A 288358-nucleotide genomic window follows, 5' to 3' on the forward strand; every position below is an offset into this window, starting at 1 on the left:
TCATTTTCCATCCCAACGATGAGGACGAAGCTTTCTCATGAATCAAAAGGGAAAAAGACGAAGCTTCTAAATCGATAAATGTAAAAGGTCTATAAAATATTGTATTTTAGTTTTTCTAGACTATTTAAAACCACGTATTTAGTAAAAAGTATTGAAGCATACATGTAATTTATGTGAAAGCCTATGAATCATTTATTTGTCTATATAAACTGCCATTAAAGGGACACTGTATAGACTTTTTGCTTTTCAGTATAACTGAACACTAGAACTTTGGAGTGTTTTAAAAAATTAAAAGTTTAACTTTATCAGTTTATTTTTGATCACCATTACACATTTCCAGAATACAAGGGTAAAACATAATACAGTATATTACACCTTAATAGAATAAAAACCAGTTAAAAGCCAGTGTACAGTTTATAAATACAGTACTTAAAATTCAACATAAAATCAAAAATTATATGAGCATCCTTAGCCCGATTTATCAAATGTCTTTAGTTTAAAGTGCTTCAAAAGAAACAAGTATTTTTCAGAGTATTAAATATTTATATTCTGCTATGTGCTACAGAGACTGGCACTAATATGGCAAATGGAAATTCAGTTCACCTAACCACAGTTTACACCTCAAGAGAAGAGCTAACCATTACAGTATAATAATAATAATAATAATAATAATATAAAAACAAACATAAAAAGGCATAAATAATGTGTTTTCATAATCAATGAGTGCCATACTAAGATCATGGCATTTAAGATTTTTTTAATTAAAAAAATAAACATTTTTAATTAAAGCTTCTTAATTATGTTTATTCTCATTATATTAGCAGACTTTTATTTATTAAAAATAAATTAATAATAAAAAATGTAAAAATAAAATAATATATTTTTTTTAATTATTAGTTCGGTTGAAGGTACTGCAGGGAAATACAGCATTTTGTTTTAGTAACTGAATATAAAATTGATGCTTATTTACTAGATTAGATTAGATTAGATTAGATTAAATTAGATTCAACTTTATTCTCACTGCACATGTCGATACAAGGCAACAAAAGTTAGCATCTAACCAGAAGTGCATTTTCACAGTGCAGAATAATTTGCATATACATATAAATAGTATATAGTGAGGTAGATTTGTTGCAATGAGTACAAATGAGCAAATTATTACAGGTGGTACAGTATAAAATACCATGCTAAAGAATTTTGCATATGTAAACATGCAAAAATGAGTGCAAAGGAGCAAATTATTTAAAAGGGGATGCATTATATAGAGGAAGAGTTATGTACAAGGAATTTATGTCTATAAATTCTCCTATATTTCTCTGCCTAATTCAAGTCACTCATCATCAGTAAGTGCTTTATCGTGGTCAGTGTTGAGGTGGATCCAAGGACCTAGTGGTCAAAAAGGCACATGTACTACACTAGATGCTTTTCTTCTTCTATGAGAATTTTAAGGAAAAGCGATGCATTACACAGGACGGTTATTTAATTGTGATAACATTCTGCTGGCACAAATATATATTTTATAGAATATAACTGGAAGAAGATTTAATATACCCAAATGCGTGTCTATGATTTACAGAATTTATATCTGTGATACTGTATACTGCAAAGTTTAAAAAAAAGAAATAGGAGGAATGCCATGGATAATTTTATGGTGAAATTTTGTTTACCACAATATAGAATTTGTTTACCTGTATATAGAATAAAGATCACCAAAATAAGCAAAGACAATTTTGATTTTTTTTATTGAATACAATTTTTGGGTTACATGCTTCCAAGTGGTTTTGGTCCCCATGTTTATTAGATTCTTTAATTATTCAACAATGAAGTTTTTAATCTATTTAGTATATACGTAACAGGGTTTTTTGATAATAGTTGTTAAATTGGTTAAAAAGAATGACTTTAGTTAGCGTAGATGCTTGAATAAGGAAGCATTTGTATAAAAAAAAAAAAGCTCATGGCCACTGGAGACTTTACTAATCATGCCATAGATGCTGGAAAAACGCTGATTTGCTTTTGCAGAAATTTCTTTCAGGTGCTCATAGTGCACTGGAGAAACTGAAAAAAAAAGAAGAAGAAAAACATATAGAACAAAATTAAGTCAGGCGCCATTATGGGTTTTTTTTGCATTAACTTTTAGGGTTTACATTAGCTTTTATATAACAGTCTTACTTACGTCTTCATACTGAAATGAAGCGGTTCCGTTTTGCGCCTGGTCCCTCCTGCGGAATGCATCTGAACACGGAATATAACGCATACATAAGTAAAAGAACATAAATATATTTAACATAAAATTGTACACAAAAGCTTGTAAAATAATGTACCAGTCAGGCTCCTTAGTTTGACACAGCACGCGACATAATCATCAAAAGTGATCCTTCCGTGAGTGCTATATCGCTTTATGATACAGTTCATGGTTTGAGGACTCAGTCTATAGCCTGGAGAAAAAAAACACACACACAAACACAATACTGCAGTAGTTTATCTTCTAAATAAGTAATATATTCTATCTAATTACAAGCCAACATTCTGAATGCACAAGTTACATGTAGGATGTTAAAGAATGTGTCCTTTACCCATGGAGGTAACGGCCTGGTTCATTTCCTGTGGGTCCACGGTCCCACTCCTGTCCTTGTCAATGGACATGAAGTGCTGCTTCCACCCATTAAGCACCGCCCATAGCTCCTTAAACTCGTTAAAACCCATGGAGCCGGACATGTCACGCTAAAAAAATGAAGCGAGTTAAGGGAGAGAGTTTAACTTAAAATACTGGAAAAGATTTAGCACGATGAGGTAACAAATTGACAACATTAAGGGCACATGGTATTACACAAAGCAAAATCAGAGAAGAGAAACTTTATTGTCGCATATTCTAGCTTTACTGAAATTCCATATTTGAACTCATATTGAGTAGGAATGGTATGATACTGTATGCTTTTGCCTCGATACGATTTGATATGTGATATGGTGCTCACAAGTCAATCCAAACATGATGACAGTGATGTATCATGTGACTACAGAATATTTGCACTTTACTGCTTTTTCCCTTGTTTTCTCCAAATGTTGCAGAAAGGACAAAATGCTACCATCACCATGAAAGTGATAAAAAAAAAGGGGAAAAAAAAAAAAAACTAAGAATTGGTAGACAAATCTGAATGCACAGCAGAACTTTGTAATGAAATGAAGCGGCGTATTCGCCAAGGTTAACCATTTGATCTGTTGTCATGCTACCTAATTAAAAACTGCTAATTGAAATGTCATTACACCAGCACCCTTCTGGTGAGATAGATCAAATAACTATTAAATATGAATGAATAATTATAGACTGCAAAGCATCGGTTCTAAAGACACTTTCCATAAATGTTGGACAAACATGTCTTCAAAGAAGGTTTTATAAAAGCATAAACAATTATAGATTCTTCGTTAAATATATTTATTATTAATCTTAGATGATCAAGATCTTCTTAGAAGGAGATTGGAATGTTGGTGTATTTCATCAGTATATTGGATTTGAGACATTTATATCATCACTGCAATATAATTAAAATGTAAAAATTAAATGGCTGTAAAGTGCGAAGGCTGTAAAGGATACATCAAGCATGGCAATCATCAGTCTGCAGGTCTCCAGGTTGAAAGCTGCGATGAAGGGCAAGAAGTTAATAAAAGCATAAAAGATTTTTGGGCAGTCACAACTAAACAACCATCCTGTTTTTCTAATCCTCTTAGACACCTGGCTGCTCAGTGGTTCAGACACTGAAGTCAAAATGTAACATAAAGCCATTACAGTAAACTGCTTAATTTTTGTTCCTATTGCAAATTTTAAGGAACAACTCTGAGCAGGCCATGCCCTTACAGGAAAAAAAAAAAAAGAAAGGGCTAAAAAAACAAAAACAAAAAAAAAACAGCATGTAATATGGTGCCTAAGACTTTTGCACAGTACTGTATCTTATCACTATGGCTGACATACAGTATGTCAACTCACTCAGTCTGTTTTTATACAGGGATACATCTTACACCATTTTCTAGTTATTTAGACACCTGATTTGGTGTTTTTAAGCAGAAAATTTGAAAGCATCATAACAATGTCATACACGGACTGTCCATTTCATTAGGAACATGCCTACCAGTATATTAAATATCCAAATCAACCAATCATGTGGCAGCAATGCAATGCATTAAATCATTATAAAGATACAGGAGTAAATGCGGGAAAAAATATTATCAAAGAACCTTCGACTTCGTCACGATTGTTAGTTCCAGACTTATTCTCACTCACTTACCATCTATACTGCTTTATCCTGTATTCAAGGTCACGGGGGCCTGAAGCCTATCCCAGACTTAGGGCACGAATGACAGGGTGCCAATCCATCACAGGGCACCACGGACAATTTGGGAACACCAATTAGCCTAACCTGCAGGTCTTTGGAAGGAAACCGGAGTGCTCGGAGGAAACCCACCAAGCACGGGGAGAGCATGCAAACGCCATGCACACATGACGGGAATCAAACCCAGACCCTGGAGATGCAAGGCGACATGCACACATGTGCCGCCGTGCCGCCATTCAGATATATATCTAAAAACGGCACATCAGGTAAAAAGTTACAGGTACAAAAGCAGAACACATTAGATTCTTCTTTGCAGTTGCAGTGATTATAGATCCAATACGTATCCACTGGACCTACAGCACTCCAACTACTACTGAGTGGTACTGAGAGGGAAACGTGTCGAGAAGAAAAGGTGTGTGAAAATATCAAATAAAGCAAAGGAGCAAATGAATAAGTGGATGCATTATATATAGAAGAAGAGTTATGTACAAGGAATCCAACGTCTATAAATTTTCCTATATTTCTCTGCCTAATTCAAGTCACTTATCATCAGTAAGTGCTTTATTGTGGTCAGTGTTGAGGTGGATCCAGGGATTATTTCACACACACTGGGTTTAAGGCAGGAATGCAATTTGAATGGGATGGAAATTTATCACTCGGCTCAGAGTTATTAGACCTAGTGGTCAAATATTCAGAAATCACCAATGGGATTTAATCAGCACCTCTGATTAGAGCCGTTATGAGCCGTGATGAAGATTTTACAGAGCAGAAGTAGCAGAAACATCTTAATATCAACTGTTCAAAGGAGATCATTGCATATTTTGGATGCCTTCAGGATTGTTTTATGTTTAATGTAAAAAGAAGAAAAATCGTTGAATTTAGAAGGTGACTCCAATTACACTTTTGATTGGTGGTGTGTACATGACCTAAACATTAACCAGTCTTACGTTTGTAGCCTCCGGAGAAGTTCGCCTGGGTTAAACAGGCCTGGAGCTCCTCAGCAGACACCTGCCCATCCTGTAACAAAATGAATTCTTGGTCAATGTTTAAATATGCTGTTGAAAAGTTCTTTACCATATGATATGTTTTGTCCTGACTACATTTATTTAGACACAATATAAAACTATCTAAAGGATTTAAAAGATGTGAGGCTACCTGTCCAGCAATAGCAGAAAAGTATCCAAAAAGAGGATCCTGCTGCTGGCCGGGGAATCCTCCTGGAAACTATAAGACATACAACACACAAGTTTTTACCATTCGATATTTCAGAAGTAGTTCGAAATCGCAGTATGGACCTGGGCAATTTATTACGGGTAATATACTGTATGGACAGTTGGGAATCTATGGAGCCTATGTTAATTATTTAACTATGTGTTTCATCTGGGGTTTAATAGTGTATAATATGATAAATAAATAAATAAATATCGACAAACATCCCCTTAATGTGATCATTTGCGCCCTTATTTGAATGAATAGAAAATGGTACATTCAATAATTAATAACTGCAACAGGATATTTTCCCCCCTGATAAAATCGTGCAGCCTTATAATTAATTAACATAAATAATGGCTAAAAAGTATACTTTTATCCCCCTCACAGGAACATTATTTTATTTTTAAAATATATAATTTTATTGTTTAATCCTGCCTGCTTTTAATTGCTACTACATATCAGTTTGTTTTAACATTTACACCATTTTTTTAATTATGGTGCTTTTATAGTCTACTAAATTTTTCGTGGCCATCTGCATTGTGTAACAGATTTTTTTTTTTTTTACATTTTTTTAAAAAACCACTTCTCTAGTTTTTGGGCAGTCACAACTAAACAACCATCCTGTTTTTCTAATCCTCTTAGACACCTGGCTGCTCAGTGGTTCAGACACTGAAGTCAAAATGTAACATAAAGCCATTACAGTAAACTGCTTAATTTTTGTTCCTATTGCAAATTTTAAGGAACAACTCTGAGCAGGCCATGCCCTTACAGGAAAACAATCCATACCATTGTGGTGTGAGATCACGTACCATTAAACATACTACATGTTTAGTAAGTGTCTATAGCTGAAGTATATTTTTTAGAATTTAATTCAAAATGTAAAACTTGTATATGTTCTAAATTCATTACACTTACAAGCCCAATATTTCTAATATTCTTTTTGGATTTTATTTTGATGATTATGGCTTCAATTATCAAAATCAATGAATGAATTGGATAGATATATGAATAAATGCAGTAAATGCAAATATTTATACAATTATAATGTCTGGTTACCTACAAACATGTCTATTAAACCTTGTAATTAAGACTTGTAATAAATTAAAATACAACAATAGTAATATATTGTGCAAATGCTTCATTTCTACATGGTCCGATCAGTGAGGCTATTAAAAAAAAAAAGGAAAGGGCTAAAAAAAAAAAAAAACAACAATGTAATATGGTGCCTAAGGCATTTGCACAGTACTGTATCTTATCACTATGGCTGACATACAGTATGTCAACTCACTCAGTCTGTTATTATACAGGTATACATTTTACACCATTTTCTAGTTATTTAGACACCTGATTTGGTGTTTTTAAGCACAAAAAATTGAAAGCATCATAACAATGTCATACACGGACTGTCCATTTCATTAGGAACATGCCCTACCGGTATATTAAATATCCAAATCAACCAATCATGTAGCAGCAATCCCAGACTATCCCAGACTTAGGGCACGAGGCAGGGTACACCCTGGACAGGGTGCCAATCCATCGCAGGGCAACACACTACGGACAATTTGGGAACACCAATTAGCCTAATCTGCAGGTCTTTTGGAAGGAATCAGGGGTGCCCGGAGGAAACCCACCAAGCACGGGGAGAGCATGCAAATGCCATGCACACATGACGGGAATCGAGTCTGGCCGGCAATCGGATCCAGACCCTGGAGATGCAAGGCGTCAGTGCTAACCACTACACCACCATGCCGGCATTCAGATATATATATATATGTGTGTGTGTACAGTATATGATAACATCCAGCTCTTGGGTCAGAGTAGAATGTTAGGACTGGTTTGAGTTGACAAACTTACGCCACACCAAGTGAAGAAATTTAAGTCAGTCAGTACGCAAATATATAAAAAATGACGGAAACCATAATATTGCATTTTTTTTTCTACGCATATGGATGAGTGCGTCGATGGTCAATGGCATGGGCGCAGCCGAGAAAGAGCATGTGTTTATGTTACCGCGCATGGGAATGTATTGCCCGCCATCAATTAGTTTGGTCTATTCCATCCGTGTTCTGAACACGACCCCGCTCCCCCCCTCCCGACACTTTTACTTTAAATGCACGAAAAGGGAGATATTGATCCTTTCTCGATACAGCAAATTTCTCTGAGTAAATTAATAATAATTTCCATGAATGAAAAGGAGGAAGAAGAAAAGGTGGAGATGCTTTTGGACAAGCTTTAGAGGTAAATGCTGTGAAATGCTTCAAATAAACAGATTATGGCTTTGGCGTGAAGGAAAGTTCCAGTTCCGCAGACTCTGACGGCTCTAACACTACGGTCAGGGAAAGCGAGGCTGGATCCAGCAGCCCACCACATCCCACATCATAATACACTGGCTCATTAAAGTGGAGATTCATTTTTAAAACCACTTACTAGTATAAAAATATAATACAATACAAAAATGTTAAAAAAATAAAGTTTATATTGGGTAGTATTTGTAAAACAAAGAAACAAATGAAAGAACAATAAGACAAACAACATATAAAACTACGTATAAAGACAATATTTTCAGTGACCAGTAGCACCAGTCTCACAGAGACCCAAATGAGACATTTTGGCAGTATTGTAATTTTTTATTTATTTATTTCAAAAGATACAAGACAATAATGCCAAAATGTATCATTTACAGGCTGTTAGAAAATATTCTTTGTATTATCTCTTATTGAGTCCCTTATTGAGTCCCTAAAAAGAATTCATCATTTAAAGTTATTCAGATCAAGGTAAAGTTAGTATGATTTTGAAAAACTCCACCTGGCACAGTCTCATCCCATCTCATGTGCAGTACCAAGTATTTGCCCCTTTCTGATTTTTTTTCTTTGCATATTTGTCACACTTGTATGGGTGGAATTTCACCTACACACTTTATGAGGAAAAGACAAATTGGTCTCATTGTTTGTGAGATATGAACATCTCGCAGGTGGTATCATCGTGATGCGGTGTAAGATATACCACTCATCAGTGTAAGCTGGATGTGCAGCAGGTCAGTGATGATGAACCAGTGCCTGCTGATGATGACCAACACCTCTCCCCTGATCTACCAGAGCCGAGTGAAAAGAATGGCAATCAAACTGAACAGGTAAGCTGGAAAAAATTAAGTGGCAGCATTAACTCATGCTAGTAATTATTATGATGGTCAATATTAATTCAAATGAATGTTTCTCAGTATTATTTCGAATTAATATTGACTACCATAATAATTAAAATAAGTAACTAGTTTACTAGCGTAAGCTTATGCTGCTACTGATTTTATTTATATAGCTTACCTGTTTAGTTTGATTGCCATTCTTTTTAAAATATTGTCTTTATATGTTGTTTGTCTTGATGTTCTTTCCTTTGTTTCTTTGTTTTACTGATATGGCCCAATATATGTTTAGTGATATTTCAAATCATTTGTTTAAAAAGCATTGATTTCTGTATTATTATCTTTTTATACTAGTAACTGGTGTTAAACATTTATCTCTACATTAATGAGCCAATGTATTATCATGTGCGCTGCTGTGAGCCAGGAAGTCCAGGGCCACTTTTTGGTCCCAGTCCGCCCCTGCTGAGAGGGAAACGTGTCGAGAAGAAAGGGTGTGTGAAAATACCAGATTAAACAGACAAAGACACAGAACGGGTCAAGACAAGACAAGATCAAGAAAGGGAGCATTAGACATTTTAAAAAGAGGCTGATTTGTAAAATCACAGGGGGGTGTGTCACGCCTACATTTGGCGGTTATGTAACCTACTGGGTTCAAACCCACATAAAACAAAGAAGAAGACAGGTAAAGATCAGACGGTGCACCTGAGCTGATCACTTACAGAGTAATGCTTTATGAGTTTAAAGGAGAGACTTTAGGGTTAATATGAAACTACTCATTCATAACTAAACACTCTTAGCTTTGGAAGATTAGATTAAACTTTATTACTATTGTGCAAAGTACATGTAGAAAGCCTATGTATGCAGTAACTGTCTGATCATTGCGACAGATCAAAGTAGTTATTTAAGTATGTTATGCGCTAAAATGCCCCCCTGCCACGGATTGCCCCCCCAACACATACACACGTAATGTCTATCAAATATTATATTAGGACATTCAATTTCAATTTTATTTGTATAGCGTACAAAGATGTAGACATACATTCAAAGGTTTATTATTATCGAGTATATTATTACTATTATAATTAACCCTAGGCACGTGACAGCCGTCGAGACCTATTATTTTATGGCACATTTATTTTGCAGGGGTTTGTCAATGTACAAATAACAAATTATTTATCACAAATTACACTAGATAAATATTGTTTGTGGTGGAAAAATTATAGGAAACGATTTTTATTATAAAATAAGCAATATAAAAATATACATGTTGTATATGAAAAAAAAAAATATATAATTTATATATTTTTCCCCATACAACATTTCTTATATTGCTTATTTTATAATTAAATTCGTTTGTTATAATTTGTAATTTGTAAACCATAAACTTATGAATTTATGTTCTAATATATTATTTGAAAGAGATTATGTAGGGGGGCAATCCGTGGCAGGGGGGCATTTTAGAGCATAACACCTGGCCTCTGCTATGACGTCACGGGTGTGACTATTTATGCAACGGAAATCTCCACCACGCACTGGACCGTATCAACACTCATTAGAAGTGACACACTTAAAGTTTCTCCAAAAATATTCGCTCTCTAGTTATTATTATTATTATTTCTATTTATTAAAGTGCAGATATATCATGCATGTAAAAAGCTGAAACCCTCTGAAACCGGAAGTGCTCCAATGCTTTGCCCGGGAACTCTAACACTCTAATACACATTAAAATGAAAGAAATCAGGCTACTAATAAAGCTCTTGACGTGATGTAACGTAACTAATAAACCGACTCACCGAGCATCGAGTACATTTAGCCTTTGATCAAGGTTTCGATCATCATTAAAGTATTAATTCAATCAAACCACAGTTCTTACCCCTCCTTGATATCCGCCGGCGGGAGCTCCATACCCTGGGAAACTCATTTTGTTTAGTTAAAAAATCTAATTCTTTAGATACACACTTGAAGAAAGTGAATTCAAAGCGTTCCCAAAGGCAGGTTTTATTTATTTTCCTGACCACGCCTTTTTTTTTTCGTTTGTTTTAACGACGGGCGCGTGCGTCCTTCTCATTGTACAGGACCCCTCCAAGTCCCGCCCTCAGAGCTGTCTGATTGGTCAAATTGAGTCCCGCCTTTACAGTACAGTGTGTACAAAAGTGAAAGTAGTACTGTATGGATACAAACCCAGACATCACAGAGTCGTGGTTACCAAACCTGGATTTTTATCCTTCCTAGAAATCACAAGCCTGCTTTATCGTAAGATAAATGATATTGTTAGATTAATTATTGAGTTATTTACACTTGTAATCCTGTTTAGATAGCCAGGTGAATCCAATGTCTTAAATCCAAGCCAAAAAAAGTCAAAAGCAAGTAGGTTTATACAAAATGGCAACTGACCCCTAGTGTGCAGTGCCAACAGAGGATTATTATTATGATTATTATTATTATTATTATTATTATTATTACTATTATTATTATTATTATTATTATTATATTCAGTGCCGTGAAAAAGTAAATTGCCCTCTTTCTGAATATATATTTAAAATCTAATGTATTTTGTATTTACTTGAGTTATCATTGTGTAAAATTAAAATTAGTTTGATAATCCTATTAATTTAAGTGTGTGTGTGTGTGTGTGTGTGTGTGTGTATATACAAAACCATCAAGAAAAGTTAAGGTGTTTGCTTTTTTTTTTCAAAAAGAATGGTATAAAGTTACCCAACAGCAATGTGAAAAACGCATGAAAGCTGTAATTGCAAATTAGGGTTATTCCACCAAGTACAGATTTTTTTATGTTATTTAACCAAAGCATCCATTTTGTTTTATTAGTTATTGAATCTCTGCAAATACTGCATGATCTTGGATTATTTTGATGTGTTGTGATGTAATTTCCATTAAATATACACTCTTAATAACGATAGCTATTAAAAAATATATTTTTTATTTAGGATAAGTATTGTCAGCAGTCCACAAAAAAATGAAAGAAAACTGTTCACCTCACCAATACAAGTACCTGTAAAAAAAATAAATAAAAAAACATAAAAACCTGATTATTTTGCAATGGTCTCTAATCCTTTTTCCCAGAGCTGTTTATACGTATATGATATTTTTTAGATTAATTTTTGGATTAATTATTGAGCTCATATACTTGTTATCCTGTTTGGACTGAATGTCTTTTATTTAAATCAAAAAGATTCAAAAACAAGGATGTAAATGATGGCAACGTAACACTAGTGTGCTGAGTCAGTAGAAAATACTACTACTACTACTACTACTACAGTACTAATACATTTCTGACATATTAAGTACTTATGTATGTGATTGATGTGTAGATATTTAGCTTTAATTCAGACAGTTTAATAAAAAGGATTGGCATTCATAGTTTAAGAATTACTGCTTTTTTCAACATCTGTCCATTTTCAAAGGCTCAAATCTAATAGGACAAACTAACACAAGCAAAAAAAAAAAACCTTTAAATTTAGAAAAAACTTGTATGAAAAACGTTGGTAACTCTCTCTCTTTTTATAAAAATCAGATTTTTCTAAGCATTATATTTGGTTCACATCTAAAGGTCAACCCTCTGCAATTTTATTGATAAAGACACCTATTTATTGTACACTTTGACAATGATATCTCCCCCAAAGTGTTCTTCACCTGTCTAGATGTTGCGAAGTGTTCCTTAATTGAGAAATAAATTCTGTGATTATCCATTATTATTATTGTCTCCTGTGGCCTTCAAACTTCTAAAGTCTTCTATATTTTTTCCAGCCTAACAATTTATAAATTAAATACTGAGCACACAAACAGCTACTAAACGCAAATACAACACTCGAAGGTGGAAAAAACACATGAAATATATCTTCATGGTTTAGGCATGCAGTTAAATCATTCATCATCTTTTAGCACTAATCTTCATCTTAACAGTTTGTGGTCTACTTGGTTGATCTGATATTTTTACATGCAAAATGAAAATGCTCTGGCTTGTTTTCTGTAAACCACAGCACTCTTCTACGTGTGGGTGCCTGCAACAAACCCCTTTTGTTAATTTTTTTTTTCTAAACCCTGTTGTTCCAATCCCCTTTGTCCAGTGGTTATGTGTAGTTTGGGCGAATGGTAGTGATGGAAAGTAAATTTAACCCCAGAGCTTCATTGCTGGGTGTTTTACTAAATTGCTTGATTGTGTACTTTAAGTGTGTAGTAGATGATAAGCATAGAGATTTTTATAGAGATTTTTTTGTAAACACATAATGGCAGATATATCATCCCAAATTTATCTATGCAGGTGAAGATGTTAATTCTCCAATATTTTCTCAAATTGTTTTTCTTGACAATAATGTCCTTTGTGACAAGACTAATGCAGTTTTTACTTGATTGCTTAAGTTTGTATTTCCAAATGTAAATAAAACATTTTACAATTATAACACCTTCTAGCATTTCAGGTTAATCTATGTGTTGTGTTGTGCCTTATTAATATTCTAGTCATTGTATCATTTCGGACATGCACTATGGCCAAATGTGACCATAACCCATATGTGTTTGTTGGACATCCCATTCCAGTTTATTTTCCCTTTCCTGGTATAATAACCTCCACTTTTCTGGGGAGCCTTTACACTAGATTTTGGAACATTAATGTATGAATATATTTATAAGCACATTATGGAGGTTAGGTACTGATCCCCGAGGAGAAAAGCAGGCCTAGGGTTAGCAAACTATGTCTTCATGGGTATTGCTGACAGTTTTGGGTTTCAAAGCTCTAGTGAAGAGAAATTATAATTCTACAGCATATATACAAACATTCTACACAGTTGTGTGCTTCCTGATTTGCCGCAACAGTTTAAGAAGGCCCTCATATGTGTCCACAAATACTGTATTTGGCCATATAGTCCGTTTTGACTTATTTGTCCTGCTAAAAGACCCAAAAATGATTTGATGGTAATTTACCGGCAAAGGCAGACAGATTATTTCACAGCCTCACAGAATCTGGCATTAATAAATTTTCTGCATAACTGTACTTCTTTCTGCACCATTAACTCTTATTTGACCCTAGTTTTGGTTGTATCAAATGAGTGGCAGGTGTTTGTGATTTAAGTTTTTAAAAAGACTTGGAGTGCAAAACTCTGCCATCTTTGCCATTTGGACATCTTCACTGGTGATCCTTGAAGATTTATTTGCCACTATAATAATCCTCATCATATTGGAGAAAAATGCACTTGTGCGATCTTTCAGTAAGAATTATTAAATATTTCACATTTAATTAATTCCCTAATGGTTTATACTGTATATTATATATTATAGTCTTCTGTGGACTTTAAGCTCCTAAATGCAAAGTCAACACTCATCAATTATCACTTATAAACTTATAAACACATCACAGGTGTGCACAGGTGTGCACATCACAAAGTGCTTATCATTCAGTTATTAAATAAATCTGTGGCCTGTGATAATGGATGGACTAAGTATAAATAAATAAGTAAACTAATAAATTTTAAAACGCTGTAATTCCTTTCCAGTTAGTGCAAACTTTTGCTAAAGCTCATGAATCTAAGCTAAAATTTGACACTTTATGTCTATTCTTATTGCTTTATTTATAACCTATTGTGGTGATACAGAGGCAGAAGATAAAAAAAAACACATGAGATATATCTACGTGATTTAGACATGCAGTTAAACCATTCATCATCTTTTAGCACCACTCTGCATTTTAACAGTTTGTGGTCTACTTGGTTAATTTGATACTTTTCCATGACAAAATGAAAATGCTCTGGTTTATTTTCTCTAAACCACAGCACTCTTCTAACTTGTGGGTGCCCGCAACAAACCCCTTTTATTTTCTTTCAAACCCTGTTGTTCCAATCCCCTTTATCTAGTGGTTACGTGTGGTTTGGGCTTGTGGTAGTAATGAGAAGTAAATTCAACCCCAGAGCTCTATTGCTGGGAACTGCTTGATTGTGTACTTTAATTAGATTTTGCTACAGTTGTAAGTTACACAAACGATAGTGATTTGTTCACACATGAAGTGGATGGGTTTATTTTCTAATTTTGTTATTCTCCTTATTTCACAGTGGTTTATTCATTTTTTACTGCTTTTATATTCATCTCAGTTGTCACTCGCTGTCTAACACACACACACACAGACACACACCAGTGTATCTTATTCTTCAGTCTGAATGTTGAGGCATATGTAGGAATCACCCCCAAAATATATTTAAATCACCCCCAAAATATCAGGTCATGTCACAGACAATTTGTATTTATGTTAGAATGATTTCTTTATAAATTTCTTTCACACAAAGTATTTTCCTATTGATCACATGCCCCCTGATTGTATCAAAAATGTTTTTGTTTTTTAAATTCCTTTAAGAAAAATAAGTAACTTTTTTTTCATGTGTAGTAGATGGTAAGCTAAAGCACTCATATATTTGTTAAAAAATTTTTTTTTTTTAAAAAAGAAGCTTTTTATGAAGTTCCATAGAGAATTTTTCAAACACATAATGGCAGATACAGTATCCTGTATCAGTAAATCATCCCAAATTTATCTATGCAGTTAAAGAGGTTAAATCGTCAATATTTCCTCAAATTGTCCTTTTTTTGATAATAATGTCTTTTGTGATGAGACTAATGCAGTGGGATGAATATAATAACCAGAACAACAAGAAATTCTTAATAATTATGTGCCACTAGTTTTTTTTTATTTGCATTATTTGAAGTGTTAATACATATACAAATATTACAGAACATTAGTTATAAAATGAAATATTTTTTTTAATATAGATTTTTTTTTTGTAAACACATAATGGCAGATATATCATCCCAAATTTATTTACGCAGTTGAAGACGTTAATTGGTTTTTGACAATAATGTCCTTTGTGACAAGACTAATGCAGTTGTGACACATTTGCATGGATATAATGACCAGAAAACCATTAAATTCTATATTTTGTTATTCATTTTTATTTTTAAAACTATCTTATTTGTTTGTTTGTTTTTTGCATTATTAAAAGTGGTTTATTCTAGTATAAAGTACAAGAACACTAGTTATAAAATGGAAACACTGCCCCCTGCTGGTGGAGAGATGTAGTGTAAATGTGCATTTTCTTACTTCTTTTGCCAGATGGAGGACAAGAACTCAAACCCAGTAGTGATGTTATCTAGGTGTCATTGCTTTTTCTTGAAGGCTTGCTGTTATGCCTGGTGTCCAAACTGACAAACCAGATAAAAACCGCACATTTGACACAGCTCATAACACCAGTCAATCCCTCTTGGTCCAAAAACAAACTTATTTACTTCAATTCCTAATTTCTTTTATCCTGATAACTCTATATAGATATAGATAAACCAGAGCTTATCCTCCAACAGTTATATATATAACCTGCAATTAAGGACAGTTACATGATAACCAATACAGAGATAATAATAATAATAATAATAATAATAATAATTATTATTATTATTTTAGGCTATAATAATGATTTACAGGAACAGTGCTTAAGTTTGTATTTAATGTAAAATTTCATGTAATATAAATAAAAAAGGACGACATTATAATTATAATAACTTGTAGCATTTCAGTTCAGTTCAATCTTAGTGCTTCTGGAGTAGCACCTCAATTAATCTAGTCATTGTATAATTCCGACATGCACTATGGCCCAGTGTGAGCATCACCCATATGGGTTTGTTGAACATCCCATTCCAGTTTATTTCCCCTTTCCTGTTATAATAACTTTCACTCCCCCGGGAAAGCCTCTACACTAGACTTTTGAAAATGGATGTGTGGATTTATAGGTACATTATTGCGGTCAGGTACTGATCCCTAAGTGGGAAATAAAGCAGGCCTACAGTATGTCTTTATAGAACTTTGGCTTTGAGTGCAAAACCCTGCCATCCATGCCATCTTCACTGGTAATCCTTGGAGATTTCTTTGCCACTATAATGATCCCCATCATATTAGAGCAAAATGCACTTATTATTATTATTATTATTATTATTTTACATTTAATTAATTCCCTAACAGTTTATAGACTTTTGTAACTATTTTAAAACAAACTGAATAATAAACACTATTATTTCTAGAAATATTTAAAGAGACTTTCCACACCAGTTTTAACCAAATCTGTATCAATGGTGCTGTACCAGGCATTAACAGTTTAGGGTGGAGGAGTGGGCAAGCCCATGACCTCACATCCTATCTGAATAGGATACTGAATAACGTGGAAGACTCACACACAGATCAGACACACGCAGCACTCTGATTTAACCAACTTGTAAAGGGATGGAGCAGACGATCATTGCTAATCAATCCAAGTGTGGAGAGATGCATCACCAAGACCGGTGCTGTTCTCTCTCAGACAGACAGCAGATCTGCTGTGATCGTTTCAGAAATCTTAATGGCAGATTTGAGTATGATTCATCTAGGCAGCAACAGAAGGAGGACAGCAAAGTCCCGGGGCTGAGAGAATGTCCAGCTGTGTGTTATTGCACAGGTAAGGCATGAGCGTGATATTTAGAATTGTGTGTTATTCTTTTTATGTGATGCTAAAAAATAGTGTCCAAATGGTTGTTTGTTTTTTCATTGGCGTCACTTTTTTCTTTTTTGCATTTAACTGAATTATGACAGTTTGAACTATGATGTATGTATATGTGTGTGTTGTTTCTGTTCTGTTTATTACACATATTCTTTATGTTTTTATTTGATTTTAAATATATTTTTCATAGTCGGTTTGTAATTTCTAATTTCACAATTTGCCTGCCTGCCAACACGAGCGGAAAACTAGCAGTGCCGTGCCATACACGATCTCAGCATGCCCGCTGGCACACACAGGCTAACGTCATCCTGCAACAAAGCAGCCCTCCTTCCTCTCCATCCTACATTTTTCAGCATTGGTATCACGTGATGAACGCTTACTTAATTCATTTTTTAGCTTCAAATTTTTGAGAAATGTTTTTTTTTTTTTATCTTTTTGTAGATTTTATGCTTAACTTAAATGATATACAGTAGATTAAAAAAGTAGGAATGAACGCTTAACTATGACAGGCTGCAAATTGCCTAAAGATACGATTTAAAAATAGGCTGTTCATGTAACAACCTCAGCAGCAACCCCATTTTCCCTCTCGTCTGTTCCAACCACTCAGCATCAGCATCACCGCAGCAACCTGATCATCTGTCATCCTCTGGGCCTCTTTCAAAATGAAAAACATTTATCTGAAACTCCTCTGATACAGGGACTGGACTGAAAATTTGAGATTAAAAACCTGACAAAAATGAGAGAAGAAAAAATCCTTCAGTTAGTCTGGAGAATTATTCTTCATTAATAGAAGAAAGTCTTCTTTCTGGCTCTTTGGCAAAAACTATTTTATGCAAAATATGCATCATGATACTCAGGTGTTCTATCCCAAAAAAAAAGCTGAAATATATTTTTATTTTATATGTCGATTTACAAATACAAATAAGCACTTCTTATAATTTTTAATGAAAACCTAATTTAGTGGTTTTATATTTTAATTTGTCATTTGTTTTTCTATATGAAGGGGTATCTCACATACAAATCTACTCCGTTTAATAAACATTCACTAGAACAGATTGGATTAATTTCTGCTCCTTGTGTATCTTTTCCTCCAGGAGACAGTGAGCTCACCCATGCGTACATTCAGGATGAGACTGATTCCTGCTTGCGTGATTCTGGAAGTAATTTTGGAGAAATGTGTCACCATCATCACCATGTCCACAGTGTCCACATGGACACATGTGATGGCAGAGAACTCAACCCTGAAACATCTCATCCTCGAAGTATGAGTGAAGAGCCAGAACAGAGCGAAGACCCTTTATGTCCATGCAGGGCTGTAGATTCAGGATGGAGTAGCAACCAGTGGCCATCTTTACCTCCTCCCTGTTGTCATGGTGTGTACCAGTCTCGATAAATAATTAAAGAGCGTACAGACATCGCAAAAAACATTTAATACCATAAAACCTTTGACTATATTTACAATGCTGTTGTATAAACATGTAAAATGTGTGGTATATTCCTGATATGTGTTTTGGTTGCATATCTTAGTGGGAAATGCATTAGTGGTGGGTGTCGAAGTGGATGTTTTAGAAGAGGTGGTCTACGAGGACACAGAAATTGTTCAAACACAAACCATGTGAGTCTATAAAATTTTCTTTTTTCCAAAAAAATTTAAAATAATTTCTACATGAATTGCATAGATATTAAACACAACTTAAATTCTGTAAATCAGAATTTACCTTTAATTAATAGTTTTGCATTTGTCATTTTAGCACCCCCTGCTGTCCACTTGGCAATGTCTGTTTCAGCAATATCACAGGAAAGGGAGTGCTGTTGTACTGAAATATCACGTTATAACCATGCTGATATTCAGTATAACAGCATGGCCTCTTGTGTAATTTTGCTTAAATATAATTCATTTTATACAACAGGTCTACAAACACCTATCATTATGAACAGATTATGATTTGATTGTTTATTTAATCAGGTGTTGCCTTGTGTTAGAAGCTAGTTAGCTTTGTCTGGTTCTGAATGTGGTTTTTAACCGGTAGCTGCTTTCTCCTCTTTCCTGTTAAAACAGCTGTGATGCTGAGTGATGCACGTAACGGTAACGTCCCAGTGCTGTTACGTTCTATATCATCACTTGTAGAATGGCTCTCACCCAATAGGATTACCCGATTAGAAATAACTGTTGTATAATTTATACTAAAGCACTGATAAGCGTTTCAGTCCTCCCTTTCAATGAACTCGCATATGACATGAGTTCTAATTGTAAGAAAAAAGGTCTGAGACAGAAAATTAAACAGGAGCTTGGAAATAAGGGGAAAAAGCCAGATTCATTGTGCAGCAAAACACAGTTTTATGTGATAAAGTTATCTTTGTAATTATATCTTGGTTGTAGGTGTTGAAACAAACAGGAGATTTTTATTACTTTAACAAATCAACTTCTTTATGCAGTAATTTTTCTCTGACTTTGGTTCATGTTGCAGGTTTGATGGATGCCTGGAAGGTCACATGATGGACTCCAATTCATGTTATTGTGACCGATTGTTTTTCATGTAACTTGAACAACTTGCACTACTCTACTGTGCGTTATTTTGCATTATTATCATATTACTACATGAAAGTATTTTTACTGAAAGGTTTGTTCTTGTCATCTACTGTATGCATACTTATAATGTCTGCAATGTCTTTAGAAAAAAAGTGCTATACTCAGAATAAAAGTCAGTTTTATTATTCAGAGTGCAATTAAACTTTTAGGACTTCTGATGGCTTTGTATTGAAACTACTAAAGCACTGATTGTCATTTACCTCAATAAAAAATAAGCTTGACAAATTATTTGGTCTTCTATGCAATCATTAAGATGTTAAATAATCAAGCAGTAATTATAAGAAGAAGTAGAATAGAAGAATGAAGTTAACTTAGTAGACTATATTGACAATAATTGAATGCATTATTTTAAACTTACTGTACCTCAGTTATAAGGTTACTTTGTTAGTTCAATTACTAGGAACTGCCAGAAAGCCACTTTTATTTTATCTTTAATTGTATCACTGTACTTTAAAAGGATTTTTCCAAAAAGGGTTAATTCATCTGGATAGCGTTTGACATGCCGTGGTGTCTGGCACCAGGACGTTAGTGGCAGATCCTTTGGGTGCCAGGTGGGGACTCTGTGGATCAGATTTGTTTGTCCCGGGCAATACATGAGTGCTTGATTGGTTAAAGATCTGTGGATCAACAACACTGAACTCTTTGGTTCTCTGTGTTTTTCTTTCCAGTTTTCTGTCCGGACTGGACGGGCTTTGGGTGACCACGATTTGCATATGACATGAGTTCTAATTGTGAGGAAAAGCTCTGAGACAGAAAATCAGAAAAACAGAATATATACACACACATAAAAATTATATACAGTATATAATGTATAGCATTATCCAAGCTATATCCACCAACAAGGCTAGTTAATGCTAAGTGTAATAAATATGGTAACATACACAACCAGTCAAAAGTTTGTTCACACCTTATAATTCCATGGTCTTCCCAGATTTTTATTTCTTTCTACATTGCAAAACCCTGCTGAAGGTGTCCAAAATCCCCTTTGAGATGAATCCGCTGTAGAGCTTCATAACGCCTCTAATCTGAGGTGCTGGTTGTTAATTGGTGATTTCTGAGGCTGGTGACTCTAAATGAACTTCTCCTCTGCAGCAGAGGTAACGTTTTGGTCTCGCTTTCCTGGGAAGGTCTTCATGAGAGACAGTTTCATCATGGAGCCTGATGGGTTTTGCAAATGCACTTAACACAATCCTGTTCTTGTAGGAAATGTTCCAGAACATCTCACCTTCGTGTCTTAAAATGACAGCTGGCTGTTGTTGTTGTTGTTAATACTTTATTACCTAATGCCAAATGCTATGGTATCCAAAATGCTTTGTACCCTGAGGGAAATTACTTGCAAACTTTTAGTTCTTAATGCGAAACTTCATGATGCTGAACATTCGTAAGAAGTTCTGGGTGTGAAAGAAGAAATTTTATCACCCAAATTCCACCTTTTTCTGTAGAATGACCAAATTATTATAGTGTAGCATGTTTCATTATACAAAACATATATGTGATTTATTTTTATTATTGTTCTTGTTATTTTTAAAGTTTATATCTGCATGTTTTGTTTGTGGCCAGGTTCTAACGGGTTTCCATGGCGACATGGATGGACACGGTCCATACCATTTTCAAAATGTAGGTGGTGACAAAAAAAAATAATGAGGAGATGAAGCTAAATGAGGTTCTGAGATTTACACAAATATTTATACACGTTTGAAAACAAAATCACTTTAATCAGTACGGCTTTATTTAAAAAAAAAAATAGCTTTAATGAAAAGCTAGGCCGCGTGTTGGACCAAGTGCAGGTTGTCAGAACGCGGTGGGCGTGGCCATGTGAACGCAGGAAGAAGAAGAAGAAGCAGAAGCAGCGTAGATGATTCCTCTATAAGAACACTGACACCAGGTTATGGATAAAACCGCCGTGGTTAAAGTCGGGGCGGTGGCTAGTGCGAGTGTGTGTGCACTCTTTGGAGGAGTCGTCCTCGCTCAGTATATTGTCGCCAAGAAGAAAAGAGCTGGCAAGAAAACCAAGATCATCGAAATGGTGAGCTTCCGCTCCGGTGCGGCGATGAGTTGCGCATGCGCGGATGGAACGAGTGAAAAATAATAATAACGGCTGTGTCCCAAACGGCTGCATGAAACACTACACAAGTGTCGTATTTAGGGCGCAAATAAGCAGCGCAGTATACAGCATTTCTAGTGCACTATATAACGGGTGATGCGTTTGGTATTCGGTCTCAGAACTGCTTTAGAGGTCACAGCTACGTTGTGCTATGTTAGCTTAGCTGTTTTAATCATTTTTAGCTAGATTAAAAAATATATTTTAACTAAATATTGTTTTATTGTTTTTGTGAAAATGAGTGACTACTGAGATATAACGACAATATATGTATAAAAATGTTTAATTATAATTTAAGTTATTATAATAAAGTTATTTTGTTTAGTTTTGGCGGTCAAAGGTAATAGATAGTTATATAGATAGATAGAAAGATAGATTTATAGATAGATGTTCAAATTCCTCACCTCGCTGCATTATCAGGACGTCCATTGACGTCGCAGCTCAATGATGTCACTCCTTGACCACCCGCCAATCAGCTGGTCACGTGGTTAAGATTTACTCTCAGGTCAAAAGTCAGGTGGATTGCATCTCGGAGTACACAACTCATGTACACTCATGTGCCAGTGTCTCTGATAAAACCTTTACTACAGCAAATCAGTGCCAGGGTTTTGTTTAATCGCTCCCAGGGAAACCCGAGGACATTCTGCATCTTCACCTGGAAAACATTTTCTATAATATTGCGACACAGATAAATCAGGGATGATAAATTCCGAGTCTTGTGTAATCACGAGTCCAGAGTTCAGTATATTTTTACCTGCTGATGCGCTCACAAGAGCAGAATTGCAAAATGTTAAATTTATAGGTCAAATTTGTAGATTAGTTTCCTATAACAGCAGCTCTGAGAGTAGTTCTGCAGCACAAATTGTTAATGCACGTTTACTAAAACAGGATAATTTTGATAGTAGCAGTTAATTCACAAGGCGTTGTACAGGAGAGTGTGCATACAGTGCTGTGAAAAAATATGTCCCTTTCCTAATATATTAAATATATTTTTTCACATATTTGTCACACTTAAAAGATTCAGATCATTAAACAAATTTTTATATTAGATTCTAATTTTATTTGTCACATACACAACCATACACAGTATGATATGCAGTGAAATGCTTATACAACTGTTAGTGACCTAAAAAGGGAAAGATGAAATAGAATAAGAAGGCAAGAAGAGGCAAATTGAACTACAAAAAGAACGTAAAATATAAAATATGCAAATATACTATATATATATATATATATATATATATATATATATATATATATATGGTGGTGGTGTAGTGGTGAGCACTGTCGCCTTGCACCTCCAGCGCCCGGGTTCGTTTTGGAATCAGATTCCCGTCTCTGTGTTCATGGAGTTTGCATGTTCTTTATGTTTTTGGTGGGTTTCCTCTGGGTTTGCTTCCGCAGTCCAAGGGTGATGAGTGAGTGAATAAGTGATAGTAATATATACATGTATAATGTAAAAGTATAAACTGTATAAATTATATGAAATGTGGCACAAAGACCCAAGTAAATACAAAATGCAGTTGATGATTTCATTTAGTAAGGGGGGAAAAAAAGCCGTGCAATTTGCCTGACCCTATGTAAAAAAGTAATTGCCCCCTAAATCTAATAACTGATTGTTCCACCCTTGGCGGCAATGATGACAATCAAGCTTTCGCATCACTGTGGAGAAATTTCTGGAACTTCTTTGCAGAATTGATTTAATTCAGCCACATTGGAGGGTTTTCTATTATGAACGGCCTGTTTAAGGATCTCAATCAGATTTAAGTTCGGACTTATTCTTCATGTGCGTTGTGACAATTTAATGCATAAATTTGTAAAACAATATATATATATATATATATATATATATATATATATATATATATATATAAATATATGTGTGTGTGTGTGTGCGTGTGCAACACATTCCCACAAGAACTAAAGCATGTAGTTAAAAAAAATAAAATAAAATCATAAAGGGGGCAAATACTTTTTAATGCCACTGTACATCTAAGACAAACAATAATTAGATGAAAAATAGTGCTATATCACAGACGTTCCCAAACATTAAATATAATTACAAATAACTAACAAGTGTTTGACATGACATCCTGTTCATTACATTGACATGATATAAATTTAAAACATGTTAACAGATTACTGTGGTATAAGAAAAGTAAACCTTCCATATGTCCCATTATATTACAGTATATCTTTATCTATTTGTTATTTCATAAACATTGTATAAAAGTAATGTAGCAGTATACATACGTTTTTAATTTACTGATGTACAAGCCATGCATTTGCGCTATCTTTAAACCCAACTCTCGAACATTTGCTGAAAAACTTTTGTTGCAGTTCATGGTTTTTCAATTTTCTTCAGAAAGTTTGCAGAGATGTTGTTCTTCATTGGAGACCATGGTTCTTCCCCAAAGTGTTGGAAGTGCTTTAGCAAATTAGCAAAATGTTGGAAGTGCATTAGGAAATTCCCTTCACTGGAGCTAACAGACCCAAACCTGTTCTAGCATGACAATACACCCCCCCCACCCGCTCCACCATGAAGACGGGTTCAAGTGGAAAATCTCAAGTGCCCTCCACTCGCTCAAGATTTCACACAGAATTAGATTTTATTGTATCTGCAACATGTGCAAACAGTTAAGTGCATCTGACCTTTAATCGTAAAGCTCTGCTGCATTCGATGGTTTAATCCGTTCAACCAACCTTGACCCTCATCTATGTGTTACTTTATGCGTGAAACAGTAGTTTATTTTATAATTCATGCTGTGTAAACTGAGGAAATCTTAAAGTAATCGAACTTAGTACATTAACTGCTATAACATATGTTTGGCTAAATGTCAGCAGCCAGATTCGTCATTATTTATTCCAGTTATTACATATTCAGGTTTAGAATATGAAAATAAATGACATAATAACATGGAATTAAACAGAGCTTACACAGTAATTAAGGCATTTATTCATATTTATACCAAAGCAATTTGCCAACAAGTATTACTTTTAATTTTTGTCATACATTCTTTTATTTATTTATTTATTTTATCAGGGGGGCGTTCTGAGAGTAAAAACTCCATTTTTCTCCTTATATAATCCCCTGCTACACTATTGCACTTATCCCAGTGTTTCACTAGTGCTTGGACACCATCATAATAAAAAAGTTTTCTCAGTAACCTGGAGCCACGATCAGACCTCCTGTCTAATTCATGTCTGAAATGCTGGCCTCCCAGGAATCCTTTAATGACCCAAACATGTGGAAATGGCTTGGAGCCAGGTCAGGACTGTACGGGGGATGTGGCGAATTCCTGTAACGTGCAAATGGTGTTGGTGAATGATTGTGTGTATAAGTTCACACAGACTCTTCCGCAAGTTGATGACAAGTTATCCGTCATTCATCCGTCTTTTCATTCATTGAAGTTCAATAGGAAAGACTGCAGTGCGCTCTGAGCCACCTCAGCCAGGATCCATCCAAATGTTTTACTGCGGCTAAGAGTCTCATCACCGTAATGTGCTTGAATGTCAATCACGCTTTCATTCGCCAGACATTTCATTACAAATCCCGATTTGACTCGAACGCCCTGTAGTATTAATTTTGGTTTAAATTTACTGATTTTTTTCCCATAAGTGACACTAAGTATTAAGTCAGAGATAAAGGCATTGAGAGATCTTGAAGTCTTGAAGATCATGATTGCGTATGATGTCTTTGTATTGTGGATCATTACAACTTGGAATAAAGAGACACAAACCTGTTCTCAGTCCACAAATCGAGCTCACTGAAGGCATGATCTGCCGTGGGTTGGAGTGAAAGTGCTCCAGGAACTCAAGTGTCCTTCACACTAATGAAAAACCTTGTCGTTCATGAACTTACGAACTTCCTTACAACGTTTGCACAATTCAGATGTTTCACTGCGGCTTAGAGTCTCATCACCGTACTGTGCTTGGAGTCTTGTTAAATTGCAATCGGTCGCACGTCACCCGAAATTTCATCACAAGTTTGACTTTAACTCCCCCTGTAGTTACGATTAAAGTTGTAGAACGGCCTTGATAGGAAGAATAAGTATATTATAGCAGCTATAAACCTTGCCAGCTTCCCTTTTTTTCTTTTTCTCATGAAATTGATTTGACAGACAAACTTATTGACGTATTTCCAAGAAACTGCAAAGTCCTTTATCCTAAAGACAAAAAAAACGAACATTACTGGAGACCCCTTTTATACCTTTAAGAAATTGTAAATAAATCTTGTTTCATATATTTATCATTTCATATATTTAGTTATAAGTCTATAATCATAAAGGCTGCTTTTAAGGAAAATGAATCAACACCTTGTAAGCTATCGGGATGTGGTGTATACTGTGACCTGTAGTAACCTCTCAGCTGTCCGGCTTTTTATTCATACATCAGTATCGAAATTTATGAAAGTGCTTGTGATCGGAAAATCTTTATGTTGCTTTGTACAGTATACAGAAGTCACTTTTATGGCACTTTTAAGTCTCTTTCTGCGTCGATGGCTGCTGTCCTGGTTCGATTCTTTTCCCCGACTCGGCTTTTTTCAGCATTCCCTCCTTTATCACGTCCTTCACTATCACTTTCCGAGATTTCCCAGATCAATGCGTATGATGGTGCGTCTTATTTGGCCTTGAGAGGTATTGGGACACTGTGTGCGCATCTGTGTGTGTGTGTTTGGGGGCGGGGGGGGGTTAAAAGTCAGCATGATAATGGATGGCATGTCTCGGCTTCTGCGCTGTGGAATTCTTTCTGAACATCGAGGTCAGTGAGTGCAGGCAGCGTTGGAACGAGGTTCTCAGCTCGAAGGCGTTTTTTGCAAGCTTTGGATTTAGATACGTGCTCTTTCCATCCTGAAGAGGTTTTGGAGAATGCTGTGTGTTTTAACATGATTCGATACCCATAAAGTAGGTCGATTATAAGACAAACTGTAAGTGTGTTGCGTTTTTTTTAGTAAAGTTCATTTGTAACATTCACAAGGATCCAGTGACGGCTTAAATATACAGCTAAAGACATTGAACTTTGACCTTTTGACCTTTTAAAGCACACACATTAGTTGATGGAGAATGAGTGAGAGAGGCAGCTGATGATCGGTTCTGTGGAAAGCTCACTGCTGATTAAGAGGGATAATGATTTCAGTAAATACTTCCAGACCCGATATGAGGATTTTGCAGCTTTTTCTTCCTTGTACGGTGATTTTAGCAAACCGGTCCGACTCAGGATCCTTGGCTGACAAACCTCAGCAAGAGCATCAACACGCTGCCGCTGAACCGCATCGTCACAGGCTGCATGTTATTAGGACTAATAAATAATAGGAAATAGAAAAATCATCAACAACAGTGTGGAATCATGTAGGTGTACGTTACTCCCCCCTCAGCATTTTCCTTTCTTTTTTTTTTTTTTAAAGACAGCATGTCAGAAAGCTTATACTGTAACTCAACACTTTGCCAGGAGGTAAATTTTTTTAAAGAAAGACCCATCATTTATTTTGTAAAAAAAAATCCATTTCTAGTTTTTTTAAAGTGGTGAAGAAGTCACAAAAATCATGATTTATGATAAACACACATTCCTTCCACAGTGTCTCAACATTCTCTCTCTCTCTCTCGATCTCTCTCTCTCTTTCTCTCGTAATTACAGAGAAACTACAAAGTGTAAACTCTGTTACAAAGCACCGACACTGGAGACTCCTTCCACAAATGTTAAATAAACACCCTTTTGCAGAATATCAGCAACTAAACACTTGAATGAAAATCACCTTCTGTCTGGTTCTTCTTGAGGTTTCTTCCTCATGTCGTCTCAGGCAGTTTCTCCATCACCACCACCATCTTTGGCGGGTTTGTGAGGGACAAATGTAAAAATATTCATTTAAATTTTAAACCCAGATTCAAAGCTCCTTTGTGACGTGTCCATTGTTAAAAGTGCTTAATTGTTTTTAAAGCGTCTATAAATACTGTAAATAATATATATAAATAAATAAAAGTACAATAAATATATAAAATACAATAAATACAACTAAATAAATACAATAATAATAAAAAATTAATAAATATAAGTAAATAAATAAGTACAATTTACATACATAAATAGAAATACATTAAATAAAAGAAAACCAATACAAAACAAGGTTTATAAAAATACATTTTAATGTGTTACATTTATTTAATGCATTTTAAATATTATGTATAGAGAAACATAATATATATTTTTATTAATACAATTACAAAATATGAATACATAAATAAAAAAATAAATAAATAAAATGAGAATTCAGCAGTGCATTAGCATGTGTTTAAAATATTGTGTCAATTTTATGTAATGTGTTAATAATTATTTATCAGTTTTAACTCTTTACAATAAAGTATCATTCATAAAATGGCATTTAATATATAAAATTATATATATATATATATATATATTAATACAATACGATAATTAAATAATATAAATTTAGTTGTTCTGTCATATAATAAAAAATATTAATAAGAATAATAAAAAAGAAATAATTAAATAAATGAAGGCTTTGTCATTTACTGAGCATTTAATTGTTAATTTGTTAATATCAAAGACATTAAACGGCACTGTGGAATTGAAAACGAATAAAATTCAATATAGTCAGAGTATTTAAATTTTTCCTTTTAATTTTTTGATACAAAACTGATAAGGAAGGTTTAAATAGGTCGGCCGAACAGCATTACACATGCATTACACTGGCATGCTTTAAGACGATTTATTCCCTGGAGTATAAAGTGTGTGGTGCTGATCATCAGTGCACAGTAACACCCTCGGATTTGTGCATGTTGATCCAGACATTGAGTATACTGTTTGCATGTTGTGTGTTTTTATAATCCTGCTACACACTCCAATATCGAATCTACACCGCGACCTTGTAGTCTATAATGCAGCGCTTACAGTGGAGCCATCAGCAGAGGTGTCGCCACGTGATAAATAAGCCATTCAACAGTTGACGACTTTGGACCCAAACCTTTTACAAGTGGATAAACGACACATCAAACCATGAAGGGATCATTTCTGACCTGATAACAACTCTAATCACGAGAAGAATGTAGGTCGAGGACCGCTTACTACATCCCCAATCACGTCGACTGATTATCGCGAGCGGCGACGGAGGCCGAGAGCCACACTGATTATGTGTAAGAGCTCCAGCAGCGACTTCTCCTTCTCTTTAATAGCTTCTTGTTGTTGTTTTTGAAACTCTTAAACTTTAGTGGAACTTTTTGCCCAAAATCGAGGAGGCCTGAAATACCACAGAGTTCACGTGCATCTCTGGACGTCTGGAATTTTAAAGGTACTCATTTTCTGTCCTGCGAAATTACAGTGTTAAGGTGCGCAGTCTGTTTTTCACAGATGTTGTTTTATTTTCTGGACCAACACCGCCTGTGACACGAGCAGTAGATCATTTCTAAAATATTTTCTGTAGGATGAAGGAAGAACTCTGAAGGAATAATGCTGGTGTCGGTGCTTCAGCTTAAACCTGTTTTCAAACCCAAACCAGTTTGCATCTGTCTACATCTTCAGCCAAATATAAAACCCACAGCGTAAAAGACACAAGTTTAAACATGATGCGTTGAGGTTTTACAGTTTGACAGTTTGACAGTTGAACTTTATTTCTTTTAATGAACGCAGAAACCAATCCAAGCGCCTTTTCTGTGACTGTCCTGCTCTCAATGCAACTCTCCAACCAGCTGGTTATCTGTTCTGTGCTCCATTCTCCTCTGTTCTCTTTTATTCTATTCTATTCTATTAGCCACTGTTCTATTTTACTCTATTCTGTTCTGTTCTATTCTGTTCATTTTATTCTATTCTATGCTTTTCTTTCCCATTATATTCTATTGTTTTAATCCCACAATCCTTTATTTTATTGTTACATGGGTGTTCAAGTCAAACCGGGAATTGTGAATATCAGAACACAGTTATGAGAGTAATAACCACCTTATTTCTCTAAATAAGCCCCTGCTACACTAATGCACTTATCCCAGTGTTTCACTAGCGCTTGAACACTTTCTCTGTGCGCCGGAGCCAGGCTCGGACTGCCGGCTTCAAGTCTGAAACGCTGGCCTCCCAGGAACTCCTTTAGTGGACCAAACATGTGGAAATGGCTTGGAGCGAGATCAGGACTGTACTGGTGATGTAGCAATAACTCCCAGTTGAGTTCCTGTAGCGTGCAAGCGGTGTTGATGCATGATTGTGTGTACAGTTTCCACAGACTGAGGCGTCTCTCCCGCTAATCAGCTGACCTTTTTTAAAGATCAGACGTCCACCTCGCTGAATGATCACAGGTACAAGTCCAGTTCATGAATGATGAGCAACCTCAACCGGAATTATTATTCACGGACATACGGCCTTCTTTAAAAAAAAAGAAAAAAAGTTTGCACCGTTCAGATGTCTTACTGCAGTTAAAGGGTCTCATCACCATCCTGTGCTTGAAGTCTTACAAGTGTTAGTCGGTTTTTTTATGCCTTCATTCATGAGAAATTTTTCAAAATCAAAAGTCCCGGTTTGACTTGAACGCCTTTGTACCTCATTTTTTTTCACTTCCATGTTATTCTATAAATTGATCTGAAAGTCAATATGCTTGCACACTTTATTCCCATTGACTTTTCACTGATCCATAATATCCTGTTTAAATTTTTTCCGTACTGTCCTATTCGATTTGATTTTATATTTTATATTTAATCAGTGAGAAACCTGACCGTGGACGGTTCCGGGGGTTCATTCAGTTCAACAGGAGACTCGAATTCAAACAGAGACATCACATTATGTTTGTAAAAGATATTAATTAACTATCAGTCCCTGTGCTGTTTATCTACACTGTATGCCGTATGTGGGAACGAGAGCGAGAGGGGCCTCTCGGAAAGGGGTGGGGCTTATCTGTGCATGGGCCACGCCCCCTGCGTGGCTCCACTATATAAACCGTCCTCGCACAGAGAGAATTTTCTTTCCTTGTTTCTCACAAAGCTGCAACAACACAGGAGAGGTAAGCAGACAGATAGAAAACAACTTGTTGATGGAATTGAGTTTTTTTTTTTTTTTTATTGCATTTGCATGAATTAAAAAAAAAACACTTGTGTGTAAAATCATGGAATTTTATGGAAAAGTAGCTGAATAATGATTGTATTGATTTATAATGTAATGAAAGGAAATATTTAATATACATGAAACACTTTTTTCCGTGGGTTTATGACTATTATGACTATTAAGATTGAAAGCGTGTGATAAATGTTACATAAGTCAGTTTGTCTCTTTTGCAAAACAAATTGCAGGTTAGAAGTGGAGTCTAGAAGATTCAGGAAGTTTCGGTAAAAAGTGCAAAAGAGTCTGATGTGTTAATGCTGTTTCTTAGTAATAATAATAATAATAATAATCGTGCAATAATAATAATAATGCTGTGAAGTTATAACCTATTGCTTAATTACAAAATTTATTCTATGCATACTCATTTTGCTATTTATTTATTAATGTAATATAATACACAATACTCTGTAAAGTTCCATAATACCAGTTGCTGTTTTGACGGACTGGACACTGACGCACAAACACATACACACACACACACACACACAGGTCAGCCATACTGTGTGATTAGCAGCGTTAAAAATATACCCTCTCTCCATACCCAGGATTGTTTGTAGCTATTTTTCCCCGCTGCCCAGAATAGGTGTGCATATGGACCGAGAGATCAGATTCAACACAGAGTTTAAAACCAGTACGGAAAAACAGCAAACGACACGAAGGAAGTGAAAAGAACAGATGTTTCTCTTTGATATCTTTCAGCCATGGTGTTTTATTTTTTTATCCTGTATCGTTTCTATTACATATTCACATAAGGAAATGATTTTAATACACACATAACGGAAACAGAAATACAGCGGAAACACAGAACAGTTTGTCGTAACTTACTTCTCCAGCCGTCCTCTAGGACTTTTTCAGCCCTGCAACATGCTGCTCCTCTGTGTCATGACTGAGCCTCTCGTTCAGCCCACTTACTGTAAATATACAGTGTGTGTGTGTGTTTGGGTGTGTTTGTGTGTCTGAGAGAGGGAGATTAGTTTACCTGGCTCCATTCCCTCCTCCTGGCCTTTTAAAAGCCGTCCTCCTTTCCATCACGTGTCTAAAAGCAGTTTTAGAAATGGAGGCCGGGAGGGGTTTGTTTGGAGAGTCAGAGCTGTGACGACCGTAAAACAACCAAGTGAACAAATAAAGGATTTAATAAAGAATAGAAAAACTGGGAATAAAAGAATAAAAACATTCAGTTGATTTAACACAAAAAAAAGAAATTTTGTGTGTCTTATTTATTTTATCTATCTATTTATCTATCCGTTTATCTACACATCTTTTATTCTATTTATCTGCACATCTATCTACTGTATCCGTCTTGTGTTTCTCTCTCTCTCTCTCTCTCTCTCTCTCTCTCTCAGTCTGTCCTGCCCTGACCCGACCCCTGTTCTCCCCTTGTGTCTCCGCAGATGCCCGAGTTTGAGAAGAGCACGGTCCACATCAAGGACCCCGAGCGGGTGGAGCAGATCATCTGCGGTCTGATTAAAGGCGGCGCCTCTAAACTACAGGTACAGACTCGCTGTAAGACTCGAGAGTCAGAACCTCACCAAGACTGTCAGTCAGTGTGTGAGTTCAGATACGAGCTGCCTGATCCTGCATTAACGTGCCGAAGCAGGATATTAATCAAACGTCTTTTTAAATATGTAATAAAACAATTACCGGTTTTAAAATAACTGCATGTTTATTCCTTTCTCATAACAGCACATTGCAAAGTTTTTTTGTGTTTGTTTTACTACTAGAGCAATTTCACAATTATTATGATTTATCTGACAATGAGTGTTAAATCAACCCGGGACAGGAAACATCACAACTTTATTGTCAATAGGGTTATGTCGTGCGTCCAAAATGAACATCCCAGTGCATGCTGTTGCTATAGAAACATTGAAGGTTTGCAGTAGTTCAAGTGCATTAATATAACCCTGTATTGAAATTTGTCTTGACAATAAAAACATTTTACCAAAAAAACTATAGATTTTATAAGCAGTGTGATATAATGATCAGGTTTGCAATGCATTAATGTTTAGATATCAGGGTAAAAATATATAATGAACATTAAATTTTATTAGAAGACCTTTTAAAAAAAATGCATATTTTAAAAAAGTTTTAAGAGTCTTGCACAGTTTCTAGCTTTCTCACTCCCCAGCACTTCTCACATTTTGATAATGAGCTAACGAGTGCTTTGATCTTGAGCAAACAGGAAAAACCTCCAATTAAAAGGTCACACTTTATTGTTTCACGTTTCAGATCATCACAGACTTCGACATGACCTTAAGCAAATTTTCAATCAACGGAAAACGCTGCCCGACCTGCCACAGTAAGTCGAACCCGCTACACCTGAACAGGAACCTTTAATCACTAAACAAAAGAACAAGTTTCACTAAACACTGGACAAAAGTATCGAGCTGATCGCCTTTTTTCATCTTCCACAGATATAATTGACAACTGCAAGCTCGTCACAGAAGATTGTAGGCAAAAGGTGAGCGGCCATGCATGTCGAAACTCATATATACGTCCACCCAATGCTGCAAAAGTATGCAACGTATGCATTCCTCCTTATTTCCCTCCAGCTGTTTAACCTGAAGGAGACGTACTATCCGATTGAGATCGACCCGCATCTGACCATGGAGGAGAAATACCCGTTTATGGTGGAATGGTGAGCTGACCGTACATGTCTTAAACCTCACAAATATTCCCCTTAATACTAATGTTTAGATTTATAAGCATGCTTTTAAACAGAGCGTAATTATAGGAGTGAGGTTAAAGCAAGTGCAAAATATAGCGGTAAAAAGATCTGCTTCTGTAATTATAAACACTGTCGTGTAATTTACAGTCCACTCATACTGTACAGCCTTATGGTTTATAATCCCACTATCCAAAATATTCAGATTCAGTTTGTATTGAAGTTTTGATAGTTTTAGGATTTTATAAATATCCTGAAATATACCAGATTGTGTTAAAATTCTAAACAAATTTAGAGAATAATTCACTCCTATTTCACAGAATGCTTTGCTGCCTGCCAGTGTGAGTATTTAAAAGGGCACCACCTGTAGGATTATAGAGGAACTGCAACATTTTACCAACTTAAATTCAAATATATTAAAAAAAAAAAATGAATGAAAATAAATCGATTTTGGAGGCAGGGTGACGATACATCAATTTCAACAAAAAAAGAATCGCAAAATTTAAGTTTTCTTCCCAAAATGTTTTTCCTTCTGGTTCGTTTAAAGTCTAATGTTAAAAGCGCTAATGAAGTGTAAACTGGTTCTCCATGTGAGGCTGAGCCGAGACCTCTTTCTAATCCTAGCTCTCTAACACACACACACACACAGACATTGCCGCACACTTTGCTTAACACTTTAAACTGCATTCCTCTGTTGCTTTAGGTATTTTAAATCCCACACATTACTGGTGGAGCAGCGGTTAGAGAAGGACAAACTCCCTGAAGTGGTCAGGGAATCCGATGTCAGTTTACGGTAAATCATCATCATCATCATCATCATCATCATCATTATCCTGTCAAACTCTTTTTTTAAATATTAAATATTGCTTATATCAGTATAGAGACAGTGGATGTGTTTGTGTATATATGTGTATTTCCTGCCTTAAGCTGTGTATAGTTTAACCAAAAAATTACTTTTAATGAATTAAAATGAAATCTCAATATATTATTATAATATTAGTATATATCATACATAATATCCACTAATATATTTATATATATATATATATATATATATATATATATATATATATATATTTAGTGGATGAGTTAAATTCAAAAATAACAACTGTGCTTCTTCATTAGAAATGAAGTAAAGTCTTTACTGTAGTTTTAGTTTCTACAGGCTCAGAAAAGTGAACTTTTTACCTTTTTTTTTGTTGTTGGAAAAAATCTTTGCAACCACTAACTTGTAATGTTAGTTCAAACTTGCATTAAGTATCTGGTGTTCACCGTGTGTTTGTGTGTGTGTGTGTGTGTGTGTGTGTGTGTCACAGTGAGGGTTATGAGCACTTCTTCGACCGGCTACAACAGCACAACGTTCCCGTGTTCATCTTCTCCGCGGGGTTGGGAGACGTGCTGGAGGAGATCATCAGACAGGCTGGGGTTTATCACCCCAACGTCAAAGTCGTCTCCAACTTCATGGACTTCGATGAGAGCGTGAGTATCAACCTGACACATACTGATCAATGTGAGATCTTCGTATTTGTATTTAATGATGAAAATTAACTCGTTATTAATTCAGTAGTTAATTCAGTGGCATTTACAACTTGTTCAAGACACTCACTTGTAACCCTTTTATCCGACAAGAAGAATGTTTATTAATTCATTGGAGAATTAGCTTCCAGTTCATATTTGTATACGCACCAGTACTTACTTTATATTACTTAATCTGACCGACACAAAGCAAAGAACAGTTATTTATATATATATAAAACCTGTACCGTGGAAACTTGTAATACAAATTGAATCTGTTCTGGAGGCGAGTCCTTAAAGCAAAATTTTGTATTGCAAAACGCATTTTCCCATAGGAAATAATGTAAATGCAAATAATTCGTTCCAGCCACAAAAAATATTACAAATATTACTAATTTCCAACACTATTATTATATTTTTGCATATAAAAACAATCAAAACATTTACAAAAGACATGTAAATTAATAAAATAATAAATAAATACATTAAACCTCACTTAACCTTACTTTATAATTCCTCTTGGCACCAGCTGCTTTAAAAATTAACCTGAAAGTGGCTCCCTTCTTGTCTTGCTGTGTTTTTACTAAATCTTGCATAAAATGGCCAAAAAAAACCCCACAAAAAATATGTAAACTCGCTTCGCTTGGCTGTGTACTGACGTGCGACCAGCTTGGTCACTTCCATGCCGAAAAATGCTTTGCATGCCGAGGCAAATTTCTTGCAAAATATTAGTTCTTTCAGTTCACAAGGCGGGTCGTTCGTATTCCAAGGTACCACTTGTACCTTTATCTGAAATTAAACAAACATTTAGCCAAAAAGTTTAGAAAAAGTGTTTAAACTGCTGTAAAACATTTTAAACAGTAATGCTGTTTTGCGTTATGTTTAAATATTTTTTTAAAAATCAAATATAACTGGAAAAGGAAACGAAATATAATTTTTATTGGAAGAGTGGAAGGATATTATTAATCTTTTTATCTATTATAATTTTTTTTCCCGTTATGAAAAAACAATATGCATAACTTATTGATGTAGAACAACTGTACAGTTTGTTCGCTGTTTTAAAAGCCGACTATGGGGGGCGCTGTCTTCTTTTGTCCGCAGGGCGTCCTGAAAGGCTTTAAAGGCGAGCTGATTCACGTGTACAACAAGCATGACGGCGCGCTGCGAAACACCGAATACTTCAAACAGCTAAAGGAGAACAGCAACATCATCCTTCTGGGAGACTCGCTCGGGGACCTGAACATGGCCGACGGCGTCCCCAACGTGGAGAACCTCCTGAAGATCGGCTTCCTCAACGATAAGGTCTGCTCCCTCTCTTTCTCTCAAGAGCCAAGACTTTTAAAGTAGAGACTTGGTGTCGTGCTAATAATAATCTTGTTTTTTTGTTTTGTTTGCAGATCGAGGAGCGTCTGGAGAAATACTTGGACTCTTACGATATTGTTCTCGTCAAGGATGAAACCCTTGAAGTGCCCAATTCCATTCTGCAGAAGATCTTATAACTGTACAGAGACTCTGGCTATCAGGCGACTAGTCACTAGGCTAATCCATGCACGCACAAGCCATACAAACACCTCACCATGATCCTGTTAGAGTCGCTTTCCTTCTCCAGGCCAACCGGGGAGAGATTAAACCAAGCCAACACTGGAGAGAATCTCTATATAAGCAAATTGGTTTAATGTACATTAGTAGACTTGTTAATGTATTATTTTTGATATTGCATCATTTGACGTCACGCGCAATAATAATTAGGAAGGAAGATAAGGCTTGTCTTAGATTTTTTTATATATATATATAGTTATACAGGCGGTAACTGCAGTGTGCTACAGGAATAGTTTTACACAGTAACATTAGCTGTATATTCTAGCGCTTCAAATATTTCTGTCCAGTGGGCGTGGCCTATACCTTTAGCTACATCACTCCAGTTCATGAATCATCTCGACTAGAGATGTGCTTTAGTGAACATGGTCTTTAACGTTTCATATCGAACCACTCATTCACAGATTAGTAGTCTCGCTCGTGCATTTTATTTTTAATTTTTTTGTTTTTTTAATTTTTTTATATATAAATGATCCCTGTGCATATTCGATATACATCAAATCTCAACCAGATGTTCTGGTTAGCTTTTTATTACAAAAATACAACAACAAGAAATAACAATTCAGATCATACTTTTTTTATTATTTGTATCTGTATTTATATCTGAATTCGTTCTTGAGAAACAGGACAAAATATATCGATGTATTTCTACACCAACATGTTCCACCGTAGTACACTGTAGTTTCCTCCTGCATCCTTTTTTCATATGTATATAGATATATATATATAAAAATCTTTTTTTTCCCCCACTGTAAATCATATCATACTTCATACCATACGCACATGGATATTAGTTCCATGCCCATTGTCCCACAGCAATACACACACACCAATCATATGACCTGAATGTATTGTGCGTTTTTATTACCTTTAACGTGTTACTTTTCAGGTGCAGTTTAAAATCGTTGTGATGTTGTGCTTATCATCACTACCTCGATAAAGATCAGTTTATCTAAAACTAAACTGCTAAGCTAGCTAGCTACAGTAACGTACATCGCGGAACATCGTTAAGCAGTATGTGTGTGTTTGTATGTGTGCGCGCATTTTTAGGTGGACTGTTTACATCATAAGATCGCTCCTGAGGTGGATTCAGTTTGACTTGCACTAACTCATCATTAGTAAAGTTTTAAGTGTTTTAAGTTTTCAAGACGTGTTTGTGTACGTGCTGCTAATTTGCATGTTGCCTTTCCTCGCTGTCAATGAAACTGGTTTGTCAATACATGTAGGCAATAGTGACGACCGATTTTTATTAAAGGTTTGAAGGTGTAAAGGTTTTTAAATACCTGGTGAATTATTGCTTTATTTTTCTTTCTCATCTCTTTCATCCTCTCTAGTGATTTCTGGTTTAAATAGTAAAGAACTGAAATCATCTGTACACAACAACATCTAGAATATATATGATGCCGAACAAGCACGATTAGTCGTTTAAAACTGAATAATCCTTTTATTGTTTATTCCATTAACAGCTTATTCACAACATCAAGATAACCAGGCACACGCTTTGAATATCTTAAACACATTTTAAATAAGGGAAGCCACTAATTCAGGTTTAGCCACCATAGGGGCAAACCCACAGTCTTTTGTCCTTCCTTCTTAGCTTGGGACGAGCCTCCACACAGGCTCGCAGGTGCTTCCCTCGACACCCACGTAAAGACCACGGCTCATTTCATTCCTTTCAGAGGGTACAGGTCTCGACGTGTTTCATAAATAATTGCTTATTAGACCAGTTACATTTACATAAAGTACAAACATACCCGCACATATATACATACACACACACACACACAGTCTCTCGTACAGTACTTTTCTCTTTGAGCATGTTAGTGCTCCTCTGCAGGCACAGAATATACAAAATAAACACATCTAAATGAAATACATAAATAGTTCCTTTTAATTCCACATTAATAAAATTAGCATTTTGTACAAGTCCTTTTTTGTTCGTATTGAGCGTCCAGTTGGCGTTAGAGGTTTGACGTGTTCCAGACTGGACATGAACACGAGCTGCTCACTCTCGCGTCCATGCAGCACGAGGTCCCCTGATTGACAGGAGGTCAGGGTTGATTATCCTGTCCTGCTCTTCCGTCGCAAGGGCTCACGAATGATCCAGTCCAACCTTGAGTGTTTTTTTTAATATTTTTCATGTGTCTTTGGCCTCCCGCCTGCATACAGTTCAGGCTGCAGGGTCGCAGGCATCACTCGGGTCACCGGCCAGGGCAGGACATGGGTTTAATGCAGTGGCCCTGGCTGAGCACCAGGTTAGCCGGGCAGTGGCAGCCAGCCACGCAGGGTTTGCTACACGGACCGATCTCGTTCCAGTTGTCGCAGGTTTTGGTGCAGCCGGGGCCGCAGGTGTCATACACAGCGCCGTGTTTGCATTGCGTGGCTGCGCAGAGAGACAGACGGGAAATTTTTATTTGGAGCAATGACAAGTCTTAACAGTAAAAACCGTGCAACAATGTAAGGCAAATCAAAAAGTAACACCAAACAGGGGGGGTACGATCAGGAAACAAACTAATAGAGACATGACTGAGATAAAACAAAAAACAAGCAAATGTTCCAGAGTAGATGTGGTCGTTGTGCTCATGATAAGATTTTACATGAATCAACCCCTCTTGAGCACTTTATTTTAATTAATTTGTGTTTGTATCCAAAACAAAAAGTAAAATAGGATGCAAATGTGTCCAAAGAGTAAATGATTATTTTCTACATCATTTGTTACTTACTCATACACGACTGTTCGGGCCTCCAGAGCACAGGCGCTCCCTCTCTCTCACACGCCCGGCTGTAGGCGATAAAAGACTCGCAGTAGCAGTTCTTATGCACCGGGCACTCGCACATATCCGTAACACATGACCTGAAACAACAGAATTACACGTTTCATTTAATCAAGTCAAGCAAATGGTCAACATTATACAGGTTTAGGTTCAGACTCAAATATTGTATAGTGCAGGAGCCTGTGGTTAAAACCATGGAACAAGAGCACCATCTAGTGTTTAGAAGATGAATTACACCTGTGTTTTCAGTCAAAGTATTTCAGCATTAATATTTAATCAGCACTTTACAGTTATCTGTGTTTGGAATGTGGAGAAGCTGATTTGTTTTATTGTAGTTGAAAAAATAATAATGTTAAGCAGCACGATCCACTAACATAAAAAAAATAGCTGAGGCCTGCTAAATCCATCGTAGCATTATGCTAACTGGTCTTGAATAAAATCCTCACATACGGGAATCAAATCTAATCCTAATATTTGTCTATGTTAATCAGCTAGTGTCTGTCTGGAACATTTACACTAGGTAGGGAAAAGAGTTTATAGGGAAGACGCTAAGTAGGATAATCAAAACAGCTGGTGCTTATCAAATGCAGGTTTCGCTAAGTCATACAGTTTAGCCACGTTTTACATGTTTTTAGCCTTAAATGTGCATAAACTTTACCTTCAGTTGGCACACGAGATAAAGACTTCTCTAGGAAATAGTTTTCAACAGCATTTTAGCGTAATGCTAGTTCATGTTTCGTTGTTGTTGTTGTGTGCTAATGCTAGTTAATGTTTTATTAGTGTGTTTACTGAAATACTAGTTTAAATTTTAGTCTTTTTACTATTTAGCTAGTGTCTGTTTAATAAATGGCTAATTAAATTTTAGCCTGTTTACTATAATGCTATTTAATGTTTTCAGGCTTTTAAAATTCAGGAAGGTCTGATAGAATACAATTTTCTTTGAGCTTTTGCGTTTGTGTGTGTAGGTCTATAAAAAAATAAGCAATTTATGATCTCCATAGCATTACAATAACATTTTTTGCCAGTTTTTAGTAACTATCTTGATTGTATGGAAAGTAAACAACAATCTTTAATAAATCTTTAGTGAATCTTCATTTGCACACTGCTGGGCTGTAATGAATGTGAAAGGACTCTGGTTGCTGTCATACTGGGCTCTGAGTTTAACTAATTTTAGCCTATTTAATAAAAAGAGGATAGATAGATAGATCGATCGATCTAAGGCAAGTTAATGTTTTAAGCTATTGACTGTATTAATAAATATATTAGCCTGTTTCGTACAACTGGATGGATGGATGGGTATATATATATATATATAGATAGATAGATGGATAGATAGATAGATAGATAGATGGATAGATGGATAGATGGATGTTTATTTGGGTAAAAGTGAGTTATTCACCTGTAGAAGGGGGCAAAGTCGACCACTGAGTGGCACTTCTGGAACTCCCAGGATTTAAGTTTGTGGCAGGAGCGGTGGGCACGGATCTTCACCTTGACCGAGCCGGGGCAGAGGGACGGTGTGGGCCTGCGGGGAGGTTGCTCACACACCTCATTACCATCCACACGCCACGACTCTGCAAACTCGTCCACGTCGTACTTGAACTGGCCATCGCTGCCCACTGCGTCGTCCCGCCTGTGCCCATTGTAGTTACCGCACAGACCACACAGTCGATTCTTCAGGTGAGGAGCAGCCACCACCTCCACCAAACTGTCACCATCCCATGTGATCTCAAGACCTAACACACACACACACACACACACACAAACACAAAATACCACAATGAACCACAGTTTTTCATAAATATGTTGCCATAAACAAAGACAAATAATTTGGTTCTGTAATATGGAGGAAATTATATTTTAAATATTTGAGTAACAACTGTGAAATTAAATTTTTTTATTAAAATGCCAATGTTGTGTGTGCATCTACTGTAACAGAGAATTAGTGTCTGTTAACAACTAACACATGACCTGACTTTCAGGAAATAACACCATAAGATTATTGAGTTACACTACCTATAATAATAATCCTGTTTTGGAAATGGAGAATAATTTGTTATGTATATATTGTGAAAGAAAAATATATATATATATTTTAATTTTAGTTTTCCTTTATAGACTTCAGAAAACTGTAAAGTGTGTAGGAAACCCAAAAACCTTTGTATTTGTGTCAAGTTCATGTTTCCACTGTACGTGCCAAGAACATAGAAAGTCTGTCTACGACCATGTGACCCCTGACCTAAGTTGCCAAGTATAACGAACCTCATATGTCAGCTTAGGGTTCAACAATTTGTTCAGCCAAAAAAGGAAAGCAGTGTTCCGTTTGTTCTAAATCAAGTACATTCTCACTCAGCAGGATACGGTCCCGATTGAAGATTCCATTCCATTCTAACAAGCATCACATGATCAGCATGGTCTTTACCTATGATTGTGGTGAGCTTCAAAAGGTAGCCGTCGAGGTCGATATGAACACCGGTGCTGTGGAACGGCAGTGCAACACGTGTGCCGTTCTGCCGCACTGTTAAGTGCTGGTGCAGGCTCACGGTCATCCCCGGCATACGCAGCTCCACCGACTTGGTCCAGGAGAACGAGCGTGTTTTCCGTGCATCATTCTTCACCAGGACAGTGAAGCCACTCGCTGACGTGCAGTCCTTGGTCAGGACGTACTGACACGTTCCCTGGAAGTTAAAGGTGCGTCCATCGAACGTGTTGTAATGTGGGTCGCCAAACACAGTGCACACGCCCGGCTCTGAGACGGAGAGGAGAACATGTTATAATGATGGTGTTTGACACAAACATCAGCTTTAACCTGACCTTTAAAACCCAGTGATTTATCTTGTTTTAATTCTAAAGTAAAGCCATTATCTGAGAGGAAACATGACCGTGATCTGTTTTAACACCCAGCGGAGAATTGTGCATGGCAGATCTGGTTGCAGTGGTAGTTAATATGAGCCAGACGTCAGCTGCCTGGCCTCATGACCTTATCTCAAATGGAAAAAAGTTGGATTTGTAGCTAGAGTGACGTGACTCAACTAGAATTGAATATGTTGTGACAGTTAATACCAGGGCTTTTTATGGTGCATTTTACATAGCGTATTTTTTTCTTGAGTATATAATTTATCATTTATTCAAACTTACTGTGACAGGTTATTACGAGGGGCGTTCAAGTCAAACAGCAACTTTTGATTGTGCAGAATAAAAGGACACACTTCTGAGAATAAAAAAACTCCTGTTATTCTTTATATAATCCCCCGCTACACTAATGCACTTATCGCGGTGTTTTACTGATGCTTGGATACTATCAAGGTAGAAAGTTTTCTCAGTATACCGGAGGCATGATCAGAGTACATGATCAGAACTCGCACTTTCCGTTTGGATGATTGCCTCCTTTGATCGCCAAAGCTTTGACGACCTCATACTGCCCACCTCAGCACTTGCACATTACAGGGACTCGGCTGGGAGATATTGCCACATCCTGCGTACAGTCCTGACCTCGCTCCAAGCCATTTCCACATGTTTGGGGCATTAAAGGAGTTCCTGGGAGGCCAGGGTTTCAGGGGTGAAGCAGGAAGACTGAGCAAACTTTCTACCTTGATGGTAAAACACTGGGACAAGTGCATGAAATGAAGGTAGTCCCGGTTTGACTTGAACACCCCTGGCATTTAACGCTAGTTTTTCTATTTAAGATTACATTGTCTTGTAATCTTAAATAGAAAATAGAAATGTTTACTTGGTGTAGGTTAGTTACTGTTACTATCTTTACTATATGCTGATATGCATAAGAGGACAAATCGCTTGTTATTGATTGCTGCCTGGTAGAGCTGTAGGTTTTGGATGATTGCAGTCACCAGCTTTAATTCTTTAAAGATAAAGGTGAAGGGAAACTTACTCACTTTCAGTGCAAACGGGGCAGCAGCCTGTCCGGTTCAGTATCTTATTCTGCACACACACACATGCGAAAAGAGAACATTTTAATAGACTTAGTCCATACATATAGAATCAGACAAACAGACATTGTGTCTCTGAGCACCAGTGGAAGTGGGTAGATTGTTTAAAATACCATCAGAAGTGCACATCAAAGGTCCCTTCACCCCCTCCTCGCACCCACCTTCTCCATCCCCTTCCGCCCCTCCCGCCCAAAAAGCACAACAACACACACACATACACATCAAGCCATACACTCAACCGGAACCCTGCTGCATTCAGGGTATACAAAGGCCTGTGGTTTGGGAGATCGTCTAAATATAGAGGGCCATTTCTTCGCTGTCAGTCAAACAGGAGGCAAAGCAGTCAAAGGCTGTTCCTGTTGTCTGGCTGTCCCCCAAATCAAGGACAGGTGTGTGCTGGGAAACGGGTGGAATGCAGAATGGGAGAAAATCAGATATCAGGTTGAGTAGTGGAACGGCTCGGGGCTAAGATAAATCACAAGCGCAGCGAGAGTAAATCACGACAGAGAGGTTGTGTATAAGTTACATCAGCATGCCACACAGGAGGATATTCCCAAAGCTGGTTAGTTACAGGCTGTAATTCTGCTAAGAGGTTGAAGTGAATGGCGGCGAACAGCTGGTCGGGGTTAGAGAGGTAGGAGGGAGCAATGAGTGTGAAGAGCCGTTTTTCAAGACTGAATGAGACGTATATCATGGCTGGTCATGTGTAACGTCTATCAGTAGCTCGACGATGGGACTATTCATTATATTATAATAAGACTGATGTAGGACAAGAATATATGTGTGCATTTTCATCTCCACAGCACAATTCTGTCTATTTTTTATGACCACTTGAGGTGCTGTTTCTACAAAAGTTAGAATGGTGTGTGAAAAGCATTGCTTGGTTTAAGGAAGTGTTAAAGTTCCTCACCGCAGGGCAGCTGGTGACCGGGACACAGTGTTTAGGCTGACACTCGATGTTCCCCTTCACACAGGTACATAAAGAGCAGTTTACTGAAGACCAACGATCCCCATCCTAGAGAAAGAGAGAGAGAGAGAGAAAGAGAAATAAAGAACTGATCCCTGTTTATTTACATCCCACAATTACGGACTCTAGATGCATCCTTTAACCTATACTTCAGTTACGGATCCATTCATGCATGCATCCATTTATCATCCATGCACTCATTAATTCATCCATTCATCCAATTACTCCATCCATGTTAACCATCCATTCATAAATCCAGCTCTACAACCATCCATCCATCCAATCAAACTTATTTACATCTCAACCATAAAACCCATTCCTTCAGAAAGTCATCCCTCCATGTCCTCTACATCAGTCTGTTTTAGCATAAACAGACCATTTATTACTCAATCCATTCATCCATCTCTGTATATGCAGTGATTGCGCCACTATTTATCCATCCATCTATCCATCCATCTGTCCATCTACCCATCTATCCGCATATCTCTTCTTGCAATCTTTGCATCACCAGTCAGTCATCCTTCCATCGTATCTCTCATATATCTTTCTGTTCTCCATCTAGCCTTTGATCCTTTTTACCATTCCAACTATTCATCCATTTCTTCATTAACAAATCAATTTCTATCCATATACAAAGATTTGCAGATATGACTGGGAACGGTTCCACTTTTCCACGAAGACGGTCCTGTCCCCGGCTGATGCAGACAGCTGTTCTCTGAGGACTTGTGACTTTAGTCGCTCGATAGTTTAGGACTGGAGTTCCCTATCGTCTACCTGAGCCTCCAGGAACGGACTCCATTTTAACTTAAACACACCTCCTGTTATACTGAACTTCCAGTCTCACACAGTATGATGCAGATCAATCCCTGCTATCCGTTATCACCCAGATGAGGATGGGTTCCCTGTTGAGTCCAGTTCCTCTCAAGGTTTCTTCCTATTACCATCTCAGGGGTAATATTTTCCTTGCCATTGTCGCCGTCGTCCTCGGCTTGCTCATCAGGGAAAATCTTATCATTTTGATTTATACTTATTCACATTTCAGACAAACTTAAATAATTCTTTTGATTGTGTAAAGCTGCTTTGCAACAATGTCAATTGTTAAAAGCGCTATACAAATAAAATATAATTGAATTTATTTATCAATTTGTCAGTTAATCAATTATTCCTATATATTGATCCGTTTATGTAAACATACATTTTTACATTCTCATGAATTAACCATCACTGTGTAAAACCATCTATTCCACCATTGTATCATCCATCATTCATAAACCAATCCATTCATTCATAAATACATTCATTTATGTATATCCCACTTATGCATACAGCTCAGTCTGAATTTCATCCCATACTCCGGAAACCTTATTCATATCCTCACCCTGTAGATCTTGTTTTTGAGCCTGCAGTATTTGATGTCCTCCGTCTTCAGGTACGAGAGACACTCAGGGCAGCACTGGCCAGTCTGGCAGCTTCCTGCAGGTGAACAGCGCTTCCTACACACTACTGTAGAGTCCAGACAGGTGCATGCCGTACAGTTGTCTAAGCTGAAGGATGTATTGTTCTCATAGACTTCACTGTGAAATAAGCAGCTACCCAGGGACAGGTCGAACACCTTCCTCTGACCTAGACAAAGGCAAAGACAAAGGCACACGCAATGTCATGCACTGAACTAATTGGTGTAAATTATGATGCGTGTATGCATATGGAATGCTTACCCTGGCATCTGGGACAACACTGGCCTGGAGGGGTGTGGCTCAAATGGGATGGGCAGGACAGAACAGGACAAACCTCTCTATGGCACATCGTTCGGCTTCCCTGAAAGGGTAGACATAAAGAGGATTCTAATCTGGGCAGTGCTCCAAATATGTAGTTAGATTTAATCTCAAACTGGGTGTTGTGTAATCTATTTTCATCTTGTTATATTTACCACGATAACAGTGAAAATATTGGAAAAACCAATTGATTGTTTATGATTATTTTTTTGTACACGCCCTCTGTATAGGTATATCTCACAAACTATAAACAGAGAGTAGACTAAATTAAAACCTTAAACCACTGCAGGATGAACGTTTTTGTTTTGTTTTGTTTTGCTCAGTCATGTTTGTAGAATTGGTTGGACATTGGTGGCTCAGCGGTAGGTTTCTCGCCCACCATACGCCAGAACTGGTTGCGATTCCCGCCCAAACCACATCCACTGCATAACCATCCGGATAAAATGCGAGTGTCGCGTCAGGAAAGGTTTGTATAGTTCGAATAGTTGGTTAAAATGAAATAAAATTGAGTTCATCATATTGCCTAGGTCGTGCTGAATAAAATGATCTGCACAATCCTGAGCCCTACTGTATATATACACACTACTGTTCAAAAGTTTAGGGTCACTTTCTAACTCCATGATGGTTCCTGATTTTTATTTCTTTCTACATTGTAAAGGAATGCTGAAGGCGTCCAAAAAATGCATTAATCTCCTTTGAACAGTTAATGGTGAGATGTTTCTGCTACTTCTGCTCTGTAAAGACTTCATAACGCCTCTAATCTGAGGTGCTGGTTATTAATTGGTCATTTTTCAGGCTGATACCTCTAAATGAACTTCTCATCTGCGGCAGAGGTAGGTTTTGGTCTCGCCCTCCTGGGACGGCCTTCATGAGAGCCAGTAATAACCTAATTCCATATGTGTTATTTTATAGATTTGAAATCCGCAGTATTGTTGTAGAATGTAGAAAATAAATCACTAAACAAAAACAAAGAAATTTGCAAGTGACCCCAAACTTTTAAACTGTAGTGTAAATGTATTTAAAAAAGACAAATGGCTACAATTCCCTGGGTTTTAAGAGCTACAGAGTTGTAAAGACTGCAGTGCTAACCAGGAAGGTAATGGTGCTTATGCTAATGCCTTCCCCGAAATCATGTGATCCTGGATTGTCTCCTAGTCATGCACATGAGCATGAGTAATAAGTATTACTAGCTGTGAAGGCATAGAAACAGCGTAATCCATCATATCGGACATAGGGAAATTCTGTAACTTTTATCTTCAAGTGTTTTATCTCACGCAGTAAAGAAAACCAGGTTACGAATCTGTTCGTCGCTGCAGTGTGCGACTATGCACAAGTATGTAAGGACTGGAGGTGGAGTAAATGACTCATCTGAGCTCATGTCTAAGGTTTTAACACTGCTTTCATTAAAATGACCAAACAAAGCCATGGAGAATATAAACCCGAGTCTCTCAAAAGCCAGAAACCAACATCCAAAATAAACCGTGTTTGGAGAGCCTCCACAGGCCAGCAGTGTTAGCCATGTCCCTGTACTTCCACTAACCCAGACATACACACACACGAGTTCTCCCTAATTAACTGGGAAGCACAGTAAAGGCCTTAATGTGTTTATCCGCAAGGTTTATTTATTGTTAAAGCGTGGTGAAACAAGCCCAGTGGCTCCCTGGAGAACCAAAGACAAACCCATTAGTCGCAGATCTCCGAGCTCGGCCAGATACCGCAAGAGATTTGGGAAACATGAACGCGTACGCCTTGAGCTATGCCTTTCTCTACAGCGTAGAAATCGCTGCATCTGTGAGATACCGAAGCTCGAGATCTGAGAGCGAGTGTGTATTAGGAACATGTGTGTGGTAAAAGATATAGAGTATGCCTGTTTGTCTAAAGAAATTTAAGAATGTCGCTTTGTACCGGAGATTAGAATCACGCACAGATGTCTTTCGGGAAAAACGACAATTTTGCAGATATGACTGGCAGAAATACTTACGGTGCACATGCATTTGATGCAGGGCTTCCCCTCAGGGTGAAACTCCTCTCTCTCTTTATAAAGCCGACCCTCAAAGATACAACCTGACAACAAGGAAGATACGGTAAGAGGTTAATTGACGTCCCAAAAGTTTTATGTTCTTTCAATAAAATGAGCAAAGAAATCTTCAAATCTTAAAAAATATACACAGTAAAATTGTAATTTGAGAACCATTGTTCCCTAAATGACCTAAGGGTCGCAAATCATCTGTCCATTAAAAAAAAAACAAAAAAAAAAACAAGAGACATGAAAGAAAGTTAAGAGTCACACAGATAGATACACACTCACCTGGGCAGGAAGGGCAGCATTTCTTGGGATGGATTTTGGGGTTCTTGCAGGGAACCACGCATTGCATTTCTGCCTCAGTAACTACACCTTCCTGTCTCGAAAACAACATCAAGAATTCATCATCGTCAGGAACATAGTCATCACTCAGCACGGCATTTTATCATCTTTTTTATTCTCATAGAAAGTCATTTCTGGTTTTTCCAGGACAGGACAGGAGATCACTTGTCCAAATGTTACTGATAAAAAAGGACATCCATTTGCTGCAACAGCTTTGGTAGCACTGTTTCAGTCATGTAAGGAGAAAACGTTTAGTTCCTGCGCATGCGTGCCTTTTCAAACGCGACTCGGATATTTTTTTTAAACTGTTTACACGTTTATAACATAATTTACTTCTTCCATGACCAGAAAGTTAGTTGCACGTCATACATTTATTACTCAGTTTGACACGGATAGGAGTGTGGAGCAAAGTGAGCATCCTTCTTTGCCGTGAGGTGGTATTGGTGCAAAAGTATCGGAACAGTTTTAAGAGTCCAAGTATGAGAAGATAAGCGCGGTATCAGACGTGATATGTGAAACTGCTATCGGTATCAGTGCATCCCTAAGTATAAGAGGAATAAAACACTCCAGTCAATCAGATTGTTTTTATAGAAAACAAATCAGCTTAAATGTGGTAACAATAATGACTCAAATTATAGAGTGATTTGAAAGCAGCAGTGAGTTTTAACCTCTTGTTGTAGGATTGTTTGTCTATGACACACACAGTATGTCATGTAGTCTGCGTGCAGGGAAGGCGGATTGAGACCCCTTGCATTCTGCGGTCAGCGACTTGGAAAACGCAGTCCTTTTCCCCCACAGTTTGTTGAATCCTATACCACAGCAAAGCCCTTTTAAATCGGTTTGGACCCGGAATGCTTTGCATGGAATTCAGCCCACACACTTTGCGCTCACTTGCAACGCGCGGCGCTTTCTTGTGGCGCCGCAATTCAAGAAATGACACAGAACTCGGTGAGTGTGCAAGTGTGTGTATATATGTGTGTGTGTATGTGTGTACGTTTAGAAACCTGGGACCCAGATGTGCGGACAGAAGAGCCAAGTTCACCTGCTTACCGTCTGTAAGCAACAAGCTATAAATCTGTTTTCAGACGCAACTCCGTCTTCGCCGAACTAACACTCCCAAGCGAAGGTCACAGTCTGAGACGCTGGAAAAGTCATTCTAGGTCAAGGTGCATGGGAAAAAAGAGCCTCACGTGCGGTATCATGTCTGCTCCTTAATATCGATACCATGCAATCCTCAAATGCTTTCTTTACATTTCTTTTATGACTTGGACTGGACTCAGACACATCAAAGCCGTAAGCGTGTTCATGCAGGATCACGTTGCTACAGTAATGTCCTGATAAATATTTTGTGAATATGGAATGCTTCATAAATAATTTCTTTTCTGTCCTTTGACATTTTGATCGCATTGATCTGGATCTTCGCTGGAAAAGCCAAACAATGATATATGTCACCTTAGATATTTCTGGCATGGTATAAAAAAAAATAAAAAATCACTGTATTAAAATCTTGAAATCCAATATCACTGTTAACTGTGTTTTTTTTTTTATATCTTTTTACATTACAAAGTCATTGTGATTTTTAGGTATTTTAGCTTGCTAATCAACCTCTGTATATCTCTAACAAAGGAAATTGTTTTTATTACACTTAGGTACATATTGCACATTTACTTAGTGAAACTTCAACTCTATTTAGTCTAAAGGAATCAGAGAAGTCCATTTTTGACATAATACAGTAGCACGTTTAAATTAAATATTTTGCAGCCCTTGGGACACCACGGAAAAGGTAAAGTCAGAGACAATTTATAATGTTAATCTAGGATTGTTTGCTTGAAATCTTCTTTCCTTATTGCCTTATCAATTTGTAGCAGACCAAAAATAAAGCTTATTCTGGTTTTCCTTAATGGGATAAGTGACTTATTTATTGCAGATGCAGAAAAAAGTGGTTCACATGGCATGCACACTATCTAGACTGTATCCTAGCTACAGTAGTATTACCTGATTAGACTAGATTATTATCACTATCATTATTCATTTATTCAGCTTTTATACCACTTATCCTGTGCAGGGTTGTTGGGGCCTGGAGTCTATCCCAGGAGACTGTGCACGAGGTGGGGTACACCCTGGACAGGGTGCCAATGCTTTGTAGGGCACACAAACTACAGAGGGCTAATTACCATAATCTGCATGTCTTTGAACTGTGGAAGAAAACCGGAATACCCGGAGGAAACCAACCAAGCACGAGGAGAGCACGAGAACTCCATGCACACAGACCCAGAGGCGGGAATCGAACCCGGACCTTGGAGGTGCAAGGTGACATCGTTAACCATTACCCCACCATGCCACCTATTATTATTATTATTATTATTATTATTAATAATAATAATAATAATAATAATTGAGAACTCTCTGGTTCCCGGATTTAATCTTTATTAATTATGATGTATGGTATGTTACAATAATCTCTAATGCATAACTTACTATTATCTTTTTCTGCATTAGCAGAAAGATCCTTAAAGCACACACTAGGAGTCTCACCTGACATCGACGTGTGATGCACGGCTTGTTCGGGGTCGTCCATGAATACGAGCTGTTGTAAGACTTCCCTTCCAGCTGACACCCTGAAAAAAAATCAGAGAGAGATGAATTCTAACTCTGAAAAGCACACCACTGATCTCTCTGAATTCCCAATGCTTCATAGTTTGGACAGAAAACACATTAAGTCACTACTGTATAGATGGAAACCCTGCTCCGTGTGGAAATGTCTGGGGCTTTACCGTAAGCCCTCCAGAGCCTCATGTGCCCCGTGTCCCCTTGCACCCTTCATCGACCCCCCTCCCCTCCCCTCCCCACTCCCCCACACTACCCTCGCAATGTTACACATAAAACAAATCCAATATGGCCCTGAATGAAAGGAAACAGCGTGGAGCCGTGAGCTTTGGAGGAAACGCAGGAACAACACAAAAGATGACGACTGGGATTTTCCATTCAAAACTAACAAAAACGTGCCTTGACATAAAAAAAAGAAGAAGAAAAAAAAGCCCAGGCATCCTTAATAAACCCCTGACTCATAAAAAAGCTAAAAAGAGTGAGACAGAGAGAAAGAGAAGCAGATCACAAACAAAAGGCAGCACCCCCGCTGTGAAGATATGAGTTCGGTCCGGAGTGACCTCAGACATTTCTTTTTCGCTTTCTCTCTTTTTCTTTCTCTCTCTCTCGGTCACTTCTGACGCAGTGATGATCCAAACCAGCGCTGGAGCAACGCAGAGCTCATAAAAAAAATAAGAGTTTTATTTCTGTGGCCATAAACTTGAATCTACACCCAAGACTCCCATTTCTAACCAGCTGCTAAATCTGGCTGTAGAGCGGGAATGTTTTGGAGAAAACACACACACACACACACACACACACACATATATATATATATATATATATATATATACATGACAGAACTACATAATTAACACAAAGCTACAATGGTTAAAATCGACATATGATTTATCCCCTCTGTGTAAATGTTCTATAAAATTTTTAAAACATATTCTATAGAATTTCTAAAAACAGAAAATAAAAATACTGTAGAACTCAAGTTCGTTAGAAATGGTTCAGTAGAATTCAAGATAATATAAGATAGATCTATGAAACTTTAGGACCCAGGTTTGTGGAATTATTTTTACAGAAATAGAGTTTTTGTACAAATAGCTCCATAGAAACATTACTAATGTCAGAAAACCTTTATAAGCAAATGCTCTCGAGGTCTATCTGTAATCTTATCTTTTCAGTTAATTATTTTTTAAACGAATTTTCTGTAAAATCTTTTTCATAGAACCACTTATACAAAAAAAAAACATATTTCTAAAGCATGCTTTTCCTACACAGACTGGGTCATTTAGGACCCTATAAAACCATTTCAATAGAACTCGGTCCTACAGCTTTAACAGATTCCATCAAACCATTTCTACAGAACTTGAGTACTGTACTTTACACAATTCCATAGATACTAAATTTCAGTAGAACTTGGGAACTAAAGTTTTAGGTTCTGATTATACAGATCACTTTCCATAGAACCTGAATGTTATTTTTACAGTAGAACTTGTGTGTTAAGGTTTTACAGTATTTTATAGACCCATTTCTAGAACATGGGTGCAACAGTGCTACAGAATTCTATTGACCAATTTCTTTAGAACTTTGTTACTAAGGTTCTACATGATTGTATAGACCCATTTATGTAGAACCTGAGAATAAAATTTTTTGAATTTTAGTAAAAAATATAGAATAATTTCTGCAGAACATGGTTACAATTTTATTTTTACACAAGTTTTACATAATTCTACAGTACAAAGTATTAGTAGAAACTGTGTAATAAGGTTTTAAACCATTTATAGAACTATTTCTATAGAACTTGGGTATTAAAAATATCAATATAAAACTCAAAGTTAATCAAGTATGATTAATATTTATTTATTTATGGTATTATTTATTACTCATTATTTAATGTCTTATTTAAGTATTAGTAAATGTTTTAGAATACATTTTGAATAAGACAAAGTTTACAGAATTTTTTTTAATAATCAGAATTTATAATAATAAATATATATATATATATATATATATATTTTTTTTTTTTTTTTTAAATATGTTTTTCACATGATTGTGTGAGTAATATTGCATTGTTAACAAAATAAACATGAGAAAGTGTGTTTTAGGGTGTCATGCCTTTAAACTGCATGTGTGAACATAAAAAAATTATTTAAAAAATAGTAATAATGTGAAAGTAAATAATTAATGTGAAATTATGTACGATGGGGTAATGTGTTGAAAAAGAAACCTACAATGAATAATGACTGAAAACAAATAATAATAATTAAAAAAAATAAAAAGTAACATGTTTTAAAAAATTAAGACTATTTAAAGAACCAACTACATTGACAAATGGAATGACGAATAATGAATATGAACTCCAGTTTATGGGGAAACAAATGTGCAAAAAAGAAAATAAAGAAAATGATGAATATAAAAAAAAAAAAACAACAACAACAACAAAAGAAATAATCACTGAACCAGTGAACAACACCCGGGTTTATCATCCTTATCAATACAAGGCTGTTTGTACAAGTTAATTTGATTGTTAATCAGATTGTAACACAAGAGAGGCTGGTACTCACCTTTGCATCTTTCACAGCAGGCTCCGGTCTGTTTCACCACCAGAGCACAGTCGTCTGCCACTAGGGGGCACTTCTCCTGCTTGCAGTCTGCTTTATTGTTCTGCAAAGAGAAAGATTTGGAGAGAGAGAGAGAGAGAGAGAGAGAGATCACATTCAACTGTCATTTTTGTCATGTGTAGCTTCATTGCTAAATGCTGAGAGAATAGAATTTATAGCTTTGGTGAATTTCTATGATGAACATGTAAGCAATAGTAAAATAAACATCCTTGATAACTCTCTGTTCAGAATGATAAGTGTGGATAGCAGAGGTCATGGGAAACATTAAGAGTATTACAGCGTGGCCTTATGATAGCCTCACACGAGCCTGGCTAATGTCATTTCCATAAAGGATAAAAGAGAGAGAGAATGAGAGAGAGATACGTGATGTAAAGGAGGGAGGAGTGAGACTGCCCAGACGAGGTTTTGAGCGAGTACAGTCTCTATCCTGTTTTCTTACAAACTTCACCAAGGTCAAAGGAATGCCTTGCGCCTCTAAACGCTGTCAGGGCTATCAGCTTACAAGTCGGCCGGCAACAACCCGCCCTCCATTGATTTCCTTTCATAAAGTCAGACCCTGGAGTAAGTCAATACAAGGAATTCATTAAACCGTCACGTCGCCTTGGAGAGATGACAGCAGAAGATGGAGGCGGAGAACCCGAGAGTCCCACCGAGACCAGGCGTCCTTTTGACACCAACCAAAAGCCGCTCGGGCTCGAATGCCACGCTAAAACTCTCCAATTGTGTCGAAGACAGAGTGTTTGACTCAGGCGTTTGTACAGTGTACTTCGCCTCTGACCCTCTTTAACGCGTGTGAAAGGCTGCGACACTCTATCAGGGCGATAACAATCAATAAAAAGCTGTACTTTAAAAAAAAAACAAAAAAAACCTCCCCATTATGCCAATTGCTCTGCGCTTATGCTCATCTACAGTATTTACCTAAATTCTCAAATCTGATTGGTCGAAAGGTATCAAGTCATTTTATATACCAGCATCTTTGAGTAGTTTTGGCTGTTAATCGTAAATAAATAATCACTGATATGACGTCTTCTGTAAGGAGATGGTTATTGGACATTAGTGGAAGGAGTCTCCAGTGTTAACGCTTCACACTGGTAAGGTTTGTACTGTGTGAAAATCTTCAGGATCTAATTTTGAAAGAGATTTAAAAGATGCAGAATGGCTGTTTAGAGGAACCAAACTGTCTCATCGATGTTCCCAGTATATCAGATATATCCAGTAATAAATTACGGATTAGAATCCCTGACAAATCGCTGCCATAATAAAACACTTAAGGACATGCTGAAGATTCACATCCAGCCGTATCACACTCATTCTCCTATAACAGCAAATCCCCATCATGTTCCCCATCATGTTTAATTCCTTACTTAAAACCTCACGTTAATAATAAATCGATTCTTTCAGCCTCTTGGAATCTTAAGACGTTTCTTCTTCTTTGCAGACATAACCCAGAAATTTACAACGTCTCAAGTTTAACAAGCTCGATGCTGATTTTACGGCCTCTTCCTGAACACTTCCCTGGCTGTAGTGTTAAATGTTTGCACATTAGCCTCTGTTTGCCCATCTGTCCTTTTTCCTCCCACTGAGTTATTACCGCAGATTATGCTCAGCGATGTTCCCCTTTATGAAACAGGTCAAAGGTCAGAGGAGATTAAAAGTTTGGAGCCCATGAAATCTCTTAGAATGAGACGTCAAGGCAAAGACGAGGCCTGTGAAATTCTTCAGCGCTCCCATGCTGATTTAACGAATAGAGTAAGTATCTGAGAGGATGGTCCATCAACGTCCTGTAAGGCGTTCAGGTTGTCTTAGAAAATGGTCCATCATAAGGTGTTTAGTGGGCCTCCTTCCAAAAAGCAATAAGGCGTAATTAACCATTAATTTTTTTTTAACAATAGTTACGTTTTTGGGTCATTTTATGTACATATAATTTATATAAACATAAACATTTACGACCTCCGTATAGTAAGAACATCCGGTTTAGGAAGAAATCAATCAACCATGACATTTATGTTTTGTGAAAATGTTAAAAGCATTGCATACACAGTATTTGCGTTAAAACAATAATGCAGCCGTATAAGCTATAAGTTGTAGCATCTCTCCTACATACTCACGCACTAACCTTCTACGTACACTGTCGCTAACTGAAGAAGAACATGGAATGTACCATAAATTCCTCGTAGTAAGATTCCAAAGCGAACTCATAAACGAGTCCTCCTGTCTCGTGGCTCCGATTGTCCTCTGACCTTTAACCCTTCTCCGAACAATATAAAGGTTGCAACGTACACAGATAATCAACAGTTGCTTCCTCTCGTTTCACTTACTAAGCACGTTTCAGAAATACTGCAATAATGCAATCAGAGAGCTAAAGAGAGATTTCCTGCAGAGAAAAACATGTCAATAGTTCTTACAAAGAAGTGATTTAAGAAATGAAAGCTTTGTTTTTTATAGCATTGAGATTATTCTAATAAATTAGAAAAACATTATAAGTGGAAAAATTATATATAAATCAGTTTCTGTTTGAACGTAAAAAAACTAAAATATTACCAAAAAAAAAAAAAAAAATCCCAGAAATCAATTAAGTTTTGGTTGTTTAGCAGTAAATCATGATCGCTCACATTTGGTCCACAATACACTCCCACTGCCCTAACTGTCTCAGTTAATACTCAACTAACTTTTTACATACTACAGGCACCACTTTGTGTTCTCTACGGAACACACAGAGTTAGTTAATACATTATCTCTTAATATCATTGTATCGATTTCCACAGATTTATATCTAACTACCTATATTTTACTGGGTTCTTCCGTGAGTTCAATAGGTCTTAACTTTTTTAAAGAAACAAGGAAGCTTTCCTGACATGGAAACACTCTACGTCCAACTTCTAAGTGTTCCCTCCGAAGAACACAAAGATCCTGTAATGTTCTTTTCACTTTTTATTATAGATGATATCAAACACTTTCACTATTCACTTTTAGCAAATCCAGTACGGGTATAAAAAGATTTCCCCCTGAAGCAAGCCATGTGAGCTTAGAGTTAGAATCTGAATGTAAGTAAGATGATATTGTTATAACACTTACACTCAAGTTATACGAATATATATCAATATTATAACAAATTAGGCCTTCATTTTTTACTTTTTTTCCTCCAATCTCATATTTGATACCCAGCACATCGTGTAAACATTTACAGTTGACTAATCGGACCGAAAAATTCTCTGCTCACATTCTATAGACAGATTATGTAATGATTTACTGGGTTTTTCTGGAGTTGACTTCATGTCTGTGTAAGCATTAAAACACCTGGTGGTGGGTAGGTATGTCCATGTCCAATAATCAATGACAGGGTGGTGTGATGCACACATAACATGAAAAATTAAAATGGTTAAAAAAAAATTATAAATAAACTAACAAACAAACAAATACTAAATTTACGCTAATCAAGGAGAAGTGGGGTTTTTTTTGGTCTGGAAGTGTTTTAAACATACAGAATGATATATACTGTAGCTCAACTGTAGATAGATAGATAGATAGATAGATAGATAGATAGATAGATAGATCTTGAAAACTTCAGTGTGATCATTACGAAGCATTGACACTGGAGACTCCTTCCAAAGATGTGAAACCCGTTTTCAGTCCGACTCTGAAGGAGGTGTTGATTTGTAAACTATAGAATATCAGCACTAACACATTAAAACTTTAACGCTGACGCTGTGTGTGTGTGTGTGTGTGTATGTGTGTTACATTTCCATCAACTTCATTAAGGAGCTGAGGAATGTGTCTTCTTGAAAAGGACAAATGATCACTCTGCCGGACAGACCCGAGACCCGAGACGTCAGACGACGCGCTCACTCAGCCCCATTAGGACAGTGAATGGAGCTCCTGTGGCGCGCTTTTGAACAGACATTAGCGGAGCCTGAGACGATCAGCGCGAGGCGAGACACACGGCTGCTTCTACGGGCTCGCGCTCCGCGGCGAGATGAAAGGCAGACCCGTAACACGTCATAAGTGTAAAAAGTTATATGTGTGATAAAGATAATAAGCTAGGTTTCCCTTTACTGAAAAATCACGTGATAACACGTAGATGAACGTTTAACCACTGTTCTGCAATCGGAGACATCTTAAACACGTGACTAATATGTTATAGAAACGTCTAACATCTAAGAATTGTAAAAACAAACAAAAATCTGTGTAAATATATCATGAGAATAAAATATAATCGAACGTGAGGTGCGTGGGAAAACCCACACGTCAAGTCCATGAGTCTTGTAAAAAATACTAACATTATTTATAACCAGAGGTAAAACTCCAGCTCCAAACTTTAAAACACACACACACACACACAATGATCAAGTCTGAGGCTTGCACCCGATTAACCAGAAAAAAAGATAGATAGATAGAAAGAAAGAAAGAAAGAAAGAAAGAAGTTTGCTGTCTCTGTGTCTCTCACCAGACACACGCAGGAGATGCAGGGGTTGTCCGTGATGTTGGGAATGTGTAACACCTCTCCTTCGTTGTCGCAGCTCGCCTCCGTTCCTGCGCACAAACCACACACACACACACAATAGAGCGCACATTAACATAACACTCAACATTAAGTGATCACAAGTGTGTTTGACACTCAGGAGTGACACTGGAAGAACTCTGGGTTTGGTCATCAATCTGAAGCCTAGTTTTAATTTATCATTTAAGATTCAGCATTTAATCTCTTCTCACTTCTGTTTTATTTATTTTATTTATTTCCTTTGAACTTTGAATCATGCCTTTTGTAGGAAATAAATATTTTTTCCTCGCCTAAACATTCAAAACAGCATTGCACTATGGACATGACCTGCTTATGTCCCTTTTTCCACTTCAGAGCATTACATATTCTGTAGTTACTGCAGACACACTCACTGCATAGCCATGTTACACTATATTCGCTGCATTTACTGTATGCAGACACATAACTGTACTTATTTAACCCGAACCTTATCATTTGCACAATGCCTGTATTTGCACTGATGTGTCTCTATAGTACCTGTATTATGCAGTGACAGTAAACTTGTACCTTCTGGATTAATCAAACTCCTTTCAGAAATATATTCCAGTTCTACATTTCACATGTTTCTTTTTCTTTCTTTCTTTAAAGGAGACCGAGTTGCTGTTTTGTGTGTGTTTTTTCTCCCCCGAGTTGCTCCTGAGTCCCGTTCAAACCGGGCACGCGGCGCATGCACGCCGTTAATCACGAGCTCTTTCCACCTGCTCTCCCTCGAATCAAACTTTCCCCACATCTCTCACGGCGCTTTCTGTCCCCGAGAGGACACAATGATACAGGGACATGGCTGCGTCCCAAACCGCACAGTTTGCAGCACTGAGTGGGACAAAATATAGATCTGGGGGTGTTATCTCAAACCGAATAACCCTGATACAGGACAGCGAAGTAAAGTAAATAATAATAATAATAATAATAATAATAAGAAGAAGAAGAAGAAGAATAAGCCTTAACAGCAATGATTCTGCTAGGGTTTGGTGAAGTGGGACCTACTTAGAAGGTAAATGGTTTTAGAAAAGAGACTCTCAAAAATAAGGGCACTTTTCCTTGCATTAAGTGTGCATGTTTTGTATTCACAGAGTCGACCAAATTTACATTAACAGTAAGCACATCTATCTATCTATCTATCTATCTATCTATCTATGATGGTGCATGTGCATTCTTACTAAATTAGCCTCTTTAACTTCAAATCTTGCATCTCTAAATGCAAGGCAAAGACTTGCAAATTATTCACTGGCATACACTTAATGGTATATTACACTTAATGGTATACACTCTAGCAACATACTTTTTAAAGTATCATAATTTTCTAAGATGTATTCTGATAGCTAACCATTATTATTACTTTAAATAATTACTATAATTATTATGATTCATTTGTAAAATCACACAGTTACAGCGAACTAATTATCATCACACCTATTTAGGTGTGTAAAAACAGGACAAAACCTATCCAATTAACCAGGCATGTACTGAATGCACTGGAGGGATTAAAAAGTTACCGACTAGAGCAAACGATGCAAAAATAATGCACGACGTCAGAGACTTCCTATAAGAAAGAGAAAGAAAGAAAAAGAAAAAAAAAACACCCGACATTGATTGCGCGTAATAAACGGATTCACGGAAACGCGCGCTCCGGTACGAATTTATGACACGAGATCGGCTTACCTGTGATTATAGACGCGATTACCCGAGGAGTCTGGAACAATACAAACAAGAACAAGAGTCTTCGGGTAACGAGAAGGGTCATAGTCGTGCGCGGTGAGGGAAACATCACCATTTAGTCCCGAGTGTGCAATAAAATGTACAAATAAAAATGAAACCAAGTGTTTTTTTTTTTGTTTTGTTTTTATCCACACGTTAAATTCCGGTCATGGATCTGGAGAACCCTTTTTTTTTTTTGCTTTTTTTTTATTCTCCACCGGGTTTCTTCCTCTAGACGCAAATCACAAAAACACACACCGGGTGCGCACTCATGATTCTCATCCCGCCTCTCCAAAGCGCTCCGTATCTCCGGTGATGACTCGGAAAGATGCGTACAGATCACTGGTGAGTATCCTGAAGACGAACACGCGTCCCGCGGCGCCGAGTCGCCTCCCAGCCTGTGCGTAAAAACCAGCTGACGCGCCTCCGACGCGCACTGAGCTTTAATAGAAAACTCCGCGCCTCCAGTTAAACGTTCCCGCGGCGCAGGAACCTCCTCCCGACCCTGAGCAGATCAACCCCCAACCTCAACACACACGGATATTTAAATGTGTGTGTGTGTGTGTGTGTGTTTTTTTTTATCATGCTCATCCTTTTCTGCAAACCATTTCTGATGGTGGTGAAGGAGGAAGTGTGCGTCTAAGTGTAATGAAGTCTCAGCGGGGGGTCTGCGGGAGGGGTGGGGGGTGTGATTAGATGTTTGCCCTATCGTATCTCTAACGAGGTTGCAGAGAAGGAGCGTGGACTGTGGATGAGCCGTGCCATGCATTAAACATTACACAGGAAACCGATGCAAAAGGACCAAAGGCTAATCTTACACTGATTATTTTTCTGTTATGCAAACAGCTGCGCGTGACCCCCTATATATAGAGGAAACTTCCAAAAGCACTGGATAACAAATAAAAACCCGACTTCAAAGAGTAATTATAACCCAAACCCTATTTTTTTTTTATTGCTCTTGTTTGATTCATTTTATGGCAAAACGTTAAATCTGAAACCATGTGAGGAAGGAAAAATCTGACCACAAGTAATCTGATCCTCTAGATGGCACCAAAGAGAACTTTTGCACGTGCAATAATTAGGAGAAATGACATTTTTTTAACACTTGCTTTTTATTTCTTTTATTGCAAAAAAAAAAAAACAGTTGCAAGTGTATAACAGACTTGTCGTCTTGTGCGTCCTGTCTGTTTAATGCTCTAGGTGTGTGTGTGTGTGTGTGAGAGAGAGAGAGTGGCGGCAGACTCCTGGACTCCTCCTGGCACGGTCAGCTGTCGGAAGGGCACGAGCGCGCGACCCGTGACCTGCTGCGGAACTGAGTGAGCTGCGCATGTGCACGCATCAAGCCACGTTTTGCACCATATCCGAATCCCCCGCGACCCCCCCCCCTTCAGAGCATGCACTAAAAAGATCAGCATTAAAATTGCTTCCTGCTGTCCACATACAGTATATAATACAACCAGACATTACTGAGAGAGAGAGAGAATCTATAGCCTGCTCTAGATGCATCTCATCACTGAAGACATAACTGAGATGTAACATTTGCTAGTTTTACACTAGGGCTTTGACACTCACTCACTCATCATCTTTACCGCTTATCCTGCATACAGGGTCGCAGAGCCTAACCCAGGAGACTTAGGGAACAAGGCGGGGTACACTCTGGACAGGGTGCCAATCCATCACAATTTTGGCAATTTAGGAACGCCAATCAGTCTAATCTGCATGTCTTTGAATGTGTGTAGGAGGAAACCGGAGTACCTGGAGGAAACTCACCGAGCACGGGGAAAACATGCAAATTCCATGCACACACACCCCGAGGCGGGAAATGAACCAGGACCCTGGAGGTGCAAGGCGACAGTGCTAAAATCTAACCCACCGTGCCACCAGATTAGAGACTATGAAAAGGAATTTGCACATATAATATTTGTTTAATACATCTTTTTTTAAGTTACACAATCAAACTTTGATTGGAACAGAAAAAAACAGGAATTATATCATCATCGTCATCATCACTACTTCCTCTGGTGCAGGGGACGTGAAATAATTCACCTGTCATGAATGGGAAGATGGTTTGCACATAAATGTTCACACTTTTCCATAATCAGTTCACCTCCTGGCAAGTTTCTGGACACTTGGAAGAAACTTCAGAGTGGCACAAAGTGTGTAACTGTGTGCTTTCAATTATGCATACCGATTATCTATATAAAAAAAAAAAAGTGTCAGTTTCTTTTTACTTATAACAAAAATGCACATAAACCCATCACTTTAGCAAGAATTACAAAAGAACGACCAAATGATTGTAGATTCCAGCAATTCATTATTTGGCTGAAGATCTAAAAAAAAAAAAAAATGGAAAAAGAAAGAACCCAAATTTCCTGTAGATTTGTCATTGCATACTGATGCTGTGAATCTTTCATTCTATCATACCATGAAAGAGCTTGTTTAGATTCATATGGCTGTGAAAACTGGGGATGGGGATCAATGTTCGTGTGAAGCTGTTATGCTCGTGGAACCAGAGTGAGAAGACTTCGTGCTTTATGACATTATGAGTAGCTGTTAAGGGATGGATAAATCATGGCCATACAAGAAAGGGATACACAAAAACGTTTCCCAGACAATCTCAAAACTACGAGGGGCGTTCAAGTCAATCCGGGTTCATTACAAGTAATTTTCACATGTTTGTGGCAATAAAGGAGTTCCAAGGAGGCCAGGGTTTCAGAGGCAAAAGTAAGGCGAAAGGATGATCCTGGTTTCGGCGAATTGAGAAGACTTTCCACTTTGATGGTATCCAAGCACTAGTGACACACTGGGATAAATGCATTAGTGTAGCAGGGGATTATATAGAGCAATAACGCAAGTTTTCACTCTCACAACTGTCATAAAAGTCCCGGTTTGACTTGAACACCCCCCCCCCCCCCCCCCCCCGTACAATTTTGGGAGGTCTAGGCGACTTGTAGTTTTTCTGCTGTTGTACCTCATCAGCCGTGAGGCTCGACGTGTTGTCCGTTCCGTCCTTTTCAGAACAATAAAACAGATGGCTGGGAGATTTTTTTATATTGTATATTCCTTTATTATGTATCTAAAGGTCAGCGATATAAAACAATAATTGAGTAAATAATAACAGGACGACTATGTGCTTGAGGTATTACATTAACCAGTGTGTCTCTGAGTTGTTTCTGTTTTTACAAAATCTTGCCATGTTGTACAACAGAATATAAAAATGGATTTGGATTCTAATGGCAACCCACTTCTGCTGTCCTTCACACACACACACAGACACACACACCAAATGATCGGTTCACAAGCACAGAGTTTATCCTGTAACACACACTAATCTATCCCCTTTGGCCATCAAAAGCTGCTATAAAAATAATAATAAAAAACCCTTAAACTTTGAAAAGCTTTATTTTTATTCTTGGTCGCGCTCTAAAATGGCTCTGGCACTAATTTACACGTCTGTAACTAAACTCATGACAAAGATTCTCCAAAGTGTTTTCTTTTTTAACAGAATAGTTTGTAATATGCAGTAATATATGTATATATACTGAATAATAATTCAGATATCGTTACAGAATACTGTGCAAGCTCGTGTCTAAAGAGAAAACGCCTTGCTGTAACGGTTATTAACTAGACGCGACCTCTTTACGTGCATATCCTGATGCTTTATACGGCTATGGCTATGCACTTGCCCACATCAGACATCAGACGTCAGGGAAATGGTTAAAGCAGTAGGACTGATATGTCTAATAAAATAAGCTGACGTTAAAGGGACGGAGTGTGAGTTTTAGTGCCTGCATTTAGTGTTTCTTACAATAACTACACCCACAAAGATGCAGCAAATATGCTGACTACGATGTCTGCAGTCTGGGCTGAGAAACACACAGCTGCTGCAAGTGTGTGTAAGAGTGAGAGAGAGAGAGAGATGTGAAGGAGGGAACGTGTGTGTATGTTGGGAGCTGGTATAGTAGGTAGTGGCACAGACAGAGAGACATAGAGAGGGAGAGACGGCCTCAGTGGACCCGTCTGTGGCTCGACTCGGGTTATTTTTAGAGATGGGGAGTTGGCTTGGTAGGGCGTGTTGCCCATGAGGGGGCGAGAGAGAGAGAGAGAGAGAGAGGGAGAGGGAGAGAGAGGGAGAGAGAGAGAGGGGTTAGACTCAGACGTCACGCTGGCCCTGCGTGGGTGGCTTGGTTAGCACTGTGGGTTTCGGCCTGCATTCCCTGATCGCTGCCTCTAAAATAAACTGAGCAGAAAGTTCCCCACTTGCTCCTGTTTCCCTGATGGAGAGGAAGCTCCACGGTGTAACACACTGACGATGGAACAGAAGACAGATGCTCTGTGGTCGCGCAGGACAAACAAGCGCTAACAAACAGCGACACTGACACTCAGCCTGTACTTACATGATGCCTATATGAGGTTTCAGCGCAGGGGATGGGAAAAGCCACCCAAAGCGATGGTGTGTGTGTGTGTGTGTGTGTGTGTGTGTGTGTGTATTGCATCTGGTCAGCCGTCCCCTGCTTCTTTCTTCTTCTCTTTGGCCTTGACTGAGGGTTTTTTGGAAACCTTTACTTTCTCCTTCTCGAACTCGAGCGCAGAGTCGTCCTCCTTCCTCGACTCCTTTTTCGACTCCTTCTCCTTGGTTGAGTCCCTCTTGATCTCTTTTAACTCCTTTTCTGAATTCTTCCCTTTTTTTTCATTGGAGGAACCTAAAAAACAAATTTAGAAAATTTTGTTTCTTTTCTTTCTTAAAATTTGTTAGTAATTAAGACAAAATTACGTTAATTAGGTTATTAGCCTTTATTTTTACGTTTACATTCACGTTACAGCACAGTGAAATTCTTTGTTATTCGCACATCCCAGCAGGGGTCCGAGCACAAGGTCAGTCATTATACAGCGTCCCTGGAGCGGACAGGGTTGAGGGCCTTGAACCGGCAAATTCCGATCAGTAACGCAGAGCCTTAAAGCACTGAGTCACCACCGCAGTTTTCCTTTATACACTTTTGCCATAAAAACAGTTTAACATTAAATAGAGAATTATAAAAGAATTTAAGGTCCCCAAGTGGTGCATCAGTACTGAGCTCGCCCAGAGATTGTTTATTTCCCGGGTGATGCTGTGGCCCCCCGCAGCCGGGAGCCTAGAGAGATCTGATTGGCCAAGCTCTTTCAGAGGGGGAGGGGTGGGAGTCACCTCCCATCAATCGCGACACTAGCCAATCACAGCCTTGTGCATAAGCGAGCAGTTTAAAAAGATGCGGTCAGTCGGCCGGCGTCACGCGGCTCGGAGGAAACGCGGGATAGTCTTTATCGACCCTGGTTGGTAGTTGTAGGCTTGATGTAGGAGGGCCCTTATGATGGGTGGAAATTGGTTTCGACTTATTTTTATCTTAAATTTATCAGGTCTAATTTTTTTTTAAATTTGATTTTAGTTTCTGCTGCAATATTTTGAAATTGTATTTTGTTTAAATTTATCTTCTTTTTTACATTTAATTTTACATTAAATTAAACTCAATATATAATAAAGAATGTAATGTAAAATAATATTTATATTATCTAGTAGCTAGAATATTAATGGTAATTACTACATGAACATGTTTATCAAAGGACATACAGTATATTTTAAAAAAGGCATGTAAAGGACAACATCAAGGTGAATTATTTCCACGTGGTCTGTGTTATCAGTGGTCGAACCGCAGCTACGTTTAGAGGTCGGCGATAACACTGCGTTTGGGGAATTTAACTGATTAAGGCGGACGCGCAAATATATTTTGGGTAATTGTGCATATGCGTAGACACAAAGACACACACGCACGCAGAAGCAGCAGTGCTACCCACACACACACACACACACACACACACACACACTGAACAAAAATCAAATAAACACATCTTTGATGCAAACCCTTATCGTTGTGCAAACGCACACACACGCACACACATACACAAACACACATAGGGCATTAACAGAGTGTGTAGAATGCAGTTGTGTGTCTATGTCCCAATTAAACCAGTGTCTGTTGTCAGCTCCCTCGGGTTAAAGCTGCGAGTTTGGCCCGCCATCGCTATCTCTCTGAAACCGGAGGCGTCGAGTGCACAGGTGGGAGGATTGAGACTCACCAAGGGGGGTTAAGTGTTCTCTCATTCGGTGTGTGTGTGTGTGATAGCACTGTTCAGTATGACGAGGTTAAGGGTATGATCCCATTGTGTGTGTTTGATTCTAACAGACGGTTCTGCTGCCTGCTGTGACTGACAGAGTGACAACGGCACCTGACTCATAACAAAAGTAATCTAGATACACACACACTCACACACATACACACACACGCTCAGGTCATTCTCAACAGTTGACTCGCTCACTGTTAAGGTGAGAACAGGGCTGGGTCCGGTGTTCCCTTTCCCTCTCTAACATCTACTAAAGCGTCCTGTGTGTGTTCTCCACGTGTGAGTGACCGTTTTTAAAGAAATCTTCTTCAGCTCCCGTAATATAAACGCTAAGCTCACGTTCAGACCCGGGGAACGTATAAGTGCTGCCATATGACGGAAACCTCGACACGCAGACGAGTTCCCGTGCGGCCGCCAAACCAAAACAAGAGGGCGAGATAAGAAGAAATACATACATGGCAAACTAAAGAGAGAGTCGTAAAAGAGTAGCCGCACGGGCAGCACAACTAAGCGGCACGTGTGATGCGAGGTGGAAAAGCACTAATAAAGTTAAAGTCTATATATAAGCAGAGGCGGCCTCGAGAGCGGAGCGGAGCCGAAGCCAGACCCGGGCACCAACCAGCCAGATCTTTAGATCTTTTACAGCTAATTAAAGCTGCAGTATGGAACTTTGTTAAGAATAATGTATTACTGTACTTGAAATCGGGAATCAAAAAGGGGCATTCGAGCGGTAAAGGGAAACGCTGTAGTACACGGAGTCATTGTGCCCAGTTCTCACTTTCCTGATTTTTAATACACACTGCTACGAAATTCACAAATCGTAGGTACAGCAGGTCCGTGTGAGCTATGAAAGTTTTGAGCATGCACAAAAAACGGTTTGATGTTTCATGAGATTGTAGGCCATCTGTATTTTTCCACAGGTCTATCTGTGGTCATTCGTGTCCAGCCAAGAGGCTACAGACACCCACGGAGACCTACAGCAGGGCTACGACAAACAGGAAGTAATCGCCGACTTTGAAAGATAGAACTTCAAAGCAATGCAGAAAGCCAAAACAATAGTCAATAAGACCAGGTCATGTGATGTCAAGAGTTAATAAGCACCAGGATTGTGACGGTCATTTGTTTCTGTTATCGTACCTCTCAACATAGCAATTAATCAAAATGTTCCTTGTAGCGCATCGTAAAGCTATCCGTAATCAATTGCCCTCATCCGCGGCCTTACCGTAATAAATCGTCGCCTCTTGCGTGTCTTTATGCAGCTTCCTTATATATTCCACCTTAGCACTTTTTTATAAGCCACACCTTAGCAGAGTGTGTCGATAACACAAGTCGTTCTTTGCTATGAAACTTAGCGAAAAAGCTGTGAGCTGAGCATTAGCCTGGAAAGTTGGAGCGGATTTATGTTTACGAGCTGCCACAGCAACCTTCGGGAAATCTTCCAAGTCCTAAATCCCTAAGCTTTAAAATAAAAATCCGAGCATGCACACAAGTGTGTGTGTGTTTGTGTGTGCTGACTAACATACACTCTCTCGCGCATACAAGCAGATCTTTTTATGCAATGTCTAACTTCTGAATTAGTGAAAAGAAAAATCTAGACCAAATTCCAAACTTACACATCATTTCTTTTTACCTTATTCTTAGTAATAGCTATTTCTTCTTCTTCTTTTTTTATAATTCCTACTTTGTTTAATGTTAAATCGACAGCTAATTAAATAAATACTTAATAAATATTATATAAAGTGAGCTAATATACAGTATGAAAATGATACTAAGTAAATAAATCAAACAAATATCGTTGATTTTAGACAATCTAAAACACAAACATTTCAAATGATTGTATAATGTGCTTAAGCCAGCAGCAATTTTATCTAATTTTAATTTTATATAGTTCATGTGGGTGTGTCCTATTTTAAAATTGCTGCTGGTTGCCATGGTTTCACCTCCTGCACCATGTTAGATATCCATGTATCCACACAAAACATTCAATTGATCACTAAACATTAAGGAATCACTAGGGACGTCCTGATACAATATTATCACGATACTCGGGTGCGATTTAAATTGTATTGCGATTCTGCAAGTATCAAGATTTTATAAACATAAGGGCCCGTATTCACAAAGCATCTTCAGCCTAAAAGTGACGAAATTCTAAGAAAATCCATAGAATTATAATCCTTAAATTTAGGATTAAATCTTAGTTAAGATAAAAATGATTCATGAAACATCTTAGCCCTAAAAACAGCTCCTAAGTTACTTCCTCCATCTCACGGATTGTTGGCTACATACCACCCAAAAGTGCAACTAAAACAGACTGTCCTGCAGTCATGTGAATTAGTAAAAGCTGAGCCATTTTGCTTTCCTCAGTCTGAAATGGATCACAAATAATAAAATCAGTATAGTAAATAAATGTAGGAACTTTAATATAGTAACTACGGTGTGGAAATTGGTTGCTTCAAAAGTAAACAAATTTTCAACATTTGGCTGATTTGATTAACTTTAACATATTTAGCCTTTTACAGAAACTTTACATAAAGTAGCCTGTAATCATGATTATACGATATCATTATATAGAAACATTATGATTTCACTGTCTATTCTATTATCATGTAGTCTATTTTCACAAAGAGCTCATTTCAAGACGTTATTAAAGGTCTGAGGTTATTTTTTATCAACCAATCACAGTCCATGAATTGCTGCATCGTCTCTAGCAACGGGGTCAACCACACCCCCTCACTAAGATAAAGGTTTTTGTACTTTCCTTACTCAGAGTTGCTGTAAGAAGTTTTTCAAATCACTTTCAGTCTAGGACTCGCAGCTGAGACATTTTAGGCTACGATAGGAGCTCTCTGGGAGAATTATAAGAAGCCTTGTGAATACGGGCCTTTTTAAATTTTTTTCCTACAATTCTAAACAAACAGCTCCTACTACACAGGAGGTGCGAATAGTTTAGAGCGCCACCTGTAGGATTACAGAGGAACAGTAACATTTTACCATTTAAAATGCAAACATAAAATTTATTTTACATATTATTTTACAGTTATTGCCAAATAATGTAATGTAAAAACATTTTTTTTCCCCTTATCTCTGCTAAACATACAATTTTTAAACTGCAATTGTTCTGATCCGAGTTGCTGTTCAGGCTGCTCAGGCCGCTGACTGGAGTGAACTGAAAGAATGGGAATTTGTACATTGTGTGCGCGTGTGTGTGTGTGTGTGTGTGTGTGTGTGTGTGGAAATGGAGACGGCACTATGTCACAGGTTAATCCTGAGCTGTCAGGTAGTGGCAGGTCTAATCCTCAGTCAGAGCTACTGTGTTCAAGTTTAAGAGAGCATGTGACGAGGAAGCTGGGAGAAGTAAGAGGTCATGACTTTGTCTATATATAAAAAAATTATACTAATAAATAAATAAATAAATAAATAAATAAATATATGGCTATGTTTAGATGCTAAAAGTAGATTTCTTGTACTCGTGCAATGACAGAACCTCTAAATAAGTTTTAGTAAACTAGCACAGTTGATTATATATATATATATAAAGTAATAAACTTATCAACTGTGCTACTGTACTTTACTAAAACTTATTTAGAGGTTTTGTCATTGCACGAGTACAAGAAATCTACTTTTAGCATCTAAACATAGCCAGGCTCTGGTGATCCTAATATTAAAAACATAATAAAAATAAATAGAAACGATCATTTTACAAATTACAAATCTGACCAAATTTTATAGTTGCAAGGATTGCGCAATATCTTTTAAAACTGTTAGTTACCCAGAATCAAGGCTTTAATTAGTCTGAAACAGAGATATATATAGTTTTTCGTTTCCCTCTTTCCCTTTTTCTCCATCAAGCTACATGAGGGTCACTTAAAAAAAAAAAAGTAAAGATATGCTTTTTAAAAAACAGCTGCTGATTTCTTACGGTCAGGAATATCAATATAAAAATCAGTGTAGTACCTGAACAGGCATCCATTCTGACATTATGCAGGCAGGTAAATAATAACGTGAAGAAGTCTGTAGCTCAGTACATTAACACACACCCCAAACAATACAACACACACACACACACACACACACCAGACTAAACACCACCTCCAGTTGGCGTGTATCTCCTGGTGGAACATCTTCTGTGTCCCCTCACATGTTCTGAGCGCTCACGAGCTTCAAAGTGACTTTACTGAGAAATGAGTATGTGTGTGTTTGTGTGTGTGTGTGTGTTTCCTCTACAGCAATACAGCGCTATCTCATCAGGCACCAGCACGAGCACACACAGAAAGAAGGACAGTGGTAAACAGTTTGATAACGCCGCCCGAGGACAAGGCACGTACCGGCGTTTCAAAGAGTCGATTTTACGCTCGGTGGGTGTGTGAGACTCCAGTCAAAACACACACACACGAACACACAGAGCGCCTGCATGGCCCTCCGGACTGCTCGATGCGGGAGGCTTCTGCGCTCTTCCCACTGTTTTATAAATACCGTGGCTCTGCTGGCCAGCGTGTGTGTCGCTGTCGCTGCCTCTATGCTAAAAGTAGAAAGCCATGGGAACTGTCCAGGCAGTGTGTGAAAGTGTGAGAGTGTGTTCTAAGAGATTCGATTTGCAGTATTTCTGTAAAGTAAGAGTTAAAGAGAAGATGTACCTGCACGAGACACCCCTCTTTTATAAATGTGTGACGGCCCAGGAAACCCATCATGGTGTGAAAGTTTTACATTTCTACTATAAACAGTTATTAATATACACAACAAAAGACTTTTCTAACCTGAGATAGTCGTTTCTTTTTACATGTATCAAAGTTGTAATATTTTAAAGGGATGTTCAAGTCAAGCCGAGGCTTGTGATGAAATTTCTGGTGAATGGAGGCGTAAAAGTGATTGACATTTACAGAAGACTTCAAGCGCAGAGCAGTGATGAGACTCTTTGCCAGAGAATAGGTTTGAATGGTGTAACTATTTTATTAAAGAAAGCCGAACGTCCGTGAATAACGATCCCGGGTGCGGTGGCTCGGAGCTCACTGCTGTCGTTAATCGTGATTATTTAGTGCATTAAACGCCTGATCCTTGAAAATCACCACATTACAGGAACTCGGCTAGGAGTTATTGCTACATCCCCCCATACAGTCCTGAAATCACTCCACTACGAGCCATTTCCACATGTTTGGGTCATTAAAGGAGTTCCTGAAAGGCCAGGGTTTCAGACGTGAAACAAGCAGTTTGATCATGGCTCTGGCGTCCCGAGAAATCTTTCCACACTGATGGTGTCCAAGCACTAGTGAAACACTGGGATAAGTGCATTGGTGTAGCAGGAGGTTATGGATTATGTCGCGTCTATGGATTTTGTAGCAGGGGGATATGGATTGAGAAATGTGCCGCTATGATACGAGTTTACAAAGTACAAATCAGAGTTTTATGCTTTGATCCGAACTCGTAACTGACAATTCTTGTAGTTCAATTACATTTTTTAAAAATTGATCGCCAAGTTAACTTAAAATGTCTAAAACTGTAAAAATAAATAAATAATTTGATTGATACTATGTACAGTCCACTTTGAACTCAGTTCTTAAAAATTCAAATTCAAATTTTTCAAAAGACACTTTCAAAAGAAAACTTGACAACAAAATACTAAAGGTTCACTTTGACACAATTTAACTACCAACATTCTCCTACACATGGAAATAAAGGCCAATGAATTTAATTTAAAATTCAGGTTATAGTTGCAAATTCCTCATTCAATAATTTTTTTTTTTTATAAATGTGTTATCTTTCACAATCATTTTGGATTAACTAACTGATTTTGATTAAAAAAGGTCCAATTTGCGACTAAGAAAGGCTTTCAGTTGTGCAAGCACCCTGCCTTTTTACCTACATTTGTGTATTAAACCTAACACGCTTCATATTTTGTGATTCATGTCATATGTTCAATACAGGTTTATATTTTCCTGTGTTCTTTTTCTTCATGGTTAGATGGTCAAATGGCAGAACTTGTTTTAGCGTACAGAAGCTGTACTTCCATATTCAGTTAGTAAGCTCCTATTTCATTTAGGCTTTTTAGGTCATGGGTCATGGTGGATCTCGGGAATAATGGGTGTGATTCGAGAATACACTCTAGACGGTTGACAGTGCCTCATTGTTACTGCGTCTCATTCACACCAATAAGCAGTTATTAAATCCACTTTTCATCAAAGTAAACCCGAGAACCTGAATGCAAAATCACTTAAAACTCCAGACGGACTCAGGATTGCTGAATCTGTTTCTTCAGCCTTGAATTTGAAGCAGTGGTAGCTCAGACGTTAAAGCTTTGAGTAAGTGATCGGAAGATTCTGAGTTTAAATTCCTGGACTGGGAGACACAGACGCACCTTTCCCAAGAGGTCAATGTTCATAAGAACCTGTACAGTCATGTGTAAAAGTTAGTTCTAATTGTGCTGTCATGGACTTTAACGTTTAACATGCTTAATGAGGCTCGTAGGGTCGGAGATGTAACTCTTGTTTTGTTTTTTTGTATTTGTACTCTGAGCATTGTACCGTGTGACCTCGGGGTGAAAGTGCTGGGACTCCTGTTCACTCCTGGGAAGATCAGATCTTTCTCATTGTAAAACAATGAATTCCAAATTGCTTGGAAATGGTTTTATAACCCTTTCCAGATTGTTGTGCAGCAACAATTGCTGCTCTAAGACCATTGCTCTAGGCATTGTGTTAACACACACAAGAATGCTCCAGACCAGCAAACTGCCAAAACTTTAGCTTTTATAGAGCTCGGCATAATTGCTGACGATCAATTAATCAATGGCTGATGATTAGCAGCACCTGGCTGCAATTTACCCTCTTAAATCCTGCGGAAACATTAAAGGGGTAAGTAATACTCTATTGCCTGCTAGTTTTTGTCTCTTTTTGGCTTCATTTTGTTGTTAAATAACTAATGGCACAATGAAAAACAGTTACATGTTGTTGTTCATCTGAGGTTGTATTTGCCTAATAATGTGACCTGCAACGATCAGATAATTTTTCATCATGTTTTTACACAAATAAAATAAAAAAAATATATATATATTTTTCATACATGACTGTAACAAACCATTAACACTTGATATGGCGAATTTGAATCCCACAATAAAGCGGCTCTGCTGTCAAATTGGGAAAGAGAGATTTCGATTTCCCCTCCAGGCAAAGCAACATCAGTCAACTGTCCGCATCATGTCTACACTCATCGGATGGGTGGAAATTGGATATAAATAAATTAGCAAAGTAAACAGTCCAAAAAAAAAAAGAAACAATAAAAAGAATTAAAAACATAATAGGTTTTCTGAAAGAGAAAAAAGTTTTACAAATCAGTAACTATTGGACGTGTTCTTGCTCAACCATAACAGAGCGAGTATGAAAAAAAAGAGAATCTTGCCGGAATTTTGATGGATCTCTAGTATAACCTTTACAATAAGCACACTCTCTGATTTTAGATCAACACCACTTGATGGATCCTGATAAAACCTGTTCGGAAGACATAATTGCATACGTCATGACTGCTTGTAAACAAGAAAATGAAAGATTGTCAAATGTTAGCTCATGGAGAGGGAAGAAACCTTGCACCGGGATGAGGTCTGGCTGCATCTGCAGCGAATTGTCCCGAACGGGAAATGTTTATGCGCAGTCAGACTGAGACAAACGGAAAAATCGCAGAGAGTGGCTTTAAGTTTAAGACTTTGGGATTTTCACAATGATACCCTACTGTTCTCTGTACTTACGACCTCTGTCATAAGTCGTAACCCTGACGGTAAACAGCGCAAGAAAGTTCCGGGAGTAGAATAAGCAAAGGATGATGAAGTGGATCTTCTATCGTGGATTACTTTGGGAAAAATTCCCTTCATATTTTATTCGCCGTAAATCAGAGGGATGAGCTTGTTGACGGTGACTAACTGGGAATTTTTTTGTTTTAAACAAAGCATAGCGATTCACAATGGCATGTGCCAAAGCCAGACGGGTTGCGGTTTGCATGTTTTTGGGATGGGAGGCAAGTCTGCCGGGGGGGTGGATAAGAAAAGGATATATGGACGGAGACAGACAGAGGGAGAAAGAGGATGGTTACGGCGGTTTGCTTGTTGTGCTGATTTGGTTTCTTAATACTATTCCTGCTCCTGGAATGCAGGCGTGGGGGTTGAGGAACCCAATCTTGCTGATCCGTCTGTGTATTCTGGTAAAAGCTTCTCCCGCTGGGTAATTAACTCGAATAGAGCTCTGAGCACGCAGGAACGCGCACCTGCAGGACGCAAACAATGGAGGTGCACCAGGAGGAAGGACCTTGCGCAATCTGTGTTTGCTCTGGCCGCTCTCAGTCGACGCTCGAGGGTGTGGTGCGAGCGTGATCGTTCCCGTGGTCAGCGGAGATATTTTCTCTTTTCTTGTCGACGCCCTGGTACGCGACGTCTCCCCTTCGCACACTCGCACAACTCCGGTCTACTGTCTCGGGGGTTTGCAAAGTCTGCATTCTACCCACACAGAGCTTTACCACATCTAAGACGGGTTAATTCAAATGGTAGGACCCGTGGACACACGCATACACACCGAATCCTGAATGTGTAATCATGCAGGCTGACACACACGCACACACACATTGCGAGGTATGCTAAAGTTGAGTGTTTGCAGGAACACACATACACACTCGCACATATTTAATACGCCGGGCTTGCAGAGGAATATGTGCACAAAGAAACCACACAAAAAAACATACAACGCACAAAAGAACCACACACGCTAGATTTCTACGGCGCTAAGCCGATGGGTTCTGTCTCTGGAAAGCCACAGGCTTCCTTTGTTGCGGCAGCACGTTTGAAAAATCGCTGCAGGGAATCCAAATGGGTTTTTACCACTTTGCTGCTTCGCACTGGCAATGCGTCTTCTCGTAACCACTGAGCCACCGATTTCACAGAAATCCAACCAGCAGCACACAAAAATATGCATGTCTGGGTTTACAGAAATGGGACTTTTTTTTTTTTGCCCCCTTGTTCGCATAGTTCAGCTCAACTCAAACCTCAAACAGGTGCTGTAAGCAGTCACAAAATTAAATCATTTCCAAAAATGAATTCTGCATGCAACCCTTTTTGGTTTTTTGTGCTTGTGGCTGGACACTGTAGGCGATGGTTGCCTCACAGGGTCAGGCTGGATTTTATCACTGCAGGCGTTATTTCAGACCCGAGGTAGCCTCCTCCCTCATTGCAGCTTTACAAAATCATAAATCTGCTGGCGGTTCTATCCTCCCTCTCTCTCTCTCTCTCTCTCTCTGGTGCTATCTGTATCACCCTTGGGATGTTGGATGGTTTTGTCAAGAACACCTGCTCCACTAAAAAATATGATGTGTTCTTTCTTCTAAGGGAGTGAAACATAATGAAAATCTCACAAAACCAATGCTTTTGAATCCACACAGTCCCCTCTGTTGTCATAAAGAATTTCGAGCGTCTAGACTTATTTATCTTTGGGTCTTACACCATAAAAACCCTATAAGCATTGTGCAAATAAAGCAATAGACACCCAACAATCTCCAAGATGCCCGAGAGTCAAGTAGTCTCATCTATCTTAAGCCACCTTGTGCAGAAAGTTTTTTTTTATTTTTTTTCCCTGCTTGTTTTCAAAGGGGCTGTTTTGATTCTGCTCGTTTCCCACAGGGTCAGATCGGCCTTTACAATCTAATGTTAACTTCAATAGCTATGACAGGCATGTCATAAAGCACCAGATATCATCACTTGACTAAACAGGGAAGGGAAAAAAAAAAACTCTTATTCTTGGCCAGACAGACGATTTCTGTTTTTGGTCATGAATGTAGCGGCAGCTTGCCGGTCAACCTTTGCCAAAGACACTTTATAAACCATGTGGACTTCTTAAACGAGCGAGAGGGAAGAGAAAAAAAAGGGCAGGAAATAGTTTAATGTAGAATAGAAACAAAAGAGACATTATGTCAGGAGAAAAATCAGTGGACGAAATCCATTTCTTTCTTTATGTTTTCTCTCCTTGAGAAAGTTTGCACGATTGGGGAAAGTCAGGACCCTTGATAGAGAGGTCCATTTTCAGTGCTAGCGTAAGGCCTTTGCGGAGCTGACACGATTTATGACCGGCATGAACCTCTAGCACCTGAGATGGCTTAACTGCAATTTAAAGTGTGCCATAATTCAAGTTTACTGCCTACCGAAAAAGAGGTTCTTTGGCACAGGCAAAATTGCTAAATCTACTTATTGAAGAAAATCTTCAAAACGCTTACGCCGTATTCCACAGCAATGTGGTTAAGAAGTAAAGAGTCAGTTCGATGACGAGGACTGTGTCGACATAAGGTTTAGCCAGAAAGGGAGCTTTGGAGTCATTTTAGATAAGCCAACGCAGAGATGAGGTGCTTCCTTGGATGCATGCGCACGCTTATTATACCATCCGTCATCCCGGTTTGATCAAATCCCCTTGTAGACATGAAAAAGGCTGAGACAGAGAGACTGGACTACCGCGGCCCCCTCATGACAGGCACACTGTGTGTTCGGATGTGGGTGGGAGGGTTCGAGGTAGTGGCGAGTGCTAGGGAGATGAGATTGGAGATTCTAAAGCAGATCACACGGCTGTGAAAAGGCAGGAATGTCTGGTTCAAAGGTTCATCTTGGTACGGTGATCTCAATAATAATTCATAACACTAACCTTACTGACTGTGCATGACACAGACAGAAAGTGTTGAGGGAGAAAAAAAAACAACGTGTCCGTTTAGTGCTCCAAATACACGCTGTATGGCCAAAAGTATTTGAACACCCGATTAATCGCACAGGGTTTGTGAAAATCCATTGCAAATTTATTCCCTTTTGGTCTTAAGCTCCAATATTCTGGGAAGGTTTTCTACTAGATTTTTAAATGAGATCTGTCCAGATTTTTGCCCATTGAGCGATAAAAGCATCTGTTACATTGCTGGGGGTCCAATTCATCCCAAAGGACGTTAGTGGAGTCAAGGTCAGGGATGTGCTTAGGATATGGTTTTGTTTGCACCTTCCTGTGATATTTTCTAATGAATTTATTGGAGTTAACTCCATTCCCTGAAAATATGAATAAACTACTTTACTATCTAAATATTGCAATCCAGACCAGGCAGCTACTAAGGATGAATGAATGAATGAGTGCATTCCATTAACGTGAACTTTCCATATCATAATCCACCTCATATTCCTTTGTGTTTTTGTATCTGCTTGAAACACAACATCTGCTCAATCCTAACAACGTGTTCATGCACAGGACGTATTCATGCACGGTTACATCCACAGACCCCTAAGGTTCGTCCAATTCCAAGTTTGCTCAATGACCAGCTTATTACTCCATGCCACTTTCTATTAATGTTAAACGCAAGAATACAGATTCGATATTGTGTTTATACGTGTGTGCCCAGGTGAAATTGCTGACCACACATAACCATCTTTGAGAAATACACCGCAGACACATTTCCCCCATTTTCCCCTTCAAACAGTGCTTTTCTTCATGTCTGTGGAATCCCACTTATTCAGAACGACCAAAATTATTTGTGACTAATTGTTAACAAATGGCCAAAACCCCCGGGGCTGAGGGGTAGCGTTTTGGCCCAGAGCTTCTCGATACATTAGCTTTATTGAAAAAAATAAAACAAATTGGAAGGCATCCATCTTGTGCTCTCTTAATTAGCTTTGTAAATGGGCCAGCGTGTGGACTGGCTGTGTCCTCGTGTTATTTTAACTCCCTGAATGGTGTCAGAGTCGTGGCTGTGTGAAGCTTTAAACATTTCCTCAATTGCTCTGGAGAGTGAAGGTCTACAGTTACTAGTACATTAGAAAGAGAGAGAGAGAAAAAAAAAAGGAAAATTATGATTATAATAACAAGCCAACATGACATTTTTGGTATATTCCAAAGGCGTAAGGGTCTCTGACTTCTTAAAACAGTTTTCGCAGAATTTATTTCTCAGGAATTCTTTAGGTTTTCTGCTGAAGATTTTCCAAAGACCTCATGTCAATTTCAGCATAAACTATAACTTTGTGGGTTTTAAAAAAATTCTTTTTATGTCATGAGCAATGATGCTAGAGATGCTATAAATGTCCGCACAGTACATTTTTTGCATAAAGTTTTTTTTTTATTATTCGATAGGTTTACTTTTATGGCTTGGACATTTTATAGACAAAATACACTGTGGTTTGAACATACATCTGTCTGCTATTCTAGTAAATCCGCATTTGATGTTTCAAACTTTTTTTCCCCCAACAATCCCCAAACCAGTCTACATTTGCATAATTGTCACTTGGCATCCGTGTATCTCCATATATCAGGACTGAGCTTAAACTTGATTAGCTGTAGGCCTGGAGCCAGTACGTAATAATCCTATAGCTTGTCAATTCGGACATAACTTAATTGACTTGCATTTGTCTACCCTGTTTCAAAAATGTTGTCCCTTTGTTAAAGTGAATTTTTCTAGTCAATCAGAAACTGAAACGAAATGCTGAAACTTGAAACGACTGAGACAAAACCACACTTTTCAATCTAAAACATAAAAAAAGTATTGTTTTATGTATTGTGTGTATATTCAACAGTTTTTAATTTAAGATGACATTTGTTTAGTGAAATAAAAGTTATACAACTAAGAATTGAACAAGGCTAGGTTAGTCGTTAGCGGATAGCTGCTAACCTACTCGTCTTTACCTCTTCAGAAACAAAGGGACCAGAGATGACGCTGACGTTTAATATTTTATTTTCCTAAACAGAAGAAATTAAGAATATCTATATCGAACCAACACTTATATCCAAACACCATAGATCTGTTGCTGCTAAAAGAGATTAAGCTACAGTTAGCAACATTAGCCTTATAGCGTGCCTAAAATTAACAAACAAGCTTAACAAACCATAACTTTAAAACACCAGGGAGAGTCAAAAATGATCAAAACGTCAGCTAGTCGCACTGTGTTATCATGATTTTTTTTTTTTTTTTGTGGTCTGAGGGTGTACCTGGTGACTTGATTTATTGAAGAAGTGAAATGGATAGAGAAGTTTAAGGAAGGTCCAACAAGTGTCAGCCACCAACAAGAAGCCGGATTTCCTTGGCTGAAGACGAACATCCGCAAACTTCTGAAAAGTGTTGTCGTCACTTTTGACGTTTTGAGGTGTTAAAGCATCCTCCCTATAATCCTGCTCTAGCTCCATCGGACTTTCACCTGTTAGGTCTTCTGAAAGCAGCCAACCAAGGATGAAGATTCACTTCTGATGAAGAAGTGAAGACAGAGGTGCATTCATGGCAACATTTTTTAATGAGGGAATATGAAAGCTTGTTGACGCATGGACAAAGTGTATTAAGAAAGTAAGATTATGTTGAAAAACATAAATTCTACAGCCAGAGTGTGTATAATTTTCGCCTCACCCTCGTAGCAACAATGACGACTTCAGGATTCACACCTGAGCTTAATTATTTTCACAAAACCAGCTTGGAATTGTCGCTCATCGAGAAAGCAGTCCAAATGTTTAACACACATACACACTTGAACAAATTTTCGAAAAACTATCAGAACTATTCGACCGTAAATAACTGATAATCACTGCTGCTTCACTCAGAAAATACAGTATATATATATATATATATATATATATACTGTAATTTTTTGAGAAGGACCTGTATATATATATATATATATATATATATATATATATATATATATATATATATATATATATACATACAGGTCCTTCTCAAAAAATTAGCAAATTCTGATAAAGTTCATTATTTTCTGTAATGTACTGATAAACATTAGACTTTCATATATTTCAGATTCATTACACACAGCTGAAGTAGTTCAAGCCTTTTAATTGTTTTAATATTGATGATTTTGGCATACAGCTCATGAAAACCCAAAATTCCTATCTCAAAAAATTAGCATATTTCATCCGACCAATAAAAGAAGTGTTTTTAAAACAAAAAAAGTGACTAAAATAAATGACTGCTTCAATGCGGCGTGGCATGGAGGCAATCAGCCTGTGGCACTTCTGAGGTGTTATGGAGGTCCAGGATGCTTCGATAGCGGCCTTAAGCTCCCTTAAGCGGCCTTAAGCTCTAAGAGTGTTGGGTCTTGCGTCTCTCAACTTTCTCTTCACAATATCCCACAGATTCTCTATGGGGTTCAGGTCAGGAGAGTTGGCAGGCCAATTGAGCACAGTAATACCATGGTCAGTAAACCATTTACCAGTGGTTTTGGCACTGTGAGCAGGTGCCAGGTCGTGCTGAAAAATGAAATCTTCATCTCCATAAAGCTTTTTAGCAGATGGAAGCATGAAGTGCTCCAAAATCTCCTGATAGCTAGCTGCATTGACCCTGCCCTTGATAAAACACAGTGGACCAACACCAGCAGCTGACATGGCACCCCAGACCATCACTGACTGTGGGTACTTGACACTGGACTTTAGGCATTTTGGCATTTCCCTCTCCCCAGTCTTCCTCCAGACTCTGGCACCTTGATTTCTGGTTCAAAAGTGGCTTGACCTGGGGAATGCGGCACCTGTAGCCCATTTCCTGCACACGCCTGTACACGGTGGCTCTGGATGTTTCTACTCCAGACTCTGGAATCGGTCCTTCTCCACAATCTTCCTCAGGGTCTGGTCACCTCTTCTCGTTGTGCAGCGTTTTCTGCCACACTTTTTCCTTCCCACAGACTTCCCACTGAGCTGCCTTGATACAGCACTCTGGGAACAGCCTATTCGTTCAGAAATTTCATTCTGTGTCTTACCCTCTTGCTTGAGGGTGTCCATGATGGCCTTCTGGACAGCAGTCAGGTCGGCAGTCTTACCCATGATTGCGGTTTTGAGTAATGAACCAGGCTGGGAGTTTTTAAAAGCCTCAGGAATCTTTTGCAGGTGTTTAGAGTTAATTAGTTGATTCAGTTGATTAGGTTAATAGCTCGTTTAGAGAACCTTTTCATGATATGCTAATTTTTTGAGATAGGAATTTTGGGTTTTCATGAGCTGTATGCCAAAATCATCAATATTACGACAATTAAAAGGCTTGAACTACTTCAGTTGTGTGTAATAAATCTAAAATATATGAAAGTCTAATGTTTATCAGTACATTACAGAAAATAATGAACTTTATCACAATATGCTAATTTTTTGAGAAGGACCTGTATATATATATATATATATATATATATATATATATATATATATATATATATATATATTGCTCATCAGAGACAATCTCATTATTAGACACATTTTTCTCACACATACACACTTCCATAAATGTTCTTTTCAAATGTTCTTTTCATTTTTGGGAAGCTGATTTGAGATAATGACCATTGTTAAAAGTGCTATATAAAAAAATTTGAATTGAATTGAATATTGGATCACCTGGAATTCTGATTATGACAATTAAAAGACAAATCTGGCAAAAATGGTCTATTTGATTCACTATGCGTCACATGAAAAGGGAGTATTCAGACGAGTCACTTTGAATTTTAATAAGAAATTCTTTCCTAATGCATTACGGTTTAAAGAAATAAATACCATCATCACTGTAGGTTCATTATGCAGACGCACACATTCCCCGCTGGGTGCAGTTAGTCATGGCTTCACATACAAGCAAATTTTCCTCTTCTATAATCTAATTTGAGGTAACCCGAGCGTCTGAGCACATGCTCGAGCTCATGTGTTTCCATCAAACTGAATATTAGCTAATGACAGATTGGTGTGGTGAATAATGGGACGGTGAGAGGATCGAATCATGCACAGCTGAGCTTTTCCCCCTACCGCTCCAAGCCTGTAAACGCCCTCTGAGGGAAAAAAAACAAAAAAACGCTGTACAGAGAGTTTGCTTTATACCACGGTGGTGAACAATTGTCTGTCAGAAATTGTTGATGAATTTTCCAGAACAGCAGCTCTGACAGTAGCGCTGACTGCACGGCAAATCCCAGGGTTATGATAGTAATAGTGCGCTTGTCATAATATGTTTTTATAGCAACATCTCAAAGACGGACTGCAGCGTCTCCAGTGTCAGTGTGTAGTAACTGCTGTGACTGTAACAACTGTAAAGTTTTCCTGGTGGTTTTCATGGGGAACAGGTTGCTAGCCTGTCACCTAACCCATTTTTTTAATTTGCTTTCTAATTTAGTCATAGCTAATTCCTACAGTACATGCCATTAGGGCACTCCCCCATCAAAGCTACAAGTACCAACCATGGGGGGCGAAGGCCATCATGTGTCTCGTCATAGCCTTCACCCTCTCTGGTTGGTAGGTTTAGCTAGCATGTGTTTCTCCCGAGATATGTGATGCCAACCAACTGCATCTTGTCGATCTGCTTGCTCTCACAAAAGCATTACACACTCGAAGGATAGCGCTATTCGCTCCTTCCACTTGCATAAGCTCACAGATGACCATGATTAGCTAGCAGCACGATTGATAAGAGAATGCTAAAGTGCCTTCCATCCCTTACCCTGATAGAGTTCGACGGATGATAAGGCGATCTCGTTATCACTGCACCACCCCTTCTTCTGTCTCATCCAGGCTTCTGGACTGGCAACAACATTATTACATAGGTATAGAGTAAAGGTCCTTCCCCAAGTGCCCAACAATGGCAACCTTAGGGTTTGGTGGGGTCTGAATCCCTGAACAGCAAGCAAGAGCCTCAACCGCCTGAGCCACCACCACTGCCTCAACATGAACATTAAACGAACAAAACGTCGTCCTTAAATAAACTAAAATGTTCAGTGTTGGCATGTTTCTGTGGGATAAAAGGAATAAAGAAATAATGAAATTCATGTCGGGCTAAATCACGAAACCATGTTGTCGATTATTTTCCTGGAGCAGCGCACCTTAATTTAATCGCGTTCCACGTAAATCAATTCAAACGCACCGAAAATAAGCGTGTGAGGTTTTAACGAAAACGACATGTCGCAGGACGTTAAACACACACTAAGGTCAAAACCTGCCTGTGTGTGAGTCTGTGTAACTGTGGTTAAAAAAAGAACAGAGGCTGCTTTGTGCATCTCTGTGCCGTCCTAATACCTCAAAATGATGGCAAGAATCCTTAGCTGTAGGGATCAGGGGTCTATGGGGTCACACGTGGCCCTCCCTCCCTCCGCTGCTCTGTTATCTTTCATCTGCGCTAATACTAAGCGGATCAAACCTCTGCTGAGGTAAGGGCATCGTTTTGGGCTCGGAACAAGATTGCACCGTCGGAATGTCTCATGAGTCACTGAGTGAAAGCATGCACTCTCAACAGTTATTAACCAAGAAGTCGCTTACTATCGCTTAAAGGCGTTAGATTCGACTCATTCTAACATATTTCTTTCCGACGGTGACAGCTAGGAGTGCCTGAGATACACCATGCCCCTGCACAATCTAAACAAGCTTTGCAACTTCGGAGCAAGAAGTTCCCCTGGGGGCTCGAAATATACCCTCTAGAAAGCGTTTAAATGGATAAACAGGAAGACTAGCACAAAGGCTTGTGTGAGTGTGTCGCTTCAACGCGACTGTCAAATAACGCACGTGTTAAATCCACAAAGCATCAAAAGGTCTTCTAATTATATAACAACTAGTATTCCGCTGGGATGAATGAATGACAGTGCACTCCTTTCACTCTCTCTTTCTCTCACACACACACTCACCCACCCACACATGCTCCTGCCACACCCACTACAATTTTCACGCTGTGTGTTTTCCCTTTGTCTGGGTTGCTAGTGAGCAGGAAACTGTTTACGTAACTAGCCTTATAGTGTGACAACTGTTTTTACAAGATGTCTGATTTAAGCTACACACACACACACACACACACAGACAGGACTGGTTTAGAGACCACATGAAAAAGACCAACAGGGTGCCAATACTTTTGACAGTTACAATAAAAAAATGTTGCACACACCTACATCACAACAGAATCAAATGACAATGATTGTCCAGAACTTATTTGGTTTCCCACCACACCTATGGCTGTTGTTTCAGGATCTGTGTGTGTGTGTGTGTGTGTGTGTGTGTATGTTGGGGTGGGTGGAGATGGTGGGGTTGGCTGATTACATCAGCACATGTAGTCTGCATTACAGGCCGATAAGATCTGGAATTGTTTACTGGCTGTGTGTGTGTGTGTGTGTGTGTGTGTGTGTGTGTGTGTGTGTGTGCACGCGTTTGTGTGTGTGCACGCGTTTGTGTGTGTCACAGCTTTAATGGTAACAGTGATCTGAGAGATATGTCAGTGAGTGTCCATGGAACACAAAAGAGTCAGTAATGAGAAAGAGAGAGAGAGAGAGAGAGAGAGTGAAAGAGAGAAAGACAGAAAGTGTATAATTGAGACAGTGACTGACAGGCAGACATTCTTAGTGAGACAGACAGAAAAAATTGACAGAAGGACAGACAGAGAGAAAGACTGACCAAGAGAGAGACAGAAAGACTACTGGTCTTACTGACAGGGAGATGGAGACAGAGAGAGAGAAGAAGATGGGAAGACAAAGTGAGAATGACAGGAAGAGAAAGAGCGACAGACTGAGAGGCAAAGAGTCACAGAGAAACAGACAAAGAGAGAGACAGACAGAGAGACAGACAGAAAGGTTGAAAGGGAGAGGCAAACTGAGGGAAACAGACAGACAGACTGAAGGACGGAATATGAGAGAGAGAGAAAGAGAGAGACTAACTGTCTGACAGAGAAGACAGACACAAAGACAAAGAGAGACAATGAGACACAAAGTGAGAGTGACTGGAAGAAAGAGAGAGACAGAGACTGACAGGCAACAAGTCTTGGACACACACAGACAAGCTGAAAGATAAAAAGAGAGACAGATAGAGAGAAAGATGTAAACCCACAGCCAAATTGGGAGAAAAGGAGGGCGCAAGAAGGGAAGAGAGACAGATAACTGATAAAGAGAAAGACAGATGAAGGAAAAGTGAGACAGAGAGAAAGAAATGCAAGGACAAAAATGATACGAAAAACATGAGAATGTTAGTGGTTTTGAAACCAAAACTGTGTTGCAGAGCACATTTACACACACACACACACACACACACACACACACACACACACACACACATATATGCACCCACCCCTTAACCAAAAGAGAAGTCCACGAGCGAGTGAAGGCGTAATTAAAAAGTCCTCTGTGCAGCGCTGGGTTTCCGGCTGTAAATCTCCGAGCCCCTTTCTTGTGGACGTCTACATTCCGCGCGGAGTCTGGTGACACGCAGTCGCGGCCAAACGCTCCGTCCTAATCTGCAGCGAGGCGGCTCGTCCCACTCATCCCTAATTGCGCCGTAATTTGTTTGGCATTTGCCGGGCTTTTGCGGCTCGTCTCCTCACCAGGGACCATGGACTGTGTACGCTTCCGGGCTCAGGTCCAAACTCACTCACTCACTCACACACACACACACACACACACTGGAAAACCATGTAGTGTATACAAGCAAAGATGTTTCCACTCCTTTTAACTGGTACAGTATTCCTTATACTGTATGCTCAAAACTACGTTTGGTCTATTCCGCACTTATTCCATTATTTCTTCATGTGGACCGGTAAAAAATCAAGGATGACAGCAACGATTTCGAATCGCACGTCCCTTCGTCGAATTCCCTATGTTCCCCAGAAGTTCCACAAAGGTGTCCACTGTTTTTGACATTGTGAAGAAATTCAGGAAACCGGATTGTCTTCTATTTATTATATATACCAAGTATCCTGAGTAGGGATGCAGGGGGTCTGGACCATATCGCAGCGATCTCAGGGCACAAGTTGGGGTACATCCTGAATGGGGTATCAACCTATTGCGGGGCACTTGCACATAGACTCACACACCCAATCATAGACTGCATCCAATTTGGAAACAACAAGCAACCTTCATTGCCTGTCTTTGGAGTAAACCGGGGGAACCTGGAGGTGAGAGTCGGGCACCCAAACTTGGAGGTTGGTGGGTTGACAGTGCTAACCAGTAAGTTAGTGGTAGATCACAAGCTGGTAATAAAACATTCAGTTGGTGCAGAATATTTACATGGCAGGCTTGACTACATGAGTTCTGTACTTCCTTCTTCTCTAATCTAATCTGAGAGATGAAGTACCGGACATACTACCTCGTATCCCCTGAGTCCAGAACAAAACCGGTGTTCAAGTGACCTGTACATTTGTATACAGATCAAAGGTTTGGATAGCTTGAATAGAGCCCTGTTGTATTCTACTCGAAATTTTCAATACGGGGCAATAGGAATAACTCCGGCTAGGAAGGAAACAGGAAGCAGGTAGCCGAAGTGCAGAACTGTGGGAACTTGAAGGCTGGGATTGTAAAAGTGGTTATCAGAAAAGACGACAGCGAGTGATCGATGGGAACAGTGCACGACTTCCAGGGGGAAAGTGTGGGTGAGAACATGTAGTGCTGAGGTGCTTGTCTGGTTGACATCGTTTTGTTTTCACAGTGGAGATTTCAGGGGTCCGGCAAGGGCGAGGCAAAGACAAGGGCTGCCTCGTTCGCGAATTTGCCGAGCCAGGCGGCCAGCGGGAGGTGAAAGGCGTTTAAATCTGTGGTGACATGAAGGATAACAAACACCGCCGAGCGAGCTAATCACCGGCCTCCTGTGCTCTGAAGAAGCCTGAAGAATTACAGCGCCAGCGCCTGCCGAGAGCAAACAGCCCCCTGTTTAAACTTTCATCCTGCTCCCGCTATTCATCCTGCCCACTGCGAGAGGCAGCGAAAGAGAGGAACGATGAAAGAAGCTCTTTTCAGGCTGCGAGTGATCGAACCCTCCACCACCTTTCTCTCCCCCAAAACTCCCTATAGCATTTATCACCTGGTGGGTGATGCCCCCCTTCTAGACGGCCTGTTTTCACAAAGAACAGTGGCATCAATTGACATTGGGCTTCTTTGACATCGAGCTCTTGAGGGCGAGCTTGCCTGACGGAACACTGAAGCGGATTGTGTTGAAGGAAATTGGAGCAAGAACCCCAGAATAACCGCAGAGATCACACTCCATACATCACTCGCATTCTTCAGCTCTGCTCTTGTCCCTGTCGTTCCCTCGTCTCTCCTTCATAGAAAAAATGTGACATGGTGCAAACTGGTTAAATTTTTTAAGGGTAAGCAAGCAAGCTGGAAAGGATGCCAATAGAAATTCCAGCTTGGCTGGTGATTCGCGCGAGATTGGTAGAGAGGCACATGGTGTGCCAACGCTTCTCAAAACAAATTCCCCATAAACACCACAGCTGCTGGAGTGGCTAGAACAGGAATCCAAAATGCTGAAACCTTTAAACACTTCATCACCCATGGCTAAGCTTAGTCCCTAAAAAGTACATACAAAATTACTCCACATACACACTACTGCTTGATTCCCTGCCCTATCTAACAAGCTTCCAAACACTGTGGTTGGAATAGTTTACTCTAATCTTAAGTTAACTTGTTTTAACAAAAGCTGGAAGAAAAAAAAAATATAAAAATAATACACACGATGTGCTGTTATAGGAAAATAATCCACGACAAGGTGCAATGGTGCAGCCTGACATCAAGTGGAGTAACCGTTAGCAGACCTGATTACTTTCCAATAACGGAATTTCCTGTACCAGTGATGATTTTTAGTATTTCTAAAAAAAAAAAAATTTTTTATCCATTTGTAGTTATATTTAACATTAACAGGCTTATCATTGTTTCTTCGGACGCTCTGTGAAAAAGTTACCTCTGTTATGTTGCGCTTACGCTGGAGACTCCTTCCGAAAATGTTCAGTAAACATGACCATGCAGAAACCTTCACCTTACATCAAGAGTTACACGAAAATGTCTTTTTCGACATTGCAAAATCTGTGAAATTGTTAGACTTAAACTGAAGGGCTGTGAAAAGTCTGCCCACTGTGGAATTTTGCTGTTTTGGTGGAAATTATAACATTTTACAGCAAGCACATGAATATATAAACCAAAAACAAAAATAAAATGTCAGAAAAGGAGATTTTTTTTTCCAGTTTATTTAATTTCTCCCCAATTTAGTTGTAGCCAGTTTCCATCCCTTTTGTTACATCACTTCACTATCAGCGACAAGAATAGTGCAAAAAATTATATTGCAAATATATATTATACCTTAAAAAGGGAATATCCTGAATATAGTTGCATTAATCTAAACCTTCTTAAGATAAAATTATTAACAAACAAAATTCAAAAGTTACTAAAATTACAAGCGAAAATTTCTTGTTTTATTTGCTAGTTTTAGAACAGAACAAGAAATTTCCGCTTGCAATTGTAATAACATTTGATTAGACATAACCTTAATAACACTACATTGGATTTGTTGTAATCTTTTTTTAAATTAAAATTTTTTTTTTTAACCAATTTTCTCCCTTATTTAGTCATGGCCAATTCCTCCCCGTCACTAGGGGGCTCCCACATTAAGTCTACTACTACCATTCAGCCGGGAGGGCCGAAGACTATCACGTGTTTCCTCGCACCGTTAGGGGCGGAAAAACACACTCGGAAGAAAGCGCTAGCTGCTCCTTCCGCGTGCGCGAGCTCACAGACGCCCCTGATTGGCCCTGATCAATGATCAATGCCGTGATCAATATGGGAGCCCAAAGTACCTCTCATCCCTCCCCTCTGAGAGGGCTCGGCCAATCAGCTCTCTCTAGACCTCCGGCTGTGAGAGGAAACAGCATCACCCGGGGATCGAACCAGCGATCTCCGGATGATAGGGCGAGCACTTTACCACTGCGCCACTCGGAGGCCCGATTCGTTGTAATCTTTACTGTCATTTTTTGTAGTGCACCGACCTTTCCCCCATCCACATGAAGCTGCTGATGCATCTTTTCATACTGCTGTTTAAGCGCTATCCGCCCCTACCGCATTCCACATACTTAACTTTATAGATGCGCATGATTGGCTATTGTCGGTATGACTGATTTGGGAGTGCGAGTACGCCCCCCTCTCTGAGAGAGCTTAGCCAACCTGCTATCGAACCTAAAAAGATAGCTTTAGTGTCAAACTCGTGAACTCGTGTTTCTGTCGCGTCGCTCAGAAGCCTGAGACATTATTTTAATTTCTGTGTGTTTGACAAGTGGCCTTAACACAGAATACATAATTGTTGTTGCTTTAATTCTTTTATATTTTATAAAGCATATAAAAAAACCACCAAGTTTTGGCTATTTGTATTGATAAAAGTAAAAAAAGAAAAGAAAAGAAATTCTACACAGAAGTATAAAAACCAAGTGTAGTTGGACCGAAAGCAACCGTAGTCCAAAAGTAATCAGATTAGATTACGGTTTAAGTAACCTTAAAGACTTTGTTACTGATTACATCTTTAGTCGTGTAATTTGTAATCAGGACTGAATTACATTTCCTCAGGACCTTGGCTCGAGGGTCAGTCAATGGCCGTGCTGGGACTGAAACGCAAACCATGTCCTTATCTATTAAAAGCTAATAATTTTTACTTTTGTCTTTGGTCAAAAGTGCCAAGCCAAACTCCAGACAAAGAAAAGCAGCGCTAATAACACACACCAAGCACTCGAGGAACTGCTGATGGTGAAATAGCTGGGGTATGACCCCCGGTCTTACGGCGAAAAACCAGATGTGATCCGATCAATAGACTCACTCTCTCTTTCTTTCTCTCTTCCTTTTTGTGTGCGTCTCTCTCTCTCATGGAGGAGAAACACTGATATTTATTTAGGTTAGGAGAATATACACTGGTGTGTCTTTGATGCAAATCCCCCTCCCTCTTTCTCACGCAGGCTTGCGGTTAGCCGAGCGGGAGCCCGTGGCCTCGGACACGCCGCTTCCAGTACAGGAAGCTGCCAAGGGTCTCGTTTCCACCGCTAACGTGACGGACACGTTTTAAAACAAAGGCAGAACCTCTGGCACGGGAGTGTACATCCATCTGTCAGTATGTGTGCAGGTCTGGGGTGGGCAATGTGTGCATGTGTGTGTGTGTGTGCGCGCGTTGGGGGTGTCTGTAATCCAAAGAGCAGTCATAAAAAACGAAAAGAGAATAGAAGGAAAGCAAAAACATTTACTTTGGAGCGTTAACGTTTCCATGTACTACTTTTAGTCACCTAATGAAAGTCTATTGAAATATGTTCCGTTTTCTTTTTTTTTTTTTTACAAAATAATAATAAAAAATAAATCTAATAACTACAACATGTCTCTGAATAAGTTCTTGGTATAAATTATTCTGTATGATACTGTATTTAGTTAATTTCGTAATATTGTGTTATATACGTTTATAAATGAAATTAACAGATTCTCAGTGATGTATTAATTTAATCATTAAATATAAGTAATATTTATTTTTAAAAATAAAAAAATTACATGCCCCGAAAGTGACATTATTGTGCACAAGCAAGTGTATATAATACAACAGAAGCCAATTGGAATTTTAGCTAATAGTAATAAATAAATGAAAAGAATAAATATAAAATGTCTAAATATTTAAATAAAAAAATAAATACATTAAATTAATTAGTGTGTTATTCTAATTATCATATTGATTTTTATTTACTGCATTTTTAATTGCATTTTTTTTACATTTGTGTTTATTTTATTTATTGTTTAGTATTATTCGTTAGTTTGTTTTACTTAATAACTAGATTTTGAAAAATATTTTGAATATTTTATTCTATTTGTCATATTGATGTTTATTGATTGCACTTTTGCTTAGTTTATATTATTAATTATTTAGTACTATTAATTTATTAATTAATCAGTTTGTTTGTATAAAAATGAATTTTAAAATAAAATAAAAATCTGCATTCAGATGAGCTACTGATTGAACAGCAGATAGTTTAGTACAACACGCGGTAAAAAAAAATAATTAATGGTATAAACACTGCAAATTATTATAAAATAACAACGATTTTGTGTTACATTTTTTTTAATGTCCTTTTTTGTGATATGGATGCAAAGTGTAGCCTTCCGCTGATGGCTGCTTCACATACAATTATAGACAATGTAGAAGAGATGAAAAACCATGCTTATAACAGCTCAGATCTCACTCAAGCGTTTAATCCATCCATCATCACAGGAATAAATACATGGATTAAGTGAGAGAGAGAGAGAGAGAGAGAGATAGGGAGAGAGAGAGGGAGCTCATCTCATGATGACTCTACGGTCGCGTAGATGTTGGGATTCGGGTTTTGTGATATCGCAGATGTACGGGTGAGGGTTCGAAGTTAACTGCACGTAGTCTGCGTATCGATTTCACTCACCGATCGCTTTGATCAGCGGCAGAAGTAAGCGGAGTAAGGGCTGGAGGGGGCTCATCTGGAACACATCTGGCCAAATCGGTTTCTGTGCCACAGCCACAACAGTGAAGACATGGGGATGGATCCCCCGGGTTTAAGCCTTACACACACACACACACACACACACACACAGGCTGTGTTGGCTGGATGTGGGAGAGATGCTGTGCTTATGTGTGGAGAGGAACTCATCCCTTCCCATCGCTCCGTGGGGGCAGAGTGGGTACGGGTGCTGGCTGAGGGTACAGGGATCAGATCAGAAAACGTGTTCAGGGAAGAAATAGAGGCTTTTTGTCGAAGAAAGAAGTGAATAATTGGTGTCTTTTACAAAGAGGAAGAAAGTAGAAATTAGAGGCTGTAAACAAACTCATCCGAGTCGACTTCCTGTTTAAAGTAGCACTAATGACTGAAAAATAGTCATGTCCTGTGCACACCGGTAATACAAAAACATACCACGTAGGGCCTAACCTGGCATTTACGTTTCCCACACACACACACATACACACACACACACACACACACTTCCTGCTGTCATGCTGCTAACACACCGGGAAGGGGGCAGTTTGTCTGGGGTGGCACTGAACTGTAACTTTATTTAGAGTACAAAGCTACAGTGTGTATGTAATATGTGTGTGTGTGTGTGTGTGTGTGTGTGGTTGTACATAAGGTCATGGCCTAAATGAAAGGTGTGTGGTCTGTAGAGAGAAAGAAACAGCAGCAGTTTTTCACGTATCATTAGTAAATATTTTCCTATTAGAATTTTTTTTCTTAATTTCACATATTTACAAGATGACAGATTTTACTATAAACGATATTGTGAAAATCTCTTTCGACACACACAAGCATTTATACTGTATAGGAACAAAGTGCCTTATATGTAAAGAATCCTTCTCAACATTTAATTTTTCCCCTGACATACCATAAATATGGCTATTTTCAATAGATTCATAAGAACTAATATCAATTCAACACCTTTAAGGGTGGGGGGTGAATACTTATGCACAGCACGTTGTGTACATACCTGTACAGAATCCAGTGAAACTATAAATGGTTATAGAACTAATATATTTGGTCTATATATTATTTATATATAATTATTATATATTTATATATTTTTTATTATTAAATAATAATGATTATTTATAAATCAGTGAAATTTAAATGCAGATAAAAAAACAAACACTTTTTACTTTCCTATAACAGCGCACTCAATCATGCTCAAGTATTTTATTTCTTACCTGGTGCTCAAAAATCTAAACCAAAACTACACTGTCTTGTATTCATAAATGTCACATTTTTAATATATATATTTTAATATAATTATATAATAGTATTTCCTCCTCAGAGCCGCCTTGTAATGTTTTTAGCGCTCGTCATAAAGCGATCAGCAAACGTTCATCGTGATAAGCTCGGTCCTGAAGCCTAGATCGTCTTGAGCGCGTACTAAAAACAGCCCTCGTTTATCCGGTGGAAACAATTCTTAAGCTCTTGAGTTCCTGAAAAAGGTCGTAGGTTTCCGGAAAAAGGCTTTGTGCGCGCACACACACACACACAAAGAATGAGAACTACAAAGAATCAGGGTAAGAGTAGCTAAGGAGAAACCGTTGACGGAACAAATCTATATTTTTTCTTTGGATTCTTGATGACTTGAGGTTTGAATAAAATAATCAAGAAGATAACTCATTTAAAATACGCTCACATATTAAATATGGAACAACCCATAGCAAAGATGGATGCCATTATTGATTACTTGTCAAGGTCAATGTTGTTTGTTTAGATAACGGCAACAACAAAAAAAAAAAGCATAGCGTTGCGTTACATAACCACAGCGGTGTGTAGCGGTAATATCGCCATATTGGCATTCCCTCCGTAAAACGCTTAGTCGTGTAGCAGGTGTTTAAAATCTGAAGAGGGCCTCCGAGTGGCGCAGTGGTAAAGTGCTCACCGTATCATCTAGAGATCGCTGTAATCTCGCAGCTGGAGGTCTAGAGAGAGCTGATTGGCCGAGCTCTCTCAGAGGGGAGGGATGAAAGGTACTTCGTACTCCCACGTTAATCACGGCTCTAAAGCCAATCAAGAGCGTCTGTAAGCTCACGCACGCGGAAGGAGCGGATAGCGCTATCCTCCGAGTGTGTTACGCCGCCCCCAACAGTGCGTGAGCGAGCGGTTTCGAAAAGATGCGAATTGGACACGACTAAATTAGGGAGAAAATCTGGGAGAAAGAAAAGAAAAATTTTAATTAGAATCTGAAGAGAAGGTGGTTTTAGACAGCGAGGAAACCTGCACGTTTATAGTCTGGAAGCAGACAGCATGAGAAAGTGATAGAGATAGATAGATAAAGAGAGAGAGAGAGACAAAGAACACAAATCATGTATTTAAGTAAAAGTAGAGTTATGGTAAAATATTACACAAGGAAAAATACAAGTCAATTTATATTTCGACTTGAGAAAAAGAACAAAAGTACTTAACTTTAATTTTACTTAAGATCAAAAGTACTGAAGTTGTATTTTCTCACAGTAGCTTTAAAGTTACAGTAAAACTCTCTCTCTCTCTCTCTCTCTCCTCTTCCTGAATGTGAACATGCTGTTTTGTCGCTGTCTGCAACCGTCTCCACTTCTGATTTCAAACATCCGCTACATGATTAAGCTTTTTCGCTGAGGAAATACGATTACGTAATAGTTGACAGGTGTTATTGTTAGCCATATTACCGCTTCAGATGCTACTCACCACTTTGGTATGTGACCCAATGCCATGCAGAAATGTAGTGAAGTACAAGGTACGTACTGTATATTTGTTGTGGCATGTAGTGGGGTAAAAGTAAAAAATAAAAATAAAAAAAGGATCCACTAATAAAAGTAAAAGTACAGATAAGTATAAATACATGAAATGTGTACTTAACTACAGTAATTAAGTAGATTTACGCACTTATTTTTACCTCCGTTCGAAGGCTACTGTGAGTAAATAAGTAAAATACTTTTTCTCAAGTAAAAATGTAAATGGAGGATTTCTACTTTTACTTGAGTAATATTTTCTTAAGCGTACCTCTACTCTTACTCAAGTTAAGGATTTGTGTACTTTGTCAATCACTTGTAGTTTGTTTATAAAAAACAATATTTGCGATCACTTTCATGTTTCTAATGCTAATAATCTTTTGATCCGCAATGAATCAGGCAGTCACGGTTGAAACAAGAGCTTTACTTTTTTTTTTGTAGTAGACATGGAAGCGATATTGCTGCAAACATTAAAAATAACTGAAAATCCCATAATTCATAACAGACACGGCTCGGCTAGTTAGCGTCCTACGAGATGACGGCCGGATTAGCGTGAATGTTTCCAGCTTCGGAAGCTGATCTGTTTGAGCAGAGTGTACATGTGATATGATGAGGTGAGATGAGAGAGCTAAAGGAAGCATTCTTAACATCTTTCGAAAAGTACAGAGAAAAAAAAAAAACATGAAGAAAAAAAGGACTTTTGATGGCGAGCAGATGATTGGAGCGTGTGCGGCTTGAGGTTAGAGATCGGGCATAAATCTCGATCGGATTACGTCGTGCACAGGCGTAAAGTAAATATTCCGAGCGTATTTATCCTGGAACAATGAGAACAAAGGGCGCGCTATGTTTGAGGCGGAACACTCGAGAGCTTCGGTGGTCAGGCCTTCTGATTTGGACGACGCAGCCTGAGAGCATGTGCGTGCGCATGCGTTCGTGTGGATGTCGCAACCTTGATGTGGCAAGCTGATCGCATCGCATGCTTTTCCATTCCCACACGGATCAGGACGACGTGTAATCTATCAAAATGAAATCGAGGAAGAAAGAGAGAGAAACGGAAAGAAGACTCGTGCCGATTTCTTTGAGACCAATGTAGAAAGCGTGCGCGAGCAGAGCGGGATTTTTTTTTTTTTTTTACGCAGGAGATTAATGTGAGGGGAGGAGAGGAGAGCATTGTGGGTAACAAAGAACAATGCTTGCATTCAGAAAGCGTCTTCAATACGAAACTCTTATAACAAACCCGGTCAGATGCTTGCGATTCTCAGACACACACACAAAAAAAAAGACTTTGCCACTTGCAGGAAAGAATAAAAACCGAACACTAGAGAGACACAGTTCTACTCCCCGGTCTCTGACATCAGCCCCTGAACCGTAAACCATGCGGTGTCAGGTTGCTCCTGGATTAAAAAGGAACATTTAGCCACAGACACCTTGTTTATTTGAAGGGAGAGATGAGGAAAGATAGATGCTGTAAGTGAAGGAAGGCGCTCAAGGTCACGGCGTGATTTGTAGGTCTTCCAGATCGTCTGCGTCTTTAAGAATGTCTGGAGTGCGCGCGCGAGAGAGAGAGAAAGTTCAACGTCTCAAAGTTATCCGCTACGGCGCTTAAACAAACAGTAATCCGAGCCTGTCTGCTCCGACACGCACGGCCTGTTGAACCCGCGTGGTTATTTATCACTGCGTACCGAGAGACACTTTCTCACACTCGCACTAATCCTAGCTAGTCTGCTGGAACGAACAAGTGCTACTGAAATCCTGCTCATTGAAAGAAACAGTTCAAATATTATTCTTTTTTTCCCCCCATTTATAAGACAATGCACCTAGTCTTCACCTTTAGTTTTATAGCTATAGCAGTTCGCAATAATTTATTTTTTTTTGTCACTATACAGTCAAAAGTTTGTGGACGTCTGACCATTATATCCGTGTGTCCTTTTTAAACAACACATACAAGATTTAGTCCTTCTCTTCTGTTATAATGATATAGTTTGGAACCCTCCAACCCTCGGCACGTCGTGTCTTCATGGAGCTCACTTTGCTGTCACTTATGATGAAAAAGCAATAAATTTAACTCAAGATTAACAATATGATGGCTGTTCGAGTCAAACCAGGACTGTGATGAACTGTTTGACGTGAATCTGATTGACATTCAAGCACAGTAGCGTTCACCGGCACCACTTGCACGTTACAGGAACTTGGCTGAGAGTTATCGCCACATCCTCCTGTACAGTCCTGACCTACCTCCAAGCCATTTCCACACGTTTGCGTCCTTAAAGGAGTTCCTGGGAGGCTAGCGTTTCAGGCGTGACTCAGGCTGTCTGATCGTGGATCCAACGAACTGAGAAAAGTGGAAACTCTGACTTGATGGTACCCAGGCACTAGTGAAACGAGGGAATAAGGGATTATATAGAGAGATAAATGAAGCTTTTACTCTCATAACCATGTTCTGTTATTCTGCACGGGCAATCAAAAGTCCCGGTTTGACTCGAACGCCCCCTTGTAAATCTCAGCCTGTTCTGTTACAGTTCTTGGTGTAAACGCCCGAGACTTGGCTCCCACACCGAGCGCTAACAGCGTCTCCAGCCTGAGAGCCTGAGAACTCTGGCTTCACTCAGTCAGGCAGAGAGATTCCTGCTGCTCGGGCGGATGGAGATGAGCTACATTAACATCGGGAGGCAAACAGTGACAGGAAAAGAAAGAGAGCTCCACGGTTACGGTGGATTCAGGTTCCTGTTCGGGGAGCGATTGTGTGCAGCGGGGCTGTTAATGGTGTTAGAGCTACTAATAACGACGCGGAGTGCATGGGAAAGAGAGGCTCGCCTTACGGACGCAAGATCCTTCATCATCAAAAGTCTTAATTGTTATAAACTATTTCGAGATATTTCTTCATAAGCTGGGTAATGCTGGTCATTATTATTATTATTATTACAGTTGACCCTCGTGGAGTCGCGGTTCAGAGTTCGTCGTTGGTGGATTTTTCCTAATAATTGTTTGTGGAAACCCCTATAATTTCACAGTAAGCACAAATACAGTACACTCCCACACCTACTTTTACGACTTATTTCGTGGCTATATATTTTTTTCACGCGTTTTAACGCTAAACTATTAAAAACAATATAATTCACTAATTTTGTAACTGAAATATTAACAGAAACTCAGCTAAATTTTTTTATCTAAAATATAATACTGTATAGAGAAAACACAGAGCAACCATAGAGAAAAACTACGCAGCTTGGGATGGTGAATTATTACTGTATTTACTCGACATAACAAAGAATACGCGCTTGCATGAGTTACGGTACGTTTAGGGGTAACATCTGTATTTTACATTCTAGCACTGCGGGAGACTCAGTACAGTAGTGTACAGTATACAGGTTTAACTTTACACTCAGTTTTTTTTAAATTTGAAATGAAATTAAAGTGTTTTAGGAGCATATTTAGGATTTAAACTATAACGTAACCCCCTGCGATTTTCAGGGGTCGACTGTATTATTATTATTATTATCATTTCACACTGAATAAAAGGTGTTTGTGCAAATAACCATGAAGACCCAGATTACACTGTACACAGCTTTTACCACGCTAAAAATTCCATGTGCGTTACCGACACACCCTGTGTAAGCGCCGGTTGTAACATGCGCTTGTTAATAAAATATTGAACAGATTAATGTCATAATTCAAAACAGCAAGCAAACACTGACGTCACTACCTGGACTGTTTTCCTCCAACCCGAAAAACACGCAAGACTTCAAAACCAGGATCAGTTTCGACTGTGAGAAATGCTTGAGATGCCGATAAAACGAGCGGCAATAAAGAGCACGTTAAACTTTCACACTTTCCTCGCGTCTCCTTTGTTTTATTACCACGAGCCATTTCAGGTGGGAGAGAAAACCTGGTTGCTGTTAAATGATTAATTAGAGTTTGCCAGTGAAAAAAAAAAACATAAATAAATATATATTCAAGAAGGGCCATAACAAGCACGAGGCTCTCCTCTGTTGAAGAGCTCTCTCGGGACGAGATAAGGTTTCCAGAGCGCGGGATCGACGGCTGCTGCCAATAAACCAAAATGGAGTAGGACTACTTGGGACGTTCGAGGTGATCCGTGATGTGATGTGGATTGGATCTCGGCGGCACGTTTAGGGCAGCAGTGGACACCTCGCTGTTGCTTTTAGGTTGAGCTGTGAGGTTGAGTTTGATTGCTCCACCATGCGAACACAAGGCGTTTAATTCAAACAACCCCGGTCTCGTATACACTCCTTACGCGAGACTAAAGGATTTGCCTTTTTAATATGTGACGCTGAGGGGGAGCGGTGGCAGGGGAGAGAGCCGTGTGACTGCAGGGAGCTGGCGCAGAGAGTGGGAAAAGCCTGCGTGTTACTGCTAGCAACCTAGCAAGGGATCTGAATAAATCACCGCCTTTCCTCAGAGGGGATAATTTAATCTCAAGGCACACACACACACACACACAGAGCACTAATGAAAAGCCCCCATCGCTACGTCTCTGGAATGGCGCTCAAGGCGTCCCCGGCACTAGGAAACCCGGAGCTTGGCATGGCTCACTCTCGCTTTTATGAGCTCCAGACTTTTGAATCAGTGAGGGAAGCCTCTATGTATGACATCGCTAAAAGCCGCGGCCTGGTGACTCATCTCTCCATTTTAATATAAAACAAATACAAACAGAACGCACGGCCATGAAAAGCACAGCGGTCACTTCGGCGGTCGCTGTACGCAAAAAACCTACCGATCGTAAATTTTCCGCTTGTTTTTTTTTTTTTACTGGACTTTGGTGTAGCGGCTTTGTGGTCGCAGGTATTAAGAGCAGGCTGGACTTAACGGAAGGCTGCATCGCTTCTGGCCGGGAGTAAAGGAACAGAGCTTAACTCGAGCGCTTAAGCAAACAGAGAAGAGTGATGTTAAAAGAGATCGGTATCGCAGTCGTAAAATTACTCTCCATCTGGTAAGTGAGTGAAAAAGGAAGAAAAGATAGGGTGTTGGTGTAGACTAGAGAGCAAAGCAGGAATAAGACAAAAAAAAAAAACTAAACACAAACACACACTAAAGAAGATCCTGCTGAAGAACCAGCATTCACCAGGAGATCCCGAAGAGAACTCGTACGCTAGAGAAACAAGAGAAACTCTGTTCAAAAAGCAAATCCTGAAGCTGAAACCAGGAGCCATGAGGTCGTAGTGTTACCTGTCGTGCCTTCATAAACCAGTATAACCAGTAATCGATCAATAAGTACACAAGCAAGACCAAATTTAAGCCACAAGGTTCTGCTAGTTCATCAAGCTTAAATAAACTAGCATCATCTATGCTAGCATAAACACACATCTTCTTATCAAAGGAAAGGCAAGGAAGACATCAAAACAAAGTTTATTGTTTAACTTCTTACGTCATGTGAGTTAACGGTTCCCATTTCCACTTAGCTTTTTTTTCACAATTCATTCTCTAGCCAACTTTCTCAGGCTAAACAATAACTCTTTGCTCTTTTTCAAAAATACGCCCGACACATACTCGGGCTTTCCTGAAATAAGAGACAAAGTGAGACAGAAGCCGAGGCCAAGGTTCCATCGACAAGTCTGTCCTAACAGCACGCAGGAAGTGCTCGAAAGACTAACGATGTTTGTTTGTTATCTTTTTCAAGCCGGACCAGGGCGGTTCTGGTTTTAAATCAGCAATACGCTGAGCATGCATGACAAATCTCCATCATGAGTTGTGTTTCATTTTTTTGTTTTTTGCTGAATCCAACACAAGCAATACAAGTCCAATATGAGACTCGTTCCAGCTCACAGATGGACGGGTGGAAGGGTTTGTGTGTGTGTGTGTGTGTGTGAGTTAGCACAAATAAAGACACAGGGAGCAAGAGAGCTGAAGCAAAAGAATAAAAATACACAACTGGGTGCAAATGAAAAACTGCTGAGACCTCTGTCGGGTTATAAATTTCACACAGTCCGTTGCATTCCGAGATTTTACGCTCTCGTCCGCTATAAAAAGTAATCAGTTTGGTTTAAATCACTCCCTTTCCAAACCGTCGAAGAACACAAGTACAAAAGAACACTCAATAACAGCTGGTGGAACCCTGGCACACGGAAGAGGAATGGAAATGGATGATATAAGTTAAATGAATGAAAAAGAAATAATAATAAAAAAATAATCGAAGGGTTTTTTAAGATAGTGCATGATACATTACAACAGACAGCATTTAAACATTGACTCAGTAACTGAGGATATGGTAACCCTTGGTAAATTGCTTTGAATTAATAGATAGATACTTTATTACTCCCAGTTGATTCATTAATTAATAAAATTTCAACGAATTAAAATTGATTACACAACAACATACAAACAACAAAGTGAATGTGAACATTAAAGTCAGATTAAAATGTAATAAAAGTTGAGATAACTTTAACGTTTGATTTTAATTAAAATTTAGCAAGAAACATTTGAAGCATTTCAACGTATATATATATATATATATATATATATATATATATATATATATATATATATATATATATATATGTTGAAATGCTTCAAATGTTACTTACTAAATTTTAATTAAAATCAAATGGTACGACTACTGACATCTTTAGAGGAAACATACTGTAATACTACCCGTTGCTGTTATAATTAAATTTGAATTGATTTGAAAAGGACATAGATAACTGTTCAAGTGTGTAAATATTTGTTTTGGGTCTCTTTGTATATAAAAAGCAACTATAATGCACAGTTTCCAAAAGTGCAGTCAAATGGGAATCTGAAAATCTGCATATTAAGGTGCTTTAATGAGGTAAATGTTGTAAAAAAAAAAAAAAAAGAATTCTGCTTCTATAAACATGCACATGACTATATATACAGGTGTGAATTTAACCAACTAATTACTCCTGTTAAACTTTTTAATGATCGTTATTACTCAAAAATGATAACATTTTTTGTAATTTATTAGAAAGACATTCATTGTGCATGTACACTACCACTCAAAAAATTGAAAAAACATTTTAATTCCACGGTCTTTCCAGATTTTTATTTCTTTCTACACTGTAAAACAATGCTGTAGGCGTCCAAAATATGCAATATATAATATGCAATATCAATAATCTTGATATCGAGATGTATCTGCAACTTATGTTCTGTAAAGCCTTCATAACGGCTCTAATCTGAGGTGCCTTTTGTTGATTTCTGAGACTGGTAACCCTAAATGAACTTTCTTGTCCCCCTTTTGTGACCTCATATAAGAAAATCCCCTTCCTCAGCTTCTTGCTTAGCTCCGATGTTCTCTGGAGTGGTTGTGGCTCAGGAGTAGCTCATTGAAATCCAACTGGTGCATTTAGAGTTTTCAGTGGATTGAAAATTCCATAATAGACCTGAACATTGTAGAGGAAAATAAACTGATGTATATCAGGGTATTCAGGTGCATCATCACCTTTCAATCATCTTATTTGATTAGCGCACATATTCAAATATTAGTTGAATATGTCTGCTTTGGATCCATTCATTTTCAGATAGATCAACCCTTTGGTGTTTAAAATGTGGCTTAAAGTATGTACACACCTGGCCATTATACCCATACTGTATATGGTTCTTTTCTTAACTGTTTCGAAAAAAAAGCTGGAGGCACACACTTGTTTACAATGCCTTTGTATGCCATAGCATTACAATTTCACTTTCCAGGACCAACTCCATATTGATACTTCTGTTTTTGATTTGGTTGTGATAGAAAGGTTACGTATAAACTTTCAGTCATTTAGTGTTTATTAGATGTAGAGGATTTGGCCTAGTTTTACATAAAAGTAAAGCTTTCTCAGCACTGTGGTGTTCACATTATAGCCACAAGTTGTTAATTTAATTAAGGAAAGCTTTAAATCTTTTATTTATTTAATTATTTATTTTTATTAATGAAGATCATCAGATCATAACCAGAATTTGGGAAAGAATGTCGGTTTGTAAGGTCAAGGTCCCTTGACTTTCTTTTTTGTTCGAGTTTGCAGACTCTACTGGGAATCCTTGTTGTTCTTAGATTAACTGATTCGCCAAGTTAAACCGGCCCCTAAGCCCTACAACATTACCACAGGATCAGCTCTACTGTGTGACCCCGTCGTCACCATAGCACAGAGCTGAGGTAATTCCCGCCTGCTGACTTTCAAAGAGTTGCCCTCTACTGTTGGTCGAATTCTATTTTGAATCATCTTATCAGACGGTTTCAAGGAATATGTGTTGACGCCATTCACGCACGTCCTGGATTTTATTTCCTTTCATAGACGAAGCTTTGTTTAGGAGTTGATTAGGTTTGGCTGGAGTTTGTATCGTTAGAGAACAAAAACTAGCTTTAACCAAAAAGAGGTGCTGGACCTGGATCTATGACACATCCCTCTCCCAGACATTATGAAGAACCACCCTGGTAATAGAATACAGCCCACCGAGTCCATGCAGCGGGTTTCCCAAAATAGATGAAGCTGATGAAAACAGCATTGTACAAATCTAAGAATGGTGCAAGATCTCTGACTTATTTTTGTCTGGAGCTCTGATTTATTTTTCCCAGAAGGTATGAAGAACCAGGCCAGAAACAGAGCATAGCTGCTGAAGCCTTGCAGTACATTTCGCAAAATTGATGATTCTGATGAAACAGTTCTTTTGCTTGTTTCTCCTGGGAGACATAAAGGACCAATCAGTGTATGAGTTTAACACTGACTACCACATCCTTCCCATGACACCCGATTAAGCCTATATAAAACCAAATCAGAAAACAGTGCAAGAATGACAATGAGCTTGACCTTTGCCCTGGATCGCTGAAAGAAATGGGTATCTGATCATGTCCAGGAGATTTATGGAAAATAAACACACATAACTCCTGCACAGGAAAATAAAAAAAGAATGTGCATTCATAGAGCTATGACAAAGTATGCTATTGCCGCACCACTGATAAGAACGTGTATGGGAATCGGGCTTGACTGTTTAAACTTATGTCATCATCGCATCAGGAAGATAGAAGTCTTTGGAAGACAGGTGACGAGCGCAGGAAGGTGGAAAAAGACGTAAGAGGAGAGGAAAAAACAAGACCCCAAGTCCTCCACCAGGAAGAGCTTAACAGGTCCTGCAAGGCCAGTGGCTTGAACAATCCAAACAGGATCAGAGCACACACACAAAAGTATCTCACAAATCTCAGCCGGCTATGAGAAATATGTGTGAGGGGAAAGCATGGCTGACCTCTATCTGACCCTGAACAGCCTCTGGGAACTGCAAGCCTCTGCACTGTCTGCTCCAGACACAATGAGCCAACAAGTGCATTACTCAGACGAACGGGGGAACACGGGACATGCAAAGGAAATCCATGACCTGGCAGAAGGACAAGTGAAAATGTGTACAAGCGTCTGACAAAGTGGTCCAGACACCCACAAGGCTTCACGAGTCACACTGAGAATTCTGGGTTTAAATTAAAATGCTCAGGGACTTAAAGGCGAGACAAATGAGATCGACTCGTCCCTCGTTCGTCCAACATGTCGTTCTTCAACCTAAACCAGAGGGTGCAGTGGAAAAAAAGAAATGGTGGACGATCTGTAAACGGTGGACCTCTTGCAGACACGTCACATCTTTAATTAGACATGTGAGCAGGGGCGAAGCGAACCAGCCTCAAGCTCAAAGGCATTCTAATCAGGGATTCCTCGTCTGCTGGGGGAAGCCTGCATGGTGCCAGAGCTCCAGCGGAGAACCCATAATACCAAAGAAGCACATAAATCCTTTGACCGTGCAGGCCTCGACCAGATGGATAGAGGCAACGAAAGAGATAAACATGGACAAGAGGTAAGCCGGGCTATTTATAAAGGCAGCACAGCTTCCACTTAGACTGACACACCCTGGCCGTGTAAAAACACACATGCAGGCAAATATCCAACGCGGCAAGAGGAGGTTGCACCTTCCAAGAAATGTTGCTGTTATTCCATGAAGCAACCTCAATGCCTTTGCAAAAAAAAGAAAAAAAAAAAAAAAAGGCTCCATCTTGGAGTCAGGAGGACAGGCATAAATCTGTACAGCCAAAGCCGAAGCAGGGAGCGCAAGAGGGGTTATCGTAAGGAGTTTCCCTTAGCCAGGATCTCTTCCACTTGGCTGGAAAAACACTGTTCCACTTCATGGGAATGAAACGTCTTAAACAGAGTTAAGAGAGCACTGGTACTGGTATTGAATCTGTCACTATGACATATATGTATATATATTTGCTCGAGACTTCTCTATCCCTAGCCACAAAGTCCGGTTCCTCCTGAGGATCCCCTGAGACTCCAAAAACAACTGAGATACAATTGTTCTGGTAGGTCCTGGATCTGCCATGGGTTCTCCGTCCATTGGGGGCCCGGACCTCAGCATGAGCAGCAGTTTTACTCCAGTAAAACTTGAAAAAGCTTGGAATATTTTCTAAATATTTGGATTAGATGTTATTCATTACAGGAGACGCCTAATCAGAATTCGAACGTATGTATATCTATCCCCCAAGGCTGTACACGGGCCATGAACACGCTGACCTGCAGAGCTGAGCCTCCCATCGTGCCACGGTCATCATGAAAAACCAGGAAGTGGGATTAGTGAACAAATCCAGCCCAGATCTGATAGCACGGACTGAGTGAAACCCACTGAGCGCTCCAGCCTTGTTGATTCTTATCAGGGACGTGAACTTCGCTTACAGGGGTGTAAAGTAATCAGTCAATTCCCAGTGAGTCTGTTACACGAAAGTGTATGCATTGCTTTCTTTTCCTTTAATAAAAACTTCATCTGTACAATCCGTTTCTTTACAGAAGTGTGTCACACTCATTCCCGACCATCTGGGACCTTTTTCTGGCAATGTCTCTCAAATGGTGGATTTGGGTCACTCCCTAGAACACTAACTGAGAGTCAAATTTAATATTTAATTAGTGCGATTAAAAACATGTGCCGACAGTCTTGCTGTCAACGCGTTTTTACTTCACGGTTGTTCTGGAAGTGGGTGTGTTTGGGAGGGGGGTACCTGGAAACGTAGGTAATTTCCATCCTTCAATATTTTGAATGGAGCGCGTTCCTGTTTTTACAAGGTAACGAAGGGCACTGCTCGCGTCTGTACACAGGGACAGATATATTTCTGTCCGCCCACTAGGAAATAAGAAGCGGGAAGCAGAGACGGCATGTGGGAGGAGAGAGAAAGAGAGAGAGAGAGAAAGCGAACATGGAGTATTTTTTCCTCCACTGAAACCGCACGTCCTCCCAATTTTGTGGTTCGTTTCACAAATGACCTTCGACCCTTTGCCAGCTGCCAAATGTGCCTTGGCATACAGTAACACCATGCACTGTACATTTGGAGAAACAAACACGCAATGCACGGACACAAATTCGAGTCCTGGCCGGAGGCGAAAAACCCGACGACACCATTAAGAAAACCGGAGCGCTTTCGATCTGTGAAGAGACTGAGCAGTACACAGGGCTACTCCGGTGAGCCTGCTCGTGTGCTCGAACCTGTGTTCTCGCTTATAGCATCTGACAGCATACAACTAGCTCCTCTCAGCTGCCGACCTCAATCCTGACCTCTGTTTAACGTGCAACAACTAGGAGTGCAGTGGCACATCCAGACTGTCAGCGCTGTTCTACCGGGATATTGTTCAGGAGACAGATAAATGAGAAAAGTATTTATTAAAAAAAAAATTTGTGTCTAAGCTGAAACAAAAAATGTGTGTGAAAGACAGAGAGAGAGAGAGAGAGAGAGAGAAGGGAGGGAATTAAAAGGAAAGGAAAGTGCCGGTATGGACGAAGGATGGAAAACACATATGTTAGTCATTGTACAGGGTCGATCCCATGTGCAGTGGGCTACAGAGCGTACTTAACGGTCCGGCTCTGGAAAAGTATATTTTACAATTCATTGCTTCCTTCTCGCAAAATTAAAGGCCTCTTGTTAAAAACAGGACTTGTCAAACGAAAGCAGCTTTTGTTACTGAGCAAACTCACGGCCTCTTTCTAGGGCCCACTTCCCAATCAGCTTGTTTTGTTTTCGTAAAAGGATACAGCTCACTCTGGGCTTGCCATGTGTACATGTGTGTGTGTGTGTGTGTGTGTGTGTAAATGTGTTAGAGCTCTCTTCAGGAGCAGTGCACCTCGGTGCATAATCAGGTCCGTTCCAATGAAAAGAATACAGTGCGAGTGGAAGAGCGAGGTTGAGTTTCTCACGGCTGGACACTAAACTGTTCCACATTCGGAGAAGGTTCAAACGAGCGAAAAAATCTTGAGGTATTTGTAGTTATTATTTACGAATAAAGCATTGACGATTTACCTTACACTCTAGCGATGCTTGCGTTCAAAATTAACACGGGTTTAACAACTTCTGGCGTATGCACTGGAAACGGGTGTTTCTTATTTGTTGTTCATTTTTATGCTAATACCGCTGTCGACATCATCAAATAACCAGGGCACTAACTCGTCTTATAGATGCATTGCACTCGGGGAAATTAATACATTTTTTAACAGGATATTTTTTGCTATCGTTCTTCACTTGTGATGTCCCTCTGTCGCTTCAGCATGCCTTCACTACTATATTGTTCTATAGTTTTAGAGTAAAGCTTTCCTTTAAGACTAAAAAAAATGAATGAACTTTTTTTTTTTTTTCTGGCGCAGACTGGTAAAAGTGCATATTTAAACTCAAAAAGCTCTTTTTCACCAGCAGCAAATTTAGTCTAGAGATTTTAGATATTCACAATCACCAAATATGCCCTTAACCGACGATTAGATTTGAAAATCTAATTGGACCACTTTTGGCTGTTTGTTGCGTAGGTCTGTTTTACATCTAAAACATTATTTTAAGAACGGAAAAAGAGACGCAGGCTTAGACTTCGAGAGAAGAACGAACAAGACGAACACGTGCGTCTGTTTCTGCGAGGAATGTTGATAGCCATTATGCGTTCTCGCTCCTGCTCCGCTCCCTGGAATCTGTACGCGTTTAATGAGATTTTTATGGGACCCACAGACAGAGAGGGATGCCCGGGCTGAGCAAAAGCATAAGGCTTGGGTCCAGGCAAACATACGGACTGTGCTTCAGGACACCAGCAGGTTGTCGTCAACTCCGGCTTGATCGCAGCTACCATCGGCACGCTATTTCAATACTTCCATCTGATAGAACATTCCAGACTCATTACTGCAGTATAGTAAACATACAGCAAACCAGGTCCGATTGCACATTAATCTACAGCTGGGAAAGTCAACAAGCGGTCATGTACGCCCTACAAGGAAGTTAGTTACCGTCAAGAAACTACCAAGAGCTAAGCAAGGAGCCCTAAGGACTGAACCACGGTTAGGGTACTAGTGGAGTTTAAATACAAATGCTCCAAATTCCATTCACCAGCTATATTGTTTTTTTAGGGCTATCTTTATGGTCATCACTCTTTCAGCTGCTCCCATTAGGAGGTCGCCACAGTGGACCTGATCCGCACATTCGACCTAAAACGAGTTTCATGCTGGATGCCCTTTCTGATGCAACCCTTCCATTTATCCAAGCTTGGGACTGGCACAAAAGATGCATCCAGTTGGTTTGGGCTCTGGCTGGAATCAAATCCAGGCTTTCCGCATGGCAGCCTACCACCATCTAGTGCCCTATAAATAATCCATGTTAACTAAAAGTTAGTAGAATTACCCCAAAAAACAATTAAGCAATCAGGAAAATGCTGTTTAAGGTTTGAAAGAACAAATGATCTGTTGTAAGCAGAGCGCTGTACCCAAGAACCCAAGAACTTCGGATCAATAACCCAGAGCGCCTTAACCCTCTAGAATCTACTAGGTCTAGATCTACTTTCACAGAAGGAAGAAGTATTCTGACCACCACAACCATTTTTCCATCACATATACCCGCCTCTAACTACTGAAGACAAAACTGCAATAATTTTTAATGTTGGAATTCAAACCAATTTGTATATCTTGCCCTGAAAACCTAAATATAAAACTTCTAAAACTTGGGCCAGAAAACAGACAAAACAAATTCAGAAAACAGGCAGAAGATGAGAAAACATTACATCCTGTCTGATGGAGCTTTCATGTCAAGTTTTGAGTAAGAATAATGTGAAATGCCTAAACATGACCACTAAATGTATAGCGATATCATCCCGGATTTCAAGCGTGAAAATCAATTACGAGCTCCAGCAGATGTGAAAGCAAAAAAGGGAAACAAAAAATAAATAAAAAATGAAAAGCTGGGACTGGGAGTGATCAGTAGACAGATACCTCATTGGGAGATTCTCCTAAGGAGGAGCTCTGTGTACACTTAAGCATAGTTCCCCTCTTCCCAACAAGGACAGCAAGGTCATAAAATACGAGTCTTGGGTAGATACTTCCTCTCTTGGCATTAGTCTCTGAGTCTAGCATCTGTTTCAATGTAGGTTCTCGCTTACACTCTAACTTCCCTATGACTCCCCGGAGAATCATGTAAAGGATTAACAACTGGAGGAGATGACAGTGATAGGTGTGAAATCTTAAGCTTTAACTTTTGTAGCTCTGACCATCTCATCACCGAATTTCCACCAAAAGATGTGTCTGACTGAATTAGATATTGATGACTAACAAATTCAGTTTTGCGTTGGTGGTTTTGGCGCTCGGAACCCGAGCGGAATACATGGACAAGTGACGTTTGATTATGTTGGACTAATTTGATTTGCGCTGTTTGGGTTTGGCTTGGGTTTCTGGTCAGAGTTTGACGATCCCTGGCATCCAGCTCCAAGTATAAAGAAGAAGCAAGAGCCAGTGGAAAACACCTGTTGATTTCTCCCTAGCTACAGTGGGGCGAAAAAGTATTTAGTCAGCCACTAATTGTGCAAGTTCTCCCACTTAAAAAGATGAGAGAGGCCTGTTGTTTTCATCATAGGTATAACTCAACTATGAGAGACAAAATAAGCAATAAAAATTCAGAAAATCACAATGTAGGATTTTTAAAGAATTTATTTGCAAATTATAGTGAAAAATAAGTATTTGGTCAATAACAAAATTTCATCCCAATACTCCGTTATATACCCCTTGTTGGCAATGACAGAGGTTAAAGGTTCACACGCTGTTGCTGGTATTTTGGCCCATTCCTCCATGCAGATCTCCTCTAGAGCAGTGATGTTTTGGGGGTGTCGCTGTGCAACACGGACCTTTAACTCCCTCCAAAGATTTTCTATGAGGTTGAGATCTGGAGACTGGCTAGGCCACTCCAGGACCTAAGAATGTTTCTTACGAAGCCACTCCAGCCCGGGCAGTGTGTTTGGGATAATTGTAATGCTGAAAGACCCAGCCATGTTTCATCTTCAATGCCCTTGCTAATGGTAGAGGGTTTTTACTCAAAACCTCACGATACATGGCCCCATTCATTCTTTCCTTTACACGGATCAGTTGTCCTGGTCCCTTTGCAGAAAAACAGCCCCAAAGCATGATGTTTCCACCCCCATGCTTCATAGTAGGTATGGTGTTCTTTGGATGCAACTCAGCATTCTTTCTCCTCTAAACACGAAGTTCTATTTTGATTTCATCTGACCATATGACATTCTCCCAATCCTCTTCTGGATTATCCAAATGCTCTCTAGCAAACTTCAGATGGGCCCAAACATGTAGTGGCTTAAGCAGGGGGACACGTCTGGCACTGCAGGATTTGAGTCCCTTACTGATGGTAGCCTTTGTTACTTTGATCTCAGCTCTCTGCATGTCGTTCACTAGGTCCCCCTGTGTGGTTCTAGGATTTTTGCTTACAGTTCTTGTGATCATTTTGACCCCACTGGGTGAGATCTTGTGTGAAGCCCCAGATCGAAGGAGATTATCAGTGATCTTTTATGTCTTCCATTTTCTAATAATTGCCTCTCTCATCTTTTTAAGTGGGAGAATTTGCACAATTGGTGGCTGACTAAATACTTTTTTACCCCACTGTACAAGCAAACCTCTCAGCAGACATCGATCTGACCGGAGCTACATGCTGATTTATATGTATGGAAACACGCAGGGTGAAACCAACGACCGATCCATCATAATAGCGATGTCCACGCTACCATGCATCATCCTGAATTTACACTGCTGCATAATGTTGCGAGAGCCTGTCCGTCGGCTCAGCCGGTGGTGTTGTAAATGCAGGTCAATGGGTCTAGGTGCATGTAAGTGTGTTTGTATTTGAAAGAGGGAAGAAATTAGAAGAAAAAAAAAGACAGACACTCTCCCTTTCATCTCAGTTTTATCTACCTTTCATGTGTTCCACCCAAGGAGCGTAGCAGCTCATATCCAAAGCCACCTTTTGAAGCCTTTCAACTCCATTAGAGATGCTTCCTGCCCGTCCTGAACCCTGTTAGGTGGCGTCCTAATTAGCTTTATGTTAGGCTATATGAGTGTGTGTGTTCAGAAGGGAAATGTATGATTTTTTTTTTCTTTTTTTAACATTCTGTCTGTGATGGGTCAAGGGTAAGGGGCGGAGTGGTTATTAAAGGGCATGTCTAAGCAGATGCACTTTGCAGAAAAAAAAGAACCTTGTCTGAAGATCTGCAATACAGACAACTAATTAGGGATTAATAACTTCCGCTTTTGCTGTTCCTCTAAGGCACGGGGGAGACGAAAGAGCCTGTTTGAAACCGTCTGAGGTGTCCTGGTTCTCCTCAGTTCTTTATGAGTGGTGGGGGTGGAAGAGAAAACTTTGTTGTTTTGGCACAGGTGGGATCCAAAAAGGAAGAGAATCAAAAGCTGTTTTGAGAGTTTGCACAGAGCTCTGTGGAAGATCCGGAGCACTACAGGCGTCTGCTGATTCCTTGATGTTTAAAATCGTAATCTAAACTTGGGTCATTACCCTTTTTTTGGTTGAAAGTTCATAGAGAAGAAGTGGAATTCTGACACATGTGTCGAATTGAAAACTTTAGGTAATCAGTAAACAGTAAAAAAAAAAGAAAAAAAAGACGCATCAGTACTTGGCGAATCATAATGGCAATAGGAATTAAATTACGACACTGAAACATAACAGTAGAGCTTTTGTGTGAATACTTATGTAATTTTATGGAAATGAATCAAGAAAACACGGCAGTTATAACAAGATATGCTAAGTGGTTATACAGTGAAACTTTTTTCTCCAATGCAAAAAAAAAAGGGTTCTGTAAATGTCAATCAGTTTTACATCTTCATTCAGAAGAAATTTCATCATAAGTCCTGGTTTGACTTGAACACCTCTTGTATTTCATAAACACTGAAATACTGTGTAGCTTGTGTTGTTGATTGTTTAAATGTCCTGTCTTGTACAAATCGATTGTCTTTTTCCTGCTAATCTTCTGCTCTGAACTCCAATCCAGTAGGTGGTGGTATTGCACTAACCGCTCTATAAACTCAAAAGAAGAAGAAAAATAATTTGTGTGTTTGAACTAGATGCAAATGGATTGTATTTTTTTTGAGAAATCCGTCGGTTTTCGTGGAATTCAACAATTTTCAGACAATATAACATTATTTACTTTGATTAAACTGCATAATCGATTCAACACTTGTAAACACCTGCCAGAATGATTGATTTCTGTGCCACAATTATCTAACCTTTTAAGAAAATAAATTCAATACTCCTACCAATGATCACAACCAAATGTTTCATTTGTCCTTAATCTGTTTGGAAACAGTTTCCAAGCTTCACTACGTCACTGCTCGCGATCTGTGTGGCATTGCCGCTAATTGGCATCACTGTGGAAAACTCTACTCGATTTTGAATGTTTGTTTTGCCTTTTATATTGTTTTTCGTAGTTTTAATTGGATTCGCTGGGTGGGCAAGGGCTGCTAAACACACACACACACACACACACAGTATTTAATTGCTGAACACTGGGGCAACGTTCTTTGGATCTATTTGTGTTTGTAAGGTAAGGAGTTAGTCTCTTGTCAAAGTGATTAATATGGCAACACAAACCTCATGTTTTTATACCAAAACTCATGTATTTGTATTTAGTGCATTACTTAACCTGTAACAACCTTTACACTTCTCGAATCATTACGTACATTATGTTTCACTTTATTGGTAAAAAAAAAAAAAAAAAAAAAAAAAAGACCCGCTCTAAAGATGTGCAGTACGTACATTCACGCTGCATTGCTGATTTTCCTTCTGAGTACTTCTGACAGGAAAATAACTGCGTAATTGAGTCTTAACGATCCGCACGCATCGCACATGCTGACTCTCAACCTCTCCACCTCCCGACTCAGGCGCTGCTCATTAGGCAAGACGCCTGGCCGGATTAACCACATTAAGACTTTGTGGATTTTGCACATGTATACTTGCATACATCTGTGCTGGAACTGTAAAGGAAGCTTTTATAAGACCTAAATGTATAAACCACTCTGTGTGTGTGTGTGTGTGTGTGTGTGTGTGTGTGTGTGTGTGTGTGTGTGTGTGTGTTTATGTTTTTTTATACCCAAGCATGTTACACTACACCAAATTCCTACCATGGATCACTTCCAATTTCATTATACATACCGATGCTATGTCACCTTTTGCCTTTAAAGTATAAGCAATATTTCTAGCCTATAGCGATTGTCGTGGTCTCATCTACAATGACCCCTCCGCCATCTTCTGATTCAAGATTCAAAGAAGTTTATTAATCCTAGAGGGAAATTGCTAGATCACCGGATCTTAACCCAATCAACCACTTATGGAAGATTTTGGAGCAAAGTGTCACCCCACATTCAAACTTATAACTTGTCATTAGTGGGTGTGGCCATTTTTATAGTATATATACAGTACACAGGACTTCTGATGGTGCAGAATAACTTAACGCAGTTACAGTATAAGAGTAAAAACTCTATTTTTCTATATAATCCCCTGCTACACTAATGCACTTATCCCAGTTTTTCACTAGTGCTTGGATACCATCAAAACTGAAAGTTTTCTCAGTACCCCAGAGATTGTCTGCTTCACGTCTGTTACGCTGGCCTCCCAGGAACTCCTTAAAAGGTCTAAGCATGTGGAAATGGCTTGGAGTGAGATCAGGACTTTACCGTGGTGTTGGTGAATGATTGTGTGCGCAGTTTCCAACAGACAGATGTGCCTCTTCCGCGATGAGGTATTCGCTGATTTTTAAGGATCAAGCGTTCCATTTGCTGAATGTTCACGGGAAAGACTGCAGTAAGCTCTGAGCCACCCTCGGCTGTAATCGACAGTCGTCTTCTTTAAAGCGTTTACTCCGTTCAAATGCTTTACTGCGGCTAAGAGTCTCGTCACCGTACTGTACTTTTATAAATGTTGATCGCTTTTATGCCTTCATTCACCAGAAATTTGATCACAAGCCCAAGTTTGACTTGAACAATACTAATATAAGAAAACTGGTTGCTTGCTTTATATACAATGTGCTTAGCTTTGTGCTAACTTCACTGCAGATTAGCAAGCCAAGATAACTGCACTAGCTTCATATACAGTACTATCCAGATAAACCAACAATCTTTGCAGCTTGCTTTTAATCATTCCTGGTTATAAGCTATTCTTTGTGTGTCCAAAAATGATCTTTAGATACGAAGTAAAGTTGTGAGTGCGTAAATTAAAATGATTAAAATCAATTAATTGAGTTAAACCTTAGATATTCTGTTCAGTTGGTAGATATTAGCCGTGTAAACACGTGATCTAAACGTCTGAATGAATATATTCCTTCTGCGCATGTCTGCCCCACTTAGGGGTAACATTAGCTGATGTGACATGTTTCCCAGGGCGAATGTTTTGCCTCCGTTCCAGATCAGTAAACTCTGTGTGAACAACTCTCTCCCACCTGACTTTTACTTGACTTTCATCCACTGGGTCTCTGGCTGAGGAAAAAGCAGCGATTGGCTCGCAAACCAATCATAGATAGGACTGATTTCTTGTAACCAATCATAATGAAGAAGGCGGGATTCATTGGCAAAAATCTAATCTAACCTTAAAGAAGAAGAAAAAACGCCTACTTCTTGTTCTTCAATTACATTTACGAGTCCATGTTAAAAGTTATGCTGGAATCTCTAATCGGAATAATTTCGATTGAAATAAAGAAATATTCTCTTTTGAAAATGGCTACGTTTCCATACTGAATTTGATTTTTAAAGCTTGGTGATTTGAGTAAATAAAAAATAAACATCTTCTGAGGCTATTGAGATCTAAACGACATCGAGGCTATTGACATCTGAACTATTGAGATCTGCCTCGTCATAGCTCGTTACATTTATCGCACCAGCGTCCTGAAGAAACACCATTTGGAAGATCAGTGTTCATCACTTCAGGACACTTCCAGAGATCTGTTGTCCTTCTGGCTCGATGTCTGATTTTCCTTTTATCCGTCACCACTCGGAATATGTTGTAGATTGGAGCGCTGATACGCGATGTCAAAAATCTGTCGTCCTCCCATTGACAAATGAAGAGCTTTCAATCTTGATGTGGTTCAGACAATAAAAAAATAAATAAAATGTTGTGTGAGAGAAACTGGAGCTTTGCTCATAGCACGGGTTTGACTCCAAACCAAAGTAAACATCAGTTCAAGTGGATTATGACGTTATTTCTCCATGTGTGTGTGCGTGTGTGCATGTGTACGCCAATGAGAGATGTCACTGCAAACTACAAACAGAGAGCGCAGATTTAAGGCTTTGTCGGGATTTTTAGAGGCGATCGGAACAAAAACAACAAAAAAAAACGCAATCATATTAATGCACGAGCAATATGATGCACTGTTTGACGGCCTGCCCGGAACGATTGCGCATGAACACGCACGCAAGCTACGCGAGGAACCACCTGCACACACTTAACCTCACACAATGTGAGATAAATTGTGTTTAAAAAATAACACTGTATGCATTTCCTCTGAACTGTTTTTTTTTGTTTTTTTTTTATATTTCAGATCCCGGAGGAAAACACCCTACTCAAGCTTACTCTCCCATACACACATGCACACGCACGCACATGCAAGTCTTTTCAAAAGCTGTGATTCGATGAATCAAATCGCACAGCTTTAGTTCATTTGATTTAAAAAAAATAATAATAAAATTGGAGCGCTATGGCAAAATCTCAAGTTTGATAATGGGCGGAAAAATCCCGATTCGCCAGCTATTATGCCCAATCAGGCTGCGAGGGAGAAGAAAAAGAGAGTAGAACCAGATGGACCATGAGATGAAGACAGAGGGCAAAGTAGGACCAAAAAAAAAAAAAAGAGAGAGAACCACAAAGTCACACAGAGGCACACCCATCAAGAAAACGAGCTAGAAGCTCCAGATGTGGGTTTCTTCCATCGCTGGCGATGGGCAGAGTGATGTGTATGATGGCGGCTCAGTGGTTAACATTCTCTTCTAATGACCACAAGGCTGCGAGTTTAATTCCCAGTATTCGGTTCTACAGTAATGGATTAAATTTTATCCATAAGTAAATAGAGAGAGAAAAAAAAAAAAGAAAAAGCAAATATTGGCTCACCTGTTTTGCTTTTAACTTTCTTCGAGGGCTGCTTCTTCTTAATGATCTTCTCAGTGGCTTCCAGCTGCAAGGCTGGATCTTCTTCCTCCTCCGCGATCGGCTCGGGGACGCCCTCGCAGCACGCTAGAAGAGAATTCACATAATTAACACACAGATGCATTAATAAATATTAAATGCTTGTTAGTTCCACTAGCCTTTACACTGCTGGCAAAAAAAGAAAAAAAAATGTTGTGATATCGAGTACAACAGCACGACCTCGAGTGCGATATTGCATTTATACAATAGTTCCACATAAAAAATTTATCAACAGATTAGGAATTGTTTTTTTTTTTAATTAATCCAATAAATTTTGCTCTGTAAACACATCATTTTTGGTAGTAACGAGTTACATTTACTCCGTTACATTTTCTTGAGTGACACTTTTGAAAAAAAATACATCTATGAGTAGTTTTACTGCACCATACGTTTTACTTTTACTTGAGATTTGTGAAGATGAAACGCTACTCTTATTCCGCTACATTTGGCTCCACTCAACTCATTACTTTTCTAACCATTTATTCCACACATGCAGCCGGTGAATCTACCGCATGACTGTTTCACCAATCAGACGCAGCAACAATAATCACATGACGCTGTTTGACCAATCAGGTCAGACGGCATAGTGGGAAAAAAAAATCTTCAGCCGGTGTTCTATAAGTATTTGAGTATCTTTTCACTGAATACTTTTTTACTCTTATTTAAGTAATATTTTAGATGACTACTTTTTACTTCTACTTGAGTAATATTATTTTGAAGTACAGCTACTCTTACTTAAGTAAATTTTTTTGGCTATTCTACACACCTCTGCCTTTCAGTCCTATCGGAACTAATTACAGTAACTGCGACTGGAGATGCTGGCGGCTGACAGTTTGCGTTATGAACAGGGATGAAACTAGATTTAAATTCTTACCTGCACTACGTAGCTAAAAAGGTAAGGACAATAAACCATGGACGGGTGGACAGTCCTGTAAATCTCTTAAGTTTCTCTTTATATTTCCACGTATTCCGCTTTCGAATATCAGCTTTGTTAACTTCTGGGTTCTGGGCTTAAAGCCCAAATAGGGTTACATGGGAAGCTACTGTGGTATGGTGTATAATCACTTGATAGTTCCCTTGATTTAAAGTTAGAAAGATTTGGGATGCAGCCTTGTTTAAGAAGCTAGTTGGCTTTAGTTAGCTCATTTTAGGCAAACAGATTACAGGGGGAATTTGGAATTATTATGCAGACAGCGTGTTGTTTAAGATAACATAACGTTATCAGATGATTTTTCTAGCTGAAAGTACTTCCATGACTGCTTTTGAATGTGTTTCTTGGCAGGCAGTATTGCGAACCATACAGACCTACTTTGATCCATGCTGGCAGCTGAGAATTAGTGTACAGTAATAAACGATTGTTAGAAGACCTGTGACCTGGAGTGATACATATACAGTAGGTAAACGTCCCAGTGCTGTTACCATCTATTATTACCCCATTTTGAGATCTCTCTCATCCAATCAGATTGCTCAGGCGGAAATACCTTTTGTATAATTTACATTATAACCATTTAATTGTTGACCGATGTTGATTAATTTTTGAATGAGGACAGGGGTAGCTCAGTATTTAAGGCCTCGGACAACTGATCAGAAAATGCCAGTTTTAAACTACTGATGGCTCCTTCATGGACGGACCAGAAGATACAGTATGAGAGGTGAGCTGCTCATTCTGTTTATCATAATCCTTTGCCACATTGTAATATTTTCATTACTGGAACTAGAGCCAAAATTTGTGTATGTAGACGTGCTGGGGGTCTGTTTATTGAGGATGTTACATTTTACTTTATTTCTGATCAAAACTAAAAATCGAAATTAACTAAATGACTCCAAAACAGTTTTGGTCATTTTGATGGTCGAGATTTAAAGAACAGAGGCTAAAATGATCCAAACTTTCCATCACTAGTTCAAAAGGTCCTTAACCCCTTAACTGCTCAAATGTATAATGAGAAAAAAAAAATAATTCACTCTAGATAAGGGCATCGGTCACCCTTAAATTAAAAATAGCATTTATGTCAACAGAGGTTTATACTGTATTGATGCTATTTTTTCTATGGTAACAGCTCATTATCAGGGACTTATGGGACACAAAACTAATAATAAGTGGATTTTAATATTTAAATGACATTTTTTTGCAAGAAAAAAAAACAATATTGTTTATATGATGTAGAAGATATTTAACATTTATGAACGGAGTCGCCAGTTTAATTCAAATGTTGGTTTTCAAACATGGGAGTGTCTGGTTTCTTCATAATACAAAGAGGATTTTTTTTTCCATCTTAATAACCTAAGAAGAGAGAAAAACAGGCTGAATGAGGAACTGGGACAAAATTGCTTGATAGAATTTCTACAACTAGGTAAATGGCACAACTTTTCATTTAGGAATTGATTCAAACTGTGATTTGATCATTTCTGTTGTAGTGCTAGAATGAAACACTTGACATGCTGCTAAGTGAGACTAGGCAGTACATAACCACTTTGCGGCACAAGTCTATTTATCAAACGTACCTGTTGAAAGAAATTTTCAAAATATCCTGAAACTTGAAAGCTATCAAATCCCCACCGGCTGTCTGCACAGCGAGTCCCCAGACTGTGTCTGCTGCTCCCTATCTAGGGATCAAGCAGCATTAGGGGCCCTTGAGGAAGGAGCTTATGAATTGAACCCCTTGTGCCGCACCCCTTGCGTTCCGAACAGCCTTTGTACAATCCCTTAGGTTGTTTCTCTTCCCGTCCTACATCCTCAAACACCGTACCCCACCTTTTTTCTTCACCAGGCTGATTAGGATAATCCCATTCAATAAAGTCAATCTGCTCAACACGGAACACCAGCCGACTATTAGATTTAGCTAACGTTAACACTCTTGTTTGTTCAGGGTTCACGCTTGAAACGGGATACACGCCGGTGTTTTGATAAACGTTATAAGCTGACAGCCTGGCAGAAAAGAAGAGGTCAAGATCACCATCTACCTCGGTTGGATCAACAAGAGAAGGAAACACGTCCCTCCTGCTAGGATAACACGGTCATGTCGGCGAGTGGAAACGGCGGTCGGCGGTTTGCGCGTCTGGTCGAAAGGAGATTGGTGTGAGAATGCAGAGGAGCGGTGTTATCGGCCACCCGGAGAACTCGATACACCTTTTTCGCGGTTTTGCCGTTTCACAAACTGAGTTTAAAGGCTGAGATTTGTCTTGGCGGTAAGCAGGACTGAACGAAATCAGACATTTGGTGATCTCATAACATTCTGATGCTTTACGGTGTCACGGCTTCAAGTTTAGTCGTGGCCTGCGATCGCAATACTACCTCACCGCTGCCTGTCAGAAGACTGATTAAAAAATGCATTTCATCTCATTACTGCTTATTTAACATCTCCACATCTGCCTGCGTGAATTATTTCGTTTTATACTCCTGTCCAGCGTGCTTCCCGTTTCCTCCCTTGGAGCTCGGTAAAACCTCATTTCCACTGGACCGCATCCAAAAAAAAGAGAAAGTTCTGATTTCAGACACACGAGACAAGATAGTGTGTGTGTGTGTGTGTGTATCCCCCTTGTCACAACTGAGCAGCACCAGACCAAGAGCCGGTTCCTGTTAAATTTTCTGAAAGAGTCAAAAAAGTTTTGACACGTTCACGAAACTGATTTCTACTTCCTTTACTGCATACATGAGCCCACAGACTTGCACGAATGGCTAAAATATTTTATTTATATATTTTTGCATTTGAGGTGGTAAAAACGGTGCAGTTCCTTTATAATAATACAGGTGGTGCGCTCTAAACTATTCACAACTTGGCAGCCAGTTTGTTTAGAAAAAAAAAAAGAGAAATAAATTTGAACATTGAATCGGGATATTCATAAAATCATGATAATTATAGAATCACAATACAAATCAAATCGCTACCTAGATATCGTGATAATATTGTACCGGTTGGCCCCCTTGTGATTTCCGTCCCTAATAAAGTCACCCCTCGAACTCGAACTAACTCTAAACTATTATGGGAGTGTACGGACGCTGGAAGAGGACACTAAATCCCACTTGATCACTAATAGAAGTGCATTTCGGCAAAGTCGGAAACGGACACAAAAACAAATGACGTTTTCCCTCACGGTTTCGTTACGAGGTCTGTTATGAAGATTAATATGCGAGCGTTTTTACTTTTTCCTTGAACTCGGTCTGACTGGTGTTTCTCCACATCGAACCTCACTTCGTCATCGTTAATCGGAGTTAACAGCTGTGACCGATAAGCAAATAAAACCTGCTCGGATTTTATTACTGCTGACACATTATGTAAAGTGGAATAATAAGCTTTCCAGAGAGGATTTCATAGAAGCCAAACAGTTTGAGTGTTGTGTAAAAGTCATCCGCAGGTGCGTCGGACATGCTTGCACCGACACGGCTGCGCTTCCAAAAGTTTTCTCTTTGCGCTCATGGCTGGAAGCCGGATACTGTATGAAAGAGGATAAATCACGCTTCGATTAAACAATAAAGCCTGCATTAATATGTAAATGCACGTCTACAGCAGGGGTTTCATCAGCTACAGTGCCTGGGAAAAACACAAACACTTCCTGAAAGAGAAAAAAAAAAAACTCAGACGTCTTAGAGGAGGTATAAAAAGTCTCCCTTGATGGGGAACAGGAACTCCGGAATGCATTTAAGGCCTCCATAAAGAAGCTGAATAGGAGACAGGGCAGTAAAGGAGCCTTGAATCTCATGCCTAAATGCACTGGGCTTGGTTAGGTGCATGAGGTGTTACACTAACACCAAATAACACAAGACGACACACTCCCTTCTGACCGACCAGTTGGATGTGTAAACATTAAGTGAGCGTTTTTTTGTTTTTGTTTTTATCTCTATTTGCATTGTTTGTAACAAAATATTAATTAGTCTAAGCCAAAAAAAAAATTTTAGATGTAATATTACACCAACAAACAATAAAAAAAAACTGTAACTGTAACAGCACCCAAGGATCAAAACTTCAGAAAATGATGAACAAAATTTAAGGTCAAGAGGTCAGGGATTCAGGAGCTTTCTTCACTTTTGCAAGTTTAGTCCTGCTAATAGCTCCAAACTCCCACTTTACCTTTCCATCATCGTCAGACATGATATGTGGCAGAAAGTCAGGTCGGCTCTCAGCCTGACCTCGGTCCCGAGCTCTGAGCCAGCGACGAGTGGGAGTGATGGAGAATTCCGCAAGCAGTCTGTCCTACCGTCTCGGTGGGAGGACATTCTGCTTTGCCAAAGGGTGCGGGAGACTTTTAGGCTCTGAGGCAGGTGCAGCACGAGACGACACAGGAAGCAAGTTTGAAGGACAGGAGGGAATGGGTTTGACTTTTAAATCCGTAAAAAAAATAAATAAATAAAAGAATGGGACAACTGAGCAATGAATCTCTCGAGAATGAAACAAAAAACGACAGAAAGAGACAAATCAGAAAGGTCTGCTTTTGTGATTTGTGTATGTGTGTGTGTGTCCTGAGCTCGGTGTTAGGAACCGAGGCAACGTGTCCTACAGACGCAGTTCATCAGGGAGAAGGAATGCTCGGTGGACGGCTGAGAACAGCTCGTCGCTCTCCATTCGTCCAATGTATCCATCCACACTCTATCCCTCTATCAGCTCTCGCTATCACGGATGAGGACGGCGTGAGATCATGGACTGTCTACATGTCCCAGCTGCCATGGAGAGGACACGGGGCCAGATCACCAGAGAGAGAGTGAGAGAGAGAAAGAGAGGGGGAGAGATTGAGAAATGAAGGCAGACAGGGAGGGATATAAGGGAGGGAGGGATCGGATAGGAGGCTGCAGACGTGGAGTGGAGGGGAGAGGAGAAGAAGATGACACTCGCTCGCTTAATCATTCGCACATTCTTCACAGAGCTGGAGCGTCCTCATCAGACATAACCCCCTACTCTTCTCTCTGCCTCCCTTGGACCCTCCCTCTCTTCCTTTTCTAAAGTTGCAATTATCCTCATGGAGAGAGAGAAAGAAAGAAAAAGCTCAAAGAATCACCGACTCTCCAGCCGTTTAATCCACACAAAGCGACACACAGACGTAAACACCCTGCACGCTCTGAAAACACACACAGACAAACACGGGAGCTGAAAAATCGGGGGCCCGAACGGGCACAGAGGTCTCTGTTGCTGCCGGTGCTGGTGGAAACGTAAACACTTTGCATTCACAGCCGGTTGAAAAAGCATCGGGTAATAAATTACTGTTTATCTACAGCCTGACAGGCTTTTGCTCGAATGGGAGCCGGCTGTGTGCTTTGGCTCCAAGCCAGGAAGTGAGGAAAGCGACCGAGGAAAAACGAAAGAGCGAGAGAGAGAGAGATTGGAAAAGTGAATCGGGGTTGCCACTCTCATCGAGAATTGATTGCTCGAGTGAGACGTCCTCTCTCGGACGCGAGTGTATGTGTGGATTGTGCCTGGGTGGCGGTTACGGCTGTGAAACCAACCGCGACTACCGCAACTGCGCCGATATGATCGCGGACGTGACGTTCAAAAGAATAATTTCACCTTTCATGCTAGCTATTTTTGGGTTTAATTGGAATCAATTCCATTTTATTCACAAATCAAAGCTGCTTTATGGAAATCCAGATCTTTAAGATCTGATCTAAGCCAGAGGCAGCAGATAAGGGAAAACCTCCCTGAATAAAACAAACGATGTGTGAATGTTTTCTGAATATTGCGTAAAAAAATATTACGGGAATTCATGAATGCTAATTACCCGTTAGTAGTTAGTTAGTTAGTAGTCCTACTGTAGTTTGTACTCAGAATTCATTAACCCTTGTTGGATATGAACATTTCCCAAGACCGCAAATCACACTTCTGTGGTTAATTAACCTTAAAATTATTTTTAAATAATCTTGATAGACTAAAACAAGACTCCTTTCTAAGCACGGGACAATCTTCACACTGTAACTACAGCGGCAGCATCTCTTTAAACATCTTAATCGATTTGTAATAATTCTTATCATCATCACAGCCAACAGGATTTGCTCTTGTTGCTTGGAGCCAACTTGTTTTGACGTTATTTTCCTCCAGTAAGGGGTTAGAATCAGCACAGAAGAATTCATGGAAATGATTAGCACGTCAAATTGACGGATATGATTTGGGTTTTCTTTTTTCCTTTGATGCCCTTGATCCAACATTCGCTGAACGCTAAGTTTGGGAATTGTCAGTCTAAGACGTTTTCGGCCCAACGTTTTCATGTCCAGTTAGTTTTTCCAGACGTTATTCCTTTCTCCGGTCCAACTGGTGTGTCGAGTGTTGTCAGAATGCTTTGTAATCCTTTTTTTTTTCGTAATTTTTTTTACTTACCTCAAAATAGTACAGGACGAAATACCTGGTCTTCAAAACCAAACTCGACAAACTTGCGGCACTGCTTCACACATTCTTCTCTGTGACATGGCCAAAAACCACATGTATGTGACATGACCTGAAAAAAGGGTGAAATCCACAAAGAGGAAGAAGAAGAAGCAGAATGAGTGGGTTTTATTTGAGCACGCTGCAGGATGAGGTCCGGAGGGTGAGCCAGGGCAGGAATTACGGTGCTTTAGGAAAGCAGAGGATTACAGGCAGCTTCTTCGGCCCCCACTGGGTCCTATTGTCGGAGTTTAATGATGCGTAGGAGCCTCTGTCCTGATGGGCCCTGCTGAGGGCCTGGAGCCTTTAAGGTATGCAGGAGCACACAGCCAGACAGCAAACACACTGATCAATGAAACGGGGGCTTTAACACCATCCTTCGGAAGCTCTTAACTTTTATAACAGGACAGACAAGGACAAGTGAAAGTGAATCATACACCATACTGAACCTTGTTGAACCCCTTGTTATATATACAGTTTAAATACAACAAGAGATTTATTTATTTGTTTTGTTTGTTTATTCTGACCTGGCATCATAACAGGTGTCGGAGCATTGGCTTCAGAGGAAAGCGACAGCCGTCCTCCTTTACCGATGCGATCGCACAGCAGCGTGATATGTTTCTTGAGGCGTGAGGTATCTTTGGGCATGCTCAGCTGGGACGTGCTCAGGCTAATTGCTTGGTCCTTAGGACTTCTCGACAGACACGTTCTCAAGAGATGAGACACAGCTGCGTCCACGCTCTCCTCCCAGCCCTGAGGGGAAAGAGAAAGAGGGAGAATGTTAGGCGCTCAGGCTACAAAGGAGTGCGCAGGACATGTGTCTTTGATGTAACTAGTGAGGCGGTAAATCACTTATAATTTTATCGACGGTCAATTTCAATCAAATGTGATAGCTAAAATTGACCTTTAAAAGGTGAGGGATGAACTTTGATTACATAGTGCCCCCAGTGGTACAGTTCAAGTAATGCGTTAAATCCCAGAGACAGTGAAGGACAGGACTTCAGGCTAAACGCTAAGGAATTTTGGCATCATGTGAGAGAAAAAAAAAAAAGTAATTACATCATCCTCAACTTCAGCTGAACTAAAAGAACTGTCTTTATTCTGATTATACAAAGTCAAACTGGGAATTTTGATTATGCGGAATAACAGAACAGTAAAGACTCCCTTTATTTCTCTATATAATCCCCTGCTACACTTATGCACTTATCCTAGTGTTTTATTTGTGCTTGGATACCATAAAGGAAGAAAGTTCTCAGTGTGCCGGAGCCGTGACTGGACTTCCTGCTTAAAATCTGAATCGCTGGCCTCCCAAGAACCCCTTTAATGGCCTGAGGACAGTGGAAAAGGACTGTATGGGGAAAGTGGCAAATTTATTTAATTTTTTCTTGAGAGCGCTCCACTTGTTGAATGATCCTGGGAACGACTGCAGTGCGCTTCGGGACCGTCATTCATGGATGTACAGCCATGGATTCTTTAAAATTTTTGCACCATTTAAATGTTTTCCTGCAACTTCAGTAAGAAGTTGAACTACTTGAAACAGAGTCACTGTTACCTCAACCGAATGTTAATCATTTTCCAAACCTGGCACACCCTAAAGATTTAAATTATTGGCCTGCATCGAGCAAATGGAACTGCATTATGAACTGTCCAACACATTATTAAAACCTGGAAGTACAGAGCTGAACTGTCAACTTCATGGCAGAAACTTGGCGAGGGAAAATAATTAAAAAAAAAAAAAAAAACATGACAGAAGTTGCAAAAAAAAAATGTTCAGTAGAAATCAGAGCTATGTTTAGTAAGTGAAAGTAAGAGAATTTCCATACAAAATAATGTGATGAGAACTCATAACAGCCAAACAGCTGTGTGACCATGAGAAAGCAACTTGTTCTTGCGATACACGTCAAGAAAACAAAAAACAAAACCTTTAATCAGCTAGGGAGCATGAAGATCTGACTTTGGACTGATGGGAAAAGGTTGTGTGGTCCGACGCGTCCAGATTGAGCGAGGAAGCGATGCACTCATCATGCATAGCGTCCACTGTACAAGCCTCTGGAGGCAGTGTGTTATGATCTGCGGTCGCTTCAGTTGCTCAGGTCGAGACTCAGCAACGTCATGTGGCAATGAAATGAAGTCAGCTGACGTCTTGAAGGTACTGAATCACCAGGTTCATCACATCTATGGAGTCCTTTTGTGCACTGAATTGACACAAATGTTTAATAAAATAAGAGCATTTTAAATTGAATGGAAAAGCTTTACTGTTTTTTTTTTTGGTTCGAATATTTAAGCTCACTGGTATGTGATGTAAGTGCAAGTGGAATCTCAGAGAGGGGAAAAATGATCTCAACAGGAACTGCTTGTGGACAGGCTGGATGGACAGCCTTACGCATGGACGAATGTGTGTGTGTGTGTGTGTGTGTGTGTCCAAGACTCCCAGGGATGTTGGATGAACCCTGGTGTTGACAGGCAGGGCAGGGCTGCGCTGTCCCCTGCCGCCATCCAGATAGCCCTTAATGAACCCTAATGACAGGTAATCAGTCCTGTAATGATGATGACAGGGAAGAGCCATTTACAGCCAGAGGGGAGAGAGTAGGAGAGAGAGTGTGTGAGAGAGAGAGTGAGAGTGTATGGGAGAGAGAGAGAGAGAGTGAGAAAGAAATGAACGGAAGAGTTTTTCATAACCCAGGAATTGCCCGTGATTTATTCTGTAAAAGTTTTTTCACAAATGCAAGAAAATGTGTGTGTGTGTGTGTGTGTTCCTGGGAGGTTAGTTTCCCAGGTAAGGTGGTCACAGGTGAGTAAAACCCGAGTGCTTTCCTCATGCCCGAGTGCATTGCTGGAATTCCAGTGGCGCTTGCTTACTCGGGATTATTTGCTTTGAAAGATAAGAGGGACTAAAAACGAATACGGTGACCGTGGCTCTGGGTGGGCGATGGGGAAAGTGTGTGTGTGTGAGTGTGTCCAAATGTGTGGGCTGACCTGACACACACACATATATATGGCGATACGATTTGCTCGAGTTGGGGACATGAAGGTGGAACAGGAAATGAGCGGGAGCGAGAGAGAAAGCTCATGATACGTGTCATTAGTGAGCGGTTGGCTTGGTTTACTGATTCTATCTGGGTCTGACTCATTCTCTCTCTCTTTCTCTCTCTCTTTCTCCTCTTCTTTCTCTCTCTCTCTCTCAGCAGTAGCTATAGAAACCAATCGCTCTCTTGTATATACCCTCCGTCTGTCACCATCCAAACTACCATGTTTACACCCCGTTGCGGCTTCCTAAAACGAGCTGTCTTTCTCGAGAAACATGTTTCGTTCCCTCGTTCTTATCGTTCCCTTTGTCCTTGATAATAAAGCATTTCCAACAACACGGACGGAAATAGCTCTACCTTTAAAGACCGGGTCTGTCTGCTTGTTGTGCGGTTGCGTTATAAAAAGGATTTCCCCGGTAATTGGCTGTAATTGGTGGTAATTGTCACGGCCTGCATTAGCTCACGCGTGTGGCACGCGCGGAGAAGTGGTGTATAAATATAGCGGTCCATGTATGTATATATGGAACTGATCTAAAAGTAACGCGTGCATTCGGATGAGGACATCGTCCTGCTTTAGATCTCGGCTTATAAAGCTCTGTGAGAAAATTACAGCTCTGCCGAGTGTTTTCATGTGTGTGTGTGTGTGTGTGTGTGTGTGTGTGCCACCTGTTGCTGTGGAGCATGTTTACTAGAGAAGGAGCTCACCGCTTTCACTCTGGAGGTATTCGCAGTGACGCCTGCAGCTGGGATTAGCCCTGGGTTATGCGGTGTGTGTGTGTGTGTGTGTGCAGAATGCTGGCTAATTGATAACTGGGAAGGAGCGATGCGACAGATCTTAAAATATGCCCTCTAGAGCATCACAGGAGTAAGTGCATTCACACACTTGAGAACCAGATGCAAGGACATATTTATTTATTCCTGTTTCAAATAATCAGTTATTATTAAGCTAAGCTCTTAATTATTAATTGTGGTGAATTATTACTCATCAAGCATGTGCAAGTTTTCCCAGTGTTGGTGTTCATTCTGTCCATCTATTTATCAGTGAGTCGATCTCTCTGTTTGTCATTTAGTCAATCAATTGGTCTCCTGTCAGTCTGTTTATCTGTCTATCAGTGCGTCAATCTGCCTGCCTGCCTGCCTGTCTGTCTATCGATCGGTGTGTTTACCCTCCTGTCTTTCGGCCTGTCGGGTGCTCCGTCTACCCAACTGTTTGCTCCGTCTGCCTGCCCGTCTATCTATCTATCGGTCTGTCTTTTGGACGGTTTGCCTAGCGGTGGGCTGCCCGCCCGTCTACCTTTTAGTCTGCTTCTTTCTCTCTGTATGCGTTTCGGGCGGTCTGTATAAACTGTACTTCACCCGATAGCATGGTTACCTCTAGTTGAGGGCAATCCCATAATTCAATTCACCAGACAAGCCTGTTGCGCTCTAAAGGAGGAATGAAAAGCTGCATACGGACGTGATTTCCTTCTATTTTTAAAATGTTGCTCAGTGACACGTTCCATGGTATGTGTGTACTGTAGTCCTTTCAGTGGAACATCAGGACAACGAAAGCTTAGGAAGCTTAGTAAGGAATGTCTGATCGACTCATGCCTCGACGGCGGCACACAGTTAGTAAAGGCAGAATATACAAATCAAATAAACAATTCAAATAATCCAAGCATTTTGTCTCTCCGCACTGTCAGCGCTCGGTGGACTGCTTCTTTCAATGTGTTTGTTTTATTGAACCGATCACTCACAGGCAAGTTCACACACACAAACTACACACAAAAGATACTGTTCCTAAAGAGCATAAACCGTTTCAGCAGCGTCAGCCAACATGGACAGCATGGGTTTACGCTTCGGGGCCTCTGAGGTCAAGGGTAGTACCTGAAATAGGGGAAGGGAAAGTGCGCGAGTGTTCTTTTCCTACAGACGCACATCACAGTGACGTTAGTGCAGTCTTTGCTAGAACTGTCCCGTTATTTTGTGTTTGTGCGCTGGACAGGCGACAATAGCGTGGCGAATAATATTGCTATCTGACCTGACCTGATTTTTTTTTTTATAGCCAGGTAATGAGCAGATATGTTCCCAGTGTTTCACTAGTGCTTGGACACTATCAAGGTAGAAAGTTTTCCTTGATCAGAAAGCCTGTGTCATGTCTGAAACACAGGCCTCCCAGGAACTCCTTTAAAGCCTCAAACATGTGGAAATGTGGCTTGGAGCGAGGTCAGGACTGTACGGAGGAGGGATGTGGCAAAAACTCCCAGCTGAAGTTCCTGTAATGTGCAAGTGGTGTTGATGAATGATTGTGTGTCTGCTTTGAGCCACGTTTGTCATTCATGGATGTACGGCCTTCAAAACATTCGCACCATTCAAAGGTTTTCCTGATCACCTGACTGTGCTTGAAGTCTTCTTTAAAAGTCAATCGCTTTTATGGCCTCACTCACAAGAAATTTCATCAGTCCCGGTTTCAGTCGAACGCGCTTTATAAAAAATACTTGAGGTGAAATACTTGTGAATTTAATTCCTTGTGCCTTCCTTACAGTATATCCACGCAGTGATGTGTGTGTATACGTGTGTGTGTGTGTGTGTGTGTGTGTTCTCACCAGTTGTGGTGTATCCTGCAGCAGTGGCAGCAGCGTGGCCTCCAGTATAGCGGTTTGATCGCTGCCGAGTCCCTGCCAAAGAGAGACCAGGAGGATGAGAAGGTGTGTGGCGCTGCGTAACCTGGAGAAGGCTTGCACCAGACACGCGCGATTCTCCTCCGCTGCGTCCGCCAACGCCATCACCTGACAGAGACGAGGAGGAAAAATAAATAAAAAATAAATAAATAAGAAAAAACCTTCCAATTATTTCAGTGCGGTAAAAAAAAAAATACAGAAATTGTAATCTGACGAAAACAGGAGTTATTTATATGCTGTATTTTTCACATACCACACACACACACACACACACATACACACACCGATCCAGTGCTGCTGCTAAAGTGACCTGTCACCTGTACGCCTAGTAGTTTTCACTCAGGTTTAATCGCTCGCGAACCGCCTGGTCTCGGAGGGATGAAAACCAGGAAGCCGCCTTTGAAAGCGAAGCCCGCTAATGGAGAGGAGTGTGTGGTGACAAAACGGGCTCTTGTGCCAAGGCAAACTGAGCCGTGGTGAAGGGGCTTTTGTGAGGGCCAGCGCAAGGCCTGATTGATGCCAGCTGAGGAGGAACAAAGGCACATTTAAGCCAGGGTGGTGAGCGTGTGAGTGTGTGGTGTGTGTATGTATGTGTATGTGTGTATGTGTGTGTGTGGTGTAAAGGACTGGATCCAGGCCCGACTGTCCAGGAGAGAAGATTAGCAAACAGAGTGCAGCCTCGCATCCTGTTTCATACTGCAAAAGGAAGAGTGAAAGGCTCAGGTTGAAGCGTTCAAGCTTACTAAAGGGTCGGGCCGAGGCTTCATCGAGGCCTTGAAAAACCACGAACGAATGGCACGCGAGCCTATTCCGCTTCATTAAAATGATCTCTATATAATCATTTTTTCAGGCAGAGCATTTGACTGAAGCATCCCGGTTTTTAAGACGCTTGCTTACCCTCGCATTTCTCAAAAATTACACATCCTAAATATACCCGTCTATTTCCGACGTAACGTTTATGACCCAAAACAAACCGTGACCAGTAACCAGCGCCGGGGACGAGCCAAGCAAATCCATTATTCCTGAGGGACCGAGCCGCAAGCTGGAGCTGAGAGGCAGAAATATCTCCCCAGCTGGGTTAAACAGCCCATATTTATTCGTTCGCTGTTTTTTTCTTTTGGGTGAGGGATGATTTTTGGTTTGCGGTCTTGCTTGCACCTTGACGGGGAAAATTTGCTCATCCCAATGTGAGGCTTCGATGTTGGTCGGTCGGTTCGCTCTTACAGAAATTTGGGAGCGTTTCGGATGCCCTGTGGGTGAGATCAGGTCACCCACAAAGGAAAAGTACAAAGGACGACTTGGAGGTGTGGGACTGTCTGTTGTGGCTCGGGAGCGGACTTTCCCCTCGAACCCGAATTACTGAATCGTAATGCTGAGGTTTTATGAGACGGATGCAGACTTGAAACGAGCTCGACTTTTGGTCAGGTACAATAGAGTACTTTTGAGACGGTATGTGCTAGGTGCCAGCGCCTGTGTTTGTGGCAACATGTACTGCTGGATGAACCCATCTGGAAGAATAACTTTTCGGAAAACAGATTCAGGGAGACGGAGACAGAAACTGGACGGACAGATGCTGTCTATATTAATCTCTGGACAGGCTGCTATAAAAACTGATGTAGAGACAGGCATGATGAATCACAGATAGAGGGGAAAAATTATACCCTGTCAAGCTGAAACCGTCAAGAGAAAATCATTTGCGTGATGAAGCCTGAGCGCACTGCCGCTTTGAGATTGAACAAATCAGAAATGAGAAATAGATCACATGTCTTTGAAATGTCACTTTTGCTTACACAAGCAGAAAATAACAGTAAGAGAGTGTGTGCTCGCACACTGTGTATTTCAAAAAAGAAAAAAAAGTGTGTGGGAAAAGGGAAACGACTCCCTAGGGAGAGAGAGACAGAGAGATCAGCATCATACCAACAAATAATCCTAGACAGTAACTGCTTTTGTGTTGGGTCACGGTGCGGAGATAGCACGCGGCTCGATAGCGCTCGGTCGCTTGGCCCTAACAATGCTTGTTTATAAACTGAGCCCTTGGAGCGCAGAATCAGGCAGGATCGAGAAAGACTCGCGAGCGCGATAGCATCTGGCAACCTGCATGGGCAACCTGAGCTCGGCTTATCGGCCGCCGTGGAAGGCTCCAAACCACACGGCCTGATAAGGCCAGGGCTCTTTGTTTTGTTTTTTCCTCCCCTGATTCTTGTTAATCTTCCTGCTCCTCTGTGAGGCTGACACTCTGATCCTGTTACACCAAAACGTCTATGTTCGTCCAGCAAATCTGGTCTGTCCCTAAATTCAGATCCCTAAATTTGAATGGCTTAAGAAGGAAACCAATGAAATGTATCTCCAATGCACCGATGCCAATACGCTCTTGTAAATTCCTTGGTCTGATTATGTAACACAGGCTTTCTTCGTGTCCATCGATCAAGATTTTATTTCACACCCATATTTTAGTCATCTAAACCGTACCTTTATAACTAGCCTTGGCTAGGCATGCAGATGGCCAGAGTTTTGCATGTTTTCCGCGAAGATGACCAAGTGGAGCTGAGTAACAACATGACCCGCAGGAGGGGGAATATACTTATGTGAGGTCACATTAGGGAGGCTCATTCAAACCCTGACCAAAAAAAGTACAAGATACCAATTAGATTTGTATTTCGATCCTGTAAGTAATCAGGATTTTATAAACAATCCCGATTCTATATATTAAATTTATTTTATTCCAGATTTTGTTACAATTCTAAAACAAATAATTTGCTCCTACTGTAGTTGCACAATGCTGTGCCGTGCAAATAGTTTAGAGTGCACCACCTGCAGGATTATAGAGGAACTGCAACATTTTACCACTTCAAATGCAAAAGTAAAAGAACATTTTTATATTAAAGTGAGTGTAGAAATACACGAATCGTGATGTATAACTAAATTATTATTTTTTTTTACCCAATCCCTACCGGGGACTAAAACTTAATGTGACTAATTAATAAAAACGTTCTTAACATTCTTAAATAACAAAAATTACAGTTGTATATGTAGTATACACTTTGAGACGTGCTGACAAGAGAACTAGTAAAATGTGTGATTTAAAATGACATTCGTGACCAGAAGTATATTACAAAACGCAGACAGGTAAAAGTACAACCTGCGGATGTGGAGTGTGGTCAGGTGTTGATCAGATCAGAGCCTGAAACCGAGTCTGTCTAATTACTACAGCTTCAGAAACTTTTGCCAAGTAAGGTTCATTAAATTAATCACAGATCCAGGATAAAGGATCAATCAAACAATAATAGCACACAGGATTATCTTGACCGGCCATTAAACCCAAAATTATATAATAAAACCTGTGCCGCGTCCTGATTGAATCTGGACTGCACGTTTCATTGGAACTGGGCTAGAAATGAACGCGTGTGCCGCCGGATCTGCAGAGATATGCCGCTTGAGATTTGTGTACGTTTGTTTGTAGTTCATTCGAGGTTCCAAATTTAGCCGCGGAGAGGGCAGAGAGGAGGCCTTTCATTAGAGCAGCTTTCTCTACTCATTTTAGCAGACGCTTGCTCCCGCTCTGTAATCACCAGCCCAAACTCACCTCCCATGCTGCAGCCAGGCCACCTCCACACAGTGACCCTGCTCACACTGCACACGCGTGTGCAAAAAACTGAGATCTTCCATGGTGAGATTGTTCAACTGGTTCAGAAACGATTAGCCAAACTACGCTCTGTGCTACGGATGAGGATGAGAGATACCTTGAAAATGTTATAAAGATTTAAGGGTGGCTTTTAGGGTACCTACAGTAAGGACGCGGGACAGGACATGTTAAAAAAAATGGTCTTTGTTTAAATCTCACCTGTCAGATTTTTGGTGAGCCTGTGAACGGTGTAGTCTCAGATCCGAAAAAAAAAATGCAGCACCCGATGTTGCACCAACAACCATACCATATCGAATTCACAGTGTACATTAAAGTAAAGTAAAACTCACTTTATTTCTCGATATAATCCCCTGCTACACTGATGCTCTTATCACAGCGTTTCACTAGTGCTTAGATACCATCAAGGTAGAAAGATTTTTCAGTACGCCGGAGCCGTCATCAGACTGCCTGCTTCAAATCCGATACACAGGCCTCCCAGGAACTCCTTTAAAATTGTGAAAATAGCTTGGAATAAGATCAGAACTGAGGCTATAACTCTCAGCCGAGTTCCAGTGTTGTGCACAATGTGATCGTGTGTACAGTTCCCATAGACATATGCGCACAAATTTGTGAAAAGTTACCCATTTATTTTCAAAAATCAGGCGTTGCACTCGTTGAATGTTCACGGGGACGTCTGCAGTCACTTGGGATTATCTCTCACCGACGTACTGCCTTCTTTAAAACGTTTTTGAAGTCTTCTGTAAATGTCAATCACTTTTCCGCCCTTATTCACCAGAAATTTCAGTCAAGTTCCAGTCCTGAGGGTTTTGATCACAGAACCCTCAGGAACCTGTAAAATACCAATCAAATAAATTAACTACAGGAGAACCTTTTAATATTACAATTTTTTCAACAGCATGAAGGATTCCACACTCTCTCACACACACACACACACACACACACACCAACAAGCGCACAAACAAAAACACAAGACAAAACCCCGGCTGAGACGCCAGTGTGTGTGTATCTACACGAGATAACACTCTTGTCTGACTGTGTCCTTAAGACAACACAACATTAGAGAAGTAAATAGTCAGTATGTCTTCCCTGTTCCAATCTTTGTGTAGATCACGAGTCGAAATACTGTACGTGCACCTGTATATATATGTGTGTGTGTGCGTGCGTGTGTGTGTGTGTGTGTGTGCGCATGTGCCAGCGAGTCTGAAAAACAGAAAGAAACCTTGCCAGGTGTGCAACTGTGGCATCTCTCTATACAAAGGACACACAATCACACAATCTGAAAGAAGACACTAGTGCACCACCCTGTCCGAGGGGCCGAATATGACCTTTTCTCACCAGGGCTTTTTAGTTCATGCAAAATCTAATTCACCTAATTCACTCTCAGTCTTTTTTTCTTCTTTTTCTCCTTCTTCCCTTCACCCGTCTCCGTTTTCTGCCTCATGCCATCCCCCCTTCCATGAAAGCAGACCCTCGTGACATTCCATTGCCCTCTGAGAGCCTGTTAAACTGCCCGCTCTTCAGGGGCGCGTAACAGATCTGACATGCATTTTAACTCTCGTTCGGGCGAATATACTGTACGCGGATATATGTGCGACATAAAGCGCTAATGGACGTGTGACAGGCAGGCGGCCTCGCCGCTCAGGCTGGGAAGAGGGGGGGGGGGAAACCTGCCGCATGACTAATATAAAATGAGCCTGAAAAGACAGAGAGTCATTTGACTGCGGTTAAATGGCTCGAATTAATGTTAAAAGCACTGAGCGCCTTTAAAAAGTGCTCTCCGGAGTAGGCGAAGGCAACGGGAGAAGGCTGACTCCTGATGGAAGGAAGAGAAAGGTTTAATACAAAACCTGCCATACAGATCCAGGAAAAATATAACAAGCCATCAGTTCCAAAGAGAAAGAGAATCTTCGGTAAAACAAACTATATGGAGTGTGTTTTCATGTGTGTTTAACCTTTAACAGCAGCTAAGGTCGCATCTGGAATCTTTTTGAGGCGAAGCCGGCAAGCTGGCGCGTGCTCGCTGCGTGCGCGATTGTGCTGCGTGTTGAATCTCTCCTCTACACTCAGTTCTCTGTCTCTCTTCTTTTTCTCTCTCCATCCTCCCCTCTGATGCAAATGCTAATGGCGATTCGGATGAAGTGGTGGTGTTGGTGGGGGGGGGGGGGGTAGTACAGGGTGACACTGGGCTGATTGTGGGCCACCGATTTGCGCGCCGCATGCTCCTGTTTGGCTCCATCATACCTGTTTGCTTTTCTCTCAATGGCCTCCTTTGAACAGCTTCGCTCCGGGGAAGACGAAAGAAAACAGACACACTACATGCACACACACATGCGCACACGTACTCACGTACACACACACACAGGCAGCTTCAGAATTTACAGGAACAAGATAAATATCCGGTGAAGCCTGGCCTTTGCCACGCGGGGCCTCTGATTACAGAGCAAATACGCGTAATCACATAAATCTGCCATTGTTGCGCTAATCTAGGCAGCGGAAAAGCAGAAAAGGTGGACACGAAGGACGTGTTGACTTTAGTGAGACGTGCTTGGGAAAGTCATCCGAGCAAACTGCAGCATGTTTCATTCTACTTAAAAAGACATTCTTTACTGAGCACCAAAAAAAGAAATTCAAAAAGAAATTTTCCCCATTTTTTTTTTTTTTTTAACCTTATATATTTTATATTACTGCTTAAAAAAAAAAAAAAAAAACTCTGTAAGGACACCAATATTCTAGTCTTTATAAAACCTTCGGAAACTTGGTCACTCCCTGGAAAACTGGTCATTCCCTGCAACCTGCAAAAAGGTTCACATGCCGAGCTGGAACATATGCACTTATTCATGCAGGTCAGCCGTGAAGCCGTGTAAATCTCAACGCTTTCCACTCTGAGAAATCGCCGGCACAGACACCTACAGCCAAGGCATGCGGTCTTAAATCTAATGACAAGAACTTCCCTGTGAAACCGCGGCTCTCCGCAAGTGCTATATATCTTCTGTATGCTTTCGACTCTCGTCTTCCAAAACAAACCTGTTCCTATACAGTAGGTATCTACCAGAGTGTGCTGACATTAAACACAGATGATGAGTTCATTACCGCTCCACTTGTGCTCAGAGTCGTTCGTTCATTTATCCTCAGTAAGAGTCTGATTATGGGTCAGGGATCTGTCTTAGGAACGCTAGGTTTCGGGCCCGAATACACTTGCATTGTATACAGTGTATTTTCAGTACTGTGCAAAAGTATTGATCCACTTCCATTCATTAAATGAAAATAAATAACTGAATTACAAAAGAAACAGAAACAAGAAAGCTGCAAAGATATGAATTAAAAAGCATTTGTTTATGTGACAACCTCAGCAGCAACCTCATTTCCCCTCTCGCCCGCCCCAACCACTAAGCATTCACCATCACCCAGTATACTAATCACCGGCCTGATCATCTGTCATCATCTGCACCTGTTTCCCAGTGGGTCATGTCGTAAGATAGATGTTTTTGATGTACTGAAAATGAGAGCCAAGGACGAGAGAGCCAGGGAACTCTGAGGAACTTTTCCTAAAGACTACAATTTGAAAAAATATTAGAAATTGGCTGTTTGGATGCAAAATATGAAGAAATGAGGAGTGGATCAAAACCTTTGCACAGTACTGTATACATTAATTTATTCTTCATTTAATCATCCATCAATTCAATCATCTCATCATGCTTGTTAGGATTATGGTGGATCCAAGCCTGTTTTGAGAAACAGTTTTCCAGGCAAAATACATACAGTCCTGCATATTCATTCAATATTAATTAACACAGTTACTAATTATGAGCAATTATGGGTATAACCAGGAACATGCCATCAATGAGATTGTAGTCCGTCACAGAATTTCATTGGATCGTGCATCTCCATATTCATTCTTCTGCGAGCTAGGTCAGGGTGAATGCGAATGCTAAGAATATCCCAGGATCATTGAGAATGATGTCGTTATGCAAACTGAATGAAATGGAATTCTTTTTGCTTTTACAGTGAGCATTTTTGTTCCATTAAATATCATCTTCATTTACCACACTGTCATGGTTAGGGTTGCAATGGATCTGGAGTCTGGTCGGGGAAAACACCAAGCATAATGTGGGAATACACTCTGCATTTATACACAATTTCATTTCCTAATTTCTTAAAGTTTTAATGCTACTGTTTGATTGTATCTGCAAACAAACATTTTCAAAACATTGCCAGTTTTACCTAAAGTTCTCAAGAAAAGAGCAGTCACCCCAATTAGCCATTGTTTTACTGAATCCCAAAATTCCAGGTGATTGTGAGAACATGTTTAGTTGTGACTTGAAACAATGAAGAAAAAAAAAAAAAGAAAAAAAAAGCCTATCTCTCCACAGAGAAGATAATGCAAGCTTTTAAGTCGTGTTTTGCCTCTGTATCTAGAGGAGATTTCATCCGGTATGGCAGAGATATTATTTGGACTCGGAAACTCTGATTGTTTATCAGGTTAGTTCAGGGGTGATGGCTCCACAAATGGGCGACATGTCAGATTAGCCCACTGGCAGTTTATTGTTCAGTCTCCCACCCACAAATACATCAAGTAAATCAGTGCATCAGATGCCAGCAAGTCTCCAGACAGGAATTATTACTAAGCAGCAAAAATTCTAACTGCATAATGACAGTGTGTCTTAGTGCCAGTGATTTCAGCAACCATCTCTGTTTGAGAGAGGGTTCTGAGCTTGAGTGTGGGCCATTTTAATTACAATACGGGTAATCCTATTAGCATGGTGCTAAAGGCTCAGAGTCGCGTACAAAAGAGCAGCAGGAAGAAGATATGCTCCGTTTCTTAATACGATCCCGATTCTATGGCAACATGGCCACAAATGAGCTGGTTTAGTAGGGTGGAGAGACAGCCATTGTAGCTCCCGAATCCATCGTACTGAGACAAGATATTACATTACTCATATCATGCAGGCATTAATAGGTGGAGAAATAGGAATAGATGAGAAACCAAATGTGGCTTCGCTGCTGCCGCTGCTTCTCACGTATACACAACACACGGCAGTGTTTTGTGATGCCAGCTGTATACTTTTTAAAACTGGAAGCGTAAACTTTTCCAAGATATTCCTACAGAAGGTCTGCCAGCATGCCTGGGCCTCAACCCCCCACTGAATCTGCCTCCCTTTGGGCAAACACCTGGACAGCTCTCACAAGGATATCGCTGTGCCTGTGCGTTTCCAGGATCTAAAAAAAAAAAAAAAAAAAAGTGGCACAGATAAGAGATGCACGAGTACTGTAAACACGGAGAGATTCATATACAAAGACTCTTGGCTTCATGTGATGACTCTTGGCTTTGGGGAGGTACTTCTTTGCTTTCTTTTCTTCTAGTGTGAAAGTTACACAACAAAGCGCCCTGAATGTGGTCGGGACAGCTGTTTCGCTCTTGCTTGGTGCTGACTTTCATTTATCTCCATCACAATTCCTTAGATGTGTATGTCAACCGGAGCTGCCTAGAAACTTTTGAGGAGTATCACATGTATCGCTTTGATGAGCTTTGAGTGGTTGGAGGTTGGAGTGTAGGACAGGTTCCCTCAGGCCTTTCTTGTGCTACACAAACAGAACTACTGCTATCTGGCAGACCCCTTTCTCGAACTGGGCGTCACGCAAACGCGCGCACGCAAATCTTTGACCGTCAAACATTAATGGCAGGTTTCAGGTAGACAGCGGGATCAGTGTTGGCCCTTATTTGGGTGCTTTTAGCAACCGTTTAAGCCTGTTTAGTGCCCCATTTGAGCCCAAATAAATCAGGCTTGTCAGGAGAGAGGCCTCTATTATGAGCCTTTGCCGAGGCCTGTCACTCACAGCGCAGCCTCTTACACCTTTCAGCTGCTAATTACAGGGAGGCAAACGGAACCTAACAGGCTTGTGCAGTAGCAGGCCAAACTCGTTCTAAGGCTCCAGTATGAAGTAAAATATTTGTGGGAATGGAGACTGCTGGGGATTCCCCCTCCCTAAAATTCTCCCAGTTGCCTCTGAGACTTCTCTTATTTGTTTTCCATCTCCTGACCCTGTTCTAAAACGATTGCCAAGCCCTTTCGCTAGTGGTTGACTGCACCAGCTAGAGCAACACTCCCTGGTTCATTAGCGTACATACCGACCCTCGTGTTTACGTGTGTGAGCGCCTAGAGCGACTTTATAAAAAGCAGAGCTGATCAGAATGGCACGGGACCATCACCCACATCCTTTCATGAATAAAATATAAGGGAGAGAGTGAATGAGAAGGTGAAATCTTAACTGTCCACAAAACATGTGGAACATCATCGTGGCTGCACGGCACAAGCCACAGCTTGCTAATGTACGGTGAGAGAGTCTCATCAAAAATGCATGAGTGACGTGAACTTCATGGTTGGGTCGAAGCCAGAAGAGAAGACCGTTCATGACAGAGGCTATTTGTACATCTGTTGAGGCCTCAGTTGCTTGCAATGGGAATTTTAATGGCAACCACAACAATCATAAAGTGAGAAAAGATGTAGGGTGTTTTTTGTTTGTTTTTTAGACAAAGCAGTTGACAATTGTTTTGTAAGACATCTTGTGAACCTGGTTTTCCTGCACTGCTCCTAGCTTCATGCACATTTCAGTTCCAGACCAAATTTAACTCACTTGGTTCAGCTAATCAAGCCTTCAGTAGCATCTAAAAATAAAAGCCAGATGTCTTTTAACTCACTTTTTCAAAATGGCGAAGTTCCATTGGGGTCCCTGCTTCAAGCCATCTTTTCTTCAGCAATAATTTATCATTGAACCAAATTTCCCCAAACAATCCCAATGGGGGAACACATTGCCCTGCTTACTTTATATAAAAAATACAAAAGACGAAACAAGTTCTATACACAGCTTATCCTGTACAGTGTCCCAGGAGGCCTGGGGCCTATCCCAGGGTACTCAGAGTGCTAGTAAGGGTACACCCTGGATGGAGTGCCATACATTCTCACTCACACACTATGGGCAATTTTGAAATGCTAATTAGCATAATCTGCTTGTCTTTGGACTGTGGGAGGAAACCCAACAAGCACAGAGGCAGGACCCAAAGGCAGGACTTAGTGGTGACCCCCGGAGGTGCAAGGCCACAGCACTAACCACTACGCCACTGTACCACCTCTCAGTTAAATAAAAAACAATATGTTTATTTTTTTTTAGGGTAAAAGGGAGGCTTGTGAGGGAACAACTGTTTATATCTGCTATAATGAGGGACTAGTCTGACACATGAACATTACAGAAAACTACATACGGATAAGATTAGATAAGATATTTTTTTATTCATCCCACAGTGAGGAAATTTATGTGTTATAAAGTATATTTCCTCACCTTATTGTAGCCTGAACACTGCAGGCCTCGATTTTTTTTCCTGAGTGTGCATTGCTTTGCAAATAAATAGAGATGAATTATTCATTTAGAGTGCACATCACTCTTCCGGCCCATCAATACGTCCCCATTCTGACAGGGGTGTGTGTGTGCGTGTGTGTGTGTGAATATACATTACATTACACCGTGTATAATGTGTCGCCATTTCCCGCATGCCATCCACAAGACGAGCAGTGGGACAAGAGACAAGAAGACCGATCACGGTGCAAGAAGCTTTGAATTAAAAAAGCCTTTTAAAGTGAGCTATTCGTTTCATTCCTATTCGTTTCAGGTAACTGGTTCACAAAGAAACTGTCCTGCTCTATAGCCTTTAACAAGCTTTTGGTACAGTCTTTGGTATCTCAGGATGTGTTCAACTGGAACTTGAGGTACGAGGCTTGTGGGAGGTTAAGTCAAAACAGTTCATTTATAACCATGGTTCGAGCAAAAATGTATCTTAAAGAAAAACATCAACCAAAACAAAGAGGATTGCTATCCAAGTGGGTTGTGATCTTGCATGAAAATGCATGTACGCAAACTTCCGCCCACACCATTAACACATCAAAAGTTCGTTTTGAGGTGTTAAAGCATCCTTCCTGTAGTCCTGATCTTGCTCCATCGGTCTTTCACCTGTTTGGTCCCCTGAAAGCAGCCCTACGAGGACGAAAATTCACTTCTGATGAACAAGTGAAGACAGCGGTGCATTCGCGGCTCGCAGCCAGGGAATTTGAAAGCTTGTTGACAAGAGATTATGTCGAGAAATTATGTATTTGTCCTTTCTAAAAGTAAATTAAAATGATTTCTACAGTCAGAAAGTGGATAATTTTGACCCTTGTATTTCTGTCAATTGCATATTAACAAAGTAAGAATGTTTGTATTCAGTCGATTAAATCTGTTACTGTAAGTCAGGTAATGTTAAGCCAAACATACAGTTATCAAATTATCAAAGACTAGGTTTGACTAAATTTACACTTTAATTACATTTTAAAGACATCTAACCTGGCATATATAATTTGTTTATACTTTTTTTTTTTTTTTTACTATACTATAATGAGAAATGTTATCATATCATCAGTGTAACTCAGAGCTGTCAAAACATTTTTAATTTCCCTAATTAGGAAAAAGCAGAAGAGTGGGCTGTTCATGTGAAATATGAACTATTTTCATCTGTTCCAAATATCCATTTAGTTCAAAACAAAAATTGTGAAGACACGACAGCTTTCGAAAGTCGAAGGCCTGTAGTCTGGAAAATCCTTCAAGGTCTGTAATTACATCCATACAAAGAAGTCCCTATAAAGTGTTCAATGCTGAACCTTTGTAGTCAACTTGACAAGAAGCTTTTGTTTAAACGATCACTGAGACTCTTCTTAAGTTTTGCTACACTAGAGCGATCTAAGGTTAGCGTACCTTTCCTATACCCTTCTGCTAAAATCGACAGCTACTCGCTTTTAAAAACACGCGACCGCACGATTAATCACAATCTTCCTAATGCAAATCGGTGCTCGTTAGAAGGGAGTGGCCCTGTGTCACTGCAGTAAACAGCTCTTTCAGAGGACCATCACTTTGTAATCACATGAACACACAAGGTCTCGCAAAGTGCTAATCTGTTTTATGACGGCACATGGAGGAAAAAAAAAAAAGGGAAAAAAAGCGAGTGTACAAACACATCAGTGGAGCTTCCATATGTGCCTACTGAATGTTAGTCAAGAGTGAAAGGTTGAGCTATTAGCTGTGAGGGTAATGTAACATCAAGAGACCCATTAGAGAGACGTCATAAATCTGTGCTCGTTCAGTGCAAGGCACTATGTGTGTGTGTGTGTGTGTGTGTGTGTGTGTGTGTATGTGCGTAAATGATCATTCTGCACATAAATTAGGTCTCTAAATACAGGTCTCCATGTTTTACTTCTCTCCCCACAACGTCAATGTGCAATCTGTGTCCCAATAATGTCCTCCTTCCATGATTGTGTGTGTGTGTGTGTGTGTGTGTGTAAATGATCGTTCTGTACATGAATTAGGTCTCGGAATACAGGTCTCCATGTCCCCACTACTCAATGTTTGATCTGCCTTTTTCGTGATTGTGTGCATGCGTATGTATGCGGGTGTGTGTGTGTGTGTGTGTGTGTGTGTGTGTATTGCATATAAATCCAATCTTTATGTAAAGTTCTTCATGCCATTTCTTCATGTTCCCACAATGTTAATGTGTGTGTGTGCATGTGAGTGTGTGTAAATGATAATTTTGTTCATAAATAAGGTCTCTAAATACAGATGTCCGTGTTGCACTTATGTCCCCACAAAGTCAAATAGTGTGTGTGTGTGTGTGTGTGTGTGTGTGTGGGTGGGTGCGATCATTTGTACATGAATCTGGTCTCTAAAAATGTGTGATCTGTGTTCTAATAATTTCATATTTCCAAGAATGTGTGTATGTGTGTGTGTCTCCATTTTGTATATACATATCAGCTCTACGTTGTTCATATCATACTAATGTCCCCACAAAGTTAACGTGTGTGTGTGTGTGTGTGTGTTTAGGGTTTTTAAGATTTTGTTTGGGACAAGCATAAAACTATTCAACAAATTTGACCTTGTGGGGACCTTTAGAAGGACTCAACAAGATTTTTTTTTCTTGCTGCTCCTTAAAACAAACAAACTATCTAACAGAGACAAAAGTTTCTCTTATGGTTACTGAGGATAGGGTTACATTTAGTTGTGAGCATATTATTACTTAGCTACGTGAAAAATTACGCCTAATGAAAGGTCCTCAGAGTGTTAATGAAAGACAACCTGTATGTGAGTGTGTGTGTGCGCTTTCTAACCTGACGATAAGTGCCCTCCATAAGTGTGTCAAGATTCTGTAACGGGGCTGGAGTCTTGTCTTTGATGCGTGTGAGCAGTCGCCGTTGGATGGCTCTGAACTGGACGGCTCGTTCTGAAAGCAGGTCCTGGTACTTCTGTGCATTCACTCGGAGCTGCAAAGAGCATAAAAACAACTATAGCGCATATGTTTATGTGTGTGTGTGTGTGTGTGTGTGTGTGCACGTGTGGCTTCATTTCTCAGACTATTAAGAACACAAACTGCTAGCCGTGTTTATCATCAGTCAGAGCAAACTCATTCTGACTGAACTGTTTACATGTTCCCTAAACTCGGAGAGCTGTTTAAAAATCTCTGTTTACGTAAAAGTATATGTAAACTGAGCTACAAGTATGCACAAGCAACATTTAATGTCATATTTATTACTGTCCCAAGATGTCAAAAATTATATAACAGTCCTCACTTACATTATAATTCTGTAACTTCTGGATTGGTTTCTCGTACCGGCCATGTTGAACAGTCAGTTTTCTGCTACTGAACAGGTTATAATGAACTTGCTCTGATATGAAGGTCAGTCAAAAATGATTCGCACGCAGGTTATATTAAAACTTCTGTCTTATCAGCTTCTTTTCAAAGGCTTCTGTCTTCCCAGGCACTGCTTTGTAAATGTGAACAATTTACATCAGTTCATTTGGGAACAGAACTGAATGTGCACAAAAGAAGAGCAGTGTGCAGGGACAGCTCATTTTGTGGTCTGAGGACCGATCCTCTGAGGAAGGTGAATGTTTCTCGAAGAGAGTCATTACTTGTGTTTGGTCCCCTGAAAGCAGCCCTACAAGGATAAGGATTTACTTCTGATAAAGAAGTGAAGACAGCACTGCATTCGTGGCTTACAGCTCGGCCTAAAACTTTTTTTAATGAGGGAATACATATTTGTCTTTTTTAAATGTTAATTAAAATAAATTCCACAGACCATAACATTATTAACATTGAAATTCTTCAGCCATAACAACATTGATTATCAATTATATACCAGTAAACTATTGACAGAATCATTTAAGCCTGCGGGAACCAGGGGCCTATCAGGCAAAGAGCCCAAGGGTGCCGACATGGCCTCCAAAACCCCCAGATCTACTCTCGATCGAGCACCCAGTGGATGCAGCGGACAAATAAGTCCTATCTTTGGAGGCCTCACCCTGCAAACCACGGCACTCAAAGGATCCGCCGCTAACATTCTGGTGACAGACACCACAGCACACCTCAGAGGTCATGTGGAGTCATGCACCGAGGGGGCAGAGCTGCCCTTGTGGCACAAGAGGAACCTACACAATATTGTGTATAATGTTTTGCACTGTAATGTTATGGCTGTTCAGTGTACTTATACAGCATGCATATATATATATATATTTACATATGCTGGTTCCAATATGTTATCATTTTTTAGTAACAACGTTACATTTTCTTATTTTTCTCTTTAATTAAAATGTCAGGTTACATATTTTCTTGTATAAAATATATTTATTCGAGACGTGTCCAGGAATGTGAGACCTCACCTCAAAGTGGTGGTCCACGGTCTCAAAGTATTCCACTAGTGGGATCGGGCCTGGGAAGCTGTTGCGGAAATCCTTGACTCCGAGGTTGCCGAAATGCCGCTCGAAACGTTGAACCAATTCTTTGGCCACCAGCCATATATCCTCAAAGCTTTCGCTCTGGATCCTGTATCGCTCTGCAGGAGGGCCGTGCAAACACACACACACACAAAGCAGTGCTATCATCCTTTGCACACCTCTCCACAACACCTGTAATTAACCCCTGCTAACGTAAAGCAGATCACAGGACTCTTTCTCATGATGAATGTGTGTTGATGTGTGTTTGCGTCACTCACGGGATGTTTTGGAGGCCAGGACGGTGACCCGAGAGCCAGCGATAAACTGGAAGGCCAGGGCGTTACCTTCCTTATCCTCAGCCTTCCCTGAAAATTCTTTATTAAAATAAGCAGGAAAAAAAAAAACAACATACAATGAAAAGCAGTTCATGAAAACAAAACAAAAAAAAAAGCAACAAGATTTTTTTTCCTGTTTGTTGCTACACATCCCATTTTCATACACACACGGCTCTCAGACTGTCCTACTGTGTGGCAGAAGGGATGTCAGACAGAGATAGACGCTCTTATCTCCCTACAGGACGCCAGTCAAGGTGAAGTGAGCACAATAGCGGTGCCCCTTATCTGCCCTCCTGCTTTCGGCCCCTGCTTTTATCTCGGAGTCCGCGCGGCCCCCTGTCTGCTGTGCCAAGGCTGTCCCCTCCGTCACCCGCTCACCGCAACCAGATAACCCATCATACACAGCTGATAATGAGGAGAGGACTTTCTGCAATGTTCCCATCACCAAAAAGGCTTGAGAGATGTGCTGATGTGTCTATAGCTATTGAGACTAAAAATATAAGCTTGCAGTCCTGTGAAAAAGCCACTTTTTCTTTGCCCCTTCCTGATTTTTTTTTTTTTTCCATATTTGTCACACTTAAAATGAGCGAGATCATCAAACAAATTTTAACATTATACAAAAATATAAAATGATGATTTCGTTTATTATGGGGAAAAGGCTGTCCAAACCTGCCTGGCCCAACAAGAAAAAGTAATTGTGCTTCCTGTTACATATGGCGTAAAACTAACACAATATTTCATAAAAAGAACATCATAACAACAGAAACATGGTGGTGGTAGTGTGATGGTCCAGGAAAGCTTTGCAGCTTCAGGACGACTTTTCCACAATTTTGCACTCTATCAGAAAATCTTAAAAAAGAATGTCCAGCCATCAGTTCATGGCCTTAAGCTCAAGTGCACTTGGGTTACGCAGCAGGACAATGATCCGAAACACACCAGCAAGTCCACAAAAAAACTAAATTAGGTTTTGGAGTGGCTTAATCTAAGTCCAAACTTATCCGATTACACAGGTTGTTTATGTTCGGAAACCATCCCATGGGGCTGAATTAAACCTTTCTGAAAAGAAGAGTGAGCCAAAATTTCTCTTATTGCCAGACATCGCAAATGTTTGATATCAGCTGTTGCCGCTGAGGGTGGCACAAGCAGTTATTACAGTAGGTTTAGAGGACAATTACTTTTTTCAACAGGCAGGTTTGGACAGCTTTTTTCCCTTAATAAATTAAATCATCATTAAAAACTCTATTTCATATTTACTCCGGTTATCTCAATCATTTAAGTGTGACAAATATGCAAAAAGAAAAAAAAATCAGGAAGAGACAAATACCTTCACAAAACTGTACAAGGCTCAAGGTCCCAGCGTGACGATACTCAGACTTGAACTCAGATTTAGTTTTACGATCAGTAATGAAGGTCAGGGTCTGAATTTTATGCCCTTTTTTCCCTCAAAGACCTACCAACATATCCATGAATAAATCCTACAGTTGTAAAATATTTCTAAACAATGTGTAGAAGTTCAATAAATACTCTACTTCAGCTTGTGTACATGGTGACTAAACACTCCACTAAATGGTGGTATTAAACTCTCCGTGTGTCAGCGTGGAGTTTCCGTGGGGGGATGTAGCCCAGAAGACTGTTTAGATTTCACTTGGCTGTGACCGTGTGGAAGTCAATACCGAAGCCGTTTCCTTCCACACTGTAGCTCCTCGAAAACGTGATGATGGACATCACTCGTTTAAAGGCTGCTGTTCTAAAGTAAAACAAGCCAATGTCACAGGCAGGTCCAGCATTCCAACACACTTCTAAGACGACTTCCTCTTTGCATTCAGAGAAGGGGATTGAGGAAATTGATGATGTAATGATATATTACCAAAAGAGGACTGTTTGTAAAACAAATTAACTCATGCTGACATACTCATCCTACATACTGTAGATGGCCTTCAGATTGATAGCAAATTGTACATATGGGGATGGTGTACCTGGGAAGGCTTGACTGAGGTTGATGGGCGGTTTGTTGGTGTCCACAGTGATCTTGTATTTTGCATTCTTGGAGGCTGTGCTAGGGCAGCAAACCAGGCAGAGCGGCAGCGCAAACTTGCACTGGGTGACTCGTGGAACTCCTGGTAGCATAGACATACAACTTTTTACTAACAGGCCAAACACAATAGTAAATAAAAGACAAAAATATGCCATAGAGATATGAGGTCCTAATCTGGTGGACCCAAGAAAGAAGGAGAATGGAAGGTTATGGAGAACAGTGTGTAAATCTGTTCATTTTTGCATAAAAACTTACACTTTCCCCATTGGTGCAAACGTGGATGAGCAAATAAGTAATATCAAGAGAACTGATTGCTCAATGCTGCACTAATTCAAATAATTGCTAATTCTTAGCTTAGAGAGACTCTGGCTGTGAGAAAGTCCTGACTAGTCCCTGGTATTTCCACAGATATCAGCAGCTACGCTCCCCACTGCTACCCTAATCCCGTCCTGTAACGTCTTGCCAGGTAACCAGAGCTGCAGAGCCTCAACACGGCTCAGCTCATGTCACTTTCACCAAGATAACGTGGCATGAACAAAGCCCCATGGTGATGTTTGGGTACACCCACTTTGGACTGACTTTAAAGGAGGGTGATCTTTAGGAGGTGACGGCTGGGAAAAGCGTTTAGGATAATGAGAGAAAATGACTAATAATAATTTATCTAACCTTTTCGTCAATCTTTCCAAGGGAATCAAACTTTATGCTTTTTCATCCAGGTTTTCGGGTGATTTTGAATCGCTTGTTGTCTTATTTCAAATCTTTGTATTATAAATACTTCTGGAAATGGAATAATTTCCTGGAGTCTAGAGTTCGCCAATGTTTCACAGACACGTTTATTTGCTAAAAATTGATTGGGGTTGATTGTGTACCCTCTCTGTTGTTCCTCAATGACCATTAGAGCCATGATCTATCCTTTATAGTGTTACTGTGTCTGATGGGATCTCTATCACCCCTTACAGGCCTGTGCTGATACTGCACCCCACTCCAAATGTCATTCGCTTACTGTGTTCACAAAGATCAGCGGTCACAAAAAAGGGCATGTTTAAATTAGACAATAAAATGTACAATGAAATGCTTTCCTTCAAATGTATCAGACTGTAAAGGATCTGGATTCAGAACAGCAATACAAATATCTAAAATGAATTATTGAATTGATGAACTGGTTGCGCATGGGCAAAAGTTTAAATATGAAAACTATGGTTTAAATGAACATAAACACTGGTCTAGTCCATCCTGTCAGTGGTGGCACTCACCTGCAGGGTTCAGCTCTGTCATGGGCAGCGTAAAGAGAGAGAGAGAGGGAGAGAGAGACAGATAGAGAGGCAAAAACAACTTTTACATTATGTTGCTCAGCATTCTCCTCAAAGACAATTTGACACAGAGACGCACACAACCTGTGCAAGACTTCCCAATGTAAATCTGGTAGAAACTAATCTACAAAGATATTATTAGAGCTTGTATGCATGCAGAGATATATATAGACATGCAAGCCTGTAATGTAACTTCAAAATGTTGAGTTTTAAAAATGTAATGCATCTTGTAAATCTATAGATTTATAGAGAGGCAATGATTTCCATTCTGAATAGAGCCCTGACTCATAGGTATATCTACAGGACTACTGTAAGCGCATAAGAAGATGACTTGTGATTCAGGTCATGGACAATCACCATGCTGCTGACACACACGTCTATTATTATTTCATGCTCCGTTTCAAACCATACCGCTGCCGTCACATCCGCGCTATATTCTTAGATTTTAATACTTTTATACTTCTCACATTACACTTTCATTATGTAAATTCTGTTCCTTGTTAAATTTCAATTTCTATATTATTTAACGTCATTTCCAGTTTAAATCAAACTTTATTACAAATCCTATCTTTAGTTTAATTGTATTTTCTAGCCTAACATTTTTATTTATAGTGTAATTCTATTTTCTGTCATTTGTCTATTTAAATTTTTCACTTTTCCTATTTTATTTTACTTTTTTCATCAGATTTGTCTCAAGCAGCTGTATTTCTTACATATTTTGAAATAAAAAACTATTAAAAAAGCTAATAAACACTGAAATGCTGAATATCTCATACGAAGCAATAATCTTTTGTTTTTCCTGCTAATATTATGTTCTACACTCTAGTCCAAGTGGCAGTATTGCATCATCTGTCCATAAAACTCAAAAGAAGAAGAAGCAAAACATGGGTGTTTGTGATTTGTATTTTCTGCAAAAGCAACTAAAAGTTGGAAGTTTACCTAAATAATTTTTAAAAAGAATCGATTCTGAACCAAGAACTGACCAACAAAAAATTGCTTAAATTGCGTAATCGATTCAATCGCACAGCTCTAATTCTGCATTCTTTTAGTGGAAGTTCCAATAATGGGAAACGATGCGAGATGTGCACTTGTGAAGTATCAGGACTAGAATTTTCCATTTCTGGTACCGATACTGAAACCCGATTGTATCAGCGGATCCTCTTTTTTTTTTCATCTTTCAGTTCGGGTAATGTTTTCATATAGTTTATGAAGACGTCTCTACATTGAATGAACACTGAATAAAATATAAAAATCTTTACAGTAAAAGAAAAAAAAGTTTGTGGTTGCTCTGGTGGAGGTACTTCTGCTTTTGCTCAGTGAAAGGAGGACCTTCAGTAAACCTGAATCCTCATTTCGATGCGAATGTTTAGTTTAAAACATAACCACCCTAAATATTTTAGACACTTTATATCTTTAGTTAGTCAACAGCCAGTTGGTAATAAAAAGGAAAGACTTCTACAAAGGAAATATTCTGGGATTCTGTCCATCCTTAGATGAGAAGTGGACATTTGTACACTTCATGAAGGTGTAGGCCTTCTGTTTAAGACTTGACTTGTTTCGGGAGTCCTGCGCAAAAGTCAAAAGGTAAAGGAAGAAAACTGTTGCTCACTGTAAAATCCCTGCTTTTCGTCCTGACAGGATTTCACTTCAGTTTAAAAAGCCTTTAAGATCTTAGGTTTCCTTTGCCCGGGGTCATTATAGCTGCCATGGCACTCAACAATTCGCAGGCATGTCACACCTTCTGAAATAACACCTGAAATGAAGCTGGAAACTTCTCAGAACCCGATGTGGCATGGGTGTCTACGAGTACGCACCTCCTTTGTGCTGTAACGGAAATTCTAACTACCCCCGGCGAGCCCTAGTGCCTCCCTGGAAGGGCTTCGGCTCTTTATTTATTCGCTAAAAAGGAAAAACTGCCATTGCGTATAGGGCTAGGCATTTTAAGTAGCGGCCACATCAGTCATTCAAACCGCGCTTCTGAAAACACAAGACGTCTCTCGACAGCGTTACCTACAGTGCTGGCGAGTTTACGTTTAAATCTGTCATCGCTGCCCAAGAAGTCGATTTTTAACCTGGAAATAATCACAGATTAAAATTGCTTACAGCTGAAAGTTCTCTTACACTGATCTGGGACCAGATAGTCCACTGGAGAGCTTCTAGGACATGTTTCACATTACACAAACATTTCTTACCTCAATGGTTTATCACTAGAGGGGACAACTTTTTGGGGGGATTTGTTCGGGGTCACTGTCTGGATTCGACAGTTCTGAGGGGACAATTATGACCACGGTAAAGAGTAAATAAATTTAGTTGATGTGCTGTACATACATATGGGTGACACAAAGGACATATTGTTTAATAAATATCGACAACAAAGGCCTTTATTATGTAGAAAATTAGCAATTATTAAAAAAATAACAGTATTCCTTTATGTTATATTTAACAAAATACTATGTTATACAGAATAGTTTTGTGTTTAAAAAATTCATTTAAATAAATATGCAAGTCTGTTTTTTATTTGAATATGATCAATAAATATGGTAAAAACAGCAGGTAGTTGTCATTTATTAGTTACTAGACGTTTTATTAATTATAAAATTTGCAGTACAACTTTATCACCAAAAAGTGTTTCAGTTTTTTTTTTTTTTAGTTTTTCTTAAAAATACCCCGGCTACTGTCTACACCAGAGTGTTAGCATGAGTGTAAGGTTTGTGTTTTGATGCTACCCGTTTTGTATCACATGCTCCCTTAAAGCTGATGAAATCCGACAGCTGACGCTCGGCTCCACGTGCTTGTTGCAGCTCAGTGCTGAGAGATGCTGTGCAACATTCATTCACTCACTACACAGGATACTAAGGTTGATGTCTTAAAGGTAAGAGAGTGTAGAAAGCTGTATCGCACCTGAGCTCGCCACTGTGGCCTGTTCAGTCTGTCAAAGCGTCTACACAAGACAAGGCTTTTAAAAGTGTATAAATCCCAGCTGAGTGGTTTTCTAAGTGGTCTTGACAGATGCTAATCCCTTTACTGATGTTTGTTTTTCTTTTTTTTTCTGGCCCGGGTTATGCGGAGGGTGTTAAGAGTCATGCTGGCATGGTGACAGCAGGTGCTAATGTGACACAGGCGGCTGCCCTGTGGACTTCTGCGTGAGTGTGAGTGAATGTGAAGTATGTGGTTTATACCTTAAACCAGAGCAGTCTGGGAGTGGACTGACTTCTGCACGTGGTTTTAGGTGTGTGGGCACGTCTCCTTTACTGGTACTGACACACAGAGGACACGCCTCCTTCACTTACACTGACACAGAGGACCTGCCTTCTTCACTGAGACTGATAAAGAAACCACACGCCTCCTTCACTGGGACTGATGATGAAAGGACACGCCTCCTTCACCAAGATTGACACACAGGACAGTGGGAGTGATAAAGAAACGACACGCCTCCTTCACTGGGACTGATAAAGAAACGACACGCCTCCTTCACCAAGATTGACACACAGGACAGTGGGAGTGATAAAGAAACGACACGCCTCCTTCACTGGGACTGATAAAGAAACGACACGCCTCCTTCACCAAGATTGACACACAGGACAGTGGGAGTGATAAAGAAACGACACGCCTCCTTCACTGGGACTGATAAAGAAACGACACGCCTCCTTTACCAAGACTGACACACAGGACAGTGGAAGAGATACAGAAAGTACACGCCTCCTTCACTAGGACTGATAAAGAAAGCACACGCCTCCTTAATTGGGAGGGATAAAGAAAGGACACGCCTCCTTTACTGAAACTGATAAAAAAAGAATACACCTTCACTTGGACTGATAAAGAAATGACACGTCTCCACTGGGACTAATAAAGAAAAGACACGCCTCCTTTACTGGGACTGATAAAGAAAAGACACGCCTCCTTCACTGGGACTGATAAAGAAAAGACACGCCTCCTTCACTGGGACTGATAAGGAAAGGACACGCCTCCTTCATCAAGATTGACACACGGCACTTAATCTTTCAGAGTGTTCTCAGTTTGATATCTGACATTAATATCCTATATATTAAAGTCAAGGTAATCAACTGTATATACAGAAAGAAGGCAGTACTGATCTGGTGTGTGTGTGTGTGTGTGTGTGTGTGTGTGTGTGTGTGTGTGTGTGTTCACTGTACAGTTTTTAATGTCCATTGTGAGTGGGGTTTTCCCTCTCTGTAACAAGTCAGTGTTAAATGGCCAATGTGTCAGGATGTGTGTGTGTGTGTGTGTGTGTGTGTGTGTGTGCGTGTTTGTACATGTGAGAAAAAAGACCCAGGTTCCACTTGTGATCTAATATGTCAGCCTGAGAAACAGACAGCCTTTCCACTCACTTATTTTTAGGGGGATAATCGTAAAATGAAAAAGAGTTCAGATTTAAAGCTCGTTTAGGAAGCTTTCCACGAGCCTCTGCCAACCTACACGCCGTCCAAAGGAAACAGCGGCACAAACGGCGGACTTTTCACTATTTCTCAGTGCGGCTTTCGAATTCGGCAAAATAATCGTAAAAAGCGGGGTGACATTTGCGCGGAAAATAAAGAGGCTCGCTCAGGGACGAGGATAATGTCTTCCAGAACGTGAACGCAACCTGGATCCAGCAGCCTCCTCACACACTCGCATGGACGATGGTTCTCAGAATATGGAGCTTAGTGGAGAACTGAAAAGTCTTTATTGTTTAAATACAGAAAACAGAAAATGTTAAGGTTAATATTTAGGATAATGTTTTTGAGAAGCTTGTCCATTAAATGTTGAATTGAATATTAAACTTTTTTAAAAAGAGGCAAAATGTAGAAGGTCTCAACTGACTGCAAAACATAAATGGCCTTCGTGTCACTTTAGAATTTCAGTAACGTAGAGTTTCCGACTTGTAATACCTGTTCTGCGCTTTTTTCAACATGATATTTTCTGAAGACTCTTGAAAGTGTGACATTATAAACATTTCCTGTAGAAAAAAATAAGTTTCGAGACCTAAACGCAATAGGAATGCATGAGATTACTGATATGATGAATATTATACACCGGTTAGTTCTGACGGAGTACTCTGATTGGAGGAGAAACATTAGGTTCAAATAGAGAGCATAACAGCATTGGGATGTTTAACTAAAATAACTTGAAATAAACAAACATCATAATCTGTTGATAATAAATGGTGTTTGCAGAACTGTTGCATAACAGCTACAGTATATGGCACTCGCAGCCATGCTGTTGTACTGATTATCAGCACTGCACATATGTTCGGGCTGCATACAATGGCATCACGGCCATGCTGATATTCAATACAACAGCACTTCATCTCATGTGATATTCCTTAAGTACATTATTAGTTCATATTTAATATTTTAAGCAGGTGGGGTTTAGATTTAAATCTATTAGAATCAAGAGTTCAACAGCGTGAACTTAAAATAAAACACATCTGCTAAATATGCCTCGGATGAAAGCAGACGTGTGAAAAATTGTAGGAGAATTTCACAAAAATTAATACTTTACAAAAAGAAAAGACAAAGTTCAAATGTACATTTCAATTGTAGAAGGAACCATGGTGTCTGCAAAATATTATAACTTTGCAGACATTGTCATATCCAAAATATAAAAATTAGAATTAATTTACAACAGTCATCTCTCTATTCAGCAAAAAAATTATAATAAACAGAGGTGTTGAATAACACATGCCACAAAATCCAGAATAGCAACTGTAAATGTGTCTTAGGGTGTGTGTGCGAGTGAGTGTGTACCTGTAGGTGAACTGTAGGACACGGCTACGTCTCCGGTCAGGTCAGCTGGCGTGTAGTGGCCGTTCAGGAAAGCTGAGAAACCCAGGACCACCTGAGAGCCGCTCCCTGAGAACCAAAGCATTAGGTCGAAGGTCAAAGACAAAAAAAGTATCCAAAATGTCAAGATCGGTATTGTCAGAGCGATTGACCCAAACTTCAAAATGTTGTGTAAAGATCAAATTCACACACACACGGGATGAAAAAAAATCCAATTGACAAAAAATAACAATAACAACAACAACAACAATAATAAAATATTCATGTTTATATTTATTTTATATTTTAATACATAAAAATGTATTCATTTATATCTTGCATAATATTATAAACAATAAAATATTGCTAATAATTATTCTTTTTTATTATTATACTCATTTTTGGTGCAGCTGTACATGTTTTCTACTTTTTAAATTAGTTAAAAAAAAAAATTATATATATATATATATATATATATATATATATATATATATATAAACAGTGAGGACGATGTTAAATAGAAAGTTAAAGAAAAGATTGAAGTTAGTGTCTGTTTGATAAAAGAACGTTTGTCTCAGTTCAAATCTCTCCCATACACACACACACACACTCTCTGGTGCCTCGAGGGCCCCGCCTGGTGCACGTCAGCTCACGAGTTAACGAGCCATGTGTTCAGGGCCAGCACAGGTGAGTGATCTGCAGCTATGTCCCAAGATTCCTGAGAACCACCATGAGATTAAGTGCTCTACCAGCCTGCATCTCTTTTTTATGTCTTTCCTTCCTCTCAGTCCTTCGGTCCTTTCTCTCCCTTAACACAACACCAAACAGGAAGAAACCACAATTCGGTCACATCGATGTATCTTTAGATTATTATGCTTATTACTATTATAATTATTTGTATTATTATTTGGAAGTCTACACCATCCATTCTCTTCAATTGTTTTTGTTTAGTTGCTAACACATCATTATCTGAAAGTGCAAAAGGTAAATATAAAAGCTCCTGCCCACTTGACACAATCGTTCATTCCATGATAAATGTGTCATTATGCATGTCATTATGACATACGGTTTCCTTTTTCACCTACAGTTAATAGAGTGGAAACACGTCAACCACATTGTATTTTTAATCCAAAAAAAAAAAACAACAACACACAGAATGAAAAATGTTAATGAAGCATTAATTAGCATTCATTAGTTATCTTGCCAGCTTGTTCTTAATTTGCCTTCAGGATGAAATATCCCCAGCAGGAAATATGAAGGCACACGTATTTTTTTCCACATTGATGTTGTCACACCTTCCATATTAACTGTCGAGTTTCTGGGCGAGATCTTTAAAGGCTAGCTAATGAACAATTAATGTTGCTTTCAAGTTCAAATAAAGTAGCTTTATACTCTCCTCTTGATAATATTTCAGATTAATGCGGATCAAGAGTTCACATTTTTACGGCTCTGGAATCGTGAGAACGGTTCGTCATTCTGACATCTCGCTGTTTTTCCTCTCCACCACCTCACTCTTTTGATCGGTCTGTAAGGGCAAGCTTTTAACCTCTCCATACCAGGACCAGGGGACAATCGCACGACCCCGAAGACGCCGAGACCACTCGCGCTTCACTCCCACACTATTAGAAAAGGAAAGCGCAACAAGACTAAGAAAGGAGGAAGAAATAACTCTGGATCGCAACGTGCCCTCGGGGGTTCTGAGTAAACTACAGGGGCATCTCTCTTGACCCCCGGCGACCCGTTCGGTCCTCTCTTGGGACGCGCTCTTGAGAGGGGTCATGGCCGAGCTGATCCGCACTTCACGCTCCGCACAAAGGGAGCACTTAAGGGAGACATTCCCTGGCGGACTTATTCATCTGGGTGGATCTGAGGTTTTGGGATTTGTGCTAAGGTGTGTGTGTGTGGGGTCGCTTTTGGCTGACGGGGAAATGGCGACCTCTGACCCAGGAGGCGTTTAAAAGCAGTGGCTACATGCCCCCTGAGCACTTAGGATCAGTTTAGACCGGTGTCTTGTGATTCAGTAAAGGGTCAGACATAAGGAGAGAGGGGTCAAAATAGGGAGTAACTTAATAAAGTGTCAAAACAGGCCGCAATTGAGATTTTCACAGTAACTTTATTTAGAGGTTGGTAAGCTAATGCCTTGAGTATTGTCATGTTCAAAAAGTTAGTACCCCCACTTTTAATTATTACATTTCGAGTTTAACATTCTACAGTGAGAAAGTTTATTCACAAATGGAAATATTCAACACAAACACCCAAAAACCTCAATGAACTGATGCAATGTTGTAAAGACGAATGGGCCGGAACGATACGAGAGACGGATAAAGTCAAACAAGAAATATTTCCTTCAAGTTTCTTGCTGATAAAGATAGATCTACAAGGTATTGAATCATGGTGGGTACTTAGTATTGCCCACATGTTTTTTTTTTTGGTTCCAGTTTTGTTAAATAAATAACAGGTTATATGTTGTTGTTTGTCCGAGGTTGTATTTGCCGAATACTGAGACCCGCTAAGATCAACTGACTTTTATTATACTTTTACACACCAAAAAAAAAAGGGGGGAACTAACTTTTGAACATGACTGTATAGGAGCCAAACAAGGCCTTAAGTTATACATATTGATAATAATCAACCTAATTCATTTATGTTTAAGAAGTACAATGTTTTTTCAGCATTTATAATAAAGTGCACGAGAGTGACATCAGTGAACCAGGTCATGTTTTAGAATTTGACCGTTTCTCACAGATCCGCCTTTCGAATACCTTTGCGTGTATCGATTTATGGCACCTGGCTCTTGTTTTTTAGTGATGCTTGTATTGTGTAGAGATTCTTACAGTAGTGAGTCCTCTTAGAATTTTCACACAGTACGGTTTGTTCTACTTTGATTCATCATTAATCACGCAAGAAATCCGGATGTGTTATTTTACGTCTTTTGTTCATGTTTACCAGACTTGCCTGGTACGAGGGCATCTTACCAAGTAGGGATAAACAAGCAGGATATCAGACTCATATCCCATTCCCAAAAAAAACAGTCTCTGCATCAATGCATTTTTAATATAGATTGTATTTATAATCCAAGCAAACGTTGGTTTACTGGCAAACCACTGATAAAATGCACATTCCTGAATTTTATTCATTGGTTTTATAGTTTTATTCATTCAACAGTTTGGCTGTTTAAACCACTCCACAGCTGGAACCCTAATGTTAAATGACCATCGTCATATAATTGTAATGATGTTGCGGCGTCGTTTAGCCAAAATACGATGTCAAAATAAATGTCAAAAACAAATCTGATGTCAAAATAAGTTTTTTTCTTGTCTAAAAGGTATAAAATGAAAACGACGCTGAGATAACGTTGAACGAAAGACCACAAAACAATGTTGCAAACATACCCCAAAACAACAAAATTTTAACATTTATTTTTCACGTTTCTTACAGCCTAATGTCCATTCACACAATGTTCATCCACTCGCAAAAATTCACTTTTAAGACATTTTTTGGCATTTAGATGGGTCTCCGGTTTGCGTGCATAAACAACACACACTTTTTGTCCTTTAAGCGTTTTTGTATTGGCCAGGGCCTAAATTTGTTGTAAATTTTTTCCCCCTATTGTGACCTCATATAAGAATAACCCCTCCCTCGCCTTGCTGCTTTTCTCTGGAGCGGTGTGTCTCAGCAGTGGCTCATTTATATTGACACTGAAATGTTGCATTTGGAAGAGGAGTAAAATAAAAGGAGTTTGAGTTATGAAGAAATACGGGACCTTTAACTTTCCAAGAGGGTTCAGATTTTTTTTATTTTCTTTTAAGTAATATTACCGTGAGGTGCATCATAGCTCCGAACTCAAATTACTGTATTGAGTGCTCCAAGGAAGTATTTTAGTTGACAGATGGTCTGACGTCATTTCATCAAGTAATTCTAATTTTCAAAAACAACCCAATACCAATGGTGCTCCAACATCCGTAGCATTGCCAAATTAACATCACCACACTGTTTTGACTAGCAAAAAAATTCCTGCTGGTTCGGTCATCCATGTTTCCATCCATGTTTAATTTTTAAACATCCAAAATAGAGCTACAAGGCTAACATGGGTAATAATGAATAGGGGCTTAAACCAACCAGTTCATTATATCCATGTATATGCAGACATTTTGCTAATTTAGTTATGATGCATCTATCAAATCAAGCTTTTTTTCGCAAACAAATATGGTCCCTGCGTAACTGTTTGTTGCCTGTCAAATATAATTTAAAAAATGGTTCAAATCAAATTAATATTACCTGGATTCTCAGCTAAAGTTCCCTGCAATTTGTGTCAGTCCTGGACAAAAAGTTCTGGCATTATCGACAGAGTTTAACTTGAGTTTAGGTATTAAGCAGCTTGACGGTTTGAGGGCTGTGCGTGACGATTGACGCCCCTTGGGTCCGAAGAGAGCTTTCTAACACTCAAAAACATTTAGAGAACTGTCAGTTTACACCCACAAAAAAAATGGAAAAAATTGAGAACGACACCACCCGGAGTCTGGTCCTGTTAGACCTGCCAATCCAGGGAGGGCCGACATGAAGTTTTTTTTTTTTTTTAAACAGCCTCGTAGTCAGGTTTATAAACCCATTACTTGTTTTTAGAAGCAGAAACCGCAGACTTAATATTAAACAAGTCTTTGCTGCGATTGATTACATAACCCGTTCCTTTAAAGGTTAATCGATGTGATTTGTTTAGAAAAGAAAATATCTGAAGTCATCGAGCAGGAATGTCTGCTCGTGTCGATTATACACTAAACACACTGTGCTGTTATTGTATGAAACGATATGCGCCCTTGGTTACGCCCTTATTGTAGCTGAAAGTGAGAAAGCATGAATAAAAGAACAACAGAAACAAAGAAGTCTGTGTATGTGTGAATCACAATGAATCGGAGCATTTATGAGTCATATTGGAGATGGAATAATGATACCAAAAAAAAAAAAAAAAAAAAATCTTGAGGCGTTTTTAAAGTTGTCCCATATTGTATACCCATGATCGATTCTGGACTCGTTTGTAGGAAAGTGTCATCATCATCGTCGTTGTCATCATCATTATTATGGGATTGTTTTCACAACGACTAATTCTTTCCTTCTTTCCAAACCCAGAAATTGATTGTGTGATTAAATATAATGTAATATAATATAATGTAATTCATTTACAAACGAGTTGGGTCGAATATTTTTTTTCTTTTTTTTTTTCTATAAAGGGCGTTCCAAACATGGACTTGTCATCACATGAGCAAAAGAATGAAGGCGTGAATCTCACTTCAAGCTTTAAGCACAGTACGGTGATGAGATTCTGCAAACGTTTTTAAAAAGGCCTGGCTGAGTGAAATGTCTGATCCTTAAAAATAACTTGGAAGAGACATTTGTCTGTGGGAACTGTACGCACAATCATTCACCGGCACCACTTGCATGTTACAGGAACTTGTCTGGGATTTATTGCCACGCCCAGCATACAATCGTGACCTCGCTCCAAGCCAAAGGAGTTCCTGGGAGGCCGGCGATTCAGACTTGAAGCTGGCAGTGGCTCCGATCATGACTCTGGTGTACTGAGAAAACTTTCTACCTTGATGGTGTCCAAGCACTAGTGAAACGATGGGACAAGTGCATTAGTGTAGCAGGGGATTATATAAAGAAATGAAGGGAGTTTTTACTCTCATAACTGCGTTCTGTTATTAGGTACTGTACAATCCTTTCTGTTGAGTCCTGCTTTGACTTAAACAGTTATTATTTTAAATAACACTAATAACACATGAGAACTGCCCTTGTGGGAACATTTGCCCTGACACACTGAGTCAGGCAAAGGCTGTGAGCAAGAGATAATACATTTTTAGTTTTTTTAAATAAGCGAGTGTCCGATTTCCATGAAAACTAAAAGTGATGCTGTACTGCCTCTTTACAAAGAGGATTTAACATCACCTGACCTGAGAAATCAGCAAATAACCCTGAACTCGTTTTTGTATTAACTTATCAAGGTGCATCTCAAAAATCCCCGTCGCTTTTTGAAACCGACACACGAGATGAGGAAAGCCTCGCTTGAAGAAGTTCAGAACACGAGACGAGGGAGTTAACCTTCTCTGTCTCATCAATTGACGGAACTGAAATTTAATCGAGGAGCCGCTGTTTGCCAGGAGTCACGGCACAAGAGAGCCGGTACACTTGCCTTAACATTTGAGATAAAGATCAAGAGGCATGAAAGGCGGCTTGTTCGGATTAGTGCCTCGAGGACTTATTCTGTGTGTGTGTGTTTGCAAACGGATGAATAGCTTGTGCGTGTTGAGCACTTCTCACATCTTGTGTATGTAAAAAACCATCAAGATAAGCAAGTCTATAAAGCATTCAGGCATCTTCGAAGTAATCGAGCAAGTGAATGTGTGTGTGTGTGTGTGTGCGCTTAAAACTTCCTCTACCGCTGCCAGGTCATAATGGCTGAGCTAGGGATACGCTGGCCTGGCGGTTGACATTTTAGGGTCAGGAGAAACCCTAGCCGAGTGTGCTGAAGTGAAAGGGCGTGTGTGCTGAGCGCTGGTCAGGTTTGGCACCTCTTTACCCAATGCTGCATTTACTTTGGATTTCCGTTTGTACGATGGTTACGGCTTGTGTTTGAGGACCGTTTTTCATACATATTCCCACTTTTAAGTCATGTAGAATAATTAAAAATATTTTTTTACAACAGCACTGCCTAATTCTTTTGATTGGTTAGAAGGTGATGATTAATTTTTTGTTAAAAAAAATAAATACGATAACTCTGGCTGCAAGGTTTATATTAAAAGTACTTATTTCTGTAGTAAAAGTTGGGGGCTTGAATCCAGTGTGTGTAGAGTCCGTATATTATCACTGGGTTTTCCGGTTTGCTAACACAATCCAAAGACATGCCTTGTAGGCTGATCAAGGTTTCCAATTTTCCAGTAATGTGTGATTGGATGTTGGTTGAATGTGTGCTTTTGCCCTGTGATGGGTTGGCACCCTATCCAAGGTGTATCGCACCTTGTGCCCTGGGATGAGCTCCAAACCCACCATAACTCTACACAGAATAAGCGTACAGTATAATAAAAAAAATGGTGACTGAATCGATCGATCGATCAATAGACTAATCACTTGGACCACAAGAAGTTTGTCAATCATAACATAACAAAAAAGCTACTTCTGAAGTTTATGACCAATCTTGATTACCTAAAAATTTCAGACAACAAACAACAATCATAATTTAAAATGCAAATTTCTCATATTTTATACTATAATAGTATTTATACTAAAACTGGTGTAAGCTTCTAGATGTGTTGTTGCTTAAATTAAAGCAATCCGGTTTTTAGTAAAAGCTTAAAAAGCAAAAAATCTGTAGTGTCCGTAACCATGTCAAATTTATGTTGCAATATCTTAATTTTGCATTTTAGAATAATACACTTTTTTACATTTATGTCTTTTCATGTGTAATCTAAATCGACCGAGTTTCATCTGATTTAATAGATATTAAAAGATTTTAATTTAAAAGAGTTAGAAACCACAGACATAAAAGGGCATAAAATTGTAAAACTGTATTTAGCCACCAATCCAGTAGAAACCAATATCATATAATGTTGTCACGTCAAACTACATTTTGTGAAATTACATTTTTATTGCAGGCTTCAACCGAAAATAATAATATCATTGATTACATTAAAGCTGATGAGCTTATTTTTAGCTTTCACCTTTTAACTCTTCCTAAAAACTCTTTACCGGGGTACATAAAGCAGTAAAAAAAAAATCCTAATTATTATTACATTGTACACATATGTACAAATGTGTTTCTTTTTATCTGATAAAAATCTAAATATGTGTATGCATATTAACAAAAAAAGAAGCATGGATTGGGAGAAGTACTATGAAAAATGAAGTATTATAAAAAATCCTATTTGAAAATTCACTTTATCACCCGGGTGAGACATTTTTTTGCACCAATACCATGCTTTGGCCATGTGGAAATACATCAATCACTTCTGAGCAGTCAGTATTGAGAAATCAACAAGGCTGTGGAATAAAAAAAAAATATATGAGGGAGAGTCAAAAATTATCCGCACTCTGGTTATATGAAAACTTACTGTCTTATTAGTGCTTATCCGTTTAAGGCTACTGTCACCCCAGTCACTGCTTTGCAGGTGTGAACATGTTAGATTAGTTCACGTGCAACTGTGGTGCGAGTGAAAATGGATGCACTGCTTGTCATTTGATCGAAAGACGAGCAGCATGAGATGACTGGCTGTTTTGTGGTCTAAGGGTGTACGGGATGCCGTTATTCATCAAAGCCTTTGTGTATAGGGAAAGTATAGAGAAAGCGTTTGAATATTCAATTTCAATTCAATTCAATTTTATTTGTATAGCGCTTTTAACAATTGGCATTGTCCCAAAGCAGCTTTCCACAATCAAAAGAATTATTTAAGTTTCTATGAAATTTGAATGTGTATGAATCAAAATGGTCAGATAGTCCTTGATGAGCAAGCTGAGGGCAACAGTGGCAAGGAAAAACTCCCTGAGATGGATATCTGCAAACCAAATGTGTACTTAGGAAGGTAAAAGTTTGTTAAAGAGAAATATTACTGTTGATGAGACACGGATTCATCACTACGAGCCTGAGAGTAAACGGCCAGAGTCTGGAACGGAAACATCCTCAATCGAGGAAAAATTGAAAAGTCGGCCATCAGCTGGAAAATTCATCAATGCTTACAGTTTTTCTGTGATTCTTGCGGGACCATAAGTATTGGAACAGAGTCAGGAAAAAGGTTAAACCATCAAGAGTGCTCGTTACAGTGAGACGCTTATTAAAGAGCTGAAGCCTAAACTACGGATTAAACACACAGGATCCAAGGGGGTTGTGATCTTGCAAGACAACGCACGTCTGCGCACTTCTTCCCTCACTGTTGACACTCTGCAAAAACTTGATTATGAGGTGCTCTTGATTTTGAGAAGATTATGTTAAAATAAATTCCACAGCGCAGATAATGTTTGACTCACCCTAATAAACAACAAATGTCTAAACAGTGGCCTACTAAATATTTCGAATGATGCGTAAGGTAATAAGATGAGTTGATAACTTGAAACCCAGATCCCATGCTCCTCTGACATCATCACTCGTGATCATAAGGCCAAGGAAACATCGGCCTTTGACCTGCACTTTTGATCAAAGCATTCAGGCAGACTTCCTGTCACTCCTCATGTGCGTGTGTGTGAGTGTGTATGTGTGTGTGTGTTAGTTTGGTTGTTTTCGATGCCTGACTAAAGTCCTTACTTGCGCACACAATGAGAGGATGTAACCTGTTAATCTGTCTCCTAGCTGCTAGCCTTTGATCTGTCAGATCTATTACAGTGTTGATAATAAGCAAGCCTCCCTCCGGACACTCACCGGGGAGGAGATAAAGAGCGAGGGATGACGTTTATCCAGAGCAGGCATCACGTAACAGCCTTTTGCTCCCTCTCCACCGTGTCCACCTCGGTCACAACACTAGCACTGACGTGCTCACGTGTTTTACTTGGATCTAGATTTTTTTTTTTCCCCTCAAAGCTTTGAGGCCTGGCTGTCAATCACAGTCATTTCCTTTTAAAAACCTAGCGGATGTTTTAACTGCTTGACGCCGGTTTAGCGAAACCGGTCATACATCATACGCGTCACTGAAATGTCAAAAAAAAAGTGACGGGAACGGAAGGAAGAGACGGCTGAACGTACCTAAGGAGTCTAAAATGAACTGGTCCTGAGTGACAGCCAGAGGTGGCTGCACACACACACTTATCTTCGCACTCTGGGCGGGAAAGCGGCTGCTCACTTTAATCTGGGGGGAAAAAAAATACAAAATTATATTATTTGGAAAATAATCAACAGTGAAAAACTGATACGTAAAAAAAAAATTGATGTTTTCTCATCACTTTATTAATGATTAGAAAATTTTTAATTCATTTATGTGGAACATCTGCCATACAAGCCTGTGCACGCCTTGTTACTACGGAAACAATATCCACGCAGCTGTCAAAACAGTTGCCTCAATTTCAGAGCTGCCATCATGGAAAATTAATCAACACTTTCAGAGGAATCAGAATCTTAAAATTAAGGTGACTCATCTGAAAAATTTTTAAATATCTTATTAGAAATAATGTAGAAGAAAGTCCAACAGCTGCATGGATGTGCAAGTGTAATGTTTGTACCTTGACTGTAACAGAAGGGACAGCAATGCCGTTAATCTCCGGGATAAGGGCTTGCTGTGGATAAAGAAAGATTAGCGTGAGAAAACTAACAGCACATGGAGCAAGTGAACTGATTAAATGCAGCTCAAAGTTTGTAGAGTCAAGATATGCTATGGAAACAAAGGCCTGGGTTTGACCTGTGTGTGAAAGCACTGGGAATCTTCAGGCCTGATACAATATCATCACGATACCTAGTTGGCGATTTGATTTGTATTTAAATTTTGTAACTACAGTATCACGGTTTTATTTACATTAAGCTTTGTTCAGATTTTTCTTTCACAATTCTAAACAATTTGCATGAACAGTTTATAGATTAGACAGGAACGGCAACATTTTACCACCTAAAATGCAAACACATATAAACTTAAAATGATTTTTTTTTTAATCTATTTCAAAGTCAGGCTGTCGAAACATGAATTTTTATATAAAATAATGATTTTATGCAGCTGAATTAATCCAGTACATGTCCATGCATTTTTCTATTACAAGCCTAATAGTTAGTCTGTATACAACCTTTATCACAGAGATACTTCTGCCTACTGCCTACTCTTGGGGTTGAGATATGATGATCAGGAGATGAGTGATGGTTTTGCAAATTCTCATTCTCAACATACTCGGAGGAAACTGCTATCTGCTCTCTTCCTCATACATACGTGGTCTTTTCATGTGTAAGAAGTTGTTGTTCCCTGATATTGGCACCTCCCTATTGGCATGACTTGTCATGTAGGAAGCCGAACCTTCGGCCAGTCTGAGGTCCTGATGGCTGTGGAACAGATTTTTCCATTAAGGATATCTCTGTACTTTGCTTCATTCAGGTTTCTATCAACACTGAACGTTCTCCCTGTACCTGCTGCTGAAAACCTCCCCCACAGCATGATGCCGCCGCCACCGTGCTTCACTGTTGGAATGGTATTGGGTAGGTGTTGAGCGGTGCCTGGTTTCCTTAGAATTGAGGCCAAACAGTCCAATAATAACTTAATCAGACCAGAGAACTTGTTTAGTAAAGTCGCAAGTGCATCAGGTGCAAACTCCTATATAAAGGCCTAAATCGGTGGAGGGCTGACATGATGGTTGTCCCCCTGGATCTTTGAATCTCCGAAGCTCAGACAAAGTGACCATCAGGTACTTGATCACTTCTCTTACTGAGGCCCTTCCTCACCCAATTGGTCGGTTTGGCCAGACGACAAGCTCATAGAAGGTCCTAGTTTTTTCCAACTTCTTTTGTTTGAGAACTATGTGCTCTTGGGAACCTTTGGTGCAACAGAATTTTATTTGTAGCCTTCCCCAGATCTGTGCCTTGCAATAATCCTGTCTCTGAGCTCTGCAGGCAGTTCCTTGGAACTCATTCTTATTGGACTTTCGCTTCAAAACGGAATGCTTTGTCAGCTGCAAGACCTTATACAAAGGGGTGTGTGCCTTTAAAAATCATGTCAAGAAATTTAATTTCCCACAGACAGACTCCAATCAAGGTGTAGAGACATCTCAGCAATGATCAAGAGGAAGTGGAGGCACCTGGGCTGAATTTCAAGTGTTGTTTTGGAAGGTCTGAATACCTACAGTTAATCCATTAGATATGTTTTTTTGTTATTGATAAATTTACAAACATTTCTAAAAAAAAAAAAAGTGTCAAGCTGCAACATAAAATTTAAAAAAGTGAAGGTCTGAATAATTTCCGTATGTAAAAATATTAATGATCATAAAAGAGCTCTTGTGTCTGTGTCCATATCATGTTAATTTATATATTTGTGACAGGTACCGAGACATCATCCAGGTTGGTGGAGACAACAGCCGTCACCGTCAGGTCGTCCTCTGCTTCAGCTTTGGGGATGATGTCTAAGAAAAACAGGGGATAAAGAAAAAAGAAAACACTGATGTGTTTTACATTTTTGAGGAGATTTACTCAGACGTAACTGTGCATCAACCAATCAGAGATGCTTTAATGTGGATCAGTGAAGCAGATATCTGTCTGGAAGCTCATGCTTGACGCCAGTCAGGAACTCAGGAACTGAAACCGCTCTCGCTTTTTGCATTAAGGCGTCTTTTTCGTTTTTGACTACACTGTGCTGAATGAAGACAGCGCTGTGCTTCGACATTCAAAACAGAGCACCGAACATCTCAAAGCATGCAGAAGTCATTACAAGGTACTCGGAAAAAAAAACGAAAAAAAATAAAAAAAAGTCCCATGAGTCAGCTCATCCTTAGAATCTGTAACCTTCAACTTTTTCAGGTCATTAGAAATGCAGAGAAGCCTTGGGCAAACACAGATATCACAAGAAAAGATTACAGAAAACAAAGACTACACGCTGGCAAGGTTTCTAACCGCTGTCACAGATTTAAAAACCTTGACGATGTGCAGACTCGATGAGTAAGGCCAGGCTGCTGAAAACGCCTTCGGTTAAGAAGACTTTCCAGAATGCGTTAACAGAGAGATCTGACATCCTCGGCTTCTGCATCATCAGATGTTTATCTTCTGAAAGGCACCAGGCACTACCACGTACACGCCCAGCCCCAAACCCTGCAGCCCAGATTTACGCTGCTGCATAACATGGCGAATGTCCGCTCCTGCCTCGTAAAAAGCAGCAGAGAGAACTTTTCCCCCTCCCTTCCTCAAAAGGACATAAAGGCTCTGTTCTGCAAAACAAAAGGCTTCCAGTCTCCTGCACCACCAAGGGTTAAATCAGGTCAGGAAGAGGCCTTGGATCTGCCACCGATGTGTGCTTTGTTATTAGGGAAAACATCGACGGGTTAATGCTCGCTCAGGTTTCATGATTGGTGTTAGTCTGGCGAAGGACAAAAAGCTACTCTTAATCCCAACACCGACAAAACAAGTTCAACACACACCAGTGGGAAAACATTTGCCTAGATTTTCACACCTGTTAGATTGTTTTAAAAAAGTGTCCAGAATGTCTTTTCTCATTATTTGGTTTTCCTGAAGAGTTCAGACCAGTGGCAGTAGAACACCGCTCATTCTACTTGTTTTCTTGTAAAAGATGTAGAATTGCCCTACCTTGGCTCCTGGTGGCTTCACGGATGACCTTCTGAAGAGCCTTCATCTCGGCGTCCACTTCGTCGTAGTTGACCTCCCGGGAATCAACCTTGGGCGCGGTGAGGAATGAGGGATCCGTGCCCATATAAGAGCACTGCAGATGACCTTCAGAGCTCAGGGTCACCACCAAGCCCTTGAGTTCCCTAAGATGCACATTGGGGAACATTTGATTTGAAAGCATGAAGTGGAAGTTAAAGCTCTCTATTCTAGCAGAATTTCCAGCAAAGAAATCCATCGATACTAGAAGAGGTGCCGATCTACGGTCCGGTATGGCAAATTGTAACAAATGGAACTGATTTTGTGAATTCATTTTATTTCGACAGTTTTGAAACAGGCGGCACTGTGGTGTAGGGGTCAGCACTGTCGCCCTGCACCTCCAGGGTCCTGGTTCGATTTCCGTCTCTGTGTGCCTGGAGTTTGTATGTTCTCCCTGTGCTTGGTGGGTTTTCTCCAGGGTTTTTTTTTTCATATTTGTCACACTTACACAAAGATAACCCGAGAAAATACACAATGAAGTATAAAATTAAAATCTGTCTGATGATCTGTGTGTGACAACAGCTGAGTTAATTTTTACTTGCCACACCCAGGCCTGATTACTGCCAGTCTTAGTGAATCAAGAAATCACTTAAATAGAACCAGAGAATGAGAATAAAATATCTCATAGAGGTTATTTACTTTTTCACAGCACTATACATATGGTTTGGTCAAAGTAACGCATATTTAAAAGTAAACCAAAAGACAAAATAACAGTTCCTTAAGGCAACATCTGTGACATTCAGTTTTCATATCATACAACTGTGTTTAGTATCTACATCAACTTTTTTTTAAAGACATTTTTTAACTAGCATTTTTGGAAATGATATTGGTAAGGAGAGGCAGAACAAAACAAGATGCTGCAGGCCTTGAGACTTGGACATTGGAAGAAGTGTGAGGTTCTTTCAGGACATATCTGCCTTTTTCAGCATGTGCAAGCGTGTCAGGTTGTTCTGAGATTCAGATCTAGGAGCTGTGCGAGTAGACAATGTGATAACCGACATGTATCTGGGCAGGTCTGAGATCAGCAGGAATGCTAACTGGAAGCAGATGTGTTCCGTGGGCAGTTAGGTTATAAGAAGCAATAACTCTGGTTGAGCGAGATCCAGCACAGCGGCTGCACCTGCAAAGGGAGGTGCAAATCTGACTTTTTTGTTAATAAAACACCGCAGCCCGTGCCAGATTTCTGCATCCTGTGTTTCCTGCCAAATAGCACAGGACTTTTTTACCAACAGCAAGGCCAGCTATGCCCAAGTCCTAACCTCTGACGGTCATGGCTGACCTGATGCTCTTTCTGAGTATCTCCCAGATGACTTGGCTGATATTTTCAACCATGACTTTAGTCTGTTTTTGCCAAGTAAATACAGTTCCCCGGAGCGTTTGTGAGGATTTTATGAAACCGAGTTTTCACGGTACATGAAACAATCAGCGTCTTGGAGCGATTTGAGGATAAAAACATAACAGGAAAGGAATCCGACAGCCAGCATATGTTAAAAACACGAGATGACCCCAAGGCCCCTGGCGTCTTGTTCTATAGGAGATTGTCTAGCCTTTTCCTGAGCAGAATTACGAATGAAAACAAACAAGCACGCCCATGGTGAAGTTCATTGCTTCTCCTTCGACCTGATCGTCCTCACCCACATTCCCAAGGAGGATTTTTGGGGGCGAGCAGTGACAATAAACATGGATGTACAGAGCAACATTTAGCCAGCATTACCAATATTCATTTCCATTAACCACCACAACACTTACTTCAACAATTAAGGTCATTTAGATCATCTTCTCTATTTCAGCCTTATATTTATCAATCATAGAGCATGTGGGTAGTACAAGAGCAGTAGTATGGGCATGTGTGTAGTATAAGGGCATTAGGATGGGATTTCTGGGGAACTCTGGGACAATAAACATGTTCATACACAATAGCATTTCCTAGCGTATGTATCTTACAAACCTATGAAATTACAAAACCAGAAAAAGTTTCTGTTTTAAACATCATATTTCCATAAATAAACTAACTGTTTTTCAAATCCTCCCTTACCCCACCTCAGTTTTTCTAGTATAAGCTCTTGATCCTCCATAAGCAAGAGGTAACAAAAACAAGATAAGAAGATTGGAAGCAAGGAAAATGATGAAGACAGAAAAGGAAGGTAGCAATGAATGGAGAAATTGAAATGAAAAAAGGAGGGAAGGAAGGCAAAAAAGAAAAGAAGGAGAGAAAGGAAGGAAGGAAAGATGGAAAAGAAACAAATTGAAGAAATAGAAGAAAAAAATGGAAGGAAATAACTGAGGGTAAAAGTAGGGAGTAAGGAAGGAAGGGGCAAAAATTAAGAATGTAAAGAAGAAGAAAAGAATGGAAACGGAAAAATTAAGGAAGTAAGGAAGGACTGTAGCTAAATAGAAAGCAAGTGCGAAAAAAGGAAACAAAGAAGGAAGGAAGGAAGCTTAGAATAAGCATGAAATAAGATGGAGGAAGCAAGCATGCAAGAACCAAATCGTTCATCTTAAATCATTAGTCACTTCGTTAGTCATTTTTCTGTTTTTCACAGAAGAAGGGGAGTAAGGAAGGAATTAGTAAACACTTCTATATTTTTGTCCTGCTGAAAGCCTACACAAAAGCCTTAAACAACCAGAAGGACGTTTTTTGCTGTACTGTAACAGTAGTTCTGCTTCCTCGCTCCATACTGTACTGCACTGTACTGCAGGAGTGTAGAGCTAAAAAGAACATCTATAGTAAGACTTTCTCCATTGTCAGAGCTAATGTCACGATCTGACCTGAGAGTCTGTTATAGATTTTGTTAAACTACAGTAAGTCCACAGTGTAAATCTGCCTTTGGTTATCACGTTCCTCCTGGTCTGATGAGATGATTTAAGCCCAGCTTGTACTGTAATATGCTACTTATTCAATTTTTTGATTAGTGTCGACGGTACACAAAAGCATGTACAGAGCCTGATATTCCTGTCCCCTTTTCCTGCTCTGGTCTTTTTCAAAAACTGTATCTCCCATGATCCTCTGGTTCTCGATGACTCTATTCATTGTCTGAATGAAAAAATTTGGTCGCGGTAGTTTAATCATCGGTTGAAAATAAAAACAGATTTGCACACAGCACTGACCCTCTTTGAAGTAATTCCTGATTAGCAGAGACGAGATTAGCTCTCTATGGAGAATTTTTTTTTTTTTTTTTTTTTTCAAACCAGCGCTCAGCTGGGCTGTAATTGCTGCATGCAGCGCCCTTCATCTAACTTTAGCTTGTATATGTGTGTAATGTAGGTACTAGGGTGTGCACGTGTGTGTGTGTGTGTCTATGTGTGTGTGTGTGTGTGTGCTGCTAGAGCACACGCTGGCTGTGTGGGATCTGTGTTTTGCTTTCCTGAACAGTGCGATTGCTGAGGGCAGGTTGGTGTAGGGGACTCTGCGAGCTGGGTGGTAAAACACTCCAGCTGTGGAGGTACAGTACAGGAAAGAAAAAAAGAAAAAGAAAAAAAAAAAAGCATACACCAACCGGTTCAGGACACACTCCAAACCCCAGGGCTCACACACAGTAGAACTAGATGTGTGGTAGCAATGGTAGCAACCAGTCGGAGATAAAACTGATAAAGCAACAGATTTTTTTTTTTTTATTTAAACAGGGATGTTTAAATCATCTGATTTCTAAGTAAGATGAGACGCTGTGAAGTTTCCTTTTTATATTATTAAAATCAAGGGAGATCAAACTCATGCGGGTCAAAGAAAGATGAGAGACGTTTTTATATCCGGTATGATTCAAGTGAAAACACTCGGCTTACTTTTTCTAGAACGATAAACGTATCTATAAATGGATAAAAAGCGTGTTGTGACACTTAGTCATAAAGAAAATATTATGGTGTAACAGTAATGAAGCTTAGCAAGAAAAAAAAGCAAAGGATGAAACGATGGATAAATGAAAGAGATCCAGAAATGGTGAAGGAAGAAAGGATGGAAGGAATAAAACGGTGTGCAGACGCAAGGAAAAATGGAAACAAGGAAGGACGCAAATTTAAAATAATAGAAGAATGGATGAAAGGAACTAAGAAATCAAGAAATGATAGAGCAAAGAAGGAAGAAAGGGAGCGAGGAAACAGGGGACCAAAAAGGAATAAGAAACAAAGGAAGAGAGTATAGAAGCGAGGAAAGATGGAAACAAGGAAGGAAACGTAGAGAGAAAGAAAGAGGGGATAATTAAGCTAGAAAGAATAGAAGAAATCAAGGATAAATCAAGCAAGCAAAAATGATGGAGAAACAAACGAGGAAGGAAAGAATCAAAAAAGAGTTAAGGATTAAACCGGAGCCAAGGAAGTAAGGAAAGAAGATATGGAGACGGGGGTAGAAAGGAAGGAAGATAAAGAGCAAGGGAATAAGGAGTGGGCTGAGGAATGAAGGAAGAGAGTTAAGAAGCAAGGAAAGATGAAAACAAGAAAGGAAGCAAAGAAAGGGACAGAGGAGGGAGGGGAAAAAAGAAGGGGTTTAGGAGCTCAAGAAGAGAAGAGAGTACAGAAACAATCAAGAAAACAAAAAAAAAAGGAAACGAAAAACAAAAATTATATGAGAAAGATAGAAGATAGATTAAAAGGTTCTTACTGTACAGAACAAATCAGGGAAGGAGACAAATAAGGCCAGACACGGTGAAAAGGAAGGAAGAATGGAAGAAACAAAGCACGATGGAAAGAGACGAGGGAAGAACTGAGGAGTGAGTGAGAAATAAGAGGAATAAACCATGTCCACAATGTTTATTAATTATTAGAGGTTTGTTTTTTTCCCTTAAATTCTTACTTAAAGCAAAGTGAAAAAAAAACGATGATGACGTTTCGGGTGATGAACAATGGCACTTGGGCAGTCATGTGATTCATCTCTTAAACTTCCTTAATGTGAGTTCCTGTAATAACGTGAGTGCATGATTTGAACTCTGGACAGGACTTCTGCAGAAATCATTAAGATCATCGTTAAGATCACATCAGTGTAAAGCAGACGAACCTGGCCACGTAATGCGTATACGTACACACTCGTACATAAAGTCCTGGCTTCTGTAAGCCCGCTCCAAACTAAATACACAAACAAAACCGCAGTTATTAGTCGCTGATGTTTGGATTACAATTGTTTAAAATTGCGGTGCGATTACAGCAGTTTCAGATGTGATATTTTGAGTTGCGGCCACTCCTTATCTGTTTGGATTGGCCACCAGATATGGGACATCTTGGAGCAATTTTCCTGCGTAGTGGATTAGGCAGCGATTCTGACCGGGGATGTGAAATAACTCCGAGCCAATGTGCGACTTAACAGTGCGTGTGTGTGTGTGTGTGTGTGAGCTGCGCCGGTTAATAATTCGTGGCCTCGATCCGAAAACAAACCCGAGTGCAAAGATACGAGAGTTAGATGGTAAAAGCGAGCATCATGCTTAGGAAATCCAGAAGTGATTATTCAGAAGGAAGCCGACCTGCTTTGATTTCCATGCTGTCTGTCTCTAAAGTGTGTGTGTGTGTGTGTGTGTGTGTGTGTGCGTGTGTGAGGGGAAGAGTTCGAGAGCTGTGTTCAGCTTAGAACAAAAAGCTTATTCAGATGGTGCTGACAGACAGGACAAAACCAGAGCAAGTGACCCAAAGAGCGACAGAGAGAAGAAGAAGAAACAGAATAAAAAGAAGAAGAAGAAGAAGAAGGAGAACCCTTCACTCATTCCAGGCTACAGGAGGATCTGTTACCTTATCAGATGAGAAGGAAGCAAACTCAATTTAGACAAAAGTTGCACAGAAAACAAAACTTAAAGACGGATGGATGGACGGATAGAATGAAAGATGGATGGATGGAAGATGTTATGATGCTTAGATTAAAGCAGAATTAAAATGAAGTTCTTCCATTTTGGAGGAACGGATGGACTGAAAGTGAGTAATGTACAGCCATACGTTCGACTGCGGTTTCAAATAAAGGTCCAGAATGTAATCCTGGCGCTGAGTGAACCGTAACCCGACCTGAAACTCTCAGCGTAAGCTTCGAAATAAATAATAACACATGACGGTTAAACTTTTCCATTTCCAGATGAAATGGGATATAAAACTAAAGCCGTGACCTCACCCGAGAAGAAGCGGGCGCACTTACGGGAAACTTGCGATGCGCACGGACACGGGCACGCCGGCCAGCTGAGCCGCCCACTTCAGCGTCGTGTCCTGATACACCAGCAGCATGTTGTTATGGTTGGCCAGCAGGACGTTGGTTGTACCTTCGGAAACTGTGGACACAGGGACACCGTGAGTGAGGCGCTATTGTAGGACAGGAACGCAAAGGTTTATTTTGTGTAAAAGAAAGAGAGAGAGAGAGAGAGAGAGAGAAGAAAGGAAGAAAGACCGAGAGGCCTCACATGGAGTGAATTGTCAGGGAGGTCAGGTAAATGACAGGCTCCTTCTCTGGCCCAAAAAGCCACTTCAAAACCGCCTGCTCTCATCTGTTTCTCACTTTCCAGAAAAGCCCTGGGATTAAGAACAACGCCTTTGACAGCTATTTAGGCCTTTCGGTCACCCGCTCTTACACTTGTACACACTAGAGGTGGGGGGTAAAAAGGAAAAAATAATGATGTATTGCAATTCTTTTGTGTGCCAAGTCTCCAAAATATTTTTTTAATTATTAGTTTTAAATGTATACAAGCTTGCATTTGAGTTAGTAAATTGTTGCCATTCCTCTAGAATTCTGCAAGTGGCACGTTCTAAACTATTGACGCAGCACAGCATCCTGTTATTTGCTACGTTTGTTTAGAATTGTAACAGAACAAATTTTGATCAAACAATTTGATACTTATAAAATCAAAATCTAATCAAATTAGGGCTGCAAGATATTAGGAAAATATGCAACATGCAATATTGTTGTTGAATATTGCGATAATGATATTTCTTGCGATACAGCATTTCCCTAGAGAAATGCATTTATTATTATTATTATTAGTTTATTTTTTAAAAATCATTTATATATGTAATGATCATACTAAAATAAACAGGCAATAGATATTCGTCTGGTGTAATTAAATCTAATTAAGGCTAAAAATAAACTATATGTCAATGAAGTTGCAAAGATTTAGACTTCAAAAACACTATGAATGACTTAAAACCCTCAGCAGATATTCTGGTTTCTGGTTTGCTGTTACCATATAGACCTGCCAACACAATATGAATTACTTCTAAACATTACTTTTTATTTACGTGTAACCATACACCTTAGCCGATTTTATTTATCGCAACTCTTTGCGATACAGATATTGCGAATACCATTATCGTGATAACAATAAAGCCCTAAATCAAATCAAATCTTTAAAAAGGGGGGAAAAAACAGGACATGGTTTTGCGAGATCTCACGAACATTTTGCAGCGTTACCGGTTTAGATCAGCAGGTGGCAGTAATGCACCTAAAAGATGGCTAACACTCACTCGTCCACTCACTCATAATCTATACCGCTTTATCCTGTATTCAGGGTCACGGGGGCCTGGAGCCTATCCCAGGAGACTTAGGGCACGAGGCGGGGTACACCCTGGACAGGGTGCCAATCCATCTCAGGGCACACACTACGATCACACACTACGATCAGTTTGGAAACGCCAATTAGCCTAACCTACATGTCTTTGGACTGTGGTAGGAAACTGGAGTACCCGGAGGAAACCCACCAAGCACGGGGAGAACATGAAAACCCGAACCCTGGAGGTGCAAGACGACAGTGCTAACCACTACACCACCGTGCCGCCTAGATGGCTAACAACCGCTAAAAAATAAAGAAGCAAAGAAGAGGCCAAATAATACTCGGATTAGAGTTACACGTGTTGTTAAACAGGCACGGAGAGAATTACTAAGTTTTACTTTCAGTTTGGCCTAAAATATAAATATAAAGTTTGTACTTGGAGCTTGGTCTTTCTGTATTTTGGCACTGGAAGATTGTTCTTAAGTGTGTCATGTGGTCTAGACTTTTTTTTTCCTTCCTATGTCCCTTTTTTCTTTCCCTCTCTGTTTTTTTTTTATTTGGCATCCCATGTCCCCCTTTTTTCCTTTCCCCAGGTTTTTTTGTTCTGTTTTGTTTTGTTTTGTTTTGGGTCCCATGTCCCTGGTGGTCACTGGTGCACTACCTTCTGCCTGCCAATGTGTGAATAGTTTAGAGTGTGCCACCTGCAGGAGTATAGTGGAACAGCAATTTTGGACCACCTGAAATGTAAAAATACGCAAAAAAAAATTTTTTATTAAAAACAAAAAAAACTATAACTGAATAGATTTCCCCCCATATCTACTGTGTCTGTAAAAAAAATCACTATGTTTTATGCAACCCAAGGTTACATATACTTAAGCACTCGAGAAACTGATTTTCAGCTATTTAAATCATGCATACAGATTTTTTTTATCACAACAAAACCTTAATGCTTAAGTGTAATTTTTGAATGAACAGCATTCATTAGCCTAGCTCCGAAGAATTTCTTATTTTGCATAAACAAAAGTGCTTTTAACTTAAGAGCTTGAATAATTTTATAAAGGTCTTGCAAAGGTCTTAAAAAGGATGCAGGATTACAGAAAAGGAAAATGAAAGACATAAATGGGGTTAAAGGAGGATGTGAAAAGGTAAGTGATTTTCTTTTTTTTTTTTTTTTTTACTTTTTTTTTTAATAATAGCCAAGGGGAAGCCTGTTCAATTTTCTAAGTCACTCGCGCTCCAGCCAAAACAATGACAATTTAAATGGCTTGGAACTTTTTATATAAAACAAGTGTGTGCTATATTACAAAGGCAGGAAATGATTTTCCACACCGGGTTCATTCATCCATTCATCCTGTCCGAGCTGCCAGAGCTGACTTACAACCCTCACTCTCTCTCTCTCTTGCGCGTGCTTTTTAAACGCTGCTACTTAACACTCCAGACTTTTCTTTAATGAGAAAAGATTTGTACTTAAGAACTTCACAGTTTCGAGTCTGGTTCCTCGTAATGTAATTTCCTAGACGCGGTCACGTCTGGCACGTTAATTAGGAAACCGGATGCATTTCTGTCCTCGCTCCTGCGTCGATCGCAGCGTCAGGTGGGTCTTGGCATTGTAGGCGAGTTTAAAGGAATTGAGGGATTATCTCACTTTTGTTTGGATCTGTTTAGATTGCGGTCACTGACTTTCTCTGGTGGAGTCGAACTTATGCGAAACGCGTACACTTTTTTATGATTTTCTGTGCCATAAAAAAAACTGAACCAATTTACAGAGTGATCATAACTATAATGAGGTTACATGTACTGTATAACATGACCTACGGTTTAAGAATAAAAACAGTGTGTGTCTGTTCGAGGTGTTTACCCCACTTGGCTGTCTCAAAGTGTTAAAATTGAGGCCGATGGATGAAACCGGAGTCTCGCTGCTGATATTTCCACGTTCGCGGCCCGACACAAAGACACAGAGCAGGCCTGTTTTTGGGGCCCGTCTCGCTCCCAAACCTAACACGCGCAGGAGTCTGCATGTTTTATCTGATAAACCCGAGATGTTGCGCAAATAAAAGCATCCTGGCACATTAAGGAAGCTCGCGCGGGGGCCGCTGTCATAAGCAATAAGCGCCGAGCGCAGTGGATTTCCTCTTGAGGAACAGTTAAGAATAACTGGCTCAGTGAGAAGCAAACGTAGCAGCAGCTTGCCATGAAACGGAGCCAACGTCTCCGGCCGTGACAAAAGTGTATTTTTAAGTAGCCAGATTTGTTTTCCAGGACATTTGGTCTTTGGCAGGAGGGAGGATTTCGGTCCGATTCTGAGAGCAGGAGGGGGGGGGGGGGGGTGAAATTGACCAGGATTGACTTTAACTTGGGGAAGCGGGCACAGACGGGCTGGATCGTACCGTTACCTGAGGCGTAGGGAAGGAAGCAGCTGGGGTTGTACTCGAGTTTCTTCATGAAGCGGATTTGGCCGTTGTCCCGGAGGCAGAACAGGTTCCTTTCCCCGAGCACAAAGATGGAGGAGGCTGAGGGAGAGACAGAGGGGACGCAGATATCCAGCGCCTGCTCTCCTAACACTAGCGTCCATTCAGCCTGAAACACACACACAAACCTATAACTCTCACTTTCTTACTTCCTGTCACTTTTGTATTATTTTTAATACAAACAGACTAACCGTAAGCCTCTTTCCAGAGCCTTTGCTTTGCTGTTCCGGGTTCTGTCTGGTATCTGCGTCCGTGGCGACCGCCAGGGTCTCGTACCTGCAACCGGGACAGAGCGCAATGGCTTTATGGCACTATTAATATTAGTACAGGCATGAGGTCATGAGAACTCACGTCCTTATGTGGGGACCTTGGAAATTTAAAACGTCACTGTCGCTTTTATTACAAAGTACTGCCTTTTTATAGACATGGGTTCGTTTCCGTACTTAATAAACGCCAAGAATGAAGGAAACCACTGGAGATGAGGTTTGCTGTCACAGTGTACAGTATAAACATTTCCTCTCTTTCCTCCAAAAGAAAAGGATGAGAAACAGTGGTGGTGTGGATAATGAAGTCCGAATCCATGTATACAACTTGCCCAGGAAATGCTCACCTACACACAACGTGTGTGTGTGTGTGTGTTTGTGTCAGAGGTTACGTTTGTGGTGATCCTGAATGCATGAATGTTTGGAAGAGCATGAGGTATAGGACTGTGTTTGTGTGCGAGTGGGTGGCTGAAAATGCAGAATAAGGCGTGGGATGATTTGTAGAATACGAGGCGATAAAAGAACTAGAAGCGTGCTTTCTAAACTATTCTCAATATCATTTTCAGGTAATGAATTTTATGAGAAGGTTGATATTTCTCAAACGAGGAAAAAAAAGACGAAAATAAAAATCCCAGAGCATTACCCAAATTGCTAAGTGCAACAATTCGATTGTTCCAGACTTATATTATGGATAACCTGAATTTTACCTGCCTACGCATTTTTATATCCATTTCCAGATTTGTGAAGTTGAACAACCATTTCTCATTTGTGTTTTAGGTTTCCCTTATGATCATAAATAACCTTTATAGTTATCTCATTTTCTTTTGTAAAGACGGTCGCGGAAATCGAACCTTGACCCTGGAGATGTAAGGCAACAGTGCTACCACTAAGCCACCATGCTGCCCACCTCATATTTACTTCCATTACCCATCCAAAAAAAAAAAAAAAAAAAAAAAAAAAACTAAGGAAGTCCCTGGAAACAAAACATGCAGTTTTTAAATAATAATTTCATTTATTAAAGGGGAAAAAGCTGTCCAAAAGCTGATTCTACTTTTTTTAATTGCCTAATTCACAGCCTCCTCTAAATCATAAAATGAACTGTGATTAAGCATATTTTCTTAAAAGCTGAGATAAATTTCTCCTGCCACACCAAGGCCTGAACACTGCCAGACCTGTTGAATCAAGAAATCATTTAATACAACCTGTCTGACAAAGTAAAGCACGCTAAAAAACCTCACAACATACCCAGATCTAAAGAAATTCAAGAACAGATGAGTAACAAAGTAACTGACATGTATCAGCCTGGAATGATTAAGCCGATTAAGGTTTTGAAGTGGCCTAGTCAAAGTCTGGACTTAAATCAGATTGAGATCCTTAAACGGGCCATTCATGCTCCAAAAACCCTTCAATTTGGCTGAATTAAAAGAATTCTGCAAAGAAGAGTGGGCCAAAATTTTTTTTTCACAGTGGCGAAGTGGTTAGCACCGTCACCTTGCACCTCTATGTTATGGGTTCGATTCCCGCCTCGGGGTCTGTGTGCATGTTCTCCACGTGCTTGGTGGGTTTTCTCCGGGTACTCCGGTTCCTCCCACAGTCCAAGGACATGCAGATTAGAGTCAGGCATGTTTTTCCGTTAATAAATGAAATCATCATTTAATAACTGCATTTTGCATTTTCTCTGTTTATTTTGTAATATCATTTACATTTTTTTTGCTGATCTGAATCATTTAAGTGTGACAAATATGCAAAAAGAAAGGGGCGAATACCTTTTCACAGCACTGCACCTAATTTGTACCTGGTTTACGATTGTATTAACTGGGTGTCAATAGCTTTGCCACACATATTAAAAACAAAATCACATTTAGTTTAAGTTAATTAATTATATTTATGATAAGGTCAGAAGTATCGAAAATCCTTAAAAAATGGTTAAACGATTTTAAACCCTACTTTTCCTAAGGGTGCCAATATTTCTGGAGCTCAGGGTATGTGTTATATTCACTCATCATCCACTCATCATCCAACAAGCAAAGGGTCTCGCCAGAGGAAACAACAAGAGTCTTTCATATGAAAGAAGATCCCGGACGGACCTGGCGCGGAAAACACATATATCAAACTCCTTCCTCTCGGCACGCAGGGAAACGACCGGACCGGCTGAATAAACGAAAAACCTGGGCGGCCTGAAATTCACACCGTCACACAGCGAGAGTCCAGTGGAGGGCAGTACCTTCACCGCGACGCCATCGAGACCTGTATTCCCCCCCAATCTCCCACAATTCTCATTCCACGATTCAGCATTTTAGGCAAACCTCGACATTCAGTACAACCTCAAACCTCGAAAAAAACTGTTTTCCTTAATTATACGTGGTTGCGCTCAGTCTGATCGGGTCTACGATGATCGCGCGTGCTATCATTTCACAAGAATCTGTCTGCACACATTTCCTGCATTCTCAAACCTCCAAATACATAACTTATATGGAAGAATAAATGGTGGCGATCTGCGAGTGGAAATTTCATTAGGACGTGAGAAACGGTCCTCGGCTTGCCGCTAACTGGACTCAGCTGTGGAAACAGCACCAGAGCCACGCAACGCCTACTCGACCAGCTGCGCCGTCCAACGGCTACTATTTTTTACTATTTCTGCCCACAATTCCCCATGTCCCTTTCCCCCCACATGCCGGAGACAGAGGATGTGGTCAGCAGGATGACAAGTGAGAATAAGAATGGCCTTCTCTGCTCATATATAACTTTGCATACGAAGGTGAGACAAATTTGATCGAGCCCGTTTCACGTGCTTATCCCCGCTCTCCTTTCCTGTCAAACACGCCAAAGAAAACGAGAGAATAATTCTACAAGAGCTTGGACCACATTCAAAGCAATAGCGGTAGTTCGTTTAAGTGACTTTTTTTTTGCCCTGAGTGACTTATTGCTAATTGCAGGGACAGCTCCCCTGGGGCAACTTTGGGGTAAGTGCCTCGCTAATGGCACTGGGAGAAATCAGCTAAAATTGAACCCTTGACCTTTTGAACCAGGGCCAAGTTCTCTAGTCGCACACCTCGTCTAGAAGAAGAAAAAAAAGAAAAAGGCTTCATCAGTCAAACTGTGTGGACAATTTTACAAGAGCATTTTAGGGCACTAAGAAAAGCTAAAACTAAACTAAAAAAAAGGTAGGTTTATTTAAAAGGTTATTTTATTAAATAAAAAATAACCAACATTTTAAAATCATACTATTATGGAGAAAAAGTGGTGATATAAATTTTTTTTTAAATATTTCATATAATTAATGAGTAATATTTATTATAAATAAGGTTAAGAACTGTGGCAAAATGTAGCATATTAAAACAATGTGTTCAAATATTAATGCTGAAATCTTTTCTTACATATTGTGAAATTTTTCTTATATTTAAAGGCAAAAAAAATTTTTTTAAATAATAATAATAATAATATACTACAACTAAATTTTTTAATGCTATTTTTACTTTTTTTTAATAGTAGGCCCATTATAGCACATAACATTTTTTTATTTTAAATGTTTTAATAACATTTTTAATTGAAGTTTTAATACAACAAACTCAAGATTGAATATTTTCTTAAAAGTTGCACTTAAAGTCATAACCAGCAGAGGGCTCCAAAATTTACAAAATACACAGCGAGCACAAATCATAATAAACCTGTTATCCTACCAAGACAGTAATCTAAATTGAAGAGGCAAAAAATTCCTAGCTAATGTGATGTAATAACTAGTTAGGTAACTTTCTATAAACTAAGTGTTTTAGCACAAACCAATAATGGATGTACAGCGATACCTCGGCATATGAATTTAATCTGTTCCGGAGGTGAGTTCTTAAGGCAAAATTTCGTATTGCGAAAACACATTTTCCCATAGTTAATTCTGTAAATGCAGATAATCCGTTTCAGCCACCCAAAAATATTACCAATATTACCATTTTCCGACATCATATTTTTGCATATAAAAGCAATAAAAAATATGAAAGACATGTAAATGAATGATAAGTGGCTCACGTTTCATTCATTCTGTCTTTATTAAATCTTGCACAAAATTAAAAAAAAAAATTTAAAGTGTAAACTCGCTTCACTTGGCTTTCCACTGACTTTCTATACTCCTGAAAGTATGCGCAGTTTTAAGGCCAAAACTTTTAAGGCCGTACATATGACGAGGTACCACTGTAAATTTCTGCATACCTGACGAGTGGGCAATAGTTGTTATACTATACTTTTCTTTAAAAGGGTGTGCATTTAAAAAAACAGTTTTTAGTTAACGTTGTTGTGTTTTAAGCTGTTGTGTCTTGTTTTTATATCGGACATCTCGTTCACGTTATCAATTTCTCTTAAAACGTGAGTACACAAGAAGGGTTTGAAAAATTGTTGTTGGTCATCACAGGCTTGCTGGACATCTAAGCTACTGAGAATTTCAAGACCTTATTGTCTATATTTTTTATCAGAATTTGAATTTCTCAATGTTTTGTAAACTAAGAGATAATCAGAATCTCTGTTGTTGTTGATCTGACCTGTAGCACTCCACCTGGCGGGAGGAGGAGACCGTGATGAAGGCGTCGGTCCGGGGGCAGTAACACAGGGGCCCTGGGAGTAAAAATCCAGGCAGGAAACGCCCGAATGCATAACTCTCCTGTTCGAAGAACATCAGCATTCCGTCCATGGACTGGATACAGATGAAATGATGTCCTGTGCAAACAAATTAAAAAAAAAAAAAGGAAGAAAGAAAGAAAGAAAAAAAAAGGAGAAATAAAGCAGAAATCTTGCTGAGAGACAAAACACACCAGAAACAAACACCACAACTATTCAGACAAACCTCATTCCCTTCACTGAAAATAAACCGATCATTTAGGGATTGAGGAGTGTTATTTCGTTCTGGGCTGACATTGGCTCATGCTTTAAGCATTTCAGATGTTTTCCTCATGTTCATGCTGATGTGTGTACGGAGGTTTTCGTCTGTGTCACACTACACTCAGACCCGCTCCTTATGACACAGAGAATAAAGCTTGCAATGCACTGTAAAAAAAATACAGCCTCTACTAATTAGGTCTCACTGCTCCATTAAAAAAGATTGCACGCTCGTCAATGAGAGGTCAACGAGAACCACCAACAAAGACAGTCCTACTCCTACTCGTATGGAAACCTAATGAGAGCATGTATGTGTGTGTGTGGTTGAAAGAGTGAGTAGGTGTGAGTGAGTGTTAATGATTTCAGGAAGGTTCAGCACAGAGTAATGAGTGCTACTTGTGTAATTAGTGGACCAGACAGGGCTTGGGTCAGCACCCGGCCACCATGCGCTGCACACAGTACATTCCTTTCAGCTTCTACTCTTGTCTCCTTCCCTTCTTCTGGACCTCCTCCTGCTCCGGGGTCGTCATTAATATGGACATATATATGACTAATTAGGCCATTTTATTTTCCACAGGAGGTTCTGGACTGTAATTCAGCATTGTGATTACTTCAGCAGTTCTCGCGCGCACACACACACACACACACACACAGAAACCACATTTAAAGTGCCACTATTCCACGTTTCCCCCAAGGGTATCTTGTTTAAAGCTTAACGTATGCATGGGTTAAAAAGACAGACTCTGCTGCCACCATGTGGAAAATCACAAAATTGCATGAGGAAAAACATACAGTAAGCCTATTAAACACTGACATGGAAGGGTGATCTATTTATAGAAGCTTTATTATAATCCAGTCTGATTTATTATAATCCAGTCTGAGAACGACGAAGGAGCCGGCACCCTTATGCACAAACATAAATAATCCTTTACCATGGAAGCAGTGCCAGTACTGTGTGAGATTGGTTCCCATATCAAGATCACATAAATTTCCTTGGGTTAAAACTAGCGTGAACAGGGTTAATTTAGCGGGCAGTGCTAAAGCTCTTAAGGAGTTACTGATCATAAGGTCAGTGGTTTAAGCCCTATCTGGCTACTAAGGAGTAACACACTAGGGATTATTCTGTGTTAAGTGTTAATGATTTCAGCAAGGTTTCAACAGTGTGGTGTGATGTGACTTAATGCGAGGTGAGACTGACCCAGAAATCTTATTATTTTTAGATTGCATGACTATATGACTGTATTTAATACACTGTGGCCTCAGGGTTGGAGGTTCGAATCTCATCCCTGGTCTGTGTGTATGGATTTTGCATGGTCTCCCAGTGCATGGTGGGTTTCCTAGAGGCACTTCCTCTTTCCTTCACCTCCATTTCCAAATTTGGTATGAGTAGGTGTGTGAGAATGTGTGTGTGTGTATTAGTTGGCACCCCATAAGCAAAGACAGATTCCTTGTTGGAAGTTTCCTGGGACGGGCTCAAGCCTCCCCTCTACTCTACACAGAGTTATCGATATAGACGATGGATTGATTTACTTAAATACTGCTAGTAACAGAATATACAGTACAGTTATATGATAGAAAATATTTTATGCTGAGTGCTAAATGATAAAAGTCTTATTGCTGCACTATACACAGTGCACCACATAAACAGACTTTATAGCAAATAATGAACAGGTAAATAAGGAAGCAATTTAATTTAATTTAATTTAATTTAATTTAATCAAATAGATTTGGCTGAAGTGCAAAAACTGTGTACTTTCCACATGGAATGCTGAACACACAAACGGAGTCATGCTTACCGGTGACCCCTCCGAAGGGGCCGTAGGTCATGTTGCAGGCCGTCCTCTGCAGGTTGTGCTCGTAAACCAGTCGGAGCTGGTATTGATCTCCGTGTTCCACGTTTCCAGCAGTGCCTAAAACCAGCAGAGAGCAAGAACATGATATTAATGACATAATAAACGTTAGTAGTGAGCTTTCTATTCCATTTGGTCAGACTGAGCTCATTCATTTTCTATAACACAACCCTACCTCTTCACTTGACGGGACACTAACCTGAGACGGCGTAGATGGACAGTTTTCTGGGATGCAACACTGCCAAATGAAGCAGCTCTGAGCACCTGGACACACACACACACACACACACACAGAACACGCCACACATTCGGTCATTCACAATCAGGAGACGTCCTCACCCTGCAAACATGACATTCCAGTGTTGTTCCAACATCACATGTGAGCAATCAGGAAATTAAGACGTCCCAGCTGTATAAGCACCGGGGACGGTCCACACACCCACGAGAGAACCGTGAGAGAACTGATTCTGAAGCCTCAACAATGTGCTGGATTTGAGTTTTTGGTCTTTCAACCCAGAGATATTGTTTGGGAAAACAAAACAAAAAAAAAGGGAATGTACAGATACTTTCACTACACTTTAACTCCTGTGTGTTAAACCAACAAGAAGAGATAAAAGCAGACCACATTTCAACAGAATGTCCTGAACAATAAAAATAAAAGACACATCTCTGAGATGCACAAAATAGTTTACAGAGAAATATAGATAGAGATATAACTACATGGTCATACTAATGCACTAAATGAAACTAAGGTATGTGGTGCAGCTGCACAGTAACAACTACAATTATTATTATTATTCTACTAAAAAGCTGAAATCAATATTATTTATCACCAAAAAAGATTAAAATCTCTATATAATCCCCCCACTACACTAATGCACTTATCCCAGTGTTTCATTAGTCCTTGGAAACCATGAAGGTAGAAAGTTTTCTCAGAACATCCGAACCATGATCGGACAGCCTGCTTCACAGCTGAAACGCTGGCCTCCCGGGAACACCTTTAATGGCTTAAACATGTGAAAATAGCTCGGAGCATGATCAGGACTGTACATGAGGATGTGGCGAGATCATGCATGTACGGCCTTCTTTAAAAACTTTGCACAGTTCAAATGTTTTTACTGTGGCTAAGATCTCATCACCATACTGTGCCTGACGTTGTCTGTAAATTGGTTCCAGGCCCTCATTCAGAAGAAACATCATCACAAAGTCCCAGTTGTCACAAGTCGAACGCTTCTTAATGTGGTTTAGGTTTATACTGCCTCTAATAATTAGGGCAATTTAGTCAGTTTAAAAAGGTATACAAAAAAAAGAAGAAGAAAGTCTTTAAATAAGCAATCTATCACTTGTGGTGAACAAATAATACACCACCTGATATTAAAGAATATCATCATATCTGTATTATAACATACAGAAACTCATTATCAAATTTTACAAAAAGTACCTGGCCTGCTGAGGCATCATATGAGGTCAAGTCTCAGATCTCGTGTTCACATTTTCACTTCTGTATCATAAACCAGATAACTGTGGGCACGAATTAAACTCTTCACGCTTTTCATTAGAACAAAGGAAGATTTTTCATCTCTTATGTGTCTCTGCTCATCCTGAGGCGGCGATGACTTACGAGACAAACTTGCCCACTTCCACCTGTATGATGGGGTCTCGCAGTTGGACCTCGAGGAGCTGGGCATCCACTCCGCTCTGCTCGGCCGGCCTGGGGGCGTGGGGGGCAAAGATCCGCAGCATGCCCATGTAGCTGCCCACCACCACCTTATCTGTAGAGAGTAGAGGTTTATACACAAACAGTTCCTGTTAGATTAGGAGTGTTACTCGTAATCATCCTGAGATCTGTTGACTTCTTGTTCTTGCAAATGAAAGGAACTAAATAACGACTGTAATTCGACTAACACTTTTCTAGATGAAAAAAAAACTTTCATTTCACATAGAAATACAAAATCAAAACATTTTAAAAGGTTCGTCTTAACGTGATATCTATATAGTCACCACTAACCGTAACCACTTCCGCTGTTGTCCACATCTCCGACGCAAAGGCAGCCCTGATCAAACTCCTCCCCGCCGCCCAGCACAGCCGACCACCACTCCCGAGCCTTAAACAGGGACATCTCGTTTCTCTAAGGGAAGACAAAAAGACTGGTCACTTCAGTTTCAGTTTTTCTCTCCATGTGAGGAGACATAATATTTGTGCAATCTGGTGAAAATTAACATTCGTTCTCAGCTGCGTAAAGGCATCAATCAGGCACAAAAGAAAGAATAAAAATTTGGACTAATCATAATAGTGCATGAACAGATCAACAATACAGGTAGTCCCCGACTTACGAACATCCGACTTACGAACATCCGACTTACGAACATCCGACTTACGAATTTTCGCAAATGCGAACGGACCGCGGTTCTACGAACATTTGTAGATGCTTACAATTCCCAGAAGTAGCTCACGTGTATTTTACAAAAAAACAGTCACTGCAGTGGATCAAATATAAATATTTACAGTTATATACAAAATTTTCATCACTATTCTTTCGTGTAACGGTTCATGTATCGCCCACACTGACTCCAAGATTTTGGACTGACTCTTATTTTTACATTTATAATGGATTCTGTACTGAAGCAACAGAAATGCATCCCCATGGCGTTACATTATAAAATAAATCTCTGGTTAAAAGCCTTTGATCTGCCCTTTTTCTCCAAACTCTGAGAGCAAATTATTCTTAATCCACTCATTACACACGCTTACACCAGCCTTAAAACACTGCCAGTGCTAATCAGTCGATGCATTGGAAGCCCTGTGTGCCCAAACCCCTACAGTCAAGTTAAGTTTTGAGACTTTGGAGGCATTTGAGGAGGTAAAACGTCACCGTTTCCTTATAATCCTACAGGCGGTACACATTTATCATCATATGGTAAAGACAGAGATATGCGCTGCTCAGTAACAATGTATATATATATATATATAATTTATTAAAAAAAAAAATAAATAAATAAAAAGTGAGCATAAGTATACACATCTACACATACAGAATATACACACATATACACGTCTATGTATATATATACACATACATATATATACATATATCTACATATGCACATACACACATATGCATACATGTATATACCCATACACACACGATTGTGGGAGTGTTTACTTGTGTATAATGTATAAGGAATGACCGCAATGATTGTTGTGCAAAAAGGCAATTATGTGCAATGTGGAATCCATAAAGTGGCTTAGTGACTGTAAAGTGACATTGTGAAAGTGACAAGTGGAGACCTATTGGTCAGTGTTCAGTAGTCTGATGGCCTGATGATAGAAGCTGTCCCTCAGCCTGCTGGTTCGGGACCGGATGCTTCCATACCTCCTGCCTGACGGGAGCAGTTTAAATAGGTGGTTACTGGGGTGACTGGAGTCTTTGATGATCCTCCTCGCTTTCCTCAGGCACCGCTTCCTGTAGATGTCCTGGAGGGAGGGAAGCTCACCTCCAATTATCCTTTCGGAACAACGCACCACTCTCTGCAGAGCTTTGCGGTTGTAGGCGGTGCTGTTGCCGTACCAGGTCGTGATGGATCCAGCGAGGATGCTCTCGATGGCACAGCGGTAGAAGGACCTAAGTATGCGGGGGCTCATGCCAAATCTTTTTAGTCTCCTGAGAAAGAAGAGTCGCTGCTGCGCCTTCTTCACCGTTTTGTCAGTATGAACTGACCATGTGAGATCCTCTGCTATTTGGACACCCAGGAAGCGGAAGCTGCTCACTCTCTCCACAGCAGCGCCGTTGATGATAATAGGGGAATGTGCACCCCTACACCTCCGGAAGTCCACTATCAACTCTTTGGTCTTTCCGACATTGAGGGAGAGATGATTCTCCTGGCACCAATGTGTCAGGGCACTGACCTCATCCCTGTATGCCGTCTCATCACCGTTGGTGATAAGACCCACCACTGTTGTGTCGTCCGCAAACTTCACAACGATGTTGGAGCTGCTAGTGGCCGTGCAGCAAAATTAACTAACCATTTTTTTTTGGTTACTTTCGTTCATTTTAGCAAAATGCAATTAAAATGTTATGTGTTACGTCCCTAACATCTACTACTTATGCAAACCTTGATCACACGACAAACAAGAGAAAAATGCACAGTAATGTTATAAGAAAAAATATATATAAATTTATTACTTACCTGGGTCTTTAGTCTACAATTAGCACACCTCACCTGTTCTCTGACCATACCCGGGTTTGAGTAGCTCGTTCGGGACAGGTTAAACTTATGGGGCTGTCAGGAGATGAACGAACGACTCGGGAAAACCAGAAGACGCAAAACGGATTAATTAACTCCTGTACAGGACCCAATATACTTCGCAAGGGCGAATCATTCCCCGAGTCGACTCGTTCTTTCCGAGTCACACGTAAGAACAACACATCAATAATTTAAAGTTAGTATGTATTGTTTAAAAGTCACACTTGGCTTTTAAGTGAGAAAACTCATGTTATAAGGAACGAAACATTTTTAAAGGTTTAAAATTGTAAAAAATCGAGATATTTGTAAAATCATGATACTTATAGAATCTTATAGCACCGATGTATCGTGATATCATCCGACCAGGTGGTGACTGGTGATTCCTGTCACAATTAACACTGGATAAAACTAGACCTAGTGAATTTACAACATGCTGGAGATGTTTCTTTACCATCTATGGAAGGAGTCTCCAGTGTTAGTCAGTGCATTGTCTCTTCACTATTTTTTGCTTTTTGTGTCTATACTGCAGGACTGATTTAAAGACAATGATGTAAGCACCAAGGTGTTGATTGTTTTCCTAGTTCAGCAAACCCACAGGAACCCACACAGGATTCTCATTATTCCTGTGTGTGCATCACGTGATCAAGGGTTTCATTAGGACTCGAGCAGCTTTACGTTAATACTCTTAACTACTCAGACAGGCTAGTTACAGTTAGCTTGGCGTCTGTGTGTGGGCCAATCCCAAATCACTCGACGCTCACTAGATAGCGCACTACACACACGGCTTCCACTCTATCCTAGGTAGTGCACAGGATGTCACCTAAGTAGCGGTTTGTTATTTCGCCCAGTTATCCTGTAGCGCTGCTACACACCGACAGTTCCATCGCCGTTTAATGTGAAATATATGTTTTTTTTTAATTACTGAGAATAAAATTAATAATACGGACCGGTGTGTTGCTGTTGTACCTTTTTTTAAAGGGTAAGTCCTGGAAGCGTTACCGCTGCTTCACGAGCGCCAGCATCACCTCATCGCGTGCGCTCACGTCGCGGTTGCCATGGTATTGTCACTAACCTCAAGCGGATAACGGAAGAGCTACAACTGTTTTCAGGTTTTCAAAATAAAAGCCGACTCCATACGTCGGTAAATGTGTATGGTGGTTCATTTTGTGTTTAAAAGGGGGAAAAAGATTCATATTAGCTATACATACATTTAAAAAAAAAATTATACGCAGTGCCAAAGCAATATTATATTTCCCGTATGGCACAACATACATTAATACCCGGATGTCGTAAAAGTAAGCGCGAGGCTTTCAAGCTTTACCTGGTCGATTAGGGTTTATTTTAATTTCAAAATAAAAGTAGTTTTTAATTATATTAATTTTTTTAATTATTATTTATGTTTATTCCTTTAATGGTTAATTAGAAATCCAACAGCGGCGTAGTGGTTAGCGCTGTTGCCTTCCACCTCCAGGGTTTGGGTTCAATTCCCGCCTCAGGGTCTGTGTGCATGGAGCTTGCATGTTCTCTCCGTGCTTTGTGGATTTCCTTTGAATACTCTGGATTCCTCCTACAGTCCTAGGATGTACGATTTAATGCTAGTTGGCAATCCCAACTTGCCCGTAGTGTGTGTGTATGCCCTGCAAAGATTTGGCACCCCATTCAGGGTGTACCCCACATCATGCCCTACGTATCCTGGGATAGGCTCCAGACCCCCCTGCAACCCTGTATACAGGATAAAATGGTATAGACAATAAGAGTGAGTGAGAATACAATTTAATTTGAATATTTCTTTAATGTGCATGTTGTAAAACTCACTCCACACAAGCATTACTACCTGAACATTAAAAGACAGATCCTGGACATTGCATATTGCAGAAAACGGCTCTTTATTACACAGGCACGGAAAAAGGAAACTTTCCAGTTGAAGATGACTCAAAGAGCAAAAAAGCATTTATATTCCAAAATACTGATCTTGACTCTTTTCGAGTCCATGTTTCTTCTCAGCTTTTAAGCTAAAACCTTTACACTTAGCTACAATTAAGGCTAAAGTCCTTTATACAGTTTCACTATTTCATCTGAACAATTTCTTTCTTTATTTATACAGAGAAAGCCACAGTCATTCATTCAGATAAAATGTGGATAAACAGTCAAGCCGCATCGTGACAGACGGTAAATTCACAGCATGGCAAAGTCAGAAAATGACAGCAAAGCAAACAGAAAAAAACATTCAAACTTTACTTGCACAAGTTGCATTTATATGCAATCTAAGGAAACCCAAGACTAGATGTCCACTGCACACGACATGAACATCAACGCTGCTTTAAGGGCGTGTTTGTTTACAACGCAGGACGTCAAGAAACCTGAAAACACTCTGTTTCTAATAAATTTACTTATTATTTGAGGTAACATGTCAAAAAACATTCTGAATTTAATATTAATGGAAGTTACAGATGTACTGTAAGCAGCACAATGTGAATGTACGCAGTTGCGTAAAGATACTTATCGCTATTACGCTATAATAGCTTCTCCGTTATACCACAATCCGTCGTGCATTTTTATATATTTTACCAGTTTATCTGCCCCTCTTTGTGAGGTACTTGCGTACAGTGGACATGTAGCCTATGAATACTGCCCCCTTGTGGAGAATAATCCAGCTGATAACAGTAATCGTGTTACAAAAGCTGTACAGGATCCTGAATGTGCTGTTGTTTCTGCATTCACAGACACAGGGCTTAGTCCAACATCGTCAATCGTCACTGATCGTGATAGTACGACAAATACATAACACACTAAATGGATTATGGCGGAATCTCAGCATACGAATTTAATGCATTCTGAAGGCAAGTTCTTGAGGAGAAAATTCAAAATGCGATGGGAAATTTCCCTTAAGAAATAATCTAATCTGTTTCAGCCACCCAAAATGCAGAGTAAAATTTCTTGCAAAATTAACATTTTTAAGGCAAAAATTCTAAAGGGAGGGCCTTTGCATGCTGAGGTTCCAGTATATTTATTTAATGCTAAGCACTACACTGAGCTGAAGAAATGAAGTGACATGCTAGTAATTATATGGCTACTTGAGGCTCCACCCATTTTGGTGACATACAATACGTTACCAAAACAAAGCCAAACTCTATATTAAATATGGCTAAACGTTGCAGTCCTTGTATAATCCTCCAGGTGATGCCATCGAAACTATTCAAACATATGCAGGCAGCACAGCTTCTTGTGTTATATAAGTTGCTAAGTTTGTTTAAAATTGTAAAAAAAAAAAACTCTGAAAATAAAGTTGCCATAAAATCGGCTCGTGATAATATCGTATCAGGAGATCCCTGGTGATTCCCGATCCTATCCGGTAAAATCCGGTAACAATCCTTAGAATACACTTTAACAAAAATAAAAATAATCTAATAAAAAATACAAACTAGACTTTCTGCTCTGATGAAGTTAAATATACATTATGTATATATCTCATAGCAAAGACAAAACCGTAAAAGCACAGGCAGCTTATGTTAAAACGTAACGTAGGAGAAACAGCTTGTCACGATGTCAATGGAATATCAGAAAGAGAGCAGTGCTGAACGAGGGACGATGGGAGGACCTTAATCGCCGTCGCTGTCGCTGCCTGATTCACTCAGCTGCAGATCGTTTCCTGAAGAGAGAACAAACACAGAGACAGGGTTTAGAGCATAAATTCTTTCAGGGTTTTTTTTTTTTTATGATTTCTGGCTAACATCAGCTCCCCTACTTTTTTTCTCAAAAAACTAAAGTGACTGCTTTCTTCAAAGTGATCTCTGTTGAACTTCACCTGCCATGCTCTTCTGGATCAGCTTATCCTTCTTAAACCAGCACAAAGTAGCAGTGGCGTGTAAACCCCGCCACTGGTTTAACAGGCGGATGATAGTACAGGTCCCTCAGTACAGTACAGATCTCTCCCTATGCTTCAGCACAGAGCTGAACTGCAAAGATTAACCATCGATACAAAATAAAATTGGGACTGCCATTGGATGGTGGTATATTCGCCTCATTCCTGAGCAAAAACTCAACAACTAATTATATTTTCTCCATCACAGGCACTCACTTTGGCCAGGGTTGCCAAATCACACTGACAAAATCCCCATGTGTATTGCTAGAACCTCAAGTACTCCAGGCCACATAATATTAGTACTGGAACTTATACTGTAGCCCTGATTTACATGTGTACATCATTTTTATGTTACTCTATTTTTTTATTCATTTATTTATTTATTTATTTATTTATTGTTGTTTTATATTTATTATTTTATTATTATCATTATTATTATATTCTCTATTGTTCAAAGGAAAAATAACGAAAAAAAAAAACCTGTGTACAAACACAAAAAATAATATGAGGTGACAATAGGAGGAAAACCTAATTAGCTTGTTTAAGCAAAAGGAATGTTTTCTCCTTTGTGTTCACCCACACACACACTGGAGACCCACTTCCATGTCTAAAAATAAGAATTAAGTGAATGTTAGTTATTTTTAGACACTCTGCGTGTGTGTGTGTGTGTGTGTGTGTGTGTGTGTGTGTGTGTGTGTGTGTGTGTGTACATGACCCGCATGTAAAACAAACATTTAGCACCACCCAATGTTCCTCTGACCATGCTCCTACCATGCCTGGATTTAGGCTTAGTAGCTTATTTTTGTTTAATTTAGATTCAATTGAGCTGTGTGTGTGTGTGTGTGTTAGTGTATGTGTTAGTGTGCGTTACTTACTCAGCGTGTTCATTAGCTGGTTGTTGCCCTGGGGTTTCTCCGTGCCGTTGCTCACAGCCTCTCGGCTGGGCGACAGATGGAGGTTGGCACTCTCCTGCTCTCCGTCGCTGCTCGAGCTGTCGTCGTCTCCGCTACCAGAACAACTACCCGAGTCTGAGGAGCTGCTGCTGCCACTGCTGCTCATCTGCTCAATGATCTCCACCTCCGCCCGCAGCTCTGAGAGAGAGAGAGAGAACAACAAAGAAAAATTTTAAAAAGAGCATCAGAGAGAAAAAGAACGAAAGCGACAAAGAACGAAAGAAAGAAACAAAGAAAAAGAAAATAATCTTAGGGCATTTATACACAAAGAGAGAGAGAGAATTGGAAAAGAAAGACATAGAAAGAAAGGCAGTGACAGAAAGATGAGGAGATGGGAGAGAGCAACAAAGAGACAGAGGAAAAAGGATACAAAAAAAGAAAGAACATTTAAGAAGTGCAGCAATACAGACTGAAGACAAAAAGACAAAGTGTGAGACAGAGAAGAAGAATGACAGACAGGCAGAAAAACAGGAAGAGACAGAGAGGTGGTGAGAAAGTGAGACACAGAGACAGAGTGAGATAGGTTTAGTCAGTGTGAGGTGGGTGTGTGTCCCCGTTGTATGAAGCGTGTGTATATTTGTGCAGGTGAATCTAACTGCCGCCTCACCTCTCTTGATGTCGTCCAGCTGGGGTTCGGGGGACGGGTTGTCCTTACTGGGGGACGTCTTGACCCCGGCGCTGGGTTTGGTGGGAGTTCGGAACTGAGACGCGGGCTGACTGGCTCTCACTGACTGCTGCTCGATCCGAGCCTGGATCTTACTGCTGCCCTCGGCTCTGACACAACAACACGGGGGTCAAAGGTCAGCCGGATATCAGCAGCAGCTTGCCAACACTGTCGTTTATCAGTGATGGAAAATAACACACAAACTGCACTGAGGTACGAGCTCTCACCTGGTCTTCTTGACCTGAATGCTGCTGCTCAGCTTTTCCAGCACGAACTCGCCCGTGTCGTGGTTGATGATGAGCACGCAGTCCTTCTGATACGGCCGCTTGTTGCCTTTAAACACCGTCATGGGAGGAGTCGAACCCTTGTGACATCAACAACGGTTAATGAGAGTGAAAAGGCAGGCAGATAAGTTTAAGTCGGGTAAGTGTGAGTGTGAGTGTGAAGGACAGAGGAGTGCTCACTGGGATGTGTGGGAGAGTAATGGTGACCTCGTCTCCTTTCCCCACCTGCAGCTCTCCTTCACACGACGTGTCGATGGACGCCGGCTTAAAATCATCTGCCATGGGATTGAAACAAATATAATCAAAATGTGTGAGACCCTTAAGCAACCTTGCCTTTAGTCTCTATATTTAAGGTAATAAGTGCGGAAAAAAGAAAATAAAGGAAAAAAGAAGGAGAAAGAGAAAAAGAATAAGTGGGAGAGAAGGAGAAGGAGAAAAAGGAAGAAAAAGAAAGAAAGAAAAAAGAAAGAGTGGGAGAGAGGGGGAAAGAGAAAAGGGATAAAAAAAAGAAAGAACGAGAGAGAGAGGGAGAGAGAAAGTAAAAGAAAGAAAGAAAAATCACTTGTGACACTTCCACAGATGATAAAGCTGCGTCGTTGTGATGCAGTAGAGGCTCGCTGCAGGGTTACCTACCATCATTGCTGTCACTACCATCATTATTGTCACTACTGTCATTACCGCTATCATCTTTATTGTCACTGCTGACATTACTGTCACTGCCGTTTCTACTGTCACTAATGTTACTGCCATCACTACCATCATTGCTGTCACTACCGTCATTATTGTCACTACTGTCATTATCGCTATCATCATTGCTGTCACTGCTGACATTATAATTATCATTACTGTCACTGCTGACATTACTGTCATTGCCATCACAACTGTCATTACTGTCACTACCATTACTACTGTCACTAATGTTACTTCCATCACTACCATCATTACTGTCACTACCGCCGTTACTGTCACTACCCTTACTACTGTCATTACTGTCACTAGCATCATTACTGTCACTACCGTCGTTACTGTCACTACAGTCGTTACTGTCATTACCGTCACTACCGTCGTTACCGTCACCGCCGTCGTTACTATCACCGCCGTCGTTACTGTCACTACCGTCGTTACTGTCACTACCGTCGTTACTGTCACTACTGTCATTACTGTCACTACCATCGTTACTGTCAAAGCTGCGAATACAAGAAATGAATCAACCCCAGAACCCCCCTCGTAAACACACTAGAGCTTTAAGCGCGCTCAGGTCTACAGTATAAAGCGTTACAGGATAATTACAGTATTATAACCCCACTTTAAAAAGAAGTGTGTGTCTGTCTCCTCATGCACACTCTCAGGCCTGGTGTTTAACACATCAGTAGGGTGATAAAGCATTAATAAGAAATGTCCATGTGACTGTAATAATGAAACTGAGACCCACACGATCTTCAGCAGCCCACGAACAGGAGTGAAATCTCGCGAGAGTTGACGGTACAGTACGGGATGATGGCTCTCGGCCCCTCTGTGTGTGTAGGTGTGTTTAAAAGGCGTGTAAGCAGGAATAAAGCGCTTCACTCACAGCGGATGGTGTGGAACGAGGACTTGGCTCTTTTCTCGAAGCTCTCTCCCAGCTTTAAAACATGTTCCTCTTTATCCAGCGCCGCATTACAGCTTCCGTTCATGACTGTAAGCCGCTGGTCACTTCCTCACGGCCACATTTACTCACCTGCAGCCGGCGAAACGGGACAAATCCGCTCTTACGTCCAAATAATATTCTCTCACTCACAACTTGTTGACATGATAAAGACTTCCGGTCGTGTTAACAAAATAAAAGTCGCTGGGCGGAAAAAGGAAGCTGACAAAACACAAATAAAATCAAAGCAAACAAACAAACATCTCGCCATTTTTCCTGAAAATGCTTCTTTTTTTTTTTTATCAAGTATTGACCTATACTTGTGTGATAGAAAAAAAACTAAGAAGAAATGCTTTAAATTATCGCGAAAGTGTATTGGTTAGCTGTTATTTTATAAATTAAATGCATTTACTAATATATTTAGTATTATAAATGTGTACTGAGATATTTTGAATATTCTAATAAATGATTATTATCATTATTATTATAAAAAATATTGGCTCCTTAAAAAGTCTAAAATATTCAGTTAGTTAGTTTTAATGTTGTTGAGCTGCTACTTTTTTAATTTAATAATTAAATACATTAACCTTTATTTTTAAAAAGGCAAGTAATATCCAAATAGTGCATATATAGTCATCACAAATTAAATATTGTATTTTTATGACTTTGTTTTATTTTTATAATTTATATATAATTTCTTTGCTTGTATTTTCTTGTTGTATTGCCTATTTTATGAGTTTGATAATTATTTAAATAAAAAAACACATAAATAAATAAATAAATAAATATAAAATAGGAAGTAGAAATAATCATGAATATATATATGTATTTTATTAATAGGCGAGAGGGAACAAAAACGACGCGCGTGGCGTGACATTCATCCGATAACCGTAAAGACAAAAATATACTCGCTGTTGTGTTTTTTTTTTTTTTTTTTTTTTAAAGGGACACTTTTTCCGTTATAAACAAATGTCTATTTTTATTCCAATATGTATGCTGTTATACATAAAGCACTGTGCATTTTGTAAGTAAAGAAGTATGACATTATATATATATATAATATATACGTATAGTCGAGCTCGTGTATTGTGTATGTTACGGTACACAGAACGGAAGATGACGCGATCCCGCGTCAGGAAGGATTTTAACCAATCACGGTTTGGGATAGAGAGCGGAGGCGTGGCTACATGAAGAGAACGCGGAAGTGTGTAAGAGTGAGGATGCACAGAAAGCGTAGAAGTTTTATGGATCATGACAGATTCAGAGAATAAACTTATTATGTTATTCAGCGGAAAACGGAAGTCTGGAAAAGATTACGTAACAGATTTAATACAACAACGGTGATATATAATAATATTCTTTTGTATTGAAGTTTAATTCAGTGCTATTATTGTGTTTAAAGGTGCAATAAGCAACTCTTATCAGTAATGATAATAAAAAAATAACCTGAACAAAAATGTACACCGTGATTAAAATGCTTGTTTTAATCAGTTTTTTTTTCGGACAATTGAGATTCTGTGGCTGAGAAAACATGTTTAGTAAACCATGGTCCGGTCCAGACAGATGCAGGGGGTGACATGTTTGTTTGTTTGTTTGTTTGTTTGTCACCTGTCTGTTGTGTAGGTTGAGCCCAGAGTTGTGCTGCATCCTCCGGCTTTCTGCTCCACTTAAAGAGCAATATGCAAAGGTATAAATCAGATCCTAACTCCAAAATATCAATTCACTGTAAATTTGTTACATTTAAAATTCCGCGCATCACCAGGAGCACGGGCTGGACTACACGCAGCTGTTGGGAGCAGGCCAGTATAAAGAGCATCACCGAGCCGAGATGATCAGATGGGGAGAGAGCAGGAGGAATCAGGACCAGGGCTTCTTCTGCCGCATGGCCGTATGTGGAGCCTCTCAGCCCGTGTGGGTGAGTAACAGGGTTTTAGGAGCATTTTAACTCGCCTGCATTCCGATCGGCTTAAAGTGTTCCGGTTTAGAATAGTGTGATAGAATTAAATGTGACATAATAATTGAATTTTTTTTTTTACAATATATAGTTACTATTTAAGTCATGAGGGTGAGTAAAAAAAATTATCGTCTCTCTGGCTGGAGAATTTATTTTAATTAACTTTTAGAAAAGTTGATTAACAAACATTTTTCGACATTTAACATCTCCTCGCTTTTCAGTACACTTTGTCCACCATCTGTCAACAAGCTTTCAAGTTCCCCCATTAAAGAAAATCTTTCAGACTGACCTGTGAGCCAGGAATGCACCGCTGTTTTCACTTCTTCATCAGAAGTGAATCTTTGTCCTCCATCATAGGGCTGCTTTCAGGGGATCAGACAGGTTAAAGTCTGATCAGGACTAAAAGGAGGATGCTTTAACATGTAAAAAATTACAGGCTTTTTTGCAGTGTCGAATTTGAGGCGGTAACATGCTGCAGTTCCTCTATAATCCTGTAGGTGGTGCACGCTAAACTATTCACACATTGGGTGGGAGCACAGCATCATGCGTGGTAGGAGCGGATTTTTTGCTGAGTTTGTTTAAAATTGTAATGAAATTGAAGGATATTAATAAAATCATGATAGTTACAGGATCACAATACAAATCAAACAACATCGTATTGGATGGTCCATCGTGATTCCCGTCTCTAGTGGTTTGTATAAGCATTACAACTTCACTTAAGCATTACAATTACCGCTTATGTGACAGTCTTTGCTAATGCTACTATTTAAACCAGTGTCAGTATGTACAGAGTTTGAGCTTTGGGTACTCAGGTGGAAATAGGGGATGGGTTCAAGAAACTTCAAATATTCACTTTTTAACCACATAGTTTTGCTCAATTTGTCAGAAATCAAGCATATTCCAAATGCATTATGACAGAAATAGGACACTTCATACATAAGCAATCAGTGACCTAGTGTGTAGGGAGTCTTTAGGGACCTGATTCTCTTCCATATGCCTGGGGCTTTCACCTCTCTTCACATAAGTGCAGTATCACGGTGGTAAAAGAGAAAGCCCAGTCTCACGCAATGATTAGCTTGATATACTGTAGATAGATGGCTAATACAGTAAAGCTCTGTTTAGTTTTAATTCTGAAGCACTTTGTTATAATTTCCTTTTCATATCCTGTATGCTCCATAACTCAGGACTATGGTTAGACTTTAACCTCACGCACTGTAGGACTGCATGACCGGACCAGCCGCTTATCGCTTACCGGCTCCGACCTGTCTGTCTCTCTCTGACTGTCTGTCTGACTGTCTGTCTGTCTCTCTGTCTCTCCAGATTGTGAGTGACTGCAGGCGCCTGTCTGATCTGCAGTGGTTCTGGAACGAATATCCAGAGCGGTGTGTCTGTGTCCGAGTGGAGGCCTCTGAACAAACCAGGGCTCAGAGGGGATGGAGATTCACTGCAGGTAAGAGAAAGAACTATTACAAACCATACACACTAACTGTGCAGGTGTATCCTAAACATACCAACAGTTACAATGAGGGAAATGCTTAAGAGTGACCAGGATTTCTGCAAGAATTACTCATAAAATGAGTCTTGATGTTCATCTTGGTGAAAGGCAGTTTGCAAAAAGTCAAGAGTTATTCTAAAAGCAGTTCAGCTAAGGGTGGATCGTACTAACAACAGCTCAATAGGAATAGCTCAACCTTGTACTGTACGTAAGCTGACTAATGTTGTTTCGCTCCTCAGGAGTAGACGATGCCGAGTCCGAATGCGGTCTGGATCAGGGAGTGGACTTCGACTGGACCATAAGAAACGACGGAGACGTCGATCTTCTCGACAGACAGCTCGAGGGACTCTTGGCGTTAGCTAGGGAGAGGACACGTGAGCGCTGGTGCACACAAGACAGTACGGAATTAAACAGACAGTGAAGAGGAGACATGCCTGTGGAACAAAAGGATCATGAGCCGTTACCGCAGAGCATTTTCTTTACACACGTGAACGATTGCTAAATATCGTGTTGCTTGAGGAAGGCGATTAGAAATTGTCTAATGGTCAAACATTTTAAGACTCTCTCATTTATCACCACATAATTTTCATACATTTTTAGGTTAAGCTCAACACATTGGTTTGAGTTTAATTCCACAGAACATCATGTAAGTGTTTTAAATATGTATTAAATTATGAATTAAAATGTATTAAACAATAACTCTTGATTTAAAAAAAAAGGTCTGTTATAACTCAGATTACAGGTTTACATGAATGCATTTGTTCTAATGTTAGAATAATTCCATCGTCTTTATCCTGATGGGAGTGGTGTCTTTTCAGGATGACTCCGCCCCATCCTCCGGGCACAAGTGCTCACTTGATGGTTTGATGAAAATCCCGTTCCAGATTAAATCTCTGCTTTTTTTTATTTTAAAAGATTCTGAAGCAGGAATTCGCATACATTCACCTTAATGAGTTCGGACGCTGATGTTTCACGAGGAGACCCGAGACGTCGTCAGGACAACAATTCATCCCAAAGGTGTTCAGTGGGTTAGCGGTCTGGCTCAGGGCTCTATGTCACACTCGAGATCCGTGTCTTCACGGAGCTGGCTTTGCACACAGGGGCGTTGTTCTACTGGAACAGGTTTGTCCGCTTGGTTCCAGTCGAGGGGAAATATTAATTCTACTGCATATAAAAGACATTTAATACGCGAACGTGCTCCCAAGTTTGTGGCAACAGCTTGATAAAGAATCACACACACAGTTAAACGTTTGGACACACCTTTTGTTTTGTGATTTATTTTCTACATTCTAGAACAATACTGGGGATTTCAAATCTATGAAATAACACATATGGTATTTGGTAACTAGATAACAATAAAATTATTCAATGTTATTTTAAGACACAAGGGTCAGCTGTTCTGGAACAGTACTGTCAAGTGCATTTGCATAACCAATGAAGCATCATGATGAATCGCCTTCAGCATTGCTTCATAAGGTAGAAAGACATAAAAAATCAGGATCCCAAACTTTTTGACTGGTAGTGTGATACGTCAGGTGTCCACATACTTTTGGTAATATAAGTGGTATAGTGCAACCATGGACAAACAATGTCCTCCCTAATGAGTCATCCGAGCCGTATATATTTGATTTGGCACGTTTTATGCCGAACGCCTTTCCTGACAGAATCCTCCACAAATTTTTTTTTCCAGCTTCACCGAGTTCCCAGAAAACTAATCAAACCGTGATCTACCACAAGAAAGGAGGAACGCCGTCTGTACTGATGGGGCCATCTGGAAAAATCAATCTACAGATAAATTTAACCAACATTTAAAATAATCTCTCTATATATTTTTAAATAAAATTTTATAACTTGGGCCCGAAATCGTGACTTTTCGTTAATGGGGCAAAATATCGATTCATGTATGTATCATGATTCTTTCGTGTGGCAAATCGTTTTGTTTCTTTATATATGTATGTTGGGGGGGGGGGGGAAACTATGCCGTTCCTCTATACTCTTGCAGGGGGTGCACTCTAAACTATTGACATATAACCAGTGTTCGCAGCATCCTGTGTGGTAGGAGCAGATTTTTATTTTTTTGGCTTTAATTATTTAAGTTTGTTTAGAATAACAAAACTGGGGGGGATGATATTAAAATGGGATATTTATAAATTAGTAATAGTTACATAATCCTAATACAAATCAGCACCAGTGAGGTGATCATCCTCAGATATAAACCATGCTCTATAAGTGAAGAAACTTCAAGTGAAGCAACAAACACATTCTGATGGCATTACAGTTTTAAGTTACAGCTTCTGATCTGCCTTTTTCTCCCAAACCCTGTTTGTATCAATTAGTATCAAACCCACTCATTACACACATACACGTCTCAAAACAAGTCTGCGTTTGAGGAGGTAAAACGTTACTATTTCTTTATAATCATACAGGTGGCGCACTCTGAACCATTTACACATTCTTCATCCCGTGATGTAGAAGTGAATTATTTACCAAATTTGTTTAGAAATAATAATCATGGTGGATGACAGATACACATGCTGCTCAGTAAAAACAAAATGTAAAATTTTTTGCTTAATTTGATTTGAAGTTAACGGTTAAACTCTTGTATTTGAAGTTTGTATTGTTAAATGCTGCGCTTGTTTTGTTTTTTAAGTGAGAAAGATTAATTTAATATAGCACATTCCTTATAATCATTAAACTCTTTTTAAAGATATTTAAATTTAAATAAAATCATGATATTTAATAAAATAATAATAATTAATAAAATTGTAAAAAATATATTCTTGGTCCAAGACCTCTTAAGAACCAATTCCATCATTAGACGTTATTTTTTCAAAAAAGTCAATAAAGCTTTAGCATCCAAATGCTATGCCCTTTAATAAATATCCGAAGACAATGAATCCCAGAAAGCTCATTAAGTGTTATAGTACTTTATTTAAAAAAAAAAAAAAAAAAAAAAAAGGATTTTGATCTTGTGTCATTATTACAATGAAACACTAATAGCAAAATGTTTACATCTTAACAACTTTGCAATTCCAGTTAAAAAGGTTCTTGGTGCTTTGAAGTACTTAACTCACTCCATGTGTGGATGCAGAGACAGTACACTGAAGAGATGCTTATGGATAATACCGTATATTTATTCACCCCCTCACTCTCTCTAGACCCCTTCACCCTTTTTTTTGGCAGTGGAAATGTGACATCCCGTCTCTCTGCCTCTAACCCCAGGGGGGGGGGATAAAACAAACTACTGAAGTGTTCGCCTGGTTTTAGTAAATTTTTTCCCCCTCACTTCACACCAAACTTGAATCAGTCACCTAGTGTTTGTACACCTCAGCCTTAAAAGAAATGGAAAGGTTGAATAAAAACCGTTGAGTTTGTTTTTTGCTGAACAACAAGAAAAGAGGAAACAAATTCAAGTGAGATGATTCGGCATAATTAGTAACAGGTCTTAGCTCTTTTTCCCCCCAAGCGAAACACATGGCCAAGAGAACGACTGTAATATAATGGTCTGGCATTGGCACAGAAAAACATGTAGATCTGTTGTAACAAATAATAGTGCTCAAGTGTTAGAACGGACGGGGCCGAAAAAAAAGGGCGGAGGGAGGGGGCAGGGTTACAAAGAGCCAGGTGAGAAGAGTCGTATCTTGAACGGCAACTTTTCAGATTCTTTATACTGTATTAATAATATTGCACTGCGGGACTCGAAAACTAACCAGAACACAGAAATCTGAAAAAAGACCGAGAGCGAGCAAGAGAGAGCAAGAGAGAGCGTGCCGTCTCGTTACTTTCACACAATTACAGGAATGAATTTATCAAAAATCAGGAATATTTCGACTTGCAGAAAGACATCGGCGCTTTATCATATCCAGTCTTGTTCATGGGGAGGAAATGAGAGGAGTCTACACCAAAAAAAAAAAAAAAAAAAAGTATAATAATATAATGATAATAAAAAAAATTAAAAAAAAATAGATATGAAAAAGAAAATATGGGAAATACTGAGGGCCGAAGCTAAAGTGCTACCTACACCTAAAAAAAGGAGAGAAAAAAAAAAAAAAAAAAAACGTCTTGCCCTTGTTCAGCCACTCAGTAACTGATAGAGGTGGGGGAGGGGGGTAGAAAGGTAGGGGTGGGTTGTGGTCTGGTGGAGTGAGGGGTGTTCAGGAAGGGAGAAGGAGAAGAGGAAAGAGGGGGCGGTGCAGACTCTTAGAAGGTGTTGAGATCCAGCAGAGTAGCGTCCAGCGTGGCGTGGATCTTGATGTTCTCCTCTTTAGCGGTGGCGAGCCTCTCTGCAAAACAAAAACACGAAAGAGGGCGGTGAGAGAAGAAAGAGAGAGAGGGAGGAAAAAATTTTTATAAATTCTGGGCCAGTTTAAAGGATGGATTTATTCTCTCCTGACAAAATATCTCAAACATGATGGTGTGTGGATATTTTTTGCAAGGTAGCATAACGTCTGAAAACCTGTGCTGTTCAAATGCCCCCCACCAAAAAATAAACACACAGGAATTGAAATCTAATACCTACGGGATCGTTCCAACATAAAGCCACCAAGCCAAAGTTATGATGAAACCGAAAAGCACAGACATGTCTGGTGATGTAATTCGTTACACATGGGGTGGGAAAGAAAATAAAAAAGCCATGCTGAAACATGTTAAACTCTTTGTTGCAAGTTTCAAGATATTAAATGCAAACAGGAAATAGAAAGTAGTGTTAAGACTATTTTTCCTAAAACCTAAAGTTATTAAGCAGTTCATTATTAGGAACCGTAAAAATCTTTTCACCTTCTACTCAAACCTATAGAGCATGGTCACAAACAGTGAAGGCGGCATCCTCCATCCAGGAAGGTGTACAGCAGCAGCATTGCAAGAAATACTATTATTACCCTCCAGGTAAAAGGCGGCTCAGAGTGTGTTTATATCATAATAAAAAAAAACTAGGGATAAATATTACAAATAAAATAATTCTAATAAAGTAAAACTTTAGGTAGCTCTATCTATTTAGATCTAGCTTCATCTGTAGAAATATTACGGATGTGGCTTATTTCCACTTCCAGACGCGTCTGATTCATACGTATAACTCTACTTCTGCCTCACTCCTGACTCACCCCTCCTGCGTCTGGTCCTGCACAACAGTTCCTTAACGATTTCAAAAAGTACACAGTTTACACCTCACCCTTCCTTTGGTGCATAACCAGACCGGGTGATGACAGAACTGAACCTAAGAACTGCTGCCGCCTGTCAGGTATCAGGCGAGACCTATATGTGATGTCATCTCAGGGGGGGGTTTTCTTTGTTGCGGTCACCTCTGGCTTGCTTTTAGTGATCGTTAAACTGACCTACATCTTCATCCAAAAGTGGCAAACAAAACTGTACCAAATATAACGTTTTGTATTCTAAGACCATGTAGATAAATGTCTTAGAACACATGACCAGGGAAAGGCGCTGCTTTTCCTATATTAAAGAAGAAGGAAAACACGGCTTGTACGATCATGTCATGCGTGAAAAGCCTTTTCTGAAGTGGTTTCAACCTTGTTAAACCTGCTTTCTTAATATTGGCCTTAACGTATAATTAGCTTAGTTACAAATCTAAACCTCTGGAAATTAATCTCAGATAAACATTATACAGCAAATATCCACATTATATACCTTCATGTGCATAAATCCGAGCAAGGCCTTACAACATCTCCTTTTTCTCCACTGGCTATGTTCTCCACTAATGTTTTTGCGCCATGATGTCACGTTAGTGTTTTCTGTTACACCTCTTTCACTTAGTGATGCGTTTCCGATTTAGCCTAAACGATTTTACCCTCAAGATTTATATTCACCAGTAGATGGTGAAGGTTAAATTAAAAACGAAGTGTGTATGCGAATATGGTGTAGTGGTGTTAAGTACAAGACTCTTGTTTCTCGACAAGACATTTTAACAGACTACACAAAATACTGTTTATATCATGAAAATTATTTCAAGCAAGCCCACATTCCTGCTTCCAGAACAGTAACTTTTCCTCTTGTAAGAGGAGAGGCAGCTGGGGATAAAACAAAGCATGTAGCTGTTAGGCGAGCTGCTAGCATACTAGGATATTAGCTCATACAAAACCGCAATGGCCATAGTCAGTCACCGTAAAAAAAAAAAAAAAAAAAAAAAAGGCGGGGGTGTGGAAGAAGGGGGGAAAAAAAGAAAAAAAAAACCTGGAACATTCCCCAAAGGGCGAATCAAGCTGTTGGTGTTTTCGGCAAGAGCGGCGGTCCATGATGTTACCATTTGCCCTGTTTGAGTCGAACAACGTCCAAATGTGTGTGTAGACAGATTAAACTAGACAAATACATGATGCATTACACATCCACATCGAAATCCCTCTGATTCATTTAGGGAGCATTCCCTGGCTTAACCGATCCGACGTGTGGTTAATGCATCATTAAAAGATTTAAACCTACAGCCTAATGCTTATATTTCATTGAGCAAAGTGAAAATTCGTCACAAATTGCTTTTTCAAAGACCTCAGTTAACAGGGAAAAGAAAAAACAACAAAAAAATTAAAAATAAATAGACAGTGGCGACCCAAAAACGAACAAAACAAAGCAATGTAGAGTAAGGGGAAAAAAATATATATATATTAGTCAGAGGAGAACATGAGACAGATAAAGAGATAGAGATGGCCACAGGAGAAGTGAACACACGCCAGGAGAGAAAGTGATGAAATCAGAGCGGATGGAGTGATGAGGGAGAGGGAGGGAATGAACACAGAGTCCTGGCCTCGACATCGTTCAGGAATGAGCTGCTCACAGAGGCGACGTGGAGAGTGGGAGGAAAGGGAATGTAGGCGAGAGGGAAAGAGAAAGCGTGTGCTTACAGGAAAGAGCGACTAAAGTGGAACGCAACGCTGGTATAAGTCTGCAGTTTGGTTGAGATCCCTGCCATGTTGTGAAAGATTAGAATAAAATGACCACTTACTTAGTCATTAGAAACACAAAAATGTGGTATTGGTGACGAGAGCTGATCTTACGGAGTAGCAACAGATACCTACCGTGTGCTAAAATACTCAACCTGGTTAGAGCTCAAAGACGGTATTCAGGTTAGATTTCTAAAATAATTGTGCTAAAAAATTATCAAAACAGCTCTAAACAGTTTCCTGTATTTTTAGTAAGTTGCACTGTAATGACAACCCCCCCTCCTTTGCCTCCCACCGCCCTTATGTCACTCTGCGCTCCAGAACACAACCATGCAGGAAACCAAGCTTAACCACAACTCTTAACCATGCTGCTAATCCTGTTAGTTTGTAGAGTGAGCTTAAAAACGCAAACACACTCGCACCAGCCTCGACGACACCTATGCACAGCTCTTCGTGAGCTTCACAGTAACGTGCAAAGAGCAAACAATGAGGCTGTGCTGTAACGGCGCAGTGTGTGTAGGAGGCAGACTACGGGTTTATTTTTATCAGGTTTTTTTTTTACGATCTCTAAAGCTTCACCATAGAGGAACTACAATGAAGAAATAAAAAAGCAACACGGCCGAACCAAGAACCGGCATAAGTTGTCAAAGCCATCGTCAACCTCCACTTGTGTGTGACGAGCGTCTTTATTCTCTCTCTCGGCATCACTTGTTCGTTAAGGTCACCGCAAATTGGATTCGTAAATAATTTGTAGGACGTGTAAATTTACACTAAATTATCTAATGTAACAATAACGTTAAATTTCTTCAAGTTTCATTCGTAAGTCAGATTTGTTCTTAAGTTCATCAAAGTGAGTCTTGTACGCCTTTCACACGAATATACAACGTGTATTAGGTTGTGCGTGTGTGTATATGAGACTGTACCTTTAAATCGCAAGGGGAATCCCAATGATACAGCTGCACAACGCTAGATGGTGTTTACTGCACGTTTGAACGTTTGTCTCAGAGCTGTTCTCCAATGTATTGGACTGTGAACTGAGTTTTGTTGGGGATTTTCCGAAATTAAGATTTACCATCAGGACAGCTTTACAGGACAGACATTGTCCATCATCGTGCTCCTGGACTGATTCATTGAAACCGGTGAGGCCGACTTATTTCCTGCACTCACCCTCACACACATACAATGTACAGAATATACATACAATGTACAGAATTTTAGATATTTTATACCTTTACTTACCCACTGAAAATATAGTGTATATAATTGTAAATATTGGTATCTGGTGCACTGCAGTGTCCATTTTTTTTTGGACAATACACGTGAGCTACTACCGTGATTTGTCCACATCTACGAATGTTCGTAGAACTGTGGTCTGTTTTTTTTATCCGCAGAAATTCATAACTCAAATGTTTATAAGTCGGGGACGACCTATGGTTATTCCAATTCCACAAACAAAGTTAATTTATGTTTTATAAACCATAGTCAATTCATTCATACTACTGAGATGCATCCTCTTCCGTTTTAATCAGCCTTTGCACGGTCTTGTTTCTACAAAGATCAGCCCCTAACATGTGCGTGTAAATTAAGTGGTTTTACAAACCAGAGATCTCGCCTGTTGTGTAGTGCAGAACGAGTTGCTTGTGGAGCACAGTAACAGCATTAGGGTGGTGTATATTTGCACCACCATTACATATTCTGTGTAAACGCACTGCCCGACCCAAAAAATAAATAAAGCCACCACTTGAGGATGGTGAAATTATTGGGCTGCATCAAGCACTGAGGAGCTTTGTAAGGACTTTGCTAAACCTTTAACTTCGTAGAAGAATCGTGGTCAAGGGCGAAGAAAATAAAAAAAGGTTAATGGAGATGCATGGTAAGAAACTGACCATAAAAATCAGATCCGTGTTTAATAGTGAAAGTAAGAGCACTTAAATACACATACAATGTAATGAGACCTCGCAGGATTAGGAATAAATATCTGTGCGTCTATGAGAAAACCACTTGTTAGTGAGACTAATCAGAGAAAAAAACATTCTATAGAGCATAAAGACTGGACTTTGGAGCAATGTTGAATAAATAAATAAAAGCATGAGGAGTTGGTATAACCCATATACCAAATAAAAAAAACTTTTATCAAAGTCAATAAAGGGTTCCTTCTTGTTCAGGAGGTAACTAAAGCCCAATCCCAATTCCATTTTCTACCCTGACATAAAAATATATTTTTGTAATATCGCGCAATCTGTGCTATCCGCTAGCAAACTTTAGCGATTTTTAGAATTGGGATTTGTAGAATTGGGATTAGGCTTAAGTAACTTCACATCTAGTGAAAAATCTCAAACTCCATAAAGGGATACTAACTTGAATACAAGTGGTTGTATAAATGGTCTAAAGTCCCGTGTGTGTGTGTGTGTGTGTGCAGGAGAAATGAGTCAGCCTGACCGGTTTAAATGAATCAGTCCGGGAGCCCGATGATGGAAAACGTCTGTCCTGTAAAGCTGTCCTGATTGTGAATAAACTGAATTTCGGTTCACAGTCCAATACAGTGGAAAACAGTTCAGAGACAAAATGGGGTCCAGTCAATCGCGGAGTAAACACCATGGAGCCTTGTCTTCCCGGGGCTTGTCTTCTTTAAACGAGGTCAGCTGACCCCACTGCGGAACTAGTTAGCAAGTCCGGAACGTACTGTATGAAGTATTATATGCCGACCCCGAGCTGTGCTGATTAAATAAGAGTGGGTGCAAGTGATTTATTGGACATAATAATGTAAACACAAAAGAGCTTCGTGGGTTTTTGGTTTACGTCCATGAGTGCCGTTAGCATAGATTGTAAAAAGGTTAAACACCCCGCACACGCACACACCCACAGAGTGCTAGCAACACTTCTCAATCGGAATTGAGAGTGGCACTTTTAGATGCTTTATAATCACGCAGGGGGGGATAGAAAAAAAAAAAAAACTAAGTGCACATGCAGCTCACTCCACTGCACACACATGCTAAGTATTTACATGGAGGTTGCGTCATTAAAAGCATGGCCCGGCTCTCCTCTAACGGCCTTGCACTCAGTTTCTGTAGGCGTACACACAGTGATCAGAAGGCACATGTAAAGTTGTGAGAGAATGATTAAATCAGAATATAGTGAGCTGAGCTGCCTACCTTCCAAATCGTCGATGGTCTTCTCAAGCTTGGTGACTGATCTTTCACCGAACTCGGCGCGAGTCTCAGCCTGAGAAGGAAGAAACAGCAGCAGCAAAGATTCGTCAACAAATTTGTTTTACAGGAAACTCAAATAAAAGAACACATGCGCACAAACTTAATGTATAAAAAGTTTCTTCTCCCTCATGAAAAGTAGCCAGTCGGGTTAGTAAGTTTGGTGCTGGAGCTACAATCTCAATACCATTGTCAAAGCATGTTTAGTACTGTGCATGCGTGTTTTGTCATTTCTTTACCGATTTCACAATGACCTGCTTTTGTGGTTTCTAACTCTGACAAACAACGGCAATAAAAAAAACTAAAGGATGTTGCTAAAAACGATCTCAGGGTGCAAAAAGTTTTTACAAATGCTTTAGGGGAACTACTTCAAGGGTTTTCTAATACTAAACTGGCAGGTCTCTCATTTGTTACAAATTTATTGGAAATTTATGAAGCAAACTACAGACGCCGCTTGGTTCCAGGGAAGGAACATTATAATTCTCCAGCACATAAAGACATTTTATAATTTAGAGAGATAAGTGCACATGTAAAGTTATGGGGAAAGAAAAATAAAACTGGTCTAGTTCTAGACGTTCTGCTTATGAAGACTAAAATCTTGGGAGCCATATGTGATTTTCTAATACAATAAAATTTCACAAATTGATAAAGTTGCTGAATAGTCCTGAAGCAAAATTGACTTAATCAATACTGAAGCTTCAGCAAAATGGTTTTCCCTTTCACTTTTGATGGTAAACTGATTTTGCTAGAAAATGCTAGCTGCTAAGATATAAAAAAAAAATTTATACACACTTAAAGAAAAGAAAAATAGTATGATGTATGTTACACTAATATTATATAAAATTATCATATAGCAATACATTTAATATTAAAATATTTTTACAAGGTTTTTTTTATCTTTTCTTGAAGTCTATAATTTTGTTGGCTGATTCTTTACATTAAATAATAATAAACAACAACAACAAAAGGGTCCTGAGCACCCTAAAACACCAGAGCTTTGCTAGTTATTATAGTGAAGAAGTATTGGAGCCCCACCTCCTTCAGCTTATCCGTGAGAATCTTGATCTCTTCCTCGTACTTGTCCTCCTTCTGGGAATACTGCAATGAACAAACAGACAGACAATCAGAGAATCACACTGTTTGAAACCAGATGCTTTTATCACACACATTTTAGACACACCAAGGCCTCGTGGGTTACGCAGCAGCAAACCTTTGTCTTCTATTCACAAGTTCACTGACACAGCTGATTGATTCCAGATGCAGGGTGCATACAACTAATCTACAGGGCATGTTTACGACCAACATCTGTCCCAACACAAATATCTATATATCTATATCTATCTATCTTATATATATATAGAACCTTCATTCGATACTGTTCTCTCTTGAGCAAAAACCTGTCCTGCTTTTCAGTGTCGGTTTAAAAAGACAGAAGCGAAGCTATTAATAAGTGAGCTCCCTCAAGATTCAAGACTGCTGGGCAAAAGAGAAAAAAAAAAAAAACCTCCACAGCTTGAGCTGAATCAGCCAGTGAATGAGAGAGAGCTCAAACATTCACAGAGCCACAGTTATCTGGAGTGCTGACGTCATGGCGAAACGACCTTGTCTGAGCATAGCTGAGCAATTGAACGCTACCACACATCTCTGCAAAACACAGTGTTTCTGGGTAAACATGCCTCAAAGGATTAAACTGCAAACTGGACAATATTCTGCAGAGCTAAGGGAATATTTTAAGGGAATTTCCATCTAGCCTGTCTCTAGCTTTCCTTCATCTTGCCTGATGTACTCAAATAAAAAAAAGTTAAACAAAGTGGGTTTTTAAGCATTGATACTGTTACAGATTTACAAGTTAAATCACAAACAGTTCAATTTCATCCATATTAAAAAAAGAAGAAAAAGATATCGATGCTTTAAAAAAAAAAAAAAAAAAAAAAAAAAAAAACGACAACGTCCTTTAGAATTATTCCAAAGGAGAAGGGGGGGACAGAACTAATACAAAAAATAGACTCCAACTGTGTTCTCTTTTAAAAATATATATTATTCACTACCCTTGACTACACGTAGCGCATTTCTAACACAGCCTCACATTAATCCTATCCCTCTGTGGTGGTTTCTATGACGACTTATGTTTCCTAAATATGGCCAGAAACAGATCAGGCAGTGAAATTGTGAAATATAGTCTGGTCTTGTTGGCGAACACTGAATAAGATAAGGAACTGACAAAATAACAGACAAACATTTCATTTCAAAAAACATTTCAAAAAAATTTCAAACCAGAACACAAAATCCTATGGCTTTATTACACAAAGTCTAAACTCTATATATTTAAAAAACCCCTCCCAAAAAAAAGTCTTAATGTTTCACATCATGCATGAGAACAGTAAAAATGTCTGGAGGCTAGTAGGACCACGCAGCCGTGGTCTTTTGATAAGACCCGGGCTTGTATTCTGCCGATAAGCAAAATGAGGCCCTCATATCTTATTCTGGAATCTCTTCCCTTAAGTACTGTAGTTTATTAGGGCTTAGAACCACCTAAAATCCCACAAGCATGCAGAAATTATTTTTTTTACATCTCTCCTTTCCTACCTTCTCAGTTTGGGCCTCCAAGGACTTTAAGGTATTGGTGACATTTCTCAGCTCCTCCTCCAATTCCGCACATTTGCTGCAGGATTTTTTTTTGGTGATTTTTAATTTCACATTTTGGTGTTTGAAAGAGAGAAGAGAAGGGGAAGTGTGTGGGGAGGGGGGGTGAAAGGAGGAGGAGTAGAAAGACATTGGAAAAAATGAGGAGTCAGGATGTAGAGGGGGGGGAGTTGAGAAAAGAATTGAGATGAGAAGATGAAAGCAAATTATGGGAATAAACATGAGAAAAATGAGGGGGTGGGGGGAGGGAAGAAGGGAGGGGACACAAAATAGAAAGACATTTACAACAGAAAAAACACAAACAGGAAGAGAGAAAAAAACACAACAACACACATTATGGACTGCTAGTGCATGATCTGGGTGTAAATTAGTTCATCCCTCAAACAAAAAAAGAAGCCATGTTAGATTCTAGGTGAACTAAAAATAGCCGACTGTAACAGCAACCAAAAACTGGGCGAGTAGAAGTGATCGTATGAAGTGACGATTTTATTTAAAAAAATAATAATAAATTAAAAAAAACACAAACTGAACCACATTCATGCAGTTAATTGCGAGCATAAACCACACAGATCATTCACTTGGGTGAGAAAGGATGAAGGTAAAAGGGAGCAGATGGGTGAACAAGGAGGGCGAGGGTAAGCCGGGTCATTCGACAGTTTTTTTTTTTTTTCAAACACCTGCCTGAACCTCCCTAAAAAACAGGCTCATAGGGCATAGGAAGCAAGCAAGCAAGCCCTTTAAAAAAATAAATAAATAAAAAAATACCAGTTCCGGACTGCTCGGTATAAATCCGAGGCCCACTTTTGCTCATCCCCGGGGCCTGTAAGAGGAACCCACTGGGAAACAGAACTGGGCCAGTACCTTGTCTTCGGCTGCCTGCAGACTCTTCAGCGTTTGGTCGTAATTCCTCAGCAGTTCCTCCAATCGACGTCTATTGCTGTTTTTTTGAGATGGGCAGGGAGGAAGAGGAAGTAGGAGGGGCGAGGCGAGGCGTGACAGGGCGGACCCAAAAGCGCATGCAGGTAGGGATGGGTGTGTGGGAGTTTTTCAAAACATGCACGCACCAGTGGCACAGATGGGGGGGGGAGGAAGCACAGGTAATGTTCAGTCATGATATGTACGGCATTCCCACTTTTATGGTGTTGTGAATAATGCAAGCACTCTTCAAGAGCTCTAATAATTTTTATACCACCTTTTAATTATATACTTATCTAAGCTTCAAAGATAAAGTAAGCCTTTCTTTAAAAGACAGAGACATAAAGGTGGGGTTGCTCTTGATGTGTGCTGAAAACAACATGCAATTAGGTAAGGAAAAAATAAAAAATAAAAAAACCTGTAGATCTAAGGGCACTGCATGATGGGATGGGTCTCTGTGATTGTGGGTGATGCAGATGTTAATTTGCAGGCTCAAGTGTCTAAAAGAGGAACTCTAAAATGTGACCTGCTAGATTAAGAAAAGCAAAGTCACCCATGTGTGCAGGGTGAAATGCAAAAATAGCTCGTATCTACATAAATAAGGGGAAGGAATGAGCTATTGGCCATTAAGAAATGCGAGTGTGTGTGTGAGAGACTGAGATGACTGAAAGCCTGACTCACGCCTCAGCAACTTCTGCTCGCTCCTCTGTGCGCTCCAATTCACCCTCAATGATGACAAGCTTACGAGCCACCTGCAAACACACAGATACACACACCCAATCTTAGAGAATGAGAAGATGGGCAGGCTTTAACCCCAGGGCAGAAATAGGCTGGGGTAAAACTTTACCTCCTCGTATTTGCGGTCAGCTTCCTCAGCAATATGCTTGGCCTCCTTCAGCTGGACCTCCTGCAGCTCCATCTTTTCCTCATCCTTTAGAGCCCTGTTCTCAATCACCTTCATGCCCCTAAAATGCACACACACAAAACATTAATACTGCTGTTTGACCGGCTAAAAACAACTTGCAAGAATCTAGACCAGACCGTGAGGTTTATATAAAAACTGATCCACAGCTAAATGTTTACCTGCATATTAGTATAGTCAGTATAAGATTTGAGTGACACTTCATCACTAATTTTTTGTTTTTCTCTGCCTTTGATTGCTCTTGTGTATGATGAAGTTATGACAATGTAAGGAGCAACAGCAGATGTAGCAACGTAACGCATTACCAATAGAGCAGATATTACAGCCAGTGCAGTTATGTCACGTCACTACAAAATGACTTTAGAATTAACCTACTTTTTTAAAATTTTGTTTTTTTTTATACATATTTTTTGTTTATAGCCAGATTGGAAAGAGGAACTCGAATGGGTCAAAAAAACAAAAAAAATAAATTAATTTTTAATCTGCATTTTGTAAGTGCCACCAGTGAGGTAACTGCCCAACCATACATCATAAATTAAACCTATGCCACATTTTACACTGGAGCCACTGTAATATTAAATAATTGCAAATACTGCGCATGTATAAATAATAAATGAAATTTCTTCTCCTGGGGTATCAAACTACATCCCCACAGACCAGCCGCTGGGTGTGACCACTATCTTCATCTAACCACGATAATATCAGATACTTCAATACTGAACACAAAATCACAAAAATCTAACTAGATATATTTACTGGAGATATTTAGCCAGCTAACTTAACCAGTAGCAGCCTAACATCATTACTTAAAACACATATGTGCAACATTTATAACGCAAGTAGATACATGGAACAAATGTACAGGGAAGACTTTTATAAAAACAAGCTGTTTTGCTTCAAAGGTTAAGGGAAACACTGATTATAATATAATCCAATCAATAATATCCATACACTCTTTAGCTTTCCTGCATTTGCATCATCATTCCACTTAACCTAAATTTTCGTTCACTCCAAGACCCTGCTCGCTTTTTATTCAGTTCTGAATGTTAAGCTGTGTGCACGCACGCATTACAGAAGTGCAAAATACCTCAAGTTCCACCTAAACCCAGCTGTTAGTTGTAATCTAATTTTAAATAAATGTTCAGAAAGCATGTAATGTGAAAACGGGGTCAGGTTTGGGTCAGGGTGTTGCAGACTAGAGACCGTGACCCCAGATGGGATTTTTCACTTTCTTTCTGATACGCTGCAGTTTGACATTTAAAAAAAAAAAAAAAAGAGCAAATTGACCTTCTCCGAACAAAAAGCATGTTAAATCACATACTTGTCTACTATTCGAGACTGTTCTTGAGAACTTAGTAACTTTAGTAGCTCTAGTACCTTTTTTCTACTGCAGCAACCTTTTAAATTTACAAACCTCTCTGTAACATAACAAAAGATCAATTTGCTCAATAGAAATTTAAAATTTTCAAGATTAATAAATGCTTCCGAACCTAAAATCAGAGTTTTTGACTTGAGATGCGTTCATGACAACAATCATGGCAACTGTAAATGTTTTTTATAGTGACTGTGTGTGTTTAATGTTGTATGCAAAAAAAAAAAAAAAAATTATTTAACAGTTTAATTTAGAAAGTGGATGATTAGGGAGGTTTTGGCTGACAAGCTGAATCTATACCTCCAGCAACACTGGACTAGAAAGGCATTGGAAAAATAGTAAAAGTTATTAAACACTTGTAAAAATATATAATCTGACCCATACAAAATATAATACAGTAGACTTCTTCAGTTACTTGCCCAGTATAGCTAATTCGATTCACAAAATTTTACATTAACTGAACTTACATTTGGAAAACTCTTGATTCAACTACCTAATTCATTAATTCAATATAGTTATGCATCAATTACCAGGTGTGGATTTGGTCTAACTGGGACTACTGGAGGAAATATGACCTACAGCTAGGTTTAAATCTGCTGTATTGCACAAGATCGTGGCATCCATTAACATTTTAGAATGTAAATCAGGCGAGAACTGGCATACAGTCTTGAGTCATAGATCATGTAACACAACCACTCACCGGTGCATCATCATATAAAACACAACCATTAATCTTAATAATTCAGTGTTTAAGGCTTGGTTTATCCAGGTCAGTGCCCACACACACACAGATACAGACACACAAACACACCTCTCGCTCTCGTCTGCAGCCTTCTCTGCCTCCTCCAGTTTTTGCAAAGCGGTGGCGAGTCTCTCTTGAGCTCGATCCAGCTCCTCTTCGACCAGCTGGATGCGCCTGTTCAGAGAAGCGACGTCCGCCTCAGCCTGCGCACGAGCCAGAGAGAAAGCGATGGAAAAGAATAAGGGAGGGAAAGAGAGAAATCATGAATGAGAAATCAACATTTGCCCTTGACGCAGCTCAGTGGACAAAACGTCTTGACTGGACTGTCTCACATAAGCAGATTTTCTTTAGAAGCCCAGTGGTCCTAATTAGCGACCTCTAAAGCCTAGTTTCATAAATGAATTGTTAAATGTTATTACAGAGAGAAGAATCAGTCTTTAAAGGGGGAGAAAAACTAAACTAAAGGACATAAAGAGAGAAGATGAAAGCCAGCAGTTGCTTTTTTTCTTTGTTTGTCTTTTTTAAGGAGGGTGTTTACGGGAGTATATCAGTGGTCCAAAAACAATTAGGAAAAAAAATATATACAACCACAGCAAACAAAGTTCAAAATATGACAAATAAGCGATGCAAAAATGAAACACTGCTGCCATGGCAATGCTGTGAGCAGCTCATGAGGAGGATGAACTTGCCTTAATGCAAAGACCATTGCCATGGAGATACACTCTCTCTGGAGCAAAAAAGGAAAAGTCCTCCCTCTCTTAAAAAAGAAAACGCTGTTAATATTAAACAGAAATTTTTTATGGGCGGAAATTCTTCCCAAAGCTCCTACAAGACACTTAACAGGTGAATGTGTACTGCTGGAAAAAAACTAATTTTGCATTTTGAATTTGTAAAACAGGATGGCGTTGTGGTAAGCATCGCTTCCTGCCTGGCTCCCGCCCAAAGGAGGACCCACAATCAGTTGGCAAGCACACTTCCAGTCGCAGCTGAGCATGACTCCACAGAGACTGCAAACCTCCTTCATCTTAAGTTGACTTTCCCAACAAAGGCCAGACACAGAATTCTGACAAAGTGACTATTAAGAGTGATATGACACTCCATGACAACCCCCCCGCCCCCCCACCACGCCTTCCCGTTATTCTTTAAGGAACTAAATCAACCAGTCGAACTGCTCCTTGTTTAGCCCCCAAGGTATGGCTGGTGAATAACAGTGCACATTATTAACCATTCTGGTGTACTATTTTTCTTACTATTTTAACTTCTCTCAGTTTATTTGAAATCATGCTGATAACTAATAAGGATGTTTCCCTAAAGATTAAGGCCTAGGAAAGGACACACCTCGCTCTATACTTTAAAAAAAAAATTATATGACTATTTTGTTATTTTCATTAAAACACACAGACCTCCTATTTAGAGCTGTAAATGTGAGATGCCATTGTAATCAAGCACAACATAAGATATTTCCCACAATGAGGCACAGGCATTACACAGCATCAAGTCTTGAGCAGACGTTAAGCAAGGATTAAAACACTTAGTGCTGTTATAAGAAAATAATCAATGATGCAGTAGTGTGATGTAACCCGGCTTAAACCTGTTACCATTAACACAGACTGTCTTAAGAGAAGACGTTGACTGTTTTACATTAAGACCATACACTAAAGTGTGGATTCACCTTCCAGTAGCGCAATTCAACAAGTATTATGGCTCATTAATTATTAACACATTACATAATCTACACTCATTTACCTTCCAAGATCTAGTTAATAATAATCTAAAAAAAAAAAAAAACTTTTTTAAAACTACAAACTTAGCATTTACATCACCAGACTTTTCTCTGTTGAAACTGTGTCGCTGGAAACCACAGTGATGTAGTGCTTTTAACACTGTTACATCACAACTCTGAGGCTGGGGGGTTTAAACCACGCCTATTCTCCTTGTGCCTGGTGGGTTTCCAAATTGCCTACAACATAATCACTGGGTGTACGTGTGTGAGATTCTGCCTTTGCACCCCACCCAGGGTGTCGCCCGCATTATGCCCCAAGTTTCTTTGCATAGGCTCTGGGATTTCTTAAACCCTTCACAAGTATAATGGACAAAAATGCAGCTTAGCAATGTCGGAAAGAAACAACGCCAAGCGATCGCTAAGGCTCCAGATTCATGGTTCAAACCCTCTCCCTGTTTTTTCTGGAGTATTACCCGAATGCGGGCATGGGTTCAAATTCCGATGCAATGCTTTCAGTTTGCTCTAACCTCAGACCTCCTTCTCTTTTTTTTGTTGCCTAACAGCGGTTGGAATCTAGTAGGTTGGTTACATTACCGCCGACTGGCAGTCTCATTCTCATTCATCCATCCATCTTCTCGGCCTCTTAAAGCCAATTTTCCAAATCCAGACCAGGCTTCCTTAAAAAGCCTAATGCATCCTTCTCTGATCTTGTCTTGAATTAACTTCAGATTACTTTAGTGTCCCCTTTTTATTTAGAAATAAACCTGCAGTTTGAGTGATGGACTAAACTTCAAAGCTGCTAGAAACTTATTCAGCCTCAGGTTGAACAATTCAGTTGATCTAAGGATATAATCTGAGAAAAACCTTCTGAGAGATGTCTACTACAACTTCCTGAGCAAGCCTCTTAACTGTCAACTCATCAGTTGTTTCCTGTCTCAACTGCCAAACTGATGATGTTCCTTATAGAGAAGGGTGTGGAAGGGGTTTTGGATGTTACCTGCTCCCTGGCGCGTTTCTCCTCCTCGACCTGTCTCTGCAGGACCTCGGCTCTCTCTTCGGCTTCATCCGCCTGTTGCTGCAGAACTTTAATCTTACGCTTCACCGCTTCCACGCTGTTCACTCCGGCCATTTTATTCCTAAAAGCTTTTTTGTTCCTTCTCCTCTATTTAACGTGTAATTTGGCGGTAATGCCGAGCTTTGTGGCGATCTGCCGCTGAAACCCAAATCAGAGTAAAAAAAAAAAATCTGTGCGCGCGAGCGACCTGGTATCGACTTACGTCACAATCCAATAAACACTCGACTTTATTTATTTATTAACGTTTTTACTTCAAGTATACCTATCACACTTACAATGATTTCGCAAAAAAAAAAATCACAATATGTGATTTTGTTCTTCGAAAAAATAAACCCTACGCGAGTCAAAAATTTAGCTTAGATAAGGCTTAGCCTAGCTTGTGCGAGTTAGCCGGAGCGCGCGCGAGCCTCTGCGGATGAAGTGATTTCTCAATCGCGTAAAATATCCTTCTTCTTGCCGAAAGAAATCCAGCAAAGCTGTTCAAAAATCTATATATCTATCTATATGTATGTATATAAAATAATAATAATACTAAAACAGCAGCCGACGAAGAAAGAGGCTAAAGGCAAAAGATGTAGGGTGTTTCTTCTTTCCCTTTCTAGCTCTCGCGCACAATCCTCCTTCTCTCTCTCTCCGCCCTCACTCAGTAACCCACTTTCAACTTCCGCATATTAAAGCCACTTCCGCTTTACCCCGCCCTGTAAACCGGAAGTGACGCAGCGTCGTCTACGCTTAGATTCACTAAAAGTCTTTCGTAGAAAATTTCAAAGAAAATAAAATGAAACGATATTAATATGTAGAATAAAATGTTACATAATTGAATTAAAAACTTTAATTAAAAAAATCATTATTTCCAATAGTCTGTGACCAGTAGATAGCGGATTTGCAACGAATTTGCAACTCATGCGCGTTGTAACAGGGATTCAACATATCTTTATATCTAGCGCCCTCTAGTGGACTGACATATGAAGCAAAAAGAAGGCAAACTTAAAAATTTTGGTTCTTTACATTTCAAGAGCACTGTTGGAAACACACACACAAACACACACACACTCATATATATATATATATATATATATATATATAATTTTGTTAATTAAATTATTTTTTTGGTATTGGTATATGGAACGTTATAATTGTATTTATCACATGAGTCAAAATTTACTGTAATTTAAATAATTTTTTAATAAATTTAGTGTACAAATTTGGTGTAATTCATAGTGCGTACACTGTAAAAAAAAAAAAAATTAAGTGGCATTAAATTATCCAAACAGTTAGTGTTAAATCATGGTAAACTCACTCATTCACTCACTCATCATCTTAATCTTGTATACAGGGTCACAGGGGGCCGGGAGCCTATGCCAGGAGAATAAGGGCACAAGGCATTCACAAATGGGGAATATCATTTAGCCTAATCTACAGGTATTTGGACTATAAAAGGACACTGGAGTACTCGGGGAAACATTGAGAACATGCACACAGAGGCGGGAATTGAACCCGGACCCTGAAACCGAACCACTGAGCCACCATGTCGTGTTTAGTGCGGTTAGTTTCAGTCAACACCATACTACTTTATACATTAGCTACATATACTGTACTTACATTTCTTTGACTAAAATGAAATCAGGTAGCTAGCAAATGCCCCTCAGGCAGTCATGAATCAACGTTATTATGTTCCATATGTTCATCATTTTTTACTTTATTGACTGTGAATACATGGTTGTTGATAACGCTCGTCACGACGCAGCTTCACGGAAATCCGGTTTGTAGATTTCGATCCTTATGGAGCAGGACAGAGGAAGCAAGTACAAAAACTTCCTTGACTAATTTGAGTAAGACTCGCCAACAGGAACCAGGCAGCAGGGAACCCGTCCTTGTTTTTTGTGACTGCAGATACTGGGATAAGATTCTAAACCATTACATGATGTGAATAGAAGTCAGTGAACGAACACAAGTCAAGTCTTTATGATTACAGCAGCGGTTCTTAACTTAAGCGCACATCTATACTTTACAAATGAGATCTGGGCAGAAACACGAGCAGTTCATGCCCACGCTTTATTTTCTCATTGTATTAACGGTGACATCATTGTTAGCGCAGGGTGACACAAGGAAGGAAGCCGACACTTCTCCTAAAAGGAAAGGGGGACCATAGGAAAACAAAGTGAACCTGTAAGGAAATGCTGAATCAGCAGATGGGAAAGGGTTAGGGTTATGCTCTTCTTCTTGACTTCTTTAAGCTGAATTGATATAGCACATGTATAGGTTTGAATCAAATCCACTCCAGCAGAATCAATCGGTTGAGGATTATATGTGTTTTATCACAGCACAAATGTTTTTCCCACTAACCCAAATCACCTATTTGATGTTAGCACTGTCGCCTTGTATACTTCCAGGGTCAGGGTTCGATTCCCGTCTCGTGGTCTGTGTGTGCATGGGGTTTGCATGTTCCCCCCCATGCTTGGTACGTTTCATCCGTGTCCCCCGGTTTCCCCCCACAGTCCAAAGACATGTAGGTTAAGCTAACTGGCGTTCCCAGGAGAGCAAAAAGTGATACACAAAGTACATAATTTTAAAGGAAATATCAAAAAGCAGTCATTATACAAGGGTAGTTCAAGTCAAACCGGGACTTGCGATGAGACTTCTGGTGAATGGTGTAAAAAGTGATTGAAGCACAGTACGGTGATGAGGCTCTTAGCTGCAGTAAATTATTTGAACGGCGAAAACATTTTTAAAAAGGCCACACGTTCGTGAATAACGATCCCGAGTCCACTACAGTCGTTTCCCTGAACATTCAGCGTGGGTCTTTGAAAATCAATGGATGCAAAAGAGACGCATCTGTCTGTGTGAACTGTACACACAATCATTCACCAACACGACATGCACATTACAGGAACTCGGCTGGGAGGTACTGTCGCATTCCTGACCTCGCTTCAAAACGTTCCTGAAAACAGTTCCTGGGAGGCCAGCGTTCCAGACATAAACAGGCGTATCATGACTCCGATGTACTGAGAAAACTTTCGACCCTGATGGTATCCAAGCACTAGTGAATCACTGAGACTAAGTGTAGAGAAATAAAGAAAGGTTTTACTCTCATAAACCAGAAACTGATGATATGTAAAAATCACTTATGAAATGATTTTGTATGAAAATACACATGGTGTAGTGTTCTATTCCTGGAGGCTTCATCACGAAAAGATGGGATTGGTGCCAAGACATTGAAAGGCACCAACACACTCAATTACACTCAGTTTTTGAGATTGTCCCCAAGGACACGCAAGGAACATCCAAAATCCACATACGCAGAACAGAGATGAGATTTGAACCCCAACCCTTGAGGTGCGAGGCGATAGTGTTTAATCACTAAGCCGCCTTGCACCATTAACAGTGACGTGTTTACATCGTGGAACATCCAGGAAACAAGTAGAAGCTTATAAACATATAAGTCATTTCCTTATTAGTTTTTATTGGTCTGTCTCTTGAATTTAATAAGACAAAAAAATAAAATCATATAAATCCATAAAGCACAAATCGTTCTCTTCCAGGTACAGGTTGATGTTGAACACAAATGACACACATTTTTATTAGGAATAATATTAAATTTAATAAGATGTTACAATTGACCAATTTTTTTTGCTATTAATGTTAAATATCTGTGTAACTCCAAGTAACGAAAGTGTACTGATGCATGAAAACTGAATTCTGTACAGATTTATTCGCAATATAAACCGATACGCCGCGTTCTGTGTGCACTTCCTTCCACACTCGTTCCTCCATCAATCCTCAGATCGACACAGAGCCAGAAGAGCCAGCTGCAGCTCACCTTTGAATTCCTTCTGTAAGTCAGACGACATAAAGGCATCATGAATACACAGTGTATACTGGAGCGTGTCTGTAATATGTGGAATAAGCGTCTGGTGTGTGAGGTCTGACCTGGATGGTGGAGTAGAGGGAGAGATTGGTCAGTTTTAGGAACTCCACCCGCACCCACAGGAGGTCCTCTTCACTCTGACCCACCATGATGCCACGAACCACGGCGTTTTTCTAACACACACACACACACACACACACACACTGTAGTCACTCTACAACTGCTAAAGTGGTAACGATTTGGGAACATCAGCCTCCTTACCTTCATGCAGGAGTGTAAGCGCTGAGCCAAGAAGAGTGGCTTGTTTTGGATCGTTTGAGCTGCAGAGACAAAACATGTGCTTCAGAGACGTGAGAATCTGAATAGCATAACGTTAGCTGTCATATAAGTCCATTTGCAAAACCCATTAAGCACCACGGTGAAACTGGCGCTCATGAAGACCTTCTCAGGAAAGCAAGACCAAGCAAGACTTTTTTTAAGTTTGTTTTAGGAATATGAGCGCACTGTGAGGCTAATGTTAATAATGGGAGCAAGATTAGCAACATTAGCCTTACAGTGTGAAAATGTTGCTAATGTTGCTAACGGTAGCTTGTATTGCGTGCAGAAGGAAGATGAATCTTCGGGTTAGTAAAATTGTAAGCAATAGCGATATGTACCAGAAAAGGGGTGCAAAACTTTTGATTTCATGGCCTTTTAGCTGCACCAGACCTACTGTGTGTGTATTGTGAGAATTACTTCAGCTAACCGCCCGACAGCTAACCTAGCCTTCTTCAGATACATACAGTAGATTGATAGATAGTTCTACCACTAAACAACAACAACAATTTTCTGATTGTGTTTTTTAATCAGATTTCTTTATTTTTGTTCTCAGGCTTATTCCCTTTCCTTCGATCCACAAGGTTTTATGCTTGATGCCCTTCCTGCCATAACCGACCCAATTCTCCAGGCTTGGGATGTCCTGGATCTCCACTGACTGGGTCTACTCTATAGCCACAGGATTAAGATCCTTGCCTAAGAACCAACAACGGCAATGCAGCCATGGTGCCAGAGCTCGAACCCTCAACCTTTTTACCTGCAACGTAAATCTCAACCTCCTGAGCCACAACTACCCCTAACTTATTCCACAGAGATGCAGGGTGAAAGAGTCTCCATCCATCCATCCATCTAGGAACCTCTGTAGTCCAACTTGGGATCATGGAGAACAATGATGACCATTGTATTTATTCCCATTTCTATGACCATGGGCGGACCTCCTCAATATTTACACACTATGGGCAATTTGAAAACACCAATTAGATTAATCTGAGAAGAAAACCAGAGAACCCGGAGGAAACCCACCAAGCACGGGGAGAACATGCACCTCCATGTACACAGACCGTACACGGGAATCGAACCCAGGACCTGGAGGTGCAAGGCGACAGTGCTAACGTTTTTGGTGCTTGATTGCTTGCTAGCATTCTGTAAGCTGAGCTTTTCTAAGCTGCGAGCCTTTACAATCTAAGACCTAAGATGCAAAACCTTACTAAATTTATGTTTTACGTTTAAACTGAATTGTAGCCTGACATTTATGTTTAAGTCGTTTCTTTACCCAGAATCCGCAGACCCAGTCGAAGGTCTCCTGAGAAGTGGCTCTGGATGGTTTTATCCACTGGCTCGCATTTCAGATCCTCGAGTCTAGACAGCACTAGTAGAACAGAGTTAAGTCACACTGGGTGCACATTGTAAGAGTTTAGTACTGGAGGTTGAGGCTGAGGTTGAGAGGTTCGTACCTCTTTTGAGATGGTCAGAACTGCGTGACGTGAGCACCTGAATCCAGGGGCCAGGGTTCGCTTTCTTTCCAGTGACAGCGTCTCTGAGTTCCTAGACATGTTCACACCAAGACATGATCAGAACATCCACAACTGCTCGACCTTTTGACTATGATCTGGGAATTTCTTGATCTCGCTAGGAAGCATAGTGAGGCACACCTTGACGTCTTGATCGATGAGCTCATAATCAATCTTGCCGGACGTGTTCCGTTCCTCCTTCTGTAGATTAGACAAACTGTGTCAACAATTCTTTAAAACGAGCTTTAATTAGTAACTCTTTGTTTTAATCAGACGATACCTTCAATATGGCCAACACCAATTTGGTGAATTCTTTACTGGTCTCACTGATCAGGTCATCCTCCAGATAACAGTTGTACACTGTTGGGCCAAAAACAGAAAAAAAAATAAAATATCTGACATTTCTACAATGTTGAATGCTGTTGAATTCCTTATTCTGATCGGCAAGAAATTGTTAATTAATTAACAAATTAGTAGGTTTTCCACTATCAGAAGGTCTTTACTTAATAAAGGATGACAAGCTGTTTCTAGCTGCTGTAACATAAGTGATAACAGGAGCTAACGTGTTTGAAGGTAACTACTGTAGATCCACAACACTAGTACATACAATCAAAATTAGAATATCAATAACAAGTAGTATTTGTTAGAATTTAAGCGGAATCGAATCGAACATTTCAGGATGTGCTGTTATCGAAAAATAATCCACCTCAAGGTTGTAAATGTTGAACAGTTTCACAGCAAAACACGATAAAAGCTGTTTTTTACTTTTAGCAATTTTGGATCGTCTAAAACAGAACTTTTATATTGAAAACCGATATATAATCTTATTTTTAGAAGCTTTAACGTTCTATGTTTTTAAGCAAACCATGACACGTTTCCACCCCGTTTTTGACGTCATGACCGGCTTAACGCTTTACTCCTTTCTGTCACATGATCACTGAGAAGGAACAACAAGCTGGGAGACACAGCGGCTGCCGTGAGTGAGTTAAATGGTTCAACTGATTTACAGAGAATGTTAAAACCGAGAGAGAAAAAGGAAGTTTTAAAACGATGTTTTACTGCTGTTGCGGTCACTCCAGGCATAACCAGGTATGCATCGCTCGGCATCCATGATACCATAGGGGATGACTGACGGACACCCAGTGGCTTAGTGCACAAATGGAAGTCAACCAACATAATATTGACAGTAAACTGCGTTTTTAAATGACCACAAACACAACTACAGGCTGACAATAGTGGCGAAACTGTGGGGGATGGATTTATAGCTTTTTGCAAAAAAAAAAAACAGACCAAATTCACACTTATATATCCAAAACAATTTGACATAATATTTCACTATATGTTCTTGTCTAAAATAATTGTGACTCGAGATCCGCATGGAATCTTATCTATCACTTTGCAATGCTTTTTGCTTTGTTTGCGAACCTGTTTTTCAGCTTATCCTCAACTTATCTCATTTTGCTGTCAAACTCTTCGGTTCCTCCTCTTGAGTAATTCGTTTCCTACAACAGGACAAGCTTGCAAGTGTTTTACAGTATTCGTACAATATACATCATTCCAGGACTCCATCAATGTTTCTTACTTTCACGGTACGCTATCGTGATATCTCGGAGCTGAGCTGCCGATCTCGTGCACAAGACCTCCAGAAGAGCTTCCTCGTCCGTGCCGACACCCTGCAAGGATTATTTCTCATAAATGAATCTTCTTCGTTTGTTAGCCAGATTACCATCACTGCATCATTGATCTTTTATGACAGCACGTCCCAATGTACTTCATCAAGATCAGTGGTTCCCAGGACCCGGGTTGAGAACCACAGTCTTAGAGGATGGACGAAAGCTCACCTCCATAGACTGTCGAAGGCGGTGAGAGTCAAAGTGAGCTGGAGTCATCATGAGAGCCAGGAGAAGCTCCTGCACAGGACCTGACAGGCCTTTCTTCAGAGCGGCATTCAGATCCTGAAAGAGGAAACAAAACAAGGAAAAAGGATCGAAAAAGAATGCATTGTAATAGAATATCTCGATCAGGATGTACAGGAAATAAAAAAATGTAGAGAATGGAGAAGTTGATAAAGTCTGCTTCGATCTTAAAGGGAGAGGTTGGGTTGTTCTTTTCGAGTCTGTCGGAGTCTGAAACGGAGGTGCACCAGGACAGGAAGAAGGGCGTTCAACTCAAAGCGGGACTTCCTTGTGACATGTGAATTGGGAAAACTTGATGGTATCCAGGCACTAGTGGAACGCTGGGATAAGTGCATTAGTGTAGCAGGGGATCATATAGAGAAATAAAGTTCTCATAACTGTGTTCTATCACTGTGCACTATCAAAAGTCCCAGTTTGACTTGAACGCCCCTCGTACATACTGTATATTTGCTGCCTCGCTGGAAAACAATAAAAAAGTTTCCGAAATAAAATTCACTCCTCCTTTTTGTGAAATTATCAAAATAAAAAAACGCAGTTTGTCGTGTCCCACCGAGAAACCAGTCTGACCAATCAGGTTTGAGTATTCCACAGCGCTGGGTGTTAAACCCTTACTACCTTTTTTGTTTTTTCTTGGTAGGCCAAAGCGATGCTCTGTCTTTGTGCGTTGGTCCTGTTAGTAAGGATCTTGATCAGGGTCATCACGTCAGCATCTAACACACAACACACACGCCGACATACACACGATAATCACTGTACAGTATACAGGTGGTATTTCAGTCCAGTATTGTGTGTTATTGTGTCTATTACTGTGAACTCATTAAGTGGATGATGTACAGTAGGATCGTACTTTTCTTCTCCAGGGCGTCGTGAATCTGACGTGCATCCAGATGTGGATCGAAGGGCGTATACGGACGTACGGTCCCAAGAGTTCCCCACCACATCTGGAACGAATGAACATAACTGCTTCATGAAATTTATTTCTTTCATTCTTACACATTAATAATAATAATAATAATTAAAAAAAGTGACATTGAAATAATAAATGGAAAGCAGGGTACGTACAGATTCTTTGGCTGGAAAATACTCAACAGTAATCGGTTCACTTCCCATGTCTGAGCAAGAAGCAGAATCCCAGCGCTAATGAAAATGAAATCCGTTAAAAAATTCAAACAATGCAAACAATATTCTTGTTAGTCCAAAGTCAATTATCTAAGATGTGTTTCTCGTCCAAAGGCTAAAATCTAGCTAAAATGTAAGCTCAGCTTATAGCTACTGATTGGATTTGTGCTAACCTGAACGTCATCGCTATACAAGGGGTGTTCAAGTCAAACCGGGAATTTTGATTACACAAAATATTAGAAAAACTTCCTTTATTTCTTTATATAATCCCCTGCTACAATAATAATAATAATGCACTTATCCTAATGTTTCACTAGTGCTTGGACACCATCAAGGTAGAGAGTTTCCTCAGTACGCCAACCCCATGATCAGACTGCCTGCTTCAAGTCTGAAACGCTGGCCTCCCAGGAACTCCTTTAATGACCCAAACATGTGGAAATGGCTTGGAGTGAGGTCAGGACTGTACGGGGGATGTCGCACTACTGTATTGTACAAATGGTGTGTGTGTGTGTGTACAGTTCCTACAGACAGATTCTTTCGTTTCTTGTGACCCCAAGTTATCCCTCGATTCTCATGGATCGCTGTGCTCCGAGTCACCTCGGCCAGGATCGTCACTCACACTTACTTTACGGCTTTCTTTAAAGCATTCGCGCCGTTCACATGTTCTACTTCGTCTGAGATGAGAGTCTCATCACCGTACTATGTTTGAAGTCTTCTAAGAATAAGAATATAATAAATGTCATCACGAGTCCCGGTTTGACTCGAACGTAAAATCATACATAAAAATAATGAACGCATACGAATTTAAGAAACATCCCTATTTTGTTTATTGCATCCGTAGATTATTTGTAACTCTTCCCGTTGTTTATTTCATACTGTTTCATACTGAGATGCTTTTCAGCTCGTCGCAGTCGTACAGAGTGGCCGTCTGACCCACTCCAGGCTTTCTGTTTAACGCAGTCAAACTAGTCTGCTCGTTCTTATCTAACCTTTTTCATCAACTAGGCGTTTCTGCATCTAGAACTGCACGCATTCTGTGCGAAAAGCTGCATATAGAAGTTTCCATGTCACGCATAACGTTACTGCGATCGCATCTTCTCATACTCTAATGTCAGACGTGAACACTGACTCGAGCTCTTTCCTTGATATCTACACGATTCTTATCCAATACTGCTGCGACTCGATCGACTGGTCGGATGATCACGTGAACGTTCGGGTTGTTTGATCTGAATACTGAATGCAAACATGGATTACAAAACTGCATTTCCCAGCAGCAGTCCCACACTCTGATCTTTATCATAGTAGTAACATACGGTATGGTGAGAAAAATATCTGATATTACGTAATATTTTTGTTGAGATGTTTTTATAAATGTTACCCGGTTTTTCATATCAATTAAATTAAATATTGTATTTATTATGAAAAATTAAACGATTTAAACCAAGGCACCATTTAACAGTATTATTATTATTATTATTATTAATAAAGGAAAATATTTGTGCTGTTTTGATGATATCATCATTACAACAGGTTTATTAAGAAACCAAAATAAAGGAAGGAGATTTTTGTATTTATAATTTTTTTATGATCATGAACTTAATAAAAAGTTAAGTTTTGAAAAAAAATCTTCTTCTTTTTATTATTATTATTATTATTATTATTAAGCCAGTAAAAGAAACCCACAGGCTACTTACTGAAAGTTCAGGGTGTCACGGTGGAGTTTTCTCCTCGGCTGTGAGCGATCCTTCACCTCTACGACTCTCCTACGCTTCACCTGAGCTTCACTGACTGTTGGACTTGACTCCAGTCGTCCTCTTCCGTTTGCTGATAAGGGCGTGCTTTCAGACGCAGCTCTCGTCAAATATGTTCTCTCGTCTTCAGCTATTGGCCGAGGCATGTAAGGCTCGAAGGCTTGGCCGTGGTCAAGTGCAGTCGTGCGGAATAGACACCCATTGTTTTTTTTGTTCCTCGTATCACAAGCGATCCACCCAGATAGAATGATCTACGGACCAGACAGTAAAAAACACGGTGTCATATAGACGTATCCTGAAGGAATCCTGAGCCCTCCTACTGACCTTGTTTTTCCTCTGGGATGCCACTCACACCTTTAGTGTTGATACTGAAATGATGATTTTTGTAATCATTTTTTATACAAAATCGTTCAAGTCAATCCGGGACTTTGTGCAGAAGTCAGTCGTTCAAGTCAACCCGGGACTTTGTGCAGAATGACAAAACAGTTATGAAAGTTTAAAATCTCACTTTATTTCTCTATTTAATCCCCTGCTACACTAACACACGTATCCCAGTGTTTCACTAGTGCTTTAGATACCAAAAAGGTCGAAAGTTTTCTCAGTAGGCCAGAGACATGATCGAACTGCCTGCTTAACACCTGAAACACTGGCCTCCCAGGAACTCCTGAAATAATTGGAGTGTACAGGAGATGTGGCAATAACTCCCAGACGAGTTCCTGTAATGTTCACGTTGTGTCGGTGAATGATTGTGTGTACAGTTCACACAGACAGATGCATCTCTTCTGCAAGTTATCGACAAGTTATTCGTAGATTTTCAAGAAGTCAGGTGTTCCACTCTATGAATGTTCACATCAACGACTTTTTAAAACATTTAAATTATTCAATGGTTTTTCCACAGCTAAGAGTCACACCGCCGTTCTGTGCTTGAAGTTTTCACCAGAAATTTTATCACAAGTCTCGATCTGACTTGAACACGCCTTGAAATTTATTATTCATGCGACTTTCTTCCCCAACAACTCATGTTAACAGGATTTATTTATTCTCATTTGCTTTTTGCTTATGATTCCTCATTTATTTATTTTATTTATTTTTGCATAACGTTTTGCACAATAGATTGAATTTGATCAGATTTTTTTTATTATTTTAACAAAAATATGCAAAATAATTATTTTTTTAAATTTTATTTAGTGTGATTTTCTTTTTCATGTGAATGCATTTTTATGCATAATAAAAAAAAGCATATTTTATGTCATACCTTTGGACAATTTTATTTTTACAATTTTGATGATTTTTTTAAATGTATTTGATCAAATTTTTATTATTATTATTATACAAATAATATTTTTTTCCAAAAAATATTTCAAATGCGATTTTTTTCCAATTGATTGATTTCCACATATGATCACATTTTAGGACATTTTTATCACAGGTTAAGAGCGAACAATAATTTTGTTTTGGTCCAATTATTGCTATATATTATTTAAATAATTTCAATATAGCTACGAAACATTATTGAGGTAGCTACCTATTTAAAATCTTATCTACATTAGCCTCTGATTACCAGCTTTCAAATTCCATGAAGGCATCAAATATTTTTTGACATACAAAAATCTAAACGTTCTGCATTTTAATTGCGATAAAGTGCTTCAACGTCACACCCGCGTTCTTGAGCCACACAAAGATAAAAGGACAACAAAGACAAAAATTTGGTAAATCCTACAGTATATTTTAACAGCACAATGCCAACAAGCAGGTAAGTTCAAGTAATAAAAACAATAAAATTACAACATAAAAGTCTTTAAAAAAAAAAAGATACAAGGTTTACACTAAGATACAAGGTCATTCTTTTGAGCTTTTTGCCCTTTTTTCCAAAACATTCCAAATATTTATACAGATACATAATATACACAAAGTACAGAAAAAACCCTTCATTGACCAGTAATGAGTTTCAGCTAGTCCGTCTACTTCAGAACAACGACGCAGGATGAAGTGGATTAAAATGTTGATTATGGGCTGATGGATCATAACACTTCTTGTGTCTTGGGGGGAGGAAGGGAGAGGAAGGGGAGAGTAAGAGAGAGTGTGTATATCTGATGTTTACATGCATTACCAAAAAAACGTACTAAACATGATCACTGTCGTCTAATCTATAGAAGAGCGTATAATTTATGATTTCCATCACTAACTGCCGAACGAACTTTGGTCTCCTTTTATTAAATATTATTATTATTATTATTATTGTTTTTTTTTCTTCCTTCGATTATGGGTCAGTCATATTTGTGAACTTCTCTAAACTTCACATTCTTGAAAACATCCACAGAGCTGAAAAGCTTTTGCATATAAAAGTATAAAAATTTTGCCTAAAACGTCTTTTTTTATTTATTTAACGACTTCTATAAATTATTTTACGATGTCCATGTTTGTGCATGGTTTCACGTTTATAAATGATGAACATACAGTACATGATTTCATCATGATTCCATCCATCTTATCTATTTCTTCTTTCTTTTTTTTTTTTTTTTAAACTTCAGTCATTTCTACTAAACAGTAAAAATTATTATAAACAAGAGTGTTCCGTGCACTTAGTGCTTGGAGACCCTAAAGAAAGGCAGGCAGTCGTAGGCTACAGTTCATGATAGGAGAGGTTATTCTGAGATAAATTATTATTAAGACAAATGTTGCTCGAGTCCATGAGTATAAAGGCAAAAGACAAAGTCCTTAGAATCCTTCTTTCTCCGCTTCGCTTCGAAAATCTCGTCCTTGAGAAGCCTGAGAAAGTTTTTTTTTTTCTCGTCTCCTTGAGCGGAGGCGTCGTGTAGCGTTTTCGTATGCGGGGCATTCGGACTGGACCTGATGTTAACTGTGACTGGAGTCACCGTCCGGAGCTTCGCTTATACACTCGCTCTCCTCTGGGATGTCCTGCAGATCTACACACACACACACACACACACACAGAGAAACATGAAACCATTAGTGATCAAAGGTAGTGGGTGCGTCTCAGTTTGTGTGCGTGTGTGTTGATGAAACGGTCTGTGTTGTCATCCTTCAAATGATAGAGGCGTGTGTGTGTACATGGAGGAGCGGGTTAAATATTGACGGAGAATAGCAGCACCCACCCAGAGTGTAAACAGAAAGAACGAGTGATGGAACTTTACAATTGGACACACCCACACACACACACACACACACACACACACACATACATACAGATATACAGACATACACACATGGGAATCTAAACTTCTGTCTGTTCATACAAAGACTTGCTCATTGATTTTTATAAATAACATTTTATTAAAGATTTCTAGATTTAGACTATCCGCTAATTCCAGTGGGAGAATTAGGGTTTTACAGACGATATTCTTCACGCTGAATGAATCCAGCGCTCACCTCTGGGACTGTCCGAGCGTGGCGAAATCCGCACTTCTTCCTCCTCTTCGGAGTCTTCTTCCTCACTTCCCTCCTGAACGCCGTCTAACTGGTCCGGTTCCTGACAGGCCAGCGGGGCGAGGGGGATGTGGCCCCCGTCACTTCCTCTCCGCTGAGGGATGAGAAAAGAGAGGCTGTTAAAGCCACGCACGTCACATTAACCAGAATGTTAGCATTGCAAGGAAACACACACACACACAGAACTAATTACTCACTAGATCAATTTAACGGGCAATACTCCACCTAATAGCCCACTGATTCAAGATAGGTTGTATTGATTTAACTATTTCTCCATATTATCTCACTATTTCATCTCAATGATTCAACTGAACGACTCGCAATGACGCCATGTCACCCTAATGACCCGCTACGTCAGCGTAATGACCCGCTACGTCAGCGTAATGACCCGCTACGTCAGCGTAATGACCCGCTACGTCAGCCTAATGACCCGCTACGTCACCCTAATGACCCGCTACGTCACCCTAATGACCAGCTACGTCACCCTAATGACCAGCTACGTCACCCTAATGACCCGCTACGTCAGCCTAATGACCCGCTACGTCACCCTAATGACCCGCTACGTCAGCGTAATGACCCGCTACGTCAGCGTAATGACCCGCTACGTCAGCCTAATGACCCGCTACGTCAGCCTAATGACCCGCTACGTCAGCCTAATGACCCGCTACGCCACCCTAATGACCCGCTACGTCACCCTAATGACCCGCTACGTCACCTTAATGCGGTCAGGGGTGGCTGTTTAGGCATTGGACTACAGTTCGGAAGGTCCCAGGTTCAAATCCCACAACCACCAAGTTGTCTTTCACCTCAAAACTCACTATATCACCTTAGTGACTTGCTTTGTCTCGGTATTGACTCTCTATGTCACCTTTGTGACTCGCTATTCCACCTTAATATCTCAATATTGCACTTATTGACTTGATTTGTCACCATAACCGCTTTTAAACCTTCATTATTTCATAATATCTTAATAACTCAGTATTTACTCAATATATTCAGTATTTCTAAACAATAACTAAAAGTAACACACACACACACACACACACACACACACACACACACACACACTAAGCTCTCACCTGTGAGCTTGTTGAGTCCGTGCTGTCTCGTCTGTGCGTGCCCTGCAGCTCTCTCATCTGCGCCTCCACCTGCGCCCTCGCCCGTTCGCTTTCCCTCAGCCGTGCCTCGAGCGGGCGCAGGCGACACACCTCCTCATGCATAAGGGTGTAGTGTCTCTGCAGCAAGGCCTGATCGGTGCCCGCCCCGGGCACCACACCATCCATCAGGGCGTTACCCGACAGCGAGCGGCTCAGACGCAGGGGGGCGGAGCCGAGAGGGCTGGGGGTGGAGGTGGTCGGCGTGGAGCAGGAGGTGGAGGTAGAGCCGTCTCGCATGCACAGCTCCAGGATGGAGTCCTGTCTGATAACTGCTGCCTAAAGACAGGGTGGAAAGTGAGAAATTTCAAACTGATCTAGTGGGGAAAAAACATGAGATCTCATGAGATAACCGCTGCACTGTGTCTCAGACTGACCTGTAGTGCGTGGAGATGCGTGCTGAGGTTTACGAGTCTTTGGCAAACTTCCTAAAAAAAAAAAAAAAGCAAAGATTTGGACATTGAGAAACACATTACATGATGAATTATTCTTTTAAAATTTGATAGACAAAAATCTGTACCTCATTGGAAGTTCTGTCCTGCAGCTGGTTTCCGTTTCTGTCCTGCAGAAAAAAAAAGAAATGTTCAGAATTACTTGGAAAGTGTCAGAGGTTCTGAAAAGTTCTCCTTCCAAAGTACGAACAACCTTTGAACTAGTCGATGAGATGTGAATTGTAAATGCGAATTGTAACCTTAACATCCGTAATAATGATATAAATAATAATCTCATTACATTCAGAAAGGCCCTAGAGATGCCGGATGGTCCCCCGGGACCAGGGAAATGGTCGCTTTGTCAGTTCTGAGGAAATTTAACCTTAGAATAGACAAAATGACCATTTTCGAAATGATTCGGTACTGTTTTGTCCTAGAGGTGTGTAAACTTTTGCACGCATGGATATTTCTGGTTCACACATCTAGAGTGATTGTGTCTGGAGCTCTACCAACAATGTCTTACTTTTTGTGACGTACTGTTCCCTTCGTGACTTCCGTTTACCGAAATCGTCTCTCCGTCTATATTTTAAAGAAAAAAAGTAAAAAAAAAAACAAAAAAACATTAACTCATGTCCAGTAAAAAAACCAATTTTTTTTTGTTAAAACATTACTATTGTGATCAGAAAGGGCGAAGACTTACTGCTCACTGGCGCCTCCGTGTGGTTCTGGTCAGTGTTGGTACTGCAGGAATGAGGAAGTTCGACGCTGGAGCCGAGAAGCAGTTCGCTTAATCTGTCCACTAGATAAAAAAAAAAGGGTGAATCCAAATTCCCATAATTGTACAATTTGTCCGCGTAAAAAAAACAACTTTATTTATTTGTCAGACCTTCAGCAATGGCGTTGTTGAGGAGTTTCTCAGCCTGCGGTGCGTGCGGCGTGTCGGCTCTGAAGACGTTCCGAGAGCTGGTGGGCATCGTGATTTCTTGACCTCCAGTGACCTCTGCCAGGTCTGAAAACAGGGTCACGCGCTCCTGTAGTAGTTCAAGGACTTCACGGTCCTTCTGCTGAATATCAGCTAAAGACAAGAAGAAAAAAATATATATATATTATATATATATATATATATATGTAAATATAAAGGAATGAGGAAATTCCAGATTTGTTTTATCTGAAGGAATTCTGGAATTCATGATATAAGCTGAAATAATCACGAAAATTCAGACAGTAAGATTAAACACATCAGATGTTTATGTGGCTGACGGCATCATTTCCGGGTCTGAAGTCAAGATATCAGGACTGACTCATATTTCCCACTGAACAGTTTTCCCGGGTCCGAAAACAGGAACTGTGTTAAATGCGGCGTTAAACTAGATTTCCCATCACGTAATGTTTTTTTTTTCAGTGATATGAACAGGACTCCACCTCCAGGGTCCGGATTCGATTGCCGGCTCTGTGTGCATGGAGTTTGCATGTTCTTCCCGTGCTTGGTGGGTTTCCTCCGGGTATTCCGGTTTCCTCCCACAGTCCAAAGATATGCAGGTTAGGCTAACTGGCGTTCCCAAAACAACCCGTAGTGTGTGAATGAGTGTGTGAGTGCGTGTGTGTGCCCTGCAATGGATTGGAACCCTGTCCAGGGTGTACCCCGCCTTGTGCCCTAAGCCTCCTGGGATAAACTGCAGGCCCCCGTGACCCTGAATACAGGATAAAGTGGTATGGAAGATGAGTGGGAGTAAGTGAGTGAACATGACTCGTCTAGACACCGACCTCTGAGTCTACGCATGAGAGCTTTGTCCTCCGTCTCGATCAGAGGAAAATCTTCTCTGGAGGGACATCTGCGGAAGAGGAAGGTTTGAACCGTTAAAATATGGACGTACAAAACCTGTATATGTTACGGCAGGATGAAATGACATGAAGTTTGGGTTACTGACCTGCTCACGGCCTGCTGGATGATTTTCATCCAGTTGTTCCGATCTTCCTTGGAAGCGCCGTGCAGCTCGTACATCTCCGGAGGGGTGGAGTCACTGATGAGGAACATCCCTCGCTCCTGATTGGCTATATCTCTGACGATCAGGTTCTGGAGCGACAGGACCGAAGGCTTGTCCTTTACAGGGAGATAAAAAGAAACGCAGACATGACGTTGTTGGTTTGCTCTGTATATTAAAATAAATTAATGAATAAATCCTTATTCAAACAGCGAGGCGAAACGGCCTCCAGGTTTCCGAGCTTTCACTCACCAGACAGGGGAAAAAATATTTCTGGTCTTTTTCCTGCATGAACACCAGGATGTCCGTCATCAGCAGGACCTGGACGTCTGCGAAAATAAACAGCGATTCTCAGAAAGTCTGGCTCACAATCAGGCTTCCTTAGAAATGATAGAAAAAGCTCTGAGATTCCTCAAAGACAAATAGCATGTTAAACAATCAAGTGTTAGAAATCCTTCTAAGAATAAACAGTGTAATGCATCAAAATGCCGTCGCACTCTTTTTGTTCAGTTCATGTATTTCAACATTTCCAGACACTTTGCGAAACTTTGCCTCTAGTTAGTATATTTGTCCTACCTTTGAGTCTGGACCCCTGTGCGGTTTTTAACAGCAGCGTTCCCTCGTGGAGGAGTCTTCTCCGGAGCAGTTCTCCCCCTCGGAACACCCCTCCGCCCCTCACCTCGGTCTCGGCGCGAGGGTCCAGGCGAGCCCGGATCTCCTGCAGCTTCTGAGTCAGCTCCAGCTCCTGGACCTGCTGATCCACAGAACTGAGGAGCTCACGGATCAGAACCAGCGCCTGCGTCAGAGACTCGGCTTCCTCCTCGCTACCTGTGGGATCGGAAACGCGCACAGACAGATCTGATTAGTCGATCAAGTCTGGACGAATGCATTCGAAGAATTTAACCATACCATGGTAAAAAAAATTAATAACAGCTAAGACTTATAGCGATAAGACAGGATTTCACCTTTTGTGTTATCAAGGATGCGCTGGATCAGCACTGGGTACTTGGTGATGCGCTGTGTGACCAGCAGGATGCATTCTTGGACTCCGTGGCGACGAAGGAGTGACCCTCTACTCACTCGCTGTTTAGGGAAAAACAAAACCTTGATCATAAAATTCAAAGAACTTAGACTGTTTTTTCTTCTTCTTTAATTTCCCTCGCTCCTTACCCGGATGAAGTTTTGGAAGCGTTTGTCGCGTGCCAGCAGCTCCTTGTAGAGCTTCACGGCTTTCAGGTGGCGGCTGCAGAACTCGGCGTAACACTTGAGCATCTCGTCTGCGTTCTGGCCTGAAAACTGGACGACGAGAACAGTCTGGGTGAGACACTTTCTTCTGTCTGAGATGATGTGGTGCGTTGAGCGTGCTACAGTATGAGGTCATGTTACGCTCACCTGCTCTACCAGGACGTCCCCGAGCTGCTGGATGGTGAAGTTCTTGGCGCTCCCCGGCGCCAGGCTGTGGTTCCGTCGGCTTAGGAGCTGGCTGACGAAGCGGGAGTGCAGCGCCACCAGCTGGTCGAGGCACGGAAAGACGGCGTGCGCTACGCCCGGCTCGAGCATCACCTCCTCGAGCATGCCGCGCCGGAACACGCCCTCCATGATGCGCAGCGTTCGCACGTGGTGAAGCTCGGTCTGGATCAGCTCTGTGGTGAAACGCATGCTTTAGTTTTAGGGCGCCGTCTGATGAAGACGCTAGAATACCACGAGTGCCAGGTGGTGACTAGACCGACTGACCGTAGATGACGTCCTGCCTCTTGATGACGTCTTTGCGGTGAGTCTGCAGATAAGACGCGTCCACCGCCAAACTCCACGAGTCTGCCACGAAGTCCCGGCCCTCCCTCTCCAGCTCCTCCAGCATGGAGGCGTAATACACCTCTCCTGTGAGGAAAGAGACGACAGAATGACGTGACGCTGATGAAAAGAAGAAACAAGAGGTGTGTTATAATAAAAACCAGACGGTCTTCTTGTCTGTCTCACCGTCATCATTCAGAGACTCCATGGACATGGCTCTGTTCCTGAAGTTCAGCGAGTCCGTGGACTGAGACAGGATTCGTCTCAAACCCAGTGGAGAGTCGTCGTTCAGATTTCTACAGACGCAGAATAACAGAGAATTCTAAAAATCTAAAATAATCTAAAAAAGACCACAAACTCGAAGCGCAAACAAAAAAAAACTTCCTAGATTGTTTGGAAGTGCTTTTTTTAAACTTCTTGTTTTAAGATTCCTACGTATAATAAAAAAAGAGACGGAGTTTCGTTTCCCCGCCGAGGTTTTCTGAGGTCAGCCGCTCACCCTGCGATGTTGTTGGTGGAGACGCTCTTGCTGAGAGACAGGGTGGAACGTCCTCGCCGGGACCCGAGGAGAGACTGGCGCAGGCTGTCGGAGGGGTAGATGGCCGAGCTCGGCCTCTCCTTGATGATGGGAGCTGAAAGATGAGAAAAAGGGAGGGAGACGGGAAAAAAATTAGTAATGAGTAACAGATCACATCAAGATTATTTTAGAACTTTTTTTTTTCGTTTGTTTCGTTTAAAAACTACTTAACGGATTTTAATGGGGTTTTCACTGGTATACTTTGCAATTTGAAATGTCCTTATATTAATACACTCTGTGCCTGCGACATCATTTGTGTGGAATTTTAGAAGTGTATAGTTATCGCAAATCAACAGACGAATTTTAACTGACCAGTACATCTTAATACATAAAAGTAAAGAAGGGCGTTTACAATCAAAATTTTTAAAGTAGCATATCTTCTCCTTTCGTGGGCCGATTTTGATGAAACAGAGCCTCTATGTTACCTTAAGCTTGGCTGAATACACCTGTGAAAACCCTATTAAAATTCATTTAGTAGTTTTATCGTGATGTGTGCACAAACAAACAGACAAACAGACAGGCAAAACTTCCAAAAAAAAAACATCTTGATGTGTCGCCCCATCATTACTTCATCTCAAAATTCAACAGATGGAGCTGCAATTGTTTTTAATACGCGCTTATGAGTGTGCAGTTAAATTCCACACGGATAAAGTCGCGGGCACATCCGCTAATTCATAACGAATGTGTAATTATCTGTTAATTAAGATATTAATTTAAAGTAATGTCCAGTGTCAGCAAATCTTAGTAATAGAAAAGTTCGCACTTTCTCAGTAACGTGCCAGATTAATTATTTTTTTTCTACGGCTTGAAAACAGGATCTTCATCAGCTATGAGATTTTTAACTCCCTTAAGCGATCCCTAAATATTATATAATAATAACAATAATAATATTAATTAGCGCAGCATGTGTGTGTGTGTGTGTGTGTGTGTAGGAAGACTAAACAACCAGCAGGAGACAGTATGGCTCCTCTGATCTACTCGCGGAGGATGAAGGAGGTGTTAAACACTGCATGCTCAAACGGGAGGAGATAAAAACAACAGAACACCAGAAAAGCAAAGGCGTATGTTCAGGAAGAAAAAGAGGGGGAGGCACTTACTTTTGGTGCGGAGAGCCACATTCTGAAGAGCTGAACTGTTTCTCGCTCCCAACTTCTGCTGCTGCAAGAGCCAGAGAGAGATCACTTCAGTCTTTATATATTAATAAAACACAGGGAAAAGCAATAATACACATTGTTTTCCCTAAAAATATATATAAATATAAATAAACTGATATATGAAATATGTATAAATGTATAGCAGAGATTCAGTAATGTACAGCAAATCATGCATCATCACACTGACTCTCCAAAATTCTTTTTTTTTTGTGTGTTTGCATAAGTTTGCATTTCAGGTGGGAAAATATTGCAGTTCCTATATAATCCTGCAGGTGGTGCTATCTAAACTATCTAAACTGACAGGGAGCACAGCATCCTGTGTTGCATCAACGACTTAGTTGCTAAGGTTTTAGAACTTGAGTGCAATCATCAAAGTAAGAGGGAGTTATCTTACACTTGAACATCTTAAGTTTTAAAAGTGGTCAAGTTTTATAAAACAAAAACAAATAAAAAGTTATATCAGTGAACCGCTCAGAATTTTAGTCTGTCTATGACATTTTAAAGGAGTTCGCTTTTAGGTACATCAGTCATTTAATTTAAAAACAAGAACAAGTAACAGCGATTTAAAATTTTTTGAAAAAAAAAAAACAAAAATTTTTTTTTTATTGCAATCCTTGTTTACGGTGAAATATTTGGATTTCACCGTAAACAAGGATTGCACTAAAAAAAATTATTTATTTTTTTTTAATCGAAAAAAAAGAAAAAAGGGAAGTGTTTTTTGAAATATCTTTTTTTTTAGGACGTGTAAGAATAAAAAAACTTGTCTTTGTGTAAGTATTCAGCAAATTAGCAGATACATTCTCTCCCCTTTATTAAGCCTAGCAGCTGTTTCGGGTGATGTTTAGCTTTCTGTGCTGTGTTTTTTTTTTTTTCAGAAATCCCTCCATTATTCCTGGCTGCGTCTCGTACCTTCTGCTTCATTTTAGCGCAGTTGGCCAGCGTGTCTCGGCATCGGTTGTGGATAGTGACGTTGCAAGCTGCAAAACAAAAACAACAAGAATTATGGAGTATTATATTATACGCAGAGAGAACTTTTACACGTTAATAAATCAATGCAAAAATCTAAAGCTTTTATTGTTTTTTTTTTTTTTTTTTTAGAATTCTTTAGAGATCACATTACAGACGGGGTTAATACACTGTAAATCTGTTTGGCCACAAAAATACAAAACACACATAAATCAAACCAGAGGATCAGAAAGTGAAATGGAATTTTGCTCTAGATCATCAGAGCTCGGGCGAAAGGGAAGGATTTATGGTTTGGTACTTGATATATAAACGCGTGTAACAGGACGATCGTTAATTAAGATGTAATCAAGCACAGCGACGAGCCTTTAAGGTTTAACCACGAGACGTGTGACTGATCGTGCGAGTGTGAAGAAAAACACCGGCTTCACTGTCACTGAATCTTAGGAAATATTTGCATTTTACACACTCGCATCTACACATTTCGCAGGAACTTTGATAATCTCTTACAGATTGATGATTTATCCCCGACTGCACAATCTGTACGCAAGACAAAACAGCTGTAATGTGCAACATCTCAACCTTAGTCAATAAAATTAAATAGATTTATGCAAAAAGCGCAACCGTGCCTGATCTCAGCTGTTTTATTATCTCAACTGAACATCTGATCACCTATATTAATTATTAATCTCTTTTATCCTTACTCCTTTTATTGTATATATATCTATCTATCTTGTCAGAGAAGCCATATATGGATATATAGATCATAACAGACACGGTCTATCCTATTGTTTCCATAGCAACAGCTCATCGACAGGGATTAACATGGCCGATGTTCTTACACGATCTATGTTTCATAGCAAGTCACATTTATTAAGCTCAATTTATTTATAATCGTTCCAGCGTAAAAGTTTTTTTCTCTTGAAGTGTTAAAAACTATGTAAGGTATTTAATAAACCTTCTCTCAGAGCGATAAGCATTTTTTTTTTTTAACAGCCAATTTTCTGCTCCAAACTCCAGTCCAGTAGGTGGCAGTATTGCGCTGAACCGTCCATTAACTCGAAAGAAGAAAAAGTGAAAAGAATTTTTGAAAACCAAGTGTATACTGCAAGGATTTTCTTATGCCACGATGCAAAGCGTTTTTACCATCTGTTTTTAAAAAATTAGTTTATTTTAGACAATTTAAAGATCGTAAGTTTACCTAAATATTCTCACGCATCGTCTATACCGCTTCATCTCGTATTCAGTGTGGCGGGGGCCTGAAGCCTATCCCAGGAGGCTTGGGGCACGAAGGTTACCTAAATATAATTACAATATAAATCTTTTCTAAAGTAAAAACTTTCTCTTTCGTAAAGTTAAAGTTCCGCCTACTGGACTGGAGAGGTTTAAGTCAGCTACGTGTCTCTAAGCAAATAAAGCCAGAAACAAAACTCGAACACCCTTGACATACTGGGTGGACGTGTGAGTCGGGAAACTTAAAGCTTTTTTTTTCTTTTTTTTTTTTCATCGAATCGTGCTGAGTTTAGCGAAAAGCTTTCAAAAGAGAAACCCTTTCCCAGAACGATTAGTCTGGCGCGTGTCGATTCGTTATCATCAGCCTTTTCATGTTGTATTCGAAAGCTTTCGGAGGCTCATCGCACAGCGGCGTGCTCGTCTCGATCGCCGCTGCCAATCTCTCAAACCGTCATCTCTCATTCAGGATCAAAGAAACCAAGAACAAAAGAAAGACCTTCCTCAGCTCTCTCTCCATCTCTCTCTCTCCCCCACCCCTCCGACCCCCTCCTGCCCGTCACCCGAGATCTCGTTTCTCCACATTGTTCCAGAGAGAGCGTGTTTCCTGTGCTGTGTTTTGTAGACAGGAAGTTGTTCTTGTGCGGCAGGAAGTGTGTAAGGGTTGGCTGGAGAACAGTTAAACAGCGATTAGGGGTCCGGGTGGGGTTGGGTGTCACAGGGGGCCTGACAAGGGCGGAATAACCCCTTCATCAGGGGGTCAGATGTACCATGAGTAAGTCAACGTGATCTAAGGGAATTAAAACAGGGAAAGTTTTCTTTTCTTTCTTTATTTTTTTTTATTTCCTGCATCGCAGTTATAACAAGCGAAGATGTGAACCTTGAAACCTGACAGAAAGGTTTCAGTTTCGTTGTTGAACATAACTGAGAGGTGAGGGAAAATACACAAGACTTTCTTAGGGTGCAAATAATGAGGTCACTTCCTGATCTACAGATAAAAGTGTTATTTTTATCCCAGACGAAAACGTTCTTGGGGTGAGTGTGTCCGTGTGTCAGCGCTCCTCTGGCCTCAAAAGTCTACATTTTCTTCCCATTTATAGCTCGGAAGGTTTGGCTCGTTTGTTTCGTGCGCGGTCACCGCCAACACGGCTGCGTCGCTAAACATAGAGATGCGAACCTCGTACGCGCGCGGTCTTGAGGCACAAGTCTGGTTTCCACCAGACGAAAGGACACACCCGTCTCGCACGGCGCAATAAGAGCGTCCAAAAATTTTTTTCTTTAGAAAGCTTGTCATAAGAAGCACAGAAGGCCCATTCATGCGCGCACATTTTATCCCTTTGCGCTGGTACTTGCCTTTCCCAGACACACACACAGAGCTCCACCAACGCTAAATAAACACACCATGCCCTGAGTAACCAAATCAACATGGCTGAAACAATCCTGCGCTATTCATACATCCCGGGATGAGACACCACTGATCCTTTTGTCCTTAAAAGCCGTCCTGTCTGTTCGCGGATAAAGCTCGCGGCTCATCACAAAACAAAACGCGAGCACATGCTTTTCATGTTGTACTTTCATCAAAGTCGGGAAAAAATTTAACCGGCGTCTTTCTTTTTAGCTTTTAAGCTAACTGGTCTGTTCGTCGTGTTCCAGGTTGTTAACAGAATATTTACACAGTGTTAGCGTTAACGCCACGGCTTAGCCGTGTTCTCGAACAGTAGCTCCGCCCATTACTCTCATCAGTCAAAGATAACGAAGATAACGTTTTCCCAACGTGCCGCACTTACATTCTACCTGAAACCTTTTAACCTTTCGTGAAACTTGACCTACCTAGCAACCGTAACCAAGCATGGCCGAGGCTTCTCAGTTAACTAGCTACGCATCAGCTTCTATCCGTCTCGTTCTTACTTTCAAACATAGTAATCTACAAAGAGTGTACAGGAATGGACAAAGAGTGTTACTGAGCTTAAGAGAATCTAATCCAAGGTTTGAATCTAATCTGATCTGATCCCTCAGACTCTGCGAAACAAAATCAAAAGTTTTGGCGCTGTCTACGTTATTCGGCATGGTGATTTCTGCACACGTGGCTCGAAAATGCTGGATTTGTTGAAATCGAACACGTAGTGTTGAAATACGACTGTGAGTACGAATATAAAATGGGGTTTCGACAGCTCTGTCTGACTCTGACTCCGACGATCCCAGAGGGAGCTGCAATTCACTCCCGTTTGCTTCTTGCAACACAAAAGCTGAACGTCGATACCGCTTCCAAAGTGGGGTAATCAATAAGAGACTTGAGTAAATGAACTCTGGAGCGCTCCTGCCTTTGTAGTCATGTGTACGATTGTGTGTGTGTGTGTGGGTGTGTGAGGGAGAGCTGGAGGATGCCGTTGTGACAGACGTGTGTTAATCTCTCACGCTGTCCCTGGATTACATGCGGCGATTTGGGAGGAGGGGTCGGAGAGTGGCAGCTGCGAACTGTGTGCAGAAAAACCCAGTTTTAGAGTCGGGAAACAAAAGCGCCACACGCCGCATTTAAACGTCTCATAATGCTGTGCATAATGGTGCTATAATCGCCGTGTGCCAGATTAACAGGGCGATGGGGAGGAGAACTATTAAGAGATTCCAGCAGTGACTTTTTTCACTAGAAGAACAAGCCATCTTTTTAATTTTCGTTTCCCCAGCTAGAGGCAAAGATTCACAAAAAGTGCATATATACTGCTCAAAATAATAATAAGTATATAAATAAAATGAATAATAATAAGCACTTAGTCCGGGTTTGACTTGAACAGCGCTCGTGTATATGTACTGTATATACATGTTGAGGTCAAACCACGACTAAGTGTGTTTAAAATTTTTTAAACAAGTATATTTATTCTGACAAGACAGAGAGAGAGAGATCACCGAGATTATAAGCGGTTAGTGCAATACTGCCACCTACTGGACTGGAGTGTCAAACAGAAGCTCGGCAGGAAACAAAAACGGGTTGTGACATTTAAACAATTATTGACAAGTTATAAAGCATTTCATAGTTTATGAACTATTGTTAGAAGTTTTAATATTTTAAATCCTGTTAGAAAGATAGTCACTTGAGACAAATTAATTAGAATTGTACAAATCTAATAATGAACAAACAAACAACAACAACAAAAAAACATTTATTAAGTCAGAATTATTATTATTATTATTTTTTTTTTTTTTATCGCAATCCAAATCTAATCAGCACCTAGGTGACATCATCCCCAATTCTTAATGCAAATTATGATGTATATTTATACTGGTTATGTATTATGTATATAAATGAATAAAACTTTTCTTCAGTGATTTGTATATAAACACACACTGATTGATGAAAAAGTAAACACTAGAACCCTAACCCCTTCCCTCCTCCACGGTTCATCAGCCATAATTTATTCAGCACGTCCAGCCTCCTTTCAAGTCCAATACCTCCTTTCAATATAATTACACCCTTGGGGCTGAATCAATAGCCCTCCGGGGGCTGGTTTGGAGATGTAGGCTTTACCCCGAGTGCCCTTGCTACAGTAGAATTCCTGTACACGTTCAGAGACGCCACTGCACCAGTATACAGTATGGATTATACACACACACACTCGCACATCTGTCCCTTTGGCAAGAGACGTACGCAATTACTGGCTCCACTACGGTTCCTCGCTGTCCTCCCATCCCCCCTCTCTGCATCACTCCCGCCCTCCGCCTATCTCTTACCTCGTAACCACGACGTGTCAAGGTTATGAGAGTCAGCTGTGGCTGATGTGCGTAGCAAAAAACACTCCACAAAACATGCACCTTTCATAGGGTTTAACAAAGGACACAATTTTTATAATATAATTTTATTTATATAAAAAACGCTTTATTTTGTTGCCAAATTGTGCATGATTAAATTAGTGACATGGACACAAGCATAATAGCCCCCCCCCCAATTTCTCTAAAATAAGTGTTTTTATTCTTTAATTGAAATATCATTTCCTTCAAAAATACTCTCTATTCTTTCCCCTCTAAAATATATATGAACAAATCTATATAGAAAACTAATGCAACAATGTAGAATAGTGATTACGGAATTCATTTTAATTTTAAATACTTAATATTATATAATCTTAATATTATATTGAAAAATTTATATTAATTATATTTGAATAATAATAATATTATACAAATTATATATATATATATATATATATATATATATACTGTATATTTTATGCATATATTATATTTATATAATGAAATAAAAAACTATAAAATATTTTTTTAAATAGATTTAAAAATGTACTAAATAATTAAACACATATAAAACAAACAATTAAATCCAAAGAAATAATTTAAAAAATCATAATTTTATATAAAATAAAATATGAAATATCTAACAAAAAAAGCCTAAAAAATAAATAAAAGTCAAAATAAAAATAAAAAAACCCTAAAAAATATATAAAATACATAAAATATAATTAAAAAACAAAATTAATAATTAAAAAAAAAATTAAAAACATATAAAATAACAGAAAAAATAAATAAAAAAACACTACAATAAAAATATCTTGGGGTCTAAAATTGCTGTTCCGCTTCCCCTTCGAGCTAAAGAGCACATAACGAGACATCACGTTACGCACGGTTCAGGTCCTGACGTGTTTAACCTTTTTTGACGTGTCGAGTCGTATGAAGTGTAACGCCCTTCGTTTAGCAGACAAGCACGTCATCGATTAGCGCAAAACCGGCCAAAAGAATCTGATATTAATCTGAAATTATTAATGACGTAATTAATGTTTTATTAACTCCGCAGCACAGATTATCCTGACAGTACGTGAGGCACAATATGAAGATGTTAATATTCAGGCCGAACAGCGCCGAGCTCTTCACCGGGTTTCTCCACCTCCCTGCACCAGGACATCATTCTATCTCTTACTGTATGTTCAGTAACATCGATACTAACATTACAGAAGCAGATCGCAGGGGTTTTTTCACAGTGTTTGGGTTAATAGAGTGTGAAGTGTATCGCAATAACAGTCTCTCTCTCTCTCTGTCTCTCTTTCTCTTTGTGTTTTCTCCTTTCGGTTCAGTTTAGATCAGTTATCCTTTATTGACACGAATGCTAGATCACAGGATTATTTTCGGGTAAAGCAAACACCACGGGTAAACAGACGGTTAATAACGGGTTAGTAAATAGTTAGTAAACAAACGCATTGATCCCACACAGCAAACAGTAAAAGATAAAAAATAACCTGCTTCTCTGGTTTCTGTTTTTCTCTCTCATTCATTTTCAATCTAATCGTCTTTATTGAAATATTTTTTTTGTTATTAACATCTAATCAGCTATCAATATTGACAAATCACATGATGGCAAAAAAAAAAAAACACAAACATTTTTTTTAGAACATCAGCATAAAATTCCTGCTGATCAGCAATTTTCCTAACACACACCATCTCTGTCTCTTTTCCTGGGATCGATCACTTCCTCTCTTTTCCTTCCTTTTCCATCTTTCGATCTCTCCAGCTATGTATCTGTCTATCCTCTCCCTCTCTTTGTTTGCGCTCCCCTTCTCCATCCCTCTATCCCCCAGCTGTTCCTGTGGCGCGGTGGAGATGGAGGCAGGCGCCTCGCACACTGACTCCATTGTATGTGCGCGTGTGCGTTTGTGGTGCAGGACGAAAAGAGGTGGAGGGCGGCGGGCGGTGGGCGGAGCTGCGGCTCAACAGCGGATTGATTTTACGAGGGAAGGGAGGGGAAGTGATGGCGTGGCGAGAGGGAGGGAGCAGCACGGAGGTGGCGAATCCCGGCAGTTTGCACCCCTGCCTCTGAGTCTGCTTCGATCGGCTGTTATCTGTCTTTTTGTCTCTCTTTCGTTCCCTCTCTCTCATTTTTTCCCGTCAGAATACTTACATTTTGCCCTTATTCCTATCCCCTCCCCCCCTTTACTCACACTTATACACACACACACACAGATCTGGCACTCTCCACTGGATGCCTAGACGGTTTGAATGATGACAAATCGCACGTTACTTCACACACACACACACACACACACACACACACACACACAGTGTAAATTCCCTGACAGTGTGCACAAATGTCACACTCGCACCTCTCACACACTAAGCTGGTGCCTCAAACATCCCTCATTAACATGCTAATCTATCAGTGTATTAATAAATCCTTTAACTGACAGTCCATCAACAGTTAAACAGTGATAAGAATCGCGCGTGTCGCTAACAAAACCAAACCAAAAAAAAAGGCCGAGCTGGTCGTCGTTTTTATTTTACTAGCAGTTGAGGAATTTCCATATAAAACCATTTCAGGTCTTTTTGTTCTGTACACATCATTAGTACAGTACGATCTCTTATTATACATTATATTCAGAAATTTATATATATATATATATAAAATGCATATATTATATTCATATAATTAAATAAAAAAACCTATACAATTATTTAAAAAATGGAAAAATTTAACTAAATAATAATACACATATAAAACACATAAAACAATAAAATCCCAAGAAATCTAAAATAAATAATAAAATTATATATATATATATATATATATATATATATATATATATATATAAAATAAAATAATAAATATCTAACAAAGAATATATCTATATTTTTATAATAAAAATATAAAAAATGAATAATAAAAATCCTAAATAAATATAAAATAAACATTATAAAAATTACTTTAAAAAAAAAACCTAAAAAATATTTTTTAAACATTTTCGAGTCTGTGGAATCTTCTCGTCACATCTTGGAATATGCCCGTGTCATCAGGGGAAAAAAAAAAAAAAAAGGGAAAAATCCATTAAATGGGGTACCCTGGTCATTCAGGACATTCAGGTCGTCAGCTGACTACATTCTTTGGACACATAACCAACCTGACCAACAGAACAGATCCTAATACCGTCTCAACAGGCTTGTACAGTGGACTTCATCCGCCTTGATCCACCCTGGAAGAGCGTAAAACTGGACTCATCAGACCACATGACCTCTTTTCCGATGCTTCACCGTCTAATACTTTATGCTCCCTAGCAAACTGAGGGCTTTTTTCCAGACTAGTCTCACTGATGAGTGGTCTTTGTCTCAAATCTACGCAGCTGTTTAGTCCCAATCCCTTCATTACTGTTACTATTAAACATCGGTGTGAGTTCTACCGGTGCTTATTTTTCTTCTTTTTCTCCCAGTCAGGATGGTTTTCCGACCACATTTTTTCCTCGGAGATGATGCTTCACCGCTATCCTTACAGAATTATTATTTTTTTATATAAAATAGTGCGTTTTACAGTTCTCAATCCAGTTTTAGTAGTTTCATCTCCTCGTCTCGCTGTTTTCTTTGCTTTTCCGCAGGACTATTATTTGACCTTGCTGAAAGTAACACCTTCACCACAACCACAGGATATGTCTTCTGACATTTAAGAAATGAGAAGCTTCTCACTACATCAGTTAGGGTTCAATTAAATACCTGGTTGCAGCAGCAGCTTATTAATCAGTGCAGTAATTATCCAGTGGAAGGCTCTTCCCTGTGGGCTTAGTCAAACCCAGGTAGTGACTTGTGTTCCCCCTCGGCCAGGTAAGTATATTATGATACGGAGAGAGATGCTGAGGCTGATAGAGTACTGTACGATATGATATAACAGACCAATGGATATCAGGACAGCATGAACGCTAAAAATTCTATTCTAATCAATGTGTTCTGCTTTCGCAAGTTCAGCCATGAGTAAAACGTGTGTGTGTGTATGTGTGTATATGAGTGTGAGACTCACTGGGACAGCTGAGCGCCTCCTTGGCCGTGATGCTCTTGTTGCAGGCCGAGCAGAGCGTGGTGGCCGACACGGTCAGAGAGGTGAACAGGTGGCCGTTGCTGTAGCGCGCCTCCCTCTCGCGCGCTTCCTTCTCCCGCTCCTTCATGCGCTCCTTCTCTTTGTTCTACACACACACACAAAGAAACACCCTGGTAAGATGATCCGAAAGTGTGATTTTTGTTTTGCAAAGCCACAACCCGAGCTACTGCACCAGTACCGACGTAGGCAATGCAGCTCACAATAACATGTTTTATATTGTGTTTAGTTTCTCATGACTTTTAATATTTTATTTTAAGAGTTTGATCCCTGGATGGTATAAAAACAAAACAATTGTGAAAACAGAAAGAGGAGTTGCGCAAGCATGTTTTGACAAGACGCTGGACGGAGAGGTCCGAGCCAGATGGGGATGTCTGTCTGATCCAGCTGTGGGGTTCGTTTTATCCTGCACACACCATTCTGCCTTTATTTTTTTTTCACAATCATGACAAAAACTTGGAGGCCTAGGAATTCACACATCCTCCCTGTAGCTTCTAGACATCGAGCAGCGACGTGACTTTATTAACACAACAGAAATCTGACAGACTTTCAGCACCAGTTCCACTCAAACAGGAAGACGTACACTGACTAATCCTAACCATCATGACAAGGCAGGACTAATGTTCACGTTACGAGCCACATTGCTCAAGTCAGAATTTTTTCACGTGCGCTTTTCTCGTTTATAATCATGACTTTGATCTGACTCGAACGCGGACGTGTCCGCCCTTTAAAACGGCACGCGTGCGCGCATCGATGAGTGACATCTGGGTTGTATACCCGAGTCATATTTGTGCGAGCCTGGGGGTTGTGCTCTGGAGGATGACGAGCTGTTAGTCAGAGGAGTTTGTTGAGGTCCAGAAGAAGGAAGAAAGCCAGACGTCTTGCTTTAGCCGTCTCAGCAGCTGTTGCTAGCACCGCTATGAAATCTCGTCAGTCGTGTCCGATCTGGGGCCGCGTATAAAAATAATTCAGATCCGATATGAAAAGAATTACATTTTGTCCTTCAGACGGTTATTAAAAAATAAGAATAATTTTGATTTCTGCCACATTAGGATAAAAAAAAATAAAAATGAATCAGAATCGATTCACTTCAGGCTGGTAATGTGCAGGACACGGCAGGTTCTAACCTCAGGACCTCGACTTTCTTTACAGCAGACAGATACGAATCCTGGCACAAGGACGGTCCATTACATCCTGTCCTGACAGATAAATACACTCTGTACAAGTTTTTTTCCCCCCAATTGCTTGCCGCTGTCTAATTCACTATAACGCTTGGTGCTTTGTTAGTGTTTGAGTTTAGCGTACATTCTTTTGGAGACGACATTCAATAGAACAACCCAGATCTACAGATGGCGGTGATTTAACTTACTGGAGGCCAACCGCTGCCAACAAGAAGATGATGATGAAGAAGACATTCGTTTCACATAAAATACGCCGGGGCAAACTGATGTCTGGAGGCAGAGGAGGAGGAGGAACATGTGATGTAGTCAAGTCTGTGATTGGTTCCTAAAAATAAGGCTTTCGATACGCAGAACACGATGTCGGGAGGAATGTTTTTACCGCCAGCGTTTCCTTCTTGTATGGAGCTCCATGAAGCGATTCGATTAGTATTCCTGATATGATGTTATAAAACTTCTTTACCCGTTTAAACAAACAAAGCAAACAATTAGCTCGTACTACACAGGATACTTTACTGAGTGAATAGGTTAGAGTGCACAACCTGCAAGATATTATTATAGAGGAATTACCTCTTTGTTTTTGCTGCCTTAAACTGCCCCATGGTGATAAATAAAGTTTTTTGTATCGAATGGAATTTAACTTAATTCAAATACAAACAATATATAAATAGCATATAAAAATTAATTTAACTTTTTTTATTATTAGGTTTTGGAGTCGGTGTGGTCATAGACTAATTGATTGCCAGACAAAAGAATCGTTTTTATACCTAATTGTATAATTTTATACCTTATTCTCATTATGTGAAAGTTTCGAATCATGACACCCACGACTCCTAACCATAACACCAGAATTATACGACTATAATTATAGCATTCTGCAAGACAGGGAAGTCCAGCTCGGTGGGAAACACAATAACGTTGTGAGGGAAGTTAAACCTAACCGTCCTCCAGTGTGATATACGAGCCATTAAACATATCTGTTTTATCTCCAGTTCCGAGATTCAGCCTCGGTCCCCCTTTGTGATTACGAGCAATAAACAACATGTGAGGAATTCTTTTTATATAATAATAATAATAATAATAATAATAATAACAATAATAATGTGTTATCAAGCTGGTCATTAAAGTGAGACTTTCACAGGGGACTTCCTGATTTACATGGCATGAAGCGTAGGATGGAGATTTACAGGAGTAAATGTTTAGCGTCGTTATGTCTGTCATCTGGAGGAAGTCGTGGTTCCTCCTCAGACTTCTGCATCAGCTGCGCTCTCTTAGTTCTCAGCCTGAACTGATTAACAGATGTGCGACCGCGAGAGGTAACGAGGACGACGAGGTCAGGGGATAGATTTCGTACAAAAGCGTGTTCCAGGAGCGATGCGCTCTAGTTGCAGAGCGGAGGCCCGGTGTCTCGCAGCACCACACTCTCAAAGCCTGCATGCAAATCACTGGAGTGCCACGACTGTGTGCGAGCCGTTTAGATTTGCAAAAAGAAGTCTCTCTGCTCGCTCGGTCATTTGCATCATCGCGGGTTGCAGATTGTATCTAGAGCAGGAAGTATATCGAGTGAACTTCCTCTCAGAGAGGGAGAGGTGGGTGGCCGGGGGGGGGGGGGGGGGGATTACCAGGAAAACAAGAAGAAAAAGAAAAGGAGAGGTTATTAAGAAAAAGGGAGGCGTTGCAGGTTTTTAATTTATTGTGCAAAAAAAAAATTTTTTTTACAAAACTCTAGGGTTCGACATTTTGAAAAATTTGTCTTGATGCAACTTTGACTATTTATTCGTAGGAATAATAAAGCGTAACATGAAACTATAATGTGTCAATACGAGTATACGAGGTTTCCGACATTTCCATTTTTTTTCTTTTCCGAGGGCGCCCTAAACCGTCCCGAGTTAGCACGATGTACTTAGAAGTACAAAGCAATCACTTCACAAACTCTCTACGGACTCACCGTATTTCACAACGTAACTTATACTACTTTGTAAGTTAATTACTACTTTTATTAAGTTAACTGCTTGAACTTTCTCACCTGCTATGAGCTATGAACTTTCTCACCTGGATACTCGTATTTTGGATGCTTATGACTACAAAAGTTTACCATCTATTACAGGTTTCTGATTTAAGTAGTTTCATGCAAAAGGCTGGATTTAGCCATTTTATTACATTTGCCCATATTTGTATAGGAGGCTTTTACAAGTTGATGACACTAATCAGGGAATTCTACCTACTTTGGGTAGTATTTTTAGATTCTTTGGCATATTTTAACCACCTATAAAGTCTACGAAGCACCCATAACCTGCTACAATCTACCTTTAAATAACATAGGAATTGCTTTAATGTTAATGCTATAAACGTAAATAGATGTAAAAGTTTCGAGTGTGGCCCAATTTATTTTGAAATTCGAAATTTCTCCTGAATTCTCACAAGACGTACCAAACGCTGACAATCTCCCTATGCTCTCAATTCATACCAGTTCGGGTTTATAGGAAGAACCTCTGTTATTCTTCTAGCACAGCTAATATAATTAGTTGAATAGTCGCATTTACGTTGTAAAAGTTCGGCAAAACATGTTGGTTTCTAAGTTTTAGTTACGTCTATAAACAGTCACTCCTTCAACAGTCTCATCGGAAGTTTAGAAAACTAAAATGTAGCTTGTCGCGCTACCAAGACTTTGACGTGATGGAAAACATCCAGAAACATAAAAAAAACCTACTATATAAAGAATAAGATAATAAAATAAAAGGCCTTGAATGTGAAATCTATGATTTATCGTGCAAATGTTAGAACTGTCGACTAATCCGAATTTTTTTATTATTTAAAGCTGCGACTATGACCCTAGCTAAATGCTATATAAATAAATTGAAAATCAATTAAATTTAATTCATTGACAATCTTTTACCATGTCAAATGCAAAAAGATACAAACAGTATAAAAAAAGATTGCAGGGTTAGTATTATATTGATTATTGCGCAAAAAAAAAATAATAGAAACGTAGAAACTTTATACCCCCATCTCACCTACGCGTTAAAATAAACATGTTTAATTTTTTTGCCGGTCCTCGCAGAAACTTGCGAACCTTGCGGAACGGCAGCAGAACATTAGCGGGGGCTCGCTGTGCCTAACACAGCATCTTATTGCGAGTCAAACCGCGGCGACTCATGGTGCCTAACACAGCATCTCATCGCGAGTCAAACCGCGGTGGCTCATGGTGCCTAACACAGCATCTCATCGCGAGTCAAACCGCATAGGTGAGCTAGGGGTATTAGCAAATGCTTTTATGACACATTTTAAATAGTTTACTGTTTGATAATGATTAACACATAAACCCTACACCCATGTACAATATCAATATCATCTGAGCAAAATGTTCTACACTTGATCATAACTCCTATCATAAAAAAAAAGTTCACAGGCTAAAATCAAAAAGTTGTTGTTTGTCTAGTGTGACCTACACTAAATTTCTGTCACATGCTTTCCCTTGATACCCTGACGTGCGACGGGTGTGCCCTTATCCTCTGAATGACACTTAATTAAAGTGGGCATGATTAAAATCAGGACAAATGTGCTGGAAATGACTCAAGACACCAAAAAAACAAACCTCCCATCGGGAATGCAATAAGACTTGTGTCTCACGCTTAGATCAGTAACCAGAGCCTTTCGGTAAATCACTAACCAGATAGATTTTAGGCAGCCATTAGGGCATTCTGGGTGAACTCCAAAGTGTCGGCACATACAAAAAACAGCTCGTTATGGCCTTAGCGATTTTGCTGTGTTCTTGAGAAAGATCTTGAACTGCTTGTATTGCATTAAAAAAACTGTTTCAAGGTTAATACAGTCTAACAGAAGATGGTGTGAAGATAAACTAAGGATATCTTTACACGGTATCGCTTTTTCACGCTTAACCCTCACCACTTCACATAAATCTTCATTACACATCTCGTTGCTCCAAAACCATATAGTAGCACATAATATACGGTTCGTAATTGTTTTGTATCCTGGGAACTGTTTATCTATAAATTAAAACTTTCTTTCCTGGAACGATCCACCAACAGAACATGTTAGATTTGACTTTGGTGCTTGGATCCTTAAATATAACAACTTTTCGATAACGCAGGTTTGTTTTTTTTGTCGCAAAAAACATCAAATCCAAGGACCCCCCATTTGGAAAACCACTGCCTTAAGGGGGTACCCATTTGTGCCTCTTTTTTTATCCCTTAGCTTTATCCTTCTCCCTCAGGAACACAAGACAAAGCACATCTGGCTCTGAGCACTACACTACCATCGCCACTCTAATCCGCTTTAATGCCAGTCTGGTAGCAAAATCCCCTTCAGGATTTGCCTGGCGCTCTTCCTAACATCTTCTACATCTATATTTCGGGAAAATAATTATTATCCACACAGGTTTAAGGGGTTTGAATCTCGCCTCCGGTCTGTGCCTGTGGAGTTTGTACGCCGTCCTTGGGTTTCCATTAGGTACTTCTGTTTCCCCTCATTAAGACATTGTAAGTGTGTGTACCAATTTCCCTCCATGGTTCGGTACTATTATTATTATTATTATATCCCTATATAATCCCCTGCTAAACTGACGCACTTATTACAGTGTTTCACCAGAACTTGGATACCACCAAGGTAGAACGTTTTCTCAGTACTCCAGAGCCATGGTCGGACTGTCTGCTTCACGGCTGAAACGCTGGCCTCCCAGGAACTCCCATAATGCCCCATACATGTGGAAATGGTTTGTATGTAAGCCAGGACTGTACAGGGGATGTGGCAATAACTCCCAGGAGAATTCCTGTAATGTGCAAGTGATGTTTGTGAATGATTGTGGATACAGTTCCCTCAGACAAATGCGCCTCTTCCTCAAGTCGGTGACAGGTTATCTGTCGATTTTTTAAGATCAGGCGTTACACTTTCTAAATGTTTACGAAAAATGACTAGGTTTAAAGCTTAGTGGTTAGCACTGTGACCTTGCACCTCCAGGGTCCGGGGCTAAATTCCCCCCTTGGTGTCTTCCAGATTCTCAGGTACCCTCCCACAGTTTCACAGCCCATTAGATCCCAAATTGCCTGTAGTGTGTGAATGTTGACCGGAGGTCCTACCACGGTTGTAAAAATGGGAATAAATACTATGGTCACCACTGGCCTCCACAGTCCCTAGTTGGACTACAGAGGTTCCTGGACGGATAGATGGATGGAATTACTTTATATTTGAAACTAACTTTTAGTAGGAACCAAAATTCTGAGCTGGCACCCGCAGTGCCAAATATTTGTTCAAGGATCCATTTGTTGTTCAGCTTGCCCAATTTAATTTATTCAAATAAAGATTCAAATGTTGATTTCTTGACAAATGTTGAATTTTATTGACATTGCAGCTGTCCTTAATGTACCTAGAAACTTATGTCACCTTTTCACCATACTAGTGTGGCATTTTAATTTCCCTAGCCCAAATGAACATTTTCCATAAGTCTATGAAAAATATCTGTAGTTGTGACTGGATTAAAACTTCTCAGCTATTTCCTATGCAAACTTTTGATGTCTTTGACAGATGATCATCGAGACAAGATGTCATGTTTGGCTCTTTTCAAGTCGAAACGGAGGCTGCAACCAACAACAGGATCATTCATTCGCTCTATCTTGGCACGGCAGGTATCCGGGGCAGTGCGCAAAAGCTGGTGTCCAGCAATTCCCAGAGTGTCTTCAGGTTGGAGGGGGAAAAAACGAAATAAAAAGAAGGTTGCTTTAGGAAGATAAAGAGCTGAAAGCCCAGAGGGTAACCTTTGATGGATGAGGATAACCTCTGATAGACAAAAAAAAAAAAGGCAGGGGCATTGATACCGGTGGGGGGTTTGATGTTTGAGGGCAGACAGATGAAGAAAGAACAAAACAAAAAAATGTTCTGGGAGAATGGAAAGGGAGAAGGAAAAAAAAAAAACCTTTAGACTGACTGAGCAGGATAGAAAGAACAGGTAACTTGATTTCAAAGAGGAGACAAAGAAAAGAAGAGAAGGAGGCGGAGAAGTGCACCGAGGTTTTGTCGCTCGACACCAGCTCTCGAGGGCTAATTAAAAGCCCAGACAAAGCGCTCTTTTGTGAGATGGGAGATGAAGTGTCCTTGTAGACCTTTGCAGGACTCTGCTGTAGAAGTGCATGCAAATATGTACACTGGTGCATTGCAGGGGTGTTTCTGCTGCACGCTGGGAAACGATTAAAACAGCATTATTACGTTTCCATGCTCTACATTGTGTCTCGAAGCAGGGACCGGCGTCATAACAAGACTACTTTCTGGCCAATCAGAATCAACTGAACCTGACAATACAATTAAGCCTTTAGAGATGTTACAGACGTGCCTGTTTGTGTGTTTGGAGAAAGAGTGATCTTTAAACATTCCACGAGCAGATGGGGACCAAGTTCCACCTTTGCTAACGCGGAAATGGTTATGTGACATAAAACCGACTAACGAGCAACCCCGCTAATCCCTCCGGGAGTATCTGGAGTGCCAATTAAAACTCCCACGAGGGCGCCTAAGACTGAGCTCGGAGGGAGATCGACCCGTAATCAACCACTCGCACACACCCTCGCGCACCCACACCTGTTCGACTTCGCAAAAAAAACAAACGAGACGCGAGTCAACACAGCAATGAAAACCTAAACCGCTCGGCCCGTGATTGCTCAGCTGTGCTTTCGAACGCCTATGCAAATTAGAGCGCTGTAAAATAAAAGCAATGTCTATCCAAAGCGAAGTCTTTGTTATGATTCAAGCTGATGTAATAATGCCATAATTGCGGTTAAATCTGTCTGTTTTAAACAAGCTGTTTGGGAAAAACTGCTGATTAAAATCTGGCCTCGTTCACATTTTCCCTGAACAATCTAAGCACTAGAACGTAGAACCTGATGAAATCCGAGGTAACTCCATATGTGGAAGAAGTGATGAGTGAGGCAGACAGATGACTAGACTGAGGTCACTTCCTCAAGCGTCAGACACGAGTTTTTAGTCAGAATCCCAGATGCAGAACAGACCCACTGACCCAGTTAATACATCACTAAACCTACATCACTGTCTGCTCACACACTCGGATATCTGCTCCGAGCTTAACCTTTAGATGTCTCGAAACTGAAATCACTTCTGTTGACACTACAGGGAAACACGTAAACACGTAAGTTAGACGCGGCTCAAGTTTACTCAACTTCACATACGTAAAGGTACGAACTCAAAACCGTGACACTGATGTGCTTTAAACCAGTACATCTTTTTAATTTGTCAAAAATCACATGCATAATTATCGTGGATGACATCATAGTAGCTGTTCTTACGCTAGAAATAGTACTTTTTAGTCTTTTTGCAATTATGACACACAGTATATCGGAAATTCAATAAACATATGATAAGAAAAAATATAGTGTGTGTGTGTGAGCAAACCTATGAAAATAATTAAGGCTCGGATTTAAAACAGAAATTTTGTCAAAAAATCTAATTGTGAACTTAAAAGTTATATTTAATGATATTTTATGAAATCAGGTCATCATAATAAAGCTGTACATTTTAATGTATAATCTCCTGATCAATTTATTTATTTGAACTGATTGGTCGGTTATTCATTTCAAAATCAATTCGCACTTTTTCAGATTATTTCAGTAAATTTTTTAAAAAGTTGAAACTCAAAAACTTGACTAATTCTTAAAAAAATTTACTACAACCTTTGCAAAAAAATATAAACCTCATGTTTTGACAGAGTATCGCGTCTTCTTCTGTTGAGTTTATGAACGGTTGGTAATTTACTGCCACCTACTGGACTGGAGTGTGGAGCTGAAGCTTGGCCAGGAATAAAAACACCATAAAAAAAATACTGCTTTGCACGAGACATTTAAACATTCAACGATTTAACATCACTACTCATCACTAACAATTCAACATAAAAAATTACTATGGACGTTAATCGCCAGGGATAATGCGAACCTGATATCACAATACGTAGCTGCTGATTTGATATGTACTGCGATTTTCTAAGTATCATGATCTTATATACATCCCAATGAAAATTTTTTTTAGACTTTATTATAATTCTAAACAAACTTTTGTTGATACTACACACAGATCGTGCTGAATAGTTTAGAGTGCACCACCTGCAGGAGCACCGGGGAATGGAAACATTTTACTCCCACAAACCGTAAACAAACATAAAAAATTAATAACTAAATAAAAAACTAAAATAAAAAACTTCGCACATTAAAGATTTGCGATACGTACCAGGATCTAATCTCTACAAGGTACACTGCATTTTTTTGTCTATTACACATATTTCGTAGTTTTTAATATTTTAAAACCTGAGGTTAAAATTAAGCATCTTTAAACAACTTTTTAGTGCCATTGCGTAAAAATTTTATCGAATAGACTGTTTACTGTTTCGCGACAAATTCAAATTACAACAAAAAGTAGCTCGTGTGATTGACAGTGAAATGGCCAATTATATCCCTTTTCTGCCCAACAAACATCTTTGTTTACCTTACTCTATGTATCTACTGTTAAATACGGTGCAGAGTGTGCACTTTATTTTGGTTTTTTAAACTCAAAGATGACATCATGCTAAAATTACCTGAACATTGTGAAGACTAGAAATCCTGTAGCAGGTGATGTGATTGTTATTAGTGTCCTCAAACGGTCCTTATAGTGTGTGTGTGTGTGTTTGTGTGTTTGTGTGTGTCTGTTCAGCTGTTTCTCTATTGGCCCTTCTGTTTGCACAGGTGCCCTCCATCCCCCACTGCAGATGGCCTCAGGCTAAAACAGTAACACACACACACACACACACACACACACACACACACACACACTCCATCCAGGCTTTACACACTTTCCGTCTGCACTGTACAGTAGTGACGGTGTGAATCTCTGAGGGATCGATAAGACTTTAGATAAATAGATGACTCTGTACTTCCTTCCTCTGGTATAACCCCGTATCTGTGTAGCATTTCCTGTCAAAGTTCAAGAGTGAGCGGGTGAGAAGAACAGCACGATAAAACCGTCCATGTAAGTGAGTGGACAAGCATATTTCTGACTAAAACCTGTTCGTTTTCAACAACAAAGACTGGAGGTGATTAAAAGATGAAAAAGATGATTGAAAGCAAAGTCGACTCTTGAGCCATTAAATCATGGAGACGATGCTAAATGGGATTTTGCGCTAGCTGGGACAACTTTAAGGAGAAGACAAAGACAGAGCGTGCAAACGAGACGATCATCTGTCGTCACTGCGCTTAAGCGTAAATGCAACAGAACAAAAAAACGTGAAAATCCAAAAAAATATATCAAGCTTTAAATCAGGTAATTTTCTTTTTTTCCACCTTTCTTAAAGGTCCCATATTTTACTATTTCCTACAACATATTAATAAAAAAAATTATAGATTATATATTTCTTATATAAAGAGTTACTCTTAAGCCACTGCATTTCAGAGTACCGAAAGCTCTGTTTGTTGCAGAGAAACAAACCGGAGGGAGGGGTTCTTCTTGTATGAGGTCACAATAGAGGGGAAAAAATTTATTACCTTGTTTAAACCCCAGCGAAACTAAAAATGAAATGGGCAAAAAGGCAGGAATGTCCCACAAACACATACACACACAATATCTAAAAATTAAGTAAACTTTGGATAATAGGTGACCTTTAAACAATTGCTCCATTTGTTCCATTTAAAGAACCATGAAGGACAGATAAACTTACTGTATGTGAAATCGTAAGTGCGTTACAAGTTTCAGTTAAGATTAGGGGCGGAGTTTACTTCTGTACGCATTATTTATGAAATTAATGAAATCCAAAACACCCACACAACGCTGTCGCCCTTATAATGCATTTTTTTAAGGTTGTAATCCATGTAGGATATTTTTAGACTGAAGTCGGTGCCTACAGAAGAAAACCAGCAGTTACATTCCATCTCCGGCTGCGCCTGGTTGGTGTTTACGCTCTAGCCTCAAACTGTTGGCTGTGCAAATGTTTGTGCTGAAGAGATGACGGACAAACGTCTGCGCTAGTTTGTGAAGATTCACGATAAATCATTTAATAGTAAACTTGTTTCTTTCAACTGTGGGTAGACTGTCGCCAGTGATCATAAAGACGACACAGGTGCTACCCAGACACACCAAATCACAGACTCCTAAATGCTTTGGATGAAAAATATATCAGTTTATTTAAGCGCGTGTCCTGGATGCCCCAGCCAACTCGCTGTGGTCTGAGAGATAGCAGCTGACCTCTTTTATTTCTGACATACCTGCAACGCACCGTGTGTGTGTGTGTGTGTGTGTGTAATCAGAGTGGAAAACATGTGGTGTGACCAAGTGCGTAAATAAAAGCCACTTCCAGCAAACCTCCTTACATTCCTGAGGTGCACCGAGGTTACCGCCACTCCCGCAGGAAGTGGGGAAGATTTGAGAAATTCTGCGAGGATGAGGATAACGAACTACAAAATACACAAGGTAAAAGGATTTCAAAACGTCTGAACATCTTGCAGTTTAATGCTTTGAAGTATTCCTTTGTTAAACAAGACATTTTCTGTATTTGTTATTTATTGTAGATTATATAAAGATGCCTTTAAACTCCCTGTGAATTGTCAAAAATAATTAATTTATTGATTAAACATAGATTAAATGGTTGTTTTGCACAATATTTTCCTGTAGCTCATCTATCCATTAACATGTATAACAGTGTCCGTGCATGCTCAAGTCAAATTGGGACTTTTGGTTTGAGTTTTCTCAATACATTAGAGCCATAATAAATAAAAAAAAACACTGGCCTCCCAGGAACTCCTTTAACAGCCCAAACATGTGGAACTGTCTTGGAGTGATGTCACGACTGGAAGGGGTAATGTGGCTAAATGTCCCAGCTGAGTTCGTAACGTGCAAATTATCCGTCCATTTTCAAGGATCAGCTGTTTTAGTCATTCACGGATGTACAGCGTTTTTTTTTTTTTTTTAACGCTTGCGTCATTTAAATGTTTTACTTGCGGCCAAGAGTCTCATCATCATACTCTTCTTTAGTGTTCTGTAAATGTCAATCGGTTTCGCGGCTTTATGAGAAATTTCATCATCAATCAGTCCTGATTTGACTTGAACACCCCTCGCATTTGTCTTACATAACTAATTTGTTGTGATTGTGCAGCTAGAACTGTTAAAATTTAACTTAATTCAAGACTAAATTGCTTGTCTTGTTCCAATAAATTATTAATGATTAATTGAACACTGATTGTTAATATGTGCGACTAAAGGTTAGGAACAATTTGACTTCTTGTACTCATCACCCTTCCCGCCATGTGACATTACAGACTACAATGAGTCACTGCGAAATACACAACTCCTACATGAAAGCACCCTCAAAAGGTATTGTTGCCCTCAATCAAAATCCCCACATTGTCATAACCCAACCTGCGAGTGCTGAGGCGGAGCTCCCCCCCCACCCTTCTTCACCCCACATGGTGCCATTTTTCGTCATGTAATGACTAACACCTCGGATTTTGGCATTGGGACTTACCACTTAAACCGAGAAAAAGTGCTAACCAAGAATTTACAGAAACATACAGTGTTTTGTTACAGTATCAGACCCAGTAGAAATGTTGTGAAAACACATTAGGGAAATTTACCCCATATTGATTACATCATCATTATTATTATAATTATATCTCCATTAGATTAGACTTCCTGTTCTTTCATCTGCTTCCGTTAGACGTCACCACAGCAGACCGTCCGATCAGCATGTTTGATTTGGCGCAGGTTTTATGTCCTGACACAACCCTTTCCATTTTATCATCCGGACTTGAGGGCGGCGCTAAGGGCGCACTGACTTGTACTCCCGAGTGGCTTCCGTCCAAATTGAACCCAGTGAGATACTCCCATTGTACTAACAAGGCAGTATAATATAATAAATTATTGCTTATTAAAAGACCTTCAGCTCGGCTACGGAACAGGATTAATGCCACCATGAAAAAGTATTTGAGTTCTGACTTTAAATTCAGAATTCTGACTTTTTCTTTTTTCCAGGATTCAGACTTTTTTCTTTTTAGAAATCTAATTTCTTATACGCCAGAATTTAGACTCTTTTTTTTTTTAGTATTCTGACTTTCTTTTTCTTTATTCTGACATTTATCCAAGGACTCTGATTTTGACTTTAGTATTATGACTTTTTTCCAGAATTCTATATTTTCCCCTAGAATTCTTTTTTAGCATTCTGACTTTTTTCCAGACCTCTGACTTTTTTTCCACAAAATTCTGTTGTTGTTTTTTTGTATTCTGGCTTCTTGTTTTTCAGAATTTGTCAGTTTTCCTCTGAGAATTCAAACTCAAAAATTCTATGATGACTGTAATCATCTTCTGTACTATGGAGACTCAAATGTTTTTTTTTCTTCTTAAAGAATCAGAATTTAATATTCCATCTCAATAGAACACAATTACGATTAGCGTTGGTTAAGGCAATGATATTAATACTTTGATGAATTATGATATAATACACTTTTCTAAGATATCAGATCATTCTGTAACAACACCCTCCTGTTATTCACTTTAATTTAAAAACAAAATCACTTTTTTTCCTGGTAACTACAGTATGATTTAGCTGAATTTTTTTGTGCAACCCTATACATACACATACAGAAACATCTCGGAAAATCGAGATATGATTATCTTTTCCGACCTCAGCGACGATACAAAATCTAACTTGATGCCAATGGAAATCGATTTACATTTAAAAAATTTGCATTCTTTGTCTAATGAAAACTGCTACATTCCCGGAGGCAACCAGACATCCAGGAATCATGTTGTTTCCTCCTCTGACCTTCACCGATATCTTTTCACCTTGAGCTTGCCGTGCAACCGGCAACTGCTGCTCGGTGCTCAAGATACGCGAAATCTTATATACAGTACACTCTATGGTCTGAGTTCGGATCGATTGCACCGAGTGCCACCATTATGTCTGGTACGATGCAGAACAGAGGCCTGATTGAGACGATGGGACGAATCGGTGAGGTGAAGTCAACCCTGTGAGCGCGCCAGTAATAATAGGAGGTCTGTTAGTGCTCTGTGTGTGTGTGCGTGTGTGTGTGTGTGTACGGTCTCATGTCTAAGCCTTGGGCTCTGGTCACAATCCTTTCTGTGTCTCCTCTGATCTCACAGATGACTGATTGCTTGATTGCCCTCAGGGTACGATCCTAGGCCCGATTGTGTTGTATGAGACAAAGTATGATAACCAAAAACCAAGACCGAGAAAGAAAAAAAGGCTGACATTGTGATTAGTTTAAATGGATTTGGTTTAAGATGAAAATGTAAAAAATCTTTCCTATGAAGGGCCAGAAAATATCATAATATAGGCATATTATAGTGTTTACAGTACTGTGCAAAAGTCTTGAGCGCCCCCTCAATATTATTTCTGTGATTATTTTTTTATGTAGTCTCGAATAGTTTTCCAAGCTTCCTGTAGGACTTTTTTGTTCCTAGAACCGTTTCAGAGGATTTTTTTGTTTTGTTTGGTAAGCCACACAGTGACCTATGAATCATTTAAGCATAAAAAACAAACACAAAAACAAAGCACTAACCAGTGAGAAACAGGTGCAGATGATGACGCGTGATCATTAGTTTACTGGCAATGCTGAATGTTGAGCGGTTGGAATAGACGAGAGGGGAAATAAGGCTGCTGCTGAGGTTGCTGCATAACCAAACGATTCTAAACTGTATCTTTAGGTGCTTTGCAGCATCTCGCAGTAAAACCATTTAATTTAATTTTAATAAGAAAAAAGGAGGGATGGCTTTGGGTTATTCCACAGTACTGTATATAAATAAAACATTGTTTGTTGTCACCACAAACAAGCTCATAGGAGGCGTGACCTGGGGCCTGGAGCAACATTGTGGGATAAAACTATTCTAAAAGGATTATCTGAAATAATGTGTATTTACACTGAGAAATTTGTGTTTCTTTAGAATCCGGTTGCTTTTCAAAGCTTTCGTGAGCGACCAGCCTCCAGTGTGAAAAGAATAATACCTTATTTCCACTTTAAACTGACAATACTGACAATTAATTCATATTAAATCATAATTAGGACAGTCATGTTTTTAAAAATCAATTTGCATTTTGTAGCTTTAAAAAAAAAAAGAAAAAAAATGTTTACGACTCAAGGTCAGCTAAAACACACCTCTTTTTTCTTTCTTTCTTTTTTTTTTTTAAAGTCTGTAATTACATCCAAATAATCGTGTTCAAAACCTGTGTGTGACAACATTAACAAACCACAACACAAAGTGTGTGATGCACAGTGTTTTTCCTTTTCTCATCATCCACATTTGAGAGAGGCAAAATTAAACATTAATTATGACACTGGGCCGAGCGTGTACGGGCGAACGCTTGAACCGGTCGAGGTTTCACGATGACATCATCAAGCCTGGTGTGAGAGCGAGAGTTACTAACTAAAATTAGTCTCCTGTGTGAACTCTTGTCAGCCTTCACATGCAGGCAAGGGGACATCTGCACTCACACCAGCATCTGTTCTTGGATATGTGTGTGCGTGTATGTGTGTGTGTAAACACACCGTCAGAGTTTATTGCATTAACTGCCAATTTTAGAGATGCAATAAAGCCACCAATGCAGTGTGTACACTTCCTTCTTCGTTATAGTCGCCGGAGCGTGAGTTATCGCACACTTACACCTGTATCTCATAAATCTCATGCATTAACTGGAATCCTGGCACCGCTGTCCAACAATAATAGATCCATCATAAAGGAAAAAAAATGAATACAAATTGTTTTCAAGTAGGCGCACGATTTCCCAAAACATGCAAAGCTTCTGTGTGATACGAGTTTGAGATCTGACCAGTTTAAAGAAAAAGTTACTTTTGAAATAAGTGTTTTTACACCCTTTACGTTTTCAATTCCAACAGACAATGTATGGTTCATTGTGTGTGTGTGTGTGTGTGTGTGTGTGGTTTTTTTCTGTGACAATAAATGAGCTGCTGTACTACAATCCTAAATGCCTTCCTGTTCACTGAACACAGCAAAGCTTCCTATATTAACACATTGCTAACAGAAATCGTTTACTATACAGCTATTTTTCTTTCACATCCACATACATTACAATTATATAAAACATATATGTATATGTTTTACAAAACCAAAAATCAGTGTTTTTCTTTAATAAAAGGACCCCCCCCCCCTCCCTCCACCTTCCTCTCATCTCCCTCCCCCAACCAATTTCCTTTTCAATGGACGACAACGTGGCCGACTCTCCAATCGCCGCCCTGATCCCTACACCAGTGCACTACATAGACTGCGAGAAAACCTTTCCCTGTAGCCTACTTAGCACACTGATGCTGCGTTTGGGGTGCGACCCGTATTTCGAGCCACGCTTTCTGTTCCAACACGGCATGGCGAAAAAATAGAGGTGAGGAGGGGGAAAAAAGTCAAAAGGAAAACGTCATCATAATAGCAAAAGGAAATTGGATTTACGATTTATAACAATAATAATATTAATGTTTATATATTTATTTAGCTTTTTAAGGATGGAAAGGAAGCGCGAGCCGTTATCAGTATTTTTTTTTCTTAAAGTGCCGCAGTCTGCCGAGAAAAAAAAAACGATCACTCGAGCAAATCGGATGTGCGGAATTTTTGCGACACAAAAAAACAAAAAACCGTGTTTTAAATATCACCCAAGTGGTAACTTTACAGTAAATTCCACACATTAAAAACGATCATTAAAAGAGGTTAATGCATTAACGTTTAACGTTCTCTGTGTATTTAGGACCTGCACTCACCTTTAAGTTGACTTCTTTCATTCTGTCCTGGCGTGTTTTCATTAACGGGTCCGTAACACGGGACATACCGAGCATCAGGACCCGATTAAACAGATCCCCCGGATCCTAAAGTAATCAATTCTCAAATATCCCCAAAACGACTAAAGTACAATCCCACTGGTCAGTGTCGAACCTTAATTGCATGTACACACGATATAAAAAGCCTCTCGTATAAAAACTCCATCAACTTTTATTTCCAATATCCGAACAGATGATAAGATCACAATGCAGCGCTGTATACTTCTCTCTAAAGAGTTTCCTCACACTCACTCTCTCACACTCACTCAGGAAACCCGGGCTAGCCGCGTTATTTTTCCCCCCAAACCGCAGTCCCAAAAAGAACCGCCTCATTGTGTTTTGATTGGCTAATCAGATTAAACCCTCGGAGCATTCTCAAATCATCGTGCGCGGAAGGCGGGACTTTTCATTGCAGTGTGGAGGGGGGGGAAAAAATAGAGAACCTGGTAGCCAAGCGACGCCGGCTTCACATTAAGTCCCGCCCACTTGATTTTTGGTTACTGAACGCTATTCATAGACCAATCAGCGCCAATCAGCGCTTAGGATTTCAGCGCTTTCATTTTAATTTACATTAAACCTGGTTTAATTATTGTTCAGGATGGTTTTACCTTTACAAAAATATTTTGAGTGTGTTTTAAATATTTGAATAAAAAATCAAGGAGATAAATTTGATTAATTAGTTCTGAAATTACTGCAAAATAATAATATAATAATAATAATAATAATCGCTTAGTATTACATTAGTAGTATAAGTATAATTAAATACTCATCAGTGTATTTTATATAATTTCTATACTTTAAATTATTATTATTATTATTATTATTATTATTATTTTATGATTTAAAAGTCCATTATAATTTACTACATATTAGTATTTTATATAAAAATGTATTTTATTTAAAATACTTAAAAAAATTTTACCAATTATTATTATTATCTTTATAGAAAATATATCAATAAATAATTTTGCATAATAAATATGAAACAATTATATCGCCCCATATAAGATAAGATAAACCTTTATTAGTCCCACAAGTGAGAAACTTGTTTTGCTACGGCAGAAAGTGGACAGTACAAAGTTAAAAATTAAGAAACAACAGAATAAAAGTTTAAAAAAAAATACTAACAGTATAAAATGTACACTATACAATCTGGATATAGAATATGGACATCTGTGTAGTAAAATATTTACATAAAGATATTTTTAGACTATATGTAAGCAGAGTTGACTTAGTGATATGTCTGTACACAATGAGTATATGTATACAGTGACAGGCATTTACAATAATGTTTTAAATATTTTAAATTGCACACTTTCCAGTTATGGTGGTTCCCCCAAGACATGCACATGTTTCACCATAGTATTGCACATAACTAAAGATATTGCACATAACTAGATATTGAATATATTTAACATATAATATTTAATATATTCAATTCATATATGTCATGAATTTAACGTAAAGTATATACATAAAAGATATAACAAATACAATAAGTACAAAAGCATATGACAGATGTTTTATTACACTTATTAAAGTGTTTAAAATGTTAAATGTCCACTAAACCTAACACACTCTAAGACTGGACATAACTGGTACCAGAAGTAAAAGAATGGAGAAAATTGCATAAAAGTTTCACCCAGTTGGGTCATGGGCGGTTTGATACCAAGAAACACAACATCATCTAAATTTAGCGAGACAGAAAGGGAACGCCCTCCACCCGTAGCCACTGAGGCTCAACCAAAAGCCACTCACTGTTGGGAATTCACAGAAGTGTGGGGTGTGTGCGGGGTCATCATGCATGCCGATGAGTTACACACTTCTCTGTGATCAGTGCGATCAGTGATTTGTTGATGTGCTCCATATGCTAAAGTACCTACAGACAGAATACAGTCAGAGATTCCCTGTGGAAATTGTGGCTGCACCTACTAGAAAGACAAAAGTGCAAGATGTGGGTGCTGTAGGAAGAACAGAAGAAGCCGCAGCTAAACAGACACCCACGTGGAACGCTCACGCAAAGACACAGAGTCTAAAAACGAGAATTAAACTAATTATAGAACTGTCCTAGAACAGATCTAAAACTAAACACTGTCACGTCATACGTTTTATCGTTTATTTTTCTAGTTATAGTTCATGTTGTCAAATCGAATACGATAACCGTGGTGGAAAACGTTCTAACTGTACTGACACTGGTGACTCCTTCTATAAATACACCATAATCATATAATTTACACGATTTAATTACAAATTACTTTTACTCAGGTCATTATTAGCCTTAGAGCTTCTACTACACAAAACCATGTTACCAAACATCATCATAATATCGTTTCTGCATAGGTAATGATAATTGTGAGTGAATTAATATCATGAATAAAATTAACAATTACTGAGTAATTGAGCATGGAACAAAATATCGCTGATGTTTCATAATACAAATAGTCAACTTGAAGGTCCTTGTCTATCACAACCCACTTCAGTGTGCTGTTTCAGACTGTCTGTCTGTCGGAAACCCCAGAAAATCGTCCCACGGCTGCAGAGCGAACAGACGCTCCGTCTCTGACTGCAGTGACTCACTTTCCATTCATTTCCTCCTTTTGTGTCACCAGCTGAAGTCTTTCTCACACAGCCACGCTCAGGAGCGCAGGTACGGTAAGATGAGACAGGTGTTTTATCAATAGCAGGAAGAGAAAGACTCACTGTCCTGAATCTGTGTTAGGGATACGCACTGTTTTTTAGGGTCATGGTGCTGTCTGGTGGCGTGAGAGCTTGTAAGTTTTGGGGTAGTGGTTAGCGCTGTGGACTCGCACCTCAATGTTAGAAGGTTCGATTATCACCTCAGGGTCTGTGTGTGTGTGGAGTTCGCATGTTCTTCAAGTGTATAGTTGGTTTCTAGGTAGTACATTCAGATTAGGCTAACCGACAGGCATTTGAAATTGGCAGTAGTGTGTGAGTGAGTGTGTGATGGATAGCCACCTTGTGCCCTGAGTCCCCTGGGATGGGCTCCAAGCCTCCTGTGACCCTGGACAGGATAATCGCTATAAAGAACTTGAAATAAATGAACTAGGTGGACATCACAGACTCATCTTCTATACCACTTTATCCTGTATACAGGGTCGCGGAGGCCTGGAGCCTATCCCAGGAGACCTAGGGCACGAGGCAGGGTACACCCTGGACAGGGTGCCGATCCATCGCAGGGCATACACACACTCACTCATACTACAGGTGATTTGGGAACGCCAATTAGCCTAATCTGCATGTCTTTGGACTGTGGGAGGAAACCAGAGTACCCAGAGGAGACCTACGAAGCAAACTTTGTGCATGCAAACTGCACATTCACACAAAGGCGGGAATTGAACCTGGCAGGGAATCAAACCCGGACCCTGGAGGTAAGTCGCTCCGGATAAAAGCGTTTGCCAAATGCCTAAATGTTATTTGTTTTGGTTTACATGACTAGACAGAGATGGATAGAGAGATTGAACCGCAACACTGTATGTCGGGTGAGTTGAGGTGTTTCGGATTTCTGGGGTATAATCTAAGAGGTCACTAAGAGGTCACCTAGTGTCTATTGAAAAAGACTGCCCTTGAAAACCACAAACATACAGGCGGCTATGTGAAGGGCCGATTGTTGGGTGATCATTATGTCATGCAGTGCAGAACGAGAGGATAGATTACACACTCAGGATGAGTGTGACTGAGAAACCAGAACAGAACAAAGAGAGAATGAAAGAGAAGGGAGGGTTAGAAGATAAAGGAAGGGAGAGAGAGAGAGATCAAATTGCAGAAGTTTATTCAGGCAACAAGAGTACACAATAATACATAAAGGTACGATTACACTTCTGAGATCTCAAACTGAAATACAACACATCTTTATGCTGGATGATAACAAAAATGGAAACAACCGTACAACATGGATGACGAGCTGTGGATCATTTTGAAGCTGATCGATATGAAATTACTCACGCTTAACGTCAATTCCGATCGATCTGGACATGAAGACACACAAACTGCTTTGTCCTGAATCAACTGAAATACACTTGTCCACCCTTGTTCAATGCTGATTGTGGATTCTTTGTGAACCCAGGAATCTCCCAAAAAACTGATAATGTGGATCGAAGAGAACTTAAGCACATGATATTCTGAATCGGCCAACCGAGTCCAGAAAGATACAAAAAGGGAAAGTTAATCGTGTTGATCCAGCCTTCAAGGTTGTCTTATCATTTACTTACTGCTTAAGCAATGCCTAGACTACTGCGTCGAAACCCAAGTACTTGCCTATACGCTTTAAAACATGGGATAGAAAAGAAGAACTAAAGAAGATGATGTAGTAAAATAATTTGCTGATCTAAATCATACTATATCAGACATGTTCAGCAATAATACCTGTTTAGACGGTGGCATTTAAACCATGTTAAACTGGTACTAAGGGGCCCAAAGTGTGCCACGTGAAATATCCCGCCATTACGACCCCACCACCAGCAACCTGAACTGTTCATACAAGGCAGAATGTCGCATCAAGACCAGGTAACCAATCTTGTTCCAATCTTCTAATGTCCAAGTTTGGCGAGAACATGCGAATTACAGCCTTAGTTTCCTGTTGTGGTGTTTCAAGGTTCAACCTGTTTAGAGTTATTTGAGGTACTGTTGCCTGTCTATCACCTCGAACCAGTCTAGCCGTTCTCCTCTGACCTCTGGCATTATTTTCTCTTTTTCACACTATTCTCTGTGAACCTTAGAGATGGCATTGCGTGAAAATCCCAGTAGATGCCACGTTTATGCCGAAGTCACCTAAATCACCTTTTGCCCCTATTCGGGTGCTTGGTTTGAACTTCAGCAGATCGGCTTGAGGTGTATCTTGAAGCAGTAGAAGAGGTGCATCTAATAAAGTGATAATCAGCAATAAACTCTCAAGCCATAGCAGGATGTTTAAACGGTACACCGAGTGCATAAACAAGGCCAGAGCCGTCTCGACTGGAGGCCTTCAGGCAAAGAAATTGGTTTGCTGTTAATTAGTTTGCTGCTCAAATAAATACTGTGTTTAGACCTAGATGATGAATTACAGGTTATTACAGGTCTGGGCCTGGGGGTTATTTCAAAGAACATAATAAAGACGCAAAAACCATCAGGCTGATTCTCAGATTCGAGTTTCTGTTTCTAGTCGGGTTTATTCTGAGCAAATCAGAGGCTCAGGGACAGTGATTCACAGGCAGACGAAATCTCGCTCAGAGATACAAGAATACATTTTCATTTGTTCTTAGGCTGAGTCATACTTAGGCTGAGTCTGATTAGCGTAAAAAGTGGTCGCTAACATAATAGAATAGCCTAAGGGAAGGTAGTAAGCTAGTTAACTGAAGCACCACACACAAAAGGAAATAAACGAGTTTATGAGGTCATGAGGTGACGTTTTAATAACTGCCGACGACTTGCATATTCATTTTCATATCACATTAGGTGTGTCCTAGATTTATTTATTTTTATAGTCACAACTCTTTTGATCAACATTGTGATCTATTTCTGTAAGATCTATTTTCTTGGTTAACAGCTTCCTTCATTATCCCCAGGGCCAATGCAATGATAATGGTCTCTTGAAGAAGAGAGCGACGCAGCTGTGCTTTAATCCTTCCATCCGTCCAGCTCTCTCGTCCCTCACAGATCAGCATCCAAAGAATTCAACTTTTACGCTAATGCTGCTATAAATGCCATCGCACTCATCACGTCCCATATCTCATAGAGCTGCATGGAATTCTAGAACTTGGAGGCCAATGTTTGTGATAACGTCTCCACCAGTTCTGGGTTCTAGGGCGTGTTTTAATTTGATGTCAAACATGGGTGTAATCAGAGGTGGAAGGTAACTAATTACACTTTTTAAGCATATTTACTTTACTTGAGTAGTCTTATTACTTTTTACTTCTACTCCACTATGTCCTTTAGCAAATATCTGTACTTTCTAGTTTACTACATTTGTGCATGGCGATGTGTCCATGGTGTGTAGCATTTGATGCGTATCATTCTGACTTTTACTGTATACGCAATCGTGCGATTTGCTTTCCCTATGTAAAACACTCAATGATGTAGCAAGTGTTTTAAATCATCATCGAAAGACAGTGATGAAAAAACAGCATGTTCACGAGTTGGAAGCAGAGCTGGGGCCTCCGAGTGGCGCAGTAGTAAGGTGCTCGCCCTTTTATCTGGAGATCGCTGGTCCGATTCCCGGGTGATGCTGATTGGCCGAGCTGTCTCAGAGGGGAGGGATGAGAGGTGCTCCCACATTAATCACGGCTCTAGAGCCAATCAGGGGCGTCTGTGAGCCCACGCAAGCGCTTAGCGGTTAGCGCTGTCCTCCGAGTGTGTTACGCCGCCCCTAACAGTGCAGATGCGGTCAGCTGAGATGCTGACCTCACGTGGTTCGAAGGAAACGCTGAGTGGTAGTAGTAGCCTTAATGTGGGAGCCCCCTAGTGACGGGGAGGAATTGGACACAAGAAAATCGTGAAAAAATCCCAAAAAATAATTGGAAGCAAAGCAAAAGGGAGAAAGAGAAGCAGGAATTTGTAGCGCCAGCTGCTTAGTCTTAGGTGCAAACTTTGTACATGACACTGTAAAAAAATATAAAACGTGTTTCAGGGCGGACTTTCCATTAAACCCCAAATCCAGTGATGTTGACGTTCAGCGCCGACGTTCTCTTTATGCCGTGTTATATTAAACCGGACGTCGGATATGAAAGAGAATCTAATTTTCAACAGCGTGGCTAGCAAACAGGCCGAAGCGGCGCGCTTTATTACTACACAATAGAAAATGAGGCATGACTCGATGATAAAGCTCGGGTAAATATGCTCAGGTAATATTGCGAACATCCTGACATGGACTTTATTGCATTTCATATCCGCTGCTCAGCAGTGAGGTTTGTTCCGTGTTCCAGGCCACATCCTGTGAAATCCCGAGCTGAGGACCTCCGAGTGAGAGTAGGAGAAAGAGGAGGAGGAGGAGGAGGATGACAAGGAGAGGGAGGAGGAGGAGGAGAAGGAGGGGGGGGGGGGTTTATGGGAGGAGGATGGGAGGGACCTCCGCTGCGCTGATGCAATCCTGCCGTCCGAGAAGAAATTGCCCAGCTGGCATGAACGGAGCCGGGGGAGGGCGATTCTCACTCAAATCAGTGCAGCGTTCACACGCTCAGTTGCTGGCACACACACACACACACACACACATAGACTCACACATATACGTGTGTGTCATTTTCACACAAAAGTGGTGTTGGGACAAAAGCATATGCCTGGAGCAGAGCAGCTATAAACACGACACGGAATTACATCTTAAAACCTGCTGAGCTGTTTAGAAACACACACCTAGTGTTCGACGCTCGTAAATTTCTCATACACACATTACACATGCTCGCCAGATGTGCGTCACACACATCTGGTTTGGAAAGCTATCAGCTTCTGGTTGGATTTAACGCATCTACTCAAATGAAAAACAAACCACTAATGCAAAAAAATAAACAAAAATGATTCAATGAATGAATAAATGAATGAATGAATTAATAAAGAAAAACGTGTTTTCTTTGATGCAGAAAGTCCTGAGTGATATCTTTGGTGATGAGAATGAGACCGGGTTAACGCCAGGGAAAAAATTAGAGCCGATTAGCCCTCTGATCTAGTCTTTAAACCTCGAAAACATGGAAGTGAAGAAAAAAAAAATTGCTGACATTTACATTTTTTTTAAAAATGATATGAATGATACATGATGTGTATACACCACAATACCGCCTGTGCAGACATGAAATCAAGGGTAAAGGCTCAATCTGACTCTTTGTTTTGGAAAATGTAAAAATGCTACACACACACGAACATACACACACACATTGACCACGCCGGTGATATATATGGCTGGCTGTTTGATCTGACTCTGCCTTCTCATTTCCTGCTGTTTGGAGCGGTCTACATTCACTGCTGTCAGTTCGAGCTTAACCCCCTCACTCACACAAACACACACACACAACTGCCCATGATGGACGCTGTCAGCTGCTTCAAATAGCTCCAAGCCCATAATCTCGCAGCTACAGCCCTGTCTTGCTGATGATGTCAGCTGTTGCACTTCCCCAAGCCGATTTCTGCATTTCACAAAAGCGCGATGCCTGGCAACCGAGCAACACAACCTGCACAACAAATATTGCTTAACTCATCTCCAGCACATGTCTATCTGAAGGTCTCAGATTGGAAATATCTTCGTGACCTCTAATGTTTGAAGGTGTCATGGAAGCGTTCGTGAATGTTTCATGATGCGTTATTAATGTGTTATGAACCTACTAAAGTACCGATGACGCATGTCAGATTAAAATCTCTTGAATTAGTAACTGCTCATAACCAGAGCAATGTTTTGATGGTTCCAGGTTCCAGGTTTAGATTATTATTCTTGTTCTAATGCGTTACGGTTTCTGTGTTCGAGTCAAATTGGACTTTGGACTGTGCAGAATAACAGAAGTTATAAGTGTAAAAACCTCTCTTTGTGTCTCTATATAATCCCCTGCTACACTAGTGCACTTATCCCAGTGTTTCACTAGTGCTTGGATACCATCAAGGATCATGCCAGAGCCATGATCGGACTGCATGCTTTAACATCTGAAACTCTGGCCTCCCAGGAACTCCTTTAATCAGTCGAATCACCGTACTGTCCATCAGTCTTTGGTCTCCAGTAAATGTAAATCAGTTTCATTCACCAGAAATTTCGGTTTGACCTGAACGCCCCTCCCAGGTAAGAGCATGTATCATGACGACAGTTTTATCCAGAAACAAGTGCTAGATTGTTGTCTCAAAGTTCTCAGGTTCATTTCCAGAACAAAAAAAAATAAAGTGTTCCATACGGTTTAAGTCATCCATGAGGTTGGCCTGTTAATCCCTGCACATGTAGGATATACAAATGAAATCCAGGAGTGCCCCCTAGTGGCCACAAACAACTCAACATCCAACATGGATGGAACAGGGATCCCTGCATTTTTTTTTTTTTTCATGCTGCTTGTCCTGTGTAGGGTCACGAGGGGGCTGGGGGCCTGGAGCCTATCCCAGGAAACAAGGCAGGGTACATCCTGGATGGGGTGCCAACCCATTGCCGGGGATAAACACACACTTATTCACACACTACAGGCAATGTGGAAACACCAATCAGCATTCGATGCTAGTCTTCGGACTGTAATGGGAAACCGGAGTACCTAAAGGAAACCCTTAAGAGGATGTCTAAACTCGACATGAGCATGCTGGAAGCAGGAGTCCAGAACCTCCGACCCTGGATGCGTGAGGCAACAATGCAAAGCGCTGAGCCGCTGCTTGGAAAATTAATAATAATGAGGAAATGAGATTATATTAGAAACCAGAAACTCGTGAGCTCATGTACAAGTACTACCCAAAAACTGCTTTCATTATGTATAGTTTAGGATACAGTAGTACAGCCTGGAATATATACTGTAGTCCACGAACCAACCTCGCCATTATGAGTGCCTCTAAGTCCTACTGTATATCTGAATAGTATAACAATCGTAAGCATGGGTTTTATTGCAAATAGGTATCCAGTCGTAGCATTTTCAGTATGGTTTGACACTTTGATTATTGTTTAATGTCCTGACACGGTATACAGAAACCCAGACAGTTTCCTCTCCAACCTGTGAACGGGGAAAGAGGAAGTCCTCCCTCTGACCCTCATTCTCCTAAACTTATTCTTAGAATAATGAGTTACGGTAGTGTGAAGCTTTTCAACCATGTCTTTGTTAAACTGTTAATTCTTCAACGAGGATTAATGTAAATTGAAAACATGCTGATGGGATATAAACTGATTCTTTAAACGTTTATTATGTAAACCTGTACAGCTTTTAGAAAGGAGATACAAACATCAATGTAATCTTTTATATTTAGAATATAAATAATAAACATGATAAATTATATAATTTCTATATAATAGCAAGTGATTCTTAAAAACCGTCGGTTAACTTGCCACCGAATTGCTGAACAGTTTTATCTGTCGGAGTGATCTGTCCGCGCAATCATTCACCAACACCACTTGCACCTTACAGAAACTCGTCTGGGAGTTATTGTCACATCCCCTGTATGTGTATGGTCCTGACCTCGCTCCAAGCTATTCCGACATGTTCGGATCAGTAAAGGGGTTCCCGGGGGGCCAGTGTTTCAGAAGTGATCGTGGCACTGACGCACTGAGAAAACCTGATAGTGTCCAAGCACTAGTGAAACACTGGGATAAGTGCATTAAAAGTAAGTGCAATACAAAAAGTCGCGATTTGACTTGAACGCACCTCCAAACAGTCAGAGATGTAATAAGTTTATTCTCAAATGGGAATTTCCTAGGACTCCCAATTGTACTGTAAATACATATAAACCATTCAACTCCATCATTGATTATTTTTCGATAACAGCATATTGCATCATAGTTATCATTCACTTTGGTTAAGTATTTTGGATGTATTCCACACGGATACACTAAATCCTCTAAATGAAATCTCCACGGCGCTCTACATACTGTATATAATCACCCCAGTCTCGTGATATTAAAGCCAGGTGAGAAAAACACTCCCAAAAGTTCAGCTTTATTTCTCCTACCTTGATATTCTTCGCCATCTTTCCCAAGAAGCTGAGACTCCGAACCAGCGAGCGCAGGCCGTTCGGCTTCTCGCTCTCCTTGTTTTGAACCCCCTGGCCCTCCGTCGTCTCTTCGCTGTCCCAAAGCTCACCACTGAGCTCTGCATCAACCTGGAGACTGCTCCACACGCACACACACACACACACACACACAAATCCAGAGTCAGGCAGAACAATCACCGGTTCTCACATTGTACAGAATGACCAAAAGTCAGCCCTTACCTCTGTGTAGATCCTCCAAGTAGAGAGGAAAGGGAAGAATGTGCTGGAAAAAAAAAAAAAAAAAACAGCACAAAAGCACTGAATCAGTCCCCCAACTTCTTAGCAATGTTTTGGAGAAAGAATAATCCCTCTAAAGTGACTTTTGAACTCTTTTTTTGAACCTTCACGTCTAAATCATAGCCCTGCATGACTTGACAGTAGAGACGCTTCTTCATGTCTTTATTAGAGAAGAGATGGGAGAGCGTGTGGGAGGTGAGAACACACCACTTTAGGGCTTCAGGGCGCTGACAAGCAAGTCGGCAGAACAAATACAGGAAGGCGGCTTCCGCATAACTGCACACACACACACACACACACGTGCAGACTCATACACACTAAATGAATTTACAGCACTTCCACGTTACTGATTTAAAGCAGCCAGTGCCACTGTGTCATGATGGTTGTTGGTGCGAGTCGGTTTGAGTCTCTGAATTGGACTGAGGACGGTGCAAAAAACAAAAAACATCCAATGAGCAGGAGAGATGCTTGGTTCAGACTGGTTCAGGTAACTCGAGTAACCACTCTGTACATCAGTGGTGAGCGGAAAAGCATCTCGGACCGCCAAATCTGTCAAATCTTAAGGTGGGATCACTAGAAAAGTCCAAATGGACTTCAGTGCAAGCTGAGACAGAAGATACAGTAGCTGAAGAACTGAAAAAGTTCCTCTATCCTAGCGATGTGCAATTTGTCTGTCTTATTAATGTCAACAGAAAGTGAAAGAACAACTATTTATAGTGAGCACAAATGAGAACAGGAACTACATTTATTTTCCGCAGACGTCTACAACATTTAACACATCTGTAAAAAAACACAGATAAAAAAGCATGTCATGTTTTATTAAATAAAACTGCTAGCAATTATCATTTTTTAATGATACTGAGTACTGTTTTACATTTTGACAGACGCTCTTATCCAGAGCGAATTACATTTTAATCTCATTATAAAGTACATCTGAGCAGTTGAGGGTTAAGGGCCTTGCTCAAGGGCCCAACAGTGGCAACTTGGTGGTCATGGGATTTAAACCTGGAACCTCCCGAACCGAAGGTTCCAAACTATACGTTACAGGTAGTCCCCGACTTACGAACGAGTTCCATTCCGGGAGCATGTTTGTAAGTTGGATTTGTTCTTAAGTCTGACAAAGGGAGTCTTATACATCTTTGACACGAATATACAATAAAAAAAAGCATACCAACCCACTTGACTAAATCTCTGTCCCCTTTCCCCAAAAACCGTAACCACGCCTAAGGAAATAAATGTCAGAGGGGAAATGTAACAGTAGAGGGGAATCCCGATGCCATTTTATCTTAAAGCTGTTTTCCACCGTATTAAACTGTGAACTCTGCTTTGTTGAGGATTGTTGAAATCAGGATTACTGATCATCAGAACAACTGAACAACACGTTCGGCTAGCTATGCCCCGTCGTCAGTTCTGTATATTTTGCCGCATACCGTACTAGGAAATCGTGAATGATGGTTATGTAGACACAATACAAAGTTCCAGAAACATCCAGATAAACAACAGGGGCTGCATTCGATGCGTCTCTGCCCCTGTGGATTTATCTATGTAATGAACTACTGGTCATTGAAAACATACTGTACATGTGTGTGTGTGTGTGTGTGTGCATGTTAGCATCTGCTGTTTTCCTCTACGCACCACTGGCTTGTGCACTGTGCCTGGTTTACCTTGGGCGTGAGAGTGAGGACGCTGCTTGGTGAGAGAGGGACCTGGTTCACACGGCGTGATGCAAAGAGACGGGACGGACATACTGTATTTCTGCAGAGGAGACTTCACCTGTATTACACACAACGGCAAGGAGACATGAGAACACACGCACGCATGCACGCACACAAACACACACACGCACCCATGTGTGGCCACACCCTTAACAAATTTTCTTTGTTAGTTTTGTGGCTTTTGCACTTACAGGAAAAGAGCAAAAAAGAGAACTCCGTGTGTGTGTGTGCGCATGCAAGTTGTTTTAGGAGTGTGTATGCGTCTGTGTGTGTTTGTGTGAGCGTGCAAGTTATTCAAGGTGTGTGTGTGTGTTCAAATTTGTGTGCGTATGAATGTGTGACTGCGTTAATTGTGTTTGGCTGTTTATGTGTGCGATGGTTTTGTGTGTGTGTGTCTGCACACACACATTTGGTTTAGATTGTTAAAGTCTGTGTGTGTGTGTGTGTGTGTGCGTGCGCGCCTGATATAAAACAATGATGATCAGGTGTGTTTAAAGTTCCTCTCAGTAACGGTTTTTAAACTCAGATCTCAGAGTTTGATTGACATTTCATCACCCAGGGTTTTTCACACTGACCTCCTGGAAAGAGAAGACCTGTGAGCCTGACTCCTCCTCCTCCTCATTGAGTGACAGCAGGGACTCCAGATCCTCGGTGTAATCGGTGATGGGGGCGCGGCGAGGGTCTCGCTTTTTCAGACTGCCGCATTGAACCTTCTCCATCTCCACAGGGTCGAGAGCCTCCAGACTCACACTGACGCACACACACGTAGGCGTAGGTTCAAATCTAATAATCACTTTTAATTACTTTAGTGATGATTTCATATACTGCTTATTGTTTACAAATATATAAATAAAAGTTTTAATAATGATAACAATAATATTAATAATATATGACAATTTGTAATAATACTTGAAATCAAAATATATTTCTTACAGTTATTAAGAGTTTTTTTTTACATTTATTACAGTTATTTATATGTTTATAAATGTTTATTAGTTATTTATTTAAGTATATTATTTTCTCAATTATTTTATATATTATTCATCATTGTTCACAAAATAAAGAAACACTTTAATACCAATAATAATAATAATAATAATAATAATAATAATATATAAATAATATATACAAATAATTAATACCAATAATAATAATAATAATAATAATAATAATATAAATAATATATACAAATAATAATAATAATAATAATAATAATAATAGACAGTTTGCAAATAATGAATCTCAACAAACAATACTGAACATTAAAGTTTATAAAATAATGTCTATTAAAGATAAACAGTAATTTGCATATTTTTTACAATTACAATATAACAAATGTAAACAATATTTACAATTAATTTAAATCAATATCTATAACTTCAACAAAATATATATAAGCAACAAAGTATTTAGTAACAGATATAGAAAAGTTTTAAATTAACAAATGATTAGTATTTGCTAAATATTATACTGAGATTAACTTCATAAGAGAAACCTACAGTATGACAGACCGGCCCTGACAACGGTCAAAAGATGATAAGAAACAGAAACCTTTTAAAAGAAAATCATACACACACACACACACACACACACACACACACGCATCCCTAAAGCACACCCACCATAATCACATGATGCATCGTCTGTCCCTGTCCTCCATCATAAACGAAACTCTCTGAAGCTTTACACCTGGCTTATACAGATACAGTAATGGTCGTGATGTTGCATTTTCCCCCAAAACAAAATCACAACACAAATAATAACCGCAAACACCACAAGTGCCACAGCAAGCAGCACAGAAATCACGAAATAGGCGACCACGACCGAAACTCCCAGCACGACACCAGCTGCGAGACCGAACACGGCAAGGGCGACTCGTACGAGGATGTTCTCCATTGTGTCCGAGCATCTCTCTCTCTCTCTCTCTCTCTCTCTTTTTGCCCTTTCTCTGAGGAAGAATAAAGCCAGCTCTCTGTTCACCATGACAATGTGTACAATGTTAATACAGAACAATGCAGACAATAAACAGAGCTCGGGCTCTGTCTCATATCAGCCCTGCCTTTACTTCTTCTTGTTCTGTTTCTAGAGAAAAAAAAATCTGCATCAACTACAGTCAAGGTGGTTGACCTCTCAGTTTACTCCGTTTGCTTTTCGGTTTTCAAAGAGGAGACTCACTCAAAGCAATCGAGGGTTAAGTGCTTTGTTTACAAGCTTAAAAGTGGCTGTTTGGCAGTGGATGAGATAAAAATCAACAAATTCCTTAAGCACTGAGCAATCCGTCTAAAGTTATTCCTTGCAGCAATGCCCAAGTCAACATCTGTTGAAAAAATTTACAGTCAATCAGTATATAAAAAATCACAACGCCAAAGTTTTGAGACAAAGAGAAATGCCCACGTGAATGATATCATAAATGTGCAAGAGAGGAGAGTGAGGTACCCTGCAACACCAGGGGCCAGAGCGACATCATCAGGTGAACAGGGAAACAGAGTGACGTAAGAGGTGGCTCAGGGAAATGGAGTGACGCGCATGATTCCTTATTGAGGCAGGGTGGGGTGAACATGTCCTCATCAGAGTCATGGGATGAGGCAGCCACCACATTAGCCTTGCAATCAGGATGCTGCCCTATTGGTCTCCAGCTGGAGCCAGAGCGGGGAGGCTGCCCCATTGGTCTCCAGCTTGAGCTGCAGTGGGGAGACTGCCCCATTGGTCTCCAGCATGAGCTGCAGTGGGGAGGCTGCCCAATTGGTCTGTGGCTTGAGCTAGAGTGGGGAGGCTGCCCCATTGGTCTCCAGCTTGAGCCGGAGCGAACAGGCTGCCCCATTGGTCTCCAGCTTGAGCCAAAACTCGGAGGCTGTCCCAGCTTGAGCTACAGTGGGGAAGCTGTCCCATTGGTTTCCAGCTTAAGCCAGACTGGGAAGGCTGCCCCATTGGTCTGTTTCTTGAGCTACAGTTGGGAGGCTGTCCCATTGGTCTCCAGCTGAAGCCGGAGCAAGCAGGCTGCCCCATTGGTCTGTATCTTGAGCTACAGTTGGGAGGCTGTCCCATTGGTCTCCAGCTGGAGCCGGAGCAAGCAGGCTGCCCCATTGGTCTGCGGCTTGAGCTGCAGTGGGGAAGCTGTCCCATTGGTTTCCAGCTTAAGCCAGACCAGGAAGGCTGCCCCATTGGTCTGTATTTTGAGCTACAGTTAAGAGGCTGTCCCATTGGTCTCCAACTATATTCCCCCTTTAAAAAAAATATTTTGAAAAAGCCATTCTCTTGTTCCTCTCATATAAGGCAGCAAGATACAAGTGCTGATTCTATTTATTTTAATGACAATAAAAACACAAGAAGATAAACTAAACAAGACTATGCCCATGACCTTGGTTTCTGGACAACAATCAAGGTACAAACCTTAAAATAGGTAGTGCAAAAGACACGGAAGATTAGAAAGATGCAACAAACAGAAATAAAATACAGGCAATCATGGACATGTGATTTGCTGGGGCTGATGGGTAATGTAGTTTTTTTTTTTTGGGGCAGGGGTAGCTCAGTGGTTAAGATATTGGGCTACGTTCCAGAAGGTCCCAGGTTCAAACACCACCACCACCAAATTGCCCCTGTTGGGCCCTTGAGAAAGACCCTCAAATGTAAGTCGCTCTGGATAAGAGCATCTGCCAAATGCTGAAATGTAAATGTAGCTTAGCGCATCTCTAGTGCTACCCTGAGAGGAGTGCAAAGAAAACTACATGCAATTGAAGTACTGCTAATTAAAAATACTGAAACACTTCTTAATCTTTACCATCTTTACCTTTGACTGTTACAAAGCTCAGACACTACTGACTCCCTTCACGACTTTGCACTGTAAGATAACATCTTCTCTTTTGGATTGATTAATTCATTACCTGTTTATCAGTCGCATTAATTTGCACACAATGACTTTTCCTATATACACAAACATGCCATGAAGTAAATCACAGCATGGACCGAACCGGTGATAGACATGCATTATTAACAAAAAAACATTAATAATCTGCATGATCTTCAAAATTATTATTAAATCAAATTCAGTTCCGTTTTATTTATATAGTGCTTTTAACATAACAAAAATAAAAGTAGAATTATTGTTATTAATATCATTCCTACCTGCGCTGGCCGCATTGTGGATGGCTACACTGCAAGACGCCGGGATGCCAGCTGTGCCTGCGTTGGCAATTCGTCCGGACCATGTGTCCAGCAAGCGGCAGGGTCAGCATCAGCTTCCTCATACGCGGAGATGGCGAAGTTTGGGGGCGGCAAGGTGATCGGGGTGAGATGGCAGAGACGGGGTGCGTCCCTGGATGAGGTGAAAAGCACCCAGTAGGCATGGCTGGTTCCGAGATACGGATGCGGGGGAGCTGTGGGGGGCTGATCATCTACAACGTATGCAAACATATAGCAAGGCATAAATGACTGAACTTACAAATCATAGTTTGTTTAAAAAAAAAAAGCATGGAGTGGACCATACCATATACATCAGTGCAGGGTTAAATTCCAGGGTGGTTACTGGACGCAGACGTGCTTGCGTGTTTCCGCCCTCTAGTGACCGATAGTGGTGGAAGAGTTTTCATGAAGTGAAGGGAGGCTCCTACAGGAAAGAACAAGAACCAAGATTTATTGGTTAGGTGTTGATTTTCAGTACAAGCATGCTAACATGCTAAAGAGCTTTAGAGAGAAAAAAAAAAGAAGCATTTTGTGTCTCATCCCGCTGGAGTGTGGAGCATTTAGTGCTATTTGCAAACTATGACCTGATGATACACTATACAAGTCAACTAACACGTTTTTCAGCAGTTATTGTGCTATAATGATGTCCTTCTTATTCACTTGTCATGCTGCAGAACAGGAACCAACTGGAACCCAGCCAGCTAGTCGGCACAGTTCAATTCTACTCGGTCAATTGTCTTGAAGCTATTTTATTTCCAAAACCTTTTAATAATTAATGCTTGCTGTGCTGCTACCTGTACGGTCCAGTCGATAATGTTGCTTTGCTTGTCTGTGTGTGTGTGTGTGTGTGTGTGTGTGTGTGCATTACAAGTGTTAAAAATCACATGAAATTACATTGTCTAAAAATCCCACAAGATTATTTAACTGGATTTCCATAGACAGGGATCCCCATGACATGATTTGCACTATTTATAATAGGAAACAATAAAAATATTGCATCTTAGCAGGTGCAACTATTTTGAATACGGTGAATTTTATCCTGTATTTATTATCACACCTTTACGACAAATCACATAAAAGATTATAAATCCGATTTCCAGACGTTTCTACTCAAAATGGTCTGCTATAAGCTCATGAGGTAATAAAGAGAGTGAAGTGATCTGGCTATAGATTAAGCAAACTTATGAGCTGGAAAGGTAATAGAAATGTCTACATGTTTATTAACCATATGTTTGGTTTATTAAAATCTTGTAATCTTGTGAAAAAAGTAGGTACTAGTATGATTAGATTTTTCTCTGTTTGTGGTGTTTTCAAACTGACCTAATAAATGTCCATTTAGTTCTACACAAGGGCCGTTCAAGTTAAACTGGGACTCACTTACTCACTCACTCATCGTGTATTCAGGGTCGAGGGGGCCTGGAGCCTATCCAAGGAGACTTGGGGCGCAAGACAGGGTACCAATCCATCACACACGCACACTCATACTGTACACTTACACACTGACGCCAATCAGCATGTCCTTGGACTGTAAGAGAGAACCGGAGTATTTGGAGAAAACCCACCAAACACGGGGAGAACATGCAAACTCCATGCACACAGACGACGATGCAGGACAACCTAGAGGTGCAAGGTAACTGCTAACCACTAAGCCACCGTGCCGTCTAGAACACAGCTATGAGAGGAAAAGCTCTTTTGGTGGATCTTTGGTGAGGCTAGCGATTCAGACGTGAAGTAGGTTGTAAGTAGGTTTCGGCCTTGATGGTATCTAAGCACTGCTGAAACACTGGGATAAGGGAACTCAATGGGTTACACAGGAAAATAAAGGGAGCATTTACTGGTGGCTCAGTGGTAGGCCATGCGGAAGGCTCGGGTTCGATTCCCAGCCAGTGCCCAAACCCCATCCACTGGATGCAGTGCCGGTCCCGAGCCCGGATAAAACGGGAGGGTTGCGTCAGTAAAACCTGTGCCAAGTTGTAGTGCGGACCGGATGGTCTGCCGTGGCGACCCGTCAATAAGGGAGCAACTGAAATTCCAACAGAATGTCCCAGTTTGACTTGATCATAACGAATGAATAGCTCACACTTTCCAACATAATACAATACCAAAAATGTTGTTACTGTTTGAGCTACCTGGAACAATAATTGTTCTACACCACTAGTTAAGAAGAAGTTACAGTCTGTCTTTTACAGAACGATCTGCTGCGAACAAAAGCCACAGCACTCGATAAAAATTGATATTAATTTTTCACTTTACGGAAACAAAAACGAGATGTAATGTGCATTATACACAAAAAAATCCTCACTAGATTTAACAAAATGTGAATCCAAAATGAACGTCTCTTGTTACAGTACGCTGAATATTAACCCTCATGAGCTTCATTATTTCATTATTTATTTGTCCCTTATGTTATTTCCAAATACGTTTTAGCAGACTGCATTAGAAAAAGCCTGACAGAGGCTCGCATGCTTGAGTGTGTTTTAGTCATCTTGTTTATTTGCTTCCCTTTTCCCATTAGACCGGAACGCTCCACAAAGGATGCAGATCTGGGAAATGACGAGGCGAGGCAAGGCGAGGCGAGGCGAGGCGGGGCGGCTGTAACAGCAGGGTGCCGTGCATACAGGAGCACAGTGTTAGAAGGGCGAATAGAAGTAAATTCAGATTATTTCTGGTATATAAAAAAAAAAACTAGTCACAATATTTGTTTAGATTTTATTAGTACCATGGTATCAGTGTGAAAAAAAGTGAATTTTTAGATAGGATCGTACAACACGTTTTACTGCTTCTAATCTCCTGATCCATCCTTCGTTTTTTTTTTTTTTTGGTAAATATGCAACACATTTATATTTTCATCAGATAAAAAGAAATACATTTTAATGCCCTTTTATGCCTTTTAATGATCTTAATTGTTATCAGATGAAACTTGGCCAGTTTAGATTTACATGAAAAGACATAAACCTGAAAACCTTTTAAAATTGTTAAGATATTGCAACATAAATTTGACATGGTTACAGACACTACAAATGTTTTGCTTTAAAAATCCTTAATTTTGCACGGCATGCTAAAATTTAAGCAACAATTTTTACAGGTCATATGCTTATACTTGCACCAATTTTACCATCAATACTCAAACAAATATGAATAATTTGCATTTTAAATGGTTATTGTTTGAAGCGATTCAGTACCGTTTAAAAAATGGCCGTTTGACATTTTTAGGGAAGCAGGACTGGTCACTTCCATGTTGCATAAACTTTAAAAGTAGCTGCTTTGGCATTTTATGTGTATAACATAAAGAAAAACAATGAAATCAGCACCAATACCGTGTTTTGGCCGTGAGATGTTACTCTGATGTTCATTAGTCATTGCTTGTTGTGGTAAAGGCTCTATATTTAAGCTCTAGCAGAGCATGTGAGTGACTACAAAGCTATATATACCATGTATAAATGATCATGACCTATTGCGACCCAAGCAAGCGACTGAAACCGCAATAGCTAATCAGCTAACATTAGCTTATTTCATATAATAGTAAGAACGGTTGCACATTCACTGTACTTTATGTAAAAGGAATATTGTGTATATTTTTATTTACTTTCATAAACAGCATTTACCATATCGTGTGTGTGTGTGTGTGTGTGTGTTTTTCTCTCACAGACGAGAACTTTGGCTCTTTTCCAAACCCCACATGTCATATATTTCTCTGCTGATTGTTCAAACCCTCATACAGAGTGATTCACACTTGGGTGAGTCTAGGTCAGTGAAGCCGAGGCAGATCTGATAGAGACCTGTATGCAAAAGCTTCCTGTTATCACTTTGATTATAGCAGCTACAGTAAAAATAATCTCGCTCTTCTTCTTCTTCTTCTTGTGAAGTTAATAGGACAAAAATGCAGCTTTTCAAGTTAATAGGATAAACGATCTCTTTCCTGACGATGATGAAGAACGTTACAGATTACACGTTGATGGAAACCCATCGTACAGGTTCTCTTTACAGAAAACGTCACCGTATCAACAGTTACACACTTGGTTTATTTAATCTGTTTATGTGGATTAGGGAAAAAAAGGATGTTAATATTTGGTTAGCGTTATAGAGAATTAGTTGAAGCACCAGGCGTCGACAGGAAAACGTTGGAAGGTTGAAGCTAAAAATAATCGGATCAGCTTTAATGTAATCAGTGATATTTTCATTTCAGATTGAAGCCCACGTACAGTAAATGTCCGTCTGTCTGTCTTTCTATACGGCAGAACTCTCTGTCTAACTTATTGATACAGAGAAATAGAATTTTGTATAAGGTTGAGTATCTCACGCGATAAGTCATACTTCTTTCATTTTCACCCAAATACACTCCCTGTTCGGTAATCGGAGAGTGAATCACAGATGAGAAATTTAAAAAGTAGATCGGATAAAGATAACTTACTCACTCACTCACTGTCTATATCGCTTCATCCTGTATTCAGGGTCGCGGGGACCTGGAGCCTATCCCAGGAGGCTTAGGGCACGAGGCAGGGTACACCCTGGACAGGGTGCCAATTCATCACAGCGCACACACACATACACACACACACCCATTCACACTCTATGGGCAATTTGGAAACGCCAATTAGCCTAAGCTGCATATCTTTAAACTGTGGGAGGAAACCGGAGTACCTGGAGGAAACCCACCAAGCACGGGGAGAACATGCAAACCCCTACGCACACAGAGACGGGAATCGAACCTGTGCTGGGAATCGAACCCAGACCATGGAGGTGCAAGGCGACAGTGCTAACCACTACACCACCGTGCCGCCAAAATATGAACTAAACGCTTTTCCAGTTAGTATCTATTGTTGCGGGTGTTTGTTTACATTGAGCAAGTAGCTTATTAGTAGCTTATTTTAAAGTAAATCCACTGAGTAACTGTTTATAACATCACTCTTACTCAGCATTTTTATTTCACTTGTGGTGCAGGTTAAACTTCAGGCAGAAATCTAAGTACTGCAAAAGTTTTATTCAATTCTGTCCAGCTAGTTTTGTTTGATGCTGTGACAAAAGCTGTCTGGACAGACATACAGACAGACAGACAGAACATTTTCTGAGACTGGTTTCTAGTCCTCTAACATATGCAACATATTAATATCATTAAAAGAGCAGATTCTGACCAATGTACAGACAAAAGCTTTCTTTTATTTATAGAAACTAATTAACACATTCTGTCCAAATGCATTAAAGAAGTCTCCAATGCTGTGGAACGAATTAATCTCCAATTCTGCGTCTTCAGATTGTACCAGGTGTGTGTAAGGAGG

The 288358-nt window shown here is 39.8% G+C and overlaps 10 protein-coding genes and 1 long non-coding RNA gene across 22 annotated transcripts; 3 read left to right on the top strand and 8 right to left on the bottom strand.

Annotated features, from left to right (window-relative positions):
- Positions 1-1725: 1725 nt before the first annotated feature.
- sri (sorcin) lies at positions 1726-10719 on the bottom strand. Its single transcript, XM_053486110.1, has 8 exons — positions 10544-10719; positions 5478-5546; positions 5270-5339; positions 3590-3633; positions 2574-2721; positions 2322-2435; positions 2174-2232; positions 1726-2055 (listed from the first exon to the last, which is right to left on the bottom strand). Exons 1-8 carry the CDS (start codon positions 10589-10591, stop codon positions 2029-2031), a joined length of 579 nt encoding a protein of 192 aa, XP_053342085.1. The 5' UTR covers positions 10592-10719; the 3' UTR covers positions 1726-2028.
- Positions 10720-16926: 6207 nt separating this feature from the next.
- LOC128512737 (uncharacterized) lies at positions 16927-19984 on the top strand. Its single transcript, XM_053486136.1, has 4 exons — positions 16927-17147; positions 18284-18562; positions 18717-18804; positions 19658-19984. The coding sequence occupies exons 1-4, from the start codon at positions 16937-16939 to the stop codon at positions 19728-19730; spliced, it is 651 nt and encodes a 216-aa protein (XP_053342111.1). The 5' UTR covers positions 16927-16936; the 3' UTR covers positions 19731-19984.
- A 1608-nt stretch (positions 19985-21592) lies between these two features.
- On the top strand, positions 21593-37477 carry nt5c3a (5'-nucleotidase, cytosolic IIIA). Of its 3 annotated transcripts, none has more exons than XM_053486357.1 (9): positions 21593-21805; positions 32362-32460; positions 33197-33266; positions 33382-33428; positions 33520-33605; positions 34336-34425; positions 34949-35111; positions 36249-36449; positions 36545-37477. In XM_053486357.1, the coding sequence occupies exons 1-9, from the start codon at positions 21668-21670 to the stop codon at positions 36644-36646; spliced, it is 996 nt and encodes a 331-aa protein (XP_053342332.1). In that variant the 5' UTR covers positions 21593-21667; the 3' UTR covers positions 36647-37477. The 3 variants fall into 3 exon arrangements, with proteins under 3 accessions (XP_053342332.1, XP_053342333.1, XP_053342331.1); XM_053486358.1 differs by lacking the exon at positions 21593-21805 and adding an exon at positions 29163-29183; XM_053486356.1 differs by lacking the exon at positions 21593-21805 and adding an exon at positions 30788-30872.
- LOC128512874 (uncharacterized) lies at positions 26297-32217 on the bottom strand. 2 transcript variants are annotated; one of them, XR_008356335.1, is made up of 3 exons: positions 31796-32217; positions 27633-27702; positions 26297-27178 (listed from the first exon to the last, which is right to left on the bottom strand). It is a non-coding gene; the product is annotated as an uncharacterized LOC128512874 (long non-coding RNA). The 2 variants fall into 2 exon arrangements; XR_008356334.1 differs by having other exon boundaries at positions 26297-27702.
- Positions 37478-38149: 672 nt separating the features above from the next.
- On the bottom strand, positions 38150-60535 carry bmper (BMP binding endothelial regulator). The gene is made up of 14 exons (XM_053486355.1): positions 59984-60535; positions 58232-58317; positions 53731-53830; positions 51104-51186; positions 48512-48602; positions 48185-48267; positions 46147-46246; positions 45810-46054; positions 44375-44479; positions 43411-43456; positions 41940-42266; positions 40917-41253; positions 39467-39597; positions 38150-39126 (listed from the first exon to the last, which is right to left on the bottom strand). Exons 1-14 carry the CDS (start codon positions 60093-60095, stop codon positions 38945-38947), a joined length of 2028 nt encoding a protein of 675 aa, XP_053342330.1. The 5' UTR covers positions 60096-60535; the 3' UTR covers positions 38150-38944.
- A 2867-nt stretch (positions 60536-63402) lies between these two features.
- On the bottom strand, positions 63403-185780 carry bbs9 (Bardet-Biedl syndrome 9). Of its 2 annotated transcripts, XM_053486986.1 has the most exons (22): positions 185669-185780; positions 185282-185432; positions 183860-183924; positions 183607-183720; positions 181477-181651; positions 176879-176963; positions 176613-176796; positions 172878-173007; positions 166703-166884; positions 165452-165528; positions 163657-163710; positions 163184-163286; positions 153451-153555; positions 147647-147661; positions 146335-146475; positions 144302-144397; positions 143970-144142; positions 142421-142573; positions 128522-128704; positions 123438-123663; positions 115493-115615; positions 63403-64722 (listed from the first exon to the last, which is right to left on the bottom strand). In XM_053486986.1, exons 1-22 carry the CDS (start codon positions 185778-185780, stop codon positions 64520-64522), a joined length of 2850 nt encoding a protein of 949 aa, XP_053342961.1. In that variant the 3' UTR covers positions 63403-64519. The 2 variants fall into 2 exon arrangements, with proteins under 2 accessions (XP_053342961.1, XP_053342962.1); XM_053486987.1 differs by lacking the exon at positions 147647-147661.
- A 3992-nt stretch (positions 185781-189772) lies between these two features.
- On the bottom strand, positions 189773-195490 carry eaf1 (ELL associated factor 1). The gene is made up of 6 exons (XM_053486107.1): positions 195239-195490; positions 193849-193943; positions 193612-193748; positions 193328-193494; positions 192643-192858; positions 189773-191554 (listed from the first exon to the last, which is right to left on the bottom strand). Exons 1-6 carry the CDS (start codon positions 195339-195341, stop codon positions 191505-191507), a joined length of 768 nt encoding a protein of 255 aa, XP_053342082.1. The 5' UTR covers positions 195342-195490; the 3' UTR covers positions 189773-191504.
- Positions 195491-196497: 1007 nt separating this feature from the next.
- pmvk (phosphomevalonate kinase) lies at positions 196498-199434 on the top strand. The gene is made up of 5 exons (XM_053486859.1): positions 196498-196632; positions 196916-196979; positions 197055-197207; positions 198567-198696; positions 198981-199434. The coding sequence occupies exons 1-5, from the start codon at positions 196544-196546 to the stop codon at positions 199160-199162; spliced, it is 618 nt and encodes a 205-aa protein (XP_053342834.1). The 5' UTR covers positions 196498-196543; the 3' UTR covers positions 199163-199434.
- A 2244-nt stretch (positions 199435-201678) lies between these two features.
- On the bottom strand, positions 201679-218868 carry LOC128512828 (tropomyosin alpha-4 chain-like). 3 transcript variants are annotated; one of them, XM_053486256.1, is made up of 8 exons: positions 218146-218867; positions 215495-215628; positions 213237-213354; positions 213071-213141; positions 212336-212411; positions 209867-209929; positions 208778-208847; positions 201679-203024 (listed from the first exon to the last, which is right to left on the bottom strand). In XM_053486256.1, exons 1-8 carry the CDS (start codon positions 218275-218277, stop codon positions 202942-202944), a joined length of 747 nt encoding a protein of 248 aa, XP_053342231.1. In that variant the 5' UTR covers positions 218278-218867; the 3' UTR covers positions 201679-202941. The 3 variants fall into 3 exon arrangements, 2 of the variants coding, with proteins under 2 accessions (XP_053342231.1, XP_053342230.1); XM_053486255.1 differs by lacking the exon at positions 212336-212411 and adding an exon at positions 211418-211493 and having other exon boundaries at positions 218146-218866; XR_008356328.1 differs by lacking the exon at positions 201679-203024 and adding an exon at positions 211418-211493 and having other exon boundaries at positions 218146-218868.
- Positions 218869-221666: 2798 nt separating this feature from the next.
- On the bottom strand, positions 221667-228799 carry anxa14 (annexin A14). Of its 2 annotated transcripts, XM_053486531.1 has the most exons (13): positions 228647-228797; positions 226896-226970; positions 226681-226774; positions 226449-226543; positions 225759-225872; positions 225500-225590; positions 224198-224277; positions 224059-224118; positions 223861-223951; positions 223680-223775; positions 222353-222411; positions 222154-222264; positions 221667-222056 (listed from the first exon to the last, which is right to left on the bottom strand). In XM_053486531.1, the coding sequence occupies exons 2-13, from the start codon at positions 226941-226943 to the stop codon at positions 221997-221999; spliced, it is 999 nt and encodes a 332-aa protein (XP_053342506.1). In that variant the 5' UTR covers positions 226944-226970; positions 228647-228797; the 3' UTR covers positions 221667-221996. The 2 variants fall into 2 exon arrangements, with proteins under 2 accessions (XP_053342506.1, XP_053342507.1); XM_053486532.1 differs by lacking the exon at positions 226896-226970 and having other exon boundaries at positions 228647-228799.
- A 1609-nt stretch (positions 228800-230408) lies between these two features.
- arhgef2 (rho/rac guanine nucleotide exchange factor (GEF) 2) lies at positions 230409-283273 on the bottom strand. 5 transcript variants are annotated; one of them, XM_053486527.1, is made up of 26 exons: positions 283026-283273; positions 279479-279653; positions 278853-278961; positions 277132-277174; positions 276871-277027; positions 249207-249369; positions 240149-240216; positions 239183-239240; positions 238008-238140; positions 237695-237804; positions 237452-237595; positions 237110-237360; positions 236888-237013; positions 236683-236800; positions 236294-236545; positions 235970-236046; positions 235664-235836; positions 235500-235567; positions 234622-234810; positions 234436-234534; positions 234259-234314; positions 233825-233866; positions 233682-233732; positions 233230-233583; positions 232094-232244; positions 230409-231630 (listed from the first exon to the last, which is right to left on the bottom strand). In XM_053486527.1, exons 1-26 carry the CDS (start codon positions 283244-283246, stop codon positions 231560-231562), a joined length of 3459 nt encoding a protein of 1152 aa, XP_053342502.1. In that variant the 5' UTR covers positions 283247-283273; the 3' UTR covers positions 230409-231559. The 5 variants fall into 5 exon arrangements, with proteins under 5 accessions (XP_053342502.1, XP_053342501.1, XP_053342503.1 ...); XM_053486526.1 differs by having other exon boundaries at positions 239183-239243; XM_053486528.1 differs by lacking the exon at positions 283026-283273 and adding an exon at positions 280526-280732 and having other exon boundaries at positions 239183-239243.
- Between the last annotated feature and the right edge of the window lie 5085 nt (positions 283274-288358).

The sequence above is a fragment of the Clarias gariepinus genome, chromosome 25, assembly GCF_024256425.1.
Source record: "Clarias gariepinus isolate MV-2021 ecotype Netherlands chromosome 25, CGAR_prim_01v2, whole genome shotgun sequence".
Lineage (NCBI taxonomy): Eukaryota > Metazoa > Chordata > Actinopteri > Siluriformes > Clariidae > Clarias > Clarias gariepinus.

What these genes read in the sequence shown, in the direction of transcription:
- LOC128512828 (XM_053486256.1), bottom strand. Translation starts at nt 218,277, where the DNA reads ATGGCCGGAGTGAACAGCGTGGAAGCGGTGAAGCGTAAGATTAAAGTT. An exon ending in GCTGCAGACGAGAGCGAGAG is followed by an intron (nt 213,355 to 215,494) that starts GTGTGTTTGTGT and finishes TGTGCATTTTAG; the next exon opens with GGGCATGAAGGTGATTGAGA. An exon ending in CTGACCGCAAATACGAGGAG is followed by an intron (nt 213,142 to 213,236) that starts GTAAAGTTTTAC and finishes GTGTGTTTGCAG; the next exon opens with GTGGCTCGTAAGCTTGTCAT.
- bmper (XM_053486355.1), bottom strand. Translation starts at nt 60,095, where the DNA reads ATGGTGATGTTTCCCTCACCGCGCACGACTATGACCCTTCTCGTTACC. An exon ending in AATCGCGTCTATAATCACAG is followed by an intron (nt 58,318 to 59,983) that starts GTAAGCCGATCT and finishes GTTTGTGCGCAG; the next exon opens with GAACGGAGGCGAGCTGCGAC. An exon ending in GCCCGAACAGTCGTGTATGA is followed by an intron (nt 39,127 to 39,466) that starts GTAAGTAACAAA and finishes CTCTCTGCGCAG; the next exon opens with CCACGCAATGCAAACACGGC.
- arhgef2 (XM_053486526.1), bottom strand. Translation starts at nt 283,246, where the DNA reads ATGCCTACTGGGTGCTTTTCACCTCATCCAGGGACGCACCCCGTCTCT. An exon ending in GGAACAGTACGTCACAAAAA is followed by an intron (nt 233,867 to 234,258) that starts GTAAGACATTGT and finishes TTTTTTCTGCAG; the next exon opens with GACAGAAACGGAAACCAGCT. An exon ending in ACGCTCGGACAGTCCCAGAG is followed by an intron (nt 231,631 to 232,093) that starts GTGAGCGCTGGA and finishes GTGTGTGTGTAG; the next exon opens with ATCTGCAGGACATCCCAGAG.
- LOC128512737 (XM_053486136.1), top strand. Translation starts at nt 16,937, where the DNA reads ATGGAGCAGACGATCATTGCTAATCAATCCAAGTGTGGAGAGATGCAT. An exon ending in ACCTCCTCCCTGTTGTCATG is followed by an intron (nt 18,563 to 18,716) that starts GTGTGTACCAGT and finishes TGCATATCTTAG; the next exon opens with TGGGAAATGCATTAGTGGTG. An exon ending in ATTGTTCAAACACAAACCAT is followed by an intron (nt 18,805 to 19,657) that starts GTGAGTCTATAA and finishes TTCATGTTGCAG; the next exon opens with GTTTGATGGATGCCTGGAAG.
- sri (XM_053486110.1), bottom strand. Translation starts at nt 10,591, where the DNA reads ATGAGTTTCCCAGGGTATGGAGCTCCCGCCGGCGGATATCAAGGAGGG. An exon ending in CTTCTCCGGAGGCTACAAAC is followed by an intron (nt 3,634 to 5,269) that starts GTAAGACTGGTT and finishes CCTTCATCGCAG; the next exon opens with CTTTCAACCTGGAGACCTGC. An exon ending in TGATGATTGCCATGCTTGAT is followed by an intron (nt 2,722 to 3,589) that starts GTATCCTTTACA and finishes TCATTTTTTTAG; the next exon opens with CGTGACATGTCCGGCTCCAT.
- pmvk (XM_053486859.1), top strand. Translation starts at nt 196,544, where the DNA reads ATGACAGATTCAGAGAATAAACTTATTATGTTATTCAGCGGAAAACGG. An exon ending in ACAGATTTAATACAACAACG is followed by an intron (nt 196,633 to 196,915) that starts GTGATATATAAT and finishes TCTGTTGTGTAG; the next exon opens with GTTGAGCCCAGAGTTGTGCT. An exon ending in TTAAAGAGCAATATGCAAAG is followed by an intron (nt 196,980 to 197,054) that starts GTATAAATCAGA and finishes GCGCATCACCAG; the next exon opens with GAGCACGGGCTGGACTACAC.
- bbs9 (XM_053486986.1), bottom strand. Translation starts at nt 185,780, where the DNA reads ATGTCCCTGTTTAAGGCTCGGGAGTGGTGGTCGGCTGTGCTGGGCGGC. An exon ending in CCGTGGACCACCACTTTGAG is followed by an intron (nt 142,574 to 143,969) that starts GTGAGGTCTCAC and finishes TGCTCTTTGCAG; the next exon opens with CTCCGAGTGAATGCACAGAA. An exon ending in GACACCTGTTATGATGCCAG is followed by an intron (nt 115,616 to 123,437) that starts GTCAGAATAAAC and finishes ATTCTCTTCTAG; the next exon opens with CGTGCTGCGAGGGCGTCCCC.
- anxa14 (XM_053486531.1), bottom strand. Translation starts at nt 226,943, where the DNA reads ATGGGAAGTGAACCGATTACTGTTGAGTATTTTCCAGCCAAAGAATCT. An exon ending in ACCAAGAAAAAACAAAAAAG is followed by an intron (nt 225,873 to 226,448) that starts GTAGTAAGGGTT and finishes TTCCTCTTTCAG; the next exon opens with GATCTGAATGCCGCTCTGAA. An exon ending in GCTTACACTCCTGCATGAAG is followed by an intron (nt 222,265 to 222,352) that starts GTAAGGAGGCTG and finishes TGTGTGTGTTAG; the next exon opens with AAAAACGCCGTGGTTCGTGG.
- eaf1 (XM_053486107.1), bottom strand. Translation starts at nt 195,341, where the DNA reads ATGAACGGAAGCTGTAATGCGGCGCTGGATAAAGAGGAACATGTTTTA. An exon ending in ATTCAGGTCAAGAAGACCAG is followed by an intron (nt 193,495 to 193,611) that starts GTGAGAGCTCGT and finishes TTGTTGTGTCAG; the next exon opens with AGCCGAGGGCAGCAGTAAGA. An exon ending in GCTGGACGACATCAAGAGAG is followed by an intron (nt 192,859 to 193,327) that starts GTGAGGCGGCAG and finishes TCTCTCTCTCAG; the next exon opens with AGCTGCGGGCGGAGGTGGAG.
- nt5c3a (XM_053486357.1), top strand. Translation starts at nt 21,668, where the DNA reads ATGGATAAAACCGCCGTGGTTAAAGTCGGGGCGGTGGCTAGTGCGAGT. An exon ending in GCGGCGCCTCTAAACTACAG is followed by an intron (nt 32,461 to 33,196) that starts GTACAGACTCGC and finishes TTCACGTTTCAG; the next exon opens with ATCATCACAGACTTCGACAT. An exon ending in TCATGGACTTCGATGAGAGC is followed by an intron (nt 35,112 to 36,248) that starts GTGAGTATCAAC and finishes TTTTGTCCGCAG; the next exon opens with GGCGTCCTGAAAGGCTTTAA.